The sequence below is a fragment of the Parasteatoda tepidariorum genome, chromosome 8 (genome assembly GCF_043381705.1).
Source record: "Parasteatoda tepidariorum isolate YZ-2023 chromosome 8, CAS_Ptep_4.0, whole genome shotgun sequence".
NCBI lineage: Eukaryota > Metazoa > Arthropoda > Arachnida > Araneae > Theridiidae > Parasteatoda > Parasteatoda tepidariorum.
Window position 1 is genome coordinate 91081936 of NC_092211.1, and position 214909 is coordinate 91296844.

General features: G+C 29.7%; 4 protein-coding genes across 12 annotated transcripts in view; 1 reads left to right on the forward strand and 3 right to left on the reverse strand.

The window, feature by feature from the left end:
• LOC107446561 (small conductance calcium-activated potassium channel protein) overlaps positions 1-38852 on the reverse strand; it is a 54481-nt gene extending 15629 nt beyond the window's left edge. Inside the window, exons 1-6 of one of the 2 annotated variants that reach the window (XM_016061243.3) lie at positions 38333-38852; positions 24173-24268; positions 17241-17662; positions 14239-14374; positions 8844-8954; positions 6276-6403 (exon numbers count right to left, since the gene is read on the reverse strand). In XM_016061243.3, coding sequence (XP_015916729.1) covers positions 6276-6403; positions 8844-8954; positions 14239-14374; positions 17241-17662; positions 24173-24268; positions 38333-38614 — 1175 coding nt within the window. In that variant the 5' untranslated portion in view covers positions 38615-38852. The remainder of the gene's footprint in view (positions 1-6275; positions 6404-8843; positions 8955-14238; positions 14375-17240; positions 17663-24172; positions 24269-38332) is intronic. The other variant, XM_043049274.2, reaches the window with a different exon arrangement.
• Positions 38853-47978: 9126 nt separating this feature from the next.
• Positions 47979-112634, reverse strand: LOC107446551 (AT-rich interactive domain-containing protein 4B). Of its 4 annotated transcripts, none has more exons than XM_043049270.2 (22): positions 112380-112634; positions 111892-112002; positions 109500-109568; positions 107168-107261; positions 106214-106293; positions 99994-100097; positions 90084-90308; positions 88936-89015; positions 78362-78471; positions 77283-77355; positions 77103-77197; positions 76924-77021; positions 74586-74757; positions 68801-69568; positions 66334-66372; positions 65510-65583; positions 64960-65145; positions 63433-63508; positions 57885-60819; positions 55190-55330; positions 51497-51637; positions 47979-48325 (listed from the first exon to the last, which is right to left on the reverse strand). In XM_043049270.2, exons 1-22 carry the CDS (start codon positions 112380-112382, stop codon positions 48270-48272), a joined length of 5730 nt encoding a protein of 1909 aa, XP_042905204.1. In that variant the 5' UTR covers positions 112383-112634; the 3' UTR covers positions 47979-48269. The 4 variants fall into 4 exon arrangements, with proteins under 4 accessions (XP_042905204.1, XP_042905203.1, XP_042905207.1 ...); XM_043049269.2 differs by having other exon boundaries at positions 64960-65148; XM_043049273.2 differs by lacking the exon at positions 66334-66372.
• Positions 112603-134735, forward strand: LOC107446559 (uncharacterized). 5 transcript variants are annotated; one of them, XM_016061239.3, is made up of 7 exons: positions 112603-112949; positions 113892-114039; positions 119338-119389; positions 120568-120639; positions 120724-120773; positions 123750-123856; positions 134600-134735. In XM_016061239.3, the coding sequence occupies exons 1-7, from the start codon at positions 112776-112778 to the stop codon at positions 134642-134644; spliced, it is 648 nt and encodes a 215-aa protein (XP_015916725.1). In that variant the 5' UTR covers positions 112603-112775; the 3' UTR covers positions 134645-134735. The 5 variants fall into 5 exon arrangements, with proteins under 5 accessions (XP_015916725.1, XP_015916724.1, XP_071040485.1 ...); XM_016061237.3 differs by lacking the exon at positions 134600-134735 and adding an exon at positions 125709-125849 and having other exon boundaries at positions 112673-112949; XM_016061240.3 differs by lacking the exon at positions 134600-134735 and adding an exon at positions 125737-125849 and having other exon boundaries at positions 112675-112949.
• Positions 134736-145911: 11176 nt separating this feature from the next.
• LOC107446555 (probable ATP-dependent RNA helicase DDX23) lies at positions 145912-201157 on the reverse strand. Its single transcript, XM_016061231.4, has 18 exons — positions 201022-201157; positions 198417-198565; positions 196072-196125; positions 195790-195915; positions 194435-194543; positions 187896-188034; positions 184751-184905; positions 182536-182712; positions 180339-180418; positions 178028-178253; positions 174369-174514; positions 169507-169684; positions 166871-166960; positions 165119-165268; positions 156526-156677; positions 152666-152774; positions 150819-150993; positions 145912-146289 (listed from the first exon to the last, which is right to left on the reverse strand). Exons 2-18 carry the CDS (start codon positions 198563-198565, stop codon positions 146066-146068), a joined length of 2439 nt encoding a protein of 812 aa, XP_015916717.1. The 5' UTR covers positions 201022-201157; the 3' UTR covers positions 145912-146065.
• Positions 201158-214909: the final 13752 nt, after the last annotated feature.

The following is a 214909-nucleotide window of genomic DNA, read 5'->3' on the forward strand; positions in this document are numbered from 1 at the left end:
CATAGTTGCAGACCAGGTTCACCCATTCATGGCAACAGTTTTTCCTGCGGGGGATGGTGTTTACCAACAGGATAATGCACCATGTCATAAGGGTAGAATCATCGAGGAACATTCTAGTGACTTTCAAGTCATGTCTTGGCCCCCAAATTCACCTGACCTTAATCCAGTAGAGCATTTATGGTCCTACTTGGAAAATCAAATTTGTACTGCCACGCTACCCCCTCGCAATGTGAGGGAATTGCAGGAGCAGTTGGTGAGTACTTGGTACCAGATACCTCAGACTACCTATCAGCACCTTGTGGAATCAATGCCACGGCGGGTGCTAGCAGTTTTGAGGGCTAAAGGTGGTCTTACATGTTATTAGCAGGGTGGTCATAATGTAATGGATCTTCGGTGTATATATCAAGTTATAGAATAACTTGAAATTGATTGATTAACATGTCAATTTGCTTTACATAACAAAATAGAAAGGGAAACAATCATTACTGTTTGACCAAAATATTTGTCAAAATTAACAAAAAACCAATTAACTGATCATAATGGAAAAATATATCCATGAGAAAGGTGTTTAATACTTTTTCACTTAGAGAAAGAACTTCAAACTCATGAATTGGATTGTAAGAAAAATAAGGTTATTCTATAAAGCTCAAAAATTACCAGAAATCACTGCGAACACCTTTTACTACGTCTGCAGATTTTGAATGTTTAACGAAGAAGATAGATATCCGTCAACCCAATAGAAATATATCCTAGCTATAAAAATAACAAAGGCGCGAACGTATCAGTTTCTCTGTTTATATCAAATATAAAAATGAAGACCACCTATTAGGCATAGATGCCCAATACAACCAAAGTATTTTACATTGAGGTCTGAGGCTTCAGAGATGGTAGGTAGTTATTTTATTTACGTCGCGCAAGAGCTGCAAAGTGGGCTATTGGTGACGGTCTAGGAAACATCTCCGAGGATGACCCGAAGACATGTCATCACAATTTTGATCCTCTGCAGAGGGGACCTGCTTTGGTAGCCCAATGACCTGTAAGCGAAGTTGAGCACTATACGGCAGAACTGTTTAACGAGGACCGATACCGCGTAAACTCGGTCTCAACGTAGGCTGATCAAAGTAGTCACCCACCCGCTTACTGACCACAGCCAGTGATGCTTGACTTCGGTGTTCTATTAGAAACAGTGTCTTTACGACCACTCCACTGCGGGACCCTTCAGAGATGGAGAAAATTTTTAATATGAAACACCTAAACAAAAAATGACGCCTGAAAAACATTTTCAAGGAACAACATTTTAAATAAAATGTCATATATGCTAATTAAGTATAAAAAAAAAAAGATCTATCCCCATATTCAGTTGAGAAAAATAAGGAAAAGTCAAGACGACCATTTAATCGATCTATCAAAATGTGAATCAAACTAAAGAGGTCACATAGTTAATCTAATTTAATGTACCAAAAAATTGCCTTTATTTCAGTTTATTCATGATTTATCTGGATATGATACTTATTCAAGAAAGGGCTGGGTGGTGATAATGATAAAAAAATGCATTTATTAAAGGCAAAAATGAGAAGAAGAAAAAAAAGGCAAGGAATACAAATGCCGAGCAACATCGATAATTAATCCAAAAATGTGAAAGAATTCAGAGCTCAGGGTAAATAAGTCACCAAAAAAAAGGCATTTATGATGTTATAGATTCGTGACTGTAACTCGATTAGCCAGGAAAAAAGAATTTTGCAACAAAATGAATAGAATTTGATATATCGAACAGGGAAAGCTTTCGTCATTTTAAATTGAATTGAGTATTCAGATTTGTATGTAAAAACTGATATTACGGAACACTTTAGGATTGTCTGTATAACGACCTGCAAATTAGATAAAGAATATACTCCACTGCACCTGGACTATCTTGGTATGCTAAGCTAAAATCAAATAAAATAGAATTATTGGATGATTATGACACGATACATATGTTAGAAAAGGTTTCTGAGGTTATGTATTTCTCAATATTTTAATAGATATGAGTAAGGGAATTATAAATGTTTGAAAAACTATGATAAAAGAAGAAAATCTAATAATTTAACGGATATAGTTGCGAGCAATTTATAGGGTAGGGCAATGAGCCAGTCATTACCATGTGGTGGTTACAAGTGGGGAAACAGCAATGGAGATCTAAGGGAAATTCTTTTATTATGCAGATGTTGGTTACATTATAAAATGTGCTTTGGAATACAGTAAAAATCTTCACGATAAACAATCAGATTTAGCTTTCGTACCAGAGAATAAAATTCCCGATGGATCAAAAAAAAAGGAAGAAAGAAAGAAAATTATTGACAACATTATAAGATAAAGATCTTTATGTTCTTCCATACAGACATTTGAAACAGTATTTGCAAATGGGAATAGAATTGCAAAAAAGTGCACAGAGTATTAGAGTTTAATCAATCTCCTTGATTGATGAAATAAATAGACTTAAACGTAGAAATGAGCACTAAAACCAACTAATGATTTCGAAAAAGATTTTAACAAACTTATAAATAATTCAGTGTTTTGAAAAATGGTGAAAAACATGAGGAAAAAAAAACTTGCGGTTAGATTGTGCCATAAATCCAAGAAAGCTGAAAAACTTATAGTTAAACCGATGAAGAATTATTTTTCAAGGGAAGAATTATTTTCAATGAAAATGTTTTCGCTGTACATCATATGACTAAAACTAAAATACTTTTTAATGAATGTTGGAATGAGCATTTCAGATACGTATTTAATGTATGATTTTCATTATAATGTGATGAAATCTAAATATGGGGAACAAATTGAATTATTATAATATACAGATGCGGTAGTTTCATTTAGGATAAAAAAAATTTTTTTATAAGGACATGAAAACTATGATTGATTACTTCAGATTATCCGGAAAATGAGTAAATAAAAAAGTTTTGGGCAAGATGAAGATAGAAAATAATTAAGGAGGAATTTATTGGATTAAGATCTAAGATGTAAAACTGACAAAAACGCAATGCGAAAAAAAAAAAATCTAAAGATATTCAAAAATATGTAGTTCAAAATAAGCTATCTTTCGAGGATTAGATTCACCAACAAGTCGGGTACGGAACCATGGATCTCATTAGAAGCGCAAAACATTCTGTAGGAATAAATAATATTGCTATATTAGGGAAAGATCGCAAACGTCACAGGAGCTCTGGAACAATAAAAAATAAGAAGCATAAAATCTGTGAAAAGTAATGAAATTTAAGGAATAAAGATTTAATGATTATAAAGCATTAAAACTTTTATCTAACACAGATTCTTCTTGATGAGTACTTAGATTAGTCATAATGGAACCTTTTGATTAACAGTTTTTTAAGCTGTAAAACGAAAAAGAGTTTTTCGTCAACTAAATTTTAGCACTGCGCTAACTCTCTCAAATTATCTTGTTTTAATCATATGAACGTTATTTATCTAGTTAATGACCTCCCTTCCATCTTAGCTCTGCATATTCTTCCTTTGTTTTCATCCCTCGGTCATCATCATTTCTTTTTCGCCCCATATAAATTTTTCTCACCCTTTTTTTTTTTTGTTAGTAACTGTGTTTTCTCTTGTTTCGAATCTATTCTGTTTCCGCAGGTTTCAGTTCCTGGTGATGAAGGTTGTATTCGAGTTTTCAAAACATGACGATTTTTTCCCCCATCTAAACCATGAAGTAAAAAAATTTTCTTATTTTTAGGTAGATCTTTCGTTTTAGTTTTCTTGGGATTAAAAGTTTGATAAAAAAAAATATTATTTCAGTTCAACTTTATTTCTCTTAAATTTTAACTTGTAAGTTGTTTGAGCTGACCAAGAAAATTATTTCAATAATAAAAAAATTAGTTAAGAGAATTGTTAAGCATAAAATTTTGCTTACTATTAATGACGTAACAAATTTATATTACATAATTTACTATTCATTTACATCTGTTCTGCACTAAAGTTAAACTCATTTTCTCAAAAGTGCTCTTTTTAATAGGATGAATCCAATAATGATTTAGCAAATTAAACAAAAAAACTTCATAGTTTTTAACGTCAAGGGAAATATTAGGCATTAAAAGATGAGTTTTGAGAGAATCTTTTTTTAGTGGAAAAACAAGTTTTAAAATTAAAGGTGATGTGTACCAAAACATATCAGTAGGCAAACAAAAGAAAATCCACAGTTTTAGATCCACAATTGAACAATATATGTACACAAGGTGTCTTAAAAGTGTTTAGGATCAAAATTTTACATATTTAAAAAATTAATCCGTCACCGCCTCATAAAAAATATACAAAAGCATGCTGGGTTGGACAAAATTATGGAAACACTTTTATTCTAACTCGTTTTTTTTACGTCATTTCATAACTCATTTGTAATAAATTACGAACGAAAAATAATGCTTTTAAACACTCTGCCACAAAAAATCTAGTTATAACCTTGTAAATTTTACGAATCATTTTGGCTATTATAAAAGATAATTTTACAAAATTTCGTGAAGTAAGTTAAATATTCATGGAAATATGGATATTTCTATAAAAAACAAAAAAATTTTTACCCTCAGTTTTCCAACTAAAACTGCAGTAATACCCCAAGAATTAAACAAAATTTTTTGAATCATTTTTAGTTAATATAAGAAATATTTTAAAATTTGAAAATAATTCGTTAAAAATTACGCAAGAAACTAGCATTTAAAGCAATCCTTTCATACTGCGCATGCGCGGAATACATTAAATATTTTTTTTTCTCCATAGTTTTGCTCTGAATCGTATTTGGTAACCTAAGATAAAAGGCTGATTTGAATACCTTGAAAATGTAAAAAGTTTCGATCAATTTTCTAAGTAGCTTTTGTACAGTACCCAAATCGTCGACCGAATAGTTCCCAAGAAATTGAATTTTAAAAATTCTTTAAAATTCGATTTCTCAGCAGGTATTAAACCGATTTCGCTCTAATTTTGTGTTTTGCCAAGGGAAATTATATACTTTAAAATGATGTTAATTTTTTTATACCTTACCATTTGAAGTTTTTTACATTTTACCATTATTAAATAAAGACAATAAATATTTGCTAAGGTCATATTTTATATTGAATTCGTTGGAAAAACAAATTTCATAGTTGTGTGCGATTTCAATTCGATGAAGAAGTTCTCGACTTAAGCTGAAATACGCAAAAAATAAAATTACCATTAAAGGGGCATTAACATTAAAATTAACATTCCTAGATTGCGGCCACATCTTATTTTTTCGGGGATCGGAAATCCAAATCCGTCGAAAAAAAGGTTATTCAGAGAAAGTATGTTTTTTTGTCTGGTTTCGTGGTTTAAAATATCGTCGGCACTAGTTAATTAGCATATGTGAGGTCACCCTCTCAAATTTTTAAAATTGAGTCCAAGAACGTGAAAATCCGATCATTAGATCAAAAGTTATTCTGGATTTTTTATTTTGCGAACTGTACTTTCATTTTTTAAAGAGAGCTCTAACTGAAAGGGGTTTTCAGCAAATTTTATTTCATAGAAAATTACAAAATTTTATACCAAATGATAATATCCTACAATGATGGTCCGGAAACAAAATGCGATATAAAGAAATATGCCGTATTAGTGAATATAATGTCCTTTTTAATAAATCTTAGTATAAAATATAATTTGTTGGAAAACCTCTTATATTTCGCAGTTTTCTATCCAAAAACTTGCTAGAAATCTCCAGAAGATTTCAAATATTTTTTTCGCTTTAAGTAATGACTGATTACCCACTATTGAAGAAAACTTTACTTATCTCTCTCTCGAGACCTTCAGTTTATAAGCTCACACTTGATTTAATTTCAAAAGCAACAAACAAATGAGCGAGAGAGGCATTCGATGTTACCGGATATAAATTCTTAAAATTTGTACTGAGATTTTTAAAAAATAAGAAACGCTCATTTTTGACCATTAGTGTCATCCGGCCACTTTGAAATTTAATCACTCGTTTGATTGCCGTGGTAAATATCTGATTGTAGGCTCATATTGACGTTTGGGTTCACCAAAATGGGACGTCACCAAGGGTGGACATAGCAACCTTTTTTGAAAATAGTATCGACGTCTCAAAAATCACACGAGACTGCACAAATGAGTGACACTAAGGGCCATCCTCAAAAGATGCTCGGAACAAAGGAAATTAAAACGGTTTATGACAAGGAAAGGGGTCACATCACGAAGTTTAGTGAAATAAAAATACTTAAATTGATATTTTTTCATTTAAACGAGTGCATATGTCATTAAATACGTACGTGTAGATGGCCAGAAGGAACTTCCTCTGATGCAGTCTCACTCTTCCAGGACACACGTGCTTCACGAGTTTTGTATGCTTGTATATGAGCCACGTTTCTCTCAATACACTTGCTGCAGCATTTTTTAGCTGAAACACAACAGAAATGAAATAAGCCACTCCAAAGGATGACTACCATGAGTTATGCAGTTAATCTGATGGGATGAACTACAAAAAACGTGTTTTGCTTAATATCATAACGTAAAGTCATCGGGAGTAGGCAATAATAATAATAAAACAAGGAAATTATTTTAGTTTTATTATTTGAAGTGCTTAAGGCTAAAATCAGGTGAGGGTGCTAAAACCAGGTAAGGGGCATTTTTAGAGAGGCTAAAGAAACATAGTGGTCTCCGAATTATTTCATTACCGAATCATTAGAAGACGGAACCCATAATTCTTTGCCTTATTCTATTTACCACTCTCTAATTTGAAAGTAAAAATCTAAAAACTAATGTGGATTAGTTGTGTTAAGATTAAAGTGAAACCAAAAACAATTCTGCTGCATGCCCATATTAATGCACCCATTATGCTATTAACATTCATTAAATAAATACCCCTGAAAATGTCGCCAACCTGGTTTCTTCCACTTAGCTCTTCCATCGTATCGGTATATATGCCCTTCAATTTTGTGCATGATTTCGTAGTTTCTTCAGTGCTGAGTAATTGATTTTTTTTTTATTCATCCCGTACGAAAAAGGGTATATTTAACTAGTAGTACATATAAACGAAATACCTATTTTAATGAAGGTATAAATGTTTTGTATCATTTACTAACTGTCATTAGAACTGTAAAATTATTTGCTCTGAGGCATAGGCAAAATTTGTTTAGAATTACTGTATTCATTAAACAATTTTTTTTTAAAAATATTTTCGTTATCATTGTATTTCCAATATTCATTGTATCATACATATTAAATGTAAGTTAAAGAAACAGTTCCATTATATTTTGACAAATTAGAAGATATTAAATGTTAGCTTTCATTATTACAAAAAAAAGAAGAATGAAAAGAAGAAAAAAAGAAACTGAGTACTTTTGTAATGATTATTCTCCCCAAAGAAATCTAATAGTCACAGAGAGGAAAATCTCTTTTTGAGTATAATATACATGTCATTTTTTTAAATCAAAATATTACTTAAAAATCAACTATTTCATTTTAAATCATATTTTTACTTATAAACTATTTTTTACTTTTTTTAACAAAGGAATTCAGACTTGAAAAAAAGGTTATTCACCTATGAATAATAAAGCAAATTGATTCTTAAAAAAAAGAAGATAATTCCTTCATGGATGTATAAAATGAAAATTGTAACAGAACTAGTTTAAAAATTGCCTCCACGCCATCTTGTGGCGTAAACAGTAACGAATGAGTTGAACGACAGCAATCGAAGGGAGAACATCTAAATAATATCTCCGTTTTAGTGTTTTGTAGTTAATTTGTGTTTAATTTGTAACTGTTTTCTGCGCTCTGCTATTGAATCTAAATAAATAGTTTCAAAGCTAGCTCGGTGTTTTTATTTCTTAGAATATAGTTACAAAATTATAAAACAGACGAAATAAGACTTATCACGCACTCATGGATGGGACGTCTCACTATCAATAGGATCAAATTACATTGTCAACGAAAGGCTATAATCTTATAAAATGCTGTAAGAAGAAACCTTATAATTTCATATATCTGAAATGATTTTCATTTTAGGATAAACTTTATGCAAGGATTTTTCATCTTTGAAAACCCATAGACTACTTCAATTTGAAGTTGTTATGTAGAAGGTTGTTTCTCAAGATTTTAGATTGAGATAATGTGCATAGAATAGAACAGATTGTCACTCACCTCGTTTTAAGGTTAGGATAAAAAAACTCTTTTACGATTACCTGAAAAGGTTTTCACCGAGTGAAAATAAACCTTACTTTGCTATCTAGAATATAACTCAGGATAACACAATTCGTTTGTGGCATGTCATTATCCCACAATATGCAATTCTGCTCATTCGTGAAATTTACAGGGTATTCTTAATTAGAATGACTACTTCAAAACGGTTTAAAAGAAAAGCGGTTAAATTAAAACAAAAAACTTTTGCAGTGAGTTTATGTGATGACAGAAAATAAATTTTTTTTCCAAGAGCTTCTATTTTAAGCTCAAATTTTTTTGACAGGTAGCATTGCAAGTATCCAAAGTAAAGAAGAGAAAAAAAAGGAGAGAAAAAAAATACATGACACTGTATCAAAGGGAAAACAATAGATAACCCCACCATAGTTTTCGTAATCTTGCAATGCATGAAAATCACATTACGATATTTAGAAATGTCCAATATCATCTTTCCCGTGTCGCATTCAGAGGACGAAATTTGCAAAGGAAAAGAAGAAAAAAAAACGCTAACTTGCAGGGTCATCAGTCGAATATATTTTGGATAAAAATCAGACACAAGCGGAGAAACAAGTCATGTCCTGTCTCATGAATTTGCTTCGGGATTTTTTTTTCTCATCCGTTTGAAAACCGTTTGTTTAATTTAGGAAAGTAAAGATGCTTACTCTTTTCGAAAGCTGAGTGTCCATCATGAAATTATGAACGTGTTTCTCAGCTCGTGTCAGTTCCAGCTTTCGTGCTATAACAGCCACCACAAGAGCGGTACAGCCAGCACCCTGAGAAGAAAACAACAATTTAATGAACAGCAGACACGACAAAAACACAATTTTAACAATTCTAAAATAAATAAATTACTCCATTCACTTTCTTTTATGTAAGGAGTTTTCAGTAAGAATCACTTTGTTTCAATAATATTTGACAAAAAGGAGGACAAAAGTCCGGAGAAATGGGATAGCAAGTTAATATTTAAGCAAAAAAGAAACAACAAAGCTATCAAAATTTGTCAAAGCGCAATGAAAACTGTAGGGTGTAAATAATGAAACCAATTTGATTGCCTATAAAAACTTGAAGGTTTTCTAATAAACTTTCCGTTTTCCTCCCTGTAACCCAACAGGTTTTGCTGTTCTGTACACCCGCCTTTCGTAATAGAGATTTTTGTTTTTTCTTAGTTGAATAATAATTTGTGAGCTCTAATGTATTCTTTATCTAAATCATTTCTGATAAGGAATCTAACAGCACATGCATTAAGGGTGGTCTTTACGAAGCACCTTGTGTATCAAATCATATACACGGAGTCTCAAAGGTTCTGATGTAAACTTGTAAGAGACGTAGGGGATGGTTTCAAATTGAAAAACAACCAATGACCGGAAACGTAAGGAGAAAATGCCACCACAAGCAAAAATATTTGAAAAGACAGTGATTAATTTAGACTGCGAGAATTATTCGAAAACATTTATTGATATCGTGATTACAAATGGTGATTTAGATAAATTCGGTTGATTATTTTACGAGAGATGCTCTAAGTTTGCAGCATAAGACACCAAGCATACCGGGCACTGATAGAACAAGGATTGCCGAACACACCGATTCATATGATTGTAGCAGAACAGCAAACGAGTCTTAACACACGCACCCCAGCGGATTGTCCAGACTCATGATCTAATATAGCGGGAAATAGATGATAGAAATGATAGCGATTTCATATACAACCAAATGATTTCGGTATCATAATCCTGATGATGAGAGTGAAAATGTAAACAGCGGACACTCCAAGAAAGTTATAAAAGAATTGAACGAAATCATATGGCTACAAAAGATGTAAAGATCAACCGAGAAACTGCACTGTAGTCCTTATAAAGGGAAGGAAGCCCAACAGCCAAAAGCAAAACTTTAAGCACGTAAATAACTCTACTAGTGGGTCGTGGGTGACCGATGCAGAAATTTGTTTTTACAGACTTCTCTCTATTGAACTCGTTCACTATAATTATAATTGTGGTCAGCAGATGACCCTGGAAATAAAAAACGTACTTATTTTTATTGATCAAGATGCGAATATTAACAACAACAAAAATTAAAAATACTATGCTTTTTTTGTCACAGCAGACAATAATTGACTTTCCAGCAGGATTCCGCACCAGCAAGCAAAAATAAGGAAAATTGGATAATTATCATGATGCCAAGTTGGCCAACAAGTAAAAACAATGCTGGTTTACACAGACAACCGATAATAAGCATATATATATTAAATACGGCAGTATCGCCATCATTAATTTTTAGCAATGCATATAAATACGGAAATATCGCGATTAATATATAACTATAATTATCGAACTCGATAACGTTTCGTATCAAAAAAGTAAAATTGCGAATATCAGACACAATGATAATTAATGTATATTGGCCGCTTTTGGCAACGAGCTTAGTAACCTTTCAAAATTATCTTGTTACAAACTTTAATGGTAACCAAGCCGAATGCACAGCATAACTGTATTTTAATTCTTCTAGCGCTTCCTCCAATTTTAACGCTTTAATTAGTTTCAAACAATATATTAAGGTTTAGATGTTGTCAGCACTCAAGTACTTTGTCGATTTTAACTATTTTCAAGAAATGTCCACGATAATTGAATTTTGGTAATAATTTAAAATCTGTCCAGCAGCTATTAAATCCCCCTTAAATATAGAGTAATATTAGTTCGGGAGATTTCAGAATAGTAGGCAGCAGAAAAAAACTATTTCCATCAGATAAGATCCTAACTGTTCCATTATCTGCTGTAACATTCCGTCACCAATAGTTTACCGGAAACATAGCCCTATTTATGTTTAAAATTTCTACAAACATTTCAAAAAGGATCAAAAATAAATCTAAATAATTACTTCGTAGCAAAATTTTTTCTATAAAAATGCAAAATTATTCAAAATAAATACTTAACGTGTAACTAATTATTCAACACTACTTAAATTATTACTTAAGACAACTTAACAAAATGAATCCAACTAAATACTTAGCTTATTCTTTAACACTACTTAAATTATTACCAAAGACAACCCAATAAAAAGAATAATAACTATAGTGTTGTAAATAGTTAGAGATATACCCAAGTTTATGGTGCCCCGTGAGAGAAATAAATATATAGATGATATTATTGTAAATGTTGATACATTTTATTTGGCGAACTAAACTATTGACCCATTGTTAAAATTCTATATATATATTTCTCTTACACGGCGACAAAAAAAAGCCTCATTACAACACCCCGAATGGCAACGCTAGAAAATCGACCAATGATTGCAGCTAAAAATGTCACATGCCAATCTAGCTGAGGTGGCTCACCATATAGAGCTTTTAAAAACGGAAACTGAAATAACCAGAGAGAACATTATCAGCTGCGGCAATCTCATACCATTAAGCTGGCAGAAGTGAGTGGTCTTTGTCGATAGATCTCTATTTTAGTGGTTCCCTGTTGGACACGGTGGAAGCATGTTGAATTTGAAGAAGAGCCTCAGAGCTGATATAAATCTTGATAGGCTAAATTAAGCCTTACCTATTGAAACGCAGTGCTATAAGCGAAAGCAGAGAACACGCCGCACTTTACTATACTCAATACTCTATTTTAGTATTTTGTCGAGAGCGCTTTTTTTCACGAATTTATATATTACGAATTTATTTGACGATTTTTTATTTATATCACGAATTTATTTGTTCTATTATTGTTATTAGTTATTCATTGAAAGATGAGTCTCAGTCGTGCTGTTACGCTTTAGGATTTTATACTATAGCGCATTTCTAATAGGTTTAACGAATTACATGTCATTTACTTGAATTCAAATTTATTTTAATGACTTAGTATTTACTAAAAAGAAGTAATTTTTTTTTAAAAAAAAGTTGTTATATGGATTTGAATGATTGTTTTGAATTCTTAGAATTTTGAGCATTTGCAATGTACCTAAGTTAGTAGCGAGAGAAGCGAGCTTGGTTTGCGAAGCAAACCATATAAGATTGCGTAGCAATTTTCGGGGGTTGGCGAGCGTTAGCGAGCAGGAGGCGCAGCCCACTAGTAACATAAATTAGTCAAATTGGAAAAATATCTCGGTATATTGTTCAGTATCAATAATTTTGACACTATATCGCGATATTCGTTATGTTCGTGTTGTTAACAACTAGAAAAAGCATTCTTGTGATTTTCTTGGTGTGTAGGCCAAGATCTTGAATCCAATGGATTTTTTGATTTGGTCCGAACAAGAGTTCAGTAAAGAGAAAATTTTGTGACTTTCTTAGCTTCGCGTTAACTAAATATCATAATATGAATGATAGATTTCAAATTTAAGGATATTTTAATGTTCAACAAAAGAATAGTTTCTAAAATGGAATTTAATAGCCTGTTGGTGATTTCCACAAATGCTTACGATTAAGAATTATTATGTATAATATTATAAAAAATTGTCAAACGTTTTTAACAAAGTTTTGAAAATAGGCGGTTCAAGACCATAATGTCAAATTTCTCATATTTTACAATAACTTCAAAACACTTACGTTTATTATTTCTAGTTTATTATAAAAATTCATTTCATAATCAAGATTTATCATAAGAAAATATTTGAATTTTTTTTACAAATTTCGTGTTCTATATTGTTTTGTGTAGTTCAAGTGAAGTGTCAAGTTTGTAACCAAAGATAATATTTTTTCACTAACTACTCAGTAGATGATATGTACTACCATTTTTAAGATTGCTTTCATGGTTGTTTGAATTATCATTTTAAAAAGTTATCTTGAGATTAAAAACTACTTTTAAAGAATTTTAGATTTTCAAAGGGCATTTTTTTAAATGTTATCAGGTTTGTTACCATACATTTGAATTTTGTTAGAGAAACTTCATTAACAGGTTCAAAGTAACCCTATTTGAGGTTTATAGCATCCTAAACTTAAAAAGGCAGTAAAAAAAATTCAGTTAGGAAAAATGGGTTTGGTCTTTTGCCCGTTAATGTATTCCTTTTATTTTTTTTAAGTTTAGGGATGACTTATTAAATCTCCACAGGTCTAAAATTTAATTCAATCTTGATTCTGACTATTAAAACGTGTGCAAGATCACATACAAGAATCAATATTAATCACCAACAATGATCCATTTTAAATTTATTCTTAAAATGATTTCAGTATGAAATTTAAAAATCACCTATACAAGTAAAAGTTAATTTGTTTTCATTCTGTAAAAAAGACGAAGCCGTTGTTTGCTTTGTAGTCTCGCTACAGACGTTTTCCTCTTACAAGAAGATTCCTGATCATGCCCCTTTGAACCCTTACTTTTATTTAAATTATCTTAAAGACATGGTTTTTAACAACAATTGTCAGCTTAAAGTCAAAAAGGTAATACGAATTGACAAATAGGCTTAGAAGAAAGAAGTTTTCTCGTTAAATATAGTATCGTTATTTGGGGACTCACTTGAAAAGCTCGCCATTAAACTACAATAAAACAGCTGCGATTTTTGACAACATTTGTTGGCAAACATAAAAAAATAACGTAAAATCTAAATAATTTAAAAGGTAAAAAGTACCCCAATTCAGAAAAACATACTTTCTCTTTGTTTTTCGTTCGATTCAGACCTTCAAAATAGGGTGAGCGTGACTGCAATCTACAATATATGGTTCTTATCAAAAAATTTTAAACCCCTAAATGTTGTTTTTATTTTTTGTAGTCATAGCCATTTTTGTTTTTGGAAATTTTTACTGAGAATTATAAAAAAAAACAGTCACTTATAGATAATATATTTTTTATGTTTATTAATTTTTTGTATATTTTAATAATGAGAGGAAAGTTTTTGAAATGCAGGGTATACATATTTTTTACAATATTTTACACTACATAAGTTCTTGTCGCTGTTAAGTTCTCCGAAAACAAAAATGAAAAATTTCGGCTTTTTTTTAAAAATTTTATTGGTCAGAAACTATTTGACCTGTTTCCTTCAACTTTTGGATTTCTTGTCAATTAAATTGAAGTGAACGGAAAATAATGTCATTCATTTAAATTGCGAGCAATAAATCAGAATGAAAGACCAATGACATACCATAAGGCCAGTACTGACAGATATACCTCTGCCGCAGTAAGTGTTGGGAACTATATCACCGTAACCCACAGAAAGAAATGTTATGGCAGTGAGCCACATCGTATTGAGCAAATTCGCATGTTCTGGATCGTGATACCTACAAAAGAAGAGAACATTTTATTTTTATAACTTATGTGAACGAGTAATCAGTGGTTATGGGTAACAATGACGTCGAGCTAATCGTAGCCATGCAACACAAAAGACGAGGTATATTTCAAAAACAAACACTTTGTTAGACCCATAGTTCACCTGTCTTTTGGTTTATATTCAAATCTACAAGTTGAACATTGATAGCCGGAGATTATAGTCTTGTTTCCATAACTTCCGCTCCATAGTCTTATATGTCTATTATATCTACATATGAACTATATATGTTAGGTATATAATAAATATTATGTCCCAGGCAAATATTACATAACTTGGGCATCACAATTTCAAATCTGGTGAGGGGGCTGCAACTTAGAAATGCTTGGAATCTCTAAACGCTTTTTATTTCTAACAAAATATTTTTAATTTGTCTTAAATATTAAAAAAAAAACACAATGAAAATGAAAAAAGATATTTATATGCTCGTTATGAAAACTTTTGAAAATTGATAATTTCCTCATGCATAAAATATTTTGCTTTAACCAAGTATTTACACACTAAAACAATATAATTTTACAATTTTAAAAATGTTACTGTTTTCATGCTTCTTTTGACTGGATGCCTGGGACCCTCTCCATTCATGAATATTCCCCTCCCTCAACCTTTTTACCCAGAATTTTCGTACAGTTTTCATACTCTTTTCAATAATTTATATTAATTTAAGTCAAAATATTTTATTTAGAATTTTAATAATGTATGGCTATGAAGAATTAACGACGGCAAGCACGGGCTGACAGCTTAACAATTTTTCAAATTTGTATTTATTTAGAAAATAGTAATTCGCCATTAAAATTTCTTTAATTTATAAAATCATTCCATTGTACATTTTTGAACATGAATGAAAAAAAAATTTAAAACTACTTTTTGTTGGATTTTATATTTAATTATAAAAAATATTACTACAAACTAACAAATTTTTTTCTTAGCTACTAAATTTGCTAATAAAAAAAATATATAAAGCTAATAAATTTAGATCAGTTTTATTTTAAGACTGTATTTTTTCCACCCATTTTTCTCATATTCAGGAAGAGCCAATGTATGCATTTTAAACAATTGAATAAAGGATTAACGATGAAGCAGTTCTAAAAAAACCGGTAATCAACGGTTTTTCTCGAATCTTTCAACTCATAAAATTGTTGCTCTTTCTCTATCTTTTTTTACAACTCAACGTAAGAGTTGAAGGATATAAGATGCAGATAAAATAATGATTCTTTTGATAAAATGTAAGCAAAATGATATTTAACTCTATAATCCAATCGAAAAACAACTTTAGTAGATAATGGGAAATAGTCTATAGAGGGTCAATATTTCACTATATAGCGTAAATATTTCATTTAAAAAGCAGACCCATTTCTTGGATTTACTATGAGTGTACAACTCCATTGCCTCGTAATTTTTAACACAACCCAGAAAACAAGGGAACTCTTAAAGTAAGTATTGAGACAAATTAACCTTCATGAAGGTTTTCTAGATGGAACTTACCCGCATTTGCGTTACATGGAGATCAAAACGACCTACGATTAGCCCGATGCCAAGGGGATTTCAACCCATTATCCGTCTACTACCACAGAGGATATTTTACGTCAGCACTGTGGCAGAACTCGTATGGACCAGCCATCTCAGTGGTTCGAACCTGGATCACCTCATTGACAGACGGATCCCCGAACTATCCAACGGCTTTCGTGGTTCACATAGTTACATTAATGTGGATCATTTGAACAAATTAGAAAATCTTAAATTTCAAAATAAAATAAATTGTGGTTTACATTTTAGTAGATGATTGGAGGAATGATCGAAGCGATAGAATTCAAGTAAATAAGCTTTAAAGTTTAGACGTTTATTTTCACCAAGCATCCAATTAACGAAAACCATTTACACTTCGTTTGCATCTTTTGCATTTTAATTAACAATAAAAAGACTCTAAAATTACAGGTAGACCGTATCCTCTTAGAACATTCTTCTACTCTGACTCACGTGATTCCTTTATGAACTGAAATATATATTTGGAATGAAAAGATTTGAGCAAAATAAATGAATGTTGTATTATGAGAAAAAAATAAAAGCTTTCCTCTATAAATCTCATTTTTTCTTCATTTATTCGAACAGTGTGTGCGTTTTCGATAAACAATCCATCTACATCTTCAGCCCTGGTTCATATTCATTGAAATTTACTTTATTACATTTTTATGGATCCTGGGAGCAACAACGTGAGTTTCAAAATCATCCTTTACGAAAGGATTGCGTACTCACCACAGTTCAAATGCACGTTTACATTTAAGATGGATACGAACCAATTTTTTTCCATTCGTAATTTTTGTCAAATATTTAGAAAATAAATTCCTATGAAAATTATAGTAAATGAAATTTTTTTCCAATGAATATAACTAGTTTTGCTCTATATTTGTGAAAATTCACTTAGTTAAAAAAAAATTAAAATACGATTTGACAACAAGAAAATAAAATCATGAATTATGATGGTCTGTGATGAATCTGTGTGTCATTCTTCAAATATTGTGTCAGTTCAAAAAAGTAACTCATCCGGCATTGAGTTTCTAACTCATAAAAATGACTCTCATGAGGTAGCTGAATTCGCTTACTTTAAAAAATTGCGGGTTGCAAAATTCAAAGTTTAAAATGGTAAATGATAAATTCATAAGATTAATACGTTGCTTTCAGTTTGTTTTAGAAATTTTACTTTTTTTTTACAAATTGGAAAAAAAATGGATGTTTTTGTTACTATTCATTCCTTTGAAATACCTAAATATCAGATACATCTCGAAAAGCATTCTTTAGGACTACAGCAGCGAAGAAATTACCTCTCACAGAGCCTGAGGGTCCAGCTTGCGATAATCCAGAGAGAGACCATGAAAACGAGCAGAACCGTTCCAGGGCAAATTGTCATGAGGGTCTTGAGCACGAACCTCGTATTGAAATCGATTCTGTTGAGTGCTCCGATGGACCTCGAGGACGCGTCCGTGAACAACTTACTGTGGAGCAGCATCACCCTGCAGATGAGATAGAGGCGCAAGAACATGGGGAGGGAGAGCATCACGTCCACGGGCACCTGCCTCGAAGCAATCCTATTGCCGTGGTTGGGAAGTTTGGTCACCCAGAGGAAGTAGAATTCTCCTGGTGGAGGATGAATCGAACAGATGGCCACCTCCAGCAGAATGTTGGAGATTCGACGCCACGTCATCGCAATCCTCCAGTCATCAGCTCCATTGTCTATCATGAACAACTGCAAGAACACACAACCAGTTTTAGTTCAAATAAAATGGATAACTTTCTGTCTAATGATCGGACGTTCTAGGACTCCATCTTAATGGTTCGATCTCAAATATGCTAATTAATTAGTGCAGACGACACGAAACCAGACGGAAAATTGTACCTTCTCTCTGAATCCCAAAATATAAAAGGTAGCCTCAGTCTGGGAAATTGGGTACAGATAGTTTAGCCAGGAGAGCGTTCCAAAGTTTGGACCCTCTAATGTTATTTTTACTCTTTGTGTTATTTAACCATATCTCGAGAACTTTTTAAGTAAATTGAAACATTTTTCGACACAATTATTAAATTAAATTTTCCAAAGATAATTATTTGCCAAAAATAAGTTTTAGTAAAGATTTATTATTGTTTTATTATTTTATTCAGTAATAGTCGAAAACATTTTGAATTGTAAGGTAGAAAAATTTTTACATAATTTTAAAGTATCTAACTTCACATGACAAAATACAGGTACATTTGAAAGAAATCTTTTGAATAGTTCCTAAGAAATCGAATTTTAAGTGTATGACTTTTTCAAAATTTGATTTCTCAGGAAATATTCAGTCAATTTCGTTCAAATTTTTAATTTTGTCACATAAAATTAAATCTTTAAAAAAATTTTTTTTCCCAATGCCCACCTGGAATACGACCTTTCGTCATACAGGCATCTGAAGGGCAATTTTGTTGGCCACTCTTTCAGGGGCACCCTATTAGGTGGGCCAACGCTGCTCCCACAGTAAGGACAGAGAGTACAAAGAATGAAAGAACATCCATGCCTTTCCCTGGATTCGAACCCAGAACCTTTCTGATGCAAGGCCAGTTCCCTGACCCCTGCACAGGCTGGTCGGCAAACTTTAATAAATTGTAATGTAAAAAATTTTATACCTCACAATTCAAATTTTTTTCGACTGTAATTAAATAAAATAATAAAAATAATAAATATTTGCAACAATTTATTTTTGCATGAAATTATACTTGGATAAACAAATTTTATAATTGCTTGCAAAAATTTTTCAATTCGCTTAAAAAATTCTCGAGATATAGCGGAAATACGCAAAAAGTAAATTTAACATTAAGGGGTCAAAACTTCAGATCGCTGTCCTGACCAAACTATTTGGACCCTATTTCGCAGATTGCGGCTACCCCCTATATTTGGGGGGGGGGGGTCGAAATCTAAATCCGTCAAAAAAATTTATGTTTGTTTAGAGAAATTGCTTTTTTGTGTCTAATTTCGTAACTTAAAAAAATGTATGCACTAAATAATTAGCATATTTGAAGTCAGTCCCTCCAACTCATTTGATGGAGTGAATTTCCGATCATTAGATCAAAAGTTATTCGGGGTGGGTCTGTTTTTTGGCGTGTATCATCCAATGAATTGCTGCAATTTTGAAATTGTTAATGGCAACTAGTTGTTTAAATTATTTTAACCAGAAATGATAGGTATTCCAATGGGTTGCCGCAACTACTAAGTGATTCATCATGGATGGAATTTCAGGTATAGAAAGGGACCACCTCAACTTAAAAGACATCCGCGCATAGCAAGCTAATTGAAATATCCGACTATTTGTCGTCGACATCCTGCAATGCAAATCAGAAATGTTTTTAATCTGATTAATATTTTTCAGGCAACTAAAATCAACCTATATGCCTTTAAATTTACCTTTTTCCTAATTAGGAAGGATATGCAAAATTAAACTTGCCTAGGCAAATTGAAATTAACTTTTAATAAGACTATTTACAATAAGCCTTCACTTCCCTTGGATAATTACAAACTGCTTGAAATGAATCAGGTTAATACTTCAGGTAAAAAGTATGAGTAAGATTATAAGATACTGGACAATTATATAATTAGCCAGACGCATTGCAAAACGACGGCACACAGAAGTCGGAACCAAATCTCACAAAATTAAATCGATCTTTTTTAGTCAACAAAATCACTAAGTTGTTGTTGTTGTTGTTACTTTACGTCGCACTAGAGCTGCACAATGGGCTATTGGCGACGGTCTGGGAAACATCCCGGGGGATGATCCGAAGACATGCCATCACAATTTTGATCCTCTGCGGAAGGGATGGCACACCCGCTTCGGTAGCCCGACGACCTGCGCGCGAAGTCGAGCACTTTACGGTAGCACAGTTTAACGAGGACCAATATCGCACATCCTCGGTCCCTACGCAGACTGATCCAAGTGGTCACCCACCCGCACACTGACTGTAGCCAGTGATGCTTGACTTCGGTGATCTGCTGGGAACCGTGTCTTAACGATCGGTCCACTGCGGGACCAAAATCACTAAGAATAATATAAAATAATTCATCAACACAATGCTATATAACTTTATAAAAACTTCATTCGCTTCAAGATATACAAATTTGAAATAACAGTCAACATGTTTCAAGAGCACAAAAAAAAAAAAAAAAAGAGAGAGAGAGAGAGTGAGACGTGAATGGGAAGGAACGTTCTGGAATTTCCACTATATAGGAGTACAATATACACTTTAAACAAGTCTTCATTCACGTCTGACAAGTCTTGAAAATGGGGGGTCTATTTCTGAGTGCTTGAAACTTTTTGACTGTTATTTCTAATTTGTATATTTCTGTCGTGAAAGAAGTTTTGAATCGAGTAATATCTAACCGCTTCAGTTTCTTGGGATTGTTTATCTATTCTATTATTATTGTGTATTATACATACAAAGTTTTCCTCGTCTGCCTATGTGACTCATCTATACACTTCCATCAGGTGTTACTTCAGAAACAATTATTCTTTCATTATTATTATTAATAATAATTTTTCCTGTTTTTATTATGGAGGAGATCTCCTTTTCATAAATCACAATGAAGTTGCAAAAATATATTCAATTTTGCATATAAGCTTTAAACTACTGTCGTGTGTTAATCATTTATAGGGTCAACGTGGAGAAAACATGAAAAATCAATAACAATAATGAAAGTATAATTATTTCTGATGATAAAGTGCACAACAACGATTCTAATAAACATATGCATAGCCACTTAGTATGGATAATACAATAATAATAATTAGAGTATTGTGTTAATTAAATTTTATATTATTTTTACATTATTCTTCACACTTTTGCTGACAAAAAAATATTAAATTAATATTTTTTAGTCAATTATATTAATGAGTTCCATTAATATAATTGACTCATTAATATCATTAATAATTATGATCGATTTGATTTGAGTTCCGAGCTCTGATCACTGTTTAGAAAGATACATCCTGATTCGTAGATCGATCGAAAATAACTTAAATAACTTTTTATTAGTTTGATTCATACTAAGATTAAATCTTAATATACTCATTAATTTGAACTTTTTGAGCATTTTGAAGAAATTGGAAGCAAAAACATACTTTCTATGAATACCTTTTGTGTGACAGATTTCTTGATTTAGAATATGGGAGATGTAATATATGGAAGATACAATAAATAAGTTAGGAGAAAGGTTTGATTCCCAAATGCTATTTTCTCATTTTATGTATTTCGTCATATCTCTAAACATAATTAAGAAAATCTAAAATGTTTTAGAAACAATTATGAAACTCGACTATCAGCAAAAAATTAATTAATCATCAACAAATATTATTATTTTTTTTAAAAATTTTTTAACAATTTTTAATTTAATAATGAAAGAAAGAAATTTGAAATGTAAAATACACAAATTACGACACCATTTTAGACTACGTAGTTTTGAATGACAGAATCTAAGAAATAAAAATGTAAAAATACGACACTTTAAAATTTTTTACATATAAAGCCACTCTGCCGTTTACACTTTAGATTCTGTCATTTAAAGCTTCATACGTACTTTAAACAATCGTGCCCATTATTAATTAAATAAGAGATAAAAAATATATTTTGCATGAAATTTTCTTTGAATAATTATAGGGTAAACAAGTCAGTGAAAGAACGCTACCCAGTGAAGGAACATTTCATATATATTGATTAAAAATAAGAATTTGAAAGTTTAGATTGATTGGTAACAATAGCTTACTGCCAAGCAATAGGAAGTCATCATCTCTCCAACACCTTGTTTCTTTGAAAAAATTATAAGGTGAGTGTTTGTATTTATAAGTTTGAAGTAGAATTAATTGCATGTAATAGTTTTATTTTTCTCACTGTGAAAAANAAAGATTTATTATTGTTTTATTATTTTATTCAGTAATAGTCGAAAACATTTTGAATTGTAAGGTAGAAAATTTTTTACATAATTTTAAAGTATCTAACTTCACATGACAAAATACAGGTATTTGAAAGAAATCTTTTGAATAGTTCCCAAGAAACCGAGTTTTAAGTGTATGATTTTTTTAAAATTCGATTTCTCAGGAAATATTCAATCAATTTCGTTCAAATTTTTAATTTTGTCGCATAAAATTAAATGTTTAAAAATTTTTTTTCCAATGCCCACCTGGAATACGACCTTTCGTCATATGGGCATCTGAAGGGCAGATTTGTTGGCCACTCTTTCAGGGGCACCCTATTAGGTGGGCCAACGCTGCTCCCACTGTAAGGACAGAGAGTACAAAGAATGAAAGAACATCCGGATTCGAACCCAGAACCTTTCAGATGCAAGGCCAGTTCCCTGACCCCTACGCAGGCTGGTCGGAAAACTTTAATAAATTGTAATGTAAAAAATTTTATACCTCACAATTCTAATTTTTTTCGACTGTAATTAAATAAAATAATAAAAATAATAAATATTTGCTACAATTTATTTTTGCATGAAATTATACTTGGATAAACAAATTTTATAACTGTGTGCAAAAAACTTTCAATTCGCTTAAAAAAAATCTCGAGATATAGCGGAAATACGCAAAAAGGAAATTTAACATTAAGGGGTCAAAACTTCGGATCGCTGTCCTGACCAAACTATTTGGACCCTATTTCTCAGATTGCGGCTACCCCCTATAATTTGGGGGGGGGGGCAGAAATCTAAATTTTTGATTATTTTAAATGATTTCCCGGGTAAACGTTTTTCCCTCTATCAACTGATGTTTCGACTTAAATATAGTGACCTCCACTCACAAATAATCCAAATATTTTTGTTGTTGTACTTTTTGATAATCATCTAAAAGAATTCATTGCGAATTCTTCTGTTTTACATAGAATGAATTTCAATGAGTTGAAGTAAACGATAAATTTTCAAACGCTGAAATTTCTTTTCAAAATATTTAAATTGTGTTAACCCTATCGGTATTTACTTTCATTTTGAAACTACAAATTCAGCAAACACTCACTTTTCTTCAAATTACTTTTGTAAATGAAACAGAATTTGTCCACAAAGTTTCTTCCGCCGTGGCATTTAAAATAAGAATGCTAAAGCTTAAAAAAAAAAAAAATGACGCTGCTGACAAATAAAAAAATAAAATTCAGAAATTATCTGAAGAAATTAAGAATAATGATAGTTAACAAAATTGCGAACACTAATCGTAATATTTCATGCTTCCGTGCTACAGGTCCTAGGTTCGATCCTCGGGCCGGGCAAGGTTGACTCAGCCTTTCATCACTTCAGTGGATCGATAAATGAGTACCAAGCATGCTTGGGAACTAAACACTGGGGGCTCCGCGTTCGGCTGCCAACCTAACCGGAATATCTGCTCCTGCACCCCAGAGCCCAAGGTCAAGAAAACTGAGATGGGTGCAGTAAGCCTTGGCCCTCTATGAGCTGTTGCGCCACTGAGTTTAGTTTAGTTTTTAATCGTAATATTGAACCAAATAATGTTATTACTAAAAGGTAGAAATCAGTTAACGTAGAACTGAAATAATTATCTGCCTACTACCTACTTGTTATAATAAAAATAAGATCGTTTCTGTAAGCTTAAAATAATACCATGGACTACGGTTTCGGCAAATCTTGTTTTTTTTTCTTTCTTTTTTTTTTTTTTTTTTTTNTTTTTTTTTTTTTTTTTTTTTTTTTTTTTTTTTTTTTTTTTTTTTTTACGCCCGTGTATTCAAACTTCTCCTGGTAACGGTGAGAGGAAAAGTGTGGAGAGTGAGAAAATCATGTAAAATCGAGACGCCTCTTCTATTTACAAAGAGTATAGTTGGGGAAAAAGAGCACTTAACATTTTTTTGCAATCCCTGTGCTTTTTTTTCTTCAAAAATGTAAAGCAATCGTTTTTCGGGTAAGTCATGTGTTATTTTCTGCTTTTAAATTTTTTAAAATTTACAATTATTATTATTTTTTCTAAACTAACGAAAACTGATTTTGATGACACTGAGAGCAATTGCCTCAACGTAAATGACACAAAAACAATATTTATCAACAAAAAAAAAATACTGAAATCAGAATTGTTATAGAAAAATTTTATTGGGAAACTGTATGCTTAATTGCTTAGATTCTGATTATCTCGAAATTTTTGAAGGATACTGCAGATTGTACAGCATCAATTTATTTGCGAAGATTAAAGGTAATTAAGGTCTCTAAACAAAAATGGTGTAAAATATGGCTAAAAAGAAATAAAATGAGAACCTGAACTTCGAGGGCATGATAGGTCAAGACGAGAGCCAAGAGAAAACCTGTTGAGACGGATATTATTGTCTTCAGAGCAATAGAGAAAACAGAAGCCTGGAAAGAAAAATATAGTTATAAAAACAATTAACAATTGTCGTTATAAACGCATATAAAATGTTAAAAACAGCAAGAAAAAAGATTCAACGATAAAATAGACACATTTGCCTCGTTTTACTTTTGAGCAACTATTTTGATTTAAGTTTAATATCTTTTATAAGCTAAGCGGGGTTGTTCAGAAATGAATAAAAATATCTTCCATTTTCCCTTTTTAAGTGTAATATTTTTCATTTAAACAGTAAAAAAAATTTATTTCTCTGAGAAAAGTTAGACTATAATCATTTACAGCTCGTTATAGCATATACAATTTTTGTATCTTTAATATGAACACTTTGACAGTGACTTGTGAACTTGCCATTATAGCTGATTTCTCTAAATTTGTCATATCGAGCTTTTACTGAATATAGTGTCGGAAAATTATGAAGTTCTTATGCAAAAAAAAAAGAAAAAAAAAGTATCCCGTTAGCAAGATTATAAATCAGCAAGCAATTAATACCCTTCCTATAAGAGTACCATTTCTTTTGCGGGTTCATTTATCACTGTAATAATTTATTTATTTGTTTAACTGATTAACTTATTTTTAGGCAGAAGAACATTGACAAGTTAAATCTTTTCATCGATGTTGTTTTTTAGGTAAAGGGACATTTCCTAGCAACACAGACCCTGTGTGCCATTATTAAACACATTTTTTTCTAATTTAAATCATAGGAATTTCCTTCCCAGCAATATTATTATATCGATTAAAAAATGAAAGAATAGAATAAAATATGATTTATTTTAAAATTAGTTCAAACTTATGTCGAAATATTATAATTGAAAATATTTTCTGTAAATACTTAAATACAATACAATAAATCTGAAAATAAATGATATTTGGATAAAACTATCTTGCTGTAAACAAGTTTTATCATCAAAAATTCTTTCTTAATTGAAAAGGCATTTTCAGATAGATCGGGGAAAGAAGGTATTTGAACTATTTTAATACCGATTTATTGGAAAACGAAATCTTATTCCATTTACTACTGCCTACTAAAAATTAATTGCTAACGTTAAGATTAAAGTGAAAGCAAAAACAGTTCTGTTGCATACCCATAAGGATGCACCCACTTTGTGTTATTTTCATTCATTAAACCCCTGAAAATGTCACCAACCTGGTTCTTCTACTAAGCTCTTCTATCGTGTCGGTATACATTCAATCCATACCACTTTATGTGATTCATTAAATACCTCAAGAAATGTCACTTCAATTGCTTTCAGTTTTATGTATGATTTTATAGTGCTGTTCAGTACTGATTTTCTTTCGATTCACCCCCATACGATGAACGAGTCTTTAGCTAGCATATATATTTATAAAAGGAACAAAATAAAATCAGGAGAACAAAAAGAACAACCTTAACCTGAGAAGAACATCAAGAAGATTACTTTTCTAATATAAATATTTCTATTAAAGATGTTTTCGGAAAGTCGGCAAATGAGGCGCGTTTTGTTATGCAAATGAAACTCCCTTTTTATCTCTTTTCACGAGATTAAAAGGCGAGAAGGAAAAGAAAAAAAAAAACAATATCTTTTTAATGAAAAATCTATTTTACCTGAAGGTTAACTAAAGGAGGCAAATAACTGGTTGCATCAAGAAAGTATGTCACTTTAATATGAAACAGTCTTTTTTTTTAAATGAAAGTAATTATTATGATGTTCATTATTACTGTATATAATGTACAGCATAGGCGTAGCGTGAATGAAATTTTTGAGGGGGCAAGCGGATTTTTCTTTATTTTTTTATAATCTAGAAAACCTCACAATAAACCACATAATTATGCTGTAGACATAGGAAAAAATGACGTTATTGCTGATGAAAATGAAGTAATTTTTATTGAACAAAAACTAAAGAAGCCGAGAATCCAGTCTATAATAATAGATAATTGCAAAGTTAACCGCAAAGAGTTAAAAATTCTCTTTGATTCCAGTGAAATAACTAGTTTTCAAGGAAAAATATTGGGTAATGAGATTTAAATTAAATTTGATAGAGAAGAAGCACATTGGAACCTCTTTGATAACAAATCTAATATCACACTCTAAATTACAAACTGAGAAACTACTGAAAGTAGTTCTAAGAAATATAACAGCAAGTTATACTAATCACGCACAGTCTATAAATGCCTTACTTTAATGAATATAATATAACAGTGCCGGATTAAGCGTGCGAGGGGCCCTAGGCCATTTAAATTTTTGGGACCCTTAGATTACATTTTTTTTCTCGTATATTTTTTATTTATTCAAATATAAAAGTATTTAGATACCTTTTCATTCAAGAAAGCATATTTAAAATTAAAATAAATAATAATAAATTTTACTTTATTTTGTTAAATTAGAACTTAAAAAATAATCGTAACATTTTGAAAAAATTTAAAATTTATTAACACTTTACAAAATCAACGCTACTATAAAATTGGTATTCAAAAATATTTTTTTTTCTGCTCTTGCGATTAATTAACTCCTCTATAATGTTATCAAAATTAATTTCACGGAGAACGTCTGATTCGATAAACATCAAACTTAGCATGTCTAATAATTTTTGAAACATAACGCGCCTTCAATTTTTTCGCGCGCAAATCAAAATAACAAATTTGAACTAAAAAAAACATTGATAAATCTTATAATACATAAACTATAATAATACTTACAAATAATAACTAAAATAAGTAATACATAAATATGATTAATATTATGTAAAAAAAATTATCGTATTTTATTAATATATACTTGAAATTGATTTTTAAAAAAAAATCCCTTTTAAGGAGGCCCCTAATCATTGGGGGCCCCAGGCCAAGGCCTAGTCTGGCCTAATAGGAATCCAGCACTGTAATATAATGTTAAACAGATGTTGAAACAGGAAAGAACTACCTTTGTACATAGCTACATAACTAAAGCAACATCAAGAGATGCTACGCCCCTGATGAACTTTTACATTAAAGTAGAATCATACGAAGGAAGGCGTGAGCTAATTCAATGCTTTTAATGCAAAAGACTCAATTATGTCTAGGTAAATCGCCACTATGATGTCTAAAATGTGGCCAAAATCACTATACTTACAAAGGCACAACAGACACAAAGCTACCAGCTACACTTGCAAACTGCCAAGAGGTAACAAAATGCGGCATTTTTGACCAGTGATACGGCTTAATATGCAGAAAACCGTACTAGGGACAATTAAAAAGTTATTAGACTTATCAAAGATACTTTTGTTTCCAACGTTACAGAAACAAATTTAAAAAAAAAAAAAAACGATAAGTAAATATAATACAAGAAATTACTCATTAAAAATTGTGAACTGGAATGCAAATAGCATTACCACAAAAATATAGAAACTTTATCGCTTTCAACAATTCAGATATTATCGTTATAACAGAAACTCGTCTACATGGCAACAAGTTCGCAGGCTATGACACCTGCAGGTGTCATCGATCGCAAAGAGGAGGGAATGAGGCCATCATAGCTAAGAATACTCTGATTACTACAGAACTGTCCAAGTCTAAGTACTACGAACAAATATCTATTAGCTAAATATCTAAATAACAAACAAATCACTGGAATTGACACTCACTCACAGATCATCAAACGAATCTATTATCATTGGATACTTCATTTCAAAACACAGTAACAAAAACGGTCTTCATTTGACGAAACCAATTAAAAAGTTTTCCCTCATCATGATCAGCCCTATGGAGCCTACTTATTACCCGGTCACTCAGACCAGATGACACTCACCAACACTCAACAAATGATCCGATCACCATCCTCTTATTGTACGCATAGGTACTGCGAACACTGAAAACTAATATCGAAAAGTAAACTGGTGTCTTTGTCAAAACATTCTAATCAAAAATAGTATGAAATTAAATGATCTGCAAACAATGAACGACATTGAAGAAAGTGTTCAGAAACTTCAATTTAAACCACCCGCACAAACGTGTTTAAAAAAGCAACTTCTTGAATCTTCCACCAACTATCAAAAACTAGTCAAGGATAGGAACTAGAGTAGAAAGAGACTCCATAAAACAAGGGATCCTCAACACAAAGAAGGTATGCAGATACTCAACAAAGAAATAAACAAGAGAACCAGATGGGAAAAAACAAAACAGTGGATTGACAAAATTAAGTTCCCATATCTAGAAAATAACTACAAAAGGAGGATGTCTAAAACAGTAAAAACTGATCCTCAGGGCCTGATTATCGCCTGGCCCAATAGGCACGGGCCTAGGGCCCACACTTTCTGGGGGGCCTCAAAAATTAGTAAAAAGTCACAATATTACTTTTAAAAAAAAAATACTGAAAGAAACAATTTATCTAAAAAAAAAGCATTTTTATTTCAAATTTTCTTTATATTGTGATAAACCAAACTCGTCGACAATCTGTCTAGAATTCATCGAACCCTGCTCGAAGAAAAATCCCACGAATACACTCAAGAAACTTGGGATGAAAACTATCGATTCCCTATCTGGCCTAAACCATATCAGGGCTTCTACTGATGGATCTTCTGACTCCACTTTCACCAACAGAGGTGTGGGAGTGGTACTGCTCCTACCTGATGATCAAAAATGAGAGATCGCAACTGGTGCTGGAAAAATCGTATCTAATTTTACGGGAGAATTGATAGCCATTTCCACGGCAATCGAAACGTACATCAATCTTAAACCTTCGGAGCAGCTTAGTGGTATGACCATCTTCAGCGACTGCAGGTCTGCCTTACAGACCCTCAGAGGTACCTCAAGCCTAATCTTGAATATCATAGAACAACTTGGACAACTTCAACGTCTCCAGAAAAAAAAATGCTTCTTGCAGTGGATTCCCGCCCATGTGAACCTTGAGTTCAATGAAATAGCTGATTCCTTGGCTAAAAATATCAGAGATCTCAATCAAAATACAATCCCAACTACGCTGGCAGATGGAAATGCTTTTGCTAAGTCAAGACTATTCACCCCCTTAAAAAATCAAGGTCAATCAAATAACTAATCTTGACATCGGCAGGAAGACCGCCACCACTCTCATCAGACTAAGAAAAAAACATCATAAAAACATGAAAATCTCTGCAGATGGGACTAGAAAATATCAAAACTGTGGCAATGTTTTTAACCGCCCTGCAGTCACTGCAGGCCTTCACCTCTTAAACTACCCTACAGAAGATTTATATTCATTTAATGTCATAGAGATAGCAAAGACTATTTAAGCACACCATGAGATGTGATTCAATAGAGGATACGACACCAACCAACCAACCAAACTCGTGTAAACATTGCGCTAATCAAATTCGAAAGTACAGCCGAATTTTAATTGGTGCAATTTTTACTTCAACGTCTTGCAATGCAAATGCAATGAGTCGCAAAGTCTCTCATAAATGATTAGTGTTAACAAGAACTAAAAACTTATTCTTAACAAATATGTAAAGCTGTAGATGGAAGGCTACAATCTTTAAAATAATTCAGCTAATCACTGACTTTTAGCAAAAATCACTGATTTCAATTGTTTGTGATCAACAAACTATTTTTATTTTCCTACAACACTGTTTTGTTGTTTTATATTTTGCTTTAATATTTAGATGCGTAAACTTTATCTTAGAAAAATAATCTTCAATTGTCTGGATTCAAAATTTTTTAGAATGTCTCTCTTGAATCATGCAGTTCAATAGATTCTTTTTATTGTTAGGACTATGAAAAGAATCTAGAAGAGAAGAAGAAATATAGAAGAAATTGTTAGGACTATGTTCTTCGGAAGTTTAATTTTGAAATATTTTGTTAGGGGCCCAGAAAATTTTGTGGGCCTTGGGCCTGAATTTGTCTTGATCGGTCCCTGCTGATCCTCATACTAACAGACCCTTGACATACAACGCGTAAAGAAAGGGTTGAAGTCTTCGCTGACACAATGGCTAAACAAAATTACTCTCAATAATAATTATGACAGAATTAACGAAAAATATGTAAATGAAGAAGTTATCAAACGAAGTTACCAACGAAAGGTTACCAAAGTTAACCAAAACGAAGATGTTGAAGAAACAAATTACAATGAAGTTAAATCAAACATCAAAAAGTTCAAGCCTAAGAAAGTCGCAGGTTATGACAAAAAAAAAAAAAGCTCAAATCATTACGAGATAACTACCAAAACATCATAGTTAACTTATTAAATGCCTGTCTTAAAAAGAACTAACAATACCTACAAACCATCGTCTAATCAGTTTACTAAGTTCCAGCGGCAAGCTTCATGAAAAAGTAATCTTCATTAGAATCCCCTCGTACTTTCATAATCTATTCTATTCATCGAACAGTATGGATTCAAACAAAATCTAGACACTACAAAGCAATTACTGGTTATATTGGAAGAGGTCTCAGAAATAAGGAAAGTTCAGCCCTGCTAATGACATATATTTTCAAAAGCTTTCGATTGTGTGAGGCGCAATGGAGTAGGGTTAATTAAATTAGAATTTCTACCAGAGCTGATTAAAATTATAACGTCCTACCTAGAAGAAAGAAAATTTTTCATCAATCTGAAAAACCATCTTTTAACTATCCGAGAAATCCTAGCTGGCGTATACCAGGATAGCATCCTGGGGCCATATATCTATGACTTCCCAGTGGAACGTGTTGATTATAACAGCTCTATAACAGCTTTTTATGCAGACGACATAAGCATAATAGTAAAATCAGAAGACCTTTAAACATAGCTATCCAAAAATTACAAGAAAAACTATGCTATGTTGAATTATGGTATTTAGATTGGAGGTTTGAAGTAAATGCTCAGAAATCTAAATTGCTTATCACAATAAAAAAAACGAAAGATTAACTATCCCAATCAATTAGTTCTATTTAATAATATTATACGAAGAGTAGAAAAAGCCGCCTGTTTAGGTCGGATTCAAAACTTTAAACGGATGACATGGACCTAAAACAAGAAAGGGCCTCACACAGCAACAAATAAACTTCAGGCACCGTTTTACAATCCTAACCTAGATTTAAACCAATCCTAACCTAGATTTAAGAGACTACTTTTCCTATCAATGATCAAGTCGATTATGATAGGCCTGGGTATATAGATGAATAAATCCCTCTTGGACAAACTAATAAAAAATTGAAACTCTTCGCAAAATCACTAATGCACCATGATTTTTACAGAACAATAATATTCCCAGAGACTTAAAGAATTTTTGTATGTCTATATTGAGATAAACTCAACACAAATTTCCTCAATAATGCTAATTTTTATAATTTTTTCTTCATTAATGCAACACACCTAATTTTTAAATGCATGAAGAGGATGACCACCTGCAGCCTACTTTTGCAAATAACTTTATTTTAGACTATGTTCAAATAATTCTATTTGAAATTTTATCCATTCAAGTTAAATGTACTTTTCTTTAATTTGTGACAGACTAGTTGTTTTTATTCCTTATAATTTGATCCTATTGCGGTGTTGCTTTACAGTTTTTTCTAGTTCTACGTAAATTTGATTTGAATTTAACTTGTCAGTTCATCTAATGTTCCTAATGTTAACTCTTAACAGAACTCTTTTTTAAATTCACTCAAATACTAAATTTACTTTATTCAATTTTTAGATAAACTGTTTATCTTTTCAAAATTTAACCATATTGCTGTGTTATGTACCAATTTTTTGCATTTGAATCAGTATCAGTATTGAGCTGTTGTTACAGTATTATGGTGTAATATCTCGGCAGATAACATCACTTTTCATCTTGTAATATTAAAAGAAGTTGCATCATCTTCTTTGTCATTGAGAGGCTCCAGCGAGTCCCGAAGGGGAAGTCCCTATGGAAAACTCCCGAATTTATTATTAACTCTTAACTTTATACCATAGAAAAATCTAATTCTGATTCACATGCATTTGGTCGATACTGCGCAAAGGCAGCTCTCACCAGTCATGTCAACGTTAACTCTTATACTTATATCCTTCTATCCTTTTATTTCTATTAAATTGATACGTCTGTTAAATTATCGTCGTTATTTCATCTAATGCTGCACTAACTCCCATATATATANTGTACTTATATATATATATATATTTGCCGGGCAGATGGCCGAATGGTGAGCGAGCCTGATTGCGAAGCCATTGGCGGCGGGTTGGAATCCAGCTCAGGGCATGGAAGTTTTTCTATATGTTGCGCGTGATGTGTGAATGTGACCCACCCTATGAACGGATATCTGTGGCAGTGTAATGTTGCAGGTCTCCTTGACTTTGATTTACAGGTGCCCACCTGGTAACGATAAATGAGCAACACTTTCTGCATCTTCTAGGGTGGAGAACGAAAGTTCAGTGCCTACAGTTATTTTGGAATTTTTAGTTTTAATGGGAATTAATTATAGACTATGTCAACCTTCATCTATCAAAAGGTACCTCAAGACAGAATCAAGTGTCTTATATACACTAGTGATTTTGGTATTTAATATTTATATGGTGGTAGTTAACGCCACAATACTCCCATTCCAGAATTTTATCTGTGATAGAATTCGATGAATAGATTCCACTAGTTGATTCATGCTGTTTATTTATTTATATCAATTTTTTTTTCACATTATATTTTTTTTCCTCATGGTTTTTTTTATTATAGCATGTTGCTCATTTTTTTTTTCATTTAGCATTTCGCTCATTTTTTTTGCCTTTGATATTCAATATTTATAGTGGTAGTTACGCCACATTTTCTACCAAGATTATTAAAAAATCTTTTATGTTTCATTTTTATATGCAATATTGTTATGACTGCTCCTAAAATTTTAATTGCTTACATCACGGGTATTTTCTTGTCAGTTATGAACAGGTTTAGTCCGTTTTTGATTAGTTAAGTCAGTTATTGCTAGGCTACGTTAGTTATATATTATTATTATTATTTTTAGTGTCACTTAGCTTCCCCACTTCAGAGTTTTTCACTCGATATCCTACCAGAAACAAGGTACGTGGACCACATGCGGCTTGAAAGATCCCTTTTCAATATCAGATCAGAATTTTTATTTGTGTTCAAGTTATTCACGCGAGACTTCTTCTGAAGTAATTACGACTGCAAGAGTAGAGTTAACGAACGTAAAATGGTAGTTGGAGCACATGGGACATTCCATTTTGGAAATTGTGAGGGAATTCAACAGTGTCAAGAGTGGAGTGTGCCAATAATACCCAATTTCAGGCAAATATCTGCACTTAATGAAGGCTGCGTCGAATTGTCATTGTTAAACCGTGAGTATGCACCAATTTTAGTGCGTCGGATGCAAGTTTCATAAACAGCACGTCTATAGGGGAGATCCTGTGAATCAACTACTCGATGACATTTGAGGACGACTCATGAATACTAGTTTTTCGAGCGACCTTTTCTGAAAATTTCTGTAGTGACTCTGAAATCTACGCGTCATTTGAATTTCTCGTCCAATAAGATGCGTTTAAAATGTCCCTCTGAGCAACAAGAAGCGTATGCCGATAATAAATATTTGAAATATATTAAAATTTCTAAAGTAGATATAGGTACTTTATTTACGTCGCACTAAAGCTGCACGATGGGCAATCGGCGACGGACTGGGAAACATGAAATAGAAAACTATGCTATGTCCAAAGAAGACTATTTATTTACCATTGTCTGCATAGTTAAAATATAATTTTATAATGTTTGAAGATCTCGTGTTGGCGTGATTATGATCTCCAATTCGACATCGAGAGAAGTTCTGATGATTTNCCAAAAGAACTTTGTTGTAGCTCCCGCAGCCCACTAGTAATTTTATAATGTTTGAAGATCTCGTGTTGGCGTGATTATGATCTCCAATTCGACATCGAGAGAAGTTCTGATGATTTATGAATTTTTTCCTTTACTTTTCTTTTTTGAATCAAATTTGAACTTTTTTTAAATCTGGTATTCTCTGTTTATCGAATTAACGAGTTTGTCTAATTAAGAGCAAATTAAGAAGTCACTCTATTTCAGAGTCATAGTAATCAAAGAGGTTATCTTTCTGTTCTTTTAGCAGATTTTACACATTTTTATTTTATTTTATAACCATCATTGAACAGCTTACCGAATTTTCAGTTCACGGCTACCTATGTTCAACTTCGTAGACTTGTAATTTTGAACCCAATCCAGAAGACAAGGGAACTCTTGGATAAAGTATTGGGAAGAAATTTGTCTACCTGGAGGACTTTTCGAGGTGTTATATGGAGAGGAAAACCACGAAGACCTCCCACGGTTAGCCTGAAGGCAGGGGAACTCTAATCCACGATCTGTCTACCACTGAGGATATTTCACATCAGCCCTATGGTCGGTGCAAGCCGAATGCGGAATTCGTATCGACCAGCCCTCGCTGGCATTCGAACCCGGTTCACCTCATTGGAAGCCAAACGCTCTATCCCCTGACATACTTAACTTAAAATATTGATTGAAAGCAAGTGGTAATAAACTTTTAACTCAACTAACACCAGAAATGTGAATTTTAAATCATTTTAATGATACATATGAGACGAAATAATTAATTATACAGACGAAGAATAAAATGTATTTAAGATTATTTAATTTTCTTTTGATAGAAACTTCGGTATAAGCTATGAAAAATCAAAACATTTTACTGCTACTGATAATAAAAGAAACGCATAATATGTTCTTCATCCCATTGCAATAACTATCAGCTTATTATTAATTTCCTAAAAAGAAACTAGTGTAATGGGTAGCACAACCCAATCGAATTAGGTTCTTTTTGAGAGCATTTTATAATTATCTGTTTAAAAAAACATATGAATAATTACAAACATTAATTTAAATTATTTTAATGCTCTAAAAACTAATTTAAAATTAATGAATGATACATTTTATAAGAAACAATATCATATTTATCTCTTAATTTTGAACTTTGATTAATGTAATAAATATTTGGTTTTTAAACTGTTTTCCTCTGACAGAATTCCTCTGACCTCAAAAATTTCAATTTAGAAATATGTCGCTTCAAATTTCAACTGATATTTATGTTTTAAACAATTCAAATTTATAAAATTTCAATTTAATAGTAGCCTTTTGAAGTAATTAAAAAAAGAAAAAAATAATTAATCAATGAAATGCATTTGTCGGCATTAATTTGTTGTGTACAATTTTAGGTTTATCTGAATGAACTCGAATTAATGTTATCCACAGTCTTATTAAATAAAATTACTTAATTAACTTTCCCAGAAATTTTTTATTTTTCTAACAATTTCCTTTAATGGCTCAATTTTCTCATTAAATTCATCACTTAATATTTTTGTATAATATTTAGAATAATAACAATTAGTCTGTCGACGGCATAGCCAATTGATTGCAAATAAGAAACTAATGCTAAAAATCATCCGAAATTCTCCGACGGTACATTTTAAGTTTACAGGAATTCGGACAAGCATAGATTTTTTTTAGCCCACTGCAAATCTTTATAGATAACAAACACTGTTTCAGATATTTTTTTTAAAATTTGACATAATTAATTTTCTGTAAGTTCACTTGGTCCTCAGCCAATTACATTTATGCTTTTTAACCCTCGACGCACCATATTCTGATTGGCAAAATTTTATATTTTTTTTCCTTGGTCTTCAAAATATGATTGATGTATAAACATATTAAAACTTCTGACTTCCAGTAGTTTATGAAGCGCATGTGTCATTTGTGTTCATAGATTTTTCTCCTCAAAAAGAAGCGTGATTTACCGATTTAACTTTCAGGGTCACAGAACACCAAAATAATCTAAGCACAGATAATTAACGTTTCATTGAATACAGTTGACTTATAACAAATTTAATCATTTTTTAGGAAAAAAATTCATTTTTCTTTATTTTAGACGTTCATATATTAATTAGCAGAGATCTTAGAAAAATCAAATTTATCTTCACTGCTTATTTTTGACACAAAAAAGGCTTTAACTCGACAAACAAAGAAACCGAAGCCAACCTACTAAACCTACTTTTTTTTTTTAGTAGTATTTTAACCCCGGTGCAAAAAATCCTTTCGAAAACATAAACAAAGAGGAGGGGCTATTCATTCTTAAGTCATTTACACCTGACGCATAGAAACTGGTGTCTAATCATGGTTTTGGTAGACAAGAAGCATTGCGTGAAAAAACGGCAAGGATCAATGCGTGTCCTTTAGGATGGTTTAGGTAATTTGGCAATAGAGAATATGGCAGCAACAAGACACTTTGTAATCTGGTGATGGCTTCATAATGGCTGCCTTTTCCTGACACGAACTGGGTTCTGAGGTTCGATTGCACCGGAAATGATTATGGAAAATGGAATGGAAACCATCTGGAAATGGTTATGTTCAGCTACGTTGGGTCGATCTGTAGCCGACGGAAATGCAATGACGGAATAAAAATTTGATGTGCTGAAAGAGTCATTTTTATGTGTGAACTTCACACATTTCATTGTATTTCTAAACTCCAATTTGTTCGAAATTTATTGCAAATTTAAGTGCTTTTTCATGATTCAGCTTTTTTGCTTTAAACATTGGCTATTTATCCATTGATGTAGAAAATTTATTTTCCCCCGGCGAAATGCTTCTAGGTCGCGCTCGAGTAGATATCAATCAAAGAGAGAGAGAGAAAGATGACGTGTTGCCAGATGTAACTCTAAACCTTTAATCAAAAACAGCCATCTATTTGAACAGTTAGAATTCTCGTCAACGAGTAAAATAGCTTCTCGTTTAATTCTTCCTATAGAGTCCTACAATCTGTATTTCTTAGGTCAATTTTTTTTATTTTTAAAATACAGAGGATTATTTTTCAGATCTAGATAATTGTCTATTTCGTGATGATTTCCATATTAAGAAAATGTTCTAACATAAAGCTATAATAATTATAGATTTTGATAATATTGGCGTATAAGGGGAAAAAGCCCAATGATGAATGCAAAGCAATGACTGGGGTCGGTGACTGGAGCTAGCAGGGGAAGGAGTCTTTTAGTTTATTGAAAAATAATAAAACTATACACATTTTCGGCATAAAAAATGGCGATTGGATAACAAATAGAAATACTCCAAAGCACATAAAATATTTTCTATTATTAAAGAGCTCATATGAATTTAAGCAGCCAATTACCAAGTTTAGACTTCCTAGGTTTAATCGAAGTCATCTGAGATGAAAGAAAAAAATGTGATTTGAGAAAAACTCATTTTAACAAAACTTGGAATAAATAACTAGCAAATTAAGCAGACGATTTCAATTTGGGAAATGAGAGTGTTATTTTCTCGTTTCAGTGTGTGTTTTTTATATAACATTGGAATACTAGTTTATACTTAGAACTGCCATATTGCTCAGAATAAAACAAGCCGTAACTTGTATAATTTTTTTCAGGAAAAAAATGTTTTTAGTTTGAAGAATTTATTTATAATATTATGAAAAAAGGGTCTTTTTTTATTTAATTATTATGTGAAAAATAATAAAATCAGCTGTTTGTTAATTTTTTTGAATTCAAAATTACTGTAGAATCTTGTTGTAAAAGTAAGATCCCGCTTTAGATTGAAAGCCTAAAGATTTCAAAGAGTTTAAAAATTAGATCGCCATCAACTCCAAAAGAACTTTGTTGTAGCTCCCTCTCTTAAAATGAAAAATATTGTAATAGGTCCATTTTTATGATAAATTATTAAGGGTTTGTTTTTTTCATAATGAAGAGTGATCCGTACTAAAATTTTATGTGTGTCACCATAAAATAATTTTCAGTGCTCTCTCGATCGATGAAAAGAGAATTTGATTCTCATGTTTTGGAGAGTCTGAAAACCGCTGGATGAACACAGTTATTCAACTGAACTCTTCTCCTTCCCTTCTTTTCATGCTTCACTGTTTTGTAATTTAAATTTTCTTTTTAAAAACAAAAAATCTGACAGGGACATGAAAATGTATTCAAATCTTATGGTGTCTGATTCCAGTGACATATTAATTTCTACCCTCGATGAAATCGCTGTTTTACTATAAAATGATGGGTCAGTTAATAGGCTCATATTTTCCCCCCGAAATAAAACGCCCGAATATGCATTTCATTCTGTTGGAAAATATTTTATTAAAAAAAAAGAGTTCTTACCTTGCTGTAGATGCCGGCAGCTGAAAATTCAGTTTCTGCGACCATCACTCCGATTCCGAAAATAGCCATAATGAGGGCATAATCACTCACTCTTCTTCTTTTTTCGAAAAGAGCTTTTCTGCGCCCTAGTCGGTAGCCGACGCTGGGGCGGCCACCGATGCCCCCAGCCGATGAAGTTCTCCTTCGTCGTGTGATCACCGCCGAACAATCTCCATCCTCAGCGGGGGCTAAGTTAACGCTACTCGATCCCATTTCTTTGAATCTTCGAATAGCACCGTGCATACGTAGGGGCAGGCTGGGTGGGGGACCCGTGCCCGAAGGGACACCAGAGCTCCCAAGAGCTGCCCCCACGAAGCCAGCGGTGACCCCTACACTCGCCGTGTTGGGACAACTGCTGATAGAAGATTCATCCTCGTCCCTTCAAATCATGTGAATGGGAAAAAAGATGACAGAATCACATTCCGCCTTCACTCTTTCATCCACTATGATTCACGGAAGCTTCTTCTCTTTGCTTTCGATCGATTTGCGCAAGCGCGGGAGATTTCTCCAGTAGGGAATTTTAGGGATTTATTGGCTACCTCTGAATGACATGGATGCGGAATAAATTTTTATTTATTTTTAAAAAAAAGACTTTTTATCATCTCAAATAATTATTTTTCACCACCGTGTCATTTTCTCTCCAAACTCTAATTTAAACTATTACTGAGGACAAATTTTAAAATGCTCGAATATCATAATAGTGAGTCGAGAACTCAAACACGCAAAATTTAATAACATATAGCAGAGGATCTCAAACTATGCTTCGCGGAGCATTTTGTGTTCGCGAAATAATTTTCAGTGCTCCGCCAAAAGGTAAAACGTGTGTTAAAGTTAAAAATATTTTTATTAAACGTACTCTAAAGTTTAAAATTAAAAAAATGTTCGCATCAATCAGGTGAAACATAAATTGTGCAAATCATAGGATCAGTAAAAATTCATAACAAATGCCAAATTTTACATAAATGGAGAAATATTTTCCTGATCGCTTCACTCACCACTCCCTTTAACAGCAATTCATTCATCAGTTTTTACCTCCTACCCCTTTAAATTCGATACTGAAAAAAAAGATTTTTTTTTTTAAAAAATTTTTCTGATATTTTATACATATTAATAATAATCATTTAATAATAAATTAAACGTTTAAAGTAAAGCCATTAAACTTTAATAAACACGCGCATAAGCAGTTAATGAAAATCGGAATACATATAATATTAAATATAAGGAATGCTACATTAAAATAAATCAATATAGAAAATAAAAAGTGTTATAACTCATCAGCAGACAACCATTCAAAAAAATTTTTTTAACCATTTAAAAAGTGAAAAAATAAATGGGTTTCGTTACAACAATGTGGCGAATAAAAAAAGCTATAGGCCATGTTGCAATCGGCTGAACCCTACACTGATGCTTTGGTTAGCTGAACTGAAGATTGAACAATTGAAAGAATTAATTACTACTAACCAATTTAAAACTAGAGTGCTGAATGAAGTTAAACAACATTTTCTTGATCCTACGAATAGTTCTTTGAGTTAAGCAAAAAAAAAAAAAAAAAAAAAAANAAAAAAAAAAAAAAAAAAAAAAAAAAAAAAAAAAAAAAAAAAAAAAAAAAAAACTAGATAAATTTGAATCCCTAAGAATCGGACTAAATAAACAGACAGGTACTAAACCGAAACAATTTTCTCCTACAAAACAGAAATGCGTTGCATGTAAAGCACTACAGGTAAAAAGAAATTTTCAAAATAAATATCAAAGTGATCAACAGCATTATATGGGAAGAAATTACCCATATAGAGTTAGTTTCAATCAATATAGTGATCATTCTAAATATAATTACAATGAAATGAAATGAAAAAAATAAAAAAATATATAAAAAAACTCACCATGGAACTGTTTCTGATAACTCTTCTCAAAACAAATATGATAAAAAGGTTGAGACAAAATCACAATTAAATTTTGTGATAAGATTAATGTCTGAGAGTGATGGCTAAAAATTTATAATTTTGGCATTTTGTGATATTTGAGGAACAATATTAGTTGTTTCATTGTAAAAAAAAATTTTAACTGTAGAAAAATTGAAGAAAAACATTCAACAAACTCAAGGCAGAGTTTATAATTTTGACGTAATTGAAGTAGATGTTCTTAATTTAACAAATAAAATTAAAATGTACAATATCAAAACGGATTTGGATTATTCTCTGCTAACACTACCTGACATCGACTTATTCAATGTTAAACTATATTTTGATTAAAGAATTATTGTTCAAGGTAGTGCCGGATTACCCATTAGGTCATGGCCTGGGGCCCCCAATGATTAGGGGCCCCCCTTAAAATGGATTTTTTGAAAATAAATTAAGAAAAACAATGATTTTTTTAAAAAAACAATCAATTTCAAATATATATGTTATGATTATAAAATGTTATGATCATTTTTTAGTTCTAATTTAACGAAATATAGTAAAATTTAATTTATTATTAGTTATTTTTATTTTAAATATGCTTTCTTAAGTGAAAAGATATATAAATACTTTTATATTTGAATAAATAAAAAATATAAGAGAAAAAAAATTTGATCTGAGGGCCCCAAAAATTTTAATGGCCTAGGGTACACTTAATCCGGCACTTGTTCACGGTGAAAAGGAATAAAAAATCTTCCAATATTACAACTCATTCAAAATTTTTATGTCGTAGTCAGTGGCGTGCCAACTTTTCTCTGACTGGGGGTGTCGAAAACTGCCAGAACTTTGCTAGCTTTATTATTATGAAATCAGTTTTATTATTTTAATATTACTATTTTATTGAAAATATTTATTAAAAATAGTTATTATTAAAATAAGTTGTAATTTCATTTCAAATATTTATTATTAAAAATAGTTATTATATCGTTCACAGTATTTATTATCTAGTAGTTATTATTAAAAATAGTTATTTCATCACAAATATATGCTATAGTTGCATAAATTATTTCGGGAATTTTTACATTCACACAATCAAAACAGTGAACAAAAATGATTTATGAATCGGAAACAAATAAAAAAGAAAAAAACGAATGAAAAATTAAAGAATTTTATAATTGCACTCCTCTAAATTCGTGAACACTGAACAAAAGATTTTATTTATAATTTTTTGATTCAAAAAAGAACTGTGATAATAATGTCAAGTAAAAGGATGTCAAAATTTCTAAAGACATATACAGATGCTAAAAAAATAGTTTTAAAACATTCTTAAATTTTTATTTTGTCTATTATAGTTAGTAATGGTGTCGCTAATCAATGATGACGCAAACAAGATATGTGGCCGTAAAAAATATTCAGTGAAGTCCAGATTTTATAAATACCATTAACCATTTCGGTTATAGCCATTGCTCTCCTTTGTTTTCTAATTATTACTATTGATAGCTGTATTTCAGGAGGTCGTTTCCCGGACACTTTAATGATTTTTCATAATTTTTTGATTCAAAAGAGAACTTTGATGTTAATATCAAGTCAAAGGATATGTGTCAAAATTTCTAAAAATATTTAGAAAGGTTAAAAAATATTTTTATAACATTTTTAATTTTTTTTTTATTTTGTCCTATATAGTTAGTACTATTGTCGCTAAAATCAGTGATGACGCAAGCAAGATAAGAGGCGGGTAAAGAATTCTGTGGAACCTAGATTTTATGCATACTATTGTCTATTTCGGTTATAGCCATTGCCCTCCTTTGTTTTCTAATTATTATTATTCATAGCTGTATTTCAGGAGGTCGTTTCCCGGACACTTAAATGATTTTTCATAATTTTTTGATTCAAAAGAGAACTTTGATGTTAATATCAAAGGATACAAGTCAAAGGATATGTTTAAGTAGAGAGCTATTACAATTTGAGTGGTTTATATCGGCAAAAGAAATTCACTACAAAGGCGATACTCATTTATGTTCGACACAACCGAATTATAGTAACGTCTTAACTATTTATAAAAATACTTAGAAATCAATCTGTTTTTTAATAATCAGACTGAAAGAAATGAACCACATACTACACTCTTGTGCAGAATTTTTAATCAGGTTTGTGCATTTCATAGAAGTATAATAGAACAACTTTTGCAAATGAAATATAAATATTTTCTTACAAATAGTTACTCATATTTCATCATCTTTTATTTTCCAGTAAAATAAAAGCACATGTAAAAACCGACAACTTTAACTAAAATGGATAAATACATTTTTTGAAAGTAGTTTTTATTTCAAAGCACTAAAAAAAAACTTTTTATTTTTATATAACTGTAAAAACATTTGGAAATATTTTCAGTATAAATTGTTCTCTGTTTATATAGGAAATAAGCATGTATGAATACAATTGACCATCAATAACTTTAAATTTTCACTAGAAATAAACTCCATGTTACGCAAATATATATATTAGTTTCACAGAAAAAGTTTTTTTCAGAAAACAAGTTTGTACCGTATTTGTTGCTTGGTCAAGAAATTCCTTTATCTTTTATATGTTCACAATTACTGGGATAAAAACGATACAAAGCTTCGGTTCAACATTAGATAAAATTTCTTACCGACTGTTAAAATTTTCAAGTGATTGTATTCAGGTAGATCTTACTACACAGAAATTGCGCTTATAGTCAGATGATTGACAATTGAATCCCAATAGTTAAAACATTTTTCATTTACTATACCGTCACTTCATTAAAATATTTTGAAAATGTCTTACATTTAACAAAAGCTTCATTATTAAATGTTATTGAAATTTTCAATGAATCAAATGAAAAATTAATTCCACTCTATTATCAGATTTTTACACTTCATTTCAAAGTTTTTTGTTAATCATTGTATAGCAAAACAGTCATCCCAAATATTTTTTTAAACTTTTAAAAATGTAGTGTAAAATAATCTAAAATTAAAAACATATAATTTTATTTATAAAGACATGCCATAAATTTTTTTAGAGATTTCATCTGTATTTGTTCGATAAGAAAGTATAAAATTTTTATATCCTTTTTCATACATGTAGTACACAGCCAGATAATAAATTCAAATTCTACCGGGTACCTGGAACTGGCTAAGTAATAAATCCAAATATTAGAGGGTCATTGGAACCTGCTGAAAAACAAATAAAGATTTTTACCGGGTAACTGGAACAGGTAGGGTAAAATATTAAATTTTCACCACGTACATCTTCAGTTTATATCATTCCCGGAAGGTTAAACTAGATTGTAATTACGAACTGCTTAAAAAAAATTTCGAAAACAGTTTCAGCTTGGATTGGAAGAAACCTATTTCTTCAATGGTGTTTTTCACCATTGTGAAAAAAAAACAGGAATTCCTGGTTTAAATAATCATGAAACAAAATTTTTAAAATATGGAAAGGGAAACCGTATAATATTAACTTACTTACTCAAAATTACTAACCATTCATTTAACTATTTTTAATTTCAAGAAAAAATCCATAGAAATCTAATAATTTTTAAAATGCAATTTAGGACCATTTAAATTCATGTAATGCCTGGTCTTTTGATTTCATTATTTTTGATGAGAAAGGGTTATGAGCAATGATTACGTAAGATATTAAAAACCACTTATTCTTAAAAGGCAAAACAAAACATGTCACTTGAAACTAAAGAAGTTACACATGGAAAAATTTTAAATAAAAGTGAATTTGGAAAATTTTTCTTCACAGAATTATAGATGCAAAGAGTTTTGAATACAAAAGGAAAAAACATAAGATTCCTGAATATCATCCTCAAAATTTTAAAAAATGATTTAAAACGAAAATTTTCTTTATGCAAAGTTACATCTTTCATTTGAATTTAATTCTAAAATTAGATTACAGCAGTATGAGTCAAAGTTTAAGCAAAAACCAGTTGTGACTTTCTTACTTAAGAAATGTTTGCGATTTCCTTAGGAGAGGGAGTTTAATGTAATATAAATAGGCGATTTTTTCCCCAATTCTTTCGAGAGGCAATAGCTTATCATAAAAATTTTGTTAGGGGGGGGGGAACACAGGGTAAACAAAAATTCAAGAAGTGGAGGTAAGATACCTTTAAAGTTTTTTTTAGAAGAGAAACTACATAATTTCTTATAAAAAGAATTAAAAAATGTAGAAAACAATAAAAGTAACTAATTTTTTGTTTTTATTTCAATAAAAATCTGTTATATTTCATTAGGTGTTGAAATTGGTATAAGCTTAAGCAATCTCATGATATTTCATTTTTGGATAATACTCCGAAACTGGTACTGGATGTCCAACTCTGGTTTGACTTTGGATCAAAGCAATGATTCATTCAAATACACAAAATAAGACTACTTTTATAATTTATTATATATAAAATTCACAACTATTTAGCTGAATGCATATTACAGAGCAAATACATATATGTTTATACAATGCTTTATGTACAAAGAGATGAGAATTAAAAACATCACTTCATGTTTCCATTTTTAGGCAAAATGCAAAATACAAGTGAATATTCGAAAGATGAAAAAAAATATATATAAAAATGACAATACATTGTTAAAAACATCTTAGTGCAAATATCTATTCTTATTATTAAATGCAGATGAAATTTTACAGCTGATGAACTACTTAAAATCAGAGATTCCCAATCTTTTATGAATCATTGTTAAAAGTTTTTTTTTTTTAACTTTTATATATAAAATAAATTAAACAATATTTATTATTTTAAATACCTTATTCAGAAAAAAATGTTTATATCTGAAAGATATTTTTCATTAACAAGAATCTTTAACCCTGTGATTTTCAGAAACTTGAAGGAAAAAAATGTAGCCCTAAAGATTTTAATTAACTGTTAACTTTAATGTTATTAGCTATGATGATGAGTATTTTAACACAAAGGTGCAAACTAGTTATCAGAAGTACAAGAACACAGAAATATATATACAGTTTGCTTATTTACTTTAAAGATATATATATACTATTTAATTCTGCACAGGTTATATAAATAAAATTATGCACGTTTTTTTTGTTAAATAACACTTAAAGGTACATAATTAAAAATTATGCAACACTGAAATTTTATAACAAAATTAAATTAATTACTTAGAATCAATGTTTCAGTTTTTGGTTAAATTAGAACTAGCCCTTATTATGTCTTTTTATCGTAACTTTTAAATCAGATAAATACAAAAACCAATTCTGTGAATAAGAATTGTGATATTAGCAGATTTTGATGCAGTTCCAAATACAATCAACTCTTTCTTGTATAAATAAATCAATTCATGAAACAGACATTAAAGCACTTTTTATAAACAATAATGTAGCTCCTGTACTTGAATTATCTTGCAGATCTTTTTTTACAGTAGAAGCAGTGCTTTTAAAATTTTTTAGGTATTTCCTAAACCAGCTGATTGGGAATCTCTGAATTCCATGATTCACTACATTTAAAATGTTTACTTGCCGGTATTGAATACAGAAATGTTTAATAAAAACAATCACTTATTAAAACAATGAAAACCAAAGTAGGAGAAATAAAGCCTGTTTTCTTTTCCCCACGCAATTTAGCTCGTAGTAGCTACTCACGAACTGTATGTCATAAATAAAATGTTATCTATATAAAAAAAGCATCAGTACATAAACAAGAACTTAATATTTTCCAGTTAAAATACTCATGTTTTGTTGGTGCACTTTAAGGAAGGAAAATATGCATAAGTACATAAATAATAGTTTTTCATGCTTGCAAATTCAGTCACAATATTATATTTAGTCACTATACTCTAAATATATATATGCAAGTCAGTAAAAAAAGTTGAAGTTGTAAACTAATGAATTTATTTAAAAAAATTATGATGCAATCAAGATTTTATTTCATAGAAAACAATGCATACAATAAAAATTAAAACACTAGGTATTGTTCATATAAATATTTTTTAACCTAAATTTCAGACATTTTTAGAAAGTTTAGCTATCTTAACATAAAAATTCATCATTAAGTAGACATTTGAATGTAAACTTAGTTATAAACTTTTAAGATAAATTAACTAAATAAGTAAGTTGAAAGATTTTTTTTAATAAAATTATTCAGTTAATGATTTTTATATATATCTGTAGAACATCTTATGTTAAAATTTTGAGAAGCTTTTAAATTTTTAGAAAAACATTGCATTCAATGCATCATGCACTTTCGAGCACCCCTTTAATAACAACGGGCGGGTTGAATAAATATATTATTTTTGTAACCTTTATTGAACAATCCATCAAAACAATTTTTAAAAGCTTTTTCAAGCACCCTAGCAGATATTAAAATATGTCATTATATATTACTTTAAATTAAAAAATATTGTGTGAAATGGGTATGAATGAACTTGTGAAAAAAATAAGATTTGGTGGAAAAATTTTTTTTTGTTAACTCATCCATATAGAAAATCATCACTTCCTATAAAAGTTTCTAATGAAACTTGGATAGTAAAAGCTAGTTGTAGAAAAAGAAATTCATTGATAAGCATATCTGCAAAGGAGCAATACAGTAGTATTTTTAAATAATCACTTTTGGAGTAAACGGAATTGCATGTCAATGAAAAATAAATTATAACACAAAACTGAAAACATTTTAATAAAACTAATACTAAATATGGATTCCTGTTGTTTAATGATGGTTAAAAACACTTGAAATAAAAGAGTAGCTTGTACTACTCCTTTTCATTAATTGTCCAAAACTTGATGTCATAGAGTAGTTTTACGTGAAAAATGCTATACATGTAGAAATACTAAATCCTTGTTTTCAAAATAAATTAAAAGAAATAGACACTTTAGCTTTAATTATTCAAAACTATTATGAACTCAAAATTTTACAGACAATTATTTGAGTTAATGTGATATATCTACATAAATTATACATTATTTAAATTTTTCGACAAGAATTGTAGGATTCTGAGCTAATATCAAATATTTGTAAAATAAGTAATTTTATTATTTTATTTTTATTGAATAACTACCTTTAGAGTTATAAGCGTAGAAACAATTTTCAGAATGACAGATTTCGGGGCAGCAAATCCCAAATGCCCTGCCTAAAACCAGTTTAGGACATTGAAAACTCTTGAGCTCTGTGTTAATTTTAGACTGCTCAATAAAACACAGTTTCCCACACTTCATTCTTTAGAATAAAGAAGATCTGCGCACGAGTAAAACCACCAGAGGGTTAATTTAAGCAGTTTTGCAAACTTTCATTCTCAGACATGCTAGGAAAGAGTTGCATTTTTAGCATTGAGAATGCTAATTTTTTTTTTTTTTTTTTTNTCAAAAGAAAATCAAAGGAATGAAATAACAAAACATAATAAATGTACATGAATGCATTCATTCTTTAAAAAAGAAACATAGCAAGGAGAATTGTTTCAAAATATAATTACAAGTACAATCACCCTTATTGCAAAAGTTTTGTATAATGAAGAATTGCTTTAGATAAATTTTGCTTCGGTTTAAAATATATATGGTTTAGTTTAGTTGAAACAGATTGAGAATTCTTTTTAAATATAACTATATACACATATAAGTAGTATTAACAATAAAAATTAATGTTTTTTGACAATTGTTGTTTTTGTTACTGTTTTTAAAAATATGATGTTTTTGACAAAATATATATGTCTGATTTTCAAACACTAACGCAACTTGAATATTTTTAAAAATATTACTTTTAGAGTAACAATATTGATTTTAAACAATGAAAAATGCAAGTAATTTAACAATAGAATAATAATTAAAATGAGAAGATAAATATAGAAGGAGGATATTGACAAAATGAATATCAAATATAACATCATTGATATACAAGTTATTTAAAAATAACTAGTACCTAAAACTTTTTTTATACTTTTAAAATTGTACATATTTACATAATATAATAATTTGTATATTTTTAAAAATATTTGTACAAAAAGAGTCAACTCCTGGTGTCAGGATTAGGAACAGCTTTGTCCTTCATCCGAATGAGGAGATGGAGCAGTAGTCGAACCAACTGGGGGAGAAAAAAAAACAGAACGTAAATTAGAGCTATTTAATGAACTGAAAATGAGGATTCATAAATAAATTTATAAATGAATTTCTTATAGTATGAAAAACTATTTGCAGGGCCTTTTATCAAAGCAAAAACTTTTATCAAAGCAAGAACTTTTAAAAGTTTTTTTCGAAAAAATTAACGACCTTAAAAAATAGTTGTTTGCCATAATTAATGTATACATGTAACCTCAAGTAACCATGCCAATTATTCACTTTTTCGACAAAAAAATAAAAATAAAAATTATTGCATTTACTGATATAACACTATTCTTTTCTTTCAGAATGCACTACTCCTTACATGGGGTTTCATTCTAGAGGAAAGAAAGAATATTTTAATGAACAAGTTTCCCCTTGCTAGCAGCCTCCCCCCCGCACATATCCCTTTTCGCCTCTACGCAAGGTTTCATTCTAGGTTAAAGAAAAACAGACTTTTTGCTATAAATATTTCGGTTAGTCTAAAAAATTAAAATAAACTAGTGATACTGGAAATTAAGGACTTCTAAAATCCTTGAACCAAAATTAAGTATTTTTAATGACCCTTATTTTCGAAAATAAAAATTTATGTAATACGTCACAAATTATGTTACATTCCATTTTGAAGAACAGTTAGTAGTAGAAGTAGTACGTTATTAACCTTACACTAGTACTGCACAATGAACTATTGTCGAAGGTCTGGCAAACATTCCCGAGGATGACCTAAAAAGAATGCCATCACCATTTTGATTCTCTGCAGAAGTTATAGTACTCCCGTTTATAGCCACACAGTTTAACGAGAACTAATACCATGATGTACTTGTGCAGGCTATTCAAACTGGTCACCCACCCACTAACTGATAATTGGCAGCAATGCTTGACTTCAGTGATTTACTGAAACTCTTGTCTTACAATCAGTCGACTGCAAGACTGTTAAACACTTTAAAATTAGAAGAATTTTTCTTTTTTTAACTACTGCATTAGAAAATTTAGACTATGCCAATAATGCAGAAATAGAAATTAAGAAAATTTAAGCGCTAAAATAGTTTATAATTAGTTTATACAAATTTTCACTGGTTCATTTGTAGTAAGTCTCAATTAAATTTTTTTTTAAACAAAAAGCTAATAAAAATATTTTAAAAGAAACATTACAATACAAAGAATGTGTAATGTTATAATTATGATGAAATATGTTATTGTATGACAAAAACCAAACACAGACACAGATCAAAAGATTAAAAATAAAAAAAAATAAAAATAACTAAAATACCGTACCATCTCATTACATCGATTGCTCGTCCAGAGACCACTAATGATTATTTTATGGCAGTGCAAATCAAATTTAAGTGGACTCAGACCAATGGGCTTTTGCCAATTTTGAGCCCTGCAGTGATGTTGCTTTACTTGTCAGCCAATTTAAAGATTTGCAACAAATGCAAAAAGAGTAGGATTGAAAATTAATCTAAGCGAAACAATGTGAAGAATTGGAAAAAAAAATAACAAAATTAAGTTAAACTGAAGGAAGTAGTCCACACAGAAGACGGTGACTCGGAACAAATAAATTTACATGAAAGGAAGAACTGATACTGAAATCGCCATAAGAATCTTAAAATAACAAAATTATTTTAAAAAGTTAACTAAAACCTGGCAATAATATAATTTAATGTTAAAACAATAATTAATTCAAGGGAAAAAGCATACTTTTATATAATCATATCCCACTAGACAGTTGGTAAAAAAGATGTTTTAGAAAAATTTTAAAAATCTTTTGGCTGCAAATTATTTCAAATACAAACAAAACATAGCAAGAACCACTCACCAATAACATGGATAGAAAGAGAATGAGTCGCATTTTTAACGTCATATTTTTCCATCAAAAGTATTAACAAGGGCATCAAATGGCAAAAAGGAGGACCAATGGTAACAAGAAAAATGGTACAAAATGAGGGAAACTAGATTCAGGCCTTCCACTAAGGTTAAACTTTAAAAATAATCGCTTTAGTAGAGTCAAACATGAAAATAATCTCCAAAATGGTTTCCACATGCATAAAATACTTACCAAAATAGTCTCCCTCCTCTAACATATTTTTACAATATTTGTGCTTTAATAATATAAAATAATCTTAATAGTGTTACTTATTTAAGATTGCATTGTGTAATTGGTGTGATTGTATTTTACATTGCATCGATTTTCTCTTTCAATTTTGAGAAAGAAAACCTAAGAAATTTATAACGAGAGCATACGCTTTTTTTTAACTGTATAATAATTAATGAAAAAACAATTTACTGCAAAAGATGTAATTGGCAATCAATTATTTTATAATTGATTACAGTCAACTCTGGAAAAATTTGAATTTAAGATACAATAGATACAAATTGGTTGGATATATATTTTCGTTATCAGCAGATTTTTTTCCAAAATGTGTTTCTGTTCTTAAGAGAAAAGGAAGGCATACAAATTTTTATAATTTAATAATTAAATAGGTCAGAAATAAATTTGAAATGAATGTTGAGCATTGTGGACAGAAAGGCATAGAGTAATAATGCAATCAAAATTTGTTACTAGAGAGGAGAGGAAATTGAGTGATATTTAGTGGAAATCTTAATAGCACAAAAGGAAATTTTGCAGATCTAACGAAAAGTGCCAAGGGCAAAGCAGAGAAAAAACTTTTAATCATGAAGAATATAGCAATAAAACATAATGAAAATGGCCAAAATAATAAAAATAGTCCAAAATGTCATTACACAAAGAAAAGCCATAATTTTGTGAAAATTAAAGCATTTGTGATTGAAATTATGAAAAATTATTCTGATGCTGCATTGCTTGCACTGATAAAAATTAGCAAAAAATGAGAATAATTCATTGATTTTAATAATTTTTATGTAGGTTTAAAAATCACACTAAATTTGTTATTTTAATAATGTTAAAATATATATATTTTTCAAAAAAAAATATTTAAGCCATTTGTTTATTCTAAAGCTCAAGTAATTCTTTACTGCAAGACAGTTTAAACTATAGATTTGCTAAGAGTTAAAGGCCCTTTAAAACTGAGTTTTTTTTTCCCCCAACCATTCAAAAAATAGGCACCTTCAAATATCTGTTGCCTAAAAGGAGATTCAACTACCTAAGAGATTTGTATCAGCTGATTTGTATTACCTGTCTCCCTTATTTTCTTTCTGGCTTTCCTTCGCTTATGATCAATAGCAATCACTTCGGCTCTTAAAGATAAGTAATGCTTCCTCAATTCAGACATCTTTTTCTGCAAAAGAGCTATTCTCTTCTCAGGATCCTTTTCATCTGAAATGTTTGAAAGAAATTTGATTAACTTATAACTTATTATAACGAAACATCCTAAAAAAGAGATTTTCATATAGCTCAATTAAATGAATTAAAAACAACTAGTTTCATATCATAACTTTTTATTTTTTAGTTATGATATAAAACTGAATGAGGTAATAATATTTTTTATCACAATTAAAACATTACATTGATCAAGCTAATAAAATGATTCTCAATATATTAAAAAAAGTAAGAAAGAAATTCAAGAAATAGCAGCCTTAGCATAGATAACGACATTTTGATGCATGTAAAGAGTAATGCTTTCACTATAGGTACGTTTTATTATTTTTCTTTTGTAAATAATATTTGAAGTATTTGACCTTTGAAACTAATTTGAATCAGATTAAACATCTTCTAAGCCATTTAAGAAGAAAGTTATTTATTTCAAAATTCTCACTTTTTAATTCATAATAAAATTTAGATAATACATTTATAAAAAATCAGAGTTAATTTAGAAATATGAATTGTAATATTTTTGAGAATGCATAAATATTATTTTTGAACATGATAAAGTGTATTTAATAATTGAAAATAATAGACAGACCCCTTTCCATAAATTGGTGTTTTGACAATACAAAAGCATACGAGGCAACTTTGACTGTTGTTTACATAGAAGGTGTTACTTACCTTAGGGAAGCAATACTGCTTTTGTGATAATCCATTCATGAATATTAGGATAGCCTAATATCTAACAGTTAAGTTACTGATCTAGTTCAGCCCTTAACTATCTGCAAACTTTATACCTGATGTCATATTTTCTTCTCAGGGTAACCAAAAACACTTAAAACAAAAAAGAAAAAATTCTCTAAATTTTTTTCTTTTCAGGTTGACTTTCCTTGAATTTTGCAACTGTGGCAATAAATTTTAATATTACTAACTTTTTCGTTATGCCTTATTCTAAAACTTGAAATATATATTAGTAAAACGCTTTCTGTAAGAGTTAAAAAAAAACATTTGTTTTAAGAAAAATTATACGAAAAAACAATACATAAGATATTTAACTTAAGTATTGCTCAAACTCTTCATCTGACTTGTTGGGTAATTCAATTAAATTTTTAAGGGATTTCCTTCATATCATCCTTCCCATTCTCCTTGGTTTCTTTCCCCAGCTCTGTAGCTACACTGTTTCAACTATTAGTTGTGTTCTTGTTTAACAGTGAAGTTAAACAGCTTGTGGTTACATTATATATTTGTATAACTTTATTAAATGCAATATATTAATAACACTGATGTTACATGAACACAGTATTTCAGGTTAATCAATTTTAGAAACTGAGTGCTTTTTTTTAATTAATTAACTGCTAAAGTTTAATATGCTGCTTTCCAGGGTTGGGCATTTTCTTAGGACTTAGGCAAAAAATTGATTGTAACTTGCAAAAACTAATTAAATGAAATAGTTAAATACTTCATATTCAAGCAATAAAATGCTATATATTTATTATGTAATGTATAACATGCAATTTGACTTTTCTGATTGGACGTTGAGTTTGAGCCCAAAAAGGCTATAAATACAAGCAAATCTTTAGCTCTGATAGTTTTTTTTACTAGTCTTTTCCCAGTGTAGTTACCAAATATGCAACTCTCCATCTGTGCAATGTAATAATATACATATCCTTATCTGATCTCTGAACTCCATTACAATAACAATAGTAAGTTATGCACATATTTAGGTGTCATTAAATTTAAAATCCTTATCAAAGTAAAGATGAGGCAGAATTACTCATGAGCATGTTTCATTTTAAGAAGTGAGTCATTTCAAATAGATTTGCTGCTGATGCTATTATTATCTTTTAATGTTCTCTTATATTGCTTAGCATTTTTTACTTTCACATTTCCCTACAAATTAGTATAAAACGATTAAAATTTAGGGACAAATTCAAATTTTCCCTATCGGATCTAGTTTACCTAGAATTTTCAGATCCTAATATTTCATTTCTTTATTGATCACAAGTAATCTTCTAAAACCTTTATTGTTAGGTTGGGAAGACATTACTTTAAGAGTTGTCTACACATGACATCACACTTTTTACAATATTTTTGACCCCCTACACTTTTTTGTCACACTTCACATTATCCCCCATCACCTTGTTACATATTACACTATTTTACATAAACATAAATTAGCATCAATACAATCAATACACGATATAAATCATATTCCAAATTTTATTTTTGGGCTTCAACTTGTAAGTGTTTTAATGAAAAATATAAAGAAAAAAATGTTAAAACTAATTATATAAAAATACTTAATCTACTGATTTTAAAGGTTTTTATTTTGATAAAAATGTGACCACACCAAATTTTTTGCTACCCCCCTTTCTCGATTTTGTCACTAACTGTCATTATTTTAAGAACCCCCTTCCTCTCCTCTAACTGTGACATCATTTAGGGGTGGCCCATTGTAATGAATACATCAAGAATGTATAACCAACATCATCCAAAATTGACCCATTTAGTTCCGAACAGTCCTATATATTTATAAAAAATGTGTACAAAAAAGTTTTGAGGAAAATAAAAATCCCACTTTATTAGAAAGTTTTTTACTGGTCATTGTGCTCATGAAATGTCTTGCCTGAACTTGATTGCAAGTTTTACTAATGGATCAGAGTTATCAATTAAATTAAATATGGTCAATTAATGTCCTTGGAATATGTATAAACTTTTTAACAATAATAAAATATTCGAAACAAAAATTAAAAATTTCAATATTTTGTTTATTCAGCAGTCCTGCCTTGATTGCGGATAATGTTATCAGTCGCTAATTAATATCAAAATGACTCTGTCTTAATGTTAAAATTATTGTTTTCTGCAATTATTTATTGTTATCACATCACTAAATTTATTTAGTTTTTCAAAAATCATCTTACTCCCAAAGAAATATTCATTGTGTATTCGGAAGAATTCCTTCTCTTTCAACTCCAAGTATTCGTTTTCATAATGTCACGTGATCTTCTTGTCTCGGAAGTCTTCTCTGAACCGAGTGTGTCACCATTTTATGACATAGAGTTTGATAATATAGAAAGCCAAACTTATTTAACATTAAAAATAAAGATCAACATTTTAATCTATTACAACAGACTACCAAAAACGTGCCAATGCAATACAGTTAAACAGTCCCTATTCTTCAAAATTTTGAAAAATTAAAATAAAGCTAGAAAAGAAATAGCTCTAAAGAAATAGAGCTAGTAAAGATGAGATGGTTGAAAAAGTTTTTAAGACGGTGGTTCAAAAATTTTCGAAAACGTGATGCTCTAATCAATGGACTGCTTTTGCAATGAAAAGTAGAAAATTAAGTCAAGTAAATGAGCAAAACAGATTTTGATGCAACAAATGGTTGGTTGCAATCTTCGCGGAAATGCAAAAACATTGTTTAAAAGAAAATTCATGCATAAACAAAAATATTTGTTTAATTTCCTAGTTTACCTATTGTCATCAATTGGTTAAAGTTATCTAAAAAGATTATATTAAGAAAGAGACTACTGTGTTAGAATATAGCGAAGGAGTACTTACGGAGAGGCACATGAATCATCTCTTCAGAAGTAGGTGACATCTTAGAGGGCAAGGACTTTGAAAAACTTAGAGAACCATATGGAGGTGAACTGGATAGAGTAGCTAATGAAGTACCTGACGATTCTTCATAATAGTGTTCAACTGCAATTCAAAGACCAAATTTAATCATACCAATGAAGTATACAACACCACAACTCCCATCATCGAAATTTTTTTTATTTTTAAAAATGGTAAAATGTCTCATTTTTAAAAAATACTAATTTTAACAAGCATGATTTTAACAATTTAAATCTAAGTTTATTTAATAGATTTCAGAGTTTCATATTATCAAAAAGATAGGAAAACTTATAGCCTATCATTAAAGGCCTATTATTAAAATAATATTAGAACTTTTGAAAAAGAATCTCATTCTGAAATCCAAGTTTACTTTGTAAAATTTAGTGATAAGTACAACTAACTGAGGCAAAATAATTAACTTCATTTTACCTGATACCCAGCACAAATTATAAAATTTTAAATTATAAACTATTACAAAATTTTAAATTATTTTCTCTTTTTTTGAATTTTATTATTTACATTAAATTGTAATTAAAACAAAATTGAATGAGAATTTATAAACAGATTGTAATTTTTTTAAAAGGCCTTTTGAAAAGATGAAATATTGAGAGAACTGAGGAACCAAAAAAAGACCTCAGAACCATATGATAGGCAATTTGATGCCTATTATTTGTCCTAAATAAAATGATGATTTGAAATCAATAAAAATTTGAAGAAAACATTCATTTTAAAACATAAAAATGTGTGTAAAAAAAAAACTTTCAAATTTAATATTTTAAACATTTTTATAAAATAGGCTTAAAATGTTATTCTATATTATTATTATATATAACTAAGGACCGGATTTTGATGACATTTGCATTTTTATGCATTTTTGGACATTTTTTGTCTTTTAGAGCATTTTATTAGATTTATAAAGCATTTTTCTTTAAATTTTGGGGCGTATTTTGCATTTTAATGCATTTTTTAAAGTTTTTTTGTTAATTTTTTACTATTTTTTATCAATTTTTATTATTACACTGGCTTCCAAACAATGAAGAAAATCTATAGAATATTAACAGGTTAAGCAAAATCTTTTCAAATGGAAGAAGAATTGTAAGTAAGTGAGACCGTCATTTTCAAGTACGCACCTATAACATCAGTAGACGTTGAAAGAAGCTTCTGCAGGAAATTGTAGAATAAGGTTAATNTTTCTTTAATTCAATATTTTTGCTTTATTTAAGGCATTTTTTGCACAATTTTTGCATTTTTAAGGGCATTTTTTGCACTTTTTAAGGGCATTAGTTGAGATTTTTTTGGTCATCAAAATCCGGGCTCTATATATAACCATTAACATAAAAATTATTTTAGCAATTTTTTTTTGTATAATAAATTTAAGAATACTGAAACTTTTAAGATACTCTGTATAAATCATCCACTTTACACGATGTAAAACAAGACCCATAACAAACTTTTACTGTACGGCTTTTTGTATTAACATTGAACTGTAAAATTAAACATTTAATACACATTAAATAGAGTAAAACTTTTTTAAAAACAATAAAAAAAACTTCAACATATTTAACTGAATGAAGACTGGTAATCAGATTTTTATAAAATGGTAGAAAGAATGATTGCTCTCAGTGTTTTCATCATAGAAAAAAAATGGGTGAGAATTTCTCCTCATTTCTCAAAAATAGGGTGAGATTTCAAAAAATTAAGTGAGATTTCTAAAAACTAAAAAAACACAAAAACCCACTGAAAAAAAAATCATTTCTTTAATTACTCATTTATTTTATCATTAAAGAATTATTATTTTTATAATCATTATTATTTTTTTATTACTCATTCATTTATTTTATTAATCATTTTTAACGTCTTCTACTTTTTAAAGCATTGAATATTTTTGGTGCATCATAGAAGATTTTGCCTTTACAAGGTATTTGTCCATCTTACATTAGCACATAAAAAATTTGAATGTCTTACATGAAGAAACCTTACCTACGATAAACACGTGGTTACAGAGAAATGCGTTCTGAAAGGGGTTCCGTGGTTGTGTTCTGTTGTTCAAAAAGGTTCTAAACAATACTGGTAAATAGGGAAGCTAGATAACGGGGCAGATGTTGAAAATAATGAAAGATCCAGGAAGAAAAGTGAAACGGATTTTATTCTAAATGGCGTAATTTGACGCTTTTTCCAAAATGCGAGAAATTCAGGAATTTTGAAATTGAATTATAGAATGCGCAAATTTCTCGAGGTAATCATTTTTTAATGCGAGAAAAGAAAAAATTATATGTGAGGTTCTCGCGCTGTAGTGAAAACACTGGCTCTACATTTTTTTCTTCTTCCAAGCTTCGAGAAAAAAGTGTGCGGACCAACAGAAAAATCAGCTTTCATCTATTTTGGAAATCTATAAAAAATTTTTAAACTCATATTGATGCCAGAGGGGCTTAATTAAGGTATAAAGGTAATATATGTAATGTGATAATAATTTTTTAGGATCCTCTAAATGGATAAATACAATCCATAAAATTTCATACATCATCTTAAAGTTATAACTTTTAAGAGCTGAGATTTAGTGAATTTAATTATATTAGGATATGTGTAAACATTATATAAAACACAGTTGTGAAATTGTAGGTAATGAAAACATGCTTACCTTTTGAGGTGCGCAAAAAGGAAAGTTTGTGCTTGGGTGACTTAGTCGTTTCCGACATTCTCCGAAATCTTTTACTTTTCTTTTTCCTCTTTGTTAGTTGGTGATCAATGCTTTCAGACTTTGGTTGTTGTTTTAGCAGGTCACTACTAGGAGGTAGCTTCTCCGCGACAGATGATTGGCAGACATCAAATGCAAGTGTAGTTGCGGCATGATATTCTTCACTACCCCTGCTTATAGTTCGATTGGATCCGCAACGGAAAATGTCCCCCTCCCCCTCACACGACTCCCTTCCAGACTGCGTACTCTCTGGATAAGGAAACGAATCTCTTTCATGGGAAGGAGAACTGGATAGAAGAGATTCTGTGCTCGATGGAGTTGTTGGTGGCGTGTTGTCCATAACCGTGCTCGTATTGTTGATATTCAGCAACCCTGAACTGTTCTCTTCCATGCTGGAAGAGTCAGATGAATCGTCTATAATGTTAGCAATATCAACAGGACTGGCAGGAACATTTTCCTCACACAGAAGGAAAGACATGTCAGGATCTTCTTGTTTGATGCTGGATGACGATGCCACATCCAAAGTTTCTTCCTTAAAGAATTTGTCGTCATCAGATGAAGAGCATCCTTTAGTTTTAGGTTTTTTCTTCTTTCGCTTCTTCTCCATTTTTGGTAACGTATCCTTATCGGAATCAGTATCTTGACCGTGATCCAGGGGTAGTTTCCTTTTTTTCTTGGCTTTCTTTTCACAGAAATCTTTTCCTAAAAGCTTTTCCCGATTCTTTTTAATTTTCTTCTTTTTCAGCACATCACTACCATCTTCACTTTTCATACTACATTTTAACAACTTCTTGTCACACTTCTTTTTCTCTTTCTTTTTTACTTTATCAATATCTTTAACGTCATCGCCATCCATTTTCTTAGTCTCGCATACATCTTCGTGCTTAAATCGTTTTTTATTTTTATTTTTCTTCAATTTTTTCGATTTTGACTTCATGTCTAAGCTTTTCATTCTTTCACAAGAAAATCCACCAAATCTCATTTTCTTTTTAGCTCTATTCTTATTCATCTTCGAATCTTTGTCCAGAAGTAATTCAGAACCTGACTTCTTTCCAAATTTTTTGCTAAATTTTTTCTTCTTTCCTTCTTTTTTAATGGTAAAAGATATGTTTTTTATATTATCATCCTCTTTAGAAGGACACAAATCAAAGTTTTGTTCAGCTGCTTTCGGCTCTTGAGAAGTACTACTGCAGAAACCCAGATTACTTGGAGCTGAATCAATGATTTCCCTCAGAGAATCACTACTGATAGCTCGCAAATCTTCAGCTACCTCATCCTTCAGAAGAGAGTTTGCTTCATCACAGGACTTTGTTAGAAGAAAATCTGTGAGGGAGTTGTCAACTGGAGCATCAGAGTTAGTATCTTCATTGTCAACAACGCAAGATCCCTCCGTAACGTTGTTCTCCACATTAAGGGTTTGCTCTTTAATCGATGCTATTTCTACAGCCTCAGATGATATCAACTCTGAATTGCTGGTCGACTTCTCACTGACATCTGTACTCAACACAACTGATTCACCTTCATTGCTTTTCTCACTACTTTCAGTACTTAAAACTTTAGAAGCAGCATCCAGCTCATTTTCAGTATTGCATTTGGAAAGTGCATTGAATACCTGAATAGTAGGAGAAAGCTTAAAGCCCACATCTTTTGAATCATTGTTAGAATCGTTTGTATCACTCTCGCAAATACGCAAAGAGCTTGATGAATCAGACCGAGACATGCACTTATTGCTGCTCTCTCGTAAGAAATCAAAGGGAAGTTCATTCTTTTGATCAAATTCATTTACCACATCATTCTTCAATCTCTCTAAAATGCCTGGTATCATTTTACTGACATCTACAGCTTCAGAAATAATATTGTCATCTGACCTCAACTTGTTGTCTACATTTTGAGGACTAAAAGAAGGGACAAAAATATTTTGAGGTGAGGAGACTTCAGTTTGATCATTTACAATCTCACTGCAAGGAAGTGACGTTTCAGTCACGTGCACCGAATCAACCGAGTCATTTGTTTCTAAACAATCTGTCTTTCCGCTACTAAGAAGGGAAGTTTCTTCGTTAGTTTCTGAATTTTGTATTTTAATGTCGGATGCCACCTGTTGTTCACTCATTTCAATTTCCGATATTGAAGAGGTATCTGCAGGTTCTGAAAATATCAAAGGAGGCTCCATCACAGCAGGACTTTCTGTTTTTCGAATGAGACCTGAAAAGCTGAGAACAGATTGTTTGTTTATAGCAACTTCAGATGTTTGCATCGGTTGTGGAACATCCTCTTCAGGTGATGGCTGTGGTTTATCATCAGGTACAGTATCCACTAAAACTGACGGAGCAGATTGAGATTGAAGCTCCTCAACAACTCTATCTTCCACCAAGGGTGTTTCTGCTTGTATGCAGTCGGATAATAGTTTATGTATCATACCTTTCTCAGTATCTGTTTCAGAGTCAATCTTTAAATTTTCTTCCATTTTCACACCAGGGCTTAGTTTGTTTTCAGATGCAAAATTTTCAGCATCATTTGAAGAGCAATCAGTTCTTTTCATAATAGGCTCCAAAACTTTATCAAGCTCGGCAATGCTATCCTCCTTGGCTTCATCCAACTTCTCTTTCTCGTCATCACTAAAAAGCTCCTCCTTGAAACAACAATCAATTTGCACATCGACGTCTTCATCCTCTTCTCTTTCACTATCCGACTCCTGAGATGCATCGACAGCACTACCTTTGGTGGATTTTGTCTTTGTTTCCACATCTTCTTTCTTATCGGAACGTGTTGTTCGAGATACGTTCGAATTGGAACTACTAGTTGAGATTTTACGTACTGATTTTAAGCCTGGCAAACGTGATCGCTCTTGCTTTTTCATACTTGATGGAGGCAATGAATTCTGAGAAGAAAAAACATATAACTAAAAGAGTTGTTATTTATTTTTATAAAGATATAACTAAACAGTCAGCACTCTATACCTAATGTTTACTGCTTAAATGAGATACAATTGAACAGCTGTAAAAATTGAACAAATCCTCATCCCTAACTTTTTGCTTAAATTTCTTAATATTCAATGTGTTTTGACTATAATTATTTTCACTAAAAAAATTACTCTAGTAGAGAAAAAGTATCAACTGAATATGAAAAAATACTAATCATAGTACAGGAAAATAGTTTTAGTATCTTTTTTGAATGCAGTAAAAGCCAGATCATATGGAATTCGAATTGAAACGATAGTTTATTATCACAAAATTATGAAAAAAATTTGATTCCAAGCTTTAAAGTTTTGTTTTAAGAATTAATAGATTTTTTTTTCTGTTTTTCTTCATATTTTCTAATAATTTTTGCTTTTAATAACATTTTATTATGGAGCTGCATTTTTAAGAGCTTTCTAGGAGATATTTTTTTTCTTTCTATTATTGACATTTTTGCCAAAAAATACCATAATATGGTAAAAAGATTTTTAGCTTTTTTTAATAGTTATTAATAAATATTTTATTTATACATCTTTAGTTTCTATGAGCAGAGATTTTTATAAACCCATATTTCTCAGTTTGCAATTTAAGTTTTCTTTCTTTTTCATTAAAATTATTTAATTTCGTTTTCTTCTTCTTTTTCTTTTAGTTGTTTAAGTTTTGATAACGGCTTGACATATTTTCCCCTAGTAAACACAGAAATATGTCTTATGAAGAATTTAGATGTTAACTAGTAAAGAGTCAATTGACAATTGAGTTAAGATTTTTTTCTACCAATATCACAAACATTTTTATAAATTTTGATTGCACTAATTTTTTTGCCTTTATTAAAGTAAAGAATCCCCCCNACCCCCCCCCCCCATTAAAAAAATAAGAATTTTGGCATACAAGTATCCAGAATTTTAGCACATTTAGAATTTAAGAACTAAAGCCCACTCATTCTGGAACGTTGAGCTTTTAATGTAATATTAATTGAACCAACTTTTAAAAGAAAAAACTTCGGATTAAAAATATTTTAAGTGTTGGGAAGTTTTTACAAATTTCAATTGAACCTTGCATGGCAGAGCTTTCCCATTAACAGGAACAAATTCATAATGAGCCTGCACTTGTTTTTATTAAAATATTATGGGTATTGTCATTTTAATAGTACATAATGATAAAAAATGTAATAAATTAGTATTTGATAAAACATTTCAACTAAGAAATAATTTATCACTTAAGATAAATATAAATTTACAATACAGTGAAACCTCTCTAGAGTGACCCCTCTCCATTCCACAGTAAAATGATCATTAATAAAATTGTTTATTGAAGGTGCATGATTTTTTACTGATGCTTTTAATTTTAGTTAGTGTCATTTTTTTTGGTGTGGAAATGCCACTTCTGTTTGCATCATGTAAAGCAATGAGCAAAATTTAGCGCCTATAAAAATTATTCCAACTGATATAATTATGTGCAAAAATAAATTTACCAATTATGAATGATAGGGCTATTTTCAATAAATAAACAGCTGTTTTAGTTTTTTGCATTTAATTTTATATCGCAAAAAAAAAAGTTTACTTTAAAAGATGAGAAAAGGAGTCTTTCTTTTTTTCTGAAATAATTTTTTTTTCTTTCTAATTCAACTCTCAACTCTAGAAGTAAATCATTCATAGCATCCTTTTTAATGCACTCTGACTGCAACATGAAGTTGAAATGTCAAAAAGAGCCTTTTGAAAAAGAGCCTCACACAAATATTTCGAATATATTTCAATCTATTTCTTTATTTTATTTTTAATACTTTTTCGTGAATGATAAAGCTATTTTAAATAAACAGTTGTTTTAGTTTAAGTTTGCATTTAATTTTATATCAGAAAAATAAGTTAGGTTTAAAAGATGGGAAAAGGTGCGTTTCTTTTTTTCTGAAATTTTTTTTTCTTTCTACTTCAACTTTCAACTCTAGAAGTAAATCATTGATAGCATCCTTTTTAATGCACTCTGACTACAACATGAAGTTGTAATGTTAAAAAGAGCTTTTTGAATAAGAGCTTCACACAAATATTTCGAATGCATTTCAATCTATTTCTTTGTTTTGTTTTGATATTTTTCCTGTCACCTTATTTGAATTTTTCCACCGTTGGTGCAGAGGTTTACCTGGTCACTGGGAGAGGTTTTAATGGTCTCCCCAAGAGGTTTTCTTCAACACAAAGTCTATGGAAAAAATTCAGTGCCTACCCAAAGTGGTCTTTTCTGGAGGTTTCACTGCATTAGCATTACGTCAATTTATACAAAGCTATCTTTCTCAGAGCAAACTGAGGGTCTATTGCTGATGCAACTTCAATTTATATTCATAATACTTTTTTTTCCAACTAACTTGCATATCCTCAACATGTTTCAGTTATAGAACTGTTAAACATTTTAGTTTAGTTTTTTCTTTTCCCTCTAAATAATTATGCAAATGAAATTGTCTCTGCAGCGAATACAAAAATGATGCATTGTTTAATTTCACAGAAACTAATAAAAAAAATTTTTTTAAATGAAAAAAATTTAAAATTTACCTTTGAAGCTCCTTCAAACTTTTTGTTTCCATTCACAATGGCAACAATGTAGTTCTTTCGTACCCATTCATCATACCTTCAAACAAAACCAACAATATACTTGAGTTTTAGAGGAATCACAGATTTTCACATTGGAAAAAAAAATGAATACACAGTTAAGTCAATTTATGGCCAGCGGGCCCCACAGACCCTTGAAATGAAAACACAGTGAATATCCCACTTTACATTAACAGGGGTTACATTACATGAGCCCAACTCAAAAATCCTGAAAATTTCTTGAGTAAAATCATTAATGATGCATTTCAAAAATTAAAGGTCTTTAAAAATTTAAATCATTGATATTTTCAAAACATGAAATTCCAAATAAATTATATGCAGCATAATTTAAATTGATAATTATGTATAAGTTTACTTTTATGTCTAAAAAATATTTACAAATGAAAAAGATGACAAATATAAATTCTAGTTCTAATATTTTAAATTAAAATACACAAGAATTTTCATACATAAATGTGATCTATGATTTCTTGAAACTTCTGGACCTTGGATTTCCGAAAACTTCCAGATCGCAGATAGAGAAAAATCTGGAAATCCAAATCTTTTCCGGAGCACCATCATCTCTGCATTTATATGCAAAAGTAATTGAGTGGATGGATGGTCCCTTAATTCACCATTTAGAGATTTTATGGCAAGATAACTCTATTGTCGATTGAAATTGGTTTTAAAAATTAGATGAAGGAGGCAAATTATTAATAGTGTAACTACAAAACCCTCTCCTAAAAGATTTGCAACAACATTTAGAGAAAATAATTCATAAGCGTACAAAATTTAAATTCCCAAAACTCAGTGAAGGTTTACGTCGTAATGTAAATTTCTGATTCGCGGAAGTTCTTTAGCAATCAAATCACACGCTTGGTATTTTTTCTGCGAGTGAGGCCTGTTACCCAAATTTGGTTGTGCATCACTTCAGTAGGATCTTGATTATCTGAAGTAATTGGGATCAGATCTACTCCATATTGAATTTTTTACATCTATTACGAAAAATAAGCTCTTTTAATGAAGAATTTTTCCCCCGATAACAGTCATATATTCAATTTAAATTTAATAAGACCATTTAATAATAACTATTTGTCAAAGAGGCATAAATATATTTAAAAGTTCACTTGCCCAATTGCACTAGATAATTGTGTTCCTTTACTTTTTTTTGAATAAAACATATGTGCAAAGCAGCATCTACTTCAGAACGATTAGCTGACTAATTTACAAAGCTGATTACAATGATTTTATTTATTAAAAATAAAATATATTATGAAACTAAAAGAAGTATGAAAACAATTAAATACGCAAAAAATGTAATGCATTTTAATTTTTAACTTAAATAATACTGTTGTAAATTGTTATCTTCAATGCAATAAATATGTAGAAGAGATCTTTTGAACAAAATAGAGAAACTCTTAATTCTATTTTAGTAGGAGTAGGAAATCATACAAGGAAGTTAAAAGATATAATTAAAATAATGCACACTACCTCATGTTCCATCCTGCATAATGAACATAATAACGCTTTTCTAACCCATCAGTTTCAGTTTTTAAAACTTTTGCTTCGTATACCTTCTGCATCCTTCCACGTCCATATTTCACCTTCACACGATCTCCTACTTCAATTTCTTTTTTTAAATCTTTGCCTGACGCTTTCTCTGAATCATTAGTTAAACTTCTAGGAAAGAAAAAAACAAAATTATAAAACTACAAATGGATATATATACAATATATCATGGCTTGTTATTTGAAATAAACAGGTAACTAATTTTTTTTCTTCTTCACGAAAACGAAGATTGAATATTTGCAACCCTAATCTGAGGGCTTTTTGAAAGAAAAAAAAATCAAAACGCTAAGAATATACTCATAAGTTAAATCACGTAAAAAATATTTCAAACTTCAATTAATTTTTTCTAAAAATCAATTGATTTAAATCATGCCAGTCCTGCTATTATCATCATTATTTTTCTTAAAGTAAAGTCATTTGTCCTCTTAAAACATAATAAAAATTTAAATTAAGCACAATAATAAAGACATACTCATCAGAATCAGAAAACTCAAAAAGAGATTCTTTGTCCTCTTTTTCATCTCCTTTTATTGATTTCTTTTTACCCTACAAATACATATAGGAATATTAAATACATAATTATTATGCTACAAAATGTACACAAAGTAAAAAACAGAATATCTAAATAACTTATGATCTAGAGATCAGATCTTTATAAGTTTTAATGTTTAGAGAATTTTATCTAATTAATTTATGCTGCTGACAATATTTTAAGTTGTGTAATCAGACACAATAATGTATACTTGCTCTGAATAAATATACTTGACCCCCAAAAATAAAGGGAATAGCCGCAATCAGGAAATTATGGTCCCGATAGTCAGAAGAGCTGTCAAAAGTTAGAGCCCATTAAAGTTATTTTCATTTTCTGTGTATTTTAACTCTTTGGAGCTCCGACACATAAAATTTGTTTAAATATTTAAAAATAATTTAAAGCTTTTAATATTATTTAAAAATTATTAAGTATAAAATTCTTCATGTCATTTCAAGCTATGTAATTTTAAATGAAGAAAATCCAAAATTTGGACATAATCTATCTGTTAAGCCTGACTTAGATAAAATAAAAAACTTTCTACGAATACAAAATCTCAAAAATTCTTTCTGTAAGCAACTTATCAACTTTTGTAACTAGTTTAAACTCTTTTGCAACTTAATTTTAACGAAATTTGTTCAAAAAATCACCGATTTTTTTCGAAGTGCTTTAATTGTTATTAAACTATATTGATTATTGATTGTTATACATACAAGCACATTTTTCTTTAAATTTAGTTGTTTTTTGAAGACTAGTTATTAACTTACCAAATTTCTTGTTATTGCATCCAATTTTTCTAATATTGACTGTAGGGGTAGAATATAGAATGTTGAACATACATATATATATATATATATATATATACATATATATATATATATATATAGTATATTTTTTATAATATATAGTATATATATATATAGTATATTTTTTATAATATATAGTATATAAATATAATGTATAAACAAAATACATTTGCATTGCATATTTTTTGAGAATACTCAACAATTCAGTATATTGTAATAAGCAGAACTTACATTGTGTATTAATGAGTAATATCAACACAAAACATACCATAACCGGTCAAATGACCGTTTAATAACTTTTGCACTTTTGACTTCATGACTTTTTCTAACAATTATACACAGCTAATATTTAATTATTATTTATTTTTTTGTATTTCGTTTGTTTCGAATAATACTTGTTGTATACCTTATTTCTACCACAACCGGTCATTTGATCGGGAGAACAATTTATTGCTTTATAAGGTTATCGAACCAGAAATTACTATATAATGCGTGCTCAACCTATTGCATTCAATTAGTTGCACATTTCTGCAAAGACTGCTAGGAAGTTAGTTCAATCAGAATAACTGTGAATTCAAATTTCAATAAAGTACCTAAAATTTTAGATTGGCACTTTTGTGTAAGAAAAACTGACAAAAACTAAATGTTTTGGTAAGTAGCTTTATATTTTATTTTGATAGCTTTACTTCAATTCTAACTAACTATTAGTCTTTACCCAGAAAAATGTGGAAACAATCAAGACAGCACAATTTCTTAGAAGAAATAATATTAATTATAAGAAGAATTATAAGAATTATAATTTTTTTATATATTCTCATAATTATAAGAAGAATTATAGAAAAAATAATAGTTAGAAGAAATATGTTTGAGGAAAATGTATAATGGAAACACCCTGTATATGTAAAAAATGCGTTGAGCAATGAATTAAAAATTCTCATTCTTTGTGTTTGCAATACATAAAAATTGGCAATATACAATTTTGTTTAATTATAATACAGTTTTTTTTTTCAGTTTATCTCTTTCCTAACATCCATATTTCATACATTCAATCAAGAAACAAAGTCCAGTCATTTGACCGGCTATGGTAGAAACAGGTATATATTAAGTGTAAAATCCCTTTAATTTTATTCATTAGGTGTATGGTATGATACAAAAACATCACTTTTTCATAGGAAAAATCTAAATCTTTCTCTTAGTCTTGATCTTGGACAAAATTACAAAAAGCAGAATGGCTTACATATTAGGGAACAAGATCACAAATTAAACCTCAAAATGTTGACAACGCCTAGCAAATAAAAACATGATACAAAAATAAATAAATAAAACAAGCATGATTGGAAGCAGGTGTTTTTTTGATTGATAACAAAGTTTCCGTTATCAATAAAAATTGGACATGCCACAAGAGTTTTAATAAAAAAAATAATAAACAATAAAAATAAAACTTCAGAAACATGTTACCTAAAATACAAATTAAACTTTAATGAATAAAAATTACTATTAAAAGGAATTATTGCATTTAATAAAGTAAAAAAAATATTAAAAATATTTTTTAAACAACTACAGTAATTTTACTTAAGTCATAACTCCTCTGTTAAATGTTTGAATGTGGCATTACTTATAAAATTCTTAACTGATTTCTTACTAAGAGCTGTCCTGGTGATTTAATATCCTGTTTAAAATTGCAATTTTTCTTAATATTTTAAATTTAACATCAAGGGGTCTGAATTTTGGACCGCTTTCCTGACCAAGCTATTACAACCCCATTTTCCAGATCGCGGTAAACCCTTATATTTTGAGGATCAGAAATCCAAATCTGCTGCAAAAAATAAAAAATAAATAAATAAAGTATGTTTATTCAAAGACAGTGCAAGTAAATTGAAGCTATTTGTGTTTAAATTCGTAACTTAAAATATCATCTGCACTAACCAATTTAGCATATTTGAGGTCACCCCTTCGAACCAGTAAGGGTGAGTCCTAGTACACGAAAATCTGATCATTAGATCCACAATGTAATTAGGAGGCAGGTAATAGTTGCAATATTAGCAGTTGAGTAAAGAAAATAATTTTTAATAAAGACAACTGATAATGGCCTAAATAGAGATTCAATTTTAATAGTATTTTTAAAATAAAATAAAAAATTTGTTTTATTTGTACATATATAATTAAAAAGGAAGTTATATTTTCAACAAGAAAAAAAATAGCTCCAAACCACACCAGTTTACAGAAAACAAAGACGCATTAAAATCCTTTTGGAATAATAGAAATGACAAAAATAAAGAAATTGCACAAGAAAAGAAAATACGCCTCTCTTCTATAAACAAATTATGAATCTGAACTTTTTTTAATAGAAAAGGAAATTTCTTCAACTAAGTTGAAATTTTTCCAGACTTTTTTCATCATTAAAAATAAATAAATAAACAATTATTACTTTATTTGGAGGTTCATCTTCAATCTGTTTTGATTTTCTGTCTTCAGCAACAGATATGTCTTCCAATTTAGTGACAATTTCCTCTTCATTCAACGTTTTCTTTGAGGGTTGTTCCACCACAGGTGCACTTTCTTCTTTTTTCTCTTCTTCTTTGCACTCTGTATCATCCACTTTCAACTTGTTTAAATCTTTCTTCACGCTTCTCTCCAGTTTACGTTTTGGAGACTCCACGTTTGGTTTTGAATCTTCCTTCTTTCCTTTTGGTTTCTCAATTTCTTTTATCTCCTTCTTTTCTCGACTTAATTCTCTTTTCTCTCTCACAGGATTTTCTCTCTTCTCTTTGGTCACTTTTTCTTCGACTTTCTTCTCTCTCGTGAGCTTTTTATCTTTAGTAATTTCTTCCTTTTTTGGTTTAGGTTTTTCCTCTTTAGGCAGCTTTTCATCTTTCTTTTCTTTGACAATTTTCTTTTCTTTGGTGGTTTCTTCTTTGGGTTTCTTGTCAGCTTCAATCTTGAGGCTAGATCGAGTACCTTTCTTTTCGGGGCTATCATTCTTTTCTTTTCTTGCATCTTCCCTCGTCCTTGCTTTCTCTGGCTTACTATCTTCATCTTTTTTACTTAATTTCCGCTTTTCTTCTTTCTTTCCTTTATCATCATCTAATTTCTTTTTTTCTGAATTTTTAATTTTATCAGATTTGGAGTTTTCTTCAATTTTGCTCTCTTTTTTATCAGCTGGTTTTGGTTTTTCTTCACCTTTCTTTTCTGTGCTCTAAAACCAATAATAATCACATCAATTTAAATTACATAACACTGAGAAATAAATCCCATAAAGTAAACTTTTTAAAATTAGGAATTCAATTACCCATTTTGCTTCGAAAAAAATTAGATTGATTAGAGTGAAACATATTTGAGAACAGTCATTAAAAAAAATTTAAAAACGGGCAAATAAAGGAACAAATATAAGACTAGATTAAAATTGTTAAAAATATTTACTCAGTTCATAAAACCTTCCAAAAACATGTATTCCACACCAGACTTAACTTTTGGAAAATTATAACACATGTTTATAACTGAGGTCTTCAGCTTAATTGATTTCCCTAACAAATAAATAAACAACTTGATGTCTAGCCATTCAAACTTTGACAACTCTAAAAAGATTTGAGATCCATGATTTTTTTTCTTTTAAAGATAATCATCAGTTTCACATTTTTATGAATGAGTTTGAGTCTTTTCGAGACATAAATCTTGATAGGATAAAAACCAATTACACAATCTTAATCTTTTCAGAAAAAGTAATATATAAATATCTAAAAAAATATTTTTTTCTTTTTCTTATTTTAATACATTTAAGCTTTGAATATCCAAAACAATTCCTACTAAATATAATTTGGATAATTGGATTTTTTAAATTATTAAGGTATTATTTCATTATTTCTATCATCCCTTTTCATCAAAAATGTACAAAATCTAGATTTTTTTTTTTGTGTGTGGTTTTTTTCTGACAACTTTATAAGTTACTGAAACATGTGAGCTCTCTAAAAAAATTCTTTTCACAATCATTGATAAATATAAACTCAAATATTAGCCGGCTCAACATAAAATACAAAACAAAAATAGGTATTTTCGTAATTCTCCACCAATAGAGGGGAAAAAGAAATAAAAAAAATACAATAAATCAGTAAGTGTTTTTGCTCTTAAGCACTTCAAGGTATTATAATTGAGGTAAATGCAATGATTTTTCTGAACGACATAAATTTTTGTTTTCAAATATTTTCTGAGAAAAATATGAAAAAATAAATTTCATAATACTAAATTGTAAACGTTGATTCTTATTTCATTATTATATTTTCCAAAAAAAAAGTTAAAATTCTTATAATAAATTATGAAATAATATTATCGAGAAATATTAAATTTGAATTTATTTTAATTAAAAAAATTTCATATCATATTATAATTACACTAAAATTCATTATAATTGCTGAAAAATCATTAAATTCTGAAAAAAAAACTTTTTTTTTATTTGACAATAACTTCGTCAAAAAACATGTTTTTTTGGAATTTTTTTTTTCAAATGAAAGCTAAAAGTCCACATTTTTCAATGGTATAATAAAAATTAACAATATCTAACCCCTTTGTGCCCGTACATCGCGTCAAACTTCACAAAAAATTAATACAATTTTCTATGATTGTTTAGAGCAGTGATTCTCAACCACTGTGCCGCGGCACTTTTGTGTGCCGCCAAATTCTTCAAATGTGCCGCCAAATTCTTCAAATGTGCCGCCAAATATTAGAAATAATGTAATAAAAATTATAACGCTTTTTTTTATTATGAGTAAAGTTTAAATTAAAGAAAAGTGTGTGTGTGTAGATATACTTTTTATAATTTTTCCACACTTTAACAGCGTGAAAATCTTTGTCGGCGATTGCATTGTCTCTGACAATCTTAAAATAAGATGGAAGTGCTTAAATTGTATATGACATACAATTTTAAAAAATGTTGTAAGAGCTAATCATTAGAGTAAGCTATGCAATTAATAAACAAATTAACAAAGGATAACTAAAAGAACAAATATATAAAAACAAATTAACAAAGGATAACTAACAAAAATTATGCTAACAATTAGCAATTAGAAAAAAAACTAGTTAACAAGAAATCGCAAAAAAGTAACAGTTAATAATTATAGAAAACAAGCTAACAATTAATAACTAGCAAAAAAATAAATAACTGTTACTAACTAATAAAAAATTGGTCGAAAGAAATAATTAATCCCTTAATAAATGTGCTTTCGCAGTACATATTATTTTATTTCACATTCAAAATTATTACCACAAACTATTTAACACAGAGTAAAATAGGTCATTAAACAACTTTTAATCCAATTTTTTTCATTGTGTGTCGTCAAATTTCGAAATCGTTAAAGGTGTGCCGCAACAAAAAAAAGGTTGAGAATCACTGGTTTAGAGTGTAATTGTACATAGTTGCAAAATATATTAATTAAAAACATTTAGAGTACATAAAAGTAGAGATTTTAAGTTTCAAAATGAGCTAAAGCAGAAGCATTTTTGATCATTTTTAAAGAAGTTATGAAACTTTGAATTTTGCCATTTTTTCATAAGTTTCTAGGTGTACTGATACTTTTGAGCGGTACTGTATATTCATTACTTGGAATAATCTAGTTTCTGGTTAAATTCGAACAAGCTCTTATTGCTTTTTTATCATCCTGTATTTCAGACTTGAGTTTACGTTCTTTTGTTTTTTTTTAAAAGGACAAAATACTAAATTTTGGAATAAATAGTTAGAATGGGGAAAGATAAGATTTATTCGATTTTTTTTAAATTTCTTGTTTCTTTCAAATATTTTTTCTCATTTATTGTTTTCAGAAGTGGGTAAAGAGTAGAAAAAATTATGAAAGAATAGTTGCAAACAACGAAAATTTATAATTCTTGGTAGTTAAGGAGGAAAACTTAAACAGATTTTTATGAAAATTCTCAAAAACTGTAATTTTCACTACTCAATCATAATATTGACTATGAAAGAGTAACAATTACGGTTAATTTGTAACCTGTGGCACCTCTGCATATGAATAATCATGTGGATAGGGCATCAAATAGTCTGCATCACCCGTTCCTGTTAATGTACAGGAATGGGTGATGACATCCTCAGATCTATTATGGAAACCATCTAAAAAGATTTCTTTGTTATGGATGATAACATCCTGCTCAGTGCATGCATCTTTTTGACTACGAATCCTTCCTTCAATTGGATCGGGCAGCATGTTCCCCACATGTAAACTCAATATAATATGTTTGTGACTTTCTATACTGAAAAGATTGCAAGTGGATTAGCTCTTCCAGAAAAAAAATTCAGCAGTTAGAATGCTCTCTTCTTTGGGAGTAGGAAAGGAACCTAACGGTAAACACCTCTATTGATATCTTAAACTTGAAATGGAAGAGATTTTTTTAATTTTTTTTTATTGCATTTATTTTTTCAAAATTTGGTTACTGCAATTTTTATTCATTTCATTTATTTATTCTTTTTGTGGAAGAAATTTCAATAATTAAGAAAAGAGCAGGGGGAAAAAAAACATTCAATAGCTTTTTAACATTAGTGCATAGGAGATATATAGGGGGTGGATAAAATAATGGAAACATCTATGCTAATATATGTTTTTCATATTTCTCAAGAAATGCTTAAGGAAATCATTTTATAACTTCAGAAGTATTTAAATCATGTGATTTCTCATAGATATCAATAAAGATTAAAGTTTTTGGAGGTTTGAGGGACCGACAAATTACAAACGGGAGCATAGTTTTTCTGGACACTATGTCAGAAAGTACATTTAGCGATACATTTTTAACCTATAACAATTATTTTGGTCATTATATACAACAATTGCACAAATTTTGGTAAGCCTAGCTAAATTATTTATGGAGAAATATATATTTTTATAAAAAACTAATTTTTATGTTTTACATTTTTTTTGCTATAACTTTAGAAATAATCAATAAAATTAAATAGAAATTTTTGATTTAAAATTTGAAAAAAATTCTCTGAAAACTGTGCAATAAATGATTAAAGTAGTTCATCTAAACCATGCATGTGCACAGCTCATAATTTATTGCTGGTCTCTGAAACCATTAAACTTCATTGATAAATATGAAAAATCGCATAACCTAAACAATTCTAAATTTATAAAATCATTCTCTAGGTGTTTTTCGAGAAAGAACAAAAAATTTTTTGGTACAGAAGTGTTTCCATTATTTTATCCAATCTTTGTAAAAAGAATAGAATTTTTTACCATTCAAGTTTGCTTAATCAAGGTTCGAGTTAGCAAGAACATTTAAAATCACTGGAAACCCAAATAGAATGAATAGGGAGATGTTAAACATTGTTTAACAATTTTAAAAATGTCTTTAAGTGAAAGACATAAAATGCATAAAGGAAATAATAGAATTATTGCTTTGCAATAAGAAAGCAAACGCAAGTGCATGGACTGATCTTATAGGAGCAGATCACATCCCGAGGAGCAGCTTTTGAGAACTGACGTCACGAGGTTAGGCTGAATTTTCCCCGCAGCGACACCTGTCAGCTGAGTTGCCGAAGTGCCAGAGTTCATGAAGAAGTAATGGCAACGTGGGAGTGCAGGAATTCCTTTTTTCCCCTGTGGAAGAACATTTCTATTCGATGTTGGATTCGGCTCCCTGATGTACGTTCAGTGCATCAGGGAGGTGTTCAGTCTTGTTGTAGAAGTAAAAAATGGCTACTAGTGCTTTTTTGTAGAAGATAATCTGTGTTAATCTTTAAATCTTTTTAATGAATCTACAAGTTGTGGCCTGTGTGGCTGTATATAGTTTGGAGATGTTTTAATCTACATTTAATTTTTTTAAATAATTGAGTAAGCAATAAACATGGTGAGTTTCCAAATTTCAGTATTTGTTTTATCTGTCTCATGTTTTTTTTAACTTTTACCAATCCATTCCTTTTCAGCATTCTATATATTTTCCTTTCAGGTAATTTATTTATTTAAGCTAATTTCATCAACGTTTTTTTTTTAACCATTATACTTTTTGGCCATTTGTCTTAATAAGATGTTACTTATCCGTTTACAGGATATTGTAATTCTAGTATTTATACAATAATGATTTTTCTAAATTGATCCTTTAGTTATTTTATTCTAACATCTTAGATTTTTTTCCTTAAGCTATTAAACCAACACGCGGTAATAGGAGACACTTTCAATTTAAAGACATTTCAAATTAACTGCAATACCACATTACAAACTTACCTTTTCCTTTGTTTCTTTGTTAGCTTTACTTTTAGGAGACGCAGCATCCCTTTCTCTTGTTCTAGTAATAATAATATTGCGATCAGATCTGTGGCGCCCTCTAGTGGACCGTGTATTATTCACCATGGTGCATCCCAACTTACGATAAAAATCTTCAAAACTCTGAAGATATCTGAAAAATAATTTAAAATCTAAACAAAAAATGCACTAAGATCTTTTATAACACAATTAATAATAAATTCTGCTTATATAAATGACAACTGATTTTTTCAAAGCACAATGCTAAATTTATAGTAAAAACTTTTGTTATCGAATTCACAGGCAATACTAATCACACGTGAGGTGCATTTTTATTTCACCCTCCGAATGTGCAACAAAACAATAGGTACAGGTGGAGAAGGCACAACTATTAAGATTATACCTAATCGTAACCTTTGCTGGTACTGACATTAGCTCGTTAATTTGAGGCAAGTTGTTATGTTTGTCGGTACATCTGATGCGTCTGTGAAATGCAAGTTGCAAACAACTGTGTTCATGAAATTGCCAAGATAAGAAAAATAAATTTAGACAAGAACATATTAAGAAAACAATTCAAAATAATTAAACAATTAAAAATAATACTTCCAGTGGAAAAATGCGCTAAGCAGCTGAGAATCCAAAAGGAATTGAAACAAAAGAAACAATGAAATATGAAAAATTGAATAAATATGACAACGGAAGCTGGCGTCTTCAAGGGGTACCAGCTCCAGATGTCATAAAAGCAAAACCTTTTCTATTGAGAGAGTACAACAAATGTCTAAAATTTCTTTCTTTGTACACCAAAAGTTTTGCCAAAGTTCAGGAATACAATACAAAATATAAAATACATAAAGCAAAAACAGAAGTATAAAAACAAGACAAATACATAAGAATAGTACACACAAAAGCTTACTTGCAACTAAAATCCAAAGATTAGTACACACAAAAGCTTACTTGCAACTAAAATCCAATCACCAAATTACACAACTGAATGCGAGCCACAACTTAATTGAAATAAACATAAAAACAACGCCCCCTAATTTGCGCAGAAGGAAGAGAGAAAGAAAGAAAGAAACAGAAAATAGTGACATCATTATTAGAAATGCTTGACCGAGGCAACTAGATCAAGACTTGGATCTTGCCCTGTTAAAAGAAAACACGAAACTAATAATTCTCAATCATTTTCTTAATTTTAAAACCAATATAACAGAAATTAAAAGGAATGCCAATATTTTTTTAAAAATTACTTGTTGCCTCTTAAAGACTTTCAACATTATTACAAATTTTACTAATTCGAAATAATTGAGAAAAAACTGAATTTTTGAAAATTTTACTGCACAAATTAGTATCAAAATTACAGAAAAAATAGCTTTAAATTTAAAAGCCTTCCTTTTATCATAAACACCAATTTTAGTCTGCTTATCAACAATATCAATTTTAAAATCCAAATATTCAACATTTAAGCAATTTTCATAAGTCTTCTTCAAAACCAAATCTTTAGGATAAATATAAAAAATAAAATCATAATTATCACAATTAAATAATTAATATATCTAAAAGCTTTAAAATCATTAAACTCAATAAATTTATCTTCAAAAAAATGTAAAAAAAATATTAGCAAAAGCACCAGAAAAAGAATTACCTTGCGGAATCCCTATATTTTGTTTATAAAAATTGAGGCCTAGAAAAAGTACATTTTCAAAAAGATTAAATTTACAAAAATCCATCCAATAAGATTTATCAATATTTTCATAAAATAAATATTTATCATAAATATAAATTTCATTTATTTGAGCATGTGGTATACTGTTGTACAGATTTTTTAGACAAGAACAAAATTAATATATTGATTTTTATTTATTTAAACTAGTCTCTTTCTTTAAAACAAATATCAAAACTCATTCCATAATATTCAAATAAGCAAATTCCACTTTTGAATAAAAGTGAGTTGAATTACTTACTTTAAGTAAAAATATATTTAAAGAATTACAATAGATTCTTTAAAAAAGAAATCTTTAAAAAAAAAATTATAACTTATCTTGATTAGTTCTATTTATAATGAGAATTGGAAAAACAACAATAAAAATTTAAACAAAAGCAAAATTGGTAGGTTGTTTTTTTTTAAGACTTGCCATTTTTTTCATTTTTTATATAAATATCCAAATTCATTTTTATTATTAAAATTAGCAACAAAAAAAAAATCCTTGCTTATTTTTAATACTAAAATAATTTTTTCTTCCTTTGAATAAATGACAGTGATTTGAAGCATAGCCTGCTTTAAATAAAAATATCATTAAAGAAAATTCCAGAAAGAGCGAACCTTTTATAGGCAAACTTGACTTGATTAGGACCATTTGCAACAGAGTGTGGCAAGCCCATCTTAGAATATACAGTTTTCCACTTATTCTTATTTGTTACCTATAAAATAAAGAACAATTAAATCTAATTGCAAAACAACTTAAAAAAATAAGCAATAGTGCTGACATAGTGTATATTTACTTTGTTGTAACCTCCTAATTTGTGCATGATCTTAAAAAGTTTATATAAGTTCAGATCTCTATTGCTCACTGTGGGTGCTTTATTAATAGGTGTACCTACAAATAATACATCATATTGTTACTATGAGATAAAAAAATTTAATGGAACATAAAATTACAAAAAAAATAATAATAAGTATACCTCTTTCATCCATAAACTTATAGAGCTGAGCAACAAATCTATCCTTTTCTTCACTAGGTTCATCATCAGAAGTCTATTTAAATGCAAAGTATGTTTTCAATGCAAAATTCAATTTCAATGCAAAGTACAATTTTAAAAATGTCGGATAAATATTTTGTTAGGCTTTGCGATTATATTACCCAGGATTGAAAATAATAAAATAATTTAACAGAGTCAGCATTTACAACGCCTGAGGATATTTTTTCACCCGCTGTTCATAATTTTAAAGCTAATAATTTTTGTAGATAGTTATTTTATTTACGTTGTACTAGAGCTGCACAATGGGCTATTGCCGACGGTTTTGGAAGCATCCCTGAGAATGACCTGAAGACAGGCCATCACAATTTTCATCCTCTGCTGAAGGGATGGTTCCTCCGCTTTCGTAGCCCAACAAACTGCGAATGAAGTAGAGCAATTTTTGGTCGAACAGTTTAACAAGGACCGATACAGCACACCCTCGATCCCCACTTAGTCTGATCAAAGTGGTCATCCACCCACTTTCTGACCACAGCCAGGGACGCTTGACTTCGGTGTTCTACTGGGAACTGTGTCTTTACAATCAGTCCACTGTGGGACCAAAAAATATTAAGAAGGAGAAAATATTGTACTATATTCCTATAAAATTAAGCAGAGAAGCAGAGGGAAGGGTAGATTTTTCTAAAAAATTATTTCTGACTGTAGACATTGTCAATAATGCAAAGCAGCAAATGAAGAAGCACTTTAAATAGAAATTGCATATTTACAAAGTTATGTACAATAAAATTGAAACATTTATAAATATTAACATACTATATTTATAAATTATCTATTAGTTTCTTAGAACTATTATCAATTCTATTTATTTATGATTAATTTTCCATTCTTTTAAAATTATTATATATATATATATTTATTATTTTTTAAATGATAATGTTGTTTACAGGATTAGTCTAAAATATCCCCATATTATTCAATGTTTCTATTTTTGTAAAAATTTTAACTTAATGAAAGCTATTTAAAATAAGTTAGAGGGAAAAAATAGAAAACTTATTATGACTTACATCACTTTCAAATTCATTACTCTCATCATCTTCCAAACCAATAAACAATACTTTATCCCAATGTGGGGGTAGTTCTTCCTTCTCAAGATAGAGAGTTGCTTTCTCTACAGCTAAAAAATAGTTTTAAAATAATTCAAACAGAATCCTCAATTTAAATTTGATATAATATAAATTAATATAGCATGATTTTGATACAGAATAATTTGTTTTGATCAATAAAAATATTTTAATTTTAAACTTTTAAATTTTTAAGAAGGGTTGGAAATACACAATCAGATGTTGAAATTAAATAAATTTTGGATCCATTTTGGGAGGTCATAAAACATTTATTACCACAAATAAGAAATTATGTTAGTATATTAGGTATCTATTACCATAACATCCCCCATACTATTATCAAACACCAATCATTCAATACCAAAGACCAATACTAGGGTCAGAAAAATTACATTATTTTTGTAGTTAACTAGAACTATTTTATAACAAACTATGACTACAACAACTTTTTTACAACTTGTAAATACAAGTTACTTTTTATGTTTTGTAGTCACTACTTATAGGAGACTAACATTGCAGAAGAACTTAATTTACAAATTCAAAATGGTCAAATTTATCAACTCAAATTTTTTTTTGTTGTTCAAAATGGTTTTGAACAAAAAAAAAAGGGGGGATTTTTAAACATGAGGAATTATAAAGAAATATTCATTCATGTTTACACAAGCCAGTTTGTCATTCTAAATCATTTTTAACAAATTCATCCCTTTAGCCTACAATTTTTTATGCCTTTGTCAACAGCAAAAATTTATTTACGAAACACTATGAAATTATTAAATACTTGCACTTTTGTTAAATGTCCAATGCTCTTTCATTTTTAAAAATAAAGAACAGTGAAAATTACATAGAAAATAAATTTCCTTCCATTGAAATAAAATCAATGTTTCATGAGAGTATATATGCATTTGAAGGTGTGGCCAAAGGGATAAATTAGCTATTATCCGTAATGGCTAATTTAAATACAGTCGGACTTCTATTTAACGAACTTCCATTTTGCAAATTTCTCTATTTTGCGATTTTTTTATTACAAATTAACTTTTAGAGAAAGCAGTAAAATCCCTTTCCCTTTTTGTTTGCATTTCAAACAAAAAACTCAGATAAAATTAATGTATTTTATCAGTAGGAATTACACTTAAGAATGCANTTGAACAAAAAAAAAAGGGGGGGGGGGTTTAAACATGAGGAATTATAAAGAAATATTCATTCATGTTTACACAAGCCAGTTTGTCATTCTAAATCATTTTTAACAAATTCGTTCCTTAGCCTAAAATTTTTTATGCCTTTGTCAATAGCAAAAATGTATTTACGAAACACTACGAAATTATTAAATACTTGCAATTTTGTTAAATGTCCAATGCTCATTCATTTTTAAAAATAAAGAACAGTGAAAATTACAGAAAATAAATTTCCTTCCATTGAAATAAAATCAATGTTTCATGAGAATACATTTGCATTTGAAGGTGTGGCCGAAGTGATAAATTAGCTATTATTCGTAATGGCTAATTTAAATACAGTCGGACTTCGATTTAGCGATTTTTTTTATTAGAAATTATATTCGTAATGGCTAATTTAAATACAGTCAGACTTCTATTTAACGAACTTCTCTATTTTGCGATTGTTTTTATTAGAAATTATATTCGTAATGGCTAATTTAAATACAGACGGACTTCTATTTAACGAACTTCCATTTTGCGAATTTCTCTATTTTGCGATTTTTTTTTAATTAGAAGTTAACTTTTAGAGAAAGCAGTAAAATCCCTTTCCCTTTTTCTTTGCATTTCAAACAAAAAACTCAGATAAAATTAATGTATTTTATCAGTAGCAATTACACTTAAGAATGCATGTGGTAATGTATGTTTAAAATAATTTCTATAATAAATGCAGCTATTATTTTATACATAAATTTAGCTTTTTATTTAGTTGAAAATGTATGTAGCATGATGATAATATAACACTGGATAATGTTTTGCTCTATTCTTGCTTTAGATGCAGATTTCTTTCATGGTTAAGATTTATAAAATAAATAGTAGATACAGTAAGACCTCGATTATCCGAGCTAATTGGGACCGCTAGTACCTCAGATATTGGAAACCTCGGTTAATGGAAATCATGTATAAAAACCTTCCGTGCTTGCAAATTTAACTACTTTTAAGGTAAAAAACAATAGAACGTTTTTTAAATGATGAAAATAAACATATATTAACTTATGTTTCACAGCTAAAAACATTTAAAAAGGAAATCAACTCTAGTAGTAAATTTAAAAAAGTAAAATGGAATTTTTTTTAACTATACTTATTTAAATATTGAAAGACGCATTTTCAAAAATAACTCAAATCTCAAGAAAATATTGTATTTTTAAAATTTAATATACATTCATTTGTTAAATTTACATTCTTTTAAAAAAGTCTGTTACCTTTTGTTGCAAAAGTCTAGAATTTCTATCATGGGCTGCCCTATCGTGCCAATTTTTGAGCAACAGGAGATCCATCGGTGTAGCATCGTTTCTTTGCTCCAAATATTTTAGGGCAGTTGTCAGTGCTTAAACACCTTCAGTATGACTTATAGTCGTAGAAACCTCAAAGTTCTCGTCTTCATTTTCAGCGTCATTAATGTCCGATGAAGGATTAACTGCTTGTATGATTTCTTCGTCGTTGAGAATTTCAAAATTTGGATGTTGATTTTCAACGTCCAGCCACTTGCAAATGTTCTCTTCCAAAACTTATTCACAACCTTCAATTCCATTGATGATCTCAAGAAGTTCCCCCGTCTGTCGATGTGTTTTCCGTCTGCTGGGATTCACCCTGTCTCTTCTCTTCTCAACAATTATTTTGTTGAATGATTTACGAATTGTAGCTGGATTCACTAATTGCCATGCCTGGGCAACCATGTAGATAACGTCTTTAGGTTTTCTTAGCATTCAAGAATATGAGCCTTGGCCTTCTCAAGAAGTTTTTCCCAGGCTAACCTTTTTCCTGCTAGTGTTTTCCAGTTTTGAGTTTTTAAGATCAAAAGGTCTTTTTCTAGTCATCTGGTCTTCATGATCCAATTTTCAAGTCCTTAAAGCCTTTACCAAATCGTCTCCTTGTAGTCAGTCCGTGGCTTATTTCTTCTTGAGATTTCACAACAATGGTTTTTTACAGAGTAGGGTTGTTAGCCCTACGCCCAACCTGGAGGGTCAGTCTCCTGATATAATCCCCAGAAGCAGGATGCTCTTACTACATGCATGAGCTACAGTGGGACTATTCTTTCAAACCCAGTCACCACACAGGTACTAAACTAACATTAAATTATTATTTTTTTGTATCACATTGCTAACTACACCATTTGTTAAAGAAAGTAGCTAACTACACTACAGACCAAAAAAAAGTAGAGACTATAAAAGTTTTTTTAGAGTATTACTTCCGACCAGTGCACCAGTAGTACATATTACCACAATTAAATAAGTATCATTGCTGCCAATAAAAATGAAGCCGATCCTTTAGATCTCCATCCTCCAAATAAGATAAGCTTTGTTCATATGCCACAGCATATTTGCAACCTTCAGCTCAATTTTAAAAAAATGCAGCATATTTAAACCACTAGATTTTTTTTTCTCTATCTGGTGATTAAAAATAATATCTAGTAATCTGAAACCACATGTTTATTTTGTTAATAGCTATGCTTTTAAAACGGGTTAAAACTAACTATAACTCTTATTAAAAAAAATAATAATTCAAAATCAATGGTAATTGAAATTAAAAAAAAAAATTTTACCGAAAAGCAAAATTAAGGAAAAAATAGTACTAATTCATAGAACAGAAATAGATAAAGCACCGATAATATTGACGTCAATGATAATTAATTTTGGTAATAGTTACAATTTGAAGTAAAAAGATATAATCGAATAAAACTAATCGAAAAATGGTTCTAATTCGTTTAAGGGCACATTGAAAATCGATAAACTAATATTGATGTCAATGATGATTAATTATTTTTGGCAATAAGTACTAATTGAAATAAAAAATAAGTAAGTACTAAGGAGCTAAGTTGATGGAGAAAATGGACTTATTCGTTATGAGATACCGTAAAAAGTCGCCATAATATTATTGACACCAATACTGTGCATATTTATAACAGATTTCTTACGACTCCTCGATGATATAAGTACCGGAGAAAGCTTGACTGTAGTAAATTATTACCACCATTATTATTACATTTATTACTACTTTTTTTGAAATTTCTGCTGCTTTTTAGCGTGTTTTTTTTTTAAAGAAGTTTTATCTATTTAGAATTAAAAATATTTTTATTTTCTTTTAGTATTTGTGGAGAGCCCACTTTTAGCTGGCAATAATTATTTTTTTTAACTGAAATACTTTTCATAAATTATGCCAATTTGTATGAAATAAAAGAAAATATACATGTTTTCAATTCAGTCCAATGATTAATCACAGATTAATAGGTTAAGTCTGTATAAAACTAGTTCCTACTATTTGTATTTCTTTTTACTGTTTGTTTAGTTTCTCTTTCTGGTAAGTGAGGAGGATAAAATGGTAAAACATTTCTTTAATAGTACATTCATATGTTTTCATTAATATAGATTCACAAAAGATGTTTGGGTATAAAAAAACTTCATTCGGGTTTGTAACTTCTAGACTAATGTGCTCGGCAGGGATTGTTAAAATTTTACATGTAGGTTATATGAGACCATTTAAGTACATTTAAAAGGAAACGCAAAAATATCCAACTTTTTAATTATTATAACCACTGCTAATAACTATCCTTATTTTAACCATCATTCATTTATTGAAAAAAGTTAGGTAATATCTAGTAACTGAAAAAAAAAAAAAAACATAAAATAATTTATATTTAAATTAATACTGCTTGTAAAATGATGAATCTACATTAAAAAATGAAAAAGATACTTTAATTTAAATGTTGAGTTATTTAAAAATTGTAACAAAAAAAATAGCAAAAAAAGTAAGAAATAAAAATCTGTTTACTACCCCAATTGAATACCAAGCATCTCCTTGTTAGGCAGGTTCTCTGCTATTGTGCCATTTTTGAAACTAAGATTTAACTAGTATTTAAAATATGCTTAAATTTTTAGAGCATTTTCTTTCAGGAATTTGCAGATTAATGTGCTTAAAGGGAATGAATAATCTTAAGGTACTGGAATACCAAATTTCCTCCCTAAGTGAGGCCCTCCTTATTGGTTAGTCTCTTTAACAAATGTAAAAGCTAGAAAATTATATGAAAACATTAGATTTATTGTGATTGTAATTCTAAATTACTAATGTATTCATTTATTACATTTCATTAAAAAAGTTACATTATTAAAATGAAACATTATATTCATGTGTATCATGCTGGCTTCCACCATAAGTAATCAATATCGTAAAAGAATACAAATCATTTCATTTAATTATGACTTATGACTGCAGTAACAGAAGATATAAAAATAAATCCTGAATAAAATATAATCCCTGATATCCTGAATAAAACATAATAAATAGTTTGTATTATATTTCTTATCCCTGAATAAAACCTGTTGCAAATCGTTTATGACATAATGCTAATCGGAAATAAATATAATTATTCTATTCCTAACAGCTAAATTTTTAAATAAAGTGGAAAATTAAAAAGAATTAAATATTTTAGAAAAATGTTTGAATTTTTTAAAATCAAACTGAATTTGCTAAGAGAAAAAAATTTCCTTCTTGACTGATAAATAGTTATTTTTATTATAGTTTGCAAAGCCTTACAAATCGCTTATGATATAACATCATAAGTGTCAAAAACCAACCTAATTACCACTATTCTTTGCCAATACTCAAAAGCATAGCTACTTAACTTATAAACAATAAATACCTCATAAGCAATTAATTCATTTAATGAATTATTATGGTGAGAATTTTTCTGCTTTCATTAAGCATTAAAAATTGTGATTTATACAATAAAGCATAAAAGTTGCAATTAATAAAATAAATTTTCTTCAAACCACACAAATCGTCAACTATGAAACACATTTAATTGGCCTTCACATAGCCTTATTTCATGACTTGAACATGAATAAAAATTAAAATAGTAAATATTCTTTTGTTTTGATTCTAATTTTGTAAATCAAAATTTTCAGTTCCCAATCTTACTATGGGAGACATTAGAAAAATGGGAGTTTTTGACTTCTAATCATTCACAGATTTATTTTTCTAAATTATTATTAGAACAATAATANGAGTTTATTTCCACAGTGGAAATAAAAGGGATTTTTTTGTTGAAAAAACCCACTTATCGTTCCAAGTGGGTTTTTTCAAGGTGGGCCCACCCAATAAAACCCGGGCGGGTTTTTTCAAAGTGGGCCCACTTGGCGAACCCTGATTGAGAGTACAGCGTAAACTCTAAGAATGCAAGATTCAAAATGAATCTAAATAAGTAAAATTGTAAACAAATTAAAAAGCTTGATTTTTGATTTTTTATTTGTATTTCAAATTCAGAGACATTTAAAAAATTGAATTTTCTCATTTGCTAAGCGGAAGCTAGTGTTATACAATAAGCTATAAACGATTCAGTTTTTACAATTGTAAAGATATCAGTTATGTTTGCTATGTTATATCTTTAATAAAAAGAGATATTATTTGAGCATTCTCTTATACTTACTTATATTTTATTTGTTATGCCAGGTTATCTGAATGATCAACAAGATCGTGGTAGCATACGCAAACTACATCACCAAATTATTAGTTCTAAGTTTATCTGAAATTACGTGCTTATTTTGTTTATATTTCTGCTTTCAAATTGTGATTTTACAAAAATAAACAATTCGCGATCGCAACAAACTATAGGGGCGTTGTTGTATGCGACGAATACCTGCGATTTCAGAGAACAGTCAGTCAGTTACTCTGGAGATGTCTTTAATGCAGCATGTAGTATTGTAACGCTCCTTCTTTATTGAGGCTTATTAAATTTAAAAAAGAAAAATTTTTGATATTCTTTCTTATGCCAAAGAAAAGAAAATGGTATCTCTTTTTTTTTTTTAGAGAAGGAACATCCAAAACACATGGGAAAAATATTTGTAAGTAAACAGAAGAAAATATGTATCTTCTAATTAGAGTTAAAACCCAATGCCTGAGAAATAGTTTTACTAAATTTAATGATATAACATGAAAGGCTCATTTAAACTTTACATTCCATAGTTTTAAGAATCATATTACTTTAAACATTAAAATGAACAAAAAGTAGGACATAAAGCCCCATAATTTTATATAATTTAATTTTGTAAACAAAGTTTTTTGACAACAATTTTTATCAAAAAAGTTTAAGTTTCAATAAAAATCATTAATTAGTAACTAAAAAACGCAAAATAAAGAATGCTTACAAAACAAACAAAAAAAAAAACAATTCTTTTTTGACGCCATTTTTTAGTGCTACAAAAATGCCTCTTTGGGATTTGCCAATAACAAAACAAGATACAATTTTATTTTTTCAGGAGCAAAATATTTTACTGAAAAAACGAAAATGTACCATTTCCCATGACATGAAACTTTATCTTGGTAAACGTACGAATATTCCCATGACATGAGACTTTATCTTGGTAAACATAGGTTTTGGAAGTGTTATTTCATTTGGAATCTTATTTATCAGAGTTCATATGGCGATATGATTGTTTTGAATCTATGCTAAACTCTATATCGGCCCATTTTCCACCCAAATCCGATTGGCTACTTTGATTTTAAATAAAGTGTTTTATTTTATGATTTGTAGCAAAAATTTTAAGTGTCGATAGGCGAGACTTAAAAACCGCCAAATCTGTAGCGGCAGTGGCGTTAATATGTAAGTACCGAAATTTTATTCCATACTTTTCTGAATCATATTACTTCAAACATTAGAATATACAAGAAGTATACATAAACACGTAATATTAAAAAATTTAATTTTTCAAAAAAAGTATTTTGATAACAATTCTTATCAAAAAATTATCAACTAAAAAACGCAAAATAAAGAATTCCTAGGATAAAAATCTATTTTAGAAATTCTTCATATTGAAATAAAAACTTTCATATTGTTTCTTTTTTTCTTATTCTTATAGTTCTTAATCAGACGTAAAAAACCATTCTGAAGAGAACTATCAACAAATAAGAAGAACAAAAATATTTACAACCAAATTTTTTATTATTAAAATCATAACACTCACCTGTTTTATAAATCCGCAGAATTCTAAATGAAATGGTGAATTATGAATGACTGAATGATGGCATTCATGAAATGACTATTCTGATGAATTTGTTTGAGTTATTTGTATTTCATGTTTTTTCCTGGACTTCTATACAAAACCATCGGGGTACTGAGGGAGTTAATTTAGGAATTTGCTTCTCCCTCAATTAGAAATGATTTTGTTTTATGTCTACTGGGGCCGGTACCCCCTGAAGACGTCGGCCTTGGTGGTCATATTTTTATTGCCTTCGTTTCCTTTATTGCCACTTTTTTTGAAATTTCTGCTGCTTTTTAGCGCTTTTTTTTTTCCAAAGAAGTTTTATCTATTTAGAATTAAAAATATTTTTATTTTCTTTTAGTATTTGTGGAGAGCACACTTTTAATGGCTGGCAATAATTCTTTTTTTTTTAACTGAAATACTTTTCATAAATTATGCTAATTTGCATGAAATAAAAGAAAATATACATGTTTTCAATTCAGTCCAATGATTAGTTACAGATTAATAGGTTAAGTCTGTATAAAACTAGTTCCTACTATTTGTATTTCTTTTAACTGTTTAGTTTTTCTTTCTGGTAAGTGAGGAGGATAAAATGGTAAAACATTTCTTTAATAGTACATTCATATGTTTTCATTAATATAGATTCACAAAAGATGTTTGGGTATAAAAAAGCTTCATTCAGGTTTGTAATTTCTAGACTAATGTGCTCGGCAGGGATAGTTAAAATTTTACATGTAGGTTATATGACACCATTTAAGTACATTTAAAAGGAAACGCGAAAATATCCAACTCTTTAATTATTATAACCACTGCTAATAACTATCCTTATTTTAACCATCATTCATTTATTGAAAAAAGTTAGGTAATATCTAGTAACTGAAAAAAAAATACCATAAAATAATTTATATTTAAATTAATACTGTTTGTAAAATGATGAAGCTTCTTTAAAAAACGAAAAAGATACTTTAATTTAAATGTTGAGTTATTTAAAAATTGTAACAAAAAAAAATAGCAAAAAAAGTAAGAGATAAAGATCTGTTTACTACCCCAATTGAATACTAAGCATCTCCTAGTTAGGCAGGTTCTCTGCTATTGTGCCATTTTTGAAACTAAGATTTAACTAGTATTTAAAATATGCTTAAATTTTTAGAGCATTTTCTTTCAGGAATTTGCAGATTAATGTGCTTAAAGGGAATGAATAATCTTAAGGTACTGGAATACCAAATTTCCTCCCTAAGTGAGGCCCTCCTTATTGGTTAGTCTCTTTAACAAATGTAAAAGCTAGAAAATTATATGAAAACATTAGATTTATTGTGATTGTAATTCTAAATTACTAATGTATTCATTTATTACATTTCATTAAAAAAGTTACATTATTAAAATGAAACATTATATTCATGTGTATCATGCTGGCTTCCACCATAAGTAATCAATATCGTAAAAGAATACAAATCATTTCATTCAATTATGACTTATGACTGCAGTAACAGAAGATACAAAAATAAATCCTGAATAAAATGTAATCCCTGATATAATAAAACATAATAAATAGTTTGTATTATATTTCTTATCCCTGAATAAAACTTGTTGCAAATTGTTTATGACATAATGCTAATCGGAAATAAATATAATTATTCTATTCCTAACAGCTAAATTTTTAAATAAAGTGGAAAATTAAAAAGAATTAAATATTTTAGAAAAATGTTTGAATTTTTTAAAATCAAACTGAATTTGCTAAGAGAAAAAAATTTCCTTCTTGACTGATAAATAGTTATTTTTATTATAGTTTGCAAAGCCTTACAAATCGCTTATGATATAACATCATAAGTGTCAAAAACCAACCTAATTACCACTATTCTTTGCCAATACTCAAAAGCATAGCTACTTAACTTATAAACAATAAATACCTTATAAGCAATTAATTCACTTAATGAATTATTATGGTGAGAATTTTTTTGCTTTTATTAAGCATTAAAAATTGTGATTTATACAATAAAGCATAAAAGTTGCAATTAATAAAATAAATTTTCTTCAAACCACACAAATCGTCAACTATGAAACATATTTAATTGGCCTTCACATAGCCTTATTTCATGACTTGGCCATGAATAAAAATTAAAATAGTAAATATTCTTTTGTTTTGATTCTAATTTTGTAAATCAAAATTTTCAGTTCCCAATCTTACTATGGGAGACATTAGAAAAATGGGAGTTTTTGACTTCTAATCATCCCCAGATTTATTTTTCTAAATTATTATTAGAACAATAATAAATAACACAAAATCTGAGTTAGAAAAGGATAAAAAAAATCTTTATATAAGAAATAAAATGATTACCAGAACGTAGAGCATTATTTTCTACTTTTTGTCCACATTCTTTAGTAAATTCTCGTATATCACGCTTAGGAACCTGGTAGCTAAAATTACAAACAAAATAAATAAACATCTTTAGATTTTTAAACAAAGAAAACTATAATATTTATCTGTCAGGGGTCTGCCTAGGTTTTTCTGAAAGGTACCTATTTTGTGAAATTTTAGACATAATTTGTAAAAATTAAAAACTATATTAAAAAATCAACACAAAAATATCGTACAAATATGGATTTATCGTTTCTTACGGGATATGAAAATAAAATGTTAAGAAAATATTTTGCGAAATTTCCTAAAGTTGAATTTGTGAAGGTACCGCTAAATGGCAGTCAATTTGGCCTAGACAGACCCCTATTTGTTAACACATAAATTAGTAGCTCATAATAATTAGCTATATATAATAAGTCCAGAAATAGAAATGTATCTAAATGTTCCAAACTAAGACTCCAGATAAGAAAAATATTTTTTCACAAACCACCCAAGACCAAAAAATAAATTGACGAAAAAAATTTAATTTCTTTTTTTTAGTCTAAAGTTAGAATTTAAGCAAACTTAAGCCATTGTAAAAACAGAGAAACTAAAAAATTAAGAAAAAAGCACTTCAAGAAAGGTAGGAAGGACAATGTTAACTACAGCCAATTCTGAGTTCTATCATACTGTTTGTCTAAGATAGGTAATCTGACCGCCACTAAGTCTGCGGCAGTCTGGTGCTATGGAAGCAAGAAGAGGGCATTTTAGGGAGGGTAGCTTCGATGAAAGAGGTCTCCTTCTTTCTCGCCGAAACCAGTCCTAAAGAGGGACCCGCACCCCTACTTGAAATAATCATACCTCGTTACCATAGTCACCGCCACAGCCCCAGACGAATGTCTGGAAGAGAACCAATCTTAGACAAACAGTACTTATGTTATATTATTATATATATATAACATGTACATATAATTCATTACTAAATTTAAACCTAATTGTTGTCATATTTATTATCTATATAAAAATGCTACCACTTTTTGAGAATTCACCTGCAATTATTGGCATTTCCAAAAACAAGGATTTTTAGCACAAATAACCTAAACAATATGTTTTTCATTAAATTAAAAAAAACTAAAAAGTTTACATACTATTTCCCATCTTTAAAAGATCGGATCAAATGCTCTTCTTTTAGAATTTTAATATTGGACTGAGGTGGAAGAGGAACAATGAGCCCTGGATACCAATTATCTTTCTTTCTACGATCACCATAATCAACGCACACAACTTTTCCAAGATCGGGATCTCTTTCTTTTCCTCTGATTGCCTTCAGCTTACGAGGAAGGCTGTCTTCATCATCACTACTCTCATAATCTCTGAAAGAAGAAAAAGTAATTAAATGATTAAAATACTTTTCTTGCCCATTAGGAAAATAAATATTTTACAGCAGAAAAAAGCAAAATCTGCTAGGAAAATCACTTCATTGTTTTTGAGAAGATATGCATTACTACCTAGAATTTTTTACAGTTATAACATAAATATAGGACATTTTTTCACCCAAGTGAAAGTATATAGTGTTTATAATTAAAAATAATAAAGGCTTATTTTACTCCTCTCGAAAGATAACTAAAAAGGAAATAGCTTTACTAGAAGTTTTTCCACTTTCTCACTGTTTTATTTTCAGCTCTATCGCCCATTAAGAAAGCCATTAATAGAATTAATATTTTTTTAAAGCAGAGAAACATAATTAAATAAAAAGAGTCGTTTTTAAAACTATACTTTTAGAATTCAATTAAATAATTAGGCATATATAAGCAAAAAAATGAGTTATGAGAATTATTTGTTTTTCTTATTTTATTATTAATCAACCTTTTAATACAAGAATAAGTCAAATAAAAAGATTGATAAATAAATATTATAAAAGGGATGAAAAAATACTGAAATTTTTTCAAACTGTTCAGCTTAAAACTTAACATCAAGGAATAAACTTTGTCATCCTTTCATAAAACTTTTACTAACATAGAAAAGCTATCAACAATAACAAGAAAGAAAAAAAATTGTGAAAGAAAAAATTTAAATATTACTCTTATTAGCTATTTCACCATGAATTAAGACATGAATAAGTCACTTAAAAAAATTATATCAGGGATGAGAGTAGTTCGGGAAAAAAAAAAGAAATAAAATCCAAAAATATGTAAAAAAATAAAATTTGGAAAGCACAATATTCAGAAATTTTTTTATAAAAAGGGATCAATTTTAAAGATACAATGAAATCCCACCACAGATAAATTACACTTCATTTGTTTAGAAATTTTATTACTAATTTATATTATTCTCATGATGTTACTCAGATATTGTTGTCTTTATGGAAAAACTCAACTGCCATTTTTTTCACAGCTGTCAATTCATACTTTACTCTTTGAATAGCATCAAATGATCATAATACCAGACAATTTATAGCAGCAAAATTTAAGATTAGTTAAAAAAAAAAGAAAGAAAGACATATTTTAACATATATTTGAAATGTTAGCAGTTGTTAGTAAGTTTAAGCAATTAATGCTATTAAAAAAAAGTTTGAAGGCAAAAAAAAAAAAATCATATACACATTTAAAAGTTAATCATATACACGTGTATATAATTTCCAATGTATATACTGCAGGATTCATTCCAAACCTTAAAAAGAGCAGGGCATGAGAAACTGAAAATCGTACCATATTCCCTACCTCCTTTCAAAAGGTTCACAAATATTTTCATAGTTATTAAGAAATCTAAAATAAGCAAATTTCTTAGTTTTATCATTTAAAATAATCATATTTTTAAAAAGAAATAGGTAAACTGAGAAATAATTCCTCAGTTAAATTTGCACATTCTATAAATCGAATTTTTAAAATAAATGTAATTCTACAATTCTGAAAATGACGCCTGCAGTAATAACAAGTATTAAAAATATCGGGTTTATAAAAATGTTAAAATGATTTAAAGAAACTATTAAAAGAAACATGAAAAATTTATGTGGATTTACTATAGAATCATAACAAATCTAGCACGTAAATAAGTAATTATTAAAATACATAATTTGTTAGCCATAACACCCTATTAGGTATATCAGAGCTGGAAAAACCATGTGGAAATAGATACAAAAAGGCGAACACTCGGAGAAAAAAATTATCTGTGAACAACATGAATGAGTGAGAGTAATAAAAAGTTACTCTTTTAATTCGAAATACATACTTGTCTTAATAACATCATACAAAAAATATTAGAATAAGAAAAAACAAATAGAAATGGCTGAAAAAAAGGATGAGAAATTAACATGGATTAATGACAGAGTTGTTATGAATCGAATTTGTCAAAAAGTGAAAACTTAAATTTTAAATTTGGACATCATAATAACACCATATAAAAATACTAATATTTAAAAAAGTTGGTGAAAAGAGCTAAGAAACTACCAGCCTCCAATGATGTGAAATTAAGTTTTGTACATGCTTTATTAAAAGCAGTGTTATAGATTTTTTTTTTCTTTATCAGACACTTTCAAAAAAAAAAATTAATTTTTTTTTTTGAAAAAAGGTTATAAAAAGGAATTTAGAATAACTAAATTCATTTGAACAACAAATTGGCTGATCTAGATGAAAGAAATTTAAATAGTATGCGAAATGTGCACTGGTCTGCCGATTCATATAAAAATGTGAGAAAATAATACTTTGGAGGCCTGACACGAAAGCCTGAGAATCGGCAGGTCCCCAATAAATAATGATAGAAACAACCAGTCCCATTGAATATAAGAATAACCAATCGAAATCAAGAAGTCTGACATAGTCACATAGCAACAAGGGTTTCATTAAGTTGTTTTCCCCTTTCCTTCCTTTTTGAGAGTGTGGTTAACCTTGTCATCAAAATCGATCTGGATACCAGCAAAATTGTGTCACCTTCAAATAACCCTCTTAGAGACGTAAGCTAACAAATGTTCCACAAGCCTACTTTAGGATCTATTGTTAACCGTTTTTATCCTCGTAACCTTCATTTCTTGCTTGGAATAGCTGCAGTTAACACATGCTTGAAGATACAAAAATGTAAAAACTGTTTCTATCCCTTTCAAAAGGGAATGTAATTGCTAATTCAGTAATGAATAAGTTAATAGATTGTTACCGAATGCATTGTGAAGATTTATATCATTTCAATAAGATATAGATATATATTTTTTAAGATAGCTTTGGCAGACATTTTTTATGATGTTGCATTTTTGTCCTCTGGGAAATAGCTGAATATCCCTTTTGTTGTCACCTACCTATCATGTTGGATACACTCAGCCTAACAGGTCGGTAATATAGTGTATTAATTACAAAGATGATAAAAACCAGCCGAATAGAAATGGTGCAAATTATTGACCCTAGAGAGAGAAAAAAAAAAATGATCAACTCAAAGGGAAGTTGAAGGATTGTGATTCCTGAACTGATGAATTCGGGTGTCAAAAATAAAGGAATATACAGTACAGATGGATTGTTTATTTTATTAATCGTCCCATAATTCCACATTTCTTGTCATTTAGTTTTTATCAGGTGCGTTCAAATATAAAGGGGCAAATACCATTTTTGTTATTTATCCTTTCCTTTCACATCTAGCTGCAAATTCCTACATATTATTTTGAACCCCGGGCTGCTAAAAATTTTAAATCAACAGGGGTCTGTCCAGGCCAAATTTACTACCGTTTAGCGGTACCTTCACAAATTCAACTTTAGGAAAAACGGTAGTTTCACAAATTCAATTTTAGGAAAAACGGTAGTTTCACAAAATACTTTTTCTTAAAATTTTATTTTTGTATCCCTTAAAAAATGATAAATCCATATTTTTGTGTTGATTTTTTAATATAATTTTTAATTTTTCACAAATTATGTCTAAATTTTCACAAAATAGGTACCTCTCAGAAAAACCTAGACAGACCCCTGATCAAATGCATGTGGAGAAACTTTGCATCACACTCCCTCAAATGGCAATATTACTTTCAGTCTTTAAAATCAGGCATTATTTCCTGCAGGTTCATAGTAGAATTTAATGAAAAACAAATGTTAAGCTTATTTTTATATACAAAGCTCAACTTGGGTAAAGAATGTACTGCAACATTGTTTAGGATTTTTATGCATCTACATTTTGAAAAATGCAAATAGAGTAATTGTACTACAAAGCACAAGTTGATCTTATTTTGCTTTCTATATATCACAGAAAAAGTGAAAATATTAAAAAAAGATTAAATCGGGAAGAACTAATGAATTCCATTAGGCAGTGAGGTAAGAAAGAGGCATGAGACAAACCCATAATTTTGATTTAGCATGCACTTCTGCGCATTCTAATGAAAAAGTATAGGTATTTGTCACCTGTATTCATTTCTTTTACTACTGTCCGCGCCCTCATTGGCTAGATTGTAATGTGCCAAGCACAGTTTTCTAGCGTTCTTTTCTCATTCAATAAAAAATTATCAAATGTCCACTTGACTCCATTAGCTCCGACATCTTTGGTCCTAGCGACCCAGAGCAGAGAACTAGCCTCAATATGAGCACAATTAACTCAATAACAAATCTTAATCGCCAACGTGGGGCAGTTAAAAAAAATAAACAAAATCCAAAAATTTTTGGAAGAACATTCAACGTACAAGATGCAAGCGCCGCTGCCATCATTCTCAAAAAGAAATTGAAGGTGGCGATGGAACTACAAGCATCGATATCAGAACTGATAAAAGCATATACACTACTTCCGAAAGAAATTGATCTAAAAGACAACCTAGATGTTGCTCAACATATAGAAGATGAAATCGAAGAAATAGAGGTAAAGATTAATATTTTACTCTCTAAAATTGATAATAATAAACCTAATGAAACGGAATCAAATGATTCATGTACCAATATATATAAAATTCCTGATTTACTATTACCTTTCTTTTCCGGAAAATATGAAGAAGTTCAAAATTTTAAAATTCAATTTAATTCTATCATTGGAAATAATAAAGAGTTGAGCGACACACAAGGACTGTGATATCTTAAAAGCTGCCTCAAAGGCGAAGCAAAACGCCTTGAGTCAGCCCAAGATACATTTGAATCTTTATGGTCTACCCTTGAAGATAGATACAAGAACAAACAAGCAGTTATCGATTGCCATGTTAATAAATTATTAAATTTTTCAAGAGTCCCTGACTCTCCTAATCAGCCCATGCAATTAATCGATAACACTAAATGTAATTTATGAGCATTAAACTTGCTTGAATTTAAATCAAATGAGCTATCAGATACATTGATTACGCACATTTTATTCCAAAAACTCGATCCAGAAGTTAGAAAAAGTTTTGAAATGAAATTGTCGAAAAACGAAATACCCAAACTAGACAATTTTCTAAGTTTTTTGGAAGAACGTTCTAGAATTACGCAAGGTCTTAATATTAAAGAGGAAAGAAAGAAGCCTCATTTTAGTTCAAGGCCAAATACAGAGAAAATGTATTTAATTAAATCGAAAATTTATAAGCCATGTTTACTAGGTTGTAGGGAAAGTCATAATTTTTAGACTAGAAATGCGATAAATTCAAATGAATGAGTGTAAATCAGCGAATTGAAATAGTAAAAACACATAATTTGTGTTTTGCATGCCTAAATAAGCACTTTCCTAATCCTTGCATATCAAAATACTGCTTTTGTAAAAGCAAAGATCATCATTCTTTACTTCATGAAAATAAAAAAAATTAGTAATTTACTTTTGATACACCAGCAGAAGAGAAAAGGGAGACAGACATCTTGTCACCCCTCTCCCCTCCTTTCACTCCTTCGAACGCTTTGTTTATGAATAAAAACAAAAATGCTAATTGCGTGATTTTAAATACAGCGGTTGTTTACATTAAAGATGGGCAGGGAATATTTAGACCATTAATAGCCACTTTAGATAGCTGTTCAAGTTCGAATTTAATAAGCAGTAGAACTGCTAATTTATTGGGTTTAAGGAAACAAAAAACAAATATTCCGATTTCTGGTGTTAATGACTCGTGCATTACAGCTAAATCATTTGTTCGTACCGAGTTAACAAATGAAGAAAATAATAAATCTTACTATTTAGACTTGTTAATAGTTCCAAAAATTGCTGTTCTTCCACCCACATTTAATAACATATCGAATTTAAGTTTATCTGAAAAAATAAAACTTGCCGATAATAATTGGAATAAACCAAAACGAATTGATGCTCTTTTAGGAGCAGAATTATTCTTCGAACTATTGGGTACGAATAAAATTAAAATTAAAGATTCCCAATTAATATTAATTGAAACGTTTTTTGGTCATGTTGTATCGGGAGTTGCGAACAACCTAAATTCTAATTTAGAGAAAATGAACGATTCGTGTTTTTTACTTGTTGAAACCGAAAATCTTGTTAAGGCGTTAACTTCCTTTTGGGAAATAGAACGCGTAAACGAAAATAAACCAATGGTTGATGACGAATTAAACTATTGTAATGAGCATTTTTTAAATACTCACTACCGAAAAACAGATGGTAGATACGGGGTTGAATTGCCGATTAAACAACAATATTCAGATAATATTTTATTAGGTGATTCAAAACAAATTGCGTCTAACAGATTAAAACAATTATGGAATCGCTTATATTGTGATCCTAAATCAAAAGAATTGTACATTAGTTTTATTTGCGAGTACAAATCTTTAGGTCACATGGAACAAATTTGCGATGATTCAATTCCGGACGAAGGATATTTTTTACCCCATCATGGTGTATTGCGACCATCCAGCACTTCAACTAAATCAAGGGTAGTTTTTGATGGGAGTTGTAAAACTACGAATGAAATGTCCTTAAATGATTTTTTATGTAAAGGCGGAATCATACAGGACGATCTTTTTTCAATTATGGTTCGTTTTAGAAAACATATTTTCGCATTTACTGCCGATATAAATAAAATGTTTCGGCAAATCGAAATAAATCCGTTGCAAACTAAGTATCAAAAAATTTTATGGAAAGAGGGGAGGGAGGAACCACTCAAGGTGTACAATTTGAAAACCATGGTTGAACTATGGCTGTGCATCCAGTCCCTATCTTACTACAAGAGTTCTACATCAAATCGCAACCGATGAAGAAAAGAATTTTCCTAATGCCTTCAAGATTTTAATGAACGATTTTTATATTGATGACTGCCTTTTGAGGTCAAACAGTATTGAGGAATTTAATGAACTAAGACAACAACTAACTAAGCTCCTTCAAAAGGGACAAATGAACTTACATAAATGGCGTTGCAATGCCATTGATACTTCAACGGAAGCATCTCAATCTTTTCCCTTCAAACAAGATTGTGCAGATACTACCATAAAAACTCTTGGAATACTGTGGAATAGTAGAAAGGATACTTTTCAGTTGAATGTCACAGCAGCTTTAAGCTCGAATTACACTAAACGTTAAGTGCTAAGCCAAATTGCTAAAATCTTTGACCCATTGGGCCTACTTGGTCCTGCTATCTGCAGTGCTAAAATATTCATGCAGCAATTGTGGCTTTTAAAATGTGACTGGAACGAAATGATTCCACCTCACGTTTACCAAAAATGGGAAAAATTTTTATGATCTCTTTCTTCCATAGAAACTTTGCATATCCCAAGATGAATTATGATCCTGGAACCAACGATTATTCGTCTTCATGGCTTTGCAGACGCCAGTGAAAAGGCCTACGGTGACTGCATCTACATACAAACTGTTTCCAAATCCAATGTGCCTTCCAGTCAGCTAATCTGCAGCAAAAGCAGAGTGGCTCCTATTAAGACCATAAGTATCCCAGACTTGAACTTTCAGCTTGCTTACTATTGTGTCAACTCGTGCATCAAGTTATTTCATCTCTAAAAATTAAATTCGATCAAGTCATCTTGTACTCCGATTCCACGATTGCTTTAGCTTGGATCAAGACCTCACCCAATCTCCTTAAGACTTTCGTCTGCAATCAAGTGGTACAACAACTGTCCAAGGACTTTTGCTGGAAACACATTGCCTCAGAATTTAACCTGGCAGAGGCCTTGTCCAGAGGTCAAGATGCCTTTGTTTTTTCTAGCAATAAACTTTGCTGGAAAGACCCTATGTTCCTGAGTGAGAATATAATTAAAAACAATGAACCTGAACTAGATTTAATTCCTGATTGTGAACTTTTTCAGAAAGAGCTGAAACCAGTTCTGCTACTGACTTTAATCACCAACAATGACTTTATTGATGACTTTTTAAATCTTTTAAATAATTACATGAAACTAATAAGAATTTTAGCTTCTATTTTTAGGTTTCTTTCAAATTGTAGAAATGTTAATAAATTTAGGGGTCCTCTCAAAGTAGAAGAATTAGATAAAGCCAGAAATGTTATTATAAAACAGGTGCAAGGTGAGTACTTTGTTGCAGATATCTCAGCCTTAAAGAAAGGTAAGCCTGTTCCTGTGAATAGTAAATTGAAATTTTTGAATCAATTTTTAGATCAAGATGGTTTGCTTAGAGTTGGTGGTCGGTTGACCAATTCTAATTTAAATTATAATTCTGTTCATCAAACAATAATACCTCCTGGCCATAAACTTTCTAAGATTACTTTTTCTTATTTTCATTTGAGAGATTTGCATGTTGGTCCTCAAGGACTATTAAATACGGTACTAAAAATTTTTTGGTCAATCAGTGGCAGAAAATTAGCTCGTCAAGTTGTGCAAGATTGTGTGGAGTGTTTTAAAATAAGGCCAACAGTCTCTTCTCAAATAATGGGTGATCCCCCTCCTGAGAGGGTGATTCCTACCCCATCCTTCTAGAATGCAGGACTTGACCTGTGTGGTCCATTTTGGATTAAATATCGTAACCAAAAAAAGGGGTTATATAACAAAGTATATGTAGCTATTTTCATATGCATGGTCACTAAAGCTGTACATTTTGAATTATTGTCTGATTTAACATCTAGTGCTTTAATAGCTACACTTAAACGGTTTTTTGCCCGCAGAGGTAAAAGTTGTACTATATCTTGTGACAATGCGTCCAATTTTGTTGGCGCTTCGGCTGAGATAAGCAAATTATTAAAGTCTTCAAATGCTAAAAAAGATCATTTATCTGGTTTCCTTTCATCGGAGCAAGTACTGTGGAAACATCTATCCCCTCGTTCACCAAATTTTGGCGGATTATGGGAGAGAGGAGTCGGACAATTCAAATATCACCTTAAAAGAACCATTGGTTCTACGAAATTAACATTAGAATTTCTAACCATAACTATTCAAATAGAAGGTATACTTAATTCCCGTCCCCTTTCTCCTATGTCATCTGAGCCAGAAAATTATGAAATTTTGACTCCTGGACATTTTTTAATTGGAAGAGCAGTTAATGCACTTCCTGAGCAAAATTTGATTAAATTTAGAGAAAACTTGCTTAACCGATGGCAGAAAACGCAAACAATTGTTCAAAGAATATGGAAAAATTGGTGTAACTCTCATCTCAGTCATTTACAACAAAGATCAAAATGGTTGTTTCAAAAACAAAATGTTAACCCAGGTATGATGGTTCTGGTAAAAGAAAACAATTTACCTATATATAAATGGGTTATAGGTCGAATTTCTGAAATTATCACCGGTAAGGATGATAATGTCCGTGTGGTGTTCATACGCACACCTCATGGAATTTTCAAAAGAAGCATTTCAAATATTGCTGTGTTACCAATTGTTAACAATACTTAAATTTATATGTTGAATTCAAAATGTGAAAAAATAATTGTATTAATATTGCTTAAATTTGTATTTTGATTGTTGTTATTTTTATGATTATTGAAACATTCAAATGTCAGAATATTTCAATGGGGGCCGGGATGTCCGCGCCCTCATTGGCGAGATTGTAATGCGCCAAGCGCAGCTTTCTAGCGTTCTTTTCTCATTCAATAAAATATTACCAAACACAACAGTCCACTTGACTCTATTAGCTCCGACAACTACCTCAGTGTGTGGCCTGCATTAGAGTTGGCAGGTGATTTCTGTTGCTAGGATGAAACAAAATAAAATATGGTAAAAAAATTAAAATAATATATATACTTACAGAGACGAATTAACAGTAGAACGTCTTTTGCGCTTGAATTTCCCACTGCCGATAACTGGTGTTCCGAAATGCTCAGGATTAGTTAATGGAAATTGATCTAGAGTCTGAAATAATGATCAAAAATAAAATCTTACTATGCTAAATTGATATAATAATTAAATATAGAAAACAACTGAAAAAACTTTTTAGACATAAATGAAAATATATAAGGTGTAAGGTAATATAAAACATTTTAAATAGCTTTTAACATAATAATTGGATTTTTTAGGTACTAAGATACAGTCTTAATGGTTGAAAAAGTTAAATACTTGAAATAATTATGGATATTTTAAGTTAGTTATAAGCTCAAACATAAAAACATATTTTCTTTGAAAAAAAAAAAACCTTTTTTAAGAAGAATTCAGATTTTTGATCTCATATTTTTGAAAAATATGAAAATATTGTCAGGAGAAAAAAAGTTACAAAAGGCAAGACAGCAGTTGAAAATTAGAGTTCAACTTTTTTGCACATTTAGTCATATTCCTAGAATCAAACATTTTTTGATCATCTAAAAAGTTTCATACAAAAAATTATTTATTAAGACAAGGGTGTCTAGCGAGAAGACATTTTCAAATTCCCTGACTCTTTTCTGTAAGTCCAAGATTTTCCCTATATCTAACATGATTTTTAACATTTAATTTCATTAAATAAAAAAATACATTATTTAAAACAAACAATGAGTCAGATTAAAATCAAATAATAATATTAATGGACAAATTAATATTATAAAATGAACACAACACAGGGTATTTGAAAGTAAGTGAGGTTTTATTGTAGACCTTAAAAAGAGCAGGGAGATACACACTGAAAAGGAAAAGTAAAAATTATACATAATTTCCGGAAAAATATTAGAAAGAAGTAGAATTATGATTGAATCGTCTCGAATTGAAGGCTTTAAAGTGATAGCTTAATTTCGAAATTCGTTTCGTAATAACATATTCAAATATATCGGAATATAAAAGCCATAGCGAAACGACTGAAAAAACTATTAATTACTGCTGAGAAAATAATTGGAAGCTTTGGGTCCACAGAGAAGAATTATAGGAGAAAACTTTGTGACTCACTGAATGAAAAATTCAGTGATTGCTTGTTGCTTTAAAACTTTTCTCTGTTTTACAAACATTTTTGGAAAATGCCCTCAAATTTCCAAAATTAGTAAATACCCTGATAATTCCTGGTTTCCTCTTATCGCCTGCATGATCTTACTTGATAATTGAAAAAAAATATTAGAATAGTTAAGATATCAAATCTTTTTACCATTTAGTTAATGGAAATTTATTCAAAATACAGTAGAGAACCATTTATCCGGTATCCAGATAACCGGGAGAAATTTCGCTCGGTTTTCCCACCATTTTAAACTAGAACGATTATGAAAAAAAGCGAGAATTGGACTCACCCTTGAGGTTGAGTAGAGGAAAATGTGAGGAAGGGGAGAATTTTTCCCGTTTACCCGGAGAAATGTCATTTCTTCAGTGACCTTGAAGATCTTCAGATCGAGAGGAGGCAGGGAAGGGATGAAAGTTTTATTTTCTCCTTTGGCCCGTCAATCAAACTCAAAGGAGTGGCATGTTGATTTCGTTTTCTCTGTGATTTACGAGGGGGGGGGGAATGCATTACACATGCATATCAGTGAACAGAAGATGAAAGGGAAAAATAAATTTATCTATTTGTCATCAATTAATAAAAACAAAATATTTTTCTTTCGAATAAATTCTGATTCTTTGGAAGTGCGGTATCGTTTGCAGGTTTTTCTTGATGTGTTTTTCTTTTCACGATAAATTTCGCACTCAATAAATTCTTTTTATTCATAAATTTTATCAATAGGTTTGCTTTTTTTTTAATTACATTGATCTTATTGATCTTGCCTTGTTCCTGGTTTTAATATTTATGTTAGTGCCTTTTTTTAACTATCGTTTTGGTTCGATAATTTACGTTGTTTTTATTTAAATTAATAAGTTTTCCTTTCATTTTAACGTTTCCCGCCCTGTATAATTAGGTATGAAATATATTGCGTTATTTAATCATTGGTTTTGTTTATATTAGTTAATTTAGGAATTGTAATTATTTTCAAAAAATAAATATGAGAATTTCATATTTTTTAAACTTGTTTTTCTTGTCTCAACTTGCAATTTTTTTTTTCATTCTTTCGAATGTTATTTTCCTAAAATTTATTTTTTCTTTTTAAATTTAGGAGTGCTTTTCTGTTTTCTCTTACTTTAAAATGTGTTACACCTTGTCCTTGTAATTCAGGTTCGATAAAGCATCGCTTAAGGACACTTTTTGGTCGAACCAGAAAACCGTGAAATTCAGACATCCAGGATAGCGATGGTCCCGAGCATCCCGGATAATTGGTTCTCTACTGTATAACTTTTTTGAATTATGATTTGAAAACAGATTGCAAAACTTTTTGAATGTTGTAATTTAAAATTTAAGTTGTTTAAACTAATTAGTATAGATTGTAACCATTGAGATTGCGGGTGAAAACAAAATCATTACAGGAAAAGAAATTCAAAGAGTGATACTTTCATTTATTCATATTGTTTTCGTTTGCAGTGATAGCTCTGAAAGGGTAAATTTCTGTTAAATCAGAAAGCAATTTTTTTTTTTTTAGATTTATAGTTAAATGATGGAAGAGCTGAACGTAGGTCTGCTTCACTAAATTTATAGCAAGATATAATACAGGGTCAAAATCTTTCAGCAAAAAATAAGCACCTTTTAAGCACTAAAATTTTGCTAAGCACTGTATACATTAAAAAAAATGAAAAATAATTTTAAAAGTCTTGATCAATGATATTGATAGTGCATGATCAATGATAAAATAACTAATTTCTGACAAAGAACTCTTTTCTTGATTATATTAGCCACTATAAAAAGATCGAGAGATTTTTTAATTCGATTTCAGAGGGTTGAAATTCAAGCCTAAAATTGAGAATATCTTGCAAAATGCAGCAGAGTTGCACATGAGAGTACTAGAATCTCAGCTCAGGAGACTCACATGCGAACTCAATAGTATTTCATCAAACCTGCAAAATGACTGGCGCTTTCATACGCTATGGATGGGCAATAAGCCGAAATGGGCTGTGGCCGATTGAATTGTGAAAACATTAAATAGAACAATGTGAAAAGCATGCTTTTGCATAATATGTGGCGAAAATCGACACAGTAAAGAAAAAAATCTCCTTTTCGAAAAGGGAAAATCAAGCACTTTTTAAAAACACCCAATAACAAAAGCTCCTTTAAGGGCTTTTAAAAAACAAAAATAAAAAAAAGCATCTTTAAGCACTTTTTAAAAATGCTACGCATCATGCAAGACCTAGCCTGACACGAAAACAAAATGTTACTAAAGCACCCCCAAATTCATGAAACTCAGATTTACATAATACTATAGATTTAACATAAGACAGCAAAGTCATTACTGAGAAGGCAAACCTATTCGGCAACTGTTCGGCAAAATATATTTGGAAAATTATTTGTTGAAAATTTTTTTTTGTTTTTCTTTTTCATAAAGAATAATCTAAAATCGCATTTGTTACTATACATTATTCAAAATAGCTTTAGGACATATTTAAGTTCTGAAACTTGTTGATTTACGTTTTGAAATACACTTGGAAAAGCGAAATTTGTTATAATTAAAACTCAAGATGAATTTATACTGAACCATGAGCTTTGTAATGCTGATTTTTCTCGCTTTTTAATTACATTCAGGCAAGTCAATTCACTGTTTTTCAACAGATAATGTTTTAAAAACTGAGAACTTTTTTTGTTTTATTCTGTTTTAACTAAAGCGAAGCATATTAACTGAACGTTTCTAATAGACTTAATTCTTTTATTGTCACTTTTTTCTTGTAAGGTAAGACAGATAACTAGTAACATAGAAAACTATGATTCTCAACGTTGAAGTTATAGATGTTCTATGATTCTCAACGTTTTCAGAACTAAGAAGAAAAAAATTTCAGTTTCTCTTGACTTTTTCAAATAAACTTTTCTCTTTATCACACATTTTTATTAAGATAGCATTCTTCAAAGAGTGTTTCTAACGAATGTTATTCTTCAATGGTCACTTTTTTCTAAGAATACAGTAATTTGAAAAAGTTAAATTAAGATTTTTAGCGTCAAATTTTGCGTCTTTCTGTTTTGTTTTTTGGTATCTATCTAGCTTTTTCTGTTTGAAAAGACCTTTACTTGTTTTGTTTTTTTATGTAGCAACAATCAGGAGGATTTTTCTTACACTTTAATCTCCAATCTTTCTTGAAAATATGGTAATTGGAAAACTGATATGATTAGCTTTAAAATTTTCCTTCAAAAATTAAGATCGATTTTCAATTTTTTCTGATTTGCTTTTATATCTTTTGTTCTTTTATAGGGGTTTTCATGACAGCATTACATTTTTAGAAGCGTTTCTGATAGACATTATTTCTTTTAATGTTTCATGGATAACTTTTTTTCTGGAAAATATTACTTTAGCATTAAAGTCTTTAATTCAAGAATTAGAGGATATTTTTTTCTGTTTTTTTTTTCTACTTTACAACTTAAGTTCTTTTCTAATAGCTGTTAGTTAGTTTTTTTTTTTTTAATTCTAAATTATCGTAATATCTAATTATCTTTAGTATATTAAACATTTCTATTAAAGTTTTTTTCCTGTATGTTCGATTGGTATGGGGTATTCCAATAATACAAAGTTTTGATTATTTTTTCAATTATGACTTAATATTTTCTACATAAAAATATTTATTAATGATTGTTTTTTTAAAAAAAACTGTTGCTATTTGGCTGCCAGATATTGGGCATTCAATGGAATCTTTTGGCCGAATATTTGGTATTCAGCCAAATCACTATTCGTCACATCCCTAGTCACTAGAAGGTAAACTAAATCAAAGCACCAGTTGGCAACTGCGGGCTTCTATAGAAACATATTTAAACTATACATGTAATGCAAATGCACACTTAATATAGCATGGCAAATAGGCACTACAAGTAGTATGACATAATAATGGAAAAAACAAATGCTTTTAATTACATTATATACTAGCGCCTCTATGTTTTTCAGTGATTGCCCGGGACTTTAGAAATTATGAGTCAGTAATATTTCTGGTTCCATTTTTACTGAAAGTGGATCCCTATTTATAATAGGAATTCGCAACCTCTTCACCTATATTCACCTTATATTCAAATTCATAATATTATTTTGTCTATTGATAGCCAAAACAAAGAATTTCAAATCAATAAGAGTTATATTAAAAAAAAAAAAAGGTTTTAATAAGGACTGATCAATACCTGCATCAAGTAAAATTATCAATATAATTTGAAACTAAGAATTATTCTTATGTTCACCTTCAGCTATCATTAACAACACATATATTTGTATTTTGGTTAATTTTGCTTACTTAAATATGCTTATGCTTCTTTTTTTCTTTGCTAGAAATGACACGCCCATGGTGTTTCAACTCATTTTTTGCTACCCCTCTTCGATTTTTGGCATTGTGGATATGCGTAGAATGACACTATTTTCATGGCTTTTCATGACTTAATTTTTTTATTCCAATTTTCTGCCCTACAAAAGGGTTCACCTTTAAATTAATTCAAATTTAGCTTCTTTTTGCTAAAATAGCAATTTTTAAAAAAAATAAATAAGTCATAACTTATATTTATCCAAGGGATGTGTCATAACTAATTTCTCATGTCCCTTTCTTTTATTATCAACGTTGCTATGCTTAAGCAGAATCAATACCTTTTCTTTAAACTCTTTTGGAAGCGGTAGAAATAAAACTTTTCCAAATATTTTTGACAAAAAAAAAAAAAAACACTAAAATTTTAACTTTTTATCAACTAAACAGCAGGATTTCTAAACAACCTCTTTTTGTTTTCAAAAAGGTAAAGATTAAGCAAATTTCTTTGTTGTGTATATGGATACAATGATTGCAATTCTTTTGGCTTATTTTCACCACATTTTATGATTAAAATTTTTGCCCTGCAAAGAATTAATCCTTAAATCATAATTCATATTTCAAGTTCTATTGCTTAAAAAGCAATTTAAAAAAAAAAATATCAAATGGAAAGACAGAATTTAAATGAATTTAGTACACTTGTATATGGTCAAAAAGTTTAAGACCACTGTTACATAGGAACAGAGAAAAAAATTTCAGAAAAAGAGAGCAATTTAAAAAATTTATTAAAAACTTACGGGACTTTCGGCAAAATGTCTCCCACTCTTCAAACAAAGAGAAGTGCGACGTAGTGTTGTTTCATCTCCATCATCAAAAACTAGACAAAAATATTTACTCAAAATGTGAAGAAGAAATAATAATGATAATAACTTAGTTAAACATAAATGAAAGTAAAAATAATTAAATTTCTTAAAAATTGAATTAAAATTTAACATTGAAGAGATCAATATAAACTATTACTACATTTAAACAATTATTTGTAGTATAATTTGTTTTAAAACAAATTGTGAAAATATTTCATAACTTTTAAGCAAATTATACACAGAAATTTCGTTTTTTTTTCTTTTCTTTTTTTCCTGTTTTCTCTATTGTCCCAAAAGATTATTTACAGAATAATGCTCAACTCTGTCAAGTTCACATCTTAATTCCTTGGAATTTCTTAGCTTGAAAAACTTCATAGCATTCCACAATTTAATTTAGCACATTTCTAATAGCAATTTACAAAATACATATCAATACTTTAGGTGTATATGCAGAATATTTGTTAAAATTAAAATTGTTCATATTCCAATCTAAAAATATTTAATACCTAAAACCTTTGAAATATTAAAAAAAGTAATAAATAAAATTTTTTTTATAAAAAGTCATCATTAGTTTCACTAGTAGATTGAAATGTGAATAAATTTACAAAAATGTTTATAATAGTAATGTTTTATGATAATATAAACAAAAGAAAGTATTATGTTTTCATAGAAAGTTAAAATAAAATATTATTTATTAAAAGACAAATATTCACTAGATAATGCTTGGATATATAAAACAGTTTTAATGCCCTACAAAATATTGACTTGTGTTACACTCAAAGAATTTTCAAGAGAGTGTCTTACCCATTAATGCCCATAAACTTACTTATATAAAGTAGTGATTAAAAACTATTTTATATGCAAAGCAAAGTATCATAAAATACTAACCAACAGTGTACTGGCTATAATCCTGTAACTTGTTTATCACTGCTTCATAATAGCCATTTTTATCTGGGTGTTTAGCTTCAACATCAGCACCAATCTTTAAAATATTAAGAGAAAAATCATATCTTTGAAAAACCTTTTATCAAAACAAAACAATTGAAAGCATGAATTAAAATTTTTCTTTTATTAATGCAACAACCTGTGCCTTTCTCAGAGCCTTATTCATTTCTGATTTTAGATTAGTTATTCCACATATACAGGGATGAGAGTAGTCAAAAAGTAAAAAAGAGGAAATCCTAGAATATATATATATATACGAAAATTTGACAAAAAAGTGTGATTTTTAAACTTGTAAACCATGTGGTTATAAATCCTGATATGAGGCTTTTAAATCACGTGAATATGAAACTCTACATTGAATTTAAAAAATGCAAAAATACAAATCATGATGCGTAATTTTTAGATCACGATGCATAATTTTAAAATCGTGCGATATTACAACCGCAAAAACGAATCACGACATTGGATTTTAAGCTCGCGTGAATACAAATTGTTGCATAGGGTTTTAAAAGCTCGTAAATACAAATCGCGATATTGGTTTTTTAAACCTTATAAATAAGATTCGCAATGTACAATATTTGAATCACCTGGATAAGAATCGTAACCTTCAACTTTTAAATCAGGTAAATACGAAAATCGATGTTTGATAATAAAATCGCGATTTTAAAAATGCAGAAATACAAAACACAATATTGGATTTTTAAATCTCGTAAATACGAGTCATAAAGTACGATATTTAAAAAGCGTAAATAAGAATTGTAATGCGCAACTTTTAAATCAGGTAAATATGAAAATCAATGATTGATATTAAAATAGCGTGAATAAAAATCGAAATATTTGCAGAGTCTGGACTCGGGATTTCTAAAAGGCTTGTTTGTATTGTTTTGACTTAATAAATAAAAATTTACAAGATTAGTTGAATGAGCAAATAAATATTTTCACCGCAAATCCACCTCTATTTTTTTCTCTTTTTTTGTTTGCTTTCACTCCAGAATACAAGAAGCAGCGACGTCTGAATTACGAAAATATGAGCTATCCCGCCGACGGATAAAAAATACAGAAAATCTTATTTTCTGTGCGTGAAATCGGAGAAAATAGCTAATATAAGTAAAAATGCAGAAGGGTTAGCAGCTAGGACGTAGTTTGAATTTTCTGTTTTTCTTTGAAAATCATAAATAAATATAATTATTTTAATTTCAACGACTGAATTTTCAGAAAAAAGCGGGATATTTATTTAAAAAAATAAAAAAAAAACGAAACTTTTAGAGAATCGGAGTTTTTGATAAAAAGGCTGAAATTCGAGACACAAAAGGGAAAAAAATCTCTGTATAAAGGTCAACCAGTTTTAGCCCAAGGAATTGATTTTTAGAGAAACTTTAAAGGGAGGAATGAGAACTTCAATAATTTTGATCCGCGGAAAATTAAATTCCTCATAAAATATTTTAACTTGTGCAAAAAAAATTTCAGCGGAAATTAGAAGGAAAAATGGAGAAATCTGAAAAAAGCGGAAATCCGCCAATCCGCGGAAGAATCTCATCCCTGTATATAGCAATGCTCAATATTTTATTAATTTTTTCCTGGAATCAGTCCGTATAAACTTGGGCTTATGCTTAGTTCTAGTTTCAAAAGGTTTAAAATTGAAGATTTTTTAATTCCTTTTCATTAATAATTAAGATTTTTATCATCAATTTTTTTTTATTTAAGATTCTTATGATGGAATACTTTATTACAAAATCTCATATCTAGACATCCGATTTTTTAAATTTCTTCTTTAGACACTTTTTAGCAATCAAATCTCGTGTATAAAAAAATTATGTAGAAGAATTATGTCTATGAAATAGATTTTTTTTTAGATAAGTATTAAAGCATAAGACTTAAAAACTGAAAATAAGGAGTTATATACCAATGGTAGAATTTGCTTTAGCTATATGCAACACATACCAGAAATCTTTCTACAAAATATGATAAAAAGTTATAAAAGTTAGGTATTATTAAAAAGAAGACTCAAATCAAGTTTTCATGGTAAATTAAAATTAACTGAAAACTATGACTATTTTTCCCACTAAGATGAAAAATGTAAAGGGGTGTCAATTTTATAAATCAACTTTTATCACAACTGCACTGATGCACCCTTTGCTTATTATACAATTTATAATATCACCACACTAGAGTGTTTATTAACAGGGATTATTGTTTGGTATGCTATGAGATAATATATAATAATACTAGTAAGAATAAAAAATCTAAACAAGGACTGCATCCAGAAATAACTTACTCTTAGATTACCAGTTCTAATAAGATCATCAGTTACTACAAAAGAGCCTAAATTATTCTTAAAAGTAACCTGAAAGAAAAAACTATTATAAATACATTATTCATTTATATTATTTATTTTCACTATGACATTTTTTATTTTATTTATTATGCTTTTAAAATTAGAATGAAAAATAATGTTGAACAAACAAGAACTTATGAGTGCATTATTTAAGGTAAACGGTTCATCATTGACTTCAAACTGTTTTTACCATGGTTCTGCAGTTAATTCCAGAGTGAAGAAAACATGCCATCCCTGATTTTGATAATTCATCATCTATCTGTTCTATATAGAAAATATGCATATAAATTAAAATTCTTTTCTTGTTAAAACTGTACTCAGATTAAGTGCACCCGAATATTTTAATTCTTAAAATTATAATCAATTTTTCTAAACTTATCTTAGTAAATCATGAGAATGAGTTACTTTTCGACCAGTGTAGTTGTTTTCATTCAAATGATTACTGAACTTGGAAGAAAAATGCAATAATTCAAATTTGAATCCTGACATTAAATTAAACAAATCTGGCAAAGAGTCATCAAAGAGTTTCAAGGCTTCTCATATCAACTATTAGTTTCAAAACAATTCATTACTAAGTAAAATAGAGTGGATTGCAAAAGTGTACAGTCAGAGAAAATGTCAGCTGATCAGAAATTATTTTTCTATGGGAAGGAGAATGTATGATAATAGTCTCACTTCTTAGTGATCCCACAGAAAAAAAATTCTGCTCCTGAATTAATAAATTTGATTCTTGTCAAAATTTTATTGAGTGTGACAATTTTGTAAATGTATTATAAGGTCAGGTAAATCATTTTTTAAAAAATAGACACAAATGTGGAAATGCTCACCACCATTGACAAAATTATTAATAAAAAGACAGATGTTTCACTTGCTCGGTTTACAAACAAATGGAGGGGAAAACATATGATAATGCTCAGAATGTATTAAACTATAATATTTTTTATCGTAACAAAAAAAAATTATGAAATAGGAGTCAAGATAATAAATACATCTGAAGCTTTTGAAAGCCTAGAAGACAGAACAAATATCTGTTTAAAAAAAAAAATTATGATTATCTTTTTTCTCATTGTTGGATCAATGTAAAACCTACACGACTAGTATGATTTAGTCATACAGTTTCACTCCAATCTTATTCATCATAGTTTTATTAAATGTACAATTACATATTTTATTTATAGCAATGTTTGCTACATGCCAAATTGAAATCACTCAGTCATATGCTCAGTGTAAGATGCATTTTTAAACTTAATGCTATAAATAACTTATAGAATTTAAATTCCTAGATTACAGAGCGTTTACTAAGTCAGAGGTGATTGTGAGCCCAAGTCAAAATTCCGTAAAATTTTGTGAGTTAAAAAAAAAGAAAGGAAAAAAAAAAAAAACCAGTTTACATTGAAAAATTAGAAAAAAATTTAAACAAGGCTTTTTCCTTTTTCTTAATATTTCTTAGTTTACTTAAAATATATTAAAAATTTTACACATACCTATGATGACCTGGAGAAGTAATTACAATTTACAAATATGTCTTTTTTTCTGGAGTTTATGATTACAATAACCATTCACTGATAAAAAATGAATATTAATCATGAATATAAGCTTATAAAGTATCTCTCTGGCTCTCCCTTACAAACAAATAAAATAAATTGTGCTTTTCAGTTCCATCTTAGAAAATTTGATTTCCGGAAACTTATGTTTGGCAAAAATTGTACATTTAGTAATAACCAATGAATCATTGAAATTGTTTTAGAGCATTTTTAAGACATAAGTAGCTTTTCTCTTTTTTTTTTTTTTTAGAGTTACAAAATATTTTCAAAGAGCTTTCAAAAAATTAACATAAGGCTATCTGGTTTTATATCCATTAGATTTCTGAGATCACCTTGAATTGACCAGTCATTCAAGCTGTCATGACTTGTCTTTAATTTCTATCACTTATCTTTTCATATACTAAACAAAATTAGTCATATAACAAGTTGACAAATGAGCCACTGTGCTAATTGCCTCATCAAAAGCAATCCCAGATGTGTAAAATGAAATTTACTAACTATTAAAATATCTTTTCAAATGATATACTTAAAAAACATCTAGGTATATTCAATAGCATATCAAACATATATTTTTCAATAAAAAAAAAACTTTTCTTGTCAAATTTTCTTAAATACAATACATTCACAATTGAACAAACAAATTTTTACTGATTACAAGAAACCAGTTCTGATTACAAAGTGACATTATAATTACATTAATTAATTCAGGTGTCATTAATGCATGGAAAAAGTAAAAATTATTCTCATAAAAATGACTTATTATAAATGATCCCAGAATAATTACATACTTTGCATTTCACTATCTTGTTCACTTTTTTCACTTTAGCTTCACAAAACGCGCCTTTATACTTGGCACTAACGTCAGTGCCAATAGTCAAGAATGGAGGTTCATCAGCAGCCTAAAAAAAGAAATATAAAATATGCAAAAAATTTAACAATTTCCTAAAAACATATTTATATATTTGAGAAAAATAACAAAACATGTTATTAATGAAATAAGAAAGAGTAAACAAAGCAAGATTTTTTCTTCTCTATATCAGTAATCAAAAATGGAAATCCAGTACATTACGATTTCTCCATGAAGGCAATATAATGATGCCCATCATTATGTTTCCATTTTTAAAAGATATCAATAATATTTCATAAAAATTTCGATTAACAATAAATACTCTAGAGTTGCAAAAGCTCTTAAAAGGTATCGCGTTTACGTTGACCTTAATAAGCTAAATGACAGTCTGAAATTCATTTGATGACAAGCTTTATAAAAAACAATTACCATTTATGAAAATATTGACAAGTGCCACATAATACAATCCGATGCTTTTTGCTAAAGAATTAATAATGAAATAATAGAAAACAATATGTAACTGTTAAAACCAAATATCCTCATCGTAAAACAGCGTTACTTGCCAAACATCATATTAGATGATGCACAAACTTCACATCAAAAAGAAAACAAACCAATAAAAGAACTCTTTCTGAGCATGCGCGAAATCATAGGGGAAATCATCATTACAAATATTTCGCTTATAGTTGGGTGGCCACGAGATAGGGGCAAATATAAGTAAGATATACTGCTACTTCAACTAAATTTTCATCTGGAAAAGCAGATGAATTTAAATCTTTAGAAAGTTGAAATAACACCTATATTTTGTCTTACTAATTGAATAATATGAATGATAATAAATCTAAGACATTTTTTGTTAATTTAAAAGAAACTGTAAGTATTATAGATAAAAGAGTTAATGATGTTACAACTACTCATTCTGACATACCAACAGAATGCAATTTCAGTGAAGTTTATCAAGATCTGGATACTAAATTGAATAATATCAAAGATTTGAAGGTATTCGTATAATTTTTTGTATTAAATTTTATTAAATGCTTTCTTGTTGTTTCCTGACGTTAAAAAGTAGAAAAACACATATTTTCTGTATGACAATATTTTTATTACCTTTTAAATTTTGTAGCTCTATTCTTGTTTTCTGCAAAGGTCTTGAAATGAAAAAAAGGGGGAAACAACCCCAGTTTTGGGGGGCTCTTACTTAGCTTGGATATTTCCATATTATGATCTGTCTCGCCATCTACAATCACTGTGTGAATTTTAAATTTGCTAATTTAAAAGAAGGGAAAGAAAAATAGAGGTTTTCCAGGGATGGCCAAGAGTTATAGGCTGGTCCCCTTCTTTGATGTTTTTTATTTAGTTTCTCGCAGGTTGCTTCTTAGAAGTTTCAAAGACTTAGGGATTATTCTGCCATAAAGAAATCTTTCATGCAACTGCTCCTCCGTTGGCACCACAAGTGGCCCACTTTTTTTGATGCTTATACTGATATGAAAATTTTCCCATTTTGCAAATTACATAACTTACAAGCAAGTACTAATTTTTGTTTTAATATATTGTTTTTTCACAAAATATTTTTTTCTTCCATGCCCTTATCAGGTTCTCTCCAAGTTCTGCTTGAAATATAAGAAAAGCAATTATACTGTTTAGGTGTTGATACTAAAATACTTGTTAAATATAAAAATCTGAAGCTGATATCATTATTTTGTTTATTGAGAAATCTTATGGTGCGATATAAACAATTTGTGGTTATGAGATTTATGATGTGGTTACTGAGTGTCTAATCAATTTTCTTTTTAAAGCGAGATTCAAACAACTATTAAAAAGTTTTCTGTAATATGCATGGTTTTTTTTTTTCTTTTTAAATATTGTGGACAACTGAACTGGTTATCCTAGTGATCTAAATATGTTATTAAAGATATAACTAATTTGTAAAAATTGTTGCAGAAAGATGCTTTAAATATGAAAGAAGAATTAGAAGCCAAGCAAGACTATTTTGGAAGATTTTATCAAGATTTCCAAGATCTTGTTCTAGAAATTGAAGAAAAGGTTAGCTGGCATGAAAAATATCTTCAAAAATTTGGTTATGAGCCTCGTAAGTATTTTTGAAAAGTTGCATTCATTTTTTAGCTAATTGTGCTAAAAACAGAGGCAAATTTATGTTGGCATTACAGGGGTCGGTTTAGAAGAAAGTTTCGGTCCAATAACAGACTCTTCATAAAAACGAACCCTTCGCGAAATAATTTATCTTTTAATCGGACCCTTCACAAATTTGTTTATCTTCATTATTGTTTTGTTAATCGAATAAACCCTTCCCGGGGATGGGGAAGAAAGAAAAAAAGAAAGACGGTTTGAAATGAACTAAGTTTTCCAAGTTTTTTAAAGTTTAAATTCCAAATGTAGTATTCTAAGGCTGAGAGCAAGGTCGCAACTAGAAACTTTTTCGTCCCTCAATGAAATAGATATACCACAAAAACAAATTGAAAGAAATGTTATATTCCACAAGAACAAATTGTTAAGATAAGGCGTTCTGCATTCTAATTCCTCATAAATCTATCACTCCTTATCTCCCCTTCTGCTGACCAGACGAGTGGTCCTCTCGCCGTTCAAACCCCCTTCGTCTAGCGTCCACCATGTAAAAGGGGGCGACCGCAAACGATTTGTAGCTTACAAATTATCAATTTGTAATTGTGGGATATCTATTTCACTGAGGAAAGCAAAAGCAGCCTGCCCTCAGCCTAAGAAAATATTTCTATTTTTACAAACATCGTGTGCACATTCTCATTGATATTAAATGAATATCAATCATAATCAATTAATTATTCATAAATTTAATTAATTGATTATTATGTAATGAAAATAAATTTCTGGCAATTTTTTAAATAAAATATTATACATTTAAGAATTGTTTAAGTTAACTTAATGCGTAACACATTAAAAGTTACACATAACTAAGTTGTGTTATTTAAAATATGTGAATTGAAATTATTAAAAATGTGAGTGATTTTGTTTCCATTATTCATCTAAAACTAATATTCTGTGTTGAGCAGTATAGGCTAGATACCAAATGTTTGTATGTTGCATCTCTGATTTAGTGGCAGCAATTGTTGAGCAGAATCTTGTATCTATTTACAATTTAAAAACTTCTTAAAAAGGTTTTTAGCAATTTTCACAATAGCAGAACCCTATTTGCTCAAATTCACCAAAGCAAAACCCTGGTTGAAAGAATGCGTCTTAACTCTTATTTTACATTCGCAAATTATAAAAAATTTTAATAAAACAGTGAAAAGTTTTAGGACATGAAGCAATCAATGAATGTTTCAATGTGTAAGCAGCGCTCCTATAGAGATGACACAAACAAGTTTTACCCCATATTTCATCCCAGTGGTTCTAATGTGTTCATTTGTTTTTTCAGATTTTTCATTTTCCCTTCTTTCTTTTTTTTTTTTTTTTGTCGTTTCCCTATCGGTTTTCAAATTACGATTTATTTAATATGCTATTATGACATTCAAATTTTGGATTTAAGCTACCACTTTTTTTAAGTGTTCAATTTGCAGCAATTCCAGTTTCGTGTCTTTCGATGATTTTTTTTTCTCTGTAATTATGTATCATTTTCAGCCCGTGTCACGTGGTTTTTGAATTTACAATATTTTTTATACGATGTTATTAAAACATACAAATTTCAACTTGAGTAAGCACTTTTTGGCACATTCAATTTATGATGATTCCATCTTAATTTCACCTCAATGTATGGTAGATTTCAGTAGTTATTTTTTTTTCCTTGTTTTCACATAGTTTATCTCATAGTTAATTTTAAATACATACTGTGTTATTATAATCCTGAAATCTAAATTTTGAATTTGAATTATCATTTCTTGATCTGTTGATACGAGAGGATGCCATTGTAATTTCACGTTTGATGGTTGTTCTTTCTAAATATTCTTTCTAAAATATAAAATTCAGAAAAATACCTCATTTTCATTTATGCTTTTAATTGTAGCAAGCATGATGTATTTGTTCAATCTAGTATATTCTTGTTTTTTAAATATATCAATACAAAATAAAGGTAAGGGTAAGTTGACTTGCCTTTTCTGAGGACTGCCCTCTTCGTTTTATTGGACTATATTATTTTGAGATGAGGCTGGGTATTGTGTACACATCTTATTTAATTTTAGTAAACATTTATTATCTTGCTATTATACAAAATATAGCAAAAAATAATTGATATATTTACATAAATTATTATTATTTACAGAAGTGATGAATTTTAGTATTAATAGTTAATTGCAGCAAGCTGCATCATAATCTCGTTCTAAACTAAACTCGAAAGTTTTGAGAAGAAAAAAACTTTAATTTACGCTCACGCAGTGCCATTTGATGATAGTTTTTATGATGAGGGATTGGTATAGTATTTATGCTTGCTACAATCAAAAGCATAATTAACTAGACTTTTAAAAAATAATGCTTTTGATCTTAACTTATTCCATTTCATTCTTTGAATAATTTAAAAAAGTATCTAAGCAGAAAAATGATGGTCTATATGATTTATAGAATTTTTACAGACATTATGACTTTACTTTAAATTTATAACATTTATTATTTTATAATTATTTTTTATCAGAAGAGCAATTCATAAGCTATTATAAAAACAGTGTATAAGTGTAATACATAAACTTTTCAAAATGCATATCACTTTATTTAAAGTAACACATACTCACAATAGTAGTTAAACTCAAGATAAAAAACATTTTTATTCAAAAATTTATTGTTTTTTCATTTAGACATATTTAAATTATATGTATTTATTGTAAATAATTGAAATTTGAGCTACTTAAAAGATTTCTTCTCTTTAAAAAAAAAAAAATTATTTTTTTTTTTTTTGGTTTAAATTACATTGATTGAAACCAACCAACCCTGGCCTTCACCTCCATCACCCTAAAATTTACCTTCCAAAATAACTTACTGTGATTTCCATTCTGGAATAGATTTCGAAAACTTGTGATGTTATTGGTATCTGTAGCTTGAGAGATGTCAATAAAAACACTAATAAACTGGAACATCTTTCTTTAATATAGCTAACCATTTATCAACAAACAAAACTCCAAAAAATTTTTAATTAAACTTTTAAAAAAGCTAGTTATTAGAAACAATTTTTAAAAAAACTTTAAACTAGTAGACGGCAAGCATTTCTTTTAAAGGTGGGTGTCACCCAGAAAATGAAGCATCGGGACAAGACTCACTGAAACTGCAACTTTGTCGGTAGAAAATCAACTGCTTAAATAACGTAGAGAAGACTTCTCCTTCCTACTAGTAGCTCATCAGTCATGTTTGTCCGCCTGTATCTCTCCACACAGGAACTACACTCCTTGATCCTCCGGACCTCCCTGATTTCTTTGCTCGGTGTTTTCGGGTCTCTGTTCTTGGTTTATTTTTTCGCTAACTGAGGCAAATAAACCCCTCTACAGTGATATTCAAAGTAATGTGTTTATTTAAAGGTTTTATATACAACACTCTTTGTCAATATATATATATATATATATATATTGTACCAAGTGTAAATAAAAAAATCATGTGAAATAAGCTATGCCCTGCTACACCACTTAACTGGATTTTTTTTTTTTTTAAACCTTAACCATTTTTGAGATTTAAATTTTAAAATAAAAACAGAATGTATAATTTACAGTGTTTTCACTACAGCGCGAGAATGCGAGAATCTCACATATTTTCTTCTTTTCTCGCATTAAAAAATGATTACCGCGAGAAATTCTCGCATTCTATAAATCAATTTCAAAATTCGTGGATTTCTCGCATTTTGGAAAAAGCTTCAAATTACGCCATTTAAAATAAAATCCGTTTCACTTTTCTTTAGCTTCCCTATTTACCAGTATTGTTTAGAACCTTTTCGAACAACAGAACACAACCCCTCCGAACCACGGAACCCCTTTCAGAACTCATTTCTCTGCAACCACATGTTTACTGTAGGTAAGGTTTTTTCATGTAAGACGTTAAAAATTTTCATGCACGAATGTAAGACGGACGAATACCTAGTAAAGGCAAAATCTTCTATGATGATGCAGCAAAAATATTCAATGCTTTAAAAAATAGAAAACGTTAAAAATGTATTATAATAAAAGAAATGATTTTTTTTTTCAAGTCTATTTGTGTTTTTTTAGTTTTTAGATATCTCTCTTAACTTTCTGAAATCTCACCCTGTTTTTGAGAAAGGGTGAGAAATTCTAACCCATTTTTTTTCTATGATGAAAACACTGATTTAGAACACTGTAGTGTTTATCAAGTTTGATTTTATGAAATTATGTGTTACCTATATTTCTCGTCTGCAACTTAAATACATGAAATTATCTTGGAGATTATAGTGCTATTGTATATTTTTAACCCTTTAGTATAGATTCTTTTCATCCCATTGGTTAGTTGAAGGGGATAAAAGGCATACATGCATGATTTAAAAGTTGTACTCCAAGGTAAAATTGTTGTCTTTTTTTTAAAAAAATAATAAAAATGAGCCAAAATAGCCTTTTTTAAAAAAGGGTCAATTTTTTTGCAACCCTGATTTATATGTAATAACAATTATAGTGTTGTGTTAGAAAGGCTTAGTATGATGTAATCAGGGCATAAAATTTCAATTCTGAAACACTAGCTTGACTAAATTGTATGTTTATTATTATTTTCACAAAAAATATGACAATTTTCAAAATGTAACAGTAGTATAAAGAACTTCTTGGTGACCAAAATCATAAAAAAATCTATAGAAAATGAAAAGCTGAACCATGTTTATTGCTTTAAAAAAAAACACTGATATTAGTTTCAATGGCTCCAATATTAACCTTGCATTATTAAAAGTCATTAAAATGCAAAATAATATCAGAAAAACAGGACATTAAAAATGTGGTCATGACTTTTAACACTTCATATTACATACTGTTTCCTTTCAGCACTAAAATACCAGATGTCTAATTCAGGCGTAGCATCAAATTTTGTTGAGGAGATGTTGATTCTGAGCAAATCTTCAAGTGTCTCAATTTTCAAAGAGTTTTTGTAAGTTTTCTTCAGTCTATTGTAACAGTTGAAGCCTTTCTCATCGAGAACTATGATTTGTGGCCAATACTAAAATAACAGATGTCTAATTCAAGCATAGTATCAAAAAAAAATTTCAGAAACTTATATTCTACCTGTGTTTTGAAACAATACAAAGAAACAGTTTGATGCGTTAAATTTGGAAGGGAAAAAAATCCTGTCTCTAAATTATTATATTGCTCCAGGTCCTTCATTTCAAAAAACTTTTTTTTTTGTTTATATAAATGACTGTTTTAAAATAAACAAGTTAAAATAAAAATTTATGACATAGTTTTCTTTTTTATAAAGTCTTATTTTGCAGTTAACCTCGAACCTACAGTTCGAAAAGAAATTGAATCCCCATCTGTAGGAGAATATCCTTTTATGTTTTTATTTATCTGAAAAATTGAATTGTTTATTGTATTCTATTTTTTATTCCCAAATTTAGTATAGTCCTGATCTTGAACATTTTACCGCTTAGCTAATCATTAATGTTTAAATGAATAAATATTATTTAATTTTCCCTGTTTAATAATCGCTTTTATTATAAAACCAGAAAATTAAGAACTGCCATTTTTATGCAAATTATTTGAAATTAAATGTTCAGTTAGAGTGAAACTAGGAAAAGCCCAAATCTCTAGCTCCATCTGTTTCAAATGTTTGATTACAGCACGGGTCATTTTAACTTGAGCTTTTTATTGTTATGAAGATGTTTCTCAATTACGAGTACTTTACTTTAAACTATTAGTAATTTTTATTTCATCAGACTAGAAACGTTATCTCTTTGTTTATCTAGACAAATACGAAGCCGACTATGAATTTGCTCAATTACCATCTTTCAAAAATTAACATATGCAGCCGATGGCATTACAAGTTTGAATGATTCAGTTAAAAATTTTATCCTTGCATTAAATATAAATTGTTTTACCAGAACTCTGGGGTCAGACTTAGAAAAAAATGAAAAACTTTCAATGAATACAAAATCTCATAAAAACTTTCTGCTATCAACTTGTCATTTAACTCTTGTAATTAGTTTCAACTCTTTGTCATCACCTTATTCTAACAAAATTTGCTCAAAAATCATTGATTTTTTTAAAAAAGTGTTTTAATTTTTTATAAAACTCTACATTAATGATATATACTAGCATATATTTATTGACACTTAGTAGTTTTTTGAAAATTTAAAGCTAGTTATTGACTTGCAAAATTTTCCGTTGTAAAATTGATGGCAGGATCGCATACGAAAATTTTGCAACGTTAAAGTTTCTGCAATGGTCTCAAATTTTCCGTGAATGGCATTCGCATGTTCATATATATTATGCATGTCTGCTCACAATATTCTGGGGTGTCATTTTTAGCACTTTCTGCTTTAAATCTTAAACAAATTTATTATTACTTATTCTGGTTTAAAATATCTCCTTTTTTTTCAATCCAGTGTATGTAAGTTTTAATCATATGTTTAGAAAAACATAAAATATTGTTCCAATTTCAATTATTTATTTAACATATTTTAATTATTTTTCTTAAATAATATCTTCCTTAATTTCATTACTAGTAACCATTTTAAAAAAGACAGTACTCCTTCAATTATTGACTTTGTTGAACAAATGAAAGATTTCACAAAGTAAAAACTATGTTAAATTTTTTTATTGCTATGCTTAAAAAAATTAGAAAAAAAGTTTATTAAATTTATAAAATTTTTTTGTAGAACCTCAGAGTGTATAGAAATAAAAAGCAGTGAACTGGAAGCAAGTGGGGGTAAGTATATCTGTAGTTTATAAATATCAAAGCTATAGCTTTGTATTAATCTTTTTTGTCATTATTGTAATCTGTGCGTCGAGAAAAGAGAAGAAGAAAAGGAAATTTGATTCCATCAAAGTTAAATGAAGCAGTTAATAAACTGAAAAGTAAATTAACTGTTGCGATTACCAGGAATGCCAATTACAATCAATAACTCTTCAAAATTCTTCAATCTTTAAATTACATTTAGTGTATTGATGCTAAGATGTGTTTGCCATTAAGAGGACGATGTGTTGCCATTTTTTATCTTTTCACATGATCTTAACATTTAACTATAAAATTTTATATGTTAGCATTAAGTGTTACTAATGCTAACACATAAAATTTTAGTTTTATTTATAAAAAAAAAATCAGATGTGTCAGTGCTTTTAATATACTTTTTCTTTTTTCACTGCTGTATTTCTAGTATGAGGAAATGACAGTTACGCTATTAAAATAATCAAAGGCTATAAATAATAATTGGTATGACAAATTAGAAGTAGTTCAAAATTAATAGCTAAAATATTTTTTTAGAAACTTTTGTTAACCAAATATTTTCTGAAAAAGACAGAAAGAAATATCAAAAATAATTGATGACAAAAATCAATTCTATAAAAAAATGAGTGCTTCTAATCTCTTTAGTAATTCCAAATATCGTCGGAGTAAAAGTGAGTTGAATGTATTTTTTAATGCTACAAAAGCAAAAATTGGTCATATGATGATAATTGAAGAGCAATCATCAAATAATCCCAATAAAGTCACCATACGACTTTAAGGGGTTTGCAAGCAGCAGCAAAATTATATATATAATAGACGTGAATGCCGCTTGAGGATATTTTTTTAGCATCACTCATTATAAACAAAATTTTCCAATCCTCCCCCACAGAGTCAATCTTCCTGGGAAGATGAAAATTTCTTTCTCTGCTTTACACACCGCACTTACATCATTGTATTTGACTTTCAAGCATGCTGGTATATATTATAATCAATATAGAATTTTACAAGAAAAAAAATCGGTGATTTTCAAACAAATTTTGCCAGAACAAGTAGTGACGAAAGGTTGAAACTAGTTTTAAGAACTTATTACGTTTGGTGGCCACGTGGTTTTTTCGGGCTGTAATAAATAGTGTTTCAGCTGTGATCAATTCTTTTTTCAACCATTTCCCTATGGTTTTTCAAATTCACGATGTTATTACAACTTTCAAAATTTGAGGTATCACTATTTAGTGTGGTCGATTTATGTCGTTTCCATCGAAATTTCGCATTGTTTGATGATAATTTTTTCTAAAGCAATCAGCCTTTTACTCATGGTTTTCGAATTAAATGTTGTTAGGACATGCGAATTTTGAACTTGCCTTTTCTTTCTTTTTTTTTTTNTTTTTTTTTTTTTTTTTTTTTTTTTTTTTTTTTTTTTTTTTTTTTTTTTTTTTTTGACGTCTTTGGCAGTTATTTATCATTCTACCAGCCCCTTTCAAATGATTTTTCAAAATACGATATTTTTAATATGGTGTTATATCGAGGTTCGATTCACAGCGATTCCATTGTAATTTCCCATCATCTGATGATATTCAATGATGATATTCTGTGTCGATTCTATAATACTAGATAATATATCGTCATGAAATTTTCGGGCAACCAAATTTTTCTTTTTGCAGTTATTTATGATTTTTTCCCTTGTCGATTTGCAACGATTTTGTCGCAATTAACCTTGCTTGGTAATAGTTTTTATAGCTGTAGCTGTTACATATCATATTTTCAGCTTCTTACGCATAGTCAAGCTCTGATATATTTAATATGTTTTTATGACACATGAATTTGAATTTAAGTTATCTCTTTCTAAGGTGTTCAATTTGCTACGATTATATCTTAAATCAACTTCATTTCTGGCTATTATCACTTGCTTTTTCTTATTATGATAATTTTTATATGATGTTTTTATGACAATTGAGTTTTCCGATTTAAGGAGTCAATTTGCGAGATGCTCAATTTAGATTGGTTTTATTGTAAATCCACATCTTTTTTTCCAGAGCTGTTTGTCATTTCTTGATTATTTCCTTGTGGTTTTTTCGATTCTAGTGTGATTAATACGGTGTTAAGGTCTAGCAAATTTCATATTTTAGTAATAATTTTTTATGCACGGTGATTCCAGACTAAATCCACATACATTTTTTATTGCTTTTTCGGCAGTTATTGGAATCACTTATCTTTCTTTTTTTTCCATTTATTTCGACATCGTTTTTAAAATCCTGATATTTTTAATGAGTTATTATTAGAACACGCAACATTTTCAAAATTTGAGATTTAAGCTCGTTTTAAAACTAATTTATAGAATGTGGGAATTTAACTGAAGAATTATTTTTAATTTAAACCAATAATCTTTAAAAAAAAGTTTTTTTAATGACAAAATTAAAAACTTTGTATGTTTTGGGTGCCTTAAAAGTTGTACCCTTTTTGTGATAGGTGTAGAATCTGATAAAATTATTAGCCACTAGATGGCGTCTTACAATAAAAATGTAATTCAGAGTTACTAGATGGCTTGTTTTAATGTAAATAGAACATAGATTGGTTTAAGAATTCAGTGAAAGCAGATGTATGCCTAATGTACCAAAATAAATTTTTGTTATTGTTGAAATGAGAGCTCATCTATGAATTTTACAATAGGTGACCTATTTTAGAGGGAAATAGTGCCCTTTTCAGCTTCTAGTGCCCTGCCCTTTTTAAGGTCTAGACTGAACACTGGCAAAATTTTAAAGTTAATTATAATAGCCAGCAGAAACTGTTTCATTGAGATTTTGTGTTTACACAAAGGTTTTCATTTTTTCGTTTTTAAAAGCTGCATATAGTAATCAATCTCCGCAATGCTGTTGGTCATTAAAGAAATAGATTTGATAATTTTCTTGTTACTCATTTTCTAATTTGCAAAAGAATTAACTTTATCTCATTGTTATTTTGTAGGTACTCCCCATTTGTGTTTTGATCAAGACTTTGAACGTTGTAACAAATCACCTGAGTTACCTGTTATGGAAGACTATTCACTCAATACCGGTAATGCAAGTTCAGATGTAAGTAGTTACGTTCATTTCTCAAATAGATACTTTCAGTGTGTCACACCACATAGTCAGCATAAAAAGTTTATAAAACTAATTGCTTTAACATGTTGTGTTTTTTATATAAGATTATATTTAGAAATTTTTAAAAAAAAGTATTTAACTTATCAAAAACATTCTTTTATATTAGTTTTTTTTTTCTAAAAAAAATTATAATGAAATAAAAGGTAATATTTATATGGGTTCATAGCTGCCAACTCTACTGGATTTTGCCAGTTTTTCCTGGTTTAATTAAAATTCTCCTGGTTTTTGTACATTTTAAAAAAGCCCTATTGAAATAGAATTTTTGTACAGATTATTGCTTTTGCTTGCTTGAATATTTAAATAAGTACTATTACTAATACATAATGAATCGAACCTCATTTATGGAAATCAGTTCAAAACTCTTTTTTTTTTTCGTTCGAAAATGTTTTTATTTTTTATTCAGAACTCTCTTTAAATTTCAAAATTTTAACTATCTTTGATGAATTAAATGCATATTAATATTCGAAATTATGAGTGAATGAGTTACGAGTGAGTATGATGCTTAAGGTCAATCATGACTGGAAAATATTGCAGTTTTTCTATTTTGATGAATATAAAAATCCCTAAAATTCCCTATGTGTAAAATATTTAGTACATTATGGAACAATTTTCATGAAATTTATTTTATTTCGTAAAATCTGCTGGATTTTTTTCCTAACATGTTGGTGGCTATGTAGGTTATTAAAGAATGTAATTTTTAAAACTTAGTTGAGTAAAACAAAAACTTGCTAAAATATATATAAGTATGGCCAGATTACCCATTAGGCCATGGCCCCCAATGATTAGGGGCTCTTTTAAAATATTAAGAAAAACAATGATTTTTTAACGAAAAGCAATTATATAAATATATATGTTATGATTATAAAATGTTATTATTTTTTAGTTCTAATTTAACAAAATAAAGTAAAATTTAATTTATTATTATTTATTTTTAGTTTAAATATGCTATCTTAAATGAAAAGATACATAAATACTTTTATATTTGAATAAATAAAAAATATACAAGGAAAAAAATTTAATTTAAGGGTCCCAAAAATTTTAATGGCCTAGGGCTCCGCTTATGCTTAATCCGGCACTGTATATAAGATTTTATTTTCAGTATGCAAGACGGTTAAAAATTAGTGAAACTTTTGTCTTAACACTGTCAAGGTTGCTATAAATACTCAGAATTACAAATCCCTATTTTTCACTCACTCAATTTTGGAATTTAATAAGTTTTATTATTAATTTTTCAGTTTTGACGTATAAAATATATTTCACATATAAAATATATTATAAAGCACTTTTACTTGCCAATGAAGTTGAAAATTAACAATTTTTCTTGAAAAAATTAAATTAAACGAACACATATGAAATGATTCAGATAGATTGCAATAAATGACACATTTTACTTAAATCATATAAAAGTCACTGTGGGAAACATTTGTTTTCAATTAGTATAAAATCTTATCTGCTCTCTTGATTTTGAGTGAAACCTCTCTTGCAGAATTGTGATCTGTTTTAAGAGGTGTGAGTTATAAATGAATTGATTGTTTAAAGGAATTTTTAAAAAATATCAAACACGATAACTCCAATGCGCAATTAACTTACCCACCATATATTATTATTATTCATTTTAAAGATCCCGTTTTTTAAAGATGTAATTAATTTGCATTTGTCCACAGCCACACAGTGAAGCTGATTATTCATTTTTTACTATGCTCAATGATTTTTATTTTATTCTTTGATATAAGGAATTTTCACTTGCGTTAATCACTCATATAATTTTCTATTATCTATTCAGGCATCTAATATTTCCGTGTCTGTTCCAGACGCTGAAAGGGAAATCGCGCATCATATACTGATCTGGAATACTGATTATTTCTTTCGCGCAAGTGTTTGTAATTTCTAAGTACTGCTTAAATTAAAGCTGTCCCTTCAAGAATCATTGTGTTGTGATTTCTGCAGAGCACCCATGAAAAAAGGCACTTTATCTACAATAGGTAGAATTGAACTGTCAAAAATGCTTAAAAATTCCGATAGAGTATGATTCATGTGTTTCTCTATAGATTATCTGTAGTAGGCACAACTGAACTGCAAAATATATGATTAACTTGTGTATGAATTACCTGAATGTAATAATAGATGGGAAAATGTATATTTAGTAGTGAACAGTTGAAATTATTGCAGAACTAGGACGCACCCTTATACAAAATTTATGCTCAGCTTTTCAGAAATCGCTCTTCCCATAATGTAAGGCCAATGGAAGACGTTCGGTCATTGTTTAGAGAGGATTGTTTTACTGAAAAAATTTTTTTGTTTTTTAAAGTGATAAAATTTTTAGATGATAATCAGTAATGCAGAAAAAAAACATTTTGCAGTACTTATTGATATAAATTGAGAAGAAGAGATTCACAGGAGAAACTTCATGAAATGACCAAATATAATTTTTTAATGATAACTATTTAAGGAATTGTTCAAATTTTAGATAAGTAAAATTTATTGTAACATAAGGAAATGTTACATGTTTATCTGTATCTGACCAAACTATTGAGACTATATTTCCTAGATTACGACTGCACCCTATATTTTGTGGGTCAAAAATCTGAATCCATCGAAAAAAATGGTACGTTTATTCAGAAGAGGTATGTTCTTGTGAAAGATTATGTAGCTGAAAATAACGTCTGCACTTATTAATTAGCATATTCTAACCTCCTGAAGCCATTGAGATTGAGTCTTAGAGCGTGGAAATCTGATTATTAGATCAAAAGTTAATTTAAGGGGGGGTTCCTTTTTTTTCCAGTGCTTTTTTCATTTATGTCCAAACAGATTATGCATATTTATATTTTACTAAATATTAAACAAAAAAATTTTATATAAAAATTGCTTTTTTTAAAAAAAATTTCACTGGTTACTTTTTTAATGCAAATGTATTTTCCAGGTAGCCATTTTGCTTCAAATTAATTTTCTTTTATTAGGAAAAGCTATTATTATTATTCAATAAAATATAAGTAACTAATTTTTCACCAAGTTAAACAAATCCTAAGCAAAATGTAGTAAAGCAACCGAAATAGGGGGGGGGGGGACTATGCTACGACATTTATGTTTGAAAAATTTATTATAATGCAGTGTTTTCATCTCAGAAAAAAAATGGGTGAGAATTTCTCACCCTTTCTCAAAAACAGGGTGAGATTTCANATTCCCCTCTATAGATGGTCTTAAAAATAGTTATATGATCGTTTCTACCCACATTTGTTTCATTTTCATTTGTCCGTTTCGGAGTAGAAGATATTGGCTTTACAAGGTATTTGTCCATCTTACATTAATGAGCAAAAGATTTGAACGTCTTACATGAAGAAACCTTACCTACGGTAAACACGTGGTTGCAGAGAAATACGTTCTAAAAGAGGTTCCGTGGTTCGGAAGGATGGTGTTCTGTTGTTCGAAAGGGTTCTGAACAATACTGGTAAATAGGGAAGCTAGATAATGGGGCAGATGTTGAAAATAATAAAAGATCCAGGAAGAAAAGTGAAACGGATTTTATTCTAAATGTTGTAAATGAGAAATTTTTTTCAAAATGCGAAAAATTCGCGAATTTTGAAATTGGTTTATAGAATGCGCGAATTTCTCGCGGTAATCATTTTTTAATGCGAGAATATAAAAAAATATAATATTCTATAATTGAAAATATTCTATAATTGAAAATGCATTTTAAAATGTTCGTGAATACTTACATGATTATTAGTTTGAATGTTGGAAAAGTCTAAAAGTTTTCACTTTATAATTTTTGTTGTTGAAAATCATCAATTAATCATTGATTTGAGAAAATTTGGTAATTAGTGTATAAAAATTCTTAGGGTTATTTAAATTACAATTAACTTATATTTTTATGATTAGGTATGTAGAAATAAAAACTGTATTAAAAATATTTATTGATAAAATCTTTTAGCATACTGGATAACAGCATTTGGTTATGAAAATTAGTGCTGTTTGCAGAATACTATATATGTGTATTTTCTAATGCATAGTACAATATTGCATTTTTTTAATAATATTTAACACTAGATTGCCCAAGGAAGTCCTTTTGACTGCTTTTTAATTTGAATTAGAAAAACAATGATGACACAATTTCTTAGAATTTTGTGACTTTTTGTACAAAATATAATTTTTTTATTGTTAATATTTGCTAATAACTTGTTATATAACTGTAAATAATCTAGAGAATATTAAAAGTTTATTTTAAACAAATTTCTGTGCGCATTAGTTATTCTTTCACAATCCAGTCATTTTTACTGCTTTTGAGTATATACTAAGTTTCAGTCTTTCTAGTGTTAAAAAGTTCTACTGTACTCTTTTATGTTGAAAATTAATGCTATTATTTAAACTAGATTGCAATTGAAATTGGTGGAAATTTTATTTTAAAACTACAGTGAACTCTCACTTATGCACCAGTGTAAGGGGCTAACAGAAAAAAGCGAAAAACTTCAAAATTCTAAAGCGCAACGCTAATTGCAATGACAATATGAATAATTATGTTTCTAAAGATTAAATGTTAATATTTATACTGTTAACTTATTGTAACGATTAATATTTATACATACCTAAAGACAATTTATTTTCTTGCAAAATAATCCTTAATACATGTTTGTATTTTTTTGCCGACATATTTCAAAAACTGTTTTTTTTCCAGCTCATATAAATAGGATAAGGGAGTTTCAGAAGCAGAATTAAATTGTAAATAGTCAAATAGTGTCTAAAGTTTCTGATACTGCTGTGTGATTTAGAGGAACGTTATCATCCTCGTCAGTATCATCCTCCACGTTCTCATAGTGCATTTCATTAGCGATGTCCTCAATGTCTTTTAATTCCATTGTTAATAAATTATCATCAAAGACAATAAATTCGTTAAAAGAAACAAGTCCATAAGATACGACTTTCCATTCGTTATCTCTAAGATCGAAATCCCAATCTTCTTCAATTTCGTTAATTTAATCCTTAAATCATTTGGGCAGATAATTTTGATGGAGAAATGTTTGCAATCCTTATGGCTATTACAGCTATTGGTGAACCATCTGAACAAAACATTGTTATCTTTTTCGATTCACAGGCTGCTATTCAAACCATTTCTGAATATAATTTATACCCCTCTGAACTTGAATTTAAATGTAAACAATGCATCGACTCTCTTCTTTGTTCTGGAAGAGAGGTAGTCCTCCAGTGGCTCCCTGGCCATTGTGGCGTTTACGGAAATGAACGGGCTGACATGTTGGCTAGAGAGGCTTCAGCATTGCACCCACCTTCTCATCCAGTTCCCCTTCGAAATGTAATGCGGCTTCTTAGGAGCAAATTCAGACACCGAACAATATCTGCTCTTAGGGACTTAGCTGGTGGAAAATCCTGGGCTAGCCTTCTTGATGACCAGCAGTGCTCTCACCTTTCCCTCCTTCCCAGAGCTGAGGGAGTTGCTTGTCTTAGAATAAGATCTGGACATGACTACTTGCAGGCCCATCTATTTAAAATTAACCCGGGCAATTCACCTCTTTGTGTACTCTGTGACACTTCGCCTGTGACTGGGGAGCATCTTTTTGATTGCCCTTCTCTTCTTGACATTTGTTCCTATGATGACTTTTGTTCCCTTCAACCTTCTGGAGCTGCTTCAGTGTTGCATTGGACTGCAAGACGCCTTATCTCTGAGAAGATGATGGCGGGCATAATTTTAAAAAAATATATATATATCATCCATAAATTCATTTTCATCTGAAAATAGAAGCAATTTCTTATGCTGAATTGTCCAATGCTTCTCCATGAAGCCCATACCATATTCATAGCATCAAGAATTGAAATCTTAAGTCGGCTGCTGCTGATTTGCCTGTTTCCAGTTCTGCCAGACATCGACGAATCAATGTTTTTTTGCTATGCATTTTTAATTCCAAATCCAAAGGCTGTAGCTTGCTCATGCAGTGTGCAGGAAAAAACACTTCTTTTTCCATTTTTTTCATAAATGAATGAAGAAAGGGTAAAAAAAAAATTGAGGTCATCCATGCTGCTCTATTGCTTGAGTACTCACGGGGAAGTTGCTTTATTTTTTTTAAAACAGTGAGGCTTTTCCGACTTGCCAATAATAAAAGGGGGGTGTTTTTCTGATCCATCTGCATTACAACATAATAAAACGGTTAATCTTTCTTTACTGTTTCTTCCACCATGGCAAGGTCCCCCGTAAATGCCAATGTTTTCTTAGGCATCATCCTGAAAAACAAACCAGTTAACCAGTTTCAGCACAATTAAAAATGTCCTTTGGTTTGTATCCCTTAATTAAAGATATTAATTCTTCTTTCCATTCCTCTACAGTCTTTTCGTCCACGCTTGCACTTTCACCAGATATGGTATGAGTTTCTAAGCCGTGTCGGATCTGAAAAATTTTAAATTTTCTAAGCTTCTGCGAGATAACTGCTTTTTGCCTAAGTAATTCAATATTAACCGGAATGTTAGAAGCACGAGCTTCTTTAAACCATTGTAATAAAACACTTTCCAGTTCTTGAAACTTTCCGCCTTGAATATGGCTTCTCTTTGAGGATTTAATTCCACATTCCCATTGAGCAGCAACAATTTCATCCTTTTTTTTTCTAAAATCCCTTTTAAAGTTGATTCATAAAGTTGAAAGGCATTCAGGAATTTTAAAATGATCAGCAAAGCTTTTTCAGTTGTTGATGAATTTTCTTCAAATCTTTTATGACATCCGCTTTAATAGATAAGCTCAATTTCGTTTTCTTTGTTATTTCGTTGAGAGACTGACCCAAGATGTTCATCTGACTGCAAGTAAGTAATCGCGGTCTCTTTCATCTTTCGTATTACAGGTGTTTGTTTTTTTTTTCTTCTAGGAAACAGCATAGTAGTTAAACTAACCTCTGGGCAAGAGGAATGGTTATTTTTTTAAAGATGAATGGGCTTTCATTGTTGTTGGTGTAACAGATAAGACACCCTATTCAAAATTGTAGAAAGAATGCCTTTCTAGAAACAGCAAAAATGAGAAGGTCGCAGGAGGAAGAAAAGTGAACTATTCAATAAGATCTAACGACATATTTCTTTTTATCTGTAACAAAGATTGGTTATTTGATTCAATTTTCAATTTAAAACCTTTAATTTTTTCTTTTTTCAAAAAAAAAAAAATTTTAGTTTAAAATTTTGGTGCATAATTGAAAATTTTATTTTTAGAGCGACACATAAACAAGGGATAATTATCATTATTTTCCTACCTAATGTACTGGGACCTACAAAAATCGTTGTATAAATGAAAAAGGTGCATAAATAAAAGGTCACTTTATTTCTTTATTAAAAAAGAAATTCTTCCACTTGCATTTGAAGAAACCTATTTTTTCAGAGTGTTTTTTTCCTCTGTGGAGCAAACTTGCCATCCCTGTTCAAAATCTTAACAAAAATCTTTTGGAGAAAAATATCGGAATTTTAGTGATTTTCTAAAACTGAAATTAGTTTATTTTTCAAGATTTATATATACAGGGTATCCACGCAAATGGAATGTCATAAATTTGAGTTTTGAACAAAATTTGTCATGAAAAGTCATGATTTTAACTACTTTTTTTACAAAAATCGTGGATTTAGGTCGCTGAAAAATCTAATTTTCAAAATGGAATCCCCCCCATTTCACGGTGCTCCAAATATCTGAATTTGTAACAAAATCCTCACTCACAGTCATATTTTATTAAAATTAAAAAGAAAATGAAAGAAAAAACTTCATTTTTAGAGCGAATTATCTTTTAAACTTCTGTGAATTCAGAATTTTTATTATAATTTTCTTTTTTTTTTATAAATTTAAAATTCTAGCTGAAGCAAGCCAGTCATTGGCGAATTTTTTTTAATTCCGAAATGAGAACAGAAAATTCGGGAGTATTAATTTCGTTTCCGGTGAACAGGAAAAGTATCTTTAGAATATAATTCTGCTGAAGAAAAGAAAAAAAATTTGTTTGCTTTTGTATTTTTTTCAACTATTTTATTGCTTCATCTCTTTCTTTACTTTGTTTTTTAAATTTAAAATCTATAAATATGAAGACCGTTATGGTATAACAGTTATGGTTATACTTACCATTTCAATTAATGTTATTATTATACTTTTTTAAATTTATTGTTATGTTTTTGTCGCAGAAAATAGTAACTTCGTAAAGTCATGAAAAATCTTGGAATTAGTCATGAAAAGTCATGAATTCGAAAATCTGAAATGTAGCAGATACCCTGTATATATATATATAATCTACATTTCATTTTCTTGATTTTTCAAGCATGATAAAATTCCCCGTTTTGGTTTCACCCATATTTGAGATGAAATAACAGTGTACTATCATGATGAAAGATGATTTGAGAAAAATCTGATATTGTTCAGATTCAAGTAGAAATTTAATTTTATCACCCAATCTGTTCATTTGAACAGCTTGTAAATTTCAGATTCTTTAGATTACAAATAGATAGACATTAAATAGATATTAATTAGATAGATAGACATTAAATATAAAGATGAAAATTGTCATAATTGATAATCCTGATTATTTTAGGAAATTTGACAGTTAGACATGAAAAAAGTGTCATCTCAGTTAATCCATTATTACATTGAAAAATCTAAAATTTGTTTTCTTTCCTATAGTTTGTGAAATTAAGAAAGTTTATAATTCATAACTACGTATGGAAAAAATAATTATTCCACCATATCTGAAAAATATAGTGTTTCTTTTTACGTGTGTCTTTATAAGGTGCTTTGTTAGGACTGGTTTGCTTAGCGTCAACCCTTGATTGACCTGTTTGTGGAATACTTCACCAAAAGCTAATCCGAATCTATTTCGCTTTGATTTCGACATGTTTACATTTCATTAGGGAAAATTATATTTGTAATTAAAATAAACTTGTGTATAAGCTCATTGAAGCTTATATGTGTTATTATTTTGCTCTTTAAACTAAATGTGTAAATCAATTATTAGCACTTCATTTTTGTATTTTTAACTATATATTTAATCTGAAACTATTAAAAAAAAAACTTTATAATATCTATTTATTAGATTGAAAAAAAAATTTACAATATTCATAATTTTACCTAATATTGATAATTAAAACTTTCAATACCCTGAAATAAGATTAATACATAAAAATTCATTAATAAATAATGTAATATTACACAATGTTATCTCGAAGTTTAATACTCTTTTCCAACAATAAATAGAATCAAAATTAAATGAAATTAATCAATTAAATTACAATAATTAGGCAATTTATCTCTTCGTATCAAATACAATAGTCTGCATAATTAAATGTATTTATTTATTGGAAATGCTGGTTTAATCTAATTTTATTTACAAACAAATATTGTGAATTATATTTTTATTCTATAGAAATTAGTATCTAACTTTAATGTCATTGCTCGTGAATGAAAAATGATTTTTTTTTTCAAGATTACTGATGATTAAAAAAAAATTTTTTTTTTCTTTTGCATTGAAATTATTTTAAGATATGTGTTAAACAATAATTGGTATAAAAGTAAATTTTTTTAGGAAAGTAAAAGGTTTTTTCTTTTTTTTTTTCAACTTTCATTAATATGCAGAACTTGCTATAGACTTTATATTGCAGAACTTGTTTTTATATTGTGATAAATTTTGTTTAAAATATGTATGCTTGTAAGAAAAAGAATATTCATTCATAAGCAATAAAAAAAAAATTTTTTTTCTTTCTTTGTATTATTTATTTCTGAACTTATTGTTTAACATATTCGAAAGTTAGGTCCTTTCCAACGTATATGTGCGACATTATGAGAAGACTATATTATAATTAAATATTTTATTTTTTTAATCATTTTGTAACCGTTTTCAATCAAATCAAATTTTTAAATACATTAATTATTTAAGAGCATATTTATAACTACCGTAAAATAATCAAAATGTTCCAGAAAAAATTTTAAAAAGTTAAGTGAAATGATTGTCGGCAATATGGACGTGGACGGTTGGCGAGCACAAATTATGAATGACTGTTTTATAAAGTCAAAACATTGCAACAAACCTTTTTGAATATCTGTGTCAATGTATTAATTGTTTAATAAAGAGGATCTGTTTATAGAATTAGATTTCCACTCCAATCTGGTTATTGAGAAAAAGAAATTAGTAATCTTTTTTATATATATATATATATTTATGTATTCGTCGTTGAACAGCCAACTCAATTTTAGGTTTACGACTACTAATCTTCAACTCCGTAGCCTTGTAATTTTGAACCAATCCAGAAGACAAGGAAACTCCTGGATCAGTACCCCCCAGAGGTATTTATTTGTTATGGGAACATTGAGGACTTTGCGACTCAACAGATTTAATGTGCATCAGTCACCATTTACTACACGAGGAGTAGTAATCTAATTTATTGAAAATAGGATTTAATGAATTATAATTTCTTTTTTAAATGATAGAAAATATACTATACCCATTTTCGCATTTATTGACGCATGCATCGAATATAGTTTCATAAGAAACATTGCAGCAAACCTTTTAGAATATTTATATAAATATTCTAAAAGCATTTAAAGACAGACAATCTGTTCACAGAATTTGATTTCCACTAAAATCTATTAGCTCAGACAAAGATTAGTTATCTTATTTATTGAAATAGGATAAAGTGAAATATAGAAATTCAAATATACTTTTCTTTTTGCAGTGCTTTGGCGATTATAAGAAACTTGCTCGAAAATTGGACTTTTGAAACTGCTCTCCTTTTCTGATTAATATATCTATAACATTAAAAATTGTTTTTGTATATTGTCTGTTTGATTAAAGCATTTTATTGCATAGTATTTATTTATTTTTTTTGTAATATTGTTAACTGTCTGTTTTATTTTTTTTATGACTAAATTCACAAAAAGGTTGAAACAAACAATGTGGTAAAACAATATGCTTGAACCATGTACATAATTAGTTGACGCTCCCTCAATTGAAACGATGGAATTTTGCAATTTTTCCTAGCATTATTAGGTAGAATAAAAAGATGTTAAATCAAAAATCCACATTTGTTGTATTTTTAGAAAATGTTCTAAACACACACAAAAATCAGGAATGTAGGGATTAGAAGCTAAAACTCAGGACAAAACATTTTCTATCAAGACAACTACAAAGCCTGAATAAGTATTTTTAAAATACTTTAAATTTAAACAAATTAAGTATAGTACTGGAGTTTTATACTGAATTTTAAAATGTGTATGCCATATTATTTAGGAGTTTGATTAAATAATCATACTTAACAATAATTGATTATAAAAATTAGCATGCAATTAGTAAATATGAGTTATATATTGTGATGGTATGTATGTTTAGAAGTATACAAAGTTGGTGATTCAAATTAGTTGATTTTATCGAAATAGATTGAAATTTTAATGTATTGTTTTTTAAATTTCAGTTACTTGTCAAATTTTTGAGAAATCTTAAAGATTCTTACACATTAATTACACAAGCCTGTGAAATTGAACTTTTTGAAAAATACAAGAGAAGTTATTGTTGATTTATATGTTATTTGATGTGCTGATTTCGAAAATGTCCTTCATTTTTTCCAATCACATCAGGATTTTTTATAAAATCGATATTAATGTTTCTGCTAAAATCCTATTTGGAAAGGAATTCTCTCAAACAGTTTTGCATGTAATATCCCGTAACTGTTCTCTTCATTCATTTTGATCTATGTAAAATTTAATCTTGTGAATGAAAATTGATTTTTGAGCTATCAGCTAATTTTTTATAGGTTAAAATGAATAAAAAAATACTATTACCAGACCGCACAAGTCACCTCTGGTCGAGAGAAAAACAATAAGTTCCTTGTTGTACTTTTTACATCAGTTTCTAAAGGAAAATCACCAACATACCATTTTAATTTGTTTTTATTGAGTAACTTACTTAAAATTGAGGATTAACCAAGAATAACAAATATTGTGTATGTGTAAATGAAAGTTTGACAAGCAAACAAAACAAGCAAAAAACAGAAGAGAAAAGTTTCTATTTAAGTACATACTCGTTTTCCTCTGAAACTTATTTTTGATGATTCTTTTATGCTTAATCTCAGGTTTATCCCGAGCTATCATCCAACAGTATTCAACGAGCATGTTCTTGTCCCATCTTTCTTGATATTTGCGCTCCATATCTCTGATATCTTGCTGGAACCTTTCCCCTTGTTCTTCGCTGACTGCTCCTAAATTTTCAGGGAAAAAGTCCACATGTGAGTGAAGGAAATGCATTTTTACACTCATGGAGCAACCCATCGTTTTAAATTTGTCCGGCATTTTCATTACAATTTCCTTATAATCAGGATCCTTGTAATTACCCAGAAATTTACTGACGACATCTTTGAAAGCAACCCAAACTTCTTTTTCCGTTTCTGTCATGTTAGTCTCAAATTCTTTATCCTTCACGACATGGCCGGATTTAAGCTTGGTGGAGCCCTTATAAGTTCAATTCCATTTCTATACACCTAAAGTGAACTGTCATTATTTTTTATTGTTGAGTATTAACATTATGTTATTAAAAAGTTTGATAATATTACTTTATTGTTAAATATATTAATTGTGAGGAGACTGTTATGTAGAACCTTTCTTTTATTGCACATATTTTTGGAACGAGGGAAAAAAGTTACAAAAGAAACACATTTTAAGCACTGAGTAAAAATTTTCTGTGCTGGGCCACTATATATTTAACAGAGTTTTTTTTTAGATTCATTTTGAATATATTTTACTTGCAATTTTTACTGATTTTTTTCGCGAATTTTTTTCTCAATTGTTTTTTCTTTACGTTACAAAATCTATGAGACCTAGAAACATGAAATTTTGAATGTGCGTAGAAAATATGCAGAGAGTTAGAAAGAAGAAAATACAATTTGATTATTAGTTTTATTTTTTTCTGTAGCCGCCGTTGAACAACCAACTGAATTTTGAGTTTACGGCTACCAATGTTAATAATATACTCTGTAGCCTTGCAATTTTGAACCCAATCCAGAAGACAAGAGAATTGCTAGATTAGTACCCAGAGGTATTTATTTGTTATGAGGACTTTGTGACCCCGACAGATTTAACATGCACCAGTCACCATTTTATACAGGGCTATTCTCCTGCCGGCTGGATTCAAACTCCCATTCTCACGAACACGAGTCCAACGCAGTCGACCCAATTTCGAGTTTACGACTACTAATATTCAACTCCGTAGCCTTATGATTTTGAACCCAATCCAGCAGTCCCTGGAGCAGGTGAGGGCCGTTATATTAATACTGTTTGTAAAAATAAAAAGAACATTTCGTAAGCTGATATTATTTAATTGATGTTTATATTGAAAATATTTCTTCATTATTTTTGCTTTCTTTTTAATTATTTTAAGTACATTTGTTAAATTTTTGTGCAAGAAAAAAAAATTGTCATTATTTATGTAAATTTTTGGCTTACATTTTTAAAGATTTATTAAAGAGTCTATTAAATATCAGCGAGAATAAATGTCATACGGGTTTAAAGTATCAGCTCTGCTCTTGATGGTATATAGTGGTTAGGATGTGAAAGAGCAACAGCCAAAACGAGCATGCAACATATCAATGGAACACGCTAAAACTTTATATCGATTAGTTTTCGATAATTACAATTGTAGAATAATTATCTTATTATAGAATGAAATGTTTTAAAAGGCAAATATCTGTTAATGTTTAACATTTAATCAACGAAAAAACAGAACCAATATTGAAATCTAACGAATTTATTATTTTTAATTACTAATAAAGTTTGTGACAGAAAAAAAAAATTAAAGCCTGATGGATTTTAGAAATACCTTCTAGTTATACTATTCAATCAAATAGGTTTCGATGTCTTTCATCCCCATTAGTGATTCAGCATATTTCGATATCATTTTTTTTTCGTTCTTACCTAATATTAATTTGTTTGCAACAGTTTATTTGTATACCTCTTTTACTACATTTTCGAGGAGTTTAAATATATAATATTGAGGATTTTAACTGAAATGAAATTTGCTTTTTTTATATGCCTCTTTTATTACGTCATCATCACACGCCACTGTCTACTCTAAATAATGCTATATAGAATGAGATAGCAAAACAAACGTGTGTAGTTATTTAAATTCTTATTCAAAAGTATTAGTTAATTTTTTTTTTAAACTGACAATTTCTGTCTTTCAATCTTCAATTCTTTCTTTAATTTTTTTTTTTAAACTGACAATTTCTGTCAACTGACAATTTCTTTTTTAGATATTTTAAAGTGCTATTTAAAACTGCTGCATATCACATGAAAGCATTAAATATATTATTTGTACAATTTTAAAGTAAAATAAAAGGGAATTCTGATCCTTAGAAACAGATATTAAATAGTCTGATGATCGAACGGTGGCTTTTTTACCTTTTAAACTAAAAAATTGTTTATTTATAAATAATTTATTAATACTCAAATTGCTTGAAAGATGATATATTCCCTACTAATGACAACGAAGTTTTTTGTTTTATTCAGTCATTTATTTAATTTATATTTCTTATGTCCGACAATGTAAAAAAGAAAAATAATGCATTTTGGGCTTCTGAGGGTCCCAGCTCCGAATAAAACTTTAAAAAAAGAGGGAGAAAGTAGGATCTGGGGGCCCCAAGCTACAGCTTATTTAGCTTATACGTAAATCCGGCCTTGCTTCACGAGTTTGCGGATATCTGGACCAACAAAAATTCCTTCTTTCAACTTAGCTTGGGATAAACCTGGAAACTTTTTGCTCAAGTATTTGAAACAATTGCCATCTTTTGGATCAGCCTTGACAAACTGCTTCATTACACCTAATTTTATATGTTGCGGGGGTAACAATACTTTTTTCGGATCAACTAAGCTGTTTCGAATAACGTTCTTGGTGCCTGGGTCAAGATTTTGTCTTTTCGGCCATTCTTTTTTCACCCAATATTGAGTCTTGTCACGGCTGTCCCACTCAAAAATGAAACATGGATACTTTATAAATCCCCCTTGTTGGCCAAGAAGCATGGAGATAACTTTAAAATCACCGCAAATGGTCCAACTGTGGTCGATATATTTTATTTAGTTCAGGACGACAGCCAGTAGCATTCTTTTCCAACTAGTACTAATGCATATTGGTTCCTATGATGAAGAAGAACAGCTTTGAGGCTTCTTTTAGATGAATCTATAAACAGCCTCCACTCATCTTTATCGTAGATGACATTAAACTTGCTCATCAATCCAGGACCATCAGAACAATAGACCAAGTTCTCCTCTTCATCAAAGTGCTTAATAAATTCCTTTTCACGATTCCTGTTCCAATAAAAAGATGTTCCTTTGCCCAATAAGTTTTTCTCTTTCAGTCTGGAGCCTAACAATTCTGCTGCCTCTTTCGAAAGGCCAAGATCTCTAGTGAGATTATTAAGCTCAACCTGAGAGAAGGGCTGAGGTAAACCGGCTAGAGATGGTTTATATTCGATATTGGAGCCTTGAACTTCTGGATGTTCCGAGTCTTAAGACTCTGAAGAGATGATTGGCAATTCAGTTGGAGGCACATCAGGTAAATGAGGAGCGGGACGTATGGCCGATGGAATGCTATCAGGATAAGATAGTCTTTGATTTTTCCGGTTATACCCACGAACATAGCAGGAACAAAAATAACAATCATCAAAGTGGTTTTAGGGCTCTCTCCACTTCATAAGAATTCTAAATCGTAAAGCAGTCTTCTTTCCTTGATGCCATAAGCGTAGATCATTGAGACACTGTATACAGACTTTATGAGGTGGCCAAGATTTGCCCTGATCTCCGAGTTTCATGCAAAAATATGCGAGATAAAGTTGTCTGTAATGCTCCTCATGAGATTTTTAGCAACACTATATTCGCTGCCTATCTAACAAAAGTCATATGAGAAATTTTTACAATGACTCGAACTCGAAGCCATGTTTCACGAAACGCACAGAAAAAAGCAGACTTTAAAATTACTCCTTATTACGCTTGCAGTGTTTCTGAGAGGTCAGCGAACCTAGATAAGGATATTGCAAGAGAGAGATTGTGTCAGAGAGAGGGACGGTGACAGGAAGTAGTGATAGAGGGGTACTTTTGTAGATTTAACAAAAGTAGAATGCTGGTCAGTCAAGAAGGAAAGAAATTCAAAAACGAACATTTTTTTTTGGAAAATGTTCATAAAAATTCCAGTAAAATTGAATTTTTCTAAAAAACGTGACGTGATGGACGTTTTTCATTATTATTATTATCCATTTCAGCACCAAAAAATACATTAAGTTCAGCTATCAAACCCCTTGTATTTTTTTTCATCGCAAGCCTGTGTTATTATAAGGTTTTCTGTTCAAAGAATTCGATAAACTCATAAATAAATAAAAAATAGCAAAGCATTTACTTTGTAGTTTCGTAAAAATTGCCACTATTAAAAGTATTTATGGCATTTAGCAACAGATATAAAGATATGACAAGTATATATATTTTATTGAAAGAATTCTAACATTTTAATACAAGTGAACTATAATTAGTATCTAAGGTAAATAGTGTTTTGAATCGATGTCATGTTATTCGAATCAGTAATCATGAATTAAAATCTGAATCACTTGATAAGAAGCGATTTGAGTCACTTATCTGAACCGCATTATATGAATCAGTTACCTAAACCACTTGATTCAAATAATAATCTGGATCCCTTGATCTGAATCACTTGATTCAAACAGTGATCTGAATCGCCTAATTCGTATCAATACTGCTCATGTAGGTTAAACACAATTGAGCATACTAGCTAAATCTTCACTGTGATAATGGCATACATACCTTGACCGATGGCTTGGGGACTGCGCAGTGGATCACTCTCGTTTTCGTTAGCAAAGATTTTTTTCTGTTCACAGATAGATGACTTTATTTATTTTAATTTTCAATGAAGAATAATGTATGATAAATATTTTGATGTTCAATAGAAAAATCAACTAACGCGATAAAAAAAATTCTATATCTTAAGCATTTTTGTATAATAAGCTTGCAAAATTTTTTTTTTAAATTCTTTTTTTTTATCAGTTTTAAGATTAAGTTCTTTTTTATGGATGATAGTATAACAGGGTTCCCACTCTTATAACAAAGCAAAAATTACGAACTTTTCTGAAAAATTAAGGACCTTAAAAATAGTATTGTTTATTATCAAATACCACCAGGGACAAAGCCAATTATCCGTTCTTAAAAAAGAAATTCTATGTATAGAAAAAAATAACAGAAAATAATTTTATTATAATGTAAGTACTGATATAATTGTATTAATTAACAGGGCTCGCCAAAGCAGGTTCTGACAATTTTCGCAAACCCGGAGTGTTTTTTTTTTTTTTTTTAAATATTTTCAGATTAATGCGTTTTCCAATTTTAATGATTTCATTGAAATTGAATTGTAAAATTAAGATTTGCGATTTTTTTAATTTGCAATTAAGATTTGAAAAAAGAAAAGAGTAAATAAAAAAATTTAGGAGAAACAATGAAAAAATTATTAAAATTTTTTGTATTATGCTACTAGTATCACATATTCAGTTGTGGGCCAAGTTGGCTAAATATTCAGTTATGCCCAAAAGTATTCTTTCTTTTCCATTAATAAAATGTTTCATTTATAAGGGTATATATTAAAAGAATTAATACAAAAAAATTTAATTAGAGTTATGCAGGAGAGTAGTTTTCGTAACTATGTCATGTTAGATTAAATCCTATTTCAATAAAAACATGCCATTCTAATATCCAAACACCTTAAATCATTCCACTTTTTTCATTAGGCTTAACTTAATATTTTTAAATTCATTTCAATAAATATTTTTATGAAAGCTTTTTAAAATAAAAATATAATTATGTTTCAGAAAATTTATAATTTTCAAACCAATATGTTTTTTATTAGTTCTCAGTGAAACATATAAATAAAAGGGTCTAGAACGATTTTTCAGAGGTATCAATTCATTTCTATGGCCAGAAAATTGGTAAGGTTCCTTAACTAATAAATACTGCTAAGTTATTTATTTTTTCGTAATTTATAGATATTTACTTGTAATATTTCTTTATCATTCTTAATATTATTCTCTACTATTATTATGATTTTATTTTTATCGCAAATTAACAGTTAAAGACTGAAAGCAGTATACTTTTATTATAAAGTAAACCTGTAATATCACCTTATCAGGTAAAGTTTTGAAATTATTATGGAAAAATTATTATGAAAAATTATTATGTAAAAATTATTATGAAAAACATATGCAACTTAACCATTTTGAAATTATTACAAAACAGAAAATGTGTTATATTTATTTTTATGATAAGCTTTACATAAATTATTTCCAGTCAAAACTGTTATTAGGAATTAATTTTACATAATATTACTAAACAATCTGGCAAAAAACATGAACTAATTTTAAAGCAACCAAAAGTTAATTTAAAAAAAAAAAACGGTATATTAAGTTGCACTGTTAACTGAATAAAATTATTATAAAAATCTAAGCTTGAATTTTTTTCTAATAGACATTAATAGCAAAAAGTTAATTGAGTAGAATTAAATTTTTATGTAACACTCTGCTTATCATTAAGAAATAAAAATAATAGCGTAACAATCTAAAACTTAAAAAAAATAAATTTACATTGCAACAAAGCAAGTTATAAAAGTTACCAAATATTTAACTTTTTTGTTAGAAGCGAAACATATATTTTTTTATTTAGTACTCAGGAATAAAAATTTAAAGTATTTCAGAAAAAACGGTATTTTCATCAAAAACCCAACTCCCCCCGGTCACAAAGTCTGAGGCCGCCGGCAACTATGACAATAAGAATAGTGCATTTCAGGGAGTGTAGCTTCTCTTCACTCTAGGGTTAACACAATAGACCGAACAAAAATATCCTCTTCCTCTCGCCAACCCGATTCAAAACTTGTCCTAAATAATGACCCCACACGCCTATTTGAAATAGTTATACCTCGTTACCATAGTCACCGCCACTGGTCCAGACGAATGGCTCGGGGAGTTCTTACTTTCGACAAACTATAGGTGGGCTGGGATTTTTCAAACCCTGTTTATTACAGATCAGTTTAATTTTTAATAGAATCATGAATTTTAAAAAATGTTACTGCTTTCTATAAATTTACAGTTTCCTATCACACATTGAAATATTATACAAATGTATTTAATTCTTCAAGAGTTTTCAATATCGACTGTAGTTAAAAAAAGCTTCTGATATTTCTTTTTTCAGAGCTTTACTTCGTTCCTATAAGGAGAGGCGTTACCAGTAGAACTGAATTTCCTTAATTCTGACGTTTTTGAAGGTCAGTTCTACTCAGGTACCCTAGAACTGCCCCCCCCCCCATCTCTTCCATGTGTCCACACTGTATTCTTTTCTCTTAGAATGCTTCACTCTCCTCATAGAGTATCATTCTAGGCAAAATATATTAAACACAGGTTTGTGATATTTTGAGGAAAGTTTATGAATCAGAGAAAATAAAGTGGTTACATCAATATGGTTATGTTTAATGTAACAGAATTGTTTTTGCTTTCAATTTAATCATAACATAACTAATCTTCATTAGTTTTTAGTATGATTCAGAGATGATTGTGCTCCGGAAAAGTCCAAATTTTTCGCTAACCGCGATCCGGAAATCCGAAGTTTCAAGAAATCATCTATCACATTTATGTATAAAAATTCTTGTATATTTTATTTAAAAATATTAGAACTAGAATTTATAATTGGCACCTTTCATTTATGAATATTTTTTCTGATAGAATAATAAATGAAATTAGAGATAAAAGTAAACTTACACAAAATTATTAATTTAAATTATGCTGCATATAATTAGTTTAGAATTTCATATTGTGAAAATATTGATTTTAATCAAGAAATTTTCAGGATTTTTGAGTTGGTAGGCAATGAATTAATTAGTTTTGCTTGTTAATAAATTGTTTAAATAAAATAGTTAGGATAACCTCTTTTTTTTATTGTGATCTCTGAAAATGGCACATACCTGGTTCTTACAATTAGTTATTTAATTAATAAAACTAAAATAATTTCACTTTTTTAATTTATTATTATTTGTTGCCCTTTACACTGGATTTACATTATTAAATGAAGCAAATCTTGTTTTTTAAAACTCATCCTATTAGAATAGAGATAAACTGTATTTAACCTCATTTGGCATGATGCTATTACTTGATAGTCAAAATTACTTGATACCATCTCACGATGGTCAAAATTTACCACAATCAAGTTATTTTTTCTGGAGCATATATCCTTCTTGTGAGGAGTAAAACGCTTACTCCCACAGCATCAGAATTAAAACAGCTTAGTACTGGTGCAGTTTTAATAATCACCAAATATATCAACACTTCATATCTATATTAGTATGCTTGGTACTTTAATCTTCAACAGAATTTTGAGCAAAATACATTTATCAGTGGCAACAAACTAAAGTTTAAAAATATATAGAATTCATACCTTGATATGAACTTTGGAGCATAACCAATTCTCTATTTGACCTTTAGTTTGTTTAAAATATATGTAGCGATAGAGTAAACATCTTTTAATTCAAATTCATTAAAATATTAATAAGCTATCTTTGCGCTGTAAAAACTAGTTTCTGAAACTTCAGAAAAACGGCATCAATTACCATAATACTAGTTGTACATATTACCAAAATTAGTTAAGCATCATCTGAGCATGGTGATTTCCAATGGTTTCCCTAAAAGAATTTCGTATTAACCTCTTCTCCATAAACTTTGCTTTTTAGTTGGTAGGATAATTTTTTATTTCAATAAATACATATTATCAACATTATTTAAGCATCTTAGTCTTCAATAATAGCACAGTAATTTTTTACTGTTTTTCCAGACAAATAAGTATCTTTACGCCATTAATTAAGCCTATAAGACGTAGCTTATTTCGTTTAATTCAATATGCATATATTACCTAAATTAATAAAACATCATTGATGTCAGTAATAATACGGCGAACTTTTACGTTTCGCCTCAACGAATTAGATACACTCTTCCATTAATTTTGCCTTTGAACACATAACTATTTTTTTCTCATTTTAATTACCATTGATTTAAAATTATTTAATTTTTAGAAACATGTTTTAATTGAAAGCACATGGTATCAGATAACTTTAGAAATACTAATTTGGTGACATAGTTGACATGTGCTACCATGCTAATGTTGTTCATTAAATTTATCTGACATAGCAAATAAAAATAATTAAATAAAGTATGTACATTAAACTCTCCTTTTTTTTTAAATCAAATACAGCTATAAGCTAACAAATATCACATATGTTATCTTAAGGATATTTGAAAAATTGAACTCTCTATCGTTAAATTTAAAACAATGGCTAACGATAACCAATCAAAAAATGTCATTTAATTTTTCACTCATACCGCTCGAACGATTCATTGTAGAATGTTCGAATGTTGACAGTGACATTTTCTCATGCTTCGAACTATTAGTATACCAAACTTCATTGCTCCAGCCAGATGGTTTAGGAGTCTATAAAGGACACACGGATATTCAATTACGTGTATCTAAATTTAAGAACTATAGCCATTTTAATTTCTTAAGAAATTTGTTGCATTTATTTTTCTTTCCAATTATTGCTTTTTATTTTTTCATGTTTGAAAATGATATATATTTTGAAAATTAGCACTATTATTAAAACTGGAATGCAATTATAAATGGCTTAAAAATCTTTTGATACTTTTTTTGTTTTTAAAAATGATACTTTTAAAAATAAAATATTTTTCTTATTTTTTCACTTGGGGGGTTGGAAGAAACCTATTCATTGCTTCCAGAAAAGTTATGGAAGAAAATTGCCATCCCTGCTTTAAATATTTCTCATTTCAATAATTCTTGTTAAGCACTGGTAATATCCATTATTTATTAATTGATTTGTTTTGACTGCTTTTCAGACATTTTACATCCTGACAGTTTGTTTTATTTTAAAATTAAATTTGATTAACTGCACTCAAACACATTTAAAAAAGACAGTTTTAATTACAAAATGCCACTATACAAGATTATGAATAAACTTAACTTCGATGGAGAAAATATTAGTTAAACACTACAAATTATTAGAACTTGAATAACTGCATTGTACATATGTAGAAACAAGTTAGCATGAATTAGTTTTATGCAAAGATTTTCTCTTCACGACGCTTCTTTGTGATAACTGTTCCAGGTTTATGTTGAGCATCCGGGTGATTTGCAAGTTCTGGTGGACAAGTTGAAATAGGGCTAGTCATTATGAGTTGTTTCAAATCGTAGAAAAGGTGAGAATCCTCTTTAGTTATTAATGTGACAGCAATACCATGTTTCCCTGCACGACCAGTACGACCAATTCTGTGAGTGTAATCTATAAAATAAGAAATACAGGAATTAGTAGAAATTAAGGAAATCTAATCAATGGTCTTAAGGACCATTAGTTTGTACACAAACCCCTATTTGATTTTTGATATCAATACAGTAAACCAACTAAAAAAAGCAAATTAAGCTCCATGTAAATTTGAGTTTAATCATTTAGATTTAATAAAAAAATCAATAAAGTAAAATGAAATGTAAAATTACAGATAAAACGATCCAAATTGTGATGAAAAAACATCTGACCAAAAAAAATTTATATAATAATAATAAAAGAAAAAAAATCGTATACCATCTCTTTACAATCAATGGATGGCAGCCCGAGGGACCTTCTTTAGGCCCTTTTCATGTAATTTTTTTAATTTAAATATTAATATGATGTTATGACGACACACAAATTTTAGATTTGAGTTATCAGTTCTGGAAGTTTCTGAAAAGAAAAGACTTCTGGACTTCATTAAAAAAATCAGGTTTTTTCGAGACTCTCGTGAAATTTTTTTTTCCAATTCATAACTTCACGTTTTTTGTGGCCGGTAGACTACCTTTAGACGATCTTGGGATAATAAAAAGCTGACAACATAAAGATGTTAGATTGTATAAAAATAAAACTAGTCACTCAAATACGAAAAGAATAAAAAAACAAGATTAAACTCTGCAAAAACAAATTAAGCATTATTTGTAGTATAATACATAATGTTTTGTCCCAATAGAATAGTTTGCATTAATATTTATTATCTTTTTATAAGATCAGGCATAAAAGTATTTTGATGGGAAAAAAACTGTTATTTAAAGAATTTAAACAGGAAGAAAATACAAATACGTTAAATTCATACTATGCAAGAACTTTAAAAATGTGCACTGGTGAAAATAGAGAGAAAACCAGTCTTTTTATTCACATTCTTAATTTCATTCTTAAGCTCACACAAAAATATTCAATAACTTATACAAATCTTTTCAACTTGATTCTTTTTTTCAAACTCTCATTGTGGAAGAATGATTTTTAATTAATTAAGCATCGACGAAACAATTAAGTGATTGAGTATATGTTCTTGAGGGAATAGTTTAAAACAAGTCATTTTTCGCATATTCAAGTTTTATTCCTTTTCAAAACCAAGAAATACTGAATCATATAGCTGTTCTTTTATTATTTTTATAATTGTTGCTTGTTGGTTCTATATAAAAAGCCTATATAAAATTTATTAATTATAATTAACTGAGCCTATATAAAAAATGCAATTTCCTGTGAATCAGAATAAATGTAAAAAGTGAATATTGCTTAATATTTCACTATTATTTAGCAAAAGTGTTAAATTCAAACTAAATCTATTCAAATTCAATCTATCCAAAATAAATTATTTTCAATTACAAAAAGTAATATAAGTGATAAAAGTTATAAAAGCGGCATTGGGCAAAACCGCAAGAAAGGTTAGTTTTCCCGCAAGTATAGTTATCTACTATAAATTGCCAACTCATAATCTTGATCGATCAATACATTTGGAAAAAGTTGAGTTTTACTAGCAATCAGGATTTGCAAAAACCTGGGTTACGAAGAAAAAAAAAATCCAACGCTCGTGGGTTTTTTTTTGGGGGGGGGGGGGATTCATGAAAAAAGCACAGTTTTGCCTGAAAATAAGTGGGTTTTTAATGAAAAGACCCAATTTTGCATGAAAATAAGTGAATTTTTATCAAGTATATTCTACATGCATACTTATACTATAAAATAAAGTACAAGCTTAAAAAAAATTTGCTTGATGAATACAAAAAGAAATAACAAAATAAATAAATATGCAAATAATTATTTTAATCATTTTTCTACTTTCTAAATGTATAGTGAATTGCATAACAATGGAGTTGCTGAAAAGATTTCTTTGTAATGCATAATGTAATGTTATTAATTTTATTGAAATTATAAACACATAATTTGCTTTAAAGTAATGAAATTTCTAGAAGTTTTGTATGCATTCGTGGAATAAAATGCACATATCTTTATGTAGCATGGAATGCTCATTTGTATTTTTCAATGCATAAATTCGATATACAAAAAATTATCAACTTTTATCTTTATCATACTTTTTGCTTTTAAAATGAAAGAAAAAAGAAAATAAATCTTAAATATATGTTTTCTAAGCATTCCAAAAAAATAATTAAGGAATTTAGTGAACATCTAGAAATGTTCATTAAATTTAATTAATAACTGTGTACGAATGAACAACCAATATCTACAATATGTATGCACAGAAATTAATTATATTTTCAATCTATAATTTAATCTTCTTTTTTGTAATTAGCAAAACTTTTATTGATAAAATATTAACCGATGAAAATAAAACTCCCAAATATTAAGTAAAATATATTTTTGGTACTCGTAAAAATTTAAAATATAAACTTAATATCAATTGTCATGACAATTTCATTAAGCTAAAAGTTTAAAATATCAAAAAGTCTCTCTTAATTGAAATATTTAAACATAACAGAAACTATTTTTGCTTCTCAGTCCCTACGCAATTTTAGTTTGAACTGAACTGATCTAAAATCAGGAAATATTATTTCATAAGAGAAGCCGTGAATAATTGAGCAATTAGATCAGTTGTTTTGGCTTTCAACTGATATTCCAAAATTATGGTTTTCTGCTAAATTTTGAGCTTGATATTCTAAACTTTATCTTTAAACATAGTTTTACACACACACACACACACATATATATATATTGGGTTGTTCGGAAAGTAATTTAGTTTTTTTTGGGGGGGGGGGAATTAAAGACAATTTTCGTATAATGAATAAATATTTTATTGAATTATGGCCATTCTGATCCAAAATCCTTTTGCCATCTTTCTGGTAGTAGCATGATTCCGCACTCATAAAAGTTTCGGTCTTTGCTGTCAAAAAACTGATCCAAGTGATTTTTGACCTCCTCATCTGAAGTAAAGGTTTTACAGTCCAAAACGTTTTGCAGTGACCGAAACAAATAATAATCCGAAGGCACCAGATCTTGAGAATATAGTGGGTGTAGCAGTGTATCCCATTCAAGCTGTAAAAGCTTTTGGCGAGTGACCAAACTTGTATGAGGTCTCGCATTATCTTGGTGAAACACTATACCTTTTCTGTTGATTTATTTTGGCCTTTTCTAATGAAGTGCATAATTTAGTTTGTCCAGCTGACGACAGTAGACTTCCAAATTAATTGTTGTGTTATCCGGTAAAAGGTATAAAAAAAAAACTATTTCTTTAAAATCCCATCAAACAGATAGCATCACCTTTTTTTGATGGATATTGGCTTTCGAAATGCTTTGAGCCGGTTCATCTTTTTTGCTCCATGATCTCTTGCATTTTGTTATGGACAACCCATTTTTTGTCCCCAGTAATGATGCACTGTAAAATGGATCATTTTTGTGACGTTTGAGAAGCGAATCACAGACATCAACGCGACGACACAAATTTCTTTCCGTGGGTACATGGGGAACCCATATATCGAGCTTTGAGGTTAAACCCACGCCTTTCAAGTGCTCATAAACAGTTGAATTCGATAAATTTTACCTCTCACATGTTGTTATTCGCCGATTTGCATCAACTAATGCCTTTATTGCGTATTTATCAGCCTCAACCGGCCTTCCAGAATGTGGTGCGTCTTCGACATCAAAATTGCCGGATCGAAATTTTGCAAACCAGTTCTGGCACTAGCTTACTGTCAACACATCTTCTCCATACACATCTGTTAATTTTTTTCTGACATGAACAGCATTTTGACATTTTCTATAGTAAAAAAGTAAAATATGATGAAAATACTGCTTATTGCTCTCCATATTTAAAAGGGCACCAACCAAAAACTACTGTGTAGAATTAATTGAACTTTCTCACACAAAAGCCTTGCTATATCAGCTCTCAAAAAATATAAAGATAATGCGGCTTACAATATATATATACATATATATATATATATACATATATATATACATATATACATACATATATATATATATACATATATNTCTATTTCGTGTGTATATATATATATATATATATATATATATATATACACATATATACACACAATGTTGATGTATTTGAAGAAACTCTGAAGAGTTTACAATGCGTATAAATTATGCAATATGTATAATGTTATAATGTGTATGCATATTATGCATAATTTGTTTTATAGATAAATAATATGTTATAATTTAGCAATATATTTTAATCACATACTTTATTTTTTCATATATTTAGTTTGTTTAATCATAATTTTGTTTATTAAAATCATATTACTGAAATGTGTTTTATTTCAGATAATTTTGTATAAAAAGTAAAGTTAAATTTAATAGAAATAAAAAAAAAAATGAAAAAATCCACTAGGTGGGTATAAAAATATTTTTTTTTTTTCAAATGGCCCCAATCTAAAACAACAAGTTGGGTTTTTCTGAGCTGAGGACAACAGTTTTTAATGAATTTATTATTAAGTGGATGACTATCAATCAACCGTGGGGCTATTTTTCAATTATTATTACTTTTGTTATAAATAGCATATTTTTACCTTCAATGCTTTTAGCCATGTCATAATTGATGACCATGGACACATTCTGAATGTCGATACCTCTTCCAGCAACATCGGTAGCGACAAGAATGTCTTTTGATCCAGTCTTGAGGCTGGCCAAGGCATACTCTCTCTGTTCTTGACCTTTACCACCATGAAGAGTGCATGCATTGTACTATTGAAAATTAGATAATTTTAATAAGAATCTGCACACATATAAGTACTATTTTTTTTTAAATATATAGATATTTACTATGCCAAATCACAAAGAAATCAAAACCATATAAACAAAATTTAAAAAAAAAAATAAAATTTTTACTTCATACTTAAACAGGTTAACTGCAACACAGTTTGATAAACTTATAAAAAAGCTGATGGAAATCCGGAAGAAGAATTGCATCCAGATTGACCAAAGAAAAAGGGATTCACTTATTTAAGACAATACAGCTCTGTATCCTTATTTTTTTTTAAAACAAACTAGAAAAACAAGCAAGTTAAATCAATAAACTAAAGAAGAGCTTCTCTTTTTCAATACAAAAGCCAAATCTAATGCATATTTAGGAAAAATGTTTTTTAAAGAAAGATCATTGGGAAAAAGAGTTACACAGCCAAAAATAGCTTCCACAATAGATTATGAAGAAATGATTTTATCCTTATTTGAAAATTAGATAAATAAGAATTCACTCATCAAAAGTCATGTATTTTTTTAAATTTTTAGACCATGTGTCATGGGGGACTAGGCCATGGGCACTGGTTGAAAGTCTCATACCAGAGGGTTTTGGGGACATTTTACTATTCCCAAAGAGATTATGCAGATCCAGTGTTGTGTCAATTGCTTGTGGAACAATCCCTCATGGAAACAATTAAGTCATGAACATAATTCGTCGTGACAACAATTGATCATGAGTACAATTGGGTGCGGGAACAATTTGTCGCAAACACAATTCATCACAGGCACAATTCGTCATAAGCACAATATGTGCAAGCGAAACTAGTTTTAGCGGTTATTTGTTGCGAGTATAATTTCTTTCGATCTAATTCAAAGAAATCGATTAACGAAAATAAAACTCTTGCATTGTCTGCAAAAGCTAACTAAACTAAAAAAAAAAAAAGCATTGTAATATACTACCATATAACAATACACGATAGTATATTATGATGAATCCTCTTTTACAAAAAATGTCAAAGTCACTGTCCTAGCAATAAGGATATAAAAATTTTATGTTTATAACAATTTAAAACTCCTCCATTATGACAGAACTGTTCTTAGGAAAATACATTTTCCCACTGTTTTATTGAGCAATATTAAACAAAAAAATATTTAAATGGAAGACATTTTTATTTATTTCTGGTATCAATACAGAAACATTGTATCACAGTTTCAACCAATTATTTTCTTAATGCAATGTGTGTACGACCACCAGGCAAGCTATCTTTGTCCCAATAAAAGAAAAATTGCATTGCTAGTTTTAAAATTCCTGTCATGCACTTGAAAAGAATGGATCTTTTGTTGATCATATATCTATCATGCTCTCTAATTTCTCTAAATTACAACTTAATATTAATATTAACATTAACTGTAACTAAAAGTTACACACTGTAAATAAAACTTATTATTATTTTTTAGAATTTTTTAATTAATCTCTCTTTTTTATTATTTTTGTTTTTATTCTGTTATATATATATATATATTTCACGAAAAAACAACTGCACATTAATTTAGATCACATAGTTTCTAGTGATTCAAATTTTACTTTTAAAATCTTATGATACAATTTCATTCACAGAATTTCTTTATCTTGAGAACAGTTATAAATAAATTTGAAAGAAAATAATGAAAGACTTACTCCCATTTTTTCAAGACCTTTAGCCAATACATCAGCACCTTTCTTTTGGTTGACAAAAATAATGACAGGTGGTTCCACACCTTCTTCCAATATTTCCAATAACTTTTTCCTAAAATATACACAGCTGATTATCAGTTACAAGTACATGTGGTTTTGTACGTTAAAGTGCTGCCATTGTATTGCAATTCCAGTTTTTATAATTTTTTTTTTTTTTAACCAACTAACCTTTTCCTTTTGAAAACATTATATATACTCATTAATTTTAATATGCATTTATTCATTTAAAATACTAGGTACTTTACCAAATAAAAATATCAGACACATTGATACAAACACATCTCAAATATACAGTTAAACCTCAATATTATGCACACTAAAAATGCATTATGTTCAAAATTATATTATTCAATAGAATGTTTTGGCATTTCATAATTCTAATAGAAATGCAGTAATATGAAGCTTTTTATTATACCAATTACTTACATATTTCATACATATATGATTCCATAGCAAAGGAATCCAAATTTTCCAGCCATACTAATTACTTGAATGACTTTCAAGTGCCAAAACCATTTCAATTTTTTGAACATACTTGCAGTCAAAAGCAAATAGTACCCTCGATATGGTAACTGCTAACAGATGGCGCTAGTAGTCTTTTCGAAACTTCAGTATAACAATTAAACTTTCCAGTAAAGGTGAAGGAAGCAAAGCTGTTTGTTGTGAAATAAAGTAGCCTAACCTCCATTTAAAAATAATATCTAAGCACTGCCCACGGCCCATACGTAACATAATTCTGATTTTACTTGTTCTTTTTCATCGTGATTTACTAATATGGAAAAGATCCAAAAAATATACAGTGCAGAACATTCAAAGATAAACAAAAAGAACATTCAAAGTTTGCAGTCAGAAAAATTGCAGATAATTTATGAGTGAACAAGAGGCTGCAACTCTTGCCAACTTGTGTGTAGTTCTTGAAATCACAAAACAGGGAACCATTCAACAATGGGGAAATGATCAAAGAATGTGACATTTCAGAATCTGAAAAAATTTGCCCTGAAAAGGCAAATTTATTCAAAACTGTCGGCAAACACTGAATTAACCAACACCAAATTACAAAAGAGTGAATGGCTGTTTAAGTTAGCATTATATGTCGATTTGATAAAGCAAATTAATGAAGTGAATTTGAGAAAGAAAGGAGAAAGCCAGCTTCTCCCTGTTTTATACACTAATATTAAAACTTTCCAGTAAGAAATAATACTATTTCAATCACAATTAAATAAAAAAATGATTCAAATATTCTAAAACATATGAAATATTCAGTCACACAACTGAGACTCAATTTCCCGTCAAAGTGCTTTGACGATAAATTTTGAAACTAGTTTCTCAGATTTTGATGCCATTGTGAATGAATTTAAGGTTTTTTAAAAATCCTTTTGATACAGACACTGTAACTCCTATCCCGGAACTTCAATTAGAAATTATTGATAAACAGTATAATTAAGAACAAATATCAAGACTAATCTTTGTCGGAATTTTATAAGAGCTGATACAATTTGTCTTTTGGGCTGTTTTCTGATTTTGATGCTACTTACTTGTGTGAGAAAACATTCTTCAAAATAAAGAACGCAACGAATATTTGCAGATCTAAGTTAACTGATGCGCACCTTAAATTCTTTTAATAATTGGTACAAGTAAAATTGGTCCACAACTACAAACTATTGTCAGTGTAAAATCACAACTGCATAAATCTCATTAGTATTTTTTACAAGCTGGCAATTGTCATTAAGAATTACCTATCAAGTAAATTAAGCCGCGTTATTATTATTCTGTGTTTTTTTTTATCTAACTTATCACAGCAACAATAATTACAAAAAGCCTTTATCTGTCACAGGCCAGAATGATGACACTAATGAACCGGATTTGGCCCGCGGGTCGGATTTTGGAGACCCCCTGGTCTAGAGAATTACCAAAATGAATAGAATATTTTGCGAAAGCAAGGGTTAGTAAGAAATAAATTTTTCTAAAAGAAAGGGGGGGAGGGGAGGGGAGGTCCCTATTATCAAACTATATAAAATATGAAGGGAATTCAGATTTTTTTCCACAATACCAAAAAATTCATAATTTTGACATTTTAAAATTTTACGCCATTATTAGCTAAAATTTGTTTGCAAAATGCATTTTCCAAAATAAAAAAATAAAAACAAGAAAACGCAAGAAAATTTTTTTTTGTGTGTTTATACCATATGTAGTTAATAGAATTTCAAATGTCCTTGAAAAAAAAATTTTGTAAATGCAAAAAAAGATTTAAAACAGCCATTTGAATTTGCACTTTTCTCAATAACTTTTGAAGTAATAATAAATTTTTTATTAATATCAGTTTATTTTTACTAATATACATTAAAGTATGAACTGTTCAAAAAAATTTTACGTAATGGTTTGATACCAGATAGAGGAAATGAAAGTGTATAAGATTTTAAATTAAAAAATTTTAGGGAAATATTTTTTTTATAATTTTCCCAAAAAATGCCATTTTTTTATTATTTAATTCTAAATTATTGAATTAAATTTTTTTAGAAGAGGTGCAAATAATTCTAAGACCCTTTCATTTCTTATTAATAATTCTTAATAATCTAATCCTCCATCCAATTTGGCAAACCCAAAAATTTTTTCTTAACTCTAAAATTTCAATTTCAATAAAGTAAAATTCAAGTGCTCATATATTTCAGATGCAGAAACAGAAGTTTAAACAGAATAAAACAAAATAAGTTGATTAATGAAAATAAAATATTTGTAAAACGGAAGAACTCCTCTAAGAATAAATACTTTCATTTCAAAGAATAAAAAAAGGAGCAATCTTAAGGGCATTTCATAGACATTTTAATTCAGCATAACGAATGATTCCTTCAGAGAAGCTTAATCAAAAGCAAAACAATTTCATAAAACTAAAATGATATTAAGTACTGTAAAAGAGTCTTTGCAACAACATTATGAAAGGACTGCACACAGTCAACATTTTTTTATGGTTTTGTATCAGTTACATTAGTTTTCTCCTTTTGATATGCTAAAAAATTTTTATTTGTAAGACTGTATCAGAAAGTATCACCGTACCACTGTATTTTATTTTAATTTTATAACCGTCATTGAACAGCCGACCCAATTTTTGAGTTTACGACTACTAATGCTCAACTCCGTAGCCTTGTAATTTTGAATCCAGTCCATAAGACAAGGGAACTTCTGGATCAAGTATTGGGAGAAATTTGCTTTCGTGGAGGACTTTTTTGATGGAACTAGCCTGCATTTGCGTTACATGGAGAGGAAGACCACAAGAACCTGCCATGGTAAGCCTGATGGCAAGGAAACTCATCTACTACTGAGGATATTTCACATCAGCACTGTGGTCGGCGTAAGCCGGATGCGGAATTCGTATCGACTAGCCATTGCCGGGATTGAACCCCGGTTCACCTCATTGGAAGGCGAACACTCTATCTCCTGAGTCATCGCGGCTCTGTACCACTATATTAGAAAGTGATGAGAGACACATTGGTACTGATGCCATCAGCGGAGATAGGAAAACTAGCTGCATTTTAGTAGGCAGGTCTAGTTGAGCCATTTTAAATATTAATTACAAAATAAATAGTAAACCCACTTGATTGAAATTCATGTCTATAATCAGAAAATGGCATGAAGTTACATTTTAAAAAATAAATAAAAAATATCACACAGATTTCTCATTGATGTAGTTTTACAAAAGAGGTTTAAATAATAGCTTAAAAACAGAAATAACAGAACTGCATATAAATATTTCTTTAAAAAAAAAGATAACCGATTAGAGAAACGACAAAGGAATAAAATATTTATACCTTTTTATATTTTCACTGATTACATATACTATTTGTTCTACTCTTTCTACAGGCTTTCCAGCAGAACCAATATAGACAATGGAAGGCCTTCGTAAGTACGATCTGGCTAATCTTTCTACTGCCGGTGGCATAGTTGCTGTAAACATCACTGTCTGAAAAATATTTTGATTTAATACAAATTCTTTATTAACTATTTGAAGTGCTATAAGGCATGCTAAACTTTTAGTAGTAAATTCTGGTTCTCCTACATAAATAAATTTCAGAGAAATATTGAGTTCATGTAAAGAATGAAGCTTCAAATGCTGCTAAGTTTCCCTTAATGGGAAACCTAGTCCTAAATATTCACATTTCTCTAAACTTTAAATTACTTATTTAAGGGGAACAGCATTTGCCAGGAAGGGTCTCTTCCATAGTGTAGTGTAAAATAAAATCTATTTTGAAAGAAAATTTTGACAGTAAATGATTTTAAAATTTAAAATAAGTACCAAATGCATGAAAGAACTGAATGATGCAAGGAAGAATTTAGGAATGATTTTACGTGACACAATAACAACAAATATAGGACTAGTAAGTGGTGAAAACGATTACTTGTCCTATATTTGTTGATAAAGAAGAAGAAAGAAAGAAGAAGAAATGAAATTGTTAAAAATCAAACCCAGAGGGAAAATAATCAACTATTAAAAACTAAAGTGGTTGCAAGTGGTATTACTTACGAAATATTTGGCAGTACATTCTTATGATCAGATTGATGTTTAATATATTTCCAATTTCTATCACAATATTTTTTTCTATACCCCAAATCTTGATGTCTACCGTATTTCTTTATGCGCCCTCTTTCACCACAATGAAAACATCAATGTTCAGATCTAAATTTATTCTCAATATTTCATTCCTCATTTCTAACTAGTGAATGTTATTACGAGGGATACCTAGTGGATCATACTGAAAATTGAGAATAAGACTTGACCATAATTAGCAGTAATCATAATTATCGTCATAAATTCTTTATCTATTAGAAAGAATCAGTTGTAAAGCGCATGGAGTCCAAAGACCTAAATATTTTCCTGTACAAAGTACTCTATAATACTACACTTTTTGGTGTCAATTTTAAACATGACATGCACTAATTTTACAGATGACTCAGGGGGGGGGGGATACAATTTGGCTCAAAGATTTACATCCATACAGTTTTTCACAACTCCTAAATTTAGATTCATATTTTTTTTAATTTCTTTCCCTGCAATCATTTGTTAATCAATCGCCTTTTATCTTTTTAAGTAGGAAAGCAATAATAATATTTATTGCTAATTCTTATCTTAAAGCTTAATAAACATTTCGAAGGAAAAAAAACCCACCACTGCCACCAATAAAAATATATTTAAGCTGTAAGGTATCAAACTGTTTTAAAGAGACAGTATTTATAAAAAGAAAAGATTTATTTAAAACTTCAACAAAAGATAAAAAAAGGCTTATATAATTTTTAATTCCCATAACAGGTTAGTAGAAAGCATAAAATAAAACAAAAACAATCTCAACAAAAAATCAACGAACTCTCATACTTTCCAAAACTGTCTGCTTTTTTCCTTTTCCCCCCTTGATCTCCAGAGCCTGACTAAGACAGGGGCATAAGGGGTAGTTGCCCCAGGCTCCCACATCAGAGGGGGCCCCCAAATGCTATATGTTTACAAAATACAGGCTTTTGATTGGCTTAATTGAGCCATCGTAATTGCGTAAATTTTCCACCCTAATGTCAGCAAGGATATGAATTTTTCGCAGCTAGATGACAAAGTCAACACACCAGAAAACTGTATTTGGCATGATGGATATAAAATTGTCAGAAAATCAATAAAATGGACAGAACGATATTTCGTCTGACCATTGGAGGGGGAGGGACTTTATAGCTATTTTAGATTTTAGTCAATTTTCTTGTTATTTATAATGAGGCGAAAAATTTAAATACCTTCATAAAGTTCAGTTCTTCATTACTGAAGTAGTGAAGAAGAGGGGGCCCCCAAAGAAGTTTCCCCCCCCGGGGCCCAATTAAGCTAAGTCGGGCCATGTTGATCTCCTTGCACCATTTTTCTATGAATGCTTCTGTTAGTTGAATATATTTAGGACACTATAATACCGAACTACACACAAAAAGAAGCTAACAAATATTTAAGTTAATTGAAGCTATTTAATTGAAGTTAAGCCTAATCATTTAATCCCAAATTAACAAATGTAAAACAAAATCAATTACTAAAAAAAGCAATATATTTCACACTTAATAATAAATAAATAAAAAGAAAGCGGTAAAATGCAAGGAAATCTTATTAATCGCATTAAATAAAAATAACATGTAAAAATTACTTAATGGGCAAGGCAGGTTACAGGACAAAGCAGGATGAAATGAAATAAAATAAAAATTAATTTAAAATTAGAAAATAGGAATTTAAAAAAAAATCTTTATCTTAAAATTCATGAATAAGAACTAATTTATTGATTGTAAAAAGAGAAAGTTAAGTTGCAATATGCTTGAAAAAATAGCAGTCTGCTTTCAGTAATAAATAATTGTATGCTTATATTGATAAACAATCTTCTGCTCTTATTTCTTTATAGAAGACATTTGTTCACGAAAGCAGATCATCTACATCAGGTAAACCTTGCAAATGATATGGCACCTCTGAGAAATCGAAATTTATTCAATTGTTGATACATTAATATTATTTCATATATACATTAAAATATTAAAAATTTTATATTTTTTAGAAAATATTGTTTTGCTAATAGATATCAAATAAACATAGTAGATGATAAAAAAAATAATTATAATATAGTCATTGTACGAACGTAACACGAAATATTATCGAATGCTTGCAAAAACTAACATTTTATCTGAAATTATAAAACGATAATTTGTCCTAATAAATCAAGAATAATTTGTCAAAATAAATAAAGGGTAACCGAAATTGAGAAACAAAATTGGATTAAAAACAAAATCTAAATGAATATTCTCAATGCAGAAGTTTCTTAATTAGAACATCCAACTGACAACACTCCAGAAGCACTTAAGAGTCTTGAGGATACACCTAATAATGATTGTACCGAGAAATCTTTTTTAAAAGTCCGCATTGAGCAAGAGCAAATTACAGTATTGAAAAAGGAAGAGTGAAATCTCATGATTTGATAGGATGGCAAACTCCTTGGAAATTCCTGGTTTTGGGATAAAAATACATTTTTCCTGATATTCCTGGTGAGTACAAACCCTGTAAGAGGATAGCTAGGTTTGTTTCCTCTATCATATTTTTTATAAAATCACAAAGGTGCTATTTCTTCTACCAAACAAATTCTTAACTTGTACCAAAAGATGAAGCGATGTGATATTTCGCAGCAATTCACTATACCAGACTGAATTCACTTTCAATATATGCACTTGTTGTTATGCACAAAGTACAAATGTGAAACAAAGTAATTTTTGAAATATTATAAAATATTCATAATAATTTCATATTTATTAATAGTAATAAAAAAATATAAATGTGGTGCATTTTCAACAAAAAAAATTTACATTAGATGGCAACTAGTATTCAATTTTTTATTTGCCAATCACTCTGTAGAGATGGAGACTGTTAATTTGTTCCTAAAGCAGAAACTCTGTGACGAAATTACAAAATTGAAAAATTTTGACAAATTTGATGTACCATATATTTGTACTGTAAGAGGGGTGAAATTAATGGAAGAACAGTACCAGAAATGCCAAACAGTTAAATATTTAAATCTTCAGTTTATTTCACATGATATATTTTACTGGTAATTTATCTAAGTTTAAAAATTTTGACGGTATTGGCTGAACATTTTTTATGAATTAAGCAAAATAATAGTCAATTTTTGAATCAAAAATTGACTCCCCCTCCTTTCCAATGCAGCTGGCTAGTAAAAGAGGCATTTCCTGGAACCTTTTTATTGAAAGAAAAGGGTAAACACAGCAAGCGTTAACGTGGAGGGGGAGTCAAAATGGAAAATTTGAATAGGTCTAAAGCATAGATTCTCAACCTATTTAAAGTTGCCGCCCCCTTAAGGAGCGAAAAATATTTCAACGACCCCTTTTGTGAAAATCCAGTTATTTAGAGGGGATGGAGGGAGGTGTGCTGAATTATGAGAGACAACATTAAGCAATTTTTAAGCGAATTAATTAAGCGATTATTTTTTAAGCAATTTTTTCAGTAAGCTTAAATTTGTTTGGTTTTTTAAAAAAAGTGTGTACATTAACTCGATACTTTTCTCACGGCTGATAATTGCAGTCTATTTGTTGCAATTAAAATAAATGCGTTTAATGAAGAAAAAAATGCAACAAAGAAACCTATGCTTAAAAATAATTATTTATTCTTAATTAAATAATTAAAAAAACACCAAAAATAAACCCAATAATATTTTTTAAGCAATTTTTTTCAGTAAGCTTAAATTTGTTTGGTTTTTTAAAAAAAATAATGTGTACATTAACTCGATACTTTTCTCACGGCTGATAATTGCAGTCTATTTGTTGCAATTAAAATAAATGCGTTTAATGAAGAAAAAAATGCAACAAAGAAACCTATGCTTAAAATAATTATTTATTCTTAACTAAATAATTAAAAAAACACCAAAAATAATTTACTACGCTCAAAAGTAGTATCAACGAAACATTTAAATAACTATGTCAGTGGGATGATTGCACTCAATGGTTCAGAGCAAGTTTCTTAAAGTTCGCTTCAATACTTTTAGTGCGGCTAAATCCACGTTCGACAAGGTAGAAGGAAGGGAAGGCATTTAAAAAATGTTTGACGATAGTCCATAGACTAGGTTAGGGGCGACTTACATTACCTTGAAGCCAAAATTCTGTGAGATGATCACCATTTCAAAGTTTCCTTAGTTGAAATTTCGACTAATTCCTCATAAATCTGAACCTCTGCTGTTTCAATATTCACAAAAGGGTTCATAAACCAATAACCCATTGAGGGACTTCCATGGAACAAAACAGCTTTAAAACGGTCAGAATAGTCCATGTGCAAGGAGTCAAAGTGTTCACAATATTCCTGTGCACCATCAGAGAGAATTTCGCCTGCTTGGCTGAACTCATTCCAACTAAAATTCTGCTTCCACAAAATTAGTTTTTTTAGAAAGTCAGAAATAACTGATTCTGTAGGGATAAAATTGAGCTCATCGCCTTGAAGTTGTAAATTAAAGGCATTAAATTTTACAAATAAATCCTCCAAAGTCTTCCTTAAATTCTAGCAATCTGTCTCTCAGAGCTACATCTCTGTTTTCGAGGAATTCAAGCACAGAGTCGAAAAGATTCCAAAACCTATTGAGACAGGCGTCTTTGGAAAGTCAGAGAATCTTGATGTGTAGTAGCAAGCGATTGAATTCTTCATCATACCCAATGGTCTGAATAATCAATCGTTGAGAGCATTACTGTGAATTTTGTTCACAGCAGATATGACTGATGCAAACGGTCGCTGAGATTTTTCCCTTCTAAATGCTGTCTGTGAATCACGCAGTAAACAGCTAAAATATCTGGTATTTCCCTTTTCAAAAGGGCTATAAACACCCAACATTGCATTAGCTCCCTCAGTGGCTATCGACATAATATTTGCAGGAGGAATGTTTTTCTCTGTAAAATAATTACAAACCGGACCTACGCTCACAGTAAAGCCTACATTACATGGAAAGGTTGATTCATCAACTTGAAGGGAAAATTCGCTGGATATCAAAAGTTTGCGTAAGGAAACTTCAACGTCTTCAGCCATCTCATCATTTCGTCGCCTCACTGTATCGTTGCTTAATGGGATATTTGATTACATTGGATGCTGCTGGATGGTGTAAAACTGTTCCTAAAACTTCCTTGACAACCGTTAGTATCAACTCTGCTTCGATGGTATGAGCTTTCCCAGATTTAGCAATAAATTTTGATATATTATAAAAAGATATCAAACCACTTTTGTGATGAGGTTGCTAGTAACCCTGAGACCACAGGTGCCTTCAGAAACTTGTCTTTGATGTTCGTGAAAAATGGCAAAACTTTATTTTGTTTGTCAGAATAAGTTTTTTGCAAATGCTCCTGCTAAGGGGAAGATTTCATTGTCTCATTAGGCAAAACTTTGTTAGAAAGTAAACACATGGGCAGTTGAGAGTTCAACAGCGATTGAAAAATCCAAACTTCAAGTACGTGGTACGGTATTGATGACATTTCTTTTTGTTAACTGACGTTGTTGGTGCCAGCAAAATACTAATGATGAAAGAAAATTAACTATTTCTCCAAATTAATGAATAATTTATGGTAAAAAACTAATTCATGCACATACCTGGTCAACTAAGCAATCAGATCGAATCGAAACTGAGGGGAAAAAACTGTAAGGAAGCTAACGAAAAAAATCATAAACACCAGTCAAATCAAACATTCATACTGAAAGCGTATGTACTTTAATGTCCGCCAAATGTCTTGAATGAGTCAGAGTGATTCGCGAAATAGCTTGAATGAATCAGACTGAAAAACTCATGTGCTGCTCTCTGTTGGTTTGGATCGGAGAATAGGTGTCGTATAAGCTCGTTTCATTGGTGGTACAAATGGTGCATCGGATAATCTTAATTTGCTATGTTAATTTAATTTATTTTCTTTTATTTTTAGATTAATTTTATTTATTAAATAAATCTCAATTTAATAATTTTATTTGTATGTTTAAAAATTAAATTTGAATAACAAAACATGTTCATCGCCCCCCTACTGCCCAAAATATACCCAACGCCCCCCGGCCGCCCAAAACAAGTTCACCGCCCCTAATCATACTCCCACCGACCCCGTTGAGAAACAATGGTCTAAAGGGATACATGTCTTTGAGATACATTCCTTCTTCCCCTGACCATGTCATATTTAGGAGGTGGCAGGGTTCGTGATTTTTTTGATTTTTTTAAAAAAAAATAAAAAAAATCGGATTATNCATAAAAAAATTTAATTTTTTATTATACAGATATTCTAAATGGTAATTTAAAGGTCTCTTCTGAAAGGATGCTGATATACGCGGTTCAGCGCCATTGCGGCGCTTACAATAACTTTTTTTAAAAAAAATTCATTTTTATCGAGGTGCGGCGCTTGTGACGAAGCGGCGCTTTCGCCGAAAAATACGGTACCCACCTTAATGAATGAGGGGAATTTCCCTTTCCTGCTTGAATCGTTCTAGTTAAAAATGGCGGATTATTATTTTAATAACTGTCAAATTTTTTTCGTTTTCTATATTTTAAGCAATAATTTTTTTTCTTCTAATATTTCATATTTGATTGATTGGATAATCTAATACTAAAACATTATTCCCTTAAAAATAATGTTTATTTATTTTTTGCTTCTTAGATTTAGATCGTTTATTCGATCATTTTAAGCTTCGTTTACCTTGGGGGTCTATTATACGGAAAAATCTATTATTCGGACTTCTGGAATTGCCACCGATTCTGGATACGCAACTTTACACTGCACAAGCAAAAAAAATAAATAAATAAAAATAAATTATCATAACTTTAATTTCTGGGTACATACTAAAGTTCTGTTGTGGCAGTTGTTGTCAGCATATTAAATATTTTAAATGCAATTTTAGTCGAATTCATAACAATACTGAGTATAGATTATTGAGTATTCCCTCTAAAGTGATATTTAGAATACCTTTAGAACCATATTACATAATATAACATAATATAATAAAATAAAATGTAAGCAATGTGCTGGCGATTTCGAGTTTCGATGGTACGCCAACCCCGTTCCCAGCTCACTTACATTTAACTTTTTTAAAGCTCTCATGCTAATCGTTTTTCGTTATTCAACTTTGATTTGATAACTATTGTTTTATGGATAATTGTTACCATACTTTAAAATACTATGATTCATTTGGAATTAGTTAATTATTTTGTTATTCTTATTTTTGTTTACAATAAAAACTGTTTTTGTTTATGAGCTATTTCTTTCAGTTATTAATTATTACCTATGAAAAACTAATTATTAAGGTAGGTTGGACCCTCCACAATGTTCAGAATAATATTATAATCAGAACAGTAATATTCAGAATTATAATACATAAATATTACTTATTTTTACCTTATAAGTTTTTTATAAAGTTTTTAATAAGGAAAATGTAATGTTTCAAGAAAAATATTTGCAATAAGTAAAAGAAAATTAACACTTTAAAATGAATATAATACATTTTAAATATTAATAAAATGTGTTCATCATTATTAGGTCATTAAATAGTATTATGAGACTTAACAACTAAATTGATAATTTTTATTCACAAAAATGGAGTTCAAGAAAGAAGAAACTTAATAGTATACTTCACTTAAATAGCGCCATTATTTTTCTAAAAATCTTAAAGATTTAAAATAAAATTTTTGAATGTTTCCTTGTTCTCATGGGTTAAGGTTCTCTTATTCTCCAGAGATATTAGAACACTAGTTAATAGCATTTTAAAAAAAATAATATTAATTAGATTCAAATAATAGATCAAGGAAGTAAAAAACGCAAATCATTATCAAACTTGATATTTTTATCGAAGAACAAAGTTTTAAAAATTCTCTAGAGCAATGTAAAATATACCTGACGGAATTTATTTTTAGAATTAAAGTTGGCCAACAGTATCTTCTCATCTTCAGCTTCATCAGTATCTGGTTTCTGGTTGGTCACTGGCATATATTCTAAAATTTTCTGGACATCTGGTTCAAAACCCATATCAATCATACGATCAGCCTAAATGGTGTAAAACAGTTAAAAATTAAAATGAGTATTTTTGTAAAAAAATAATTTAATTTCAAAATACGAAATCATGCTTTCGATAAATAATTGAAAAAATATTTAAATAGATAAAGCATAAAATGATAGTAAATGACTTTAAGTTTGTGATTATGGGAATTCATTAAATTTATAAAGGAAATTTCCTCAACCATTTTTGGGCAGTGGGTGACAAAAACTACAAAGTACACTGTTGAGGATCAACATTAACATATTGATGTAATTATATAAATGTGGGGAATATTTAGATTCTGTTTGAAAGCAGCATGAATAGGTTAGAAATGTATAACTAATCTTTTTCTCCATTGGAGGTAATAAAAAAAATATAATTAAATTTAAACAAATATACTTATTATTAAATACACAAGTGGGCGACCTTTGTGCTAAAATACAAACTAAAGGCGAACAACATTAAAGAGCACAAAAATATTTATAAAATACAGACAGCTGTTCCGAATGCTCAAAGGGCAACCTTCATCAGTGCAACAGAAAGAAATAAGACGAAACAAGGTAAATATACAGAAAGGTTAGAGCAATAAGAGGGTTTAGAGCATTGGTTGTTGCTCTAAACCCTCTTGAGACATCGTTGTTTGCTCTTTAACGCTGTTTGCCTTTAGTTTGTATACTTATTAGATTACAAAATAAATTATGGTCAATTTATAGGTATATAACAAAAAAAAGGTGAACCTTTTTTTCGTTGTTAGCTTTGCTTTTTCTTCTTTTAAAGTTACAACTTCAATTTACATTTATCCTAAAGTTTAACTTTTACTATTATTATTATTTAGGAAACAAAATTTATTAAAAATACAGTATTAGATTAATATGGCAACTATTACTAGAACTTTGAAACTTTATTTTTTAAATCTATCTTATTGACTTAAAAATTGTTTTGCTTCTCTTTTAGTTCTCCAAATTTTATAAATAATAAATTTCACAGCGAATTCTCAACCCATTGCAGAAATAGAACTTTCATAACCAAATAATCACATTTTGAAAAAGGATGTAAACTAGAACAGCAACTTTCCGTAGCAGAGCATGAATGAGTCAGGGGAAAAAAATATCCAGTTATTTTTTTTTTCTTTTGTAGTTTTATAAATACTTTACAGTTTACGGGCCACACATTAAAGGTTATGGAAGCCACTTTTGACATTCCTGTTATAAATGAATACTAAAACATTTATAAATTTGATAAAACAATGCATATACACATGTCTACTTCCTTAGGTTGCAGACAACTTATTTTAAACATGGCAATTTCTTTCTCTGAAGAAAAGTCTCATAAAAATTAAAATTCAAAAAGCGTTTTAAAATTTTCAGTAATGAAGAGAAAAATTTCGTGATCAAAAATAGTTCGTAAAATCAAGGGATAGTAAGTAAGACAATTGACAGAAAGAGATTTTTTTTCTATTCTCACAATTGCAAATGCACAGGGAATTATTTCAGTGATATCGAAAAATGCCTGACATCGAGGCTTGGCTTATACCATTGAGAAATACGTGAAGTAACACATTTATAGGACAAATAAAATTAAAGTTAAAATACAATAGGAAAAAATCTCACCTCATCAAGAACTATGTAAGTACATCTGTTGAGGACTAAATATCTATTTTCCAAAACATCTATCAATCGACCAGGAGTAGCAATAACTATCTAGAAATAAAACAATATAAATTATAATGATTACAAATAATATTATTTAAAATAATGGTATGTGTACAGAGAGTAATGGAATGGATGATTGTGTTTATGCATAGCATTGCTAAACAGTATTCTAAAGAAAAAATTTTATAAATTAGAAATTTTAAGACTTTTTTTAAAAAAATAATAAGCTTTAAAAAGCTTATTAAGCTTGTTGGATTCAATATGTATAAATGAAAAAAAATATATATATATACTATTTATAATCACTTAATAATTTTTTTTAGAAAAGAAAGACTTTGCACCAGGGCAATCTATTGACATCTAGTATTAAGTAATTGATTTTTTTTTTTTAGTTGCCAAAAAGACTCAGCTAGGCATAATTTTAAAATCATGTTTTTAACTGGAATATTTATCCTCTTTAATCATAGTAGTAAAACACTGTTTCTTTTAGGGTTTATTCTCTTATTATTTTTCTTTTAGGGTAATTAGAAAGAACAGGGTGATAAAAACTGCAAAGAGCAGCATAGTCCCCAAAAAAAGACACCTATCACAAAAAGAGCATTGTATTTCACAAAAATTTGCATAGTTGAGAAACCTAAACTATACAAGATTCTTGATATTTTATTAAAAAAATATTTTTTTAAAAGAGAAATAGTTAGTTAGTTAATCAGTTTAAAAATAATTCCTTAATTAAATTCATAAATTTTATAAATAAGTTTTGAAACCAGCGTAATTTTTTAATTTTAAAATGTTACGGGTAGTAACAATGGTGTATTAAAAATATGGAAATTTAAAAATTATATCAAAACGGCTGAAAAATGAAAAGCAACTGTAATGACCATGTAAGAAAGTGGTTGTGATTGTAAGAAATTAGCTAACCATCATATCGTAGTAATAATATCAGAATAGATAAAAAAATTAAAATAGCTGAAAAATGGCAAATTGCTTACAAAAAAATAATCCATAAACGACATGGATTTACGCTAGAATCGTTAAGAACTGATCAAAAAGTGACATCTTAAATTTAAAAAACAAGTTTATCATAACATCGTATAATAAAAACCAATAGAAATGGACGAAAAAGCCATTTAAAAACTAAACTGAATTATCGCGAAATAGCTGCAAGTTGAACGTGTCTAAAAGTGATTACTCAAGCTCAAGTGTCATAATAATATATTAAAAATACCAGATTTTAGTAAAACAATCTGGAAATAACTGAAATACAGATAAATAAGAACCTGAACTGATAAATAAGAAGCTATCATCCAACAGCATTAAGATATGAGGAAATCGACCTGAATTGGACAAGTCAAAAAGTGACTTCTCAAATTCAAATGCCTTAACAACACCGCATGGAAAATATAGGAATTGTAAAATTATATTAAAAGGGTAAAATAATTATAAATAATTTCAGAAAAAACTCGTTAAATGACGTGTAATTTCTATGAAATCATCAAAAATTCAACGCTTCAAAAAAGTTACAGCTCAAATTCAAATGTCGCAACTTCTAGCCTGGGTGTCTGCCAATTTTCAAAAAGAATTAGTTAAATTTTAAAAAAAAATAATAAATTCCTCAAATAAAGTCACGTATTCTATAAATAAATTTTAAAACTAACATTATTTCCACATTTTGAAAATCTTGTGTGTCATAATAATATTGTATTTAAAATAATTGGCTTTTTAAAAACAATAAATAACTGTAATAAAAATAATAAAAACGATACTGCAAAACAATAAATAATTGTGATAACAGCTGAAAAGCAATAGGACGAAGTAGTTTTACGATAAAATCATCGCAAAACATCATTAAAAAGTTATTACATAATAAAATATGAAATTCAAAAGCCATAATAAGATATCATATTTAAAATATCTGACTTATAAAAAAAGACGTAAAAGATTGTCGTAAAACCATAAAAATAATCAATAAATAATATGGTATTACGATTGTTGCAACTAGAGCACGTCAAGAACTGGTTACTCAAATTTGTAAAAATGTGAGGAAATCTATGAGGGTGTTGTATGCTAGAGTATGCTGCTGGGAATGGAGAAACGTCAAGAAATGTGTAGTGATCGTGTCATAGTAGATTATCATTTAAGTATTACATATCATTGGAAAAACATAATACTTTGAAATTACACAGAGACTTATTATTTTGATATTTCTTTTTAAAAAATTTATAATATATTGTGACATAGTAAGTATTTTATTCATTTGTAATAATCAGTGCAAATGTAAATATTTGATTTTCATGCATAAATGTATTCAACAAAACTTCAAATTTGGAAGCAAAAAAATAATTGAAATAGGGAAGGTGCTAACATATTTACTGGCTAACCAGAAATTTTCACTGGCTATCAACATTTTTCAAATTCTTGGAGCCCTGTGCGTGTATATATATATATATAAATATGTGTATACACGTGCATGCATGTACGTTTGTGTGTAGGTGTGTAAACATAGGAATGGAGTTTTTTGAAGAAAAATTATACAGTTTCAATTTTCATTTTGTAATGTCAAGAGAATAATATTATTATAAAGTAATGTGCATTACCTCACAGCCCAGCCGCAAACGAAATCCTTGTTCTTCTCTGGACAAACCACCAATCACAGCTACTGTTCTAATTTCTAGCGTTTTCGCAAATTTGATTGTTTCCTCTTCAATCTGCTGAGCCAACTCACGTGTGGGTGCCATTATTATTGCATATGGACCCTGGTCAATATCCTCATTTCTGTAAACAGATTTATAATCAGTTAATTCAATATACACTCAAACAGAAAACTTGAAATAAAGAAAACATTTTATGGTGTATACAGCACAAGACACAAAATATCAAAACTTAAGAGAAACTAGCTGATAGACGTAGCTTCTGACAGAAAATGCAACTACAGTCGGACCTTTATTTAACTATTAAGTTGCTAAATCTCGATAAAAAGTTGGTTATATGGAAAATTCGTTAAATAGAAAATCACCATTCAAAATACTTAAACAACACAAAACAGGCTGAAAATTCATAAACACTAAACATAATTAAAATAGAAATGCATACACCTTTTTCTTGCAAATTATTATCTACTATCGAATTGTTCCAAATTATTTTAACATTTCATAATATGAATTTGGTGATTTCTTATTGTTTCTATTTTTCACACTGTCCAAAATATCCAATTTAGTTAATATTTCTGTGCTTGCAGCTTTAGATTCAATAAAAAGAAAATCATTTATTAGTAAATCATTGTTAATTTTGTGGTTTTCTCTTAGCTGTACCCACATTTTTTTAAGTTCTTCTAAAAGAATAGTATCCTCGTCCTTCGCACTGACTAAGAATTCAGCTTTAGCAAAACTGTTATGAATAGTATGATCTGTAACATAATAATTCCATGCTTTAGAAATTTGTTATACTTTCTCGTAAATCGATTGTTGCCACGGATTCTTGTATGAAATGCAAACAAAAAGGGAAAAGGATTTTACCACTTTCTCTAAAAGTTAAGTGGAAAAATCAGTTCAAGATCATTTCCCCATGAAATGCTTTAACAAGTTTGAAATGTTCCAAAATATTTTGGGAAATAGGGAAATTAGATCTCAAAGAAAAGTTCGTTAAAGAGAAAATTCACTTTGCTATTAGGAAGTTACTTTACGAAGAAATTTTCAATATGTTCTTGGTTCATAAACAAAACAAAAAAAAATTATGCAAAATAGAGAAATTTGCAAAATGGAAGCTTGTTAAATAGAAGTTCGACTGTATACTTTTGACTTTAAGCATTTAGTCATCTAATCTGGATTTAACTGAAAACTCAAACTATATCTGGGTTTTGAATCTTTTGAGTTGCAATTTAAGGTCAAAATTAAGAAAAAATTAGCATACAACAACAAACAAATTATCTTCAAACAAAACAGTGAATAAAACTTGAACAAAAAATAACAAAATGATGCATAATATAAATGCATAGATTCAGTCAGTAAACAGAATTTTACGTACATGAAAAAAAAAAATTCACCGTAAAAGAGGGGATTAAAAAGGTAATGTATAGCATAACACATGTAGGGTAATGCAAGAAAAAAAAAAGAAAATATTAAAACTTAAGATATTATTTTATGACATTCTTGCATCATCCTGTTTCACGCAAAAATATTGAAACAAATTTGACACTCATTGGTCTTTAATACCCTAATCGATATGTTTGTGCATACTAGTATATGCATAATGAAGAAAAATTATTTTTAAAAAAATCATGTTTATAAAAAAAGGTTCGTTCAAATATTATGCTTGCATCTAACGGGTGATTTGCTTGCTTTTGCTGACAAGGGAAGAGTTGTGCTTAAGTAAGGTATTAAAATCCCCTATTTTCAAAAATTTTCTTATAAAGCGAATTAAAAAATTTATTAAGGAAAATAAATATGGAGAAATTTCTTCAAAGAGTTTCAAGCATATTGAAAACAAAAATATCCTAACGAATATTCTGCTGAGAATGTTATAAAACATAAAGTAAGTTTTGTTTTATGCAAAGTTACATCTTTTATTACATTTTAATCCTAAAATTAGATTGCTACAATAAAAGTTAAAGTAAAAACTAGAAGGGAAGGGTGATATGATGTAAACACAGGAGGAGGTTCACCATTTGCTTCTTTTAGCTGGCAATTTTCAAAAGCATGCTTACATAATATTTGAACTTCCCTAAATGTTCAATTACACTAGAAAGTATTGAAGGTTTTAAGAAAAAAGCTCTAAAAACATACAGGAATAGAAATTTAAATACTTTACTGGCTGACAAGAAATAACCTGGACAAAGTTTAAAGCCAAATATTCTTATCTCAACATACTTCAAACACCTCCTTTCTTGGTTATAAACAGTCTTCAGAAACTAAAAATGAGCCTGACCAACCAAGCTACTTGGTTACAGTACTTTTTGAAAAATAAACATGAAAAATGATTAGAACATAAAGTATTTGCAAAGTATGGAATTAGTGATTACCATTATCAACTCCATTTTAGCTCTTAATCATTGCCAATTCAAAGAATTTTTATTTGAAATGGAGAGTGAGTACTCTGATCTTCTGCTTCATAACAAGGTAAGTTGGTTATTAAGAGGGAACGTTTTAAAACGTTCCCAGTCCCTTTTTCCGGAAATTAAAGCATTTCTCCTTCAGAAGGGCTTTCACTATCCAGAACTAACAGACGATCAGTGGATCCAAAACTTTTATTTCACGGTTGACGTTACGTCTCATCTAAATCAGCTTAATCGTAAAGTACAAGGGAAAGGAAGCTTAATAACAAGGTGCTTCATAACAAGGTAAGTTGGTTATTAAGAGGGGACGTTTTAAAACGTTCCGCGTCCCTTTTTCCGGAAATTAAAGCATTTCTCCTTCAGAAGGGCATTCACTATCCAGAACTAACAGACGATCAGTGGATCCAAAACTTTTAATTCACGGTTGACGTTATGTCTCATCTAAATCAGCTTAATCGTAAAGTACAAGGGAAAGGAAACTTAATTTTTTCAATGTTAGAAGTAATAACATTCAAAAACAAATTATCCATTTTTGCTCAGGATTTTGAAAGGGAAACATTGTTTCACTTTCTGATATTTGATATCTGATTGAAGCATCGCCAAGAAAATAATTCCTCTATTGATAAACACCATTTTAAAACAATAATTTTAAATATGAGGGAAGAATTTCTCAGCAGGTTTCAGGAATTTAAAAACAGCACAGCAACTTTAGCATTTATAAAAAATCCTTTTAATGCTACGATAACCGAGTTAAAATTTTCTCCTTTTGAAATTGACATTGGTAGCTTTGAAATACAATTGCTGGATTTAAAAAACAAGGTGATATGGCGCTCTAAATTCGAACATCTTTGTGTTGAATTGGAAATATTGGAGAAGAAAAAATTTGATCTTAGTTCACAACACAAGTGGTCTGCTTTGAATGACCTGGAGACGGAAGACATGATCATTTTCAACGCTTGTAATAGTATTTCTGACTCTTACGATCAGCTGAAAAAGCTTGTGTTTGCTGTTCTTTCCCTTTTCGGTTCTACATACATATGCGAACAATCTTTTTCAAGCATGAACATTATCAAGAGTAAACTGAGAAGTCGTTTTATTGATGAGAACTTGGAATCATGCCTAAAATTAAAAACAGCATTCAAACCTGACTTACTCAAACTTTCCAAGGAGATGCAAGCACATTGTCTGCATTAATAAATATTTATGAAGTATGAAATTTAGTTTTATTTAGTGTACTACTTATTTAGTGTAATAAAAGTTTACTAAACAAGCAGATTTGGCTCCCAATTTTTTTAAAAATTGTTGTAATGTTCATATTTGGCTCCTTGGCTAATAAGTTTGCCGACCACAGAACTAGAACATACAAGTTTGTTTTTTTTTTAACTGGGTTTTTAAAAAAATTATTTTTTTTATGGCAATTGCAACATAGGAAAAAGATTTTTGCTTTATTATAAAAATTATATACAATTTTTTCTAATTAATAATAAAACAATTAGTGTAAAAATACACTAAATTACGACGAAAAGCAAAAAATCCCTAAAAATAGTTCCAAAATTATGCATGGCCCTGTGAATGAAATGATCATATCAGCGAATAAAATGATCCTGTCAATGAAATTATCCCGTTGACGAAACGATTGTCGACAAAATGACCCTGTTGATGAAATGATTCTACCAACTAAACGGCTTATCGACAAAATTACCGTTAACTAAATGGCTTGTCAATGAAATTACCATCATTGAAATGACCCTATCGACAAATGGCCAGTTAACGAAACGACCCCGTTGATGAAATTATCTTGTCGATGAAGAAATAGCCTGTCGATGAAGTAATATTCAATTAACCTCATGTTTGATGCAATGCAAAATTTATGTAAATTTCATGCTATTACTCAATGGCTAAAATATTTTGAGGGCAGCAAATTTTAAAGATTAATCAATAACTGTATATAAACTGTAAAACAATATCAATAAAGAGTGTTCCTTGAAAACGACTACAATATGATTAATAATTTTTAATAGCAATTGTAACATATGTGTTTTAACTGTATAGAACTAACTGAGATGTGATTGATGCTTTGCATTGCTTGGAGGAGGTCATAGTTCATGTTCAGTTCTTGCTCTGTTCGTGTCTACCATGTTGCTGTCTAATTTAAAATGGTTAATAAATATTTCTTTAATGAAACTTTAAGCTTTTCATTTCATAGGGTAAATAAAAAAAATAGTAATAGATATTGAATTGATTTTATATAGTTACAACAAATTTTTATTTTTAAATCCTGATTACTATAAATGAGGCTTACATTATAATTCAACAGTCAAGAAATCCCCCCCTCTCTCTCTCTTTACTCTTAATGCTCTTTTTTAGAAAGTTTATTTCCAAGGCAAAACTATACAAACATTATTTTACCTTTCAATTTTAGGCAGTGAAGTTATCCAAACTAATAGTGGTATCAAGAAAGCTAGAGTTTTACCACTGCCAGTTTCAGCAACACCAATGATATCTCGATTTTGCAAACCAATTGGTATAGCTTGTCTCTGAATAGGAGTAGGATCCTAAAAACACAAAGAACAAAATGTTAAGATTATAATTATCGTACATTTTAAGCATCATGAAATCTTATGATATGTGTATTATGATTTATCATGAATCAGTGACAAATGTTTTGTAAATACAAAATTAAAGCTTTCAAAAAGGAAAAGTAATTGAACAAACACAAAGCTTTAAGTAAGTCTCTCTTTAATTCTGAAAAAAATTTTAAGATGAAACACTGGAAATAATAAAAACCAAATTATTATTTGTGAGTGCCTAATTAATGCAATTACCTCTTTTAGAAAAATTTTCAATTGTTAATCTATGAAAAGTCCTTGTTTAAATTAAACAAAGCATACCACTAATCACTCAGAATATTTAAATAAAATACAAACAAATTCTTAAAAAAAATTATTTATATAGACATTTAGTTAAAATTATAAGTTATAGTGTTAAAAACTATTAGATAGTTGATGTCAAGGTAATGGATCTCAGAAATTGGTTGACAAAAAGTTGAGGAAAAATATCATAATCTAATTAAGAGGGAACTAAACACAGTGGCGCGATAGCCCATAGAGGGCCACTGAGCCCATCTCAATTTTCTTGACTTTTGGATTCTGGGGTATAAGAGCAGACGCTCCAGTTGGGTGGTCAGCTCAACGTGAAAACCCCAGTGTTTAGTTCTTAAGCATGGTTGGTAGTCATTTTATCAGCCCACTGAAAGGATGAAAGGCTGAGTCAACCTTGTCCAGTCCGAGGAAAGAATCATCAACCTGTGACGACAGCACGAAGCGCTACCACTGGGCATCAAGGGGGAACTACAAAGCAAAATTTTCAAAAAATAAGAAAAAAAAATTATTACCAAAATATCTAATTGATTTTCGTAAAAATGTTAATCTTACAGCATAATATGTCGAGCGTGGCACACAACAGAGGGGAACTTGCATGTTCAGTTGATTAAGCTCACCCTTCTCAAAACATATTAGTAAAATACTATCATTTGAATTATTTTATGGAAACAATTTGTTAAAATTACAAAAGAATGAATGGTACTTTCAGTAGAGATAGATGAAATTGCAACTTAATTATTACAACTTATTTAGCTGTCATAATTTTTAATGAAGGTTGCAAAAGGGTAAAAGTTTTGGAACAATTAGAAATAAATATAGGCTCAGCAGCCAAAGAATATGCTCAAAATGAAGATAAATATAGAATTCCAGCTGCTACTCCAAACAGGGTGTGTAGCCAAATCTTTCAACAAAAAAATAAGCACCTTTTAAGTACTTTTTAAGCACTCAAAAATATTTTGAAGCACTATATACATTAACAAAATACAATATAATTTTCAAAGATTTTACATGATCATGATAAAATAACTAGTTTTTGACAAAGAACTCTTTTTTTTTATTATATTAGCCATTAATAAATAATCAAAATAATTTTCGGTTCGATATCAGAGGATGGAAAATGAAGCCTGAAATTGAGAATATCTTGCAAACTACAGCACATGAGAGTGTAATAATCTCACCCAATCCAGCACAATAGACGTACATGTGGACACCCGCAAGTAAACATATAAGGTGTTACATGAGTGAGAAGAAAATGAACAAGACAACTGAAAATGATTGAAAAGAGGTATTTTATGGACTGGGTATTGATGCATTGTAGTTAGTTGCACAATTTTAAACATTCAACAAACTTTAAACCCCATTTACTCGGAACTATGTTTCTCTGACTTTCTGTATCTCAAACTAATACAGGGTGCGTAGCCAGATTTTTTAAGCACTACAAAAAATATTTTTAATTACTTTCCAAAAATAAAAATCCTGATTAGGATCTGTGCAGTAATAAAAATAAAAAAATTTCTATCGCTTAAAGTCCTTCATTTATAAACATAAAACCAATAAAATTCAAAAACATTTTCAAAAACTTTACATAATCATAAAATAACTAGTCTCTGATACATATTGCATTTGCAAATCATATACATATTGCAAATCATGCATTTTTTGTAATTTAGAACAACAATCAATACAACAACAAAAAAATATCCTTAAAAAAAAAAAAAAAAACTCAGCACTTTTTACTAACCCTGAATTAAAAAAAAGCATCTTTAAGCACCTTTTAAAAATGCAACGCACCCTGTAGCACAATTTTCAACTGATTTACTTCAAACTTTACTACAATGTTCACAATAAATGTAATTTTTGTAGCATGTAAGGAATTTTTAATTGGTTTGACTGGTTTTGAGTAATCTATGAAAATTTTACTTATTTTAAATCATTTCTTGAATTTTGTTTTCAAAACACCACCATTTTGAGAAGAAAAAATATTTTTAAAAATCTCAAGTGCAACAAGCACTATATTCATGCAGTTTTTAAAAAAAATCAAACTAAATTCGGATGATTTTTTTCAAGTTATGAGTACAGCTAATTTAGAAAATAAGTTAGTAATCTTGTACTTATAGGTGCTAATTTATAAAAAAAAATTGCATTTCATGATAAAATTAAAATATGTACAAGAAAATAAATTTATAATTATTAAGTTTAATTGTCCCAATCGTAGCAAAATTCATCAAAAAATCCTTTTTAACAGAATTTTACTGTGTTGCTCCCCTTTAATAAGAAAAACATACAAGTGTTACACAGAACAAATAAATAAATTTGATCTATTTTTGTTCAGTAATGTTTTATCATCACTTAGATCACATTCATTCAAAACAAAATAAAAATTTGTTATTATAAAATAAATGTCACCAATAAAAAAAAATTTAAAATAAAAAATTTAAAAAAATGGTGAAAAACACTCTTTTCCATAAGTTTAACTTTCTCTTTAATAATTTTTTTCTTCCTCTGATGGGAAGAATGAAAGTAAAAACAAATCAAGAACAGAATTAGGTACTTTTTTTAATTTAAATCATATAAAGTTATCTAACACAAAAAAAATTTTTTTTAAAGAGATTTATTACTTTCATTACCAAAAAGTGTCCAGAAAATAGAACTTTGATATTGAGCATTCAAAAAATAAACTTTTTACTATAATATAAAAAATAAAAAAATTCACTTATAGAAAAAAAAATATTTTCCCATTTAAAAATAATTCTCTATTCAAAAGTGTCATATTGACTTTCAAAGTATATAACTCAAAAAAATCTATCAGTTCTAAAAAATTTCATTAAAATAAGTCTTGGTATCATTTACATTTATTGCCCTTTTCAGCAACTTTTATTAGTTTCAAAGATTAAAAAATATCATGGGTGCAACAATTTTTACTTTTCAAAAAAAAAAAAAAAAAAAAAAAATTATTCTGATTTTTAAAAGTGTCTAAAAATTTGAGTGAGTTTAAATAACACAAAAGCTTATTTTCAAAAAAAAATTATTAGAGCTGCTTTAATTTTTTTAACTAAGTAATAATTTTTAAAGTATGCAAACACAACATACAAAATTGGTGGAATTGACCAAAATCCACTATATCTAATGTATTCAAACATTTTAAACGAATTTCAAACTTTCATAAACGTGAACAAAGTTGCAGACCTTATATCCTAACTGCTCGATAATCTCTAAAATAGGTTTTGTCAGACCAGATTCTTTCCAATTTCTAATGGGATTTGGTATACGTCCACCTTTAATTGCAATGTTGAAATCTTCCCTAAAGATTCTCCAGTCTCTTTCCGTCATTTCCTCAATGGACTTTTGAGACCAATGACGATCATCCCATTTCTGTTTGTCTTCTTTCTTTTTGATTTTCTTTAAGCGAACACTAAAACAGAAAAATTAAACAATATATGAACCTGTTTTTTTTTTTTTTTTTAAAGAGAAATGCTTAAGAGATCAACACTACAAGAGTGAAGCAACTATCACTACGATTATTAAACACAAATGAACTAGTATATAAGACGTGTTAACTCAATTCTATCTTCTTGAAGTACCTTTAGATAGATGAAGTTTGGCATTGTCGATAACTACTCGCCCCACATTAGTAACCCGGACGTGATATGAACTCGCTTACCTCGGCAGTTAAGCAGCGATGGATGGTCCACAATGAAGAGTTGATTTGCTATTTGTGACTCCGACACTGTCCTCAAGCTGCTGCTTCTCAGTCTCATTTACACACAATGAGATCCTGCACACACTTGACTGCTAATAGCAACACAGGAGAGACCACACACAAGTGAGCTCAATACAACTCTCACAACAACAGTCAAAACTCGGTGAACTTAATATAGCTCTCACAACTAGCGCTCAAAATCTGGTGAACTTAATACAGCTCTTCCAGTCTTTCAAACTAGTGGTATTTGTTTATGGAATTCTATACCTGATAAAATTCTAGCGGGGGAATATTGTGGCCTAACTACCACTACAATTATTAAACATAAATTCACTATTATATGAGACGTGTTAACTCGATTCTATCTTGAGGTACCTTTGGATACATGAAGGTTGGCATTGTCGATAACTACTCGCTCGGTTCTCCTTAGAGAAGAAAAAAAATTTGTCTGCTGATTTTAGGAATACCTGACATATGCTTTAAAATATGTCATTTGTTGACTGCAAGTCCACTAATTTCTCTTTTTGACAGCTTACTATCAGAGCCTGACTAAGGCAGGGGCATTAGGGGCAGTTGCCCTGGGCCCCCACATCAGAGGGGGTCCCCAAAGATTTTTAACCGGGCACCAATTAGGCTAAGTCTAGCTTATTATTGAAATCAATATTCAGAGTTATCAATGATGTCAAAAACTATTGCACTTCATTCAATTTTTTTCCTTGCATTTTGCAGAAACTCCCTGTCTAGTCAACAATTTGCAAGCAAAAGCAGTCAAATGTATTTTAAAAATATGTATTTCAAATTAAAATAAAATAGAAATAAATAAACGTGTACATTTCATCGTTTAGTCTTTTCCTCTGTGGCAGAATTTTTTCGAGCTATTTGCGACAAAACTCTTTAGTACTAATATCTTTCTTCAAGATACTTTTAATAATAACAAACATACACGTTACTAATTTAAAATATAAAAAAAGCACTGTGTTTACAAAATACGTATATATATATATATATATATATATATGATTTTGTTTTAACTGAACATGTAATAATTTTTAATTCTAATATTATGGGTGATATTCTCGCATTTTGTTGGGGCGGAGGGAGAGCACTAACTATTTCCTTCTTCACATTTTATAAATGATCATCACAAAAAAAAAAAAAAAATTAAAATCATGAAATCCGTAGTAGTAATTGCCGAAAAAAGATTGACGATGAAATCATGTGAATTGGACTCCTCAAAAAAAAAAGGTTATTCAAATGCGTGTTTTGTTTTGTACAAAAAAATATCGTATTTAAAAACTATGGAGAAATCAATAGCAATAACTGCCAAAAAATCGATAGAATTAATTTTCCATCGATTCTATTTTCAATGGATTTGAATTTTCCATATTGTTTGAAATATATCGGGATATTTAAAAACCACATGAAAATTAAATATCAATAACTGCCGAAAATACAATTGAAACATTGCATCGATTTACGATACTATTGGCGTAAATTGAGAGAGCCAAAAAGTGATTACTTATATACATGATTCAAATTTTAATGTAAATTTCTGCAGAAAAGAAAACTAAAATTCTTTACTTTTCAAAAAAATTCTCAAAATGCACAAAAAAAATTTTTTTTTAACAATGTTATTAAAGAAATTATTTTGTTTTAATTTAAACAAAATAAATTTACAACAAAACTTTAAAATAAATTATATCAATATAAATGATATAGAGTAATAACTGTGACCCAAAACAATGTCAATACAACATTTGTCAATGAATAAATATGAAATAAATAAAAAGAATTTACATTTCTTGTTCCTTTTCTGCATGAGTTCTTCTTAATTCTAAAAGTTCTCCATAGAATTTAGACTGTTCTTTCTTCTGAGACTAAATTTTAAAAAAAAATTCATAATTTGAATCCCTAGAGCAATTTTCAAATAAAATACAGTCAAACCTTGATATCTGGAATATTGAAAAAATTTGAAATATGAAACATTTGAGATAATTTTAGATTTTTTTTGAAGAAATCCATTTTTCTTTATAGACTTCATAAAAGAAATTACTAATTAAAAATCAAACTCTTTCATTTAAATTGCTGTAGCTTCAGTAGGTATTGTTATTTTCTTATTCAAAATTTATAAAATAATTTATTTTTATTTAATATTGGAATGTATTTAAAACGTCAATTAGTTAAATTATCTTTATTTATTTACTGATTCATTTTCTTTTCTTTCTTTATTTTTGTTAATTTAATTGAGAATTTGTAATAATTGCAGTTATTATTACTGTATGTTTCAGTTCGCTAAATTTAAATACCTTAAAATTATTTTGAGAAAACGAATATAAAAAGCATTGAAGGTAGTACTTAAAAACTGATTTAAAATTAATATTAAAATTAAAATAAAGAGTCTTAAGAAAACTGGAGCACTTTAATGTAGTTCTCATACATATGTGCATCCAGATAGAGCTTCATTTGTCACCCACATTTCAAGAATGATAATAAATTTAAATAATTAAATTCTATACAATGTATAACTTTGAAAATATATACCATTAGGCATACATTTTAATACAGAAAATAATTTATATTTTAGATTCTACAGAATGCATAACTTTAAAAATATATATCATCAGGCATAAATTTAAATACCGAAAATAATTTATATTTTAGATTCTATAGAATATATAACTCTGAAAATATAATACCTTTAAAAACAATTTAAAAGAGAAAGAAAATCTCAATTAAAATATTATTTGCTCCTGGCCTGAAATTTTATTTTTAAAAAAAAACTTGTTCATATAAAACAAATGTTAGGTTACAAAATCTGCCTCAATTTAACAAAAAGTCTGTAATTCTTATGGGGTGTGTAACCAAATCTTTCAACAAAAAAGAAGCCCAACTACTTTTTAAGCACTAAAAATATTTTTAAACACTATATACATTAACAAATTGCAAAATAATTTTCAAAGACTTTACATGATCACTATAAAATAACTAATTGTTGACAAAGAACTCTTTTCTTGATTACATTAGCCACCATATTAAGATAGAGAGATTTTTCGGTTCGATTTCAGAGGGCGGAAAATGAAACCTGAAATTGAGAATAGCTTGCAAAATACAGCAGAGTTGCTCATGATAGTGCAAGAATAATTCTCACTGAATCTAGCTCACTATACACACATGCAGACCAGCAAGCATTTCCTCAAACATATATAATGATTGGCGCTTTCATATGCTACGGAATGACGGTACGCTGAAATGCAATGTGTCTGAATGAATTGTGAAAATTTTGAATAGAATAATATGAAAATCACGTTTTTGCCTAATACGTGGTGAAAATCGACACCGTGAAGAAAAAAAAATCTCATTTCGAAAGGGAAAATTAAGTACTTTTTAAAAACCTCCAATAAAAAAAGTACCTTTAAGCACTTTTAAAAAATGCTACACGTGATGTGAACATACCTACCTTGGCAGAAATACCCACTACGATTTGAACACGCCTACTTCAATGGATGGCCTACATTGAACAGTTCACTTGGTACTTGTGACTGACATTGTCCTCCTCACACTGTTGCTTCTCAGTCTTGATTACACACAACGTACACACTCGACTGCTAAAGGCAACACAGGAGTGACCATGATCGTGAACTTAATACAGCTCTCACAATCAGCACTCAAAAAAGTACGGTGATCTTAATACAGCTATCCCAGCTTCTCACAAAACTGCAATGAATCAACTTGTGGTATCCGTTAATCGAATTCTATCACAGATATAATTCTGGTGGGGAAGTACTGTAGTGTATCTACCACTACAAAAATATAATTCTAATTCACTAGTATAAAAGACAAGTTAACTCGATTCTATGGTGGGGTACCTTTTCATAGATGAAGGTAGAAATTGTTGATTACTCAATCCCCACAAAAACATTGCTTTCCAATAAAGTAAAATGCAGCCTAAAGAAAAAGAAAGATTTAAAATAACGATTAAGAATATATGCATTACTTTCAAATCTATTCCAGCAACATGGCCTCTCCCAAAGAACTGCACAGTATGTCTTTCTTTATAAATAGGGTTGTAATCTACAGCAGTATCTTCTGAGGCATCCCAATCAAACACAAATTTTCTGTCATTCAAACGTCGAACACGTCTCTTCTTTTTTATCAAACCTAAATACCTTTCCTGAAAAAAATATATTAAAAAACATCTTAATCTCAGATTAACTTTGTTCCCTTCAATAAGTATTAATGTGTATTTTTAAGCAGTAATAAAAAGAGAAATCAAAGTGCATATAAAAATAACAGTTAAAAAGCAATTTCAAAGGAAAGCTGCGCAATGCAGCAGAAATTTCACAGAACAATTGAAACCAATAGAAAATTTTAAAAAAGATAACGATGAAAAATATAACAATGACAACCAAAGCAGACATAGCCAGGAGGTATCAGCCCCGAAACTCATAAAAATACAAAACCTTTTCTACTGAGAGAGCATGATTAATTTCTAAAATTTGCTTTCTCTGTACCCCAAAGGTTTTACAAGAAGTCCAGGAAGAGAGAAAAAGACTATAAAAAATACAAAAACAAAATACGAAAGTAAAATACATAAATTAACTACAAAATTTAAAATATTTATTTTTCCTTTTGTAATTAGTTTACATATTTTACTTTTGTATTGTCTTTTTCTCTCTTCCTGGACTTGTTGCAAAACCTTTGGGCGACCCCTGACAACATCAGCTTCGATTCTCATTATTATATTTTTCAGTTATCTTTTTTTCAATTTCCTATTGTGTATTTATGCCCATTCTATGCCCATCATTAAGAGGATATAGCACATCTGAAGAGCTAAAATTTGACAAAAATGTTATTTAGAATTATAATTAGAAAATGTAAAGACTCGTATGAAAATGTAAAGCAATATTATTAATAACTAATTTATTATTTTCTTTTTCATTAACTGAATTAAAGATGCATAAAACGACCAACAATAGGATAATTGATCAATAACTTTGTCACATAGCTGTGAAAAATTCATATCCTTGCTGACATTATTTTTTTTTTCCCTAACGGCAGGTACTGAACTTTCGTTCCTCACCTCGGAAGTGTTGCTCATGGGTGGGCCACATTCACACACAACAGAGGACAAGAAACATTCATGCCTAGAGGGGGATTGGAACCCGCAGCCATTGGCTTCGCAGTCCATTAGGTACTCGAGCAAAGTCCATTAGGTACTCGTGCAAAATATGGTGAAGACAACAGCACAAATTCATAGTCATTCATGGTAATCATAACTCCCAATGCTTCAATATGAAAGATAATTTAGTATCTGTTTACATAATATCAATACTGTAAATTTATATTTTCTTTAAATCAGAAAAATTATGTCTAAATTAAATACCTTTTTACCATGAAATATTGACTCATTAAAATTTTTTATCATTATATAGCATAAAATTATGAATGCCTGTACAGGGTGCATAGCTAAATCTTTCAACAAAAAATAAGCACCTTTTAAATAATTTTTAAGCTCTCAAAAATATTTTTAAGCACTATATACATTAACAAAATGCAAAATAATTTTCAAAGACTTAGATGATTATGATAAAATAACAAGTTTCTGACAAAAAAAACTCTTTTATTGACTATATTAGCCATTATAAAATGATCGAGAGCTTTTTCGGTTCGATATCAGAGGGAGGGAAATTTAAGCCCAAAATTGAGAATATCTTGCAAAATGCAGCTGAGTTGCACATAAGAATGCAATAATCTCACTGAATCCAGCTCGGTAAACACACACGCAGACTTCCAAGTATTTCATCAAACATCTAAAATTATTGGTCCCTTCATAAGCTATGGACCGACGGTATGTTGAAAAAGATTGTGGTTGAATGAATTGCGAAAATATCGAATAGAACAATGTGAAAAGCACGCTTTTGCAAAATGCATGGTGAAAATCGACATGGTAAAGAAAAAAATCTCATTGTTGAAAAGGGAAAACTAAGCACTTTTAAAAAACACCCAGTGAAAAAAGAACTCTTAAGGGATTTGAAAAACGAAAATTGAAAACAAGTACCTTTCATAAAGAGCCATATGAACTCCACTCCGCCTTTCATGCTGATGGAAAAGTTTAAGTGTGTGCGAGGGTACACACCTTAAAAAGTAAATCATCAACAACAAAAAAATATGTTATCTACTAAAAATAAATCATAATAAAGTATACTAACGCGTATAGCTTCCAATTCTTTTTCTTTGTCTTTCAATTCTCTGACTTTATCTCTATCAGATTCATTAGCTGCTGCAGCTGCAGCAGCTGATGCTAATGCTTCTTCCGCTTCACGTTTTTCTCTTCTTTCTCGTCGTTCCCGCTCCTTATCATTTTCTGTAATAAAAAAAGTTATATTTATATCTTAATATTCACTTTATTTTAAATTACAAAAAATAATAATTTGAAAGCAAAAAAAATTTCTTTCTGAGATCTTCACTTTATAAAACAGGCCATAAGACCATAAATAAGACCTCTGGAAAGAAAGAAACAATACAAATAATCCCACAACTAAAAGATTATTATCATTTTCTGACATAAAAAATCTAAGTTATATTTATAGTTTAATATTAAAGAAAAGTTGAACCAGGAGCGGCAACAAATGGAAACCTTTGAGGAGATGGATTTGGTTGGACATTGCTTATCTCCTTCCAATCAACGGATATATCTTCTTCTGAACTATCTTCAGAATCACTACTGTAATTATCACTCTCTTCTGAGCTGCTTTCCGACAAATTTAATATAAAGATACACTTAACTTTGCAAGTTCACAACACATAGGTAAATATTGAACTAAACTACAAAACAAGAGAAAAAAGTGTTTGATATTTCACGACTAAATCGTAAAATGTAAGAAACAATAGCCTTTAAATAAATTCACAAAAATACAATGATGGATTGCAGTCAGTCAAAATTTACGAAAATACTACGACGGATTGCAGTCAGTCGCCACGAGTGCAGGAATGCAAGAATGCTTGCCCATCAAACTGTATATAAAACAAAAGAAAGCACCTACAACGTGCAAATATAAGTGTATCTTTATAGACAGTCAGTTACTTTGTGATTCCAGAAAATAAAATTGGTTATATTGGATATTTATGCAATTGGTATGTTTCTCATTTTCAAATTATTATTATTATATTTTATTTTATATTATATTTTAGTAAAATATAGATAGAAAAATGAGCGATTCAGAATCTGAATATGAATACGCAAATTTGTCGTAAAGCGGCTCAGAAGAAAGTGATTCTGGTAGTAGTGATTCTGAAGATAGTTCAGAAGAAGATATAGCCGTTGATTGGAAGGAGATAAGCAATGTCAAACCAAATCCATCTCCTCAAAGGTTTCTATTTGTTGCTGCTCCTGGTTCATCTTTTCTTTGGGTGGACAATTTTGATACACTACGCTTTTGTTTTTATAGGAAAAAGGCTATATTTTATTCTTAAATAAATAAGTGTTAGAGCTTACAATCCTATGTAAATGATAAATATCAATAAAATGATTTTTTTCTGAGCTTTCACATTGTTATTTTCAATTCTCGATTATACTCTAGTGTGAAAAATTATAGCAGCATAAAATAAAATGCCGCTCGAATCATATCGAGTGTGTATAGTTTGGCCTGTTTAACACGCTCAAATTAACTCGAGCGCACAAGTTACGGGGTTAATGAAGTTAATTATGTCAGGTTCAGTATATGGGTGATAAAGCTCTAAATTTGTTCTTTTAAACCAACCACACAGTTTTTTTTTTTTTTTGAATTCTTCCAAAAATACTTCTTAAGACCTTTCTCTCAAACGTACCCAACATAATCTCATCCGCACAAGGTATGGTCCAGGTTTCACAAGCATATACTAAAATTGATTTTAAAAGAAACATATATAATAAAACTTTTGTTTTTCTATGAATTACATTAGATTTTATGTATTTTTGAATTCCATTAAAACAACTATTGGGTATAGTGATTCTCCTTTATATTTCTATTGTAATATTGCTCCTGCTGTTAATTACAGAACCCAAGTAAACGAAATTGTCAACAACCTCAAATTTAATATGCTTAAAAAATTGAAAGAAAAATTTTTTAAAATGAGATTGCAACTATAGTAATCCACAATTTTTGATATTTCATGAAATTAATTTAATTCTTACACTATTTTACTTCATTTTAGTTATTCAATTTGCCGATCACTGGTCTAAAGGTTACTGTACTGGACTACAGCGGCAGTGGTTGTGGGTTCGAATCCTACCTTAGGCATGGATGTAACTTTCTCTTTCTCTCTCTCTGTTCTATTTTATTATTTCTCAAGACCTTTCTCTGTACAAAAAAAATTCTGTACAAAAAGAATATATTAAAAAGTTTGATATAAATGCATAATTCCAGTTGTAGCTACAGATAAATTTTCCTATTAGCACAGATATTCAAGTTAGTCACATGATACCGAATAGGAGCTTTTAGTCCTTCAATTATAAGGCTAACACTCCCTAACACCTACCTATCACTTGATAAGATACATGGTTAATACCTCCTTCAAAGTAAACCTTCCACGATTTACAGACGAAAAAAAGAAAGCAATGCTTGCCTGTAAGGCACAAGGACCTACGAAGTTGATATATTCACAATTAATCATCTATCAAGTTTCTGATTAAATGTTTTATTTATATGAACGCCTAAAAGATTTTACTCCTGTTATCTTTTTTTACCCAAGCTGCATTAAATACAGTCTTCAAGTTGATAAGAAAGTGAAAGAAATTTTCAGCATTTAAGGCGTTATTTCAGCTTGTGGGGTCTCATAACCTGTGCCCTCCAGATGAAGATCAAAAGATGCCGCTATCCGAATCAGCAGTTTCATCTCTCCTTTCTTTAGAAAGATTGGGCATCGTGACAAGAGTAAGATCTTAAGTAGAGAAATAGCTTAATATTTTTAGTGAAGGATAAGGGAAAAAATTTACATGCTTTAAAAATTATGAAAAGTTGCATAGATTTTTTTCTTGCAAAAAAAGTTTTTTTCTTCCAAATTTAGAAAAAATAGTCTCTGATTTCAAGAGATAGAAAATAACATTTCAGGACAAAAATGACTGCCCACATCCACTTTGCGGAGAATGCACATAATGGTTTATTCATAGGAAATTCATGGGAAATCAAAAATATGCCCATATTGAGGGGGGTCCGCTTCGCGGAAGTGCCCACATCAGGAGATTTCCCTGTATACAAATTTCGTGATCATTTAATAACAGAAATCATAAAAGAGCGGAAGTTGTGCCAAAGGTTTGACAGGATGTGCAAAAAAAACAGAAAAACTTTAATTCATTAAGAAGAAACTTGGTAATACCTTGAGAATGTTTGGCCTCTTCCATAAACTGCATTCGAATTTTTCTTTCCTCATCCATTCTCTTCCTTTGTTCCTCCACCTCTTTTTGCCTCCTTTTTAGGGCTTCAGCAGCTCGCTGCTCTTTCGTTAGAAATACAGGCTAAAAATTGAAAAATATACTCTAAAGAAAAAATATATAATACAGTCCTTGACCAAATTACTGGACACACTGTAGTGATTTAATAATGACATGTTTTGCACAAGTTTATACGCAATACTTTTATATTTAGACATAATACATGTCATGGGTTTTCATTCGTAAGATTTTTCATATACTTCATATCTGTATTTATTTTTAATGTATTGCATTACAATGTTAACCAACTGATACACCAACGTAAACAAATGCAACACTTTAACTAATTTTTGAAACTGATGTTTTAAAATACCAAAAATCAGACTCAAAAATGCATTTCTTTTTTTTTCTTTTCTTTATTTTAATGAACTGGAATTTTTGACTTTAAAAAAATGGGGAAAAACAGCAATCCAAAAAACGTAGTTACACCAATACAATAAGAAAATGATTAAAAGTTTGAATAGCTCAATGCTAATTTCATTTTTTGCGTTGTTTGCCATATTTTTGAGGTCATTTAAGATAATCAAATTATTTTTGCATACAGTTGTAAAACTCACTAATCCACTTATAATTCTAAGTTTAAAAAAATAATCTTTCAATAGTTTATTAATTTTGTATTATTAGATATTATTTTAGTAAAAAAAAAGTTTTGAATTGAAAAGTACACAAATGTTTACTTCATTCTAAACTATATAATTTCAGATGACAAAATCTTAAAAATTAATCAAAAATGAAATTTAAATCGTATCTGAATAATAATATTTCAAATTTTAATTTTTCATAAAATATTTCACTGAATCTGTTCAAATTTTTGATTTTGGTATTTCAAATTAAATTGTTTAAAATGAGGTAGTAATTATAATTTTAGTAACTTTTGACCATTATTAAATTTGTAATAAATGATTATAAAAAAGAACTCTAAGGATTCAACAAATTTTATAATTCTGAGCAAATTTATTTTTTTTATTGTAAACAGTTCCTGGTATTTGGTGAAGAATATAAAAAGCAAAATAACATTAAAAAGATAAACTCTTTGACTGAACTTCTGAGATCATTGAAAACAACAAATTTGTGGTGATAAAATTTTGAGTAAAATTCTACGTTTGTACGTAATTCTTTGCTTATTAGCAACAGAAATTTTTAGCAGCTCTTGTTGTGACACACATAGCGAATTTATTCAATAAATGGAAAATAATTTGATAAAATTAGATTAAAATTTTGTCTGATTTTGGATCAAATATCTTTTGATTGGTTTCATGCAACTTGCAAATTATAAATATAATAACAGATGTTTACACCTGGGTGAACGTGTCATTATAAAACTACTGTGTTCCTTTTTTTTTTAAAAAAAAGTGTACCACTGACAATTGTTTTATATCCCCTTAATGGGTCGCATTCATTTCATCGACTAGGTAATTTCATCGACAGGGTCATTTCATCAACAAGTCATTTCGTTGATAGGGTCATTTTGTCAACAATGTAATTTTGCCAACAGGGACCTTTGGTTGACAATTTGTAGAACAGGTTATTTCGTAGGCTAAGTCATGCGCAATTTTGAAACTAGTTTTATGATTTTTCACATTAGACGCTATGCCCCTTGCACTTCTTTGTAATTTAGTATATTTGTGTTGAAAGTTTTTAAATCTAGCCTGATGCAAAATCTTAATAGTATGTTGAAGTTGCCAGAAAAGAAGTATTTTATTTATAAATTGCTTACTCTTCTATTCACATCACGTCCAAGAACGAGACATTTTTCACATTTGGTGATCTAATTCTTTTTCACACATTTAAGTTGCATATTACACAATTTTTTTCTACTTATATTTAACACATTTATTTCTAAGATTAATTTTCAATGTACATTATTATAGATCATCATCGCAAAAGCATTGCAATAACTATTGTGAATTATTCTTAATGTAGAGAGTGAATAAAGGGTGAAATTAGCAAAGAAAAAAAGACAGTATATAATGAATCTGAGGGATAGTGAAACCATATGGTTGATAGGACATTACATTGTAAAGATCTTTTCGATAACAGGCCATTTTAGCTGCAAAAATTCTCTGTCAATAAAAAGAAAATTATACTTATATAATGTTCCCCCCACAATGAGTAATATGCATTAATACGGTTTAAAATCTTGTCAAAAAAAAGGAACAAACTTTTACAATGATAACAATGGTGACAATTAAAAAGAATTTAATCAGAAAAACACAAATCTTTTAGATAGTTAGCTAGTCAAATTACTTCTTGTTTCATCAAAAATTTATATATTCCCTGCGTTTATAAATTTATTTTTTCAAGCTCAGATGAATTTTTTTCATATGCAAGTATTCATTAATTTCGTTACTATTTACATAGTAAAAAAATTTTCATAGAGAAAATTTCAATATTTATACATTTTCTCTTTAAAAAAAATATCGATACAGGGAAAAGAAACTAAGATGTATGAGGGACTATTATGAAGGTTGGTGAGCGAAGTCAGCAAGGGTAGTTCCTAGTATTATAAAAATATTGGAAAAAAATGCATGTGGGAAAAAATAAAATGAAAATCCAACTTGGAAAACATATTGGGAAATATTGTTGAAAAAAATTTTTTTTTGTTCTTATCCTCTTCCTCATGCCTTTGCCAGCTATGTTGCAGAAAAGGGAAGTTTCAGACATTTCTTGCGAAATTTACTTTTGTGAAATTTAAATGAAATATATTTGAGACAAAAAACTTGTTCTCGCATTTCCAGTTTATTTTATTTTTTACTTAATTAATTATTTATAACGTTTTAATGCCTAATAGTTTAATATGCATTTTATCCTATGTGTTCCCCAAACATTTATAAGTTCTTTGACCTTATGAAATAGACATCGTTAATGTAAAAAAAAAAACTCAAAATGACTCCACTTCCTCTGTATGCAATGCAATCGAAATGATCGTGTAAAAAATGGTTCCAAATCAGAGGGGAGGAAACCTGTCTAATTGGTTTTTATGATTTAAAACATTTAGAAAAAAAATGCAACTAATTAGGATATAACAAATAAATTGACTTTTGAGTTTATCATTGAGGAGAGTTGTCCATATGCATCTAATTTTATTCTCATTAATGTTTAATTAAAAATAAGTTTAGCAAACTTATTTTTTTAACAAATATTAAAATGTTTTTCTTTTCAATTTCCAAAAAAAATAAAAAATTATTTAAATTAATAAAATTTGCAATGAGAGTATATATTTTGAAGGCGAGCACTAAGGAAAGTCCTTTAAAATGAGTAATCAGAAATGGAAATGTTTCTAAACATCATGTTTGATACGTGCATTGAAAAAGAAATGTTAATTTTTGTCAATGGTTTATGCTATGCATGAAAATTTTTATACATTTATTTTCTCATTATTAGTCTAATGAACAAACTTGATATTTTAAATATATAAAAAAAATTATTTTCATTTTTTTCTACATTTTAGTTTTGAGTCTCCTGCTTGTTCAGGCCAAAAATAATCAAAATTTTGATTGGCGATAAGTTCTGCTAATAGTGGTCAGAAAGCGTTTGAAAATTGTGTTTTCATCCTGTACAGAAAACCAGTTAAAAATTTGAGCACTTTAACTAGTAGAAAATTGGTCGCAATTTTAATTGCAAGATTTTTCTTTTCTTTTTTGTAGAGTAATAGTTACTTATTCTTACGCTTAAATTCCAGGTTTGATTTTTTGTTAATTTTCTTTTAAACAAAATGTGTCTAATTTAAATCCTGCAAATAAAAAGGGATTAATTCATCATTTATTTACCACTATTGTTATTCTTATTAAATTATACTACAGTACAGAACCCGTTATCCGGAAATCAGAGAACCGGAAAACCAAAAAACCGGAACGAAATTCGATAAATTTTCCCGCCATTTCGAAAAAAAAAATTTTTTTTCCTCATAAGATTTTAGGATTTTTCTTTCTTTTTTGAAAGATGTTCACCTTACCATCATTATGGAAATAATCATTAGTGTATTACTTCATCGTTTTTTCTTTTTAAGATTATTTCCAAAAAAAAAATTTTTTTTTAGTTGGGTTTAACAATAAAAAAACGGCTTTTTGTAGCGATTCAGAAAACCGGAAAAATCAGTTATCCGGAATAGCGATGGTCCCGATCGTTCCTGATAATCGGTTCCCTACTGTATTAATATTTAATTAGAATAATAATTTAATAACATTAGCTTAGAATATAATAAATAATACTATCATTAAATTCGCCATCCATAGAAAAAAAATATTTTGTGAACAGCAAACACTAACATGCTTGCAATGTTACGCCAGTGTTTCTAAACATTTTTGGTCCGGTAAGTAGTATTTTAAACATTGTAGGAGTCTACAACTGCCTCAATAAATACCTAAACATCATGTTTGCGTTCCTATAGTTCTTAGAAAACTCAAACAGTGGTAACAAAACTAAGACTAAGTTTGATTTTGATTATTTAGTTCGAATGTTTGAATAAGCATATTCATTCATCCTGTCCTAATGTTAAAGATGCTGAATAAAAAGTTTAAAATTGCAATTAAAGTAAACATTAAGAAATTACTTTTCCACTATAAAAAACCTAAAAAAAAATTTATTTTACTTATGCAGATTTAAGGCCTATGATTATTTTCATTTTTGATTTAAGGCCTATGATTATTTTCATTTCTGTGAGAATTAGAAGTCTATGTTTTTGTTAAAATGTACATAAAACTGTTGAAAATTTTTACAGCAATAAATTTAGCTTCCCCCCCCCCCCTGAAATAGTGTCTAAATTTTTACTGTATACTTTAATTAATTTGAATTCTAAGAATATCTCATTTTATTAATATGATTTGATATTAAAAATAAATTTATTTCTAACATCACACTACATCAACTGTTGACCACGGTCCGGATAACATGCTTGGTAATGTTCCTTACCTATCCTGAAAACAAGTGTCGAGCTATTACGATTTAAATATAGAAAAGTAGATTTTGATACATCAACCGTTCTCCATGAAACGTTTCTCAACTACCTATCAAATTATTTAAAAAGAAAACTTCTTTTAGAGCAATTGGAACAATACACAGCAAAAAAGTATTTTACTTTAGTATAAAAATTAAATAACAGCATTCTTCTAATTAATAATAAAAATATTTAAATTAAATCTCTAAAATAGTTTCAGAATTACGCATGACACTATCAACGAAATGATCCTGTTGACGAAATGACCATGTCGACGTAATAGCCTATAAGATATGACTCTATCAACGAAATGACCATGTCAACGAAATGACCCTATCGATGAAATGACCATGTCGACAAAATGACACTGTCGACGTAATAACCTATGAGATATGACCCTGTTGAGGAAACGACCCTGTCGAGAAAACGGCCTGTTGACGAAATTACCTAGTCGATGAAGTGGTGTCGATGAAATGAACCTGATCCCCCTTAATATGTGCACCCTATATGACATAACAAAGAACTCCCACCAATTTCAAAACTACAAAGCCTCTTGTCATCAAAAGTTTTAGAAAGAATAAAAAAAAGTATTACTATCAATATATATCGATATAGAGACCTCATGGGATGGGAGTTAAACATTGATAGATGGCTCATGGGAGTTAAACATTGGTAGCCATAAACCCCAAAATTGGGTCGGCTGTTCAACGACGGTTATAAAATAAATATCAATATAAAAAACTAAAAAAATTTCTGCATCCTAAGAACTATGCACAAAAATGTTAACATAATTCATCACATGAAAACCTTTAAAAATCTAAATAATAGCAAAAAACTCTCAAAAAAATCTTTTTCAATCCCACCAATTGCAGCACATTCATCAAATAAGACAATTGTGAATGACACGAATGGCTTTTAAAAAATGACCAACATGCATTTTTAAGACTTCCTATGCATTACAACAATAAATATAAAAAACTAAAAAAAAATTCTGCATCCTAAGTACTATACACAAAAATGTTAACATAATTGATAACCTGAAAACCTCTCTGAAAATCCTAAATAATAAGAAAAAATCTTTTTCAATCCCACCAATTGCAGCACATTCATCAAGTAAGACAATTGTGAATGTCACAAATAGCTTTTAAAAAAGGACCAACGTGCATTTTTAAAAAAACTTATGCCTTACAACAATAAATTCCTGATTTTTTCAAAATCTTTGAAAGTCTTTTACTTTAAACTTTCTGAATGAATTGAGACTGCCATACTGATTAATATAGGAGCAACCTGCATGCTTTTTGAAACATCAAGTAATAAATGTTGAAGTTCTTTTTCCTAAACTGTATTATTGAAATTTATTGTTGCCATATTCTATTAAAATATTCTTAAATGTGAGTACTACTGATAACTTGAAAAAATTCTAAAAATCACATTTTTGATTATATATATTTTTCTCCTTTGTGAAATGAAAAATTTATCTTAAGATACCTTGCTCCTTGCCATTTCCTCAGCTTGCTTTTTTGCCATAAGTTCTTCAAGGGAAAGAGGCTCTTTCTTAACTTTATCATTTTTACCATCTTCATCTTCTTCTTTAATGCTAGAAAAAAAATATATTAACTAAGTGAAGTGCTGATAGAAGTTGTTTTTTAAAAGCACCAGTTTCTGAAAATTTTCCATAGGCTATCAATTACTATCCATTATTCATACAAAGAAATTTACAAAGAAACTTTTGTGCTAAATAAATTTATTTTGTGTAAGATCCTATAAAAAAAAACAGATCTTTACTAAGTGCATTTTTCATGAAATATAATGAAAATTTGTATTATAAACCAGAATAAGAGTGGACACAAATATTAATCATTCAAAAACAAGTATAACAAACACAAAGCCATGTTTTTCTTTCACTATTTATTTGCGGTCAAGGAAAAATTTTAATAGTAATATTAAAATTAAATGTTTAATTGGATGCCAATATTATGCCAAAGTTACTATTAAAATAAATGATTTGATTCAACATCCAAATTTCTGAAATAATTAATTGCCTTGAATTAACTTTTATAACAAATAAGTTTGTCTATCTTTGAAAATAAAAAGGAATGCAGCAGTACAGGTCTTTGCCATTTCTTTCTGCTGAAGAATGCCCTAAGAAAGAGAAATTCAAAGGCAAACATTTTGTCATGCTCAAAATAAAAAAAACAGGAGACCAACTTCTCAGAAGAAAGTGGATTAGTAAAGACTTTTGAAGGAGGCCAGGACTCACAAAGAAAGGGCAGTTTAGCCAGTGTTGCTGACAATCTGTTCTAAAGAGCTTGTCTCAAAATTCAAAGAAATTAAAATTCAAAAGAAAGGTCTATTATAAATTAAGAACTGAATCCAATAAAAATAATGAAGAAAGAAAAATTCAATTTTTATAAAGATTTTAAAAACTTTTTATAACTCTGTCATATTAAACATAATGTATCGAAATAGTGAAAAATTTGCTGACATTCTATCAAAAATATTATATCTGAAATCTAACTAACACTAGAAAGAAAACACCGTTGAGTTAACTACTTCTAATTGATAACCCAATCATTAGTATTTATTTTAAAATAGTAAATAACCCCACCCTGATCAATGTCCAGAAACAAATACATAAGACACTTTCTAAAAATTCAAAGACTGATGAAGATTTGCAATCAATAAAAAAAAAACATTTTTAAATGTATAATTTAGTTCTATAATAACTACATTTATTTACAAATTCAACCGCAAATTAGATACTACCTCTAAGACAAGTGTTTATGTATAATTAACATATAAAATTATACTATTACACAATACATTTTAAACTTATACTTTACTTATTTTTATCTTTGCGATCTTTTTGCCTAGACTTATCTTTGGATTTATCTTTCTTTTTGTCTCTTCTCTCTTTATCACGTTCCCTTTCTTTATGCCTGTGGCGGTCTCTGCTTCTGGATCGTGACCTATGAATAAATTCTATTAGTTATTTAATCATTTTTCTGGCTTCGAAAGTAAAGTAAATTTTTCTAAATAAGAGTATAAAAATTAACTTACACATGAAATCTAAAAATGTTAAATTTCAATTAAATACAAAAAAAAAGTAATGTAATATAAGATACCTTCTTTCTCTACTTCGAGAACGCTTATGACGACGAGGACTGTGGGATCTTGATCTAAATAACAAATATTAATTTAAAAATCTTTTTTTTTAAAAAACAATTATATGACTGAAACAAATAAGTAAGTGTATGATCTGTTATTGAAAGCAAAACTATAGTAACAAGCTAAACATTTTATATTTAATATTAAAGAGTAAACTGGTCGCTGAGAAACAAAAATAAAACTGATTTTATTTCATATATAAAAATTCTGGTACTCTGTAATTATTCAACATAAAGATTTAATGATGTTTGTAGTACTATATGTTTTAAAATTGTATCATTAATACCACTTTTATGAGAAACTTTATAAAGAAACGACAAAGTTATTAAATAAAGAATAAAAATTTACCAAGAACTCTAAAATCTCAGAATAACTTTTCAGCGGTGCGAACTTTCTGCTATCAGAAATCAAAAGTACAATAACACAGAAACAAAAATAGAGTTCTCAAAATTCAAATTTAGAGCAATTTTAAGCATTTAATTCCATATACATACACATTATTGAAATCATGCATGATTTTACCATTAAGTAAAATAAAAAAGTAACACTCTGTATAATGAAGTGTTACTAAGTAACACTTCATTGAACACTGATAAAATTAAATTGATCACTTTTTTATCATCCTGCATTTTTGTCACTACATTTCAGATTTCAGTTCACATTCTTTCGCTTTTTTAAAAAGGCAGAAGATAAAAGTTTTAGAATAACTTGTTGAAAGGAAACAATATTATATTTCTTTTTTTTTAATACCAAATAGTTTTTGCTTATTTATTTATGGTCTATATTATTTATGAGGAGTAGAAAAAAATATCGTAGATTAGTTGCAAACATCAAAATTTCATAACTCTATGCAGTAAAGGGGGCTGACGTATTTCTAACAGATTATTGTAAAATTATCAAAACCCTAATTTTTATTACTCAACAGTAAGATCGTAATCTTGACTATAAAATTGCAATAATTACAGATAATTTATAAAAGTTGACACCTTTGGTTATTTAAGAATTGCACCCCTTGGCATAAATGTACTGAAATTTCCTAGCTATCCCTGCTTTTCCATAAAATAATGTGGGTAAGAGCAGATTTTTTTTTTTTTTCAATGCAGGAAAGTCTGCAGTTAAAGTAAGAAAAAACCAGGACTTTTGTAGACTATAATTGGCAAGATCCAATTTTCTTATATGAAGATTAAAATTTATTAGGTTGTCATCACATTAAATTAATAAAAATTATTCAAGTATTTTTTACCAGTAAAATATTTCTTTATCCTAAATTTTAAGATTAAATGATATTCGAATAATTTAAATTTAAAGAGAATTTAAAGACTTGTAATATTTATTCATCATTCTCTCTAAATAAGTTTTTGGTTCAAAATTTTGAAACTTAAAACTGAAAATTGTTTCATTAATATGAAGTAATTATGATATTTCATTATGCAATATTTTATGATAAACATTTTTCATTACATATCTAACTATTTTATAATTATTAAACAGAAAATTAATTATATTTGCTTTTGCTATAAGCTTTGTGTAAAACAAGACAATAAATGCATAGAAAATAAGGAATTGAAAAGTGTGATACATTAGGAATTAACTTTTTGCATTATAACTAAAAACATTTAATGAAATTTTATAGAAACCAAAATTTAAATAGGGATTTAAAAGACAAAATTGTAGATACATTTTCAATGGTAACCAAGCAAAACAATTATATGTTTAAATTTAATTTTAATAGAATTAGGAAGTAAACCTGAGAAATCATAGTATCCGAGTAGTCTGTAATATAAATTACGAATAGATAATGGCATCAGACCTAAAATTTACTTCAGTAACTGCAGTTAAAATGTAAACAAAGCCCCATTAACAAAATACCTAATAGTTTAGATAATATAGTTAGTTTCAAACATAGTCAATAAATAGTGTCAAACTTTGGTATCTCGAATTTTTTTAGGCCTCTTGGTAATTTTAAATCTCCAGGTATGAGTATAAGATTTTTTTTCTAAAAATGCATTTTTTTTTTTTTTTTTCCTGAAGAACAAAAGTAAAATTAATCAAAAGATTCTGTAGCTAAGAAACAGTTTGTGCTTTTCAAATTTTCTTTATGATTAGAAAAATAACTTTAAATTTAATCTAACAGTTAGAATGTGATTTTTATATAAAAAATTAAATATAAAAAATAATGATGAGATTTATAAAATTTTGAAATTCAGATTGAGAAAACAACTTTTATAATTTATTTTTATCACCTAAAAAAACATAGAAAGGATAAAATATTGCTTATAATATTGAATAATAAAAAACAAACCTTCGCCTTTTTTCAGATCTTGATCGATCAGATCCTCTTTCCAGACTACGACTTTTGTCATTATAATCAGTTCGACTTTTGTCATTATGCTCAATCCGAGTTTTGTCATTATTATAATCTAAATTGCGGCTTTTGTCATTATAATCCATCTAAAATAAAATAAATATTTTACGAAATTGAAATCTAATAATTCATAATTTCTTAATGAGCCAGTAGTTATAGGTATCAATTTAGAAAAAATTGCTGCCAAATTTTTTTTACCTGTATTGGTAACGTAGGGCGACCGGGGATTTCAGACCCCCACCCCCAATATTTGAGGAGTCAGAACACAAAGTTTTGAGACAAAAATTACTTTTGTTTCATTTTCCATAAAAAAAACTAAATATGTTTTCTTTACATGTAAATTTAAGTATAAAAATAAATCAAAAATATTTACAAAAAGTAAATATACCATGAAAAAAAAAAAACCGCATCAAAAAACAACAGCATTAACAAAAATACTATAATTGTTACTGCCATTTCACTTATTTCTTTTCCTTTGTTGTGCTTCAGACATAGTTTATAGTAACCTTTCATAAATATACCTAGAGTAGTATTTACAACTATTGTCTGACTTCATTTACTTTCATAGTTAGTTTGCAACTGCTTTATATAGTTACAAATGTAATATTTAATAATTCTTTATATATGTTTGAAAAGTAAGTAATTACATGGCAAGATATCTGAATTTTTTGTATTTATGTATTGAATGTTTTTATTGGGGAAATATTTTGATATAGAAGCACATATATTTTTTTATTTGTGACATGTTTTTGTCATATATTAGGAAAAGATGCTTCTATGAACCTATGCATCTTTTGGCATTTATTCATTTAACTGTCTCTCGGATCATTTTGAAAATCACAACAGCGTACAGATTAGTGAAAAAGAAGTAAAAAAACAAGATATTTGACTTTATTGTTTCATTATTTCTTGCTGAAAAATTTTAAACCAATTCCAATAACTGGTTAAAAATTCTTAATTTTGTTGTTTTTAAATTGCTAATATTAGCTTAGAAGGATTGAATTCTATATTGATAAACATTTTAATTAAAAAACTTTAAAAATTTAACTGTTAATATTGGTTACGTAGCTGGAATTTTAAATTTTAACTACTTTTATTATACATCATACAAACGGCTACTGATTTGGCTTTCAATGTGAAATGAGCAAAAAATGGTTAAAAATGTAAGAATTCATTTTAGCAGATAATTTAAGATAACACGTTAATTAAGAATTTATTTTAATGGCCAAAAAAAAATTGCTAAACTTGGTTCCTTTTATCAAATGAAAGACTAGGTCTAGAAGACAGAGGAACACGAGAAAAAATTTCAAAAATCTTGCTCTATTAACTTAGATAAATATTACTATGGCTTCCTTTAACTAGTAATCAAATAAATTATTTTTTCGGAAAGTAGACCACATAGCCATTTTATTTTCCCAGAAAAAGTGAATTTTTGTTAACCTTTTTAGAATATAAATATGAAATTTATCGGAAAAGTTCAAAACTCTACAGATTTTAAGCTAATTACAATTTTTTCTTAACACAAAAAGTCATTAGGAACATTTGTATTTCCTGTTAAAAGCATTGAGACTGTAAAACATTATTATGTCACAGAATAAGCTGCAATATATCCTATATATATATAAATCACCAAAGGGGAGCAACTTGAAAATTATAATTCATGGCCATCCTAGGGGAAAATCACAACATTTCTTTTTTTTTTTTTTTTTTTTATAAATTTTTCCAAGTTAAAAATTTATAGGAGCCTTAGCAAAGGTAGTAAGCATGAAACAGATTCGAATCTGGAAGTATTCCCATCCAAAGATCCCTCCAGTTAAAAATTATGGATATAAAATCTATCAATTTTATTGATGAAGCATTCATCTGCAAATGAGGTGACCCAGGTTCAAATGCCAGCAGTAGCTGGCTGATATGAATTCTACTCCAGGCTTGTCCTCACTATAGTGCTAACATAAAATATCCTCAGTGCAGACATATCATAAGTGAGTATCCCCTTTCCAAGAGCTAACTGTGGGAAGTTTTTGTGGTTTTCCTTTGCTTGCAACGCAAATGAGGGTTAGTTCAATCAAAATATCCTCATGGAGGCTAGTTTGTCCCAATGCTTGATCCTGGAATTCCCTTGTGTTCTGGGTTGGGTTCATAATTAGAAGGTAACAAAGTTCATCAGTGATAGTCGTATACTCAGAATTGGGTAGGCTGTTCAACACTGGTCATAAAATAAAAACGTACACAGAAAATTTTTTCTGCATTAGCGCCACTGTAGAGAACTATTAATAAAAATAACTTAGATCTAAGCAGACTAAAACAAAAGGTAAGAACTTAATAAAAAAGATAAAAGTTTAAATGTAATTGCAGATTTTAAAAGAAAAATTAAAAATTGTTTGCATAGAAAATTTCAAAGAATGTGCACAAAAATTAAATAAGTAAAATAAGCATGATGAAAAACAAAATTAAATAATAAAATTGGCTGACAGGAGCGAAGAAAAGGTTTAGATACTAATAATTTCTTTCATATTTTTCATTAATAAAAAAGACAAGAAACCTTTAAATAATATTCGAAAGATATCCGACAAAATTATTCACGGTATTCTAATATAATATCTTCTCGGTGTACAATGCGAAGCAATGTAAACAATTAAAAAACTACGTAAGTTTCCGATTATTCATTTCTTTCAAATAAAAGTAGTAAAACACGAAATTACTTAAAAGCTTAGGGCGCATTTTCACTATACAGGGCATGCATATGCAATCACACGCTATTTTCAGAAGCAATTTTACCGCTACTTTTTTGCGTTGTTCTGTTATTTGTGATGCTCCGGAATCCATATAAAAGGATAATGTTGCTCCGAAATCAATTGGACTGCTCCGAGATCCATTGGGATGGTGATCAGCTGAAATCCATACGAATATCGTTACTCTAAAATCCAATAGGTTGCTCTGAGTTCCATGGTTTTTGCAGCATCAAGATGATATAGGGAAGAGTAGGGGAAACCATTTTGTTTTAAATACTCGCTGTGGAAATATTGAATAATTTCCGTTTTTTCACTTGCCAGCACGACGAGTGCATCGATTAATTAAAAATCTAATGTCCATATTCTGTATAACTTTTTGTCGCGTATTCAATTCGCTTCAACTCGTCTTCATAAGTGCCAAAAACAAGATAATTCAATGTTGGAAACTCCCAATGGTTTAAAAAAAAAAATGGGATGGGTCCCTTATTAGGGGGACCTATCCCATGTCCCTTATCAGGGGGACCTATCCAGTTCATTTTAGGTTTTACAACCAAATAGTTCGTAATTAATAAAAGAATCAATATCCTTCATGATCCAACTCCTTCACCAGAGGCATATCGCAATTCAGATCAACAACATCTGGATCAGATAAGAGACAAGACGATGATTTAACTTCATCTGGTATTTGGTACCAGGGCAGCCGAGCTGGATCCATCAGGTACTCGAGTCGATAGAAAATGTAGAATATGAAGGTATCAGACATTGTCTCTGACTAAATCTCAAATGATATAGCTCCTCTGCGTGCGGGTCCTCTAATACTGTTAGAGAAGCACCACGGGGTCCAAAAAAAATCTCAGGGACCTGACATCAAACAGAATGGAATGTTTTGGAACACATTGAAGTCTTAAAATGTATTTGCAGTGCCTGAATTCCAACTGAATGGAGCGTTGTAGAAGAGTAGTTACCAACTGGCTGTCCACGAGCCGCATCCGGCCCGCAAAGCCTTTTTTTGTGGCCCGCGAACTAAAATATATTAGTTGTCGTTTTTCTACGAACACTTTTCGTAAAAAAATCCATATGGGTTTAAAGTACTTTTCTTCCGGTTAAAAAAAAACCTAATTATTCGTTTCTGTGAAATTTAGCATACCAAAGGTACAAAAAAATTTGTTTCTCAGGTTTTGCATTCAAGAAAATATTTATTCAAATACAAAAATAATCGTATATGTTGCTCTTTTTTATTTCGTTTTTTGTATTTTGTGAATATAATTTAGCATGTGCGCATTAGAAATTTTCTCGAAGAAATTCTCCCTTTTATATTTTGAAGCCACTAATTATGGACGGAATTTACATTTGTAAATTTTAAAACGAATAAAAGAGGGAACGAATATCATGTTTTATTTAAATTCCCTGAATTGAATATCGCTTGAGCGGAAAAGAAAAAAAAACGAATTTCATACGCTCGAGAATTTTTTTCTTGTTGTTGTTGCCATAATTCCTAATAAGTCGAAAAAATGTTAATTCATCACAAAATTAAATTTAAAAGGAAAAAAATCTTGTCATTAAGTTTCTGATTAAGAGAAGATTCAAAATGATACGTAACAAGCATTATTTGTAATGCTTGTTATTTTGCTTTTTAATGTTAAAAAAAAAACTTTGATAAAAATCTGACAGTAATATTTAATGTTCCTTCAAACATAAAAGAGTCCTATATGAAATTTCGATAAAGTTGTAGCCCGCCATTTGACTGGTGTTTTTAATTGCAGCCCCCGGCCACAAGTAGACGCTTCTAGAAAACCACGTGGTCAGCAAAAGTAGCTGCAAGGGCTGACATCATATGACAAAAACCCTGTGGACCAGGATGAGTTACGCTCAATAGAGATATTATCACAGGATGCGCTTTCTGATTGAACGACCTCAATATCTTGTTGACGAGATTTTCGTTAACCTTGGTAACTCTCACAAATTGATTGATTACAAAAAAAATTTTCAGTCGAAACAATTGCAGTTGGTTGAAATTGGTAATCAAGGCCCACTGTATTGAAGCGTTTTATGCCACTCGGGCAGAGATTTGTTTCCATCATCGAGTTTGAAACACATCAGCCGGACGAATTGGAACTATGCCATATGCCCTATTAGTGTTGCTTCCCTTCGAGGAAATTCTTCCAGACAACGGGGAGACTGATGGTTCTTACTCAAAATGCGTCAGAAATCTCAATAGATCTCGGAACATTACAAATCTAATTGATCTCGGAGCATCAAAATAGATTCAAGAACGTCCCAATAGATTTCAGAGCAACGCTATCGAAATGGATTTTAGACCATCCCAATGGATTTCGGAGCTGTCCAGTATTCTGGAACATAAGACAAAGGATCTTCATCAACTAACAATTTAAAAAAATAATTTTTTTACAATGTTGCGCTCCTTTGTTCTTGGAATAAAAAAAATTCTTCTGAGCTCCAACCAAAATTTTATTTCTAGTCCTAAAACATTCGGAATCTCACCATCCCAATTGATCTCAAAGTACCACAAAACCCAATGTATTTTGAAGCATCCCCATCTCAATGGATATCGGAGAATGATGAATCCCATGGAGCATCACAAACCCCGTGGATCTCAGAGCATCACAAATCACAATGGATTTCAAAGCAACGCTATTCCAATAGTTTCAAAGTATCTTAATGGATTTTCAGAACATCACCATCCCAATGGGTTTTCAGAGGACCACAAAACCCATGGATCTCGGAGCAATGAAATTTATTTCACAGCAATGTTATCCTCATGAAGCATCCCAATGGATTTTGGAGCACCCCTTGGTTTTTTATTGCAACGTAAACCCTATTACGTTTTAGAGCATCCCTATGGAGCATGGCATATCTCATGAATTCAGAAGCATTGCAATATGAATATTGTTCAGAGCAACGCAATGTAGCATTACCTTGATTGTGTAATTTGCTCAGCTGAAATGTTTTCACTTGACCGCAATCAAATGTTTGAGCTCACACAGCACGTGAGTCTAATCTTGTGAACCATGCGCATGTTTCAAAAAGCACATCATTCTGAATCGGGATGGGGAAAATATTCTGAAGTTTGAGACAAAACACCTTAATCAACTGACCTTGCAAAAAAATATTCTTTTTTTTACAGTGTTGTGTTGTGAGTTACTTTTGTCCTGAGCTCCAGAAGGTTTTTCTGAGCTCCAGCCAAACAAACATTTTTTTCTGGTTCTGTCGTAGAGTAACTGAAACATTCGGAGCATTAACATTCCAGTGGAGCATCACAAACCCAATGGATCTTGAACATCACAAACCCCATGCATCTCTCAGAGTATCAGAATGTATTTCAGAGCAACGCTATTCCAATGATTCAAGCGCATCGCAAACCCCATGGAGCAGTCTAATGGATGGATCTCGAAGCAACGCTGTACCAAGTTTTCAGAGAAACACTTGCAGATTCACAATGAACTTTGGAAGACCCCAATGGATTTTGGAGTATGCCAATAGTTTTCAGAGCATTCTCATTCAAAGCATTCCCAGAAACATTCAGGGAATCCCCATGAATATCGGAGCATCGCAAACCCCATGGATCTTGAAGCATCATAAGCCTCAATGGATCTTGGGGGATCACAAACGATGGGTCTCAAAGCATCCTAATGGACTTCAGAGCAATGCTTTTCGAATGAATTTCAGCGTATCACCAGCCCAATCAATTTGAGAGCAATACTATCCTCATGGATTCTGGAACATCGCAAATACCAATAGTTTTCAGAGTAAAGCTATGGAGCATCCATAGGATTCATTGGATTCAGGACCAGTCTATAGAACATTGCAGTGCTGTTAAGAGCAACCCATTGTAGTTCAGAGCATTGATATGATTATGTAACGTGCTCAGTTGAAACATTTTCACTCGACCACAATCAAATGCTCACACAACCCGTGAGTTGTGAACCATGTGTAGACTTGGAAAAGGACAACATCATTAGTCGTACTGGGAAAAATATTCTGGGTTCTGAAGATCTTCATATTCATAATTCTTTTCTACATTCTTAAATGAAGTTCTTTTGTCTCAGGCTCAAGGAAATTTTTCTTAGCCAAAATTTATTTCTGCTTCTGTTCTTGTATCTCTGAAACATTCAAATCATTCTCAGAAACATTTGGAGCATCAACATCTTCGTGGATCACCATCCTAATGGATCTCGGAGAATCATAAGCCCCATGGTTCTTGAATAATCTCAATGGATTTCAGAACAACTCTATTCCAATGGTTTCAAAGTTTCCCAATGGATTTTGAAGTATCTCAATGGATTTCAAAGCATTACAAATCCCATGGAACATCCTAATGCTTTCAGAGGATTGTAAATCGCAATGGTTTTCAAAGCAACTTAAATCCCAATAGTTTTCAGAGCAACGTAAATCCCTATGGAGCAACGCTATCTTCGTGGATTCTGGAGCAGTATAAAGAATCCATTGTAATGCGTTTTCGAGCAACCCAATGAAGTTCAGAGAATGATTGTGTAAAATTATTTGAAACGTTTTCACTCGACCACACAATCAAATGCCACATAACAAGATGAAAATTTTTAATGGTGCATGCTTCGAGGAAATTTTTTTCTTCTCTTTATTGAGTCTTCCGGTTTGGATTTGTGGGTATGATAATTCCATTTCTGAAAATTCCTTGATAAAAGAAAGAATATATTTTGTCTCTTGGTATAGGAGCATGCATTAGCTCTGTTCCAGTGGGTGCTTGTGGTTTTAACACAATTTTCTCATTTCCCTCTACAGATTCATTCAATTTGTTCCTGGTATCCAAAGGGAAATTATGTATTGTGTACTTTTACACCTCTCAAATGAGGCATCAGTTTGGCAGTTTCATTGGGGAACAATCTAATAAAATAATACAATTCTCCAAGACATAAAGTGATTTCCCAATTCGGCTGGCATACGCAATGACTCTAAGCCCCCCCCCCCAACTTATACCATTGGTCACAACTTTTTCACTTGGTCAGGTGTATGATTCTCTACTTCAACTTTGTCATTTGACACTTGGTCAGGAATATGATTCTCTGCTTCAACTTTGTCATTTGATCAGGAGTATAATTCACTGCTTCAACTTTGTCATTTGTCACTTGGTCGGGAGTATGATTCTCCGACTTTTACGTTTCTTGATTAAACGATCCCAACAGACTGCTAAACATTTTTAATATAACAAAGGTTAAAGAAAAGAATTTTAATTCAACAGATAATACCTTTGTGAGCTTCCAATCAATGCTTATAAAAATTTAAAAAATTTTTTTTTCACTGTTATATAACAAAAACACTATTGACAAGCTAAACAGACGTGATAACCCAGCTGTTGAAAAATTTCTGGTGGCAACCAATATCTTCTGTCCAATTTTGTATCCCCGATATATTTTTTGATAGTTTTGAGTGACATTTGATTGTGGTCGAGTGAAGCATTTCAGCTAAGCGTATTAACACAATCAGAGCGATGCTCCGAACTGCATTGGGTTGATTTGAACCGCACTGCAAAGCTTCTCTCGACTGTACCAGAATCCACGAGGACAGTGTTGTTCCATAGGGATTTACGTTGTTCTGAAAACCATTGTGATACTTTGAAACTATTGGAATAGCGCTACTCTGAAATCCATTGTGATGCTCCGAGAACCACGCGATTCATGAATGTCCGAGATCCATTGGGATGGTGAGGCTTCAAGATCAATGAGGTTTGTGATTCTCTGAATGTTTCTGAGAATGCTTTGAGTTTTTCAGCGACATAGAGACAGGAACTGAAAACAATTTTGGCTCAGAAAAATTTCCTTGAGCCTGATACAAATTTTTTTCAGCTAACAAAGTAAAAGTAAGGTTTTTTTATAAATATAAAGATCTTCAATCTCCAGAATATTTTCCTTATCCAGATTCATAATAATGTGCTTTTCAAATTCTACATATGGTTCACAACTCACAGGTTGTGTGAGCATTTGAGTGTGGTAGAGTGAAAATGTTTCAGCTGAGCTCATTGCATAACCATAGTGGTGCCCTGAACAACACTGCCACTGTAAATGCAAAACCCTGAAGGAAGCATGCAAATAACATGAAATTTACAACATGCACTAGCGGAGGTGAGATATGCAAATTATTAGAATTTCAGCTCAGATGCACATTACGCGCGCCTGTGGCGCCACTTCAAAGCGCTATTTAAGGCTTGGAGATTTCGACTATTTTAAGCTCGGCAATTGTGTTTTTCTAGTGGTTTTTTCGAAAAACGATCAATTATGCCTCGTAGAAAACAGCGATCATCTTTTGATCAAGTATCCGAGTTCGACAGAGGAATGATAGTGGCCTACCGAGATTGTGGATTAACTTTCAGGGAAGTCAGTAGTCGCGTTGGACGAAACCAAACAACTGTAATGCGGATATGTGATCGTTGGATGCAGTAGGGTACGACGGACCGACGTGTTGAATTACATCCACCTCAGTGCACCACTTCACGTGATGACAGGCGAATTGTGCGCATGGCATTGACTGATTGCTCAGTCACATCAGAAACCATAGCACAGCACATTCAGTCTGTAATGCATCATCCCGTGTCTGTGCGTTCCATTCGACGCCGTTTGCAGCGGAGTGGTCTGTCCGGAAGACGTCCATTGCTTCTTCTACCCTTGACGCAGAACCATAGACGTCTCCGCTGCCAATGGTGCGATGAAAGAAGGATATGGATGGCAGAATGGAATGAAATTGTCCTTGCTGACAAGTCACGCCTCTGTCTGCAACACCACGATGGTCACATTCGAGTCTGGAGACACCGTGGAGAGAGGATGCTGAACATCTGCGTTATGCACCGCCACACTGGTCCTGTACCGGATATTATAGTATGGGGCGGTATTGGATATCACTCTCGCACTCCTCTAGTACGCATTGCCGGTACTTTAAACAACCAGAGCTACATCTCCGAGGTGCTGGAGCCAGTTTCCCTTCCTTACCTTCAGAGCTTGCCCACAGCCATATTTCAGCATGATAATGCGTGACCACACGTGTCACGCATTGTCCAAGGGTTCTTCGTCAATCTCCAGATTGAATTGCTTCCCTGGCCAGCTTGCTCTCCGGATCTTTCACCGATAGAAATCATGTTGTCCATGATTGCTCAACGATTGACCCAGATTACATCCCCAGCTGCTACACCAGATCAACTTTGGCAACGTGTGGAAGCTGCTTGGCTTGCTGTACCACAAGAACACATCCAAAGTCTGTTTGAATCAATGCCGAGGCGCGTGGCAGCGGTGATCTCCAACAATGGCGGCTACTGATTTTGGCAGGAACCACACTTCACAGAAATCTATAAATTTAATCATTTGATACTTAGTCAACATGTTATCTACAAAATAAATTTTGTTGTGTTATCTATTGTCTTTCTTATTGGGATGGTGATACTCTGAAATCCATTGGAATGCTCCGTGATCCATGGTTTGTGATGCTCCAAGATCCATTGGCTTTGTAATGTTCCAAGAGCTATGGGGTATGTGATGTTCCGAGATTCATGGGGATGCTCCATGATGTTGCTCGGGAATTTATTGGGATGCTCTGAATTCCGTTGAACGACTCGATTGGGTTTGTGATGCTCTGAGATCCATTGGGATTTGCGATGCTCTTGAATCTATGGAGATGCTCTGAGATCCAGTGGGATGCTATGAGAATGCTTCGAATGTCTCAGTGACACAGGGACAAGACCAGAATTTTCGTTAGAGCCCAGAAAAATTCTCTTGGGCCTGAGACGAAAGATGTTCATGACAGCAACGTCAAAAAAAAGAAGGAAAAAAAAACTTCGCTTAATCCCCATGATGTAGACACTCTCAGTCATCTTCCAACCTCCGAAGAGGCAACACGACAAGATGCGATGCCCTGTAATCCAAAGGGATTTTATTGGAATGGTGAAAAAAAATCTATTGGGATGCTCGGAATTCCACTGGGATGGCGATGCTTTGAATTTTTCAACGAATGTTTCAGTGCCACAGTGAGAGGAGCAGAAAAAAAATATTGATTGGAGCTCAGAAAAATTCCCTGAACCCTGAGACAAAAGTAACTCATCAACCAACACTGTAGAAATTATTTATACGAATAAGAAATATGACTCATAATGTATTTTTTTATGAATATATATTATGAATATGCTCTAAAAACCATGGGTACTCCAAAAGCCATTTGAATACTCTATGAGGATAACATTGCTCATAAAATTGCGTTGCTCCCTGATCCATGGGTTTTGTGATGCTTTGAAAATTCATTGGGATGGTTATGCTTTGAAAATCCATTGGTATGGTGATATGCTCTGAAAAGCCATTGGGATACTTTGAATCCATTGTGATTCTCTGAGATCTATGGAGTGGGGTTTGTGATGCTCCATGGGATTTATGATTTTCCGAGATCCATTAGGATAGTGATGATTTAAGATTGATTGGGATTTGCTATGCGTCGGTATCCGTTGGAATGATGATGCTCCGAATAGTCAGAGACACAACAAGAGTAACAGAAAAGAATTTGGTTGGAGCTCAGAAAATTTTCTGGAGCAGAAGACAAAAGTAACTCACAACACAATACAATAACATTGTTAGTTGATGAAGATCTTTTGTCTCGGGGGCCAGATTATTTTTCCCAATCCGATTCATGATGATGTGTTTTTCATATTCTACACATAGTTCATAACGCACGTGTAGAATTGAGCTCAAACATTTGATTGCGGTCAGCTGAGCATGGAAAATGTTTACAGCATCATAGCGACGCGGCATTGGGTTGGTCTGAACAACATCTGTATTATGATGCTTTGTACAACTCCGAAAGCCGGGAAGTTCGGGATGCTCCTGAATTCATTGGATTTGTGATCTTCCGTGATCCATTGAGATTTCTGATGCTCCGAGATCCATTGAGATTTGCGATACTCTAAAATTTCCTTGGGATTTGTGATGCTACGAGATCCAAGAGGTTTGTGATGCTCTAAAAATGTTACTTGATGAAACACGACTAGAAATTTTCTTAAAGGATCCAGAAATTTTTTTGGAATAACTCACAAGACAACAATGAAAATAAAATTGTTATAATTATTATTTTTTTCTTTACAATGTCGGTTTATAAGGAGCGTTCAGTCTTGCTGGCTTCAACTCAAGAAATTTTTTTGGAGTTCTCTCAACTTGAGGATTTAAGATTGTTAGTCTTTCAATATCATGGAGACTGTAGTGGCTTGACCCTCTGTGACGGAGAGATTTGATAAACCATGAAAGCTATTCAGTCTCCCCGTTGACTTTCCTCAAAGGGACGCAACACTAGGGCATGTTTCATAGTTCCAATACATGCCGCTGGTGTGTTGCAAATCCGATGATGGAAACGCTTCATTGCAATGGGCTCTGATTACCAATTTCAATCAACTGCAATTTCTGTGATAAAGAACGGGTCGCATTCATTTCGACAATCACTTCATCGACTAGGTAATTTCGTCGACAATTTGTAGACAAAGGTTATTTTGTAGGCAAAGCCATGCGTAATTTTGAAACAGGTTTTATGATTTTTCACATTAGACGTTATACCCCTTGCATTTCTTTGTAATTTCGTATATTAGTGTTGAAATTTTTTAAACCTAGCCTGATGAAAAATCTTAATAGTATGTTGAAGTTGCCTGAAAAGAAGCATTTTATTTGAAAATTGCCTACTCCTCTATTCCCATCACTCTGCAAAAACGAAACATTTTTTACATTTGGTGTTCTAATTGTATTTCACACATTTAAGTTGTACACAACACATTTTTTTTCTAGTCATATTTAACACATTTATTTCTAAGATTAATTTTTAATGTACATTATTATAGATTAGCATCGCAAAAGCAATAACTATTGTAAATGATTCTTAATGTAGGGAGCGAATGAAGGGTGAAATTAGCAAGGAAAAAAAGGCAGTATATAATAAATATGCGAGATAGTGAAAGCATGTGGTCGATAGGTCATGTCATTAGCAAGGTCCTTTCGTTAACAGGCCATCTCAGATGCAAAAAAATTTTCTCTGCAAGAAAATTATACTTACATAATGTTCCCCCACACAATGAGTAATACGAATTAATACAGTTTAAAATCTTGTCAAAAAAAAAAGGAAAGGGAACAAACTTTTACAATGAAAACAATGGTGGTGATTACGAAGAATTTAATCAGAAAAACACAAATCCTTTAGATAGTTAGCTAGTAAAATTGCTTCCCATTTTATGAAAAATTTATGTATTCCCTGTGCTTATATATTTATTTTTTCAAGCTCAGTTGATTCTTTTTCATATGCAAGTAATCATTAAATTTGTTACTATTGACATATTAACAAAATTTTCTTACATAAAATTTCAATATTTATATATTTTCTCTTTAAAAAATTTTTTTCGATGTAGGGAAAAACAAACTAAGATGTATGAGAGTGGTTATTACGAAGGTTGGTGAGCGAAATGAGAAAGGGGCGGAACTTCCTAGTATTATAAAAATATTGAAAAAAATGAATGTGGGGAAAAATAAAATGAAAATCCAACGTGGAAAACATATTGGGAAATATAGTTGATAAAAAAAAAAATTAGTCCTAATCCTCTTCTAAAATTCAAATGAAATATTATTTTAAACAAAAAATTGTTCTCGCATTTCCAGTTTATTTTATTTCTTATTTAATTAATTATTTATAGCGTTTTAATGTTTATTAGTTTAATATGTATTTTATCCTATATGTTCCCCAAACGTTTATAAGTTCTTTCACTTTATAAAATAGACATCGTTATTGTGAAGAAGAAAAAAAAGAAACAAACTCAAAATGACTCCACATCCTCGGTATGCGATGCAACCGAAATGATCATGTAAAAAATGGTTCCAAATTAGCGGCGGGGAGGAAACCTGTCTAATTGGTTTTTATGATTTAAAACATTTAGAAAAAAAAAAAAACGCAACTAATCACGATATAACAAAAATTGACTTTTGAGTTTATCATTGAGGAGAGTTGTCCATATGCATCTGATATTCTCATTTATGCTTAATTAAAAAAAAGTTTAGCAAACTAATTTTTTTAGCTAAATATTAAAATGTTTTTCTTTTCGATTTGCCAGAGAATAAAAATTTATTTAAATTAATAAAATTTGCAATGAGAGCATATATTTCAAAGGTGAGCACTAAGGAAAGTCCTTTAAAAAGTGTAATCGGAAATGGAAATGTTTTTAAACATCATGTTTGATAAGTGTACTGATAAAGAAATGTTAATTTTTGTCACCAAAATGAAAAAAGTGGAATTTTAAATGTTAATAGAAGTTTATTGTGAAATTTTGCCTTTGTAGTTTTTGTTATGCTAGAAAATTTTGATAAATTTATTTTCTCACTTTTAGCCAACTGAACAAACTTGATATTTTAAATATATATAAATTTTTTATTTTCATTTTTTTCTACATTTTAGTTTTGAGTCTCCTGGCTTGTTCAGGCCGAAAATAATCAAAATTTTGATTCGCGATAAGTTCTGCTAATAGTGGTCAGAAAGCGCTTGAAAATTGTGTTTCATCCTGTACAGAAAACCAGTTAAAAATTTGTGCACTTAAACAAGTCAAAAATTGATCGAAATTTTAATTGCAAGATTTTTCTTCTTTTTTGTAGAGTAATAGTTATTTATTATTACGTTTAAATTCCAGATTTGATTTTTTGTTCATTTTCTTTTAAAGAAAATGTGTCTAACTTAAATCCTGCAGATAAAAAGGAATTAATTCATCATTTATTTACTACTATTATAATTCTTTTTAAATTCTATTATTATTTATTTAGAATAATAATAGTATAATTTTATAATATTAGATTAGAATGCAATAAATAATACTATTATTAAATTCACTATTCCAGAGAAAATAAAATATTTTGTGAAGAGCAAACACAAACAAAGTTACGCCTGTGTTTCTAAACATTTTTGGTCCGGGAGTGGCACTTTAAATATTATAAGAGTCTACAACCGCCTCGATAGATAACATGTCTGTCATCCTAAACATCATGTCTGCGTCCCTATAGAAAATAGTGGTAACGAAACTAAGACTAAGTTCGATTATTTAGTTTGAATAAGCATATTCATTCATCCTGTCCTAATGTTAAAGATGCTGAGTAAATATAATGTTTAAAATTGCAATTAAAAGTAAACATTAAGAAATTACTTTTCCACCATGAAAAATCTAGAATTTATTTTTCTTTACTTATGCAGATATAATTATTAAAGGTCCATGATTATTATCATTTCTGTGAGAATTAAAGTGAAGTCTATGTTTTTTTAAAAATGCATGTAAAAATATTGAAAATTTTTACAGCAATAAATTTAGCTTTCCCCCCTCTGAAAATGTGTCTAAATTTTCATTGTATATTTTTATTACTTTTAATTCTAAGAATATCTTATTTTATTAATTTCATTTGATGTTAAAAATAATTTGATTGCTAACGTCACACTATATCAACTTTGGACCATGGTCCGGATATTATGCTTGATAATGCTCTGAAGACATTCCTTACCTATCCTGAAAACAAGTGTCGAGCTATTACGATTTAGATATAGAAAAGTAGATTTTGATACATCAACCGTTCTCGATTAATCACTGGTCCGAACCACATGATTTGAGTAAGTGGTCTGAATTGCTTGATTTGAATGACTAATCTGAATTACTTGATTCAAATAGTGATTTGAATCAGTGATCCGGATCACTTGATTCGAACAACTGATCTGAATGACTTAATTTGAAAAGTAATTTCAGTCACTCTATTCTAATAATTGAACCGAATCACTCGATACGAATCATTGATTTGAAAACTGATCTAAATGATAAATTGTGGTGGTTTCAAAAATGATTTCAGTCAATTCATTCTAATTACTGATCCGAATCATATGATTTGAATCAGTGATCTGAATCACTTGATTCGTATCAGTAATTAAAATCACTATATTCGAATAGTTACATGAATCACGGATTTGAATCGCATGATCAATGATCTGAATCACTTCATTCCAATCAGTGATCATATTTACTTCAAGTGTCCTTCGAATAAGTTTAGTTTCCCTATTTAATAAAATTTATTTTGAAATAGGCAAATCTCGAATGCATAAATTGCATCGATTATTCAATTATCAGGACAAAAAGTTTCTGAATGCGAGCGTTGAGGAATCAAATTTTGAGGGGGACGAAATTAACATACAGTCACAACAGCATTTTCATTTTGACACACAAGAAAAAAAATTCTTATGCCTGCTAAATATTTGCAAAAAGATTATTTTTCTCCTTCTCGTTTTTAACATTGATGAATTGAAACCCATGAATGATGATTCACAAATATTTTCTTTGTCTAAAATGTTGGGGGTAGGACTGGGCGATATTAGAAATTATATATCGTGATATATCGTCAGTTTTGCATCACGATATAGCGATGTATCGCGATATAGTATTTTTGAATTTCATTTACTTTAAGGCACAGAAAGTCAGATTTCTATCAAGACTTCATACGCATATTGATTTAAATCAATTTATAAATTTGAAAATATATATGTTTTGCTAAAGAAAGATATTAAATAAATTGACTAAGATGTACAAATCTTACTTAAAATATTTATTGAAAAAATGTGTGTAGATACAGAATGAAATATTTGCACTTCTTTATCGTTTATAAGGTATAAGCAGTCTTAATTTAA

What these genes read in the sequence shown, in the direction of transcription:
- LOC107446551 (XM_043049269.2), bottom strand. An exon ending in TTATAGCCAGTACACTGTTG is followed by an intron (nt 106,294 to 107,167) that starts GTTAGTATTTTA and finishes ATTTTTGTCTAG; the next exon opens with TTTTTGATGATGGAGATGAA. An exon ending in AAATAATGCTCTACGTTCTG is followed by an intron (nt 78,472 to 88,935) that starts GTAATCATTTTA and finishes ACTATTTTTTAG; the next exon opens with CTGTAGAGAAAGCAACTCTC.
- LOC107446555 (XM_016061231.4), bottom strand. Translation starts at nt 198,565, where the DNA reads ATGGATTATAATGACAAAAGCCGCAATTTAGATTATAATAATGACAAA. An exon ending in AGATCTGAAAAAAGGCGAAG is followed by an intron (nt 196,126 to 198,416) that starts GTTTGTTTTTTA and finishes TTTGTTATTTAG; the next exon opens with ATCAAGATCCCACAGTCCTC. An exon ending in TCACTGCCTAAAATTGAAAG is followed by an intron (nt 169,685 to 174,368) that starts GTAAAATAATGT and finishes ATCTGTTTACAG; the next exon opens with AAATGAGGATATTGACCAGG.
- LOC107446559 (XM_016061237.3), top strand. Translation starts at nt 112,776, where the DNA reads ATGAATGATAATAAATCTAAGACATTTTTTGTTAATTTAAAAGAAACT. An exon ending in ATAATATCAAAGATTTGAAG is followed by an intron (nt 112,950 to 113,891) that starts GTATTCGTATAA and finishes AAATTGTTGCAG; the next exon opens with AAAGATGCTTTAAATATGAA. An exon ending in CCGGTAATGCAAGTTCAGAT is followed by an intron (nt 123,857 to 125,708) that starts GTAAGTAGTTAC and finishes TTATCTATTCAG; the next exon opens with GCATCTAATATTTCCGTGTC.